The sequence below is a fragment of the Somniosus microcephalus genome, chromosome 12, assembly GCF_052327205.1.
Source record: "Somniosus microcephalus isolate GS21.2 chromosome 12, FLI_Smic_1.0, whole genome shotgun sequence".
In the NCBI taxonomy this organism is placed as follows: domain Eukaryota; kingdom Metazoa; phylum Chordata; class Chondrichthyes; order Squaliformes; family Somniosidae; genus Somniosus; species Somniosus microcephalus.
In genome coordinates, this window is record NC_140998.1 from 69,461,270 (window position 1) to 69,739,039 (window position 277,770).

General features: G+C 43.6%; 1 protein-coding gene and 1 long non-coding RNA gene across 19 annotated transcripts; one reads left to right on the forward strand and one right to left on the reverse strand.

The window, feature by feature from the left end:
* Nucleotides 1–12,660: 12,660 nt before the first annotated feature.
* LOC147109271 (uncharacterized) lies at nt 12,661–16,200 on the reverse strand. The gene is made up of 2 exons (XR_015080209.1): nt 16,113–16,200; nt 12,661–13,024 (listed from the first exon to the last, which is right to left on the reverse strand). It is a non-coding gene; the product is annotated as an uncharacterized LOC147109271 (long non-coding RNA).
* Nucleotides 16,201–16,206: 6 nt separating this feature from the next.
* mark3a (MAP/microtubule affinity-regulating kinase 3a) lies at nt 16,207–239,984 on the forward strand. Of its 18 annotated transcripts, none has more exons than XR_015080208.1 (20): nt 16,207–16,888; nt 21,786–21,971; nt 29,805–29,858; nt 159,215–159,263; nt 167,862–167,927; nt 178,606–178,676; nt 185,212–185,268; nt 189,182–189,418; nt 197,492–197,611; nt 209,519–209,618; nt 214,754–214,866; nt 218,183–218,339; nt 218,693–218,907; nt 219,377–219,480; nt 219,917–220,111; nt 221,708–221,983; nt 223,960–223,986; nt 230,422–230,504; nt 230,615–235,376; nt 238,417–238,506. XR_015080208.1 is itself a non-coding variant. In XM_086003043.1 (20 exons), the coding sequence occupies exons 1-20, from the start codon at nt 16,838–16,840 to the stop codon at nt 238,491–238,493; spliced, it is 2,283 nt and encodes a 760-aa protein (XP_085859169.1). In that variant the 5' UTR covers nt 16,213–16,837; the 3' UTR covers nt 238,494–238,611. The 18 variants fall into 18 exon arrangements, 17 of the variants coding, with proteins under 17 accessions (XP_085859169.1, XP_085859172.1, XP_085859168.1 ...); XM_086003043.1 differs by having other exon boundaries at nt 16,213–16,888; nt 235,332–235,376; nt 238,417–238,611; XM_086003046.1 differs by lacking the exon at nt 223,960–223,986 and having other exon boundaries at nt 16,215–16,888; nt 235,332–235,376; nt 238,417–238,611.
* The last annotated feature ends 37,786 nt before the right edge of the window (nt 239,985–277,770 follow it).

Here is a 277,770-nt window from a genome sequence, read left to right on the forward strand (position 1 = left end):
AGATATGCGAGGGAGGGGGTACGCGTCCAGCTGGGTGTACCGGTTTATGGTTTGGCTGTAGTCGATTACCATGCGGCGTTTTGCAGTGGTTTTAACGACTACAACCTGGGCTCGCCAGGGGCTAGTGCTACCTTCGATAATGCCCTCCTTCAAGAGCCGCTCCACCTCAGAGCTGATAAAAGCTCTGTCCCCGGCACTGTACCGCCTGCTTTTGGTAGCGATGGGTTTACAGTCGCGGGTGAGGTTAGCGAACAGGGGAGGGGGGGGGACTTTTAATGTGGAAAGGCTGCAGGTGGTTTGCAGCGGGCGATTTAAAAGTTGTTGGTTGCAGACTGTGAGTGGGGGGAGGGGTCCACCGTATGCTAGTGTGACACTCTTAAGGTGGCACTGAAAATCCAACCCTAGCAGGACGGCAGCGCAAAGACGGGGCAGGACTAGCAGTTTAAATTTTTGATATTCAGTGCCCCCTACTGACAGGGTCACCACACAGTAGCCGCTGATGTCCATTGACTGGGACTTGGACGCCATAGAAATGCGATGGTGCGTTGGCAGAATCGTGAGGGAGTGGCTACGTACCGTGTCGGGGTGGACGAAACTCTCTGTGCTCCCGCTGTCGATCAGGCAACTGGTGGCGCGGCCGTTTACCGCGATATCCATCATGGAGCTGGATAGATGGTGAGGGTGGCCTTGATCCAGCGTCACGGAGGCCAGTATGTGGCTTAGTGAGTCACTATAGTCATCCGCCGAGACGGTGGTCGGTTCCGGTGACGAAATGGCGGTTGAGTGCGTTGGATACGATGGCGGCGGATGCCATGCGGCCGGGGGTACACAAAATGGCGGATAAGATGGCTGCTCCCACGGCCCGCACGCTGCGCTGCTGGCTGGCTTCCCCTTGCAGGCGTTAGCGTAATGGCCTTTCTTCCCGCAGCCCGAGCAGGTAGCTGTCTTAGCTGGGCAGTGCGCTCTGGGATGTTTTAACTGGCCACAGAAATAGCATTTTTGGGCCTGGTTACTGGGCATCGAAGCAGTTCTTACCGGAGGCTGCTGTCTCGGTTGGGTCGCTGCAGCGGTTGGTGCCGGGGGCGGCGGTCCCGTGTCCCACGGTTTCGATTGCCATGTCTCGGCGCCGTTACGGGGGTATGCCTCGAGGTTTCGGTGGGCCTCCTCTAACGAGAGCGCAAGGGCAATGGCCGTCTTCAGGTCGGGTTCCTTGCTTTCTAGCAGTCTCTGCCGGGTGTGGTCTGACTGGAGGCCCCTGACGAAGGCATCACAGGCGAGTCCCTGCGCGTGCTCCACAGCCGTTACCGCTTTACAATCGCAGTCTCTGCAGAGTGCCAGTAGCGCCCGTGCAAATGCCCCTACCGATTCTCCCGGTTGCTGCCTGCGGGATCCCAAGAGGTGTCGGGCGTAAATTGTGTTCACTGGGCGCGTATATTGCCCTTTTAGTAGCTCGAGGGCCGCCACGTACGTATTAGAGTCCCGGATTAGCATATATACTTGATGGCTCACCTGGGCGGTCAAAATTTTCAGTTTGTGATCCTCCTCTGTAACCTGTGAGATTGCGAGGAAGGATTCAAAGCAGCTCAGCCAGTGTTCAAACTTGGCTGATGCACCCACATCTTGAGGGTCGAGGTCCAGGCGTGGTGGTCTGAGGGCTCTCAGCAATGTCTGCTGTATCCGTTGCTGTTGTTGCTCCTCAGGTGTCGCCATTTAACTTTTAGCTAATAAAATTGATACGCTTATCAATTACTTCATAAAAGGTGATGAGTCGAAGAAGAGATGATGAGTCGAAAGAAGAGATGAATAAGGCTTTTATTAGCTAAGAAGAGACCATGCTTCTTCGTGAGTGACTGAACAAGTCTGAACGAAACCCACACAGTGGTGGGTGGAGTCAGCTGAGGCATGCCTCCATACACAGCGCCACCCAGAGGTGGCAATATACAATACAGTGGTTTACCACACCCACGTTCTGGGGCTCTGGTAGTTATATCTCGGACAGTCATTGGATGATACAATCTCTTCGATCGTTACAAGAGCTGCTTCTCCTGTGTCCTTAAGGTCATCATCAACTTTGGAGAGTCTTCTCCAGTCCCTGGTCCCTAGGAATAGCGGCGTCTTCCCATCCAGGTAACCAGAGTCGAAAAACCTCGGTTGGTAGCGTTCAAAATCGTCAACACTCTCGCCTCGTCTTGGGTCTTGATTGGCAGAGCCTTTGATCTTGTCAGGCCGGTAGGAGCGGTACACTGACGTCGGGCTGTTATCTGAGGCCCCGTCTCAGTTAGATCCCCATCAGATCTAAGTAGTCTCGTTTCTTTGTATTTGCTTATTGCTAAGCCCCCTCCTACGGGAATGATCGCCGCGATCATTGTCTTTGAGTTACTTTCATGTCGGTTTGGCTACACCGATGTGTCGCCGGCAGGACAACTTTAAGGTACGACCCGCCATGGCTCACCACTCAAAAGAAGCCACGGCTACTTGTAACCCTGCTCCCCAGCATTGAGAGGGCAGACTTATATACCTGAATGCTCCGCAGCAGATCAGGGAATGCTGGCTCACATAAGAGGCTGAGAAGATTTGGCTACTCCGCCTATTTTTTGGAGGTTCTCGGCCAGTCGTTTCGCCAGCACCGAAGTGCTGCCCAGCGGGACCGCGTGGAGGTACGACTCACTGTGTTATAGAACTCCAAGATTACACAGTTACATTGTAACTCTAGACTTCACTTTAGGGGGAGCCTGAGAGAGTCATCAACTCAGTAGAACCCCAAGAGGGTGCCAACTCCTGGTAGAACCCCGAGAGATTTTCCCAACTCAAGTCAATCACGGCAACAGCGCATTCCACCGCGCCCACTCCCGCCATGTGTTCCAGAGCTAGTCGTGGCATCGATCGCTGTGAGTTGGAGAAGAAAGCGTTGTTTGAATTCGCGCCAATTTTCGTCCAGATTTCCTTCAAGTTGCAGGCTAGTTGGTGGTTTTATCCCTTCCATTGTTGTGGTATGCCCGTATCGTGCGTTCTATAAATCCTGGTACCATGTAATGTTATCTTATATCGTAGTATTAAGAGGCTTACGAGTAGATATCGTTGAGTACTCTTTATTAGGTCTTGAGTCAGTGCCAGCTCGTGTAGTACTGCCGCATGGCCAAGATGGCTTCCTATTTATCTGACTGCTGTCAAGCAGCTGTCTTTACTACAGCTACCGTCAAGCAGCTGTCTTTACTACAGCTACAGTTATCTGTACATATACCTCGAGTAAATCACCTCTACATGCCTCCTTTCCAGACTTTCCTCATAACTCAGCCCCTGACACTAGATAATCAGCCATGTGGCTCTTCTTTGCATTCCCTCCAGTGTTTCAGTATCTCCCATGTTTCTCGGGACCAGATCTGGACAGAGTACGCAAGGTGTCATTTGACCAGAGGTTATACAGTTTGATCACGACTTCCTCTAACTCGTTCAATAGCCTTCAATAGAAAGGAAAATTAGGCAGGGTGTACAATGAGCGGCCGATCCACTACCATCCGTTTTTGTGCCCCCACTGAAATTGAATTTTACCCCACTATGTCCACACCCACCAGCTGACTACCTTCTACCCTACGACCCATCCAGTCTGGGATCTGGTTATCTTTCTGCCCTCCACACATCTATCTACTTTAAGTGATTTTCAATTGCTGTCTCAATGATCCTCATAGGTCTCCCTGTTTCTATTTGATTAAGATCCAGCTTGTCTCTCTCGTTGGAGTCCTTTTTATTCTGAATGTGTTCCCAGTTATTTATGAAGGTAGCATTTGTTGCTTTGGCACCAGGTTACCAGCCATTCATTTAATTTTCATTTTATTAGTGAACTCTCCTTTCCCAAGTAATCAAAATATACTAGAGAACAATGCTTCTAGTATCTTTGAGTTTTTGAGGGCAGCACGGTGGCATAGTGGTTAGCACTGTTGCCTCACAGCGCCAGGAACCCGGGTTCAAATCCGGCCTCGGGTGACTGTCTGTGTGGAGTTTGCACATTCTCCCCGTGTTTGCGTGGGTTTCCTCCGGGTGCTCCGGTTTTCTCCCACAGTCCAAAGATGTGCGGGTTAGGTTGATTGGCCATGATAAAAAATTGGCCCTTAGTGTTAGGGGGGATTAAATACGTGGGGTTATGGGGTTACGGGGATAGAGCTTGTGTGGGATGGCTGTCGGTGTAGGGACCGGGTGCTAGGGTTTGGATGATCAGCCATGATCTCGTTGAATGGCGGAGCAGGCTCGAAGGGCCGAATGGCCTACTCCTGCTCCTATCTTCTATGTTTCTATATGCCTATGAAGGCCCCTATATTATTTCTCCCCATGTCGTTTATCCCTATGTGGACTACCACCATGGGGCCTGCTCTTGACCTCTTCTGTATTTTTTCTAACCGTTCATCAATGTGCTCTGCTCTAGCTCCAGGTTGACAGTTCGCCATCCTGTGGGCTTTGTCTTTCCAGCACACATGGCTATTTATTTTCCCAAGCAAGGAATCCCCGACAACCAGTCTCTCTGTGACCTACAAACTGGATCTTAGTCCACACTGTTTAAAAATAAAACTGGACGGACCACCCAACATCGATCTAGACATCGGACTCGGACACGACAAAGACACACCCAGCCCCCACCCAACATCGATCTAGACATCGGACTCGGACACGACAAAGACACACCCAGCCCCCACCCAACATCGATCTAGACATCGGACTCGGACACGACAAAGACACACCCAGCCCAGTCGACGTTGCAAAGTCTTCTTCACTAACATCTCACAGACAAGTCAAGCAACAGCCTGACCTAGTCATACTCACAGAATTATACCTATCAGTCAACGTCCCAGACTCCTCCATCACCATCCCTGGATATGTCCTTTCCGACCGGCAGGACAGACTCACCAGAGATGACGGCACAGTGGTATACAGTCGGGAGAGAGTGGTTCTGGGAGTCCTCAACATTGACCCCGGACCCCACGAAGTCTCATGGCATCAGGTCAAACATGGGCAAGGAAACCTCCTGCTGATTACCACCAATATTAATGGCCCCAGATGGAGACTATCAGACACTTCCAATTTTATCAATCTTTAGTATTTATGGGGCCGATTTTCACTTGGGATAATCAGCGTTAACGGGGCAGTAGGGGGCCTAAAAATAGGGTGGGGAGGTTCACTTGAAGATTAGCCTCCTGCGACTTTCACAGGGGTCTACTCTTGGGCGACTAAAGTGCTTGCCTGAGAGTATTAATGACGTTAGAACCCCAATTTTAAGGGACTTTTGGGTGGAGCTTGTGGCGTGTATGCTCTGTCCATGTGTACAGGCATTCCAATCTGGGAACAGCCAGAAGAATTTTAAAACTTGATTTTTTTTGTGGAGTCGAAAGGAGCAGAAGCGAGTATCTTTCGGCGCCCCAGCCAACCAACATTCCCGAGGCCGAAGAGATGCGACCTGCATTGGAACGCTTATCTGGCGTCCGCAGCTAGTCTGCCAAATTCAGATCTGGCTGAGGCCTCAAAATCGTGGCCACATCTTCAAAGCCGGAACAGATGCACTTCGCCGGTCAGCCGTCCAAAGGTCAAAATTGACCTCTATGCACTCGGGTGCCATTAGATTTTTATGCATTAGCGGGAACCCTCCAGAGGTGGGGCAGCGATACGATATCTTCAGTCAAATTATGTTCAAACGTGCAGTTACTATAGGAACAGGAGTAGGCCATTCAGCCCCTCGAGCCTGTTCCGCCATTCAATGAGATCATGGCTGATCTGCGACCTAACTCCATTTGCCCGCCGTTGGCCCATATCCCTCAATACCTTTAGTTAACAAAAAGCTATCAATCTCCGATTTAAAATTAACAACTGATCTAGCATCAGTTGACGTTTGCGGAAGAGATTTCCAAACTTCTACCACCTTTGTGTGTAGAAGTGTTTCCTAATTTCACTCCTGAAAGGTCTGGCTCTAATTTTTAGATTATGCCCCCTAGTCCTCGAATCCCCAACCAGCAGAAATAGTTTCTCTCTATCTATTCCCCTTAATATCTTGAAAACTTCAATCAGATCGCCCCTTAACCTTCTAAATTCTAGGGAATACAACCCTAATTTGTGTAATCTCTCCTCGTAACTTAACCCCTGGAGTCCAGGTATCATTCTGGTAAACCTAGGCTGCACTCCCTCCAAGGCCAAGACCTCCTAAGGTGTGGTGCCCAGAACTGCTCACAGTACTCCAGGTGTGGTCTAACGATAGCTGTAGCATAACTTCTACCCCCTTGTATTCTAGTCCTCGAGATATAAAGGCCAGCATTCCATTAGCCTTTTAAATTATTTTCTGTACCTGTTCATGACATTTTAATGATCAATGTACCTGGACCCCCAAGTCTCTTTGGACCTCCACTGTTTTTAGCTTTTCACCATTTAGAAAGTACCCTGTTCTATCTTTTTAGGTCCAAAGTGGATGACCTCACATTTGCCTACATTGAAATCCATTTGCCACAGTTTTGCCCATTCACTTAATCTATCAATATCCCTTTGTAATTTTATGCTTTCACCTACACTGCCTACAATGCTGCCTATCTTTGTGTCATCGGCAAATTGGATGTATGACTTTCTATGCCATCATCTAAATCGTTAATAAATACGGTGAATAGTTGAGGCCCCAACACAGATCCCTGCGGGACACCACTAGTCACATCCTGCCAATTTGAGTACCTACCAATTATCCCTACTGCCCGTCTCCTGCCGCTCAGCCAATTTCCTAACCAGTTCAATAATTTGCCCTTAATTACATGGGCTTCTGCCTTAGTTAACAGTCTCTTTTGTGGGACTTTATTAAATGCCTTCTGGAAGCCCATATAAATAGCATCCATAGACATTCCCCTGTCCACTACTTTAGTCACCTCCTCAAAAAATTAAAGTTAGGGCATCTGCAATGTGCTCACCTACTTCCTTTAAAACCCTGGGATGGAAGCCATCTGGTCCTGGGGATTTGTCACTCTTTGGTACCATTATTTTTTTCATTACTGTTATTTTACTTATATTAATTTTCTTGAGAACCTGTCCCTGATTTAATATTAGTTTCCTTGGGATTTCTGGCATGCTATCCTGTTCCTCTATTGTAAATACTGACGCAAAGTAATTATTCAACATGTCCGCCATTTCCTTATCATTGACAGTATCACCGCTTTCAGTTTTTAAGGGGCCAACATTGCTCCTGATTACCCTCTTTTTCCTAATATAATTGTAAAAATTCTGTGTTGATTTTGATATCCCTTGCAAGTTTCTTTTCATACTCCCTTTTTGAAGCTTTTACTTTCTGTTTGGTGACTCTTTGCTGTTGTTTGTATCTTTCCCATTCGCCAGGATTTGTGCTATTTTTTGCATTTGTGTGTGCTTTTTCTCTTATTTTTATGCTGTCCCTCACCTCTTTAGTCGTCCATGGCTTTTTTTGGGGGGCAAGTAGAGCACTTGCCCCTCAGAGGTATAAACTGATTCTATAACACCTTAAATTCTTTTTTGAACAGCTCCCACTGATCTTCTGTCATTTTATCGATTAACAGAAGATCAGATGGTTGCTTGAGACCCATTCTGAATTCAAGTAGTAGATTTCAACTTGCCATCCGGGCATAAAACTGTCAATGCGGATAGGCCTCCCGTTATAGAAACCACTCAAGTTTCATTTCAATGGAAAAACGATCTGCAACGCCAGTTTTACGCCCAAGTGGCAAGTTGAAAATCGAACCCATTTCCCCTAATAGTGCAAGTTTTGCTAACACTTGGCCAGGCCACTAGATGGAGCACTTCATAGTACAGTACTGTAGTTCAGCTCTTCACTGCTCTGTATGACGAGATAGCAAGGAAGAAATAGCAAGATTAGACCTTTGTTACATTGTTGAGCAGTCATACAGCACTGGAAGTGTTCACAGCCTACACACAAGATAGATGCATAATTACATTTAATTAAATAGAACAAGGTCATATAGGGATGGCAGTGCAGGTGGTGTGCCTCAACTGCAGCATGTGGGAGTTTGTGGAGAGCATTGTGATCCCAGACAACCACGTCTTCAGTAAGTGTCTGCATCTTGAGGAACTTCAGCTCAGAGTTGTTGAGCTGGAGTTTGAGGTGCAGACATTGCAGGGCATCAGGGAGGGGGAGAGTTACCTGGACACTTTGATCCAGGAGGTTAGGTTAGGTAGTGCTACATGTCTGGTTAGTGGTCAGGGACAGGAGGGTGTGACTGCAACTCAAAAAGGTATGGGGGCCCCTTGTGAAGTGCTGGAGGAACCTCGGTATTTGTCCTTATCCAACAGGTATGAGGTTCTTGCTGCCTGTGTGGATGAGGGAAAAGCCTGCAGGATGGATGAGCAAGCTGATCTTGGCAAGATGGTAAAGGAGGCCATTCAAGTGGGGGGAGTTAAAGGGAATGTAGTTGTGGTAGGAGACAGCATAGTCAGAGGGATAGATACTGTTCTCTGCAGCCACGATCGGGAGTTCCGAAGGTTGTGTTGCCTGCTAGGTGCCAGGGTTAAAGACATCTCCTCGCGGCTGGAGAAGAACTTGGAGTGGGAAGGGGAGTGGGAACAATCTCTGGATTGTTACTTGAGCCACGTGCCAATTGGCATAGGGATAAGCAGATTAGAAGGTTAAATGCGTGGCTCAAAGAGTAGTGTGGGAGGCAGGGGTTTTGCTTCATGGGGCACTAGCACCAGTACTGGGGAAAGAGGGAGCTGTTCTGTTGGGACAGTCTCCACATAAACCGGGCTGGAACCAGTGTCATGGTGAATCGAATAACTAGGGCAGTAGTCAGGGCTTTAAACTAATGAAGGGGCGGGTGGGAGGATTCAGGAAAGAGTAAATTTAAAAGCAACAAGAGAAATGTCAAGGCTCGAGAGCAGAGTTTTGGGTAAAAATAAGCAGAGTGGGTCAGGAAGGGACAGAGAGAGTAACAAAGGTAACAAGGCATCAGTGACTAAGGTGACATCAGGGAAAAATAGAAAAAAGTCAAAGCTGAAGGCATTATATCTGAATGCGTGAAGAATTTGCAACAAAATAGATAAATTAATAGCAGAGATAGAAACTAATAAGTTTGATCTAATAGCCATTATGGAGACGTAGTTGCACAGTGACCAAGGTTGGGAACTAAATATTCCAGGATACTTAACTTTTAGAAGAGATAGGCAAAATGGAAAAGGAGGAGGGGTAGCCCTGATAATAAAGGATGCGATAAAAACAGTAGATAGAAAGGATCTTAGCTCCGAAAATCAAGAAGTAGAATCAGTTTGGGTGGAGCTAAGAAACAGCAAGGGGCAGAAAACATTGGTGGGAGTTGTTTATAGGCCCCCAAACAGTAGCTGTAATGTAGGGCAGAGTATAAATCAGGAAATTAGAAGCGCATGTAACAAGGGTAATACAGTAATCATAGGGGACTTTAAACTACATATAGACTGAGTGTGGTAAACCACTGTTTGTATTCCACTGTGTACATGTCTGTACATGCCTCGGCTGACTCCTCCCACGAGTCCAGGTATAAAGGTGACTGCTCCACAGTCCCTCTGTATTCTGGACTGGTCGACCACTCGAGGCACACCTTCATTCTCTTGTTAATAAAAGCCTGTTAGTTACTCGCTTAACCTCAGTCTTTTGAGTGATTGATAGCGCATCACTGAGCAAACCAAATTTGCAGTAATAGTGTGGAGGACGAATTCATGGAATATATACAAGATAGTTTTCAAGATTAGTATGTTGAGGAACCAACTAGGGAACATGCTATTTTAGATCTAGTATTGTGCAATGAGAAAGAGTTAATTAATAACCTTGTAGTAAAGGGGTCCTTATGGGAAGAGTGACCATAATATGATAGAATTTTATATTAAGTTTGAAAGTGATTTAATTAAATCCGAAACTAGGATCTTAAATCTAAACAAAGCAAACTACAGGGTACGTAGGAATGAGGGGCAACTTGGCTAGGGTAGATTAGGAAACTACATTAAAAGGTATGACGGTAGACAAGCAATGGCTAGCATTTAATGAATTAATACATAATTTACAACAAATATACATTCCTTTAAGGCACAAAAATCCCACAGGAAAAGTGGTCCAACCGTGGCTAACAAGAGAAGTTAAAGATAGCATTAGATCAAAGGAAGAGGCTTATAATGTTGCCAAAAAGAGTAGTAAGTCTGAGGATTGGGAGGATTTTAGAATTCAGTAAAGGAGGACCAAGAAATTGATAAAGAAAGGGAAAATAGAATGAGAGTAAACTAGCGAGAGACATAAAAACAGACTGTAAAAGCTTCTATAAGTATGTAAAAAGGAAAAGATTAGCGAAAGTAAATGTGGGTCCCTTACCGGCTGAGGCAGGAGAAATTATAATGGGGAATAGGGAAACGGCAGAGAAATTAAACAAATACTTTCTGTCTGTCTTCACGGAAGACGACGCAAAAAACCTCCTGGAAATAGTGGAGAACCAAGGGAATGAGGAACTAAAAAAAATTAGTATTAGTAAAAAAACAGTACCGGAGAAATTAATGGGACTGAAAGCCGATAAATCCCATGGACCTGATGACCTACATCCTAGGGTTTTGAAAGAGGTGGCTATAGAGCTAGTGGATGCATTGGTTCTCGACTTCCAAAATTCCATTAATTCTAGAACGGTTCCCGTGGATTGAAAGGTAGCAAATGTAACCCCACTATTTAAGAAAGGAGGGAGAGAAAACGGGAAACTATGGACCAGTTAGCCTGGCATCAGTAGTAGGGAAAATGCTAGACTCTATTATTAAGGACGTGGTAACAGGGCACTTCAAAAATAATAATACGATTGGGCAGTCAACACGGATTTATGAAAGGGAAATCATGTTTGACAAATCCGTTAAGAGTTTTTGGAGGTTGTAACTAGCAGAATAGATAAGGGGGAACCAGTGGATGTGGTGTATTTGGATTTTCAGAAGGCATTCGATAAGGTGCCGCACAAGAGGTTATTAAACAAAATTAGGGCTCATGGGATTGGGGGTAATAAACTAGCATGGATTGAGAATTGGTTAACGGACAGAGAGTAGGAATAAACAGGTCATTTTCGAGTTGGCAGGCTGTAACTAGTGGGGTACCACAAGGATCAGTGCTCAGGCCTCAGCTATCCACAATCTATATCAATGATTTGGATGAGGGGACCAAATGTAATATATCCAAGTTTGATTGGCTGATTTTCTACCTCAACTCCACTTTCTTGCACTATCCTCATATCCATTGATTCAGAATAAGGGGTCGATCATTTAGGACTGAGCTGGGGAGCAATTTCTTCACTCAGAGGGTGGTGAATCTTTGGAATTCTCTACTCCAGAGGGCTGTGGAGGCTCAGCCATTGAGTATATTCAAGACAGAGATTGATAGATTTTTGGATATTAAAGGAATCAAGGGATATGGGGATAGTGCAGGAAAGTGGAGTTGAGGTAGAAGATCAGCCATGATCTTATTGAATGGCGGCGCAGGCTCGAGGGCTGAATGGCTTACTCCTGCTCCTATTTCTTATGTTCTTATACAAGGGAGGTCATTTTAGCTCATTTATTCTGAATTAAAAACTTATATTCCCCTATCATATCATCAATCATCTCTTGAATAAGTTAAGTTTTTCGCCTCGACTGTCATACCCAGAAAAATATTCCAAACGGGCAATTTTAACCCTGCATGCTCAGTACAAACCGGACAAGTGGGCAGTTAAAATCGCTAGGTGATTTACCCACTGACATTTCGCTCCCTTCTCCCAGTCTTCCATTTTAAACTGTTCTTCTGAGCAGGCGGGAAGGATACCTACCTACTTTAAAATATGTAGATTGGACTCTGATTAAATCATTGGGTCCTGACTACTATTTTAACCAGTGGCCTGAGTGGCAAAGTCATTGTAGCTATACCACCAGGTGAATCTAGAAGAAGGGAGGTTTTTTTTAACATTCCTTTTGGGGCCAGGAGGTGCAGGAATTTTCACAAGGAAAGTTTAGGTCTCCCCTGCCCCGAGATCCTTCAGTCCCCAGCGCAGGCCTCCTGCTGCCCAGCCACTAGTTTCAGGCAGGCACTTGACCGGAACGTGCTGATGAGGCCCGTGAGTTAAAATCGCCTATGCTTCTCTCTGCCAAAGTCAGGACAGTTTGCCACCCATGTTGGTCCCTGCCTACCCGATTCCCACTCTGAGTTAAAATTGGAGCTTGTCTTGATCCGTACATGAAGAACTGCTTCCTGACACTTTGAAATCTTCCTGGCTGAAGGATGAAGCAGCATGATAGCCGGTGATTCTAATGGCAATGTAATGTGGCTATAAGAATTTTCCAGTACTGACAATCTAACTGAATAGTGAAAAGCCCTATAATGTAGTGTGTCTAGTCTTCCAAAAAGAATTTTGAGAAAGTTCCAGATGAAAGGCTACTAATCAAATTTAAAGTACTGGGGATTCAGGATACATCTTGGAAATAGATTTTTTAAAATTGGCCGAAGGGTAACGAGCTGTGGCACTAATTAAGAGAGTTATATTGGGTAGTGGAAATACTGTGTGAGCTGCTGAAGGAATTAGCATTGGGATTCCTACTGTTTCTAATTTACATCAATGACTTGGTACCAGACACTCAATGCAAACTGATTAAATTTTCATGATACCAAACTAGGAAGCAAATCTGGAACTGGACAAAATATAAGTTGGTGGACAATGTTGGATGAAATTTATTGCAGACAAATTTACAGCATTGTGTACAGGAAGAAAAATTGGACAACATATGTACTCTATGAATGGTGTTGAAATAACTAAGGATGAAGTTGAATGAGATCTAGCAATCTCAGCAGACTTAACGCCCAATATGTCTTTTTAAAATTTGTTCTTGTGATGTAGGTAATGCTGGCAAGGCTGCATTTATTACCAATACCTAGTTGCCCTGAGAAGGTTGTGGTGGTTCTCCTTGAACAGCTGTAGTCCTTGTGATGATGCTGCTCCCACAATGGTGTTAGGTAGGGAATGCTTGGATATTGACCCAGCGACAATGAAGGAATGGTGATATATGGCTAACCAAGACAAAGCAGAAAACAAAATATAGAATGGTGAATGATATAGCCAAAACAGTAGAGTGCAAATCAGAGAAAGTCATGCTCAAACTTTATACTGCTCTGATCAGACCACACCTTGAGTACATTTTGAGTCATCCAGACAACAAGGCAGACATGCAAATAAATCCTGGAGGCAGCCATGCCTTTTGTCACTTCTAGATCTGCTCCAATGCTCCATAAACTTCAGCTTGTCCAAAACTCTGCTGCCCGTATCCTATCCTACACCAAGTCCTACCCACCCATCACCCCTGTCTTTGAGACCTACACTGGCTCCCAGTCCAACGCTTCCAATTTAAATTCTTGTCCTTGTGTTTCAATCGCTTCAAGCCTCAACCCTCCCCATCTCTGTAACCTCCTCAAGCCCTACAACCTCCCCCCAAACTCTCTGTTCTCCAACTCTGATCATTTGTGCCCTCTCTCCCCTCACCATTGGCCGTCTAGGCCCCATGGTCTGAAATTCCCTCCCTAGATTCCACCGCCTCTCTTCCTTTAAGGCCTTCCTTAAAATCCAGCTATATGACCAAGATTTTGGTAACCCCTAATATCTCCTTCTTTGGCTTGGCTTCCATGTGAAGTACTTGTGTTAAAGGCACTAAATAAATGCAACTTGTTATTGTTGGCGGCAATACAGGGAAGAATTTGAGGAGGACACTCCATAATCCCTCATGGTTGACAGTATCGAAGCCCTTTGTGAGATCAAAGAAGGCCATGTACAGTGGTTGGTGCTGTTCCCTGCATTTCTCTTGTAATTGACGTGTGGTGAAGATCATGTCCATTGTGTCCCTTAGTGGGCGGAATCCACATTGCGACTCTGGGAGGAGCTCTTCGGCCACTGGGAGAAGGCGATTGAGGAGGATTCTTGCGATGATATTCCCTGTGGCAGATAGCAGGGAAACTCCTCTGTAATTACCGCAATCGGACTTGTCACCTTTCTTGAAGATGGTCACAATTACGGTGTCTGAGATCCCCTGGCATGCTCGCCTCCTTCCAGATAAGAGAAATGAGTTCATGAATTCGCGCCAATAGTGCTTCTCCGCCATGCTTTAGTGCCTCGGCAGCACTAATTCGGCTGCCCTTAAAAGTTTCTAGCCTCCGCCTGCTTCACGACGACATGCAAGCCGTGATCCTGACCAACGGTTCCACCACAGACCCAATTCATGTACGAACCGGAGGCAAGCAAGGCTGTGTCATCGCACCAACGCTCTTCTCGATCTTCCTTGCTGCAATGCTCCATCTCACCCTCAGTAAGCTCCCCATTGGAGTGGTGCTAATTTACAGAACAAACGGGAAACTGTTCAACCTCCGTCGCCTCCAGTCCAGATCCAAGGTTGTCACATCCTCTGTCGTTGAATTACAGTATGCAGACGATGCTTGCGTCTGCGCTCACTCGGAGGTCGAACTCCAAACCATCGTCAACACCTTCCCCGAAGTGTACGAGAGCATGGGCCTTACACTAAACATCCGTAAGACAAAGGTCCTCTACCAACCTGCCCCCGCCACACAGTGCTGCCCCCCGATTAGCAAAATCCACAACAAGGCCTTAGACAATGTGGACCACTTTCCATACCTCGGGAGCCTACTGTCAACAAGGGCAGACGTCGACGACGAAGTCCAACACCGCCTTCGGTGTGCCAGTGCAGCCTTCGGTCACCTGAGGAAGAGAGTGTTTGAAGACCAGGACCTCAAACCTGGCACTATGCTCATGGTCTACAGGGCAGCAGTGATACCTGCCCTGCTGTATGCCTCAGAAACATGGACCATGTACAGCAGGCACCTCAAAGCACTGGAGAGGTACTACCAATGCTGCCTCCGCAAGATCCTGCAAATCCATTGGCAGGATAGGCGCACCAACGTCAGTGTTCTTGCTCAGGCCAACATCCCCAGCATCAAAGGTCTGACCATGCTCAAACAGCTCCGATGGACGGGTCACATTGTCCGCATGCCCGATACGAGACTCCCAAAACAAGCGCTCTACTGGGAGCTCCGACACGGCAAGAGAGCCCCAGGTGGGCAGAGGAAACGCTTCAAGACCACCCTCAAAGCCTCCTTGAAAAAGTGTAACATCCCCACCGACACCTGGGAATCCCTGGCCCAAGACCGCACAAAGTGGAGGACAAGCATCCGGGAAGGCGCCGAACACCTCCAGTCTCTTCGCCGGGAGCAAGCGGAAGCCAAGTGCAGGCAGCGCAAGGAGAGCACGTCAACCCAAACACCCCACCCACCCGCCCCTTCAACCACCGTCTGCCCCACCTGTGACAGAGACTGTAGGTCCCGCATTGGACTAATCAGTCACCTACAAACTCATTTTTAATGTGGAAGCAAGTCATCCTCGGTTCCGAGGGACTGCCTAAGAAGAAGACAGGGAGAACCATGTGTTAGAGGACTAAGGGATGCAGACCAACTGGAGAAACGTGGGCTTTTCAACCTTAAAAGCAGGCGACCTAGATATTACAATGTAGGATTAAACGAATACTTGATGCAATAGGTTAATCCGATTCAGTGAGTCTCACCGATTTTGCTCTAAAATAGTTACCTGTTAATGTGCATTTTACTGAGATACAACAGAGTTCTGTTGATGTAAATGGATTTACACTATGTCTCACTCAACTTATTTTTGAAATAAAGGATAACAAGATACACGCGTAGATAAAATAAGACAGGAGGCAGTGCGGTGACACGCATTTTGTGCGGAGGAGGGAAGACCCACACCCACTTTCTGCGAGAAAAGGGTAACCAGTTTCTAAGAGTTGTATGCCTTTTAAAAATAGCCGCATTTCTACACAGTTGGGCGTATCACATCCCTGGAAAATTCAGCGAATCAGCAGCCGGCCTAAGTTGATGGTTTATGCTGACAAAATCTAACTGTCTTTCCCTGGGGGGGGCGTCTATCTGTGAATTGGCTTATTGCTGGCGGAGGTAGTATGAGGGGAGGAGGGGTTCGAGGCAGTGAGCTCGGCTGCGTTAACACAGCTTGCCTTATTTTGGCAGTGAGTGTGTGAGAGAAGTTCCCTGACGCAGTGCGGCCCAGGCCCAGCCCCTCTCTCACCTGTTTGCCTTCAGTCGCAGTCAGTCTCCAGCCGCCGCTTCCGGTCCAACCGAGCGGTGGGCAGGCGGCGGGTGACGCGTTTCCTGCCACTGCCCTGGGCTTGGCGATCAGTCAGAGCGGTGCGGCCATTTTCACCCCGACCCCCCTCCTCTCTCTCTCTGTGTCTCTCACCCGCACCTCTGGCGGCCCCCTGACATCGCTCCGGCCCTCCCCGCCCCCATGCTCTCCCCATGTTAAGAGGGCCGAGAGGCGGTGTCGGGAAACGTCACGTCTTTCGCCGTCTCAGAGCCGGGAAGCTGTGCGGCGAGCGGCCGGTGAGTGCTGCCCGCCACCCAGCGCTGAAGCCGGGCCTTGTTATTGAGGCTGGGAAGTCACTGTTGGCTGTGGGGTTTGCCCTGACTGGCGGCGGCACCAGCAGCAGCTCCTGTCTGGGCGCAGAGCTCAGCAACCGACAGCGTTTGGAAACAATTGTACTTGAATATTTCCTCATCCCTCTGCACATTATTTAGATGTCAGAAAATGTGGACGGATCTGAAGGATATTCGGCTTTACTAGGCGTGTGTTGCTTATGCGCTGCTGGATGTCGCTAGGTACGATATAAATACAGTCCGTCGGGCCGTTAAAGCCCATTGCTTGTGAACATTTCGCCACTCATGTTCTGTTGAATCGAGTCTGCTACAATTATTTCGGCAACGGTGCTAAATTGGAACCAGAAGAAAAACAAAATGTCTACTCGAACGCCATTACCTACAGTGAATGAACGCGAAACAGAGCATGTAAGTAATCTTTAATATAGAGTAAAAATGAGACTCAGGAAAAGGGAACACGGGATATCGTACACCCAGTGAACTTGAAAGTGTAAATGTCCAACTTGGCCTCGATCATGGAATGAACTTGGAACATGGCTTGGAAATGTTCTGCCGGTAAACTGGAATAAATGCCTTGAGTTGGGCTGATTTGAAAAGCTTTTCTGGTTAAGATTTGGGTGTCCGGTTAACTAGTTCACAGCAGCTTGCATGTTTTAGTTTTGCTGTGTGTTTGTTTGTCTCCCCTCCCGTGTGTCAACACGGCACAGGGTAGCTGACAGGTGTCAGTGCACATCGCGCAGGCGTTAGATTTGACTGAAATTAGTTGATAATAAGTGGTGAGTGTCAAGTGAGCAGCCAGTTCGGTTTTATGGAATTTACGGTGCAAAGTAATAATTGAAAGGGAACCAGTTTATTTAAGGCATCGCCTCATCATTGTGCCTGTCACGGCTTTGCAATATATTAAGCCTATTTAAAAGGAATATATTTGTTAGGAAACAATACTGTAATTTTAAGATCTGAATTTTAAAGCCCCAGGGTTTCGCTACTTGCATTCGTCTTTTTAAAATAGGATAGCATGCCTGTTACAACAAGTATGTAGATCAGCAGGTATTACGAGTAGTTGGAGTTGTATACTTCTTCTTTCAGTGTTTTGCCTCGTAATTATGCAGCAGTATTGTATTGGTAAGTCCTCTTCAAACAGCCATGGGTCTAGTTCATAGAATCATAGAATGGTTACAGCACAGAAGGCCATTCGGCCCGTCGAGCTCATGCCGACTCTCAGCTAGTCCTAGTCTCACTCCCCTGCCCTTTCCGCATAGCCCTGCAATTTTTTTAATGATACTTATCCAACTCCCTTTTTGAAAGATAAAATTGAGTCTGCCTCCACCACCCTTTCAGGCAGTGCATTCCAGATCTTAACCACTTGCTGTGTAAAGTTTTTTTTCTTGCATCACCTTTGGTTCTTTTGCCAATCACTGTAAATCTGTGTCCTCTGGTTCTCAACCCTTCAGCCAATGGGAACAGTCTATCTATCCTGTCCAGACCCTCATGATTTTGAATACCTCTATCAGATCTCCTCTCAATCATCTCTGCTCCAAGGAGAACAACCCCAGCTTCTCAAGTCTATCAACGTAACTGAAGTCCCTCATTCCTGGAATCTCGTAAATCTTTTCTGTACCCTCTCTAAGGCCTTCACATCCTTCCTAAAGTACTCCAGTTGGGGCCGAACCAGTGTTTTATACAGGTTCATCGTAATTTCCACACTTTTGTACTCTATACCTCTATTTATGAAACCCAGGATCCCATAAGCTTTTTTAACTGCTTTCTCCACCTGCCCTGCCACCTTCAACGATTTGTGCACACATACCCCCAGGTGTCTCTGTTTGTGCACCCTCTTTAGGATTGTACCATTTAGTTTATATGCCCTCATTCTTTCTACCAAAATGCATCACTTCACACTTTTTTCTGCGTTAAATTCCATCTGTCATGTGTCTGCCCATTTCACCAGCCTGTCTATGTCTTCCTGAAGTCTATCACTCTCCACCTCGCTATACTTCCAAGTTTTGTGTCATCTGCAGATTTTGAAATTGTGCCCTGTACACCCACGTCCAAGTCATTAATATATAACAAGAAAAGCAGTGGTCCTAGAACCGACCCCTGGGAAATACCACTCTATATACCTTCCTCCAGTCTGAAAAACAACCGTTCACCACTACTCTTTCCTGTCACTTAGCCAATTTTGTATCCAGGCTGCCACTGTCCCCTTTATTCCATCAGCTTCAATTTTGCTGCAAGCCTATTATGTGGCACTTTGTGGAACGCCTTTTGGAAATCCATGTACGCTGTCAACCGCATTACCCTCATCAACCCTCTCTCTTACCTCATCAAAAAACTTGATCAAGTTGGTTAAACACGATTTGCTTTTAACAGACCAATGCTGGCTTTCCTTAATTAATCCACACTTGTCCAAGTGACTGTTAATTTTGTCCCTGATTACTGTTTCTAAAAGCTTCCACACTACCGAGGTTAAATTGATTGACCTGTAGTTGCTGGGTTTATATTTACACCCTTCTTTGGAAGTTGTGATTTTAAAAACAAGTTCAACTGTTAGTTCAAAAGCTACTTTTATGTACTGAGGGATGATAACGTACCAGTAAGTGTGCTAAAATAGGGGGCATTGAGCATGTTGGTGATCGGTTCCATATGCTAGTTGGTTTGGCATTTATTATAACCAAGTATTCTCACCAGGAATTAAGTAAAGCATAATGGGTGTTTGTAATTGTCCGGTTCAATTGTGAGAACACCTAGGAGTACAATTACAGATTTTGTCTGGAAAACATTTGAGGTATATGGCACAGGAGGGAAGAACTTCCATGTATGTATAGCTCTTTTCACATCCTGGGGATGTTCCAAAGCGCTTCACAACCAATGAATTACTTTTGAAATATAGCCAATTTGTGGCAGTCAATTTGCACACAACAAGGCCCACAAATAGCAGTGAGACTACCTAGTGAGTTAATCTGTTGTTTGGTGCTGTTCGTTGTGGGCTGAATGTTTTCAAGGACAGTTGGAAGATTCTCTTTGGAAAAAGTGCACTGGGGCTCAAACCCACAACCTTCGAATGAAAGGTGAGAGTGCAATCACTGAGCTAATTTAAGGTTACATGCCTATCACTGGTAGTCATGGAGGTAATTTGAGATCATGTATTTACTGGTGCTTGTAGTGGTTTGAGTGATTTAAGGTGATGAATTAACATCAGCATCTCTGTGTATGGGGAAAGAAAGGAATTCTGCAAGAAATAAATCTTGCATAGGCACTATTATAGACTGTTCTGAAAGGATTTGCTAGAATAATACATGTTGACTTTGGTTTCTAAGCACTTTGGGATGTTTTTCTATTTTGAATATATATATATATATATCCCCTCCCATCCTTAGGATGTTCCAAAGCACTCCATCCACTGAAGTACTTTTGAAGTGTAGTCACTGTTGTAATGTGGGGAAATGTGACAGCCAATTTGTCACAGCAAGGTCCCACAAACAGCAGTGAGGTAAATGATGCTGGTTGAGTGATAAATGTTGGCCAGGACACCGGGAGAACTCCCCTGCAAGTTCTTGTAAATTTGCACAATTGTACTCAAAGATCTTGTCAAATTTTCATTCTCTTTTTAACTAATTTTATCTAAATTAAATCTGGATAGCAATATTGGCCTGTACCCATTCATCCAGCTGTGTGGCATTTTTCTACCTTCTGAGACGACCGAAGAATGTTTTGGGTTATCCAGTGTATTCTCCAGTAAAATACTTAATGTGATTTTGAGTTACTTGTTGGACTGGGGCTGTGTTCACCAATACTTGGTAGAGAATAAAGATGCAAGTTTTGGTTTGTGGATTGGCACCAGTTATGACAACTGTACATAGCTGTGAACTTGAGAAAGGAGTTAGAGCAGGGGGAAAAGCTTTAACGGTAACTTTTTTTGCTGCCGAAATATCACCTGATCTGACACCTCCTCTATGTTGAAACTTTAATCCATACCCTGATTACCTCCTTGCCATTCTCTCCATCTCTACCCTCCACAATTAGAACTCCTCCCAAACACAATGCCTCTCTCCTTGCCCAAGGCCCATATCCCTATCAACTCCATATTTGCCAAGTTCCACATAACCCAGCAAGTTGACTATAAGATCCTCATTATCCTCTTTTGAAATCCTCTATCGCCTTGCCGCACACTATGGGCTGAAATTTGTGGTGGATAATAATGGCGAACTAACAGTGGTCACCGCTATTTCCTGTTTGAAACTGACGCAACTTCAGGATGTAGCGCATGCGCATCTAAACGAGGAAATCCTGAAGCTGCAGTCAGTCAATCACTGCTCTGACACTGGCTGCGCTGTGCGCACCCCCCCCCCCCCTCCCCCACCAAGCCCTAAAGCCGCCAGTGTAATCAGTGAAACTGATGATAAACTTGGGCTTTTCCACGGTAATATCGCTGTTAAACACCCCATTAAAAGTTAGGCCTTGTTGGATTAGGTGTAACATTTTGTTGACATCACAGCAGATCACCCTAGGCAATCCCCACTATACTGCACTGAAATATCTTGCACGTTGAAAAAGGCAAACTTCTCCGTTCAGCTTTCTTCAGGGCCAGCGGCGAACTCCTTTGCTTCGCCGCTGACCACAAATTCCAGGCCTACCTTTTCCATTAGTATAAATGAATCTGACGTCGGCACACTCCTCATTCTACAGTTGACAGCTGCTTCTTGAGCCACTGGAATTTGGGAACTCTTTCTCCCAGCCTGTCTGCCTTTCCTCGTCCCTTACACCCTTCAAAAGCCTTCTTAAGTCTCTTCCCAGTCCTTGCTCCTTGTTCAGTGTTTACTCTTTGTCTGCTACCCTACAAAATGCTTTTGAAGATTTCTCTCCACACAAGGATTGTTATAGAAATGTAAGTTGTTGTAGCATACATTATGTAATATTGTTTGAAGTGCAATTTTTCCCAAATGCCTTTTGGTATTTACTCATTAATTTCTGGCAAAGACATTTCAGATTAACATTCTAAATTCTTGAGTCAACCTAAAAAGAATAATTAAAAAATGACATACTGCAGATTTCAAATTTCTCCTTTCCTGAAGAGCAGAAAAAAGGCTTGACTTAAGAGATGAGTTCATTTTGGGCTTAGTTTGGTAGACTGAAGGGTATTGCTTTCAGGTACATGTCAATAATGCAATAAGTGCTCACATTTTTAATTCATAAACTTTTTTTAAAACATAGATTTCTGACTTGGGTTTTTTTTGACATGAGTTTGTTGAGCTAGACTTGAAACTGCTGAAGATTTTAAACTAATCCTTGTTTTCCCCCATCTCAGCACACTTCTCATATGGATGGCCGCTCGGAAGTTTCTTCTCGGTCGGCCCGCTCTGGGGGAGCTCGATGCCGGAATTCTTGTGCTGATGAACTTCCGCACATAGGAAACTATAGGCTTCTGAAAACCATCGGCAAGGGAAACTTCGCCAAGGTGAAGCTGGCTAGACATATCCTCACTGGCAGAGAGGTAAATTGGTTTGCACAGCCCGAGTTTATTATTTTTTTTAGTATGTTGGACCTCCACTGGCTGAATTGTTCCTTTTTATTATAGTTTATAATTTGTTCTCCTCATTTTTAAGTTGTCACATTCTTTTTCCTGGCTCAAAGGCAAATGCTTCTGAGCCTCTGCCATTCTTAAGTCAGCCATTAGGAAATGTGTATGAGCTGTCTAGGGTGACTTTTTCTGTTTCCTCTCCTTGCTTGTGAGGAAGTGCATACCTTTCACTTGGCACTTCCCATTATGGTGGAGTTTGGAAACTCGCCATGTGAAATTGAGTATAAACCAGCCAAATACTTAAATATTTTCATTTACACTTTTTTTTAATAAACTGTAAATTCTATTTGTATCTTCAGAAGGTGTTGGTAGAATATTCCTTAAACCTTTATTGCCCTCTGCCACAAAACAGTTTAGTCAAACAGAAATCTGAAGTTGCACAACCACTTCAGCATTTTTGGACCCTGACCTGAACTACAAGCCCCATATTCTGGACATCACGGGCAGCACGGTGGCATAGTGGTTAGCACCGTTGCCTCACAGGGCCAGGGACCCGGGTTCGAATCCGGCCTCGGGCGACTGTCTGTGTGGAGTTTGCACATTCTCCCCGTGTTTGCGTGGGTTTCCTCCGGGTGCTCCGGTTTCCTCCCACAGTCCAAAGATGTGCGGGTTAGGTTGATTGGCTATGATAAATTGACCCTTAGTGTTAGGGGGATTAAATACGTGGGGTTACGGGGATAGGGTAGGATATGTTGGTGTAGGGGTTACGGGGATCGGGTGGGATATGTGTCGGTGCAGGCTCGATGGGCCGAAATGGCCTCTATCTGCACTGTGGGGTTTCTGTGATTCTGTGATCACCGAGTGTGCTTATTTTCACATCAACATCATCTGCCACTGCTTTTAATTCGCTTCAGTCACAACTGAAACTCTCATCCATACCTTCGTCACCTCCAAGCGCAACTTCTCCAATGCATTCTTTGCTGACCTCCAACTTTCATAAACTCCAGTTTATCCATAACACTAATGCCTGCGTCCTATCCTGCACCAAGCCCTTATTGCCCCCGTCTTTGCTCACCCCCACTGTCTCCCCACACATTAACTTGAAAATCCTCATACTTGTTTACAAATTCCTTTAAGGCCTTGCCATACCTAACCTCTGGAAATTCCTTCAACCCTGCGTCCCAACTCATTCCCTTCACTCATCTATGTTTGACCCAGTGTATATTCCCACGCCAGTCTACCATTGGTTGCAGACCCTTCAGCTATCTCAGCCTGCACTCTGGGAAGTCTCTCTATATAAATACCTCTTGCCTTGCTACTTTTTTCTCTACTTTAAAATAACGACCTTTTCCACCATCTATCCCCCTTTCCTAGTACTTGCGCTGCTACTGCTTAGGGTTTGTTTATTTTCCCCCTTCGATGAAGTGTCTTGCGACGTTTATTATGTTAAAGGCATTGTATAATTGCAAATTGTTTTATTTCTTTTAAATTGTATAAAATTCATACAACTAGCTACAATGTTTGGTATGAATTACATAAAATCTACAGCACAGAAACAGGACACTCAGCCCAACTGCTCTATGGTAGTATAAGTTCATAAGAAAAATCATGAAAAGCCAATCAGTCCACCAAACTCGCCCTTTTAATACATTACTCCCCATCACTGTATTTTGAATAACCACAATGTTTTTTGCCTCTTGTATCTTTATAGAGTCATAGTTATAGTTATACAGCACAAAGAGGCCCATTGTGCCCGCGCTGGCCATCAAGCCCTATCTATTCTAATCCCATTTTCCAGCACTTGGTCCGTAGCCTTGTATGCTAAGCCATTTCGAGTGCTCATCTAAATGCTTCTTGAATGTTGTGAGGGTTCCTGCCTCTACCACCCTTTCAGGCAGTGAGTTCCAGATTCCAACCACCCTTTGGGTGAAAAAGTTTTTCCTCAAATCCCTTCTAAACCTCCTGCCCCTTACCTTGAAACTATGCCCCCTGGTTATTGACCCCTGTACTAAGGGGAAAAGTTCCTTTCTATCTACCCTATCTATGCCCCTCATAATTTTGTACATCTCAATCAGGTCCCCCCTCAGCCTTCTCTGCTCTAAAGAAAACAACCCCAGCCTGTCCAGTCTCTCTTCATAGCTGAAGCACTCCAGCCCAGGTAACATCCTGGTGAATCTCCTCTGCACCCTCTCCAATGCAATCACATCCTTCCTATAGTGTGGCGACCAGAACTGCACACAGTATTCCAGCTGTGGCCTAACTAGCGTTTTGTATAGCTCCATCATAACCTCCCTGCTCTTATATTCTATGCCTCAGCTAATGAAGGCAAGCATCCCATATGCCTTTTTTAACTACCTTATCTACCTGTCCTGCTGCCTTCAGGGATCTATGTACATGCACACCAAGGTCCCTTTGATCCTCTGTCCTTCCTAGGGTCCTACCATTCATTGTGTATTCCCTTGCCTTGTTAGTCCTCCCAAAATGCATCACCTCACACTTTTCAGGGTTAAATTCCATTTGCCACTGTTCTGCCCATCTGATCAACCCGTCTATATCGTCCTGTAGCCTGAGACTTCCCTCCTCGCTATTTACCACTCCACCAATTTTCGTATCATCTGTGAACTTACTGATCATACCTCCTACATTCATATCTAAATCATTTAATGTACACCACAAACAGCAAAAAACACAGCACCGATCCCTGCGGTACACCACTGGACACAGGCTTCCAGTCACAAAAACAACCTTCGACCATCACCCTCTGCCTCCTGCCACTAAGCTAATTTTGGATCCAATGTGCCAAATTGCCCTGGATCCCATGGGCTCTTACCTTCTTGACCAGTCTCCCATGCGGGACTTTGTCAAAAGCCTTACTGAAGTCCATGTAGACTACATCAACTGCACTACCCTCATCCACGCACCAAGTCACCCCCTCAAAATTCAATCAAATTGGTTAGACATGATCTCCCCCTGACAAAGCCATGCTGACTATCCTTGATTAATCCTTGCCTCTCCAAAGTGGAGACTAATTCTGTCCCTCAGAATTTTTTCCAATAATTTCCCTGCCACTGATGTTAGGCTCACTGGCCTGTAATTCCCTGGTTTATCCCTACTACCCTCCTTGAATAATGGTACTACGTTAGCTGTCCTCCAGTCCTCTGGCACCTCCCCTGTGGCCAGAGAGGATCTGAAAATTTGTGTCGGAGCCCCTGCAATCTCCTACCTTGCCTCTCACAGCAGCCTGGGATACATCTCGTCTGGGCCTGGGAGATTTATCCACATTTAAGCCTGCTAAAACTGCTAGTACCGCCTCCCTCTCAATACTAATTTGTTCAAGTATATCAAAATCCCCCTGCCTGATTTCTATGCCTACATCGTCCTTCTCCATAGTGAACACAGATGCAAAATATTCATTTTAAAACCTCACCCACATCTTCCGGCTCTACACACAGATTGCCACTTTGGTCCCTAATGGGCCCTACTCTTTCCCTGGTTATCCTCTTGCCCTTAATATACTTATAAAACACAGTGGGATTTTCCTTTTATTTTGCCTGCCAGTGTTTTTTCATGCCCCCTCTTCGCTCTACCAATTTCTTTAAGTACCCCCCTGCACTTTCTATACTCCTTTAGGGCTTCCGCTGTTTTTAGTCCTTTGTATCTGCCAAAAGCCTTCCTTTATTTCCTAATCCATTCATCTTTATCCCTTGACATCCAGGGTTCCCTGGGCTTGTTGGTCCCACCCTTGACCTTTACGGGAACATGTTGGCATTGTACTCTCTCTATTTCCTTTCTGAATGACTGACTGACTCCCACTGCTCTGATGTGGATTTTCCTACAAGTAGCTGATCCCAGTCCACTTTGGCCAGATTCTGCCTTGTCATATTAAAATCGTCCTCTTTCTCTCCCCCCCCCCCCCCCCCCCCCCAATTTAGAACCTTTAATTCCAGTCCATCTTTGTCCTTTTCTATGACTACCTTAAATCTCACCAAATTATGGTCACTGTCACCAAAATGCTCTCCTACTGACACTTCTACCACTTGCCTGGCTACATTCCCTAGAATTAGATCCAGTACCGCCCCCTCTCTTGTAGGACTTTCTGCATGCTGGTGCAAAAAGCTCTCCTGGATGCACTTTTAAGAATTCCGCACCCTCTAAGCCTTTCACACTCTGACTGTCCCAGTTAATATTGGGGAAGTTGAAATCCCCAACTATTATTACCCTATTATTTCTACACTTCTCTGAGATTTGCCTACATATCTGTTCCTCTATCTCCCCCTGACTGTTTGGGGGCCTATAGTACACTCCCAGCAAAGTGCTTGCCCCCTTTTTGTTTTTAAGTACCCATATGGCCTCATTAGAGGAACCTGCTAAGATATCATCCCTCCTTACAGCAGTAATTGACTCCTTGATTAATATTGCGACACCCCCTCCTCTCGCCTGAAGATTCTATACCCTGGAATATTGAGCTGCCAGTCCTGCCCCTCCCTCAACCATGTCTCAGTGACAGCAACAATATCATACTCCCATGTGTTCATCAACACCTTCAATTCATCAGCTTTACTCGCAAGACTCCTTGCATTAAAATAAATGCCATCCAGCCTTGCCATACTCCCTTGTGCTGTTACATATTTGTTCTGCCTTCCAAGCTGACTTGTTTTTTCCTCTATTTGGCTGTGCATCACCCCCTACTATAGCTCCACTCTGTATCCCATCCCCCTGCCAAGTTAGTTTAAATTCCCCCCAACAGCACTAGCAAACCTCCCCGCAAGGATGTTGGTCCCGTTCCGTTTCCGGTGCAACCCGTCCGACTTGTACAGGTCCTACCTTCCCCAGAAGCAGACCCAGTGATTCAGGAAACTAAAGCCCTCCCTCCTGCACCAACTCTTTAGCCACACATTCATCTGCTCTATACTCACTAGCACGTGCACCAGGAGTAATGCAGAGATTACAACCTTTTTGAGGTCCTGCTTTTTAATCTGCTACCTAGCTCCCTAAATTCTTGTTGCAGGACCTCATCCCTCTTTCTACCCGTCGTTGGTACCAATGTGAACCACGACCTGTGACTGTTCGCCCTCCCCCTTCAGAATGCCCTGCAGCTGTTCAGTGACATCCTTGACCCTGGGGAACCAGGGAGGCAACACACCATCCTGGAGCCATGTCTGCGGCCACAGAAACGTCTATCTCTTCCCCTTACGATAGAATCCCCTATCGCTATTGCTCTCCCACTCTTTTTCCTCCCCTCCTGTGCAGCTGAGCCACTCGTAGTGCCACGGACTTGGCTCTTGCTGCATTCCCCTGAGAAACCATCTCCCCATCAGTATCCAAAATGGAAAATCTGCTGGAGAGGGAGATGGACCCAGGGGACTCCTGCACTACCTTCCTAGTTCTTTTACTCTGTCTGGCAGTCACTCATTCCCTGTCTGCCTGTGCACTCTTTATCTGCGGTGTGATCACCTCGTTAAACGTGCTATCCACGAAGATATCCGTTTCACGGATGCTCCACAGTGACTCCAGCCGCAGCTCCCTTTAAACACTACTTACTTTGAACTAGAGACCTTACTTTCACTTCAACGACTGGACTGTAGAAATACTCACCAGGTCCTACTTACCAATCAGCTCCTTCCCTGGTTATGATGTTAGAATCGTAGTATTTTACAGCACATAAGGAAGCCATTATGCCTGTGCTGGTTCTCTAAGAGCTATCTACTTACTTCAATTCACCTGCCGTTTCTCATTCACTTTTTTTCTTTTTTTTTCTTTTTCAAATATTTATCCACTTCCTTATTAAATTATAATAATTCTGCTTCTATCACTGTTTTTGGTAGGCCATGGTATTTCCTAACAACCCTTTGTGATGGGGGAGAATTCTCCTAACCTCTTCCTTAGTCTTTTGATGATCTTAACTTTGATGCACACCACTGTTAAATCCCCCCAGTCTGAAAAACACCCAACTATTTATCAATCTTTGAGTAAAAATTCCTAAAATAGCTTCTAAAATTTACTTTTAATTTCCTCTGGTCCTACTTGGTGTACTTTGAAGTAATGATCTAAAGTTGGGGTCCCCCTCTTTCTTGGATAGCGTGAAGTTAATCCAGTGAGTAGTTGAGCTATACAGATCAGGAAGGTCCCAAGCTCAAACCCTGGTCCCTGCTGAGTTGGTTGATTTCAATTGGGTTGGTGGTATGGGCATCACAGGTGACCTCAGCACCCTTGGGTTAGGGAAGGGAGAATAGGCCAGGGTTTCTGCTGCAGAAAATGTGTATGCAGACATTAGGTGAGGATAGGATCATGCTATATAATGAAGATAGGCTGTGCTGTACTGTGCTCTTGCATTTCAATGGCCTACCAACACTCGCTGTTGAGGCCTAATATATTAAAAGCGGCCACTGAGCAATGTACAAGTATTTGAGGGTGACTGATGCCTGTGTAACTGTACTTTCAGGGGATGATGGGAGAACATTTAATGAGATGGCAAAATGTGCTATTATACTACTTGTGTGATTTTCTTAATTTATTGCCTCAAATTACTGCCACCAGTACCACCTTCTCTAATCTTTTCATAGCTTTCCTCATAGGATGAATATTGGGCTCTACAGTATAGGAAGGATATTATGACTTTAGAGTGGCTACAACACAGATTCAGTAGGATGCTGCCTGGTATGAGGAAATACAAATGTGAAGAAGAACTTGGAAAAACTGGGGCATTTTTCGTCAGAACAACATAGATTATGGGACAATATAATAGAAGTGTTTAAAATTGAGATAGGATCGAAAGCAGCAGACTGTTTCCAGTAGTTGAGGGGTCAAGAACATGGGCCCATAGATACGTGATTGAATGTACGAGATTTAGAACAGTGGGCAGGAGAAACTCCTTCACACACACAGTTGTGAGGCTGTGGAATTCACTTCCAGGGTTAGTGGTTGAAGCAGAAACCATGTCAAAATTCAACATTAGATTGTATATGCAGATGAAGGAAAAGGGGTTGATGGGAACAGGGTGGGTAAATGTGATTAAAACTATTTGCTCGTATGGAGGGTAAATGCCGACTGGACAGGTTGGGCCTAACGTCTTGTTTCTCTGTTGTAACTTTTGTGTATTTCAGTATTGCTGTTTTTCTTATGCAATTACAGAACATTTTTTGTGATGTGGTAACCAAAACTGAGTGTGGTCTAACCAATACATTGCAAAACCTTGGTACTGTATAACTTTGAAAAACTGGTATTCTTTTGCTCTGGTAATATATCCTAGCATTTTAATTTCTTTGCCACTTTGGGTGTTCAGTCTCTGTGCAATACTTTAAATGTAGCTGCATATATAGGGCTGCTTGAAATAAGCATGTGCCACGTTTTGCCCAAATGTATAACTAACTCGATTCCTTTTCCAAATCTTTAGCTGCAACTTTTTTTCTACTGCTCACCATAATTTTGTACCAATGACAAAATATACCGATATGCTACTTGTGTGATTCTCTTACTTGATCATCTCAAATTACCACCACCATTACCAATGACACGCCAGATACTTCTTCTGGTTTTGTATAGTTCAAAATAGCTCTTGAAACACACATGTTCATGTTTTATCTTGGTTAAAATGCAAATGTTTATTAAGCAGTTTACTAACGCCAAAACCTGTTTATCGATGCAATATATTTCAAGACAGAAATTGAGACTTTATGCATTTATTACTGTCTTACTGTTGTATTCTGTTGGGTTTCCTGTTCACAGAAACAGAAGTTGAATAACTAAAAGGTTATGAAATAAAAAAATCAAGTTTTTATTCATGATTCCTAAATTTGTTTCTTCCAGGTTGCAATAAAAATTATCGACAAAACCCAGCTTAACCCCACCAGTTTGCAAAAGGTAAGGATATGTAGTTATTTTGGAAGCACCTATTTGCTTTAAATTCCTTTAAGGTCTATTTGTACTCCATTATTTTAATGTGACTTGGTGTAAGCTGTGAATATAAGCTGTGTTTCAAAGGACGTACCTATATAGGGCTGCTTAAAATAAGCATTGGCAGATTTGTTTTGCGATTGCGCTTTTTAAAAAAAAAAAAAAAAAGAAATGCAGAAGAATCATAGAATGGTTACAGCACTGAAGGCGGCCATTTGGCCCGTCGAGCCCGTGCGGCTCTCTGCAAGAGCACTTCAGCTAGTCCCACTTCCCCACCCTTTCATTGTAGCCCTGCAAATTTTTTTCCTTCAGGTACTTATCCAATTCCCTTTTGAAAGCCACGATTAAATCTGCCTCCACCACCCTTTCATGGTGTGGAGATGCCGTACCGGTTGGACTAGGGTGGACAAATGTAAGAAGTCACACAACACCAGGTTATAGTCCAACAGTTTTATTTGAAATCACAAGCTTTCGGAGTGCTGCTCCTTCGTCAGGTGAAGTGGAGAGATGCATAAAGACGCAGCTTATATAGTCAGAGAATAATGCCAGATGATTACAGGTAATCTTTCTAACTGCCATTTATCACACCTCGGCAGAGAGATAATCACAGCAATCAAAGGTGTGAATGGTGTCCAAACAGGTCTGTCAGGAAAACATTACATCAAAGAACAATGAGACCCCAGCATCTGCAACATTTGACCCCTTGTGACCCCACCTTATTGTTCTTTGATGTAATGTTTTCCTGACAGACCTGTTTGGACACCATTCACACCTTTGATTGCTGTGATTATCTCTCTGCCGAGGTGTGATAAATGGCAGTTAGAAAGATTACCTGTAATCATCTGGCATTATTCTCTGACTATATAAGCTGTGTCTTTATGCATCTCTCCACTTCACCTGACGAAGGAGCAGCGCTCCGAAAGCTTGTGATTTCAAATAAAACTGTTGGACTCTAACCTGGTGTTGTGACTTCTTAAATTTGACCACCCTTTCAGGCAGTGCATTCCAGATCCTAACCACTCGCTGCATAAAAAAAGTTTTCCCTCATGTCGCCTTTGGTTCTTCTGCCAATCACCTTAAATCTGTGTCCTCTGGTTCTCGACCCTTCCGCCAATGGGAACAGTCTCTCTCTGTCTCTCTCTGTCTGGACTCATGATTTTGAACACCTCTATCAAATCTCCACTCAACCTTCTCTGCTCTAAGGAGAACAACCCCAGCTTTTCCAGTCTATCCACGTAACTGGAACCATTCTTGTAAATCTTTTCTGCACCCTCTCTAAGGCCTTCACATCCTTTCTAAAGTGCCCAGAATTGGACATGATACTGCAGTTGAGGCCAAACCAGTGTTTTATAAAGGTTCATCATGACTTCCTTGTTTTTGGACTCTATGCTTCTATTTATAAAGCCCAGGATCCCGTATGTTTTTTTAACCGCTTTCTCAACCTGCCCTGCCACCTTCAATGATTTGTGTACATATACCCCCAAGTCTCTCTGTTCATGCATCCCCTTTAGGATTGTACCCTTTAGTTCATATTGCCTCTCCTCGTTCCTACCAAAATGTAACACTTTGCACTTTTCTGCATTAAATTTCATTTGCCATGTGTCTGCCCATTCCACCAGCCTGTCTGTGTCTTCTTGAAGTCTATCACTATCCTCCTCACTGTTCACTATACTTCCAAGTTTTGTGTCATCTGCAAATTTTGAAATTGTGCCCTGTATTCCCAAGTCCAAGTCATTAATATATAATCAAGAAAAGCAGTGGTCCTAGTACCGACCCCCTGGTGATTAGAATTCTCTTCCCCAGAGAGCTGTGGAGACTGGGTCATTGAATATATTTAAGGTGGAGATGGGCAGATTTTTGAAAGGTAAGGGAGTTGAGGGTTATGGGAAGCGGGCAGGGAAGTGGAGTTGAGGCCATGATCTTATTGAATGACGGAGCAGGCTCGAGGGGTCAGATGGCTTACTCCTGCTCCTACGTCTTACGTTCTTATGAACACCACTGTGTACCTTCCTCCAGTCCGATCAACAACCGTTCACCACTACTTTCTATTTCCTGTCACTTAGCCAATTTCATATCCATGCTGCCACTGTCTTTTATTTCATGGGCTTCAACTTTGTTGGCAAGCCTATTATGTGGCTTTTCAAATGCCTTTTGGAAGTCCATGTACATCACATCAACTGCATTGCCCTCATCAACTCTCTCTCTTACCTCACCAAAAAACTCAAATCAAGTTAGTTAAACACGATTTGCCTTTAACTAATCCGTGCTGGCTTTTCTTAACTAATCCACACATGTCCAAGTGACTGTTAATTTTGTCCCGGATTATAGTTTCTAAAAGCTTCCCCACTACTGAGGTTAAACTGACTGGCCTGTAGTTGCTGGGTTTATCCTTGCACCCTTTTTTGAACAAGGGTGTATCATTTGTAATTCTCCAGTCCTCTGGCACCACCCCCGTATCTAAGGAGGATTGGAAGATTATGGCCAGTACCTCTGCAATTTCCACCTTTTACTTCCCTCAGCATCCTAGGATGCATCCCATCCGATCCTGGTGACTTATCGACTTCAAGTACAGCCAGCCTTTCTAGTACCTCTTATCAATTTTTATCCCATCCAGTATCTCAACTGCCTCCTCTTTCACTATGACTTTGGCAGCATCTTCTTCCTTGGTGAAGACAGATGTAAAGTACTCATTTAGTATCTCAGCCATACCCTCTGCCTCCATGCGCAGGTCTCCATTTTGGTCCCTAATTGGCCCCACCCCTCTTACTACTCGTTTACTTATTTATATATGCCGATAGAAGACTTGAATTCCCTTTTATGTTAGCTGCCAATCTATTCTCATACTCTCTCTTTGCCCCTCATATTTTCTTTTTCACTTCCCCTCTGAACTTTCTACATTCAGCCTGGTTCTCAATTGTATTCTTAACCTGACATCTGTCATATGCCCCTTTTTTCTGCTTCATCTCACTCTCTATCTCTTTCGTCATCCTGGGAGCTCTGACTTTGGTTGCCCTGCCTTTCCCCCTCGTAGGAATGTACCTCGACTGTACCCGAACCATCGCCTCTTTAAAGGCAGCCCATTGTTCAATTAGTTTTGCCTGCCAATCTTCGATTCCAATTTACCCGGGCCAAATCCACACTCAACCCATTGAAATTGGACTTCCTCCAATTAAGTATTTTTACTCTAGATTGCTCCTTGTCCTTTTACATAGCTAATTTAAACCTTATGATACTATGATCACTGTCCACTAAATAAATGTTCCCCTACTGACACTTGCTCCACTTGACCCACCTCATTCTCCAGAACCAAATCCAGCAATGCCTCCTCGTTGGGCCGGAAATTTACTGATCAAGAAAGTTCTCCTGAACGCACCAGACATTCTTTCCCCCCTCTGTCCTTTACACTATTACTATCCCAGTCTATATTAAGATAGTTGAAGTCCCCCATTATCACTACGCTATAGTTCTTGCACCTCTCTGTAATTTCCCTGCAAATTTGTTGCTCTATATCCTTCCCACTAGTTGGTGGCCTATAGAATACACCTAGTAGTGTAATGGCACCTCTCTTATTTCTTAACTCTAACCAAATAGATTCTGTCCTTGACTCCTCCAGGACATCCTCTCTCTCCAGCACTTTAATATTCTCCTTAATCAATACTGCCACCCCACCTCCTTTTTTTTTCCTGAACACCTTACATAAAGGAATATTTAGTACCCAATCCTACCCTTTTTTGAGCCAGGTCTCCATTATCGCCACAACATAATATTTCCATATGGCTATTTGCACCTGCAGCTCACCAACCTTATTTACCATGCTTCATGCATTTACACACCTGCACTGTAAACCTATCTTGGACCTTTTTGTATTCTCTCTTCGTCTGACCCCACCTAATACCGTACTATTTCTTACCCTTGTGCTAGCTGTCTCTACCAATCCTTTGTGTACCTTGTTTCCACTTTCTAATGCCACATCCTGGTGCCCATCCCCCTGCCAAGTTAGTTTAAACTCTCCCCAACAGCACCAGCACACCCCCCTCCCGTGAGGACATTGGTTCTGGCTCTGTTGAGGGGTAACCTGTCCGGCCTGTACAGGTCCCACCTCACCCAGAACCGGTCCCAATGTCCCAGGAATCTAAAGCCCTCCCTCCTGCACCATCTCTCCAGCCACGCATTCATCTGCACTATCCTCCTATTTCTATACTCGCTAGCTTGTGGCACCGGGAATAATCCGGAGATTACTACCTTTTTGAAGTCCTGCTTTTTAATCTCTTTCCTAGTTCCCTAAAATCTTGTAGGACCTCATCCCTCTTTCTACCTATGTCGTTGATACCGACGTGGACCATGACCTCTGGCTGTTCACCCTCCCCCCTCAGAATGTTTTGCAGCCACTCGGTGACATCCTTGACCCTGGCAACAGGGAGTCAACATACCATCCTGGAATCACATCTGCGGCCGCAGAAACGCCTGTCTGTTCCCCTAACTATCGAATCTCCTATCACGATTGCTTTCCAGATCCTCCCTCCCTCCCCCTGGCCCTGTACAGCTGAGCCACCCCTGGTGCCGCGAACTTGCTCTGGCTGTACTCCCCAGAGGAACCATCGCCCTCACCAGTATACTGGCTAGAGAGTGAGATGCACTCGGGGCACTCCTGCATTACCAGCCTGCTCCTCCTTGTCTGTCTGACGGTCACCCATTCCTTCTCTGCCTGCACACTCTTGCGATGCAGGGTAACCACCTCCTGAAATGCGCTATCCACATAACTCTCCACCTCATGGATACACCGCAGTGACGCCAGCTGCTGCTCAAGCTCCGAAACCTGGAGCTTGAACTCCTCCAGCTGACGACACTTCCTGCACATGTGGTTGTCCAGGACACGGGAAGCGTCCTGGAGTTCCCACATGGCACAAGATGTGCGTTCCATGGGTCTGAGGTGCCCTGCCATGCCTCTACTTAATAGACTATTAACTAACTTAACAGAAATAATCTCAAGACTTAAAAAAACAATCACCAGCTACTCGCCACCAGCTACTCGCCACCAATCAGCTCCTTGCCTTGTGCTGACGTCACTTTAGGTTTTTACCTCGCTCCCTGACGCTCGCGCTCCCTCCGAGCTCTGGGCTCTCTGGCCTATCTTTACCTGCGGCCGCTCCTCTCCCTCTTCTGCAGGTCCGTGCTCATGCCTATTAACTTAGAGTCCTTGGGTTCTGTGGCTCCACTTCTCCTTTTCAGTTGGATGTCTCAACCGCCTTCCTTCTCTCCACCAAATTCTTGCTTTCACCAAATTTTTCCACTCTGCTTGTGATCCACTTCGTTTGCATTCTCCCAGCTGTCTCCAAGCTCTGTGCTCAAGCTCAATCAGGAATATAATGCATCACAACAGCCTAATTATAGTATACAAGGGTTAACAGCATGGGTGTGATTTGTGAGAAAGGAGAAGGCGTTCTAAAGGTTGAATAATGTAAAGTGTTTTGATTCATTATTGTATTGTCCATGACATAGGTGAAGAAACAGTGTTTGCTTTCCTGCAGTGTCTTGAAATAACCATTAATTAGGCCTGCTCCCTTACCCAAGACAAACCTGCTGAAGTGAGAGAGGCAACAAATGTAGGATGAGCCATTCAGTAATTATATTGTTTAGCTGGGGCATATGGAGCAGATTGTATTGACGTAACATTTTCAAATGCAGTTCCATTTTTTTCATTGTGGCTAAGACTGTGTGTGAATTACAGAATCACTTGATTTTGTTTTGTGTAAATTTCAAGTACAGGAAACTTTGTGATATCCGGCACCGACGGGACCGAGCTGTTGCCGATCTATCAAAACTGACGGACATATACAAAGTTAATGTTTTCATCTCCGTATCTGACAACAAACACTGTTGCTTAGCAACAGCTTCTAAACAGTTGGCTGCAGCTGCAAGCGTCTCTAGCTGAAGCTGTTGCTATAGCTACAGACCTTGCAGTGCCTGACTGGGGGGGGGGGAAAAAAGCAACGAGAACTAAAAAAAACTACAGAAAACGGTTCCTGATTTTTGCCGTTGGATCGAGTATTCCGGACATACAACCTCCGGATAAACCAAAGTTTCCTGTATGTCAATTTAGAACTTTTATGTACTTCAGAGTCTTCAAACTTGCACAAAGAGAGTTGCAAGGATTTGAAGCTAAACCAAGTGATAGGCTATCATAGAATGATACAGCACAGAAGGAGGCCATTTGGCCCATTGTGCCGGCTCTTTGGTAGAGCTATCCAATTAGTCACACTCCGCTGCTCTTTCCCCATAACCTTGTAAATGTTTTCCCCTCAAGTATTTATCCAATTCCCTTTTTGAAAGTTGCTATTGTATCTGATTCCATCACCCTTTCAGGCAGATCATCATAACTCGCTGCGTTTATAAAAAAAAAAAAAGGTTTCCTCCTGTGGTGCCCTGAATTGAACACGATACACCAGCTGAGGCCTAACCACTGTTTTATAAAAGTTTAGCATAATCTCCTTGCCTTTGTACTTTCTGCCTCTATTAATAAAGCCAAGGATCCCATATGCTTTTTTTAACAGTCTTCTCAACTTGTCCTGCCACCTTAAAAGATTTATGTACATAAACCCCAGGTGTCTCTCTTCCTGCACCCCCTTTAAAATTGTACCACTTAGTTTATATTGCCTCTACCCATTCTTTCTACCAAATATATTACTTCACACTTCTCTGCATTAAATTTCATCTGCCATGTGACTACCCATTTCACCAGTCTGTCTATGTCCTCCTGAATTCTGTTACTATCCACCACATTGCTTATTACATTTGAGTTTTGTCATCTGCAAATTTTGAAATTATAGCCTGTATACCCAAGTCCAGATCATTAATATATATCAAAGAGCAATATGACACTTGTCTCGATTTAAAAATTCTCATCCTTGTTTTCAAATCCCTCCATGGCCTCGACCCCTCCCTATCTCTGTAATCTCCTTCAGCCCCACAACCCCCCGAGATATCTGCACTCCTCTAATTCTGGCCTCTTGAGCATCCCCGATTTGAATCGCTCCACCAATTGGTGGCCATGCCTTCTGTTGCCTAGTCCCTAAGCTCTGGAATTCCCTCCCTAAACTGCTCCACCTCTACCTCTCTTTCCTCATTTGTTCTTTAAAACATTCCTCTTTGACCAAGCTTTTGGTCATCTGCCCTAATATCTCCTTATGTGGCTCGGTGTCAAATTTTGTTTGATAACGGTCCTGTGAAGTGCTTTGGGACGTTTTACTACGTTAAAGATGCTATATAAATGCAAGTTGTTGTTGCATGTTGAGCCTCTGACAGGAAAAGTTGATGCTTTCCATTTCCAAGTTTTTAATAGCATTTCTATTTAAAAAAAAAAAAAAAAAAGTTGTCCATGCACATCTTGAATGTTTATTGAACCTGTTAGAAAATTCAATAAAATATCAATGAATAAAGGTATAATTAGGGAGTTTACACACAAGACTGTAAATTACCCTATTTACTCATTTCCTTGACTTCATTTGTTAAAATCCTCTTGTGTTTAACCAATTGTATGTACAGACCATACATTTTAGAAATTGAAATTTTTCAATATTATTGAATGTTCAGAAATATTTTAAGCTAAATTAAAGCAGAAATTGTTGGAATTTTCAGGGGATCGTGGACATTTTCACAGATTGCGAATATATAGGATATCACTGAATGGTACAAGGCATCCTGCGAGGGGAAGGGGAACAGCCAGAAGTCGTGGTCCATAGGTACGAAAAGGGTAGAGGTCCTACAGGCAGTTTCAGGAACTAGGAAAAAGATTAAAGAACAGGGTCTCAAAGGTGGTAATCTCTGGATTACTCCCAGTGCCATGTGCTAGTGAGTACAGAAACAGGAAGATCGTGCAGGTGAACACGTGGCTGGAGGGAGAGCTTCAGATTCCTGCGGCAGGAGGGACCTGTACAAGCCAGACGAGTGGCACCTGAACAGGGTTGTCCTCGTAGGGAGGTTAACTAGTGCTGTGGGGGAGAGTTTAAACTAATTTGGTAGGGGGAGGAGCACCAGGACGTAGCAGCAGAGAGGAGAAGCAAGATGCATAGAAAACTAGGAGGGACGAACAGCAACAGAACAAAGAATAGTGTCGAATTAGATGAAGGATAAAAGCAAAGCTGACTAGCATGGTGTTGGAATGCATGTGTATTAATGCGAGGAGTGTTACAAATAAGGTTAATGAGTTACAGGCGCAAGTTGCCACATGCAATTATGATATAGTGGCTATAGCGGACACCTGGCTTAAACATGGGCAGGGATGGGAACCAAACATTCCTGGCATTCAGGAGGAATAGGGTAGGGAAAAAGATGGGGGTGGTGGTGGCAGTATTGATCAAGGATGATATAGTTCTACAGAGGGACGATATACTAGTGGGTTCAAAGACTGAATCTATTTCGTTAGAGTTAAGGTACAGAAATGGAACTGTTCTATTGCTGGGTGTTTACAATAGACCACCAAATAGTGAGCAGGTGATAGAGGAGCAAATCTATAGGCAAATTTCCGAGAAATGTAAAAAGAGTAGGGGACTTCAATTACCCCAATATAGACTGGGGGGGAAAAACAGAGTAAAGGGCAAGTAGGGTGAAGAATTCCTAAAACGTGTACAGGAGAATTTCCATAATCAGTGTGTTTCTAGCCTAAAAGGAAGGAAGCAATGCTGCATCTAGTTCTGGGAAATGAAGTAGGGCAAGTGGAGTGTGTTTTAATGGGAGACCATCTGGGTAATAGTGATGATATAATTAGGTTTAATGTAGTTATGGAAAGGAACAAAGAAAAATCAAAGGTGAAAAAATCCAACTGAAAGAGAGCCAATTTCGGTGATATGAGAAGGGATCTAGCACAGGTGAACTGAAAACAGTAAATGAGCAATGGCAGGCCTTCAAAGCAAGGATACTTTGGGTACAAACCATGCATATTCCCATAAGGAGGAAAGATGGGGCATCCAAAACTACAGCTCCCTGGATGACAAAAGAAATAGAGGTTAAACTAAAACAGAAAAAGGAGGTTCATGACAAATGTCAGGTACAGAATACAGTTGAAAATCAGGCAGAATACATAGTGCAGGGGAAATTGAATGAGGATACAAGAAGGGCAAAGAGAGAAAGAGTATGAGAAAAAATTAGTGGGTAATATAAAAGGGAACCCAAAAACCTTTCATAAACATGTAGAAAGATCGTTGAAGGAATGGTGGGGCTGATTAGGGACAAAAAAGGAAATCTTCTTGTGGAGGCTAAGAACATAAGAAATGAGCAGGTGTAGGCCATACGGTCCCGCGCGCCTGCTCCACCATTCAATAAGATCATGGCTGATCATCGACATCAACTCCACTTTCCCGCCCGATCTCCATATCCCTTGATTCCCCTAGAGTCCAAAAATGACACAGGTACAGAATTAGTACTTTGTATTTTCACAAAAGAAGAGAATGAAGTTAATATTGCAGTAGAGGAGTGGGAGTAGAGATATTGGGTAGGATAAAAATAGATAGAAAGCAATTGCTAAATAGGCTGGCATCACTCAAAGTTTAAAAAGTCACCCAGTCCAGATGAGACGCATCCTAGGTTGCTGAGGGAAGCTAGTGTCGAGATAGCAGAAGCTCTGATCGCAATCTTTCAATCCTCCTTGGATGTGGAGTGATGCCAGAGGACTGGAGGATTGCAAATGTTACACTACTGTTCAAAAAATGAGAGCGATAAACCTGATAACTACAGGCCAATCAGTCTAACGTCAGTGGTGGGAAAACTACTAGAGGCCATTGTCAAGGCCAAAATTAATTCTCACTTGAAGTCGCATGGGTTAATAAGGAACAGCCAGTGCATATTTGTTAAAGGCAAATTGTGTCTGACTAACCTGATTTGAGTTCTTTGTACCTGCATGTTAACTTTCTGTGATTCTTGCCCTGTACACGAATGACAAAAAGTTAACATGCAGGTACAACAAGCAATTATGAAAGCAAATGGTATGTTAGCCTTTTATTATAAAAGGATTAGCGTACAAGAGTAAAGAAGTCTTACTGCAATTATACAGGGCCTTGGTGAGACCACACCTGGAGTACTGTGTACAGTTTTGGTCTCCTTACCTGAGGAAGGATATACTTGCCTTCGAGGAAGTGCAACGAAGGTTTGCTAGACTGATTCCTGGGATGAGGGGATTGTCCTATGAGGAGAGATTAAGTAGACTAGACCTATATTCTCTAGGGTTTAGAAGAATGAAAGGTGATCTCATTGAAACATATAAAATTCTTTAGGGGCTTGACAGGGTAGATGCTGGGAAGATGTTTCCCCTGGCTGGGGAATCTAGAACTAGGGGGTCACAGTCTCAGAATAAGGGGTCAACCATTTTGGACTGAGATGAGGAGAAATTACTTCACTGAGGGTTGTGAATCTTTGGCATTCTCTACCCCAGAGGGCTGTGGGTGCTCAGTCGTTGAGTATATTCAAGACAGAGATCGATAGATTTTTGGATACTAAGAGAATCAAGGGATATGGGGATAGTGCGGGAAGGTGGAGTTGAGGTAGAAGATCAACCATGATCTTATTGAATGGTGGCGCAGGCTCGAAGGGCCAAATGGCCTACTCCTATTTTTTATGTTCTTGTGTTCTTTGACGTAACAGAGAGGGTAATCAGTAGATGTTATATACAGTGAAACCTATAAATTAGGGCCATCTAAGGGACTTGCATCAGGTGTCCTTTATTTGCAGGTGTCCTTATATTCAAAATGGTCATTGAATGTACAGTAAACCGGATGAGCCTAATATTCCAGGATTGGCTGTATCTCTTGCAGCATTCCTTTTTTCGCCCTCACCTGGGATCGTGCTTAATTCTGGAGTCCTGCCAGCAGGATGTGATTTTAGTTCATTTTCTGTTCGTTGGGTTTCCTAGTTTGTTGCCATCCCATGGTCCTTTTTCCAGCCAAATTTTGGGGGGGGGGGGGGGAGGATTAATGTCGTGGGTAGGGGGCTGATCGTAGCTCATCAGTACTGGACATAATGGTGGAGTAGGCCTGCCAACTCTGGTTTGACCCTGTGGCACCGGACCTCCTTCTTAGGCAGTCCCTCGGAACCGAGGATGACTTGCTTCCACATTAAAAATGAGTTTGCAGGTGACTGATTAGTCCAATGTGGGACCTACGGTCTCTGTCACAGGTGGGGCAGACGGTGGTTGAAGGGGCAGGTGGGTGGGGTGCTTGGGTTGACCTGCGCTTGGCTTCCGCTTGCTCCCGGCGAAGAGACTCTGTTCGGCGCCTTCCCAGATGCTTCTCCTCCACTTTGTGCGGTCTTGGGCCAGGGATTCCCAGGTGTCGGTGGGGATGTTACACTTTTTCAAGGAGGTTTTGAGGGTGTCCTTGAAGCGTTTCCTCTGCCTACCTGGGGCTCTCTTGCCGTGCCAGAGCTCCGAGTAGAGCGCTTGTTTTGGGAGTCTTGTATCGGGCATGCGGGCAATGTGACCCGTCCATCGGAGCTGATTGAGCGTGGTCAAAGCTTTGATGCTGGGGATGTTAGCCTGAGCAAGAACACTGACGTTGGTGTGCCTATCCTGCCAATGGATTTGCAGGATCTTGCGGAGGCAGAGTTGGTGGTACGTCTCCATTGCTTTGAGGTGCCTGCTGTACATGGTCCATGTCTCTGAGGCATACAGCAGGGTGGGTATCACTGCTGCTCTGTAGACCATGAGCTTAGTGCCAGGTTTGAGGTCCTGGTCTTCAAACACTCTCTTCCTCAGGCGACTGAAGGCTGCACTGGCACACTGAAGGTGGTGTTGGACTTCGTCGTCGATGTCTGCCCTTGTTGACAGTAGGCTCCCGAGGTATGGAAAATGGTCCACGTTGTCCAAGGCCTTGTCGTGGATTTTGATAATCGGGGGGCAGTACTGTGTGGCGGGGGCAGGTTGGTAGAGGACCTTTGTCTTATGGATGTTTAGTGTAAGGCCCATGCTCTCGTACGCTTCGGTGAAGGTGTTGACGATGGTTTGGAGTTCGACCTCCAAGTGAGCGCAGACGCAAGCGTCATCTGCATACTGCAGTTCGACGACAGAGGATGGGACGACCTTGGATCTGGACTGGAGGCGACGGAGGTTGACCACATGGCATTGAATCACATGACTTCTACAAATGTTAATCGATTTACCTCATAAAGGTTGGGTCCACTGTAGTTGAGAATCTTAATCTGTGGTTTCATGCCAGCTGCTGTTGTGAGAAGTTCCAAGAACCAGGAGACCACCAGAGAGCAGACAGAGGGGAAACAGAGGACCAGGAAAGGGGAAACCATTGTCTCCATCTCTGCCCCCCACCCCCTTCCCCAAGTCTCCATCTCTGCTCCCCCCCCCCCCCCCCAAAATTCACAGTCGCCCTCATTCCACCCCCCTCGAGCAATTTCAGGGTCACCAATTCCTGAGATCTTTTTACCCTGCATCCATAGCGCCAGAAAAATCCCTCTATCCCTGTGGTACAGCTGTGCAAGCATTCAATCCCAGAGATGGAGGGAATAAAGAGGTCGCCATTACACAAGCCGCTTTGTCACCCGCACTTGCACCTGCGTGTCTGGTGTTTGAAGTTAAAACGGACTTGGTGCATTGAAGGTAGACTGTAGTTCGCGATTTGCAAGAGTCTGTGGTTTCAAGGGGCAATTTGTATCTACTATAATGTAAGTTATTTGGGACTGTCAGTAAGTGTCTGTTTTTTGCAGGTGTCTTTTTTTTGGGTGTGTCATACTTTATAAAATGCCTCTTGAAAGTCAGTATCACATAACAGACTTATTCGGAATATAGAAGCACGTAGGATTAAAGGGACGGTGGTAACTTGGGTACATAATTGGCTAAGGGATAGGAAGAAGAGGTTAGTGGTGAATGGATGTTTTTCTGACTGGAGAGAAGAATGTCCCCAGGTGTCGGCATTAGGACAATTGCTTTTCTTGTTATATATAAATGACTTGGACTTTGGTATAGGGAGTACAATTTTGAAGATGATACAAAACTTGGCAACATAGTAAATAGTGAGCAGGATAGTAGCAGACTTCAGGGGCTCATCGCCAGACTGGTGAAATGGGCAGACACATGGCAGATGCAATTTAATGCAAATAAGTATGAAGTGATGCACTTTGAGAGGAACAACATGGAGAGGCAGTATAATTTAAATGGTACTAATTTTGAGGGGGATGCAAGAACAGTGGGCCCTGGGGGTGCATATTCACAAATCTTTGAAGGTGGCAGGACAAGTGGATAAGGTGGTTGAGAAAGCGTATGGGACACTTGGCTTTGTAAATGGGGCATTGAGTAGAAAAACAAGGAAGTCATGCTAAACCTCTGGTTAGGTCTCAGTTGGAGTATTGTGTACAATTCTGGGCACCACACTTTAGGAAGGATGTCAAGGCCTTGGAGATGTTATGGAGGAGGTTTACCAGGATGATACCAGCGATGAGGGACTTCAGTTATGTGGAGATATTGGAGAAGCTGGGATTATTCTCCTTAGAGCAGAGAAGGTTAAGGGGAGACCTAAAAGAGGTATTCAAAATTGGGGGGGCTTTGATAGAGCAAGTAGGGAGAAACTGTTTCCTCTGGCAAATGGGGCGGTAACCAGAGGTCATGGATTTAAAATAATTGGCAAAAGAACTAGAGGGGAAATGAAGAGAAATTATTTCTGAGGGTTGTTGTGATCTGGAACGCACTACCTAAAAGGGTGGTGGAATTAGATTCCATAGGAACTTTCAAAAGGCAATTGGACATGTATTTGAAGAGAACTAATTTTCAGGGTTATTGGGTAAAAAGCTAGGGAGTGGGACTAATTGGAGAGCTCTTTCAAAGAGCTGGCACAGGCACGATGGGCCAAATGGCTCCCTTCTGTGTTGTAAGATTCTATGCTGTGTTGTAAGATTCTATGATTGAGTAGTATGATAAATGTTGCTGCCTGGCCATTTTGATATATTTTAATAACTTGTTAAGTGAAAATACTGTATTAAAATGAGTCAAATTATTCTACTTGTATTTTTGAGATGTATGTAATATCCTGTGGTGCTGCTCATGGTAAGTCAGAGTATGTGCTGTTTTATAAATACAGGAACATTATACCATATAAAACGTAATATTTTGCTGCTGTAATTGTGTGTCCCTTTAATGCTACAAAGTCTAATTGATAGGTAAACACTGCTTGAGTTCATTCAAAGATCCATTGCTCTTTAGACTGGAGCTGGGAACCCCGGCTTTGCTTACGGAATGGTCAACAAGAGCATACAGACTTGGTAGCTCCAGTATTTTCTGTCCCTGAAGAGTTTATGTACATTGCAAATGACTACCTTTTGTTTTTTTTATGCTTTTTAAAAAAAAGTGTGACACAGACATTTGCAATAGATTGCATAATGTCTGAATTGCAATAGATATCAAGTGTATGTATATGTAAACTTTTTTAATAATACATAGATATGTATTCGAATCTGTACAATAGCACAAATTTCTGGCTGTATAACACTTTGATCATAATTTTTGATTGGTTCAAATCCTGCTGTTAGGTTTTTCTGAGCATTCAGTTTCGATTTCTTTGAGACAATCAAATTGCTCAAATTTGTTTTCAAAAACCTTAGTCTGGCATCTTTTTCACAAGCTCAAATATGCAAGGTTTGAATAAAATTTCTAACTAAGATATGAAAAAATTATATCATGCATTTCTTGATTAAACTTGCCTATAACATTGTCTTTTGTGTCTTTGAGTACCTTTTTTTATTAACGTGTTTACAAGCCTAAGCCCCCCTCAAAAGCCTGAGTATGCAATTGATACTTTCCCCAGAGCTGTCACTCTGCTAGCTCAAAACAGGTACCCACTACACCTGTACCTGTTCCCAGGATGCTGAAATCTGAATTTGGTCATAATTTGAAATTTGTCTTTCTCCATACTGTAGTAGAATGAGTTTTTCTTTTTCTTTTCCTAAATGATTTAAAAACCAGCTGACTGAATTAAAAATTAAGCACTTGACTGTTGAAATGCAAAACTTTACCTAAAAAAGGCCTTTAAAATTCAGAGTGAGAGCCTAGCTCCAAGAGAAGAACAAAAGTGCTTACAGCATCTGTGCTTTCTTTTCTTATGTTCATTTTCAGAATCTTTCAATACAAATGTCAAAACCTGTCTTTGTCCAGGCTGTAACAGTATTTAAGTTTGTTTTTCAAGCTGGATTTGCTTTAGGAAGATTTTTTGGGGGTAAATGTTTCACATAACAGACATGAACACGAGAGCAAGACTTGGTATAATTAAAGCATTATACTAAGAATTCAAAAATAGGTTGTATCCGGAAAATGTAATTAAGCCGATGTGCTAGCTATTTATCCAACTGCAGTGGGTAAGGTAAACAATTATTTATTTTCTACGAACCCATCAGAAAATACTTGCTTCACTGTCTCTTTCACCGGAACTGTGCACCCTTATGCATGTTCACATCCTTTGCAACAGAGTAATGGCTGAGCTCATGAGCAATGCCATGGAAATCGCTAGTAACATAATAAAAAGGTACATCTTGTACACTTCGCTGTCACATTTCGGGTGTAATTAACGCAAATTTCTGTCGCACCTTTTATTTAAAAAAAAAAGTAATATGTACAGAAACTCTTTCAGCAATTGAAAATACCCCAGGTACAGAAGTCATAATGTCTAAATTCTGATCTTTGGCTTTCTTTTTGTTGAGAGATTGCAATCATTTCACTCTACGTTCTGATCAGTGGCCTGAAGAACAATTAAACTCTAACCTCACCTGGTCCTCTCAACAGCAGTTGATCCTTAAAGCAACACACATTCACTTTAGTAGCAGAATAATACATTGTTTTACCATGACAAGATATTTATAGTATGTAATGATCAATGTATCATTAGATTTACCAAGAGCAATACCACAAGAAGATTTGTTAGTATAATGTATTAAAAATGGCAGATTTGCATGCACCACTTGTCAATCACTTAAGATATTGCATGTTAGCATCCCACTTTTTTGTTGGGCTCAGAATTCATATTCTTAGTTTTGCTGGGCTCAGAATTCATATTCTTAGAACAAATTAGAATGCCAACTATAAGGGTTGATAAAGATTTACCAATGTAAAAAGCAGAAACTGAACCTTCTATCGTTTAAATTTTTCCAACATTTGACTACAGCAAATCAGAAGTCCTTAACCGTGAGAAGGAACCAAACTCTACCAATCAAATGGCTTTTAATAACTGTTGTCTATCATTTTTCTTCACAAATTCAAATCTAAATAAAGTTCCTAACAATGAATACCATGGCATTGTATTTTTGAATCTCTTCATCGTCTGCGTTCTCTGCCTCTCCGACAAACCTATAGCTTTATTTCTTCCTTTTGCTATCACTAGTACTTCAAAGTCTCACACAGCACAGATGGAGAAGCTGTCACTATACGTTTGTGGAAAAAATCTGTCCCTCGTGCTCACTCAAATTTACATTCAAACTCCCAATTTCCTCTTCTCTAGCCCTGCACCGTTATGACACCTCTGCTACTTTTGGACCATTAAATTGTTCCCTCTATGTTTTCGACCCCCTTGTTCCACTAAATTACTCGCCATCTCTCACCCCTGCAGTTCTCTCTGGCATTTTAATCCTCTCAAGTAAGAGAGCTGCAAGCTTGAGTGTACCTGGCGCACATCCATTCTCATCTGCCATCGCCGGATTTCGTTTTGACCATTTCGAACATTACCATCACGTTCTTCATCCAAAACTGCTCACTACTCCACCATCAACCTGGAGGGCAGGGCAAGGACAACTAAAGGTTCCTTTTCTCCAAAGATAACTGCCTTCTCAAACACTTCCCCATCCCTCTATCCTCCTCTCCAACCTGTGCAAAGAGTTTTTGCATTTCTTTGTCTCTCAAACAATCTAAACAGCTGCCTCTGCTGCTATCCCTTTACTCTTTCTTCCTCCTGCTGATCCCCCAATCACTACAGTTTCTCTTCCCCCCCCCCCTTCCATGTTTCTGCCACACTCCTTTCCTCCATGAGAGTCACCATCTGCAACCTGATCTTATTCAACTGGGGACTATTTGGCTTCTCCTCCATAGCTCCAATTCTAGCTGGAACTTTGCTTGGGAACAGTTACCCTCCCCGCCCGCCCCACCCCTCAAAATCACATCACCCCTCAAAAAACTCTCCCATGACCCTCCTCACACCTCCCTTTGCTCTGTAAGATTGTCAAACACACCCAGTTATATGCTGATCGCTGCATTGTTTGAATCCCTTCAATTCAACTTCCACGCTTCTGAATACTGGTGCATTCTCTTTCCACAGTGTTTGATATGGTGGACCACAGCATCCTTTTCAGTCACCTTTCCTCCATTGTCTTGTTCGCTGAAGTACCTTTGCCTGGTTCCATTCCTACTTATCTGAATGTAGCCAGCACATCTCCAGAAATGGCTTCTCTTCCTGCCTCTGCACTGTCACTTTAGAATCTTCCAAGGATCTATCCTTACCCCCCTCCTCTTCCTCATCTACATGCTGCCCATCGGTGACATCATCCACAGACATGGAGTCAGCTTCCATATACATGCCAACAACACCCAGTTCTATCTCTCGGCCCAATGACAGTCACTATGCTGTCAGACTACCCGTCCAACAGCAAGTTCATAACTTCCTCCAAATTAATCTCAGGACAGCTAAAGCCACTGCTTTTGATCCATACAATAAACTCTACTCCCTGCCCCTCATTCTGTCCCCTGCTCCAGCCCTCACTCAGGCTGAACCAGACCATGCAAAATCTTGGCTTCCTCATCAACCCAGAGCTAAGCTTCAAAACCCACATCCTATTGCCGACTTAATTTCACCCCTGCAACGCTGTGCACATCCACCCCTATTTTAACCCCTCTGCTGCTGAAACTCTTGGCAACCTCTATACTTGCATACTCCAGTACCCTATTTGCTGGATTGCCATCCTACATCTTCCATAAACTCCCAACTTGTCTAAAACTCAGCTGCCTGTATCCTGTCCCACACTAAATCCTGCTCACCCATCCTTGCTGGCTTTCTATTCCCCCACCCCCCCCCCCCCCCCCCAATAAATCCTCATCTTCAAATACCTCTGGTCTTATTCCACCCAATTTCTGTAATCTCGTATTCCCCCTGTATCCTTCAATCTGCTGACTGGCTTTTATTATATTCTCCTTTTTGCTCCACCATTGGTAGCAGAGCTTTCAGCTGCCTTGGTCCTACTCTCTAGATTTCCCTCCCTAAACCCTTGTGCCTCTCCACCCTCCCTCTAACCCTCTTTAAAAACCTTCTCGAAACCTATCTTTTCACATGTTTTTGGTGATCCCTCCATGGCTAGGTGTCCATGTCCCCCCATCTGTTTTCCATTTGTCAAGTGCCTGCAAACATTTTTAGATTAAAGGTGCTATTTAAATGTAAGATGTTGCTGTGGACAGGGCATAGAGCGATGTGAGCACTCAGTTGTTAAACAACAGTGCATTCAAGAACCTTAGGGAGGTAGAAATTGGAGAGGTCAATGGTGGGCTCCTTGAGGAGAATGGCGATGACACAAGTTTTGATGGGGAGGGAAATGGTTCTTGTACACAAAGAGCCATTAATCATACCAGTAAGCTTTGGGATAAGGAAAGATAGTTGAGTGGTTAGATGTCAGATGCGCAGAGGAATTGGAGGTGAATCTCGTGGAGTAGGTGACCTTGGTGAGGGCAGAGGAGGGAGAAGCTACAATAATGAGGGATTGTTCAAGACTGGTCCTCTGACGTGATGGTGAAAACTACTGAGGGAATATTGGGGCTAGATGACCATGAGAGACTTAGTGGGGACGAGGGCATTGAAGGCAGAATCAAGGGAGGCGTTTAGGAGGTCGATAATGGGAACGGTATTGTGGAGAACCAAAAGCAAAGAACGTATTAGTGAGGGTAGTAAAGTTTGAGGTGCTCGTGGGCTAGAATTGTCAGGCACTTAATTCTGCTTATCACCATTATGATTTCAATAGTTCTGGGTTTTGTAATTGGGACGAAAAAGTTATAATAGTTGTTGTGTATGTAACCGTTTACCTTTAAGGGAACTATAGAATGTAACCGTTCGCCTTTAAGAGCACTACTTTAGGGTGGCACTATCTATTGGCTCATGTATACTGTAATACCGATAGTGACCACACCAGTATATAAGGGTTGTGATACGTTAACTAGGGCAGAAATCGCCCAGACCTCTGAATAGTAAAGACCTGTTTTGTTTGTACTCCTAAAGTCTCTGAAGTTATTTACTGCACAACTTACAGACTTTACAATGGCGACGAGGCCGATCGTACCCTGCGGCAACAGTAGTTCCTAAGCAACTAAGGAGCGTCGAAGTGAGGCACCCGCCCTCGTCGTTCTGCTGGGTGAAAACTCGAGGCTGCAGCGATAGCAAAGAGGAAGATTTTGGCATTGAAAACTTCCATCTGCAACAGGCACTGACGGTCCCTTCTGCCACAGTGAGGAGCGAGCCGATCGACAAGAGAGGCAAGGCTGCCACGGACTGTGAGTAAGGGAACAGTAAAAGAAAATAAGGAAGGAGTAAAACCAGAGGATAAGGGCGGTACACTCGACCACGGTCGAGGGGGGAAGGAGCCAGACAAAGTCGGGTCCAGAGGCGCTGAGACCGGGAGCAGGCCGGGTGAGACAGAGCCGAGAAATCGGGAATTGTCCGAGAGCCAGTTCAGAGGCTGTAACTGTCCGCCGTCATCGGGGGTACCCGGAGCCGGTTGCCTGCCGCGGGAAGGAGAGCGCTGAAGCCGACGCGCGGGCTGGGGATCTGAAAGCCAGCGGAGAGCGCTGAAGCCGACGCGCGGGCTGGGGATCTGAAAACCAGCGGAGAGCGCTGAAGCCGACGCGCGGGCTGGGGGTCTGAAAGCCAGCGGAGAGCGCTGAAGCCGACGCACAGGCTGGGGACCGGTAGCCAGCGGCCGTCGCCCGCGGGGGAAAGTGTACCCCTCCCGCCAGGGGAAGAAGCGGGAAACCGCCATTGCCGTGGGCGGGGAGAACAGAAAAGCGCGGGGAAAACCGCCATTAAAGTGGGCGGGGAGAGCCGAGAAGCGCGGGAAAGCCGCCATTTTTCGCGGGAAAACCGCTGAAGAAGAAGGAAGAAGCGGGAAACCGCCATCTTGGAAATTATTAAGAATTTCAGGAAAGTAATAAGATTTTTCAGAAAGGCTGGTGTGTTCTCAAGAAGAGAGAAGAAAATTAATTAGAATTTTCAGAAACAAGAAATAAGTAAAGCAATACTTGTGGTCTCAAGAAGAGAAGAAAATTCATAATAAGTAAAGAAATACTTGTGCTGTTCTCGGAAAGAGAAGAAGATGCCTAAGCGAGGAAATATTAATGATTTTAATGCTGAAATAGAAGACAGGGCCACGTATGGGGAACGCATAGGAATATATTGCGTAGCCATATACGCCAAGGCAATAACTTTGTTAAATTCGATGGGAGCAAAAACATACGGGCTCTTGAAACATCTAATAGCACCAGTTAAACCAGTGGACCAGACCTTCGAAGAGATCGTAGCAGTGCTGAAGGATCAAATTACTGCAAGCATTTCCAAATGCTACCGTTGTGGAAAGACAACGCACGACCAGAATCAGTGCTGGTTTAAGAATCAAGAGTGCAGGAAATGTGGCAAACTGGGTCACATCGCGAAGGTATGCAGGTCCAGAAAGAAGACCAACAAACAAAGGAAGCCACCACCACAAGAAAAGTACAACAAGGTGCATCAGGTGGCTGAAAAGAGTTCAGACGAACAAAATTCAGACTCAGACCCAAACAGCCAGGAGTTGGATAGTCTGAGAATCCACAATGTGGGTAAAGTAACTGGTCTACAGACGATCTGGGTCACACTAAAAATAGCTGGAGTCCAAGTACGAATGGAGCTGGACACGGGATCAGCTGTATCAGTCATCAACCAAAAGGACTACCACCGACTATTCTCTCACATACCCTTAAGAAATACCAAGTTCGTATTACAGACGTACACGGGGCATCGCGTATACCCCATGGGGAAAATAAGAGTCAAGGTGAGAGATAGGGGTAAAGTACACCCAAGAATGAATTTGTACGTACTACCTGAGGGAGGACCACCACTTCTAGGACGGGAGTGGATCAAGAAAATAGACATGGAATGGCACTACCGACAAGCAATGACGAGTGAGGACTCGGTGCAGACAAGCAGCTCAGACTCTGAGCCGGAAGACGATAAGTCCAGCTTATGTATGAAAAACAAGGTTAACATTAACTCACGGACTAAGGTTGGAAAATCGATGGCGTGCATAAAGACAGAGAATTCTGAGTCTGTTCAAGCTACAGACATATGCATTACGGAGGAACACCGGGCTCGAACTCAACGCTATTTCAAAGTACAACAACAATTAGAACAATTAAGTTACCGCCTCGTACAAGAGATGAAAACAATGAAAAAGTTCTATGACACCGAATGGGAGAGTCTGGAAAGACAACAGAACCTACTGGCTCAAGCAGAGAGCGACCATAGAGCCATCGTGACCAATTACCGATCACATCTCCCTGATGATGTTCAGGGGTTAGAATATTTGCATGATCTAGAGATACAGCAGAAGGGCAAATCACGCTGCACTGAGGATTTTGTTCTGCAATTAGAGACGGAGCTAGTGCAGGCAAAGTTAAGAGAAGTTGAATCACAGGGTGCTCTTAAGGAGATGCAGAAACAAATCTTGGACATGGAAAAGAGAAACGCTTCTTTACCTGATGAGAATAATGTGGCCATGTTGCAAGAGGAGCTTATAGGGGCGAAACTGAAAGAAGCTAAGCAAAGGATGTTGGAACTTGAAACGCAGAACCAAATCAGCGGTAATCAGCTATGTCAAGCAGAGAAGGAGTGCAAGGGTCTACATGAGAAGGTGCAATATCTCTCAGCCCAAAATAAGGGACTACTCACTCAGTTAAATGAAAGTAAACGGGAAATGGCTGAGATGGACTGCAAGAATAAAGAAGAGTTGATGGCAGTGAGACTTCGAGAGGCAGATAGCATAGCAGCCTTGGCTGAACTCCAACAGGAAATTGCGAAAGAAACAAATGAAGAGGAATCTTCAGGAAGCCAGGATTTTATTCCAGTTCTTCTCTACGACTCCTTACAAGCAGAGTGCGAGAAGTTGAAAAAACAGTATGAACAGGCCCAGACTACAATTCTGGAGGGGGTTAACTCAGCAACCTCCGAAAAGCTAGTTTCGTTGGAAGTATATGAGCAACTAAAGGTTGAACATGAGCAAGAAGTCCAAAGGCTGCAGGAAATTCTTGAGGAGCTCAGGGCCAAGACAGACTCATCGGTAGATGTACCATACATAGATGAGGATGTAGAGGTGAAAGACATGGCAGAACTCATAAAAATATGGAAGGAAGCCCAAGACAAATATGAGGCGGCAATTACCGAGGTTGACCGACTTGAAGAACAGTTTCAACTGGGAATGGGCCCTGAACATGAGCTAGAGAGCATCGAGGCGCAACTTCTCCAAGCACTGGAAGCCAAAGTACAAGAGGAAGAGAAGATGAAAGCATTGGAGAAAATGATGGATGAAATGGAGGAGTACGCTGAATTACGTCCAGGGGAACAGGAGAATGGGGAAACAGCTACTTCAGTAGAAGGATTAAATAGCCTGATAACGAAATCCCTGAAGGAAGGGAAAGGATTGAACGCACAAATGAGGCCAGGAGGGAAGGAAGGGCAGACATCCGAGGAAGAGCAGGATGAATATGATTGCTTGAAGCAGGGTTTTGACCTGTTGAGTGACACCGAATGTTATGAGGATGTGGTCTGCCCAAATTGTGATGGGAACTCCCAAAGTGCTGAAATCCTGAGGAAGCACTTAAGGTCTAAGGAACATAGAGAGTTGGTGGCGCTACAGATGGCAGCCGGGAAAAGAGCTCGGAGAGTTTCAAAAAGGCAGAAAAGAAAAAGAAGAAGCAGAAAATAATAACTGTTTAAAATATTATTACTTCTACTACCTCAGTCCGAACACTACGAAAGGTGCTAAATTTGTAAAAAAAATCCAGGGACATTATCAAGACAGCCAGTGGGTTGTATAAGTCCGCACTGCTGGTTCAACAGGACGAAAGTACAAGCTGTTAAAAAAAAAAAAAAAAAAAGCTATGGAGGATGCTGTCTGGAACGAATTAATACCAGAGACTGAATTTATGAACTGTTCCCACAGAGACTGAACCTGTAAACTGATTCCACTGAGAGTATGTTTGTAAACTGTTATATGACGTTGACTCCATTGAGAGTATATCTGTAAATTGTTATATGACGTTGACTCCATCGAGAGTATATCTGCAAACTGTTTATATAAAGTTGAAGATTGTATGTTTAACGGGATTCTGTAAGTAATAAGCTAGGAAGGGAGGAGTGTTGTGTATGTAACCGTTTACCTTTAAGGGAACTATAGAATGTAACCGTTCGCCTTTAAGAGCACTACTTTAGGGTGGCACTATCTATTGGCTCATGTATACTGTAATACCGATAGTGACCACACCAGTATATAAGGGTTGTGATACGTTAACTAGGGCAGAAATCGCCCAGACCTCTGAATAGTAAAGACCTGTTTTGTTTGTACTCCTAAAGTCTCTGAAGTTATTTACTGCACAACTTACAGACTTTACAATAGTAGAATGTAATACTTTGTGGGCAGAGTGCGCGTGCAGTAATGCGACTGCATTGACACTACAAATATGGTTTCTATTAGTTGTTTACAGAGCATTAAAACAAACATACTAACGTGCTGAGAAAGCAGGAAATCACGTGCGAGATTGTGATGTTGAATTTTTGCAAACTAATGCAACATTGAACCCGTGAGAGAGGCAGTAAAAGCGTAACATGTATCAGTGTATCTTAACAGTTCAAACATTGCTAAAATTGTTAGGAAGTGCTAGAAGTGTCTACACAAATGGGCTCTTAACATTATTTTAAAATGCTTCATAAGTCCGTATAATTATTTAAAAACTCACCTTTTTCCATTTTAGTTGATTTTCAAAACATTTGATTTTAAAGTATGCGTTTCCACAGTTGGCTCTGTGGACATGGAAACTGAATACAGGAAGTAGACTATGAAAAACAAGTAGTGTAATTTGTACTCGAATATACATCAAGTATATTTCTAAAATTGTTTTATTTCATAAATAGATTTAATGATAGACAACTGGAATGAGTATGCAATACAGGGCCTGAAGGTTCACCCCAGGGAGCAAGAATGAAATTGTGTCAACTCATTAAAGCAAGGATTGGTTCTTCCCTTTCATTCCTCCAAAATGAATCTCAAATCGTGATTCACTTAAAAGATCTAAATACTTTGATACAGAGTTTCAAACATCCAAGTAGAGGAAATGACCGCTACATTGTTTATTTAAATACAGCAAGGCAGCACATACAAAATGTTTTCCTTTTTGAGCAATTGCTTCATAGACAGGACTGAGCAAAAGCTCCAAAAATAGAGTGGCAGTCCCTCTAGTTGCACGGCTTAATTAATTTGTAACTATAAACTCTGACTTGATACTGCAAAATGGGCTTGGAGAAGAAGGCTCTTTGAATCATTTACAGGAAACTTTGTGCTATCCGGCACCAACGGGACCGAGCTGTTGCCGTCCCATCAAAACTGCCGGCCCAACCAGCGCTAATGTTGAAACATACGGAGATGTTGATCTCTGTATCTGGCAACAAACCCTGTTGCTTAGCAACAGCTTCTAAACAGTCGGTCCTACCTTGCAAGCGTCTCTGTAGCTTAGCAACAGCTTCAGCGAGACCTTGCAGAGCCTGACTGGTGGAAAAAAAAAAGCAACGAAAAGAAAAAACACCTAACGAAACGGCCCCTGATTTTTGCCGGTGGCTCGAGCATTCCAGACAGTTAACCTCCGGATAAACCAGTTTCCTGTAATTTGATCCTCGCCCTTCACAACTTATAACCTGTTCCCTCATATCCTGCGGTTTGGTGTGGTTGAGGTATTGTTCTAAATTTAATTGTTCTACAGGTATTTTACATACCTCCTAATATGTCCACCAGGATCATGTCTCTGTTGGAGTCTGGAGCCGGAGGTTAACTAGTCATTTCTCACAGCTTAATCCTCAAACACTGGATCAGCCTAATTGTTCTCCTCTTCACTGTCTCTCGGCCCTGAACAGAACAAGTGCTTGGGTCAATTAGCAGTCCCTGGCTGAGATCAGCTAACTTAATGTAGACTGGAGATGGCGCCTAGTACCATCCGACTCCGCATATATCATCTAGTCACTGCCTTATCAGCTGAACCATTGGAGCAATGGAAAGGAGACATTTATCAGTTTAGGCTGGATTTGAACCAAGATGTGAAAGGATAGTGAGCCAACCTGCTTTACAAGCCTTTTCCACAAGACATTTTTAGGTTACTTTTTTTTGTAACAGGTTCATTGTTTTCCATTGCTAGAAAATTTCAGAAATTATCCAAGTACAGTTCACCTTCTGAGTGCCATGGACTAATATACTCATCCAAGTGCTGTCAGGCTGTAGAGGCCTTTGACATATATATATCTGTAAGCTGCTCTTTTCCTTATTCTGATGCTGAAAAAATGTCTAAAATTGAGGGGGGGTTACATCAGCTATGCAACCTTTTCAGTCTTAATGTCTTTTCCATTCTCCCAATAAACTGGCTTTTGGAGTTGGTTTTTAGCCAATGAAATGGCAATTTTTATGAAGTTGCATCCACTTTCAAAATAGATGATGGGAGCAGGAAAGCAAAAGAAAAAGGGGAAAATAACAAAAAGGCTAGGATAGAGTTTGTGTGTGTGTGTGTGTGTTAAATCTATCTGTATAATAAAATCGGGAAGTGAATCATATGTTCCAATGTAGAGATGGATAAACATAGAAACATAGAAGATAGGAGCAGGGGTAGGTCATTCAGCCCCTCGAGCCTGCTCCGCCATTTAATGAGATCATGGCCGATCATCCAAATTCAGTACCCTGTCCCTGCTTTCTTCCCATATCCCTTGATCCCTTTAGCCTTAAGAAATATATCTAACTCCTTCTTGAATATATTTAATGAATTGGTCTCAACTGCCTTCTGTGGTAGAGAATTCCACAGGTTCACCACTCTCTGGGTGAAGAAATTCCTCCTCATCTCAGTCCTAAATGGCTTACCCCTTATCCTTAGACTGTGACCCCTGGTTCTGAACTCCCCCGCCATCGGGAACATCCTTCCTGCATCTAGTCTTGTTAGAATTTTATAAGTTTCAATGAGATCCCCTCTCATTCTTCTAAACTCTAGCGAGTATAAGCCTAATCGACCCAATCTCTCCTCATACATCATTACTGTCATCCCAGGTATCAGTCTGGTGAATCTTCGCTGCACTCCCTCCATGGCAAGAACATCCTTCCTCGGATAAGGCGACCAACACTGCACACAATACTCAAGGTGTGGTCTCACCAAGGCCCTGTACAACTGCAGCAAGACATCCTTGCTCCTGTACTCGAATCCTCTCGCAATAAAGGCCAACATACCATTTGCCTTCTTAAGCTGCACCTGCCTGCTTACCTTCAGCGACTGGTGCACAAGGACACCCATGCCTCGTTGCACTTCCCCTTTTCCCAATCTATTGCCGTTCAGATAATAAGCTGCCTTCCTGTTTTTGCCACCAAAGTGGATAACCTCGCATTTATCCACATTATACTGCATCTGCCCAATCACCCAACCTGTCCAAATCATACTGGAGTTTCTCTGCATCCTCCTCACAACACACGCGCCCACCCAGCTTTGTGTCGTCTGCAAACTTGGCGATATTACATCTAGTTCCCTTGTCAAGATCATTAATATATATATTGTGAATAGCTGGGGTCCTAGCACCAATCCGTGTGGTACCCCACTAGTCACTGCCTGTCACTTGGAAAAAGACCCATTTATTCCAACTCTTTGCTTCCTGTCTGCCAACCAGTTCTCTATCCAAGTCAGTACCTTACCCCCAATCCCATGTGCTTTAACTTTGCACGCTAATTTCTTATGCGGGACCTTATCGAAAGCCTTCTGAAAGTCCAAATACACCACATCCACTGGTTCTCCCTTATCTATTCTACCAGTGACATCCTTAAAAAATTCCAGTAGATTAGTCAAGCACGATTTACCTTTTGTAAATCCATGTTGACTTTGTCCGATCCTGTCACTGTTTTCCAAGTGCTCTGCTATTACATCTTTTATAATGGACTCTAGCATTTTCCCCACTACCGATGTCAGGCTTACCGGTCTATAATTCCCCGTTTTCTCTCTACCACCTTTTTTAAATAGTGGGGTTACATTAGCTACCCTCCAATCCATGGGAACTGTGCCACAGTCTATAGAATTTTGGAAGATGACCAGCAATGCATCTACTATTTCTAGGGCCACTTCTTAAGTACCCTAGGATGTAGATTAGCAGGCCCTGGAGATTTATCGGCCTTCAATCCCATCAATTTCCCTAACACCATTTCCCTACAAATATTGAGTTCATTCAGTTCCTCCCTCTCATTACACCCTATGTTCCCGAACATCTCTGGGAGGTTATTTGTGTCCTCCTTTGTGAAGACAGAACCAAAGTATGTATTTAATTGATCTGCCATTTCTTTGTTCCCCGTTATAAATTCCCCTGATTCTGACTACAAGGGACCTACACTTGACTTCACCAATCTTTTTCTCTTCACATATCTATAAAAGCTTTTACAGTCAGTTTTTATGTTCCCTGTAAGCTTACTCTCATTCTCTATTTTCGCTCTCAATTAATCCCTTTGTCCTCCTTTGCTGAATCCTAAACTGCTCCCAATCCTCAGGTTTGCTGCTTTTTCTGGCCAATTTATATGTCCTCTCGTTGGATCTTATGCTATCCCTAATTTCCCTTGTTAACCATGGTTGAACCACCTTTTTTTATTTTTATGCCAGATACGGATGAACAAATTCAGTAGTTCATCCATGCGATCTTTAAATGTTTGCTATTGCCTATCCACCGTCAACCCTTTAAGTAACGTTCCCCAATCCATCCTAGCCAACTCACGCCTCATACCATCATAGTTTCCTTTATTTAAATTCAGGACCCTAGTCTTTGAGTCAGCTACTTCACTCTCCATCTTAATGAAGAGTTCTATCATATTATGATCGCTCTGCCCCAAGGGGCCTCGCACAACAATATTGCTAATTAATAAATGATAACTGCTGTGCCCTTATTGCACACGTCTCTAATTTCCCGTTTAATGCCATCCCCAACCTCAGCATTACTGTTTTGGGGTCTGTATACAACTCCCACTAATGTTTTCTGCCCCATGGTATTTCTCAGCTCTACCCATACAGATTCCATATCATCAGGACCAATACCCTTACTATTGTGTTAATCTCCTCTTTAACCAGAAATGCTACCCCACCTCCTTTTCCTTTTTGCCTGTCCATCCTGAATATTGAATACCCCTGGATGTTGAATTCCCAGCCTTGGTCATCCTGGAGCCATGTCTCCGTAATCCCAATTATATCATATCCGTTTACACCTAATTGTGCAGCTAATTCATCCATCTTATTACGAATGCGCCTCGCATTAAAACACAAAGCCTTCAGGCTTGTTTTTTTTTAACACTCTTAGTCCTTTTAGAATTATTATTTACTATGGCCCTGTTTGATTTACACCCTTGATTTCTCTGCCTTCCAGTTTTGCTTTTCTCCTTCCTGTCTTTTGCTCCTATCCTTGCTTCCCTTTCCTCTGTCTCCCTGCACAGGTTCCCAACCCCCTGCCATTTTAGTTTAAATCCTCCCCAACAGCACTAGCAAATACTCCCCCTAGGACATCGGTCCCGGCCCTGCCCAGGTGCAAACCGTCCAGTTTGTACTGGTCCCACCTCCCCCAGAACCGGTTCCAATGTCCCAGGAATTTGTATCCCTCCCCCTTGCACCATTCCTCTAGCCACATATTCATTTGAAATATCCTTCTATTTCTACTCTGACTAGCACATGGCACTGGTAGCAATCCTGAGATTACTACCTTTTGAGGTTCTATTTTTTAATTTACCTCCTAACTCCCTATATTCAGCTTTTAGCACCTCATCCCATTTTTTACCTATATCGTTGGTACCTATATGCACCATGACAACTGGCTGTTCACCCTCCCCCTCCAGAATGCCCTGCAGCCGCTCCGAGACATCCTTGACCCTTGCACCAGGGAGGCAACATACCATCCCGGAGTCTTGTTTGTGGCCACAGAAACGCCTATCTATTCCCCTTGCAATAGAATCCCCTATTACTATAGCTCTCCCGCTCTTTTTCCTCCCGTCCTGTGCAGCAGAACCACCTATGGTTCCAGGAAGTTGGCTGTTGCTGCCTTCCCCCGATAAGCCATCTCCCCCAACAATATCCAAAGCGGTATATCTGTTTGAGAGGTGGATGGCCACATGGGACCCCTGCACTACCTGCCTGCTCCTACTACTCTGCCTGGCGGTCACCCATCCCCTTCCTGCCGGTGCAGCCTTTACCTGCGGTGTGACCAACTCCCTAAACGTGCTATCCACGACGTCCTCAGCATCGCGAATGCTCCAGTATGTTTCCATTCACAGCTCCAGCGCCGCAATGCGGTCTGCCAGTAGCTGCAGCTGGATACACTTCTCGCACACATGGTCGTCAGGGACACAGAAAGTGTCCCTGATTTCCCACATAGTGCAGGAGGAGCATGCCACGGGGCCGAGCTGTGCTGCCATGACTTACCCTTTAATTTAAATTAAATCAAATCAAATCAATACCACTAATTACACTACAATTAAATGATACACTCAAGGTCCCTTGTTTACTAGCACTCCCCGCTACACAAGAGACCGTAGAAACTATAAACCACAAAAATTAAGACCATCTAAACTTTATAAACTATCAACCTTAACTGTCAAATTATAGAGTAAGTAAAAGTACTCACCCAATCAGCTGCTTTCTCTTGCCCGCGTCACTTTTTGAATCGTGACGTGGCTCTGGAACGCCGCCGCTGCGTGAGATTGGTAAGTCTCTGAGGAAAAAAGCCTGCGAAAGTGAGTTCAAATACTGTGCAGCCGCTCTCCTACTGCTCCCGACACCGGTCTCTGAGCATCACCTATGTGGTTTCCATGTTGAAATGTCAATAGTTTGCTATCTCTATTCCCTGTAATGTGGGTAAGTGTCCCCTTCATAAGATTTCCCATTGTAAAGTGAGCAATAAATAGCCACCACGGTCCAGTCACACACACTCATTAGACGAAGCTTGAGATTCCACATCCCACCTCGCAATCTCCAGGGCAGCTTCAGAGCCTCAACTTCCCCAGACCACAGCCATTATTACAGCCTCTCTGTCTGGATGGAGTAGGTTCCAGTGCCTGTTCTTTCTAAATTTTTACTACTTAGCTAATTGATTTTTTTCTGTACTTTACAAATTCTAAATAATTGAAAGTCTGAGATTGTTTCCTTGGGCCTATCCCAACTGTTCTCCTCCATGATTCCTGGTTCCTGCTGTCCCCAAATTGGGGAGTTAAAAAAAATTAAACAGTAGAGAACATTCATGACAGAATGAACTGATTACTTGCCTGTTGCAGCTCTTACTGGTTTTGAATTTTGATCTACAAACTTCAGAAAATGTATTAAGCTGAGGGGCACACACACACACACACACCAAATGTAGCCTCTCATTATCATCTTTATTGTCTTCTGATTTTTGCTGATGATTAAAATTTGTAAATGTTTTAATTACTGACCCCTGTGAAATTGCAACAGAGAGAGAACACTTCCAATCACAAAATGCCAAACTTAATGTTTGCAGAGATCTCTTACAAAGTTATGGTGCATCCAAATCTAGTATGCCCAGACCCACTCACTGCTGTTCGGCCCATGCCTTCCCCCTTCCCTTATTATTGCCAGGCACCAGGAATCCACCAGTAAGTAAAGCCTCATAGTCCACCCCTGGTTTCCAAAGCTCAGGTTCTTCCTCCACAGTTCTGGAAAACCCTAGGTTTCTCCTCCATAGTGATACAAGATCAAATCTCTCAAGCTGCCAAATTCCAATAGCCTTACAATTCTGCTGCCAAGCTCCAAGGCCCCCACCCTAGTGCTGCATAATGCAGAATCAGCCCAAGTGCAGATAAACCTCCTCCCTACCCAATACTAAATATCTAATTCTAACTCTACATCTTGCATCCCATTATATTGTATATTCTCTGCTTTAAAATTACTTGTAAGTTGCACACTTGCTTCCCATAACACTCACTGTTTTGGATAAGCTGAAGTTTATGGAGGATGGAGGCTAGTCAAGAGAGCATTGGAATAGTGTTATGGAGGTGGAAGTAGATGGTCTTTGAGAGGATGTGTGGTGAGAAGCTCAGCTTGGGTCAAATAGGATGCTGAGGTTGCAAACTGTCTGGGTTAACCTAAGACAATGGCCGGGGAGGGAACGGAATTGGTGGCAAGTGTACAGAGTTTATGGTGGGGGCTGAAAACAATGGCTTTGGTCATCAGTGTTTAACTGATTGTTGCTCATGCAGTTTGATTTTTTTAATTCGTTTCTTGGATATGGGAGTCACTGGCAACGCCAGCATTTATTGCCCATGCCTAATTGCCTTTGAGATGGTGGTGGTGAGCTGCTGCCTTGAACCACTGCAGTCTGTGTGGTGAAGGTACTCCCATAGTGCTGTTAGGGAGGGAGTTCCAGGATTTTGACACAGTGACGATGAAGGAATGGCAATATATTTTCAAGTCAGGATGGTGTGTGACTTGGAGGGGAACTTGAAGGTGATGGTGTTCCCATGCGCCTGCTTCCCTTGTCCTTCTAGGTGGAAGAGGTCACAGGCTTGGGAAGTGCTGTCAAAGAAGCCTTGGCGAGTTGCTGCAGTGGATAACAGAAGCAGCAGAGAGGTCAAGAGATGTGGTGAAGTGGTAGAGCTGGATGTCATTAGCGTACATGTGAAACTTGACCCCATGTCTTTTGACTATGTCGTCGAGAGGCAGCGTGTAGTTGAAGAAGAGGCGATAGAGTTGACTTGGGAGCTGACTTCCCTTGACTTAAATTTCAAAATTAAAACCCCAGCTGTGAGAATTGGCCAGGTTCTTTGATTTAGATGAGTGAAGATGCAGAAGCTTGATCCTAGGTGCTAATCAAATTATTGGTCCTTTGAACAACAATGGATATTTTATCTGTAGACCATGGCAGTCAGACATAGGAACGGTTTCAATAGCTGGTAATTGTATGCAAGCTTACAGAAGAATTCATTACATCTTAAATGGCTAAACCTTGAGGGAACATAGGAACAGGAGTAAGCCATCCTGTCCCTTGAGTCTGTTCTGCCATTCAGTTGATCATGGCTGATCTGTATCTTAACTCAATTTACCCACCTTGGTTCCACATCCCTTAATACCCTTGCCTAATAAAAATCTATCAATCTTAGTTTTGAAATTTTCAATTGACCTAACCGCAACAGTTTTTTGGGAGAGAGAGATCCAGATTTCCACTACCCTGTGTGTGAAGAAGTGCTTCCTGACATTACCCCTGAATGGCCTGGCTCTAATTCTAAGGTTATGCCCCCTTGTTTGGGACTTCCCACCAGACAAAATAGTTTCTCTCGATCTGTCCTATAAAATACTTTACTCTTCTATACTCTAGGGAATACAAGCCTAGTCTATGTAGCCTGCCCTTATAATTTAACCTTTTATAGCTCTGGTATTCTGGTGACTGCGCTGCACCCCCTCCAAGGCCAATACATCCTCCCTGAGGTGCGGCGCTAAAAGAAGTTCCGGTTGTACATTGTTTAAAAGCATCAGGTCATCGACCTGAAACGTTAACTCTGTTTCTCCCTCCACAGATGCTGCCTGACCTGCCGAGTATTTCCAGCATTTTCTGTTTTTGTATGAAATGAGTTGATTAGTTGTGTTTTAGCCTTGCCCATTGATCTGACATTGTGGCATTTACCTCCTTTCGGAATAGGCCAGAGAATATGATGAGCGTTCAGTGTGGTCTTCAGTGTGATATGCCATGGTTGAGGGGTAATTGTGGCACACGATCCTGCTTATGGAATGCATATTGATATAAGTTTCAATTCATAAAAAAACTACTTGTATGCTATGAAGACTACCTCTCTACTTTGACCTTTAATTAATAATGCTGGGAGAAAACATAAATTGTAACAAGTATGATCATTTCCTTAGGGATTTTAACACTAAATTTTTGTTTGAAAAAGAAATGTAACATTTGTAAGTTGGTTGTAAATTTACACTAGATCTGGCATCTTAGGTTAGAACTATGCCAGTTTAGGGAGCTGAAGCTGAATGCACAATTGCTTGAAGCTTGACTCTAAGCTACAGGGAAAAAGCACAATATATATCATTGCTTCTCTTTCTCTTGAGAGAGAGGACTCGCCATTCAGACTTGATTTATTAATCTGGTGAATTACAGTATGATTAACTTGAGATAACAACAGAAAATGCTGGAAACACTAAGCAGGTCAGGCAGCATCCGTGGAGAGAGAAACAGTTTTCCAGATTTCCAGCATCTGCAGTATTTTGCTATTTTGTATGATTAACTTGAGCACTTGTTTTGGTTTTCTTCTATCTTATTTCTGTGTGTTTTATTATTAAGAATCATTGAAACAGAGAAAGGCTTGCATTTATATAGCGCCTTTCACGACCACCGGATGTCCCAAAGCGCTTTACAGCCAATGAAGTACTTTTGAAGTGTAGTCACTGTTGTAATTGTCTACAACAGTGTTAGTGCCGGTGTGGATGATTTACCGATTCTCACAGTCTAAGGAGGGCTGAATTAACATCAGATAGTACTATCTATCATTTACCTAAGCTGCTTCAGTTGTAGGGATTTTCATTCCATTTCTCATACTTTTGGACACAGTAATTCCTCCAAGGGCCTTCTGCTAAATTATGTCGGCACTTACAATTTGAACAAAATTTTAAAAGATATAAACAGAAATTAAATAAATAAAGTTAAAGTTTAGACCAATTCTCTTATTTCTCTCTCCACAGATGCTGCCTGACCTGCCGAGTATTTCCAGCATTTTCTGTTTTTGTATGAAATGAGTTGATTAGTTGTGTTTTAGCCTTGCCCATTGATCTGACATTGTGGCATTTACCTCTTTTTAAAGGATTGTCATAAGGAGTTTAAAAAGAAATAAGGCATTCTTACTACATATGTCTTAATCAATTACAAATTATGATGTTGATTTGGGATTTTTAAGTTTAAAAATGTCTTTTCCCTTTGGCAGCTTTCTCTGTGCTGACTGACTCTGCTTCTACTAATTGGCTCCCTCCAGCTCAACCCCAACTCCAGGGTCTGGGCTGTTGTTCCACCCCTCTCAAATCCTAGAATGTGCCTCTTCGTCCCTTATGTATTTCAGTGGATGGATGGGTGGTGGATGTTGCTTTTAAACCGTTTGGCATTGCAAGCTACCTTGGAGTGATTCAGCAGAAAAAGCGACAAGACCAGATAGCGATGAATAACAGCTATCTCTGGCATCTGACAAACACAACCCCTAACTTTCCTGTAAAACATTTCAAAAACAGTCTGACCAGGTGGTCAGGGTAGGGTTGCAAGATGTTGGCAGGATTGTGATGGTCTGTAGATTGATTGAAGTGATTCTGTGGTGCTTGGATTCATCTGAAGGGAGTTTCAAGATTACACTGTTAGAAAAAGAGTTGAGAAATACTGAGACGATAATTAAGGAGCGAGAGTCATAGGGAGAGAAAGAGCTAGATGGTATGGAAGACCAACAGATATTGAAAGGGGGACAATAATTGGAGGGTAGGGGCTGAGGAGAGGAGCAGAAAAACAAGAATACATTTTTATTTTGTCAGAGTAACGTCATGGGAGAACAACTAATATAACCTTAAGAATTTTTGGGAACGGGAAAAAGCCGAGTAGACCTGTTCCTTTTTTAATGCTTAACCATGCATAGCTACCTGTCATTTGCTCTCAATTTCTTCTTTCTCCAGAAAGCATCAATTGTCTCTAGAATACATTGCACTGTTGGTTTCAATGGCCTACCCTGGTAACTTATTCCATAACTCTACTAGTCTTTGGATAAAAAAGTTAAGCCTTTTACTCCCAACTTCTTAAAACTCTGTTTCTCTCTCCACGGATGCTGCCTGGCCTGCTGAGTTTTTCCAGTGTTTTCTGTTGTTATTTCTTAATTTTTCATTTGTGTCTCTTGGTTTTTGAATCCTTCAATGGTCATTTTTTTTAGATCAGTTTTGTTATTTCTCTTCATATTCTTGAAAACTTCAATTAGATCAACTCAACTCAAACTCCTTTTCCCATGCAAACAAGCCCAAGTTCTTCAACCGTTGTCAGAATTTACAGTTCTGATATCTCGGAGCTTTTACTCATCTCTGTACTGTCTTGACAGTAGTATCCTTGCTATACTGTGACCAGAACTGATGTACTACCCCTATTGGGGTTTTGCTAATGCCGTATACACTTTAATGTAAATAATCTAGCGCTGTAGTCTGGTAATAATAACCTTCCGATGAACAGAAGACCAGAGCTGCACACAGTGCCCCTGGTGAGTTCTTGCCAATGCCTTAGAGAATAATGGAAATAATTACCTAGAATAGATTGCCTGTCATTCATCCGCTAACATTTGTAGAGATAGAATTGTGTAGCATTATGCTATTGCAGACAAACCAAAATAAAACCTAGTGTAGCAGCATTAGATTTGTTAGAATGTTTTGAAGTAGACTAAACAATCTTGCTGCTTCATTCGTTCAGTATCAGATATGTGGTGATTATGGCCTTCTGTCTTTGTCACATTCATCAATTCAGATTTACAGACCTTAAACGAGAACTATTATAAGCTGAAGCAAAATACTGCAGATGCTGGAAATCTGAAATAAAAACAAAATGCTGGAAATACTCAGCAGGTCAGGCAGCATCTGCAGAGAGAGAAACAGAGTTAACGTTTCAGGTTGACGATTATCGTCCGTCAGTGTAACATTTGCATATTGATTTATCATTGGCCTGCAGGCATCTATAAGGACTGCTATTGTTTAGAAGACCCGGGGGTCCTGACTCCATTTTGTCCACACGGTGCTGTATGTATGTTTGAGTTCACAGACCTGATGCTTCATAAAAGAGTTTAAATTGTAATACTCCGTTGTCCTGCAATTTATTATTTTTGTACAAAATGTGCAAAACAAGACATGGTGTCAGAACAGGGATTTGAAATGGACATCATTGGAGCTCCCTTACCTTGAATGAATTGGGGATCTTTGAACTTACATAGAGAATGGTGCAAGTTCAAGCAACACGTGGAGTTGATGTTTTCGGGTCCACTGAAAAGCAAAGGGGAGGAAGAAAGATGCAGCTACCTACTCCTGTGGATCGAAGAAAAAGGGAGAGACATTTTTAACACATGGTCTCTCACTGCAGATGAAGCAAAGGTACTGAAAAGTTATTTTGACCGTTTTGAAGCATATGTGATGCCCAAGACAAATACGATATTCGCTAGGTACAAGTTTCAGGAGAAAGTACAAGGAGCTAGTGAGTCGTTTGAACAGTTCGTGACTGAGTTAAAACTGCTGGTAAAAGACTGTGAATATGACAATAAAGATGAGATGGTCAGAGACCGCATCGTGTTTGGAATACATTCAGCTAAAGTGAGAGAAACTTTTGAATGTTGGGTCCGGGCTAACGCTGGACAAAGCTATGGACATAGCTAGATCGCACGAGATAGCCCAAGCACAGTTGAAAACCATAACCGGCGCCACAAGCAGCTCAAGTGAACAGACAGTGCACGCAGTTAATAGACACGCACCAAAGAACACCACCCAGAGAGCGTGTTTCAGAACAGAAAGAACAGCGAGAGTTCTAAAAATGGGCGACACAGACATAAAACGCTTCAAAAACTGTGGATATTGTGGAAACAACTGGCATAGAGAAAAGGAGTACTGCCCTGCCAAAGGAAGGCAATGTACTAAATGTGGTAAACAGAACCACTTTGCTAAAGTTTGCAAGACTGTTTTTGGAAAAGCAGTACACACAGTGAGTGACAGCCAAATGCCAGATCGAGAGCCAAATGCCAGATCGAGAGCCAAATGCAGAGGAACTGGTCAGAAGTGGGATTTCACACATGTCACATCAAGCCCACATTACCCTCAAAGTAATGGTCTTGCTGAAAAAACTGTCCAGATTGCAAAAACACTCATGGACAAAGCCAAAGCGGACAAAAGAGACCCCTACATCAGTCTCCTTGAGTACCACAACATTCCGGTTGACAACTTCAAGTCATCAGCACAGCTGTTGATGAGCCGCAGACTTCGCTCAATCCTTCCAAGCACCAACCAGCAGCTGCAGCCAGAGGTCGTCAGCTGCAAGCAAGTGCATGCAAAACGTGTACAGAGACAGCAACACCAAAAAAGATACTATGACAGGTCAGCTAGACTACTGCCGCCGCTGCACAATGGAGAATCCGTCAGAATTCAGGAGCATGACTACTGGAAGCCAGCAGTCGTCATCCAGCCAGCTGACCCTGAGCGATCGTATCACGTCCGCACCCCAGAAGGACAGGTGTACCGCCGCAATCGCAGGCACCTCCTGAACAACAAGGAACAACACCGTCATTCCGACGAGAGGTCAAGCCTAGAGTTATCCTTGACTTGTGAACTGTCAAAGGGTGTAGGCGGATCGCTGCCCTAAAAAAAACATCGTTATTGAAACGTTGAGATGTTTTCAGTGCTAGTTAAATGTTGAGTTTACTTATATGTTGATGCTACTGAGAACATTATGTAGAAGAAAGGTTCAAAAGTAATGCATAACATTTTTCTTTTAAAAGAAAGGGGATGTAACATTTGCATATTGATTTATCATTGGCCTGCAGGCATCTGTAAGGACTGCTATTGTTTAGAAGACCCAGGGGTCCTGACTCCATTTTGTCCACACGGTGCTGTATGTATGTTTCAGTTCACAGACCTGATGCTTCATAAGAGTTTAAATTGTAATACTCTGTTGTCCTGCAATTTATTATTTTTGTACAAAGTGTGCAAAACAAGACAGTCAGAACTGGAAAAAGTTGGAGATGTAATCGGTTTTTAAGCAAGTGTAGGGGCAGGGAGAGGCTGTGTTGTTTTGTTCTTCAGCATTCCAGTAGCATAGGTCCTGTGCATTCAGCAGCAGCATAAAGATAAACTCACTGGATTTTGTATGTGTGGCAGCTCAAGGCCCATTTTTACTGGATCCTCCTGACTTCAGTTAGTCTTCCTGGGACTAGTGATTATGCTGTTCTTGTACAGCTGCACATTTAGTGTAATATCATCTCTCACATGCACACTGACCAATCTACTACGGCCAGACTGTGCATGTGTGAGATGAAGAACTCTGCAGTGCAGCTGATTTGCAAGCAAGAGGAAGAGTGGTGCATTTAGGTCACTCTCTCAAAACCCAAGCTACTTTATAGAAGTAGCTATAGTTACTTGTACAACATCAGTATATTGGATCTGCATGGAGAAAGCGCTTGTTGTGATATGATTATTTTAAAGTTTAGCTCCAATAAAGACATGGGTAGTTTAGTCCATAGCATCCTCACAAGCTTTTAGATGTTGGCCTCAGAACCACACTGGCAGTGACCTAGAGGCGTGCTGCTTTGTTTCTTAGATTAGAAATAGAGAGTGACACAGGATACTTGGAAAAAGGAAGGGTGAAATTTCTGAAAACATTTGGAGAAAATTCAGAATTAAGTTTTCCCTTAAGTTTCATGACCCCCTTCAAAATAACACACATGACCTGTTTCTTTAATCACTGCATTACGAAATGAGTGTTGAAATGTTTTAAAATTTCCACTAAGGAAACGGAAATGCACATTGACTGTACTTGCAAAAAAAAACTAGTTGTGTAGAATAAATTAATTTCAGAATATATCTGATGTAACACGTGGCCTTTGATCAGGTATGTGGTACTGAATTTTAAATTTGTATGCAATTGAATAATGACTAAATTAAATAAAAGTGAGTTTCTAATTAAAGCAGAGGAAGAAAGCATTTGCTCTTGTATAGTGCCTTTCCCGTCCTCTGGATATCCCAAAGCGCTTCACAGCCAATGAAATACTTTTGAGATGTAGTTTGAACAAAAAATGTTTTTGTCTTCTAATACTCCTGTGAAGCACCGTGGGACATTTTACTACGTTAAAGGCACTATATAAATACAAGTTGTTGTTTTTGTAGTCGCCATTGTAATGTAGGGAATGCGGCAGTCAGTTTGCACACAGCAAGGTCCCACAATCAGCAGTGAGACAAGTGACCAGATTATCTGTTTTAGTGGTGTTGACTGAGGGATAAACGTTGACTAGGACCATGGGAAAACTCCCTTGCTTCTCTTCAGATAGTGTCATGGAATATTTTACGTCCATCTGAGGGGGCAGACGGGTCCTCCGTTTAACGTCTCATTCGAAAGACGGAAACTCCGACAGTGTAGCACTCCCTCCGTACTGCACTGGAGTCTCAGGCTAGATTATGTGCTCATGTTTCTGGAGGGCATCTTGAATCCACATCTTTTTGACTCAGCTGAGATTGCTACCACTGAGCCAAGGCTGAAAACGTATGTGTACATTTTTCATGTTATTTGTATATTATTTAATTGCAAACAAATTTTACTAAACACTGTAATGCAAACATTGACATTACAGTAATCTAAGATTACTTGGAAGGGTTCTGAAGTTTTGATGTACTAGTTTCTGAATAGAGAAAAGATGTGAATTTGGAATTGTAGATGTTTCAGCACAGAAGGAGGTCATTCGCTCATCAGCATTCGTTCTGATTCAGAGCTATGTATCCTTTTCTAATCCCTTTTTCCTGTGTGTCTGTATTCTGCTGATCGGCTGGATTTATTACAGGAAACTTTTTTTTATCCGGCACGGATGGGACCGACGTGGTGCCGGTTCATCAAAAATTCCGGATAACCGAACGCTATAGTAAAAGATAGGGAGAGCTGACAGCTCCGTATAAAGCAACAAACCCTGTTGCTTAGCAACAACTGTAGAACAATGGCCTCAAGTTTCAAGCGTCTCTGTAGTTTAGCAACAGCTGCAGCCACACCCTTGCACAGCACAGATGGAAGAAGGCAAAATACAATATGAAGTAAAACCTACTCCTGAATTTTGCCGGTTAACCAAGATTTCCGGTTATTTAGGTGCCGGTAAATCGAAAGTTTCCTGTAATGGGGTAGTTGCAGTAACTTTAAAATATTTTCCAGTTTGCTGGAGGATCTGTCATGTTGCTATCATCTATTCAATTGAGACAGCTGGTGGTCTTTTTCTCTACTAGCTGTTGATAATTCTCAAAGTGTGTCCACCATTGCCCATTACTCAGGTAGATGGAACCTTTGTTTTGGAGAGGATTTTTTCCACTTTTTTTTAAACTGGGTGCTTGCAAAATCAATTTGATATTTGTCCTGTTGGGTTTCAGCACAATTTATTTCATAATTTACAGGAACTGTAGCAATAACTACATAAAGTCCAAAGTAAATGAGCTATTTTATTTGTCATTCTATTCAGCCATTGAGTTAGTGCTCACACTAGGTGCAATAGCATCATATTGGCTTAGTCCTATTCTAGGATTGTGCAAACATCTATGCTCCCCATTAATGTTTACAAATTCTGTATCACTTCAGATATTATGAAGTTTATAGTACATAGCAAGAGTTGCCTGATGGTTCATTTGTTAAAGCCTGTGTTTTACTGAGAATACAAACCAAGAAGATCCCTTGTTCAATTTCCAGCCTCTGCTGAATTGGTTGATCTTGGCCAGGAGGAATTCTATATTTGGGCTGAGCATGCCTGGACAAAATAGCCCCCCCCCCCCACCCCCTGATTGCTGTCCACTAATCACAGTTGAAGTCTGTGGACATCAGGTGAGGACATCTTGACTGTGGTCATTTTGCCTCCTGTTGAAAAGTCTGCCAGTCCTCTTTTTTAATCGTTCTTGGGATGTGGATGTTGCTGCCTAGGGATTATTGCCCATCCCTAATTGTCCTTGAGAAGGTGGTGGTGAGCCGCCGCCTTGAACTGCTGCAGTCCGTGTGGTGAAGATACTCCCACAGTGCTGTTAGGGGGGAGTTCCATGATTTTGACCCAGCGACAATGAAGGAACGGCGATATATTCCCAAGTCAGAATGGTGTGTAACTTGGAGGTGATGGTGTTCCCATGCGCCTACTGCCCTTGTCCTTCTAGGTGGTAGAGGTCGCTTGTTTGGGAGGTGCTGCTGAAGAAACCTTGGCGAGTTGCTGCAGTGCATCTTATAGATGGTACACACTGCAGCCACGGCGTGCTGGTAGTGGAGGAGGGAGTGAATGTTTAAGGTGCTGATTGGGGTGCCAGTCAAGCAGGCTGCTTTGTCCTGGATGGTGTCAAGCTTCTTGTGTTGTTGGAGCTGCACTCATCCAGGCAAGTGGAGAGTATTCCATCGCACTCCTGAATTGTGCTTGTAGATGGTGGAAAGGCTTTGGGAGACACGAGATGAGACACTCTGCACAGAATACCCAGCCTCTGACTTGCTCTTGTTGCCACAGTATTTATGTGGCTGGTCCAGTTAAATTTCTGGTCAATGATGACCCCCAGGATGTTGATGGTGGGGGATTCGGCAATGGTTATACCGTTGAATGGTTAGACTCCCGTTAGTTATTGAATTGCCCACAACTATCAACTAGTTAGCCTAACATCTGTCATTGGGAAAATGCTGGAGTCCATCATTAAGGAAGTGATAGCAGGACATTTAGAAAATCATAATATAGTCAAGCAGAGTCAGCATGGTTTTATGAAAGGGAAATCATGTTTGACAAATTTGCTGGAGTTCTTTGAGGATGCAACGAGCAGGGTGGATAAAGGGGAACCAGTAGATGTGTATTTGCATTTCCAGAAGGCATTCGATAAGGTGCCACATAAAAGGTTACTACACAAGATAAGAGCTCACAGGGTTGGGGGTAATATATTAGCATGGATAGAGGATTGGCTAACTAACAGAAAACAGAGTCTCGGGAAAAATGGTCATTTTCAGGTTGGTAAATTGTAACTAGTCGGGTGCCGCAGGGACCGGTGCTGGGGCCTCAACTATTTACAATCTATGTTAGTGACTTGGATGAAGGGACTGAGTGTAATGTAGCCAAATTTGCTGCTGATACAAAGATAGGTGGGAAAGTAAATTGTGTGGAGGACGCAAAGAATCTCCAAAGGGATATAGATAGGTTAAGTGAGTGGGCAAAAATCTGGCAGAAGGAGTTTAATGTGGGAAAATGCGAGGTTATCCACTTTGGTAGGAAAAATAAAAAAGCAAATTATTATTTAAATGGAGAGAGATTTCAAAATGCTGAGGTACAGAGGGATCTGGGGGTCCTTGTACATGAATCACAAAAAGTTAGCATGCAGGTACAGCAAGTAATTAGGAAGGCAAATGGAGTGTTGGCCTTTATTGCAAAGGGAATGGAGTATAAAAGTAGGGAAGCCCTGTTACAACTATACAGGGCGTTGGTGAGACCACACCTGGAGTTTTGGTCTCATTTAAGGAAGGGTATACAGGAAACTTTCTGATATCCGGCACTGACGGGACCGAGCTGGTGCCGTACCATCAAAAGTGCCGGACATACCAGCGTTAATGTTGAAACATATGGAACTGAAAAGCTCCGTGTGAATCAACAAACCCTGTTGCTTAGCAACAGCTTCAAAACAGTCGGCTGCAGCTGCAAGCGTCTCTAGCTGAAGCTATTGCTATAGCTACAGACCTTGCAGTGCCTGACTGGGGAAAAAAAAAGCAACGAGAACTAAAAAAAACTTATAGAAAACGGCTCCTGAGGGGGCTTGATAGGGTAGATGCAGAGAGGATGTTTCCCCTCGTGGGGGAATCTAGAATTAGGGGGCATAATTTCAGAATAAGGGGGGGCACCATTTTAAATCGGAAATGAGGAGGAATTTCTTCTGAGGGTCGTGAATCTTTGGAATTCTCTTCCCCCCCCCCCCCCCCCCCGCAGATCAACCATGATCTTAATGAATGACGGAGCAAGCTCGAGGGGCCAAATGACCTACTCTTCCTCCTACGTCTTATGTTCTTAGCTCTGTCTATGGCATGCTGCTTCTGCTGTTTAGCATGCATGTAGTCCTGTGTTGCAGCTTCCCCAGGTTGGCACCTCTTTTTTTAAGTATGCCTGGTGCTGCTCCTGGCATGCTCTCCTGCAGTCCTCATTGAACCAGGGTTGGTCCCCCAGCTTGATGGTAATGGTAGAGTGAGGGATATACCGGGCCATGAGGTTACAGATTGTGGTGGAATACAATTCTGCTGCTGATGGCCCACAGTGCCTCATGGATGCCCAGTTTTGAGCTGCTAGCTCTGTTCTGAATCAATCCCTTTTAGCACAGTGGTAGTACCACACAACACGATGGAGGGTGTCCTCAGTATGAAGACAGGACTTCGTCTCCACAAGGACTGTGCGGTGGTCACTGCTACCAGTGCTGGACAGATGCATCTGCGACAGGTAGATTAGCGAGGACAAGGTCAAGTAGGTTTTTCCATTCCCCAGATTGTATTCTATTTGCCATATTCTTGCCCACTCAGTCAACCTGCCTATATCTCTCTGCAGCCTCTTTGCATGCTCCTCACAGCTTACTTTCCCACCTAACTTTGTATCATCAGCAAACTTGGATACATTACATTCAGCCCCTTCATCTAAGTAATTAATATAGATTGTAAATAGCTGAGGCCCAAGCACTGATCCTTGCGGTATCCCGCTAGTTACTGGCCTGCCAACCCAAAAAAGTCCCATTTATTCCTATTCTGTTTTCTGTCCATTTAAGCAATCCTCAATCTAATTACCCCCAATCCCAGGAGTCCTAATTTTGTGTAATAACCTCTTGTGTGGAATGTTATCAAATGCTTTTTGAAAATCCAAATACACTACATCCACTGGTTCCCCCTTATCCATCCTACTACAGTAGTTACATCTTCAAAAAACTCTTAACAGATTTGTCAAACATGATTTCCCTTTCATAAAACCATGTTGACTCTGCCTAATCATATTACGATTTTCTAAGTGCCCTGTTACCACATCCCTAATAATAGATTCTAGCATTTTGCCTACTACTGATGTCAGGCTAACTGGCCTATAGTTTCTCGTTTTTCTTCTTCCTTTCTTAAATAGCGGGGTTATGTTTGCTACCTTCCAATCCTTGTGGGCTGTAGGGAATTCTGGAAGATTAATACCAATGCATCCACTATCTCTGCAGCTACCTCTTTTAAAACCCTAGGATGCAGGTCCAGGGGATTTGTCACCACTTGGTCCCATTAATTTCTCCAGTACTATGTCTTTACTTATATTAATTTCTTTAAGTTCCTCATTCTCTCTAGACCCATTGCTCCCCATTATTTTTGTGTCTTCTACCGTGAAGACAGATACAAAGTATTTGTTTAATGTCTCTACCATTTCCTTATTGCCCATTATAATTTATCTTGTCTCTAATGGGCCCATGTTTACTTTCACTAAATGGAAACGTTTACATATGACTGTCAGGCTGTTGCCTGACTAGTCTGTGGGACAGCTCTCCCAATTTTGGCACAAGTCCCCAGATGTTAGTGAGGAGGACTTTGCAGGGTCGACTGGACTGGGTGTCCCTTTGTTGTGTCCGAAGCCGGTGCCTAGTTCGATGCTGTCCAGTTTTATTTTTCTTGTTTTTTGCAGTGGTTTGTTACAACTGAGTAGCTTGCTAGGCCTATTCAGAGGGCAGTTAAGAGTCAACCACATTGCTGTGGGTCTGGAGTCACATGTAGGCCAGACCAGGCAAGGGCGGTAGATTTCCTTCCCTAAAGGACATTAGCGAACCAGATGGGTTTTTACGACAATCGGAGTTTCATGGTCACCATTACCGATACTAGCTTTTTATACCAGATTTATTGAATTAACTGAATTTAAATTCCCCAGATGCTGTGGTGGGATTTGAACTCGCATCTCTGGATCATTAGTCCAGGCCTCTGGATTATTAGCCCAGTAACATAATCACTCTGCTACCATTCCCCATTGTCTAGGCACCTGCACGAAGGATGATTTGGAAAACATCCCAGGAGGAGTCCATGATTCAGGACAGGTTAGGGAAGAAAATTGACAAAAGCAAAAAAAAAAATACATGATGACACATAAACAATAACAACTACTTGCATTTATATAATGTCTTTAATGTAGAAAAACACCCCAAGGTGTAATCATAGTACAGGTTCTTCAACCATTTGCCTTTTTTTTGGAATGCCAGACCAACTGAATTAAGCTACTGCCTGCAGTGTTGCTTTATGCCCAGGAACAATGTAGCTCTAAGCAAGAGTTCTTGCACATATGCACGGAGCTCTACTCATCGGCATCCGCTAACCAGCATCTGCATACCAGCTATATTTTAACACTTGGCGACAGCCAGTAGCCCCAGCAGGTCTCTGAAGAAGAAAGAGCATGCATTTATTTACCATTTTTCACATCCTCGCGGTGTCCCAAAGTGCTTTACAACCACTGGATTGCTTTTGTGGTGCAGTCACTATTGAGTTGGCAAACACAACAGCCAATTTGTGCACAATATCTCACAAACAGCAAATTAATTCATGACCAGGTAATCTGTTTTTGGTGGTGTTGGTTGAGAGAAGAATATTGCCCAAGATACCAAGAGGACTGACTCCCTGCTCTTTGAATAGGGAATTGTTTCTTCTGCATCCACCTGACCAAGCATGGGAGCCCTCAGTTTAGCATCTTCAACCGGAAGACAGCCTTTCCAACAATGTGCCACTCTTCAGTACTGCATTGAAGTGCCGGTCTAGATTATGTGGGGCTTGAACCCACAACATTGACTTTTGGAGGAAAGAGTTCTTCCAAATGAGCCAGGCCAAACCAAGAAATCACACACTTCAATCTCTTTCTCAGATTGTTAATTACAGCAGCTAAAACAATTCATTCTCTGCACTTTGTTGAGGACTTTCACCCCTTCCCATATAATTCTGTCAATTTGGTACTCTGTGTTTGAATTGACAACTTCTTCAGCGCTGAATTAGATTTCCTTTTGCAGGATCTTCCCTCACCCACATATTTTACCATTTGCGCATGTGTGTGTGGACCAGGATTGAAGGTATTCCATGATCTCCTCTTTTGCCCCTCTTTGCCCAGATATTCTACCAAGCGGCAACTGATGAAGTCCTAGATTAAGAACATAAGTGGCTTCATACACAACCAAATGGATGAGGAATCCATCTGGAGTTGCTCTTAAAAGGGCAGTGTTCTGTTTCACCTCTGTTGAAATGATGCTGTACTCATTTGTATGCCAGGGTAGAACTGTCAAATATAAGGAGGGCCTACATCTACAATAGGCTATCAAATGTGATGAGAACATGCCGGGTATTTGGCCCACTGGTTTAAGTTGGACCCTCCTTTCTTTTCCTTAATCCCGGCTCTGGGTGAGGGAAGGCATTAAAATGCGAATGAGGTAAATTGATAAATTGTAGCACTGGATGTTTGTAAAGGAATAGTCCATAGAATAAAGTGTTCTATCCAATGAATGAATTCAGGTCGCAATCACCTCAATGAACACTGTATGTAAATTTGCCTTTGTTATGAAGTTGTTTTGGTTCTTAAACAAACTGTGATTGGCAGTTGTATGTATTGGTCTTGAAATCAACTTCATTGTTCGAAATAGAAAGGAGAAAATTGCTGAAAAACAATTTCATGTTTCATGCACGTGACCTGAATCTGCACTGCTTATCTCTACTGAGAAAATATTTTAAGCTATTGGATACATTTTTGTTTTTGTTTTTGCCAATTCTAGTTAATTGTTCCTACAATACAACAATGACTACACTTCAAAAGTACTTAATTGGCTGTAAAGCTATTTGGGATGGGCCGTGGTCATAAGGTGCTATAAAAATACAAATTCTTTCTTAACTAGCTAACAAAATGTCAATACCAAACACTGGAGTTTTATTTCAGGGCACATACTCTTTAAATAGGCCTTTTGTGTGCCTAATCTTGGTGGAAATATAGATTTTGGTGAAAGTTCTCACACTGATGGATGCAACATTTTATATTAAGCTACTGGCTTTATAAAGAAAAAGTACACATACGAACATACGAATTAGGAGCAGGAGTAGGCCACGCGGCCCTTTGAGCCTGCTCCGCCATTCAATAAGATCATGGCTGATCTGATTACTCCACATTCCCGCCTGCCCCCGATAACTTTTCACCCCCTTGCTTACCAAGAATCTATCTATCTCTGCCTTAAAAATATTCAAAGACTCTGCTTCGACCGCCCTCTGAGGAAGAGAGTTCCAAAGACTCACGACCTTCTGTGAGAAAAAATTTCTCCTCATCTCTGTCTTAAATGGGCGACCCCTTATTTTTAAACAGTGACCCCTAGTTCTAGATTCTCCCACAAGAGGAAACATCCTGTCCAGACCCCTCAGGATCTTATATGTTTCAATCAAGCCACCTCTTACTCTTCTAAACTCCAGCGGATACAAGCCTAGCCTGTCCAACCTTTCCTCATAAGACAACCCGCGCATTCCAGGTATTAGTCTAGTAAACCTTCTCTGAACTGCTTCCAACGCATTTACACCCTTCCTTAAATAAGGAGACCAATACTGTACACAGTACTCCAGATGTGGTCTCACCAATGCCCTGTATAACTGAAGCATAACCTCCCTACTTTTGTATTCAATTCCCCTCGCAATAAACAATAACATTCTATTAGCTTTCCTAATTACTTGCTGTACCTGCATAGTAACCTTTTGTGATTCATGCACTAGGACACCCAGATCCCTCTGCATCTCAGAGCTCTGCAATCTCTCACCATTTAGATAATATGATTCTTTTTTATTCTTCCTGCCAAAATGGACAACTTCACATTTTCCCACATTATACTCCATTTGCCAGATCTTTGCCCACACATTTAACTTATCTATATCCCTTTGTAGCCTCCTTATGTCCTCTTCACAATTTACTTTCCTACCTATCTTTGTGTCATCAGCAAATTTAGCAACCATACCTTCGGTCCCTTCATCCAAGTCATTTATATAAATTGTAAAAAGTTGAGGCCTCAGCACTGATCCCTGTGGCACACCAGTCGTTACATCTTGCCAATCAGAAGATGACCCATTTATGCCTACTCTCTGTTTCCTGTTAGCGAGCCAATCTTCTATCCATGTCAATATGTTACCCCCTACACCATGAGCTTTTATTTTCCGCAATAACCTTTGATGTGGCACTTTATCAAATGCCTTCTGGAAATCTAAGAACAGTACATCCACCGGTTCCCCTTTATCCACAGCACATGTTACTTCGTCAAAGAACTCCAATAAATTGGTTAAACATGATTTCCCTTTCACAAAACCATGTTGACTCTGCCTGATTACTTTGAACTTTTCTAAGTGCCCTGCTATAATGTCTTTAATAATAGCTTCTAACATCTTCCCTAGGACAGATGTTAAGCTAACTGGCCTGTAGTTTCCTGCTTTCTGTCTCCCTCCCTTTTTGAATAAAGGAGTTACATTCGCTATTTTCCAATCTAATGGAACCTTCCCCGAATCCAGGGAATTTTGGAAAATTAAAACCAACGCATCAACTAGCTCACTAGCCACTTCTTTTAAGACCCTAGGATGAAGTCCATCAGGACCCGGGGACTTGTCAGCCCGCAGTTCCAACAATTTGCTCAGTACCACTTCCCTGGTGATTCCACTTCCCTGGTGATTATAATTTTCTTGAGTTCCTCCCGCCCTTCCATTTCCTGATTTACAGCTATTTCTGGGATTTGCAGATCCTGCAAATCCATTGGCAGGATGGGCGCACCAACGTCAGTGTTCTTGCTCAGGCCAACATCCCCAGCATCAAAGCTTTGACCACGCTCAGTCAGCTCCGATGGACGGGTCACATTGTCCGCATGCCTGATACGAGACTCCCAAAACCAGCGCTCTACTCGGAGCTCCGGCACGGCAAGAGAGCCCCAGGTGGCCAGAGGAAACGCTTCAAGGACACCCTCAAAGCCTCCTTGAAAAAGTGTAACATCCCCACCGACACCTGGGAATCCCTGGCCCAAGACCGCACAAAGTGGAGGAGAAGCATCCAGGAAGGCGCCGAACACCTCGAGTCTCTTCGGCGGGAGCAAGCGGAAGTCAAGCGCAGGCAGCGCAAGGAGCGCATGTCAACCCAAGCACCCCACCCACCCGCCCCTTCAACCACCATCTGCCCCACCTGTGACAGAGACTGTAGGCCCTGCATTGGATTCATCAGTCACCTGCGAGCTCATTTTTAATGTGGAAGCAAGTTATCCTCGGTTCCGAGGGACTGCCTAAGATGATGATTTCTGGGGTGTTACTTGTATCCTCTATAGTGAAGACCGATGCAAAATACCTGTTGAATTCAACTGCCATCTCCTTATATCCCATTATTAATTCCCCAGACTCACTTTTTATAGGACCAACGCTCACTTTGTTAACTCTTTTTTTTCTTTTTAAAATATCTATAGAAACTCTTATTATCTGTTTTTATATTTCTAGCTAGCTTTCTCTCGTACCCTAATTTCTCTCTCCTTATTAATCTTTTAGTCATTCTTTGCTGTTTTTTATATTCTGTCCAATCTTCTGACCTGCCACCCATCTTTGCGCAATTATATGCTTTTTCTTTAAGTTTAATACTATCTTTAACTTTTTTAGTTAACCACGGATGGTGGGTCCTCCCCTTGGAATTTTTCTTTCTTGTTGGAATGTATATATTTTGTGTATTCTGAAATATCCCCTTAAATGTCTGCCACTGCAATTCTATTGACCTATCTCTTAACCTAATTTGCCAGTTCACTTTAGCTAGCTCTGCTTTCATGCCCTCATAATTGCCCTTATTTAAGTTTAAAATACTAGTCTTGGACCCACTCTTCTCTCTCTCAACTGAATGTAAAATTCAATCATATTCTGGCATCAGGGTTAACTTCAGAATCCGCTGTAATAGAAACATAGCAACATAGAAGATAGGAGCAGGAGTAGGCCATTCGGCCCCTCGAGCCTGTTCCACCATTTAATGAGATCATGGCTGATCATCCAAATTCAGTACCCTGTCCCTGCCTTCTCCCCATATCCCTTGATCCCTTTAGCCTTAAGAAATATATCTAACTCTAAATAATATCTAAATAATAATAAAAATACATCAGTATAGTTGTATACCTGCAAGAAAATTAACATAGCAAAAGATGCTGGGCTAGAAGTTGCTGTTCATTGGACTTGCTCTTGACTGTTTAATTTCCATGAGCTTTTACATGGCAATTTGCTGCAAATGGGACATTGAAATGGCGTGACGCCCTCTGTGTGAGCAGGGAAAGCAACTGTCTATCTCTTTAACCAATCAGAATGAAGAATTGTTAATGAACAGCACAGAGTCTGAACCAGGGAATGTAAGTTAAAATAGTGAATTCAATGCCAAATCAGGTACAGAAAGCAAAATAAAGAGGGAAAGAAAGATGGGATTAAGAGAGAGATAAAAGAGAAACAGAAAGTTAAGTTTTTTAATTTTTAAAATCTCCAACAACAATTAAAAGCTGAAGGAATGAGACTCCACACTTGTAAAAGTTAATTTTCAGGGTCAGAGAGGTTGTTTGGCTGTATCACGCAGTTAAAAAGGGGACTTAGACGGAAATGGACAAGCTGTAACTTTCTGTGGTAAGTTTAGTCTGTATCTACGATGCAAGTACAAGAACTTCACGCCATTCAATATTTCAATGGGAATCCACACGGCAAGATGCCGTTTTTGCGCCTCTTACAATGGAGCGATGCATCTCTGACGGCAACTTCTGGATTTTCATGTTTAATTGTGCATCTACGCTTGTCTGAAGTTGCTGTCCAATTTCAGCATAAATAATGGTGAACCCCGTTGGCCTCACTGTTATTTTTACAGCAAATTCTGCCCGCTGTCTTTGTGACAGACATCAGCTGAGCAGAAATTGGACCTCCACCTGACCTGAAATAACATTCGCTTGGGCATTTTTTTTGGGGGCGGGGATGACGGAGAGCAATGGTGTAATTCGGGGCTTATTAAGCCAGTGAATAGCTGAGCGATTCAGACCAATCCCCAGCATCTGCTGAGTTAGTTGATCTCACCCAGGATGGTGGTAGGGATTCTAAAATTGCTGTCACATACCTCCTAGGTAAGGATTTGTTGTTATCACAGCAGCACTAATGCAATGAACATTTTAACATTGACTTAATGTAGTTTTTGCCACCAATGCTTGCACCATACTCTGAACCCTTAAAGAGGAAGGAAAGTCGAGGAGGAGTGCTTTCAATAAAAATTACTTTTCCTCATCCCTCAACCCCTTTGACGCGGTCCATCTTCCTCCAACGCCTTTCCGCAGTCGTCCAGCTGGGTGGGACTGCACTCGCCTGGTTCCATTCTTATCTATCTAATCGTAGCCAGAATCACCTGCAGTGGCTTCTCTTCACACTCCTGCACCATTACATTTGATGTATTCCCAAGGATCTATCCTTGGTCCCCTCCTATTTCTTATCTACATGCTGCCCTTCGGCGACATCATCCGAAAACACAGCGTCAATTTCCACATGTATGCTGACGATACCCAGCTCTACTTTGCCACTACCTCTCTCGACCCCGCCACTGTCTCTAAATTGTAAGACTGCTTGTCCGACATCCAAGTAACATATAGGGTGGATAAAGGGGAACCAGTGGACGTAGTGTATTTAGACTTCCAAAAGGCATTTGACAAGGTGCCACGCAAAAGGTTATTGCCTAAGATAAAAAATCACGGGATTGGGGGTAATATTCTGGCATGGATAGAGGATTGGCTATCTAACAGAAGGCAGAGAGTTGGGATAAATGGTTCATTCTCAGACTGGCAATCAGTAACTAGTGGTGTTCCGCAGGGGTCAGTGCTGGGTCCCCAACTCTTTACAATCTATATTAATGATTTGGAGGAGGGGACCGAGTGTAACATATCAAAGTTTGCAGATGATACTAAGATGGGAGGGAAAGTAGTGAGTGAGGAGGACATAAAAAACCTGCAAGGGGACATAGACAGGCTAAGTAAGTGGGCAGAGATTTGGCAGATGGAATACAATACTGGAAAGTGTGAGGTTATGCACTTTGGCAGGAAAAATCGTAGAGCAAGTTATTATCTTAATGGCAAGAAACTGGAAAGTACTGAAGTACAAAGGGATCTGGGGGTCCTGGTGCACAAAACTCAAAAGGTTAGTATGCAGGTGCAGCAAGTGATTAAGAAGGCCAATGGAATGTTGGCTTTCATTGCTAGGGGGATAGAATATAAAAATAGGGAGGTATTGCTTCAGTTGTACAAGGTATTGGTGAGACCGCACCTGGAATACTGCATACAGTTTTGGTGTCCATACTTAAGAAAAGACATACTTGCTCTCGAGTCAGTACAAAGAAGGTTCACTCGGTTAATCCCGGGGATGAGGGGCTGGACATATGAGGAGAGGTTGAGTAGATTGGGACTCTACTCATTGGAGTTCAGAAGAATGAGAGGCGATCTTATTGAAACATATAAGATTGTGAAGGGGTTGGATCGTGTGGATGCGGGGAGGATGTTCCCGATGATGGGTGAAACTAGAACTAGGGGGCATAGTCTTAGAATAAGGGGCTGCTCTTTCAAAACTGAGATGAGGAGGAACTACTTCACTCAGAGGGCGGTAGGTCCATGGAATATGCTGCCCCAAAAAGCTGTAGAAGCTACATCATTACATAAATTTAAAACAGAAATAGACAGTTTCCTAGAAGTAAAGGGAATTAAGGGTTACGGGGAGCGGGCAGGAATTGGGACATGAGTCTAGGTTCGGATCAGACATGGCCCTGTGGGTAGCGGAGCAGGCCCAGGGGCCGTGTAGCCTGATCCTGCTCCTATTTCGTGTGTCTAATTCTGTTAGATTCAGGAGATGGTTCTGTGATAGTAGATTGGCGGTTAGGATCAGATCAGCCATGATCTTATTGAATGGCAGAGCAGGCTCGAGGGGCCGATTGGCCTACTCCTGCTCCTATTTCTTATGTTCTTATGTACTGGATGAGCAGAAATTTCCCCCAACTAGATATTGGGAAGACCGAAGCTATTGTCTTTGCTCCCCACCGCAAACTCCGTTCCCTAGCCAACAACTCCATCCCTCTTCCTGTCAACTGTCTGAGGCTGAACCAGACTGTTGCAATCTTGGTGTCATATTTGACCCTGAAATTATCTTTGGCCACATATCCATGCCATCACTAAGACCGCCTATTTCCACCTCCGTACATCGCCCAACTCGGCCCCTGCCTCAGCTCATCTGCTGCTGAAACCCTCATCCATGCCTTTGTTACCTCTAGACTCGACTATTCCAACGCACTCCTGGCCAGCCTCCCAAGTTCTATCCTTCGTAAACTTGAGATCACCCAAAACTCAGCTGCCCATGTCCTAACTCGCACCAAGCCCCGTTCACCCATTACCCCTGTGCTCGCTGACCTCCATTGGCTCCTGGTTAAGCAACGCCTCGATTGTAAAAATCCTCATCCTTATTTTCAAATCCCTTCATGGCCTTGTCCCTTCCTATCTCTGTAATCTCCTCCAGCCCCACAACCTCCGAGATATCTGCGCTTCTCTAATTCTGGCCTCTTGAGCATCCCCGATTTTAATCGCTCCACCACTGGTGGCCGTGTCTTCAGCTATCAAGACCCTAAGCTCTGGAATTTCCTCCCTAAACCTCTCTGCCTCTCTTTCCTCCTTTAAGATGCTCTTTAAAACCTACCTCTCATCTCCCCATATATCTCCTTATGTGGCTCGGTGTCAAATTCTGTTTTATAACTCCCCTGTGAAGCGCCTTGGGATGTTTTACTACGTTAAAGGTGCTATATAAATACAAGTTGCTGCTGTTCTGAATATTTAAATAGTGTATCTTTGTCCGTATGCTTGAGTGACTTCAGAGCTTGTGCTATTCATTCAGAAGAGTTACTTTGCATATGCATTATTATTCCCTGCATTTAACGGGGCTGTGCAAACTTGATTAGAATGTGAAATGTTGTGCCAGCACTGGATTATTGCAATCCGGAAATCTAGATTCTGATGAGGTGTAACAGAAACTAGTGACTCCTCTGTGTGTATGTACATACTCAGAAATGTAAGATGATACCTCAATAATTGATTGACCTTGTGTAAAGAAAATGGTGGTCTGTTTGAAGTGCTTCAGCAGAGAGGCACATTGGGACAGTGCTGGATGTTTGTATATTTTTTATTCTATTGCTAAGAATGCTAAAATGAAAGGAGCGCAGTCAAGCAAACAAAAGTGAATGGTAAAAGAATTATTTAACACTGGGTTGGAATTGCTGTGCAAAAGGTTTTTAGTCTTACGGTTAGAACTGCCAGAGTTAATTTTAAACTTGACCAAGAATGGTACGTGGCCAACTCCTAAAGGTACAAGAATAGAATTTGTTATGATATATGAATCATCCATACAACAAGCCACTTGATTATTGCATAGACTTTGAAGAAGGGGAGTTTTATTTTGGATGACAATCAATAGCAGAAAGCCTACTAATTGAGCTTCCACCAGTTTTGTGGAGATTTGTTAATTCAGCACAGTCGAACCTGCAGTCTTTGTGTTCAGTATACCTCAGTGCCACATCCAGTGGTGGATTTATGCATTGGGCAATAATGCTCATTTTCTCCCATTGGCTGAAGAAGGTTGTTTAGCCAGACCTTCTACCCCTTCAAATAACTGCTTGGCCTCCATCAGTAACAGAATCAAAACAGCCTGTAAGGCAGAGCTCATGTTTCCGAGATTGTGAACAGCCTAACTGGATGATTCCATCACTTGACCGTGACATCTTACTGCTAACTCTATATGTGGTTACATTTCAGCACTGTTCATTTTATTAAAAAGATGTGCTGCTGTTGGAAACTTCCTGAGGGATTCTAATAATGGCGCAAATGCCTCAAATGATATGAGTTAAGAGCACTAAACTAAAATTGAGTCAATAAAGCACATGGTTTACATTAGAAATCCACTGAAAATTGCACAGTTGAGCTTATGTACTTTTTGATAATAAATGAACATAATTATGAACTCCGTAAAATGATCGGCAATTTTGGGGGAAAAAATGATTTAATTAGATCAAATCTAGGAGATTATTGAAAAAAATACACGCAACTTTATTTTTTAAATTCATGGGATGCGGGTGTCGCTGGCAACGCCAGCATTTATTGCCCATCCCTAGCTGTCCTTGAGAAGGTGGTGGTAAGCCACTTTCTTGAACCGCTGCAGTCCGTGTGGTGAAGGTACTCCCACAGTGCTGTTAGGGAGGGAGTTCCAGGATTTTGACCCAGCGACGATGAAGGATTGGCGATATACTTCCAAGTCAGGATGGTGTGTGACTTGGAGGGGAACTTGGAGGTGGTGGTGTTCCCATGCACCTGCTGTCCTTGTCCTTCTAGGTGGAAGAGGTTGCAGGTTTGGGAGGTGCTGCCAAAGAAGCCTTGGTGAGTTGCTGCAGTGCATCCTGTAGATGGTACACACTGCAGCCACGGTATGTGGATGGCGGAGGTTGTGGATGTTTAAGTCAGTGGATGGGATGCTGACCAAGCAGTCTGCTTTGTTCTGGATGGTGTCGAGCTTCTTGTGTTGTTGAAGCTGCACACATCCAGGCAAGTGGAGAGTATTCCATCACACTCCTGACTTGTGCCTCGTAGATGGTGGAAAGACTTTGGGGAGTCTGAAGGTGAGCCTTTGACCTGCTCTAGTAGCCATGGCATTTATGTGGCTGGTCCAGGTCAGTTTCTACTCAATGGTGACCCTCAGAATGTTGCTGGTGGGGGAATTGGCAATGGTAATGCCATTGAATTTCATAGGAAGTGGCTATCCTCTCTCATTGGAGATGGTCGTTGCCTAACACTTGTGTGGCATGAATGTTACTTGCCACTTATCAGTCCAGATCTTGCTGCATGTGGACATAGACTGCTTCATTATCTGAACATGTTTTTAAAGTTTTGTGAAAACTGCTTTCAGTAATTGGACTTTTTAAAGTACCCTGTTATGCGAGTAGTGTTTTCTTCCTTCTGCTCTTGAAGACTCTGACTCTTGCTGGGATATGGTTCCATAACTTCCTGTAGTACCTCACCAAAGTGTCGCTTGTTTTAGACATAGGTAGTGGATGTTGACACACTATTTGACTGTGGAGGAGGTCACCCCTGAATCCATTCTGTCCTCACCCAATGCCGACATCACATGTTTAGCAGAGGTTCCTGGAAGTGGGACAAGTGGCCTTTAAAAAAAAAAAAAAAAAACTCTGCTCCCTATTCCAGAGGCACAGAGGCTAATGGTAGCGCAGCTGTCCTCTGCTCTGGCTGAAATCGGCTACCTCAACATAGACCAGAAATCAAACTTGGGACCATGCTTGTCTGTACAGCTCCGTGCTTTACCAACTGTGTTTTAGGGAACCTCTGTATATTTGTCATTTTGCAAAGAGAAAGTGCGGCACTTAGAAGAGAAGACCACTTTAGAATGTTCAGTGAAAATTGATGATGTCAGTACTTTCATTAACAATTAGTTTGCTGAATAATCAGCAACTACATTGGTTGGATCAATAAATTCTACAGCTTGAGCCTTAAACAATATTTCCACCCAAATTGTAAGCTTGAAATCTTGAAACCAAGCCATGCCAGTTTATTGAATAGTCAAACAATGTTTTTGATATCTGCAGCATTCAGAAGTTTCAGTTCTACATTGTATTTGGTGAATATAGACTTCATGTGATCACTGGTTTCTGATTACACTATTTTTCATGTGGTGGTCTGAAAATAGACCAAAACAAAAACTAACCAGCCCATTGGTAGCAGTAAAAATGTCACATAGAATCATAAAATCTTACAGCTCAGAAGGAAAGCATTTGGCCCATTTTTCCTGCGCTGGCTTTTTGAAGGAGCTATCCATTTAGTCTCTTTTTTTATTCGGTCGTGGGGTGTGGGCGTCACTGCCAAAGCCAGCATTTATTGCCCTTGAGAAGGTGGTGGTGAGCCGCTGCCTTGAACTGCTGCAGCCCGTGTGGTGAGGCTACTCCCACAGCGCTGTTAGGGAGAGAGTTCCAGGATTTTGACCCAGCGACGATGAAGGAATGGTGATATATTTCCAAGTCAGAATGGTGATATATTTCCAAGTCAGGATGGTGTGCGACTTGGAGGCGAACTTCGAGGTGGTGATGTTTCCATGCGCCTGCTGCCCTTGTCCTTCTAGGTGGTAGAGGTCGCGGGTTTGGGAGGTTCTGTTGAAGAAGCCTTGGTGAATTGCTGCAGTGCATTTTGTAGATGGCACACACTGCAGCCACAGTGCACTGGCGGTGGAGGGAATGACTGTTTAAGGTGGTGGATGAGGTGCCAGTCAAGCGGGCTGCTTTGTCCTGGATGGTGTCGAGCTTCTTGAGTGTTGTTGGAGCTGCACTCATCCAGGCAAGTGGAGAGTATTCCATCACCCTCCTGACTTGGGCCTTGTAAGTGGTGGAAAGGCTTTGGGGAGTTAGGAGGTGAGACACTCGCTGCAGAATACCCAACCTCTGACCTGCTCTTGTTGCCACAGTATTTATGTGGCTGGTCCAGTTAAGTTTCTGGTCAATGGTGATCCCCAGGATGTTGTTGGTGGGGGACTCAGCGATGGTAAAGCCGTTGAATGTCAAGGGGCGGTGGTTAGATGCTCTCTTGTTGGAGATAGTCATTGCCTGGCACTTGTGTGGCGCGAATGTTACTTGCCACTTATCAGCCCAAGCCTGAATGCCATCCAGGTTTTGCTGCATTCGGGTACAGACTGTTTCATTATCTGAGGAGTTGTGAATGGAACTGAACACTGTGCAATCATCAGCAAACATCCCCACTTCTGACTCTATGATGGATGGGAAGGTCATAGATAAAGTTGAAGATGGTTGGGTTTAGGACACTACCCTGAGGAACTCCTGCAGTGATGTCCTGGGGCTGAGTTGATTGGCTTCCAACAACCACAACCATCTTCCTTTGTGCGAGATATGATTCCAGCCAGTGGAGAGTTTTCCCCCGATTCCCATTGACTTCAATTTTACTACTGCTCCTTGATGCCACACTTGGTTAAATGCTGCCTTGATGTCAAGGGCAGTCACTCCAATACTACAGCAACCTGGAGTACTCCTCACTTCTGGAATTCAAGCTCTTTTGTCCATATTTGGACCAAGGCTGTAATGAGGTCGGGAGCCGAGTGGTCCTGGCGGAACCCAAATTAATCATCAGTAAGCAGGTTATTGGTGAGTAAGTGCCGCTTGATAGCACTGTCAACGACACCTTCCATCACTTTGCTGACGATTGAGAGTAGACTGATGGGGCGGTAATTGGCCCGATTGGATTTGTCCTGCTTTTTGTGTACGGGATGTACCTAGGCAATTTTCCACATTGTCATGTGGATGCCAGTGTTGTCGTTGTACTGGAACAGCTTGGCTAGGGGCGCGGCTAGTTCTGGAGCACAAGGCTTCAGCACGACAGCTGGGATGTTGTCAGGGCCCATAGCCTTTGCTGTATCCAGTGCGCTCAGCCGCTTCTTGATATCATGGGAATGAATCGAATTGGCTGAAGACTTTCTTATGTGATGATGGGGACCTCAGGAGGAGGCCAAGATGGATCATCCACTCAGCACTTCTGGCTGAAGATGGTTGTGAACGCTACAGCCTTGTCTTTTGCAGATGTGCACTGGGCTCCGCCATCATTGAGGATGGGGATATTCATGGAGCCTCCTCCTCCATTAGTTATTTAATTGCCCACCACCATTCACGACTGGGTGTCACAAGACTGCAATGCTTTGGATCTGCTCCATTGAGTGTGGGATCACTTTTCTCAGCCTATAGCAGCTATTTCCTGTTTAGCATATAACTCCCCTGCTCTTTCCCCATAGCCCTGCAAATGTTACCTTTTTTAAGTATATATCCAGTTCACTTTTGAAAGTTGCTATTGAATCTGCTTCCACCTACCTTTCAGGCAGTCCATTCCAGATTATAACTTAGTGTAAAAATATTTTTTCTCACCTCCCCTCTGGCTGTTTCGCCAAATATCTTAAGTCTGTGTCCGCTAGTTACTTTCAACTAAATGTTTTAGTGATGCAGCCCAACATCAGCAACCAGTCTTAATCTTTCGGAACTTCTAGTTTGTTTTGCGCCAATCTTTCTGAGCCAAAATAGCCAAATAAAGACATTTCTGTGTTGCCTATTCACTGACTAGTGAAGAGGAAATAGTAAAAGAAGTTGTTAATCAATCTTTCAGTGTTGCTTTAGGTCCTGGTCTGGACTTTAAACTTTGATCTTCAGTAAAAGTGGCAATATATTTTTCAATGGTTGGAGGCATAGATGACCTCACCTCTGTGAATTGCACTGATTACTAGACTATGATTTGACATGCACCTGAGGTGTACCTCTAATGTACGGTATGTAAACAACAATGTGACGTCTTCATACAGTGAAGTGCTAGTATGAAGTCATTGCGATCAAAATACCTATTATACTGTATATTGGTAGGAAGAATAAGGCGGCTACATATTCCTTTGAAGTTGAAACCCTCATTCATGCCATTGTTACCTCTAGACTTGACTTATTCCAATGCTCCCCTGACCAGCCTCCCATCTTCCACCTTTCATAAACATTAGCTCAGCCAAAACTCTCTCGCCTGTATCTTAACTTGCACCAAGTCCCTTTCACCCACCACCCCTGTGCTCGCTGACCGACATTGCTTCCTGATTCGTTTTTAAAATTCTCATCCTTGTGTTCAAATCCCTCCGTGGCTTTGACCTCCTTATCTCTGTAGCCTTCCCCAACCCTACAACCCTCCGAGAACTCTGCGTTCCTCCTACTCTGGCCTTTTGTGCATCCCCCACTTGCTTCACTCCACCATTGATGGCTGTACCTTCAGCTGTCTAGGCCCTAAACTCTGGAATTATCTCCCTAAACCTCTTTGCCTCTCGCTCCTCCTTTAAGACACTCCTTAAAACCCACCTCTTTGACCAGGTATTGTTTTCACTTACTTTTAAATTTCTCTCTGCCCACCAAACCAAACCTCCCCTCTGGTTCCCCCTTCTCCCAGTCTGGGTCCCCCGTCTCCCAGTCTGGTTCCCCCTTCTCCCAGTCTGGTTCCCCCTTCTCCCAGTCTGGGTCCCCCGTCTCCCAGTCTGGTTCCCCCTTCTGCCAGTCTGGGTCCCCCGTCTCCCAGTCTGGGTCCCCCGTCTCCCAGTCTGGGTCCCCCGTCTCCCAGTCTGGTTCCCCCTTCTCCCAGTCTGGTTCCCCCTTCTCCCAGTCTGGTTCCCCCTTCTCCCAGTCTGGTTCCCCCTTCTCCCAGTCTGGGTCCCCCGTCTCCCAGTCTGGTTCCCCCGTCTCCCAGTCTGGGTCCCCCTTCTCCCAGTCTGGTTCCCCCTTCTCCCAGTCTGGTTCCCCCTTCTCCCAGTCTGGGTCCCCCGTCTCCCAGTCTGGGTCCCCCTTCTCCCAGTCTGGGTCCCCCGTCTCCCAGTCTGGTTCCCCCTTCTCCCAGTCTGGGTCCCCCGTCTCCCAGTCTGGTTCCCCCTTCTCCCAGTCTGGTTCCCCCTTCTCCCAGTCTGGTTCCCCCTTCTCCCAGTCTGGGTCCCCCTTCTCCCAGTCTGGTTCCCCCTTCTCCCAGTCTGGGTCCCCCGTCTCCCAGTCTGGGTCCCACAGCTCTCTAGTTCCTCTCCTAGGTCTTCCCATGCTCTCTTCAAACTCATCTCATCCACGAGACTAACATTTTGCACTAAACAGTTGATCACTCAACAACTTCTCCATGGCCTAGCTGACATTGTAAATGGTTTAATCTCATTAGGTACTGTCTCCCTCCTTTTCAAAACCGCCTTGATTAGTCACCTTCAAGTTCTTGCAAACTGCCACCCCATTTCCAACCTCCCTTTCTTCTCCAAAGTCCTTGAATATGTTGCCTCCAGAATCCACATCCATCTTTTTCACAGCTCCATGTTTGAGTCTCTCCAATCAAGTTTCTGCCCTAGCCAAAGTCACAAATTATGTCCACTGTGATTGTGGTGCATTATCACTCCTCGTTCTCCTTAACCTCTCTCGCAGCTTTTGACACATGTAGCCGTCTAACCCTTTACTTCCACCACCCCCCCATCTCCGTTGTTTAGCGTGATGTGGCTGCCATCGCTTGGTTCCATTCTTAACTCTCCGATTGTAGCCAGAGTATTTCCAGCAATGGCTTCTTTTCCTGCCCCTGCACCATTTCCTACAGAGTCTCCAGGATGGATCCTTGGCACCTCTTTCTTACTATATGCTGTCACTTGGCGATATCATCTCCCACACGTGTGCTGACAATTCCCAGCCCTACCTCTTCAGCACCACTCTCAATCTCTGAGCTATCAGACTACTTGCCTAACATCCAGTCTTGAATGAATTGCAATTTCCCCCAGCTAAACATTGGAAAGACCGAAGCCATCATCTTTGCCCCCGACACAAACTCCATACCCTTTCCAGTGATTCTATTTTTTTCCTTGGCCACTATCTTAGGCTGAACCAGACTGTTCACAACCTTGCCTTCGTATTCGACACATAGAAACATAGAAGATAGGAGCAGGAGTAGGCCATTCGGCCCTTTGAGCCTGCTCCGCCATTCAATGAGATCATGGCTTCCGACACCATATCTTCTCCCTCACAAAGACTATCTACTTCTACCACTAGCATTGCCCACTTCACCCACCTCAGCTCATCTGCTGCTGAAGCCCTCATCCATGCCTTTTTCACCTCCAGACTTGACTATTTCAGTGCTCTCCTGGCTAGTTCCATCCTCCACCCTTTGTAAGCTTCAGCTGATCCAAAACAGTGCTGTCCATATCCTATTCTGTACAAAGTCTCCCTCACCTATCATCGCTGCGTGACCTCACTGACCTATATTGGCTCCAGGTCCCACAGTGCCTCAAATTTAAAATTCTATTCCTTGTGTTTAAATCTTTTAATTGCTTCTCCCCTCTCAATCTTTCTAACCTCCTCCAGCCCCACAACCAGATTTTGGCTCTTCTGATCCTAGCCTCTTGTACATCCCCTTCTTTCAATCCCCACCCGCCGTTGGCAGCCATGCCTTCAGCCAACATGATGCCATAGACTACTTAAACCCCTCCACCTCCCTCTCCTCCTTTTAAGACTCTCCTTAAAACCTACCTCTTCGACCTAGTATTTGGACACCCCTCCTTTGGCTTGGCATCCATTTAATTTTTTTTATTCATTCACGGGATGTGAGCGTCACTGGCAAGGCCAGCATTTATTGCCCATCCCTAATTGTCCTTGAGAAGGTGGTAGTGAGCTGCTGCCTTGTGCCGCTGCAGTCCATGTGGTGAGGTACTCCCAAAGTGCTGTTAGGTAGGGAGATCCAAGAGTTTGACTCAGCAACGATGAAGTAACAGCAATATATTTCCAAGTCAGGATGGTGTGTAACTTGGAGGTGGTAGTGTGTACCATCTTGTACATGGTACACACTGCAGTTACGTTTCACTGGTGATGGAGGGAGTGAATGTTTAAGGTGCTGGATGGGGTGCCAATCAATTGGTCTGCTTTGTCCTGGATGGTCTCATGCTTCTTGAGTTTTGCTGGAGCTGTATTCATCCAGGCAAGCGGAGAGTATTCCATCACACTCCTGACTTGTGCCTTGTAGATGGTGGAAAGGCTTTGGGGAGTCAGGAGGTGAGTCACTTGCCACAGAATACCCAGCCTCTGACCTGCTCTTGTAGCCACAGTATTTATGTGGCTGATCCAGTTAAGTTTCTGGTCAATGGTGACCCCCCCCCCAGGATGTAGATGGTGGGGAATTCGACAATAGGAATGTCAAGGGTCATTGGTCATTGCCTGGCACTTGTGTGGCACAAATGTTACTTGCTACTTATCAAACCAAGCCTGGATGTTGTCCAGGCCTTGCTGCATGTGGGTATGGACTGCTTCATTATCTGAGGAATTGCAAATGGAACTGAACATTGCAATCATCAGCGAACATCCCCACTTCTGACCTTATGATGGAGGGAAGGTCATGGATGAGGCAGCTGAAGATGGTTAGGCCTAGGACACTGCCCTGAGGGACTTCTGCAGTGATGTCCTGGAGCTGAGATGATTGGTCTCCATCAACCACAACCATCTTCCTTTGTGCTAGGTATGACTCCAGTCAGTGGAGAGTTTTCCCCCTGAACCCCATTGACTTCAATTTTACTAGGGCTCCTTGTGCTGTCTTGATGTCAAGGGCAGTCACCTCGCCTCGAATTCAGCTCTTGTGTCGATGTTGGGACCAAGGCTGAAATTAGGTTTGGAGCCGAGTGTCCTAGCGGAACCCAGACTGAGCAGTGGTGAGCAGGTTTTTGGTGAGTAAGTGCTGCTCGATAGCACTGTCGGTGACACCTTCCATCACTTTGCTGATGATTGAGAGTAGGCTGATGAGGAGATAATTGGCCAGATTGGATTTATCCTGCATTTTGTTGACAGGACATACCAGGACTACAGAAAATAGATGCTAAATGTGAGGAGGAATGGATTCCTGGATATGACAGCTAAGACTACAAATTATTAGGGTGATTAGAAACATAGAATTTTTAAGCAGAGAAGGCGACCTTTTGTCCCATCACATCTGTGCTGGTTCTTTGCTGGAGTAATCCAAAACAAATCCCACTGCTCTGTTCTCTCCCCATAGTCCCATATCATTTTGTGCTTCAATTAATTATCCAATCTTCCTTTAAAAGATGCAGTGAACTCTCCTACTGTTAATTTGGCCAAGCATTCCATGCTCGTGCTCTGTGTAAATATTTTTTCCTAACCTCGTTCTGTCAGTCGCAATTTTAAATTGATGACCGTTTGTCACTAACTTCCCAACCAGAGGAAATGGCCTTTCCCTATTCATTCTATCCAAACCTTTCATAATCTTATAAACTTCTATTAAATCTGCTCTTAGCCTTCCAGATCTGCTCCAGTGGAAGTAGTGCCAGTATCTCAGGACAACACTTTGGACCCAGATGTTTTACCTTCATCTCCTGCCCCTGGGTTTGAATCCTCCACAGATTGATGAGATAAAGTCTGGTGACATAGAATCTTTTTTTTTTCTGATCACTCTGCTTTCACAATTTTTCCAGTAATCATTTTGCTACTTTATTTTATATAATTCCATTTTATTTAAAAGTACTTTGTTCAAATTTCCATTAGTGGTTATATGTACTGTAGTATGAAATTACAGCTTTTCAAAGGTAATTTTTTTTTTGCCAAAATACAATGTTATATTCCTATAAAAAGTTTTGAATTAGCAAATAATAAAAGAAGCAAAAAACTAACTTTTTTAAATGATAAAATCCTGCAAAGTTAGTGGTAAAGTGGTCTTAATATTATCTCTGTTTTGGAATTAATCAGAAATGATATACAGACATTTATGTGACAGCGCCATGCAGCTGCTTGCTTTAACTATTTGAAGTAATAATCCAGAGAACTTAATATAACTACAGGTTCCATGTAATGGTTTAGGCAGGTGGTAGAAGCTAACATAGTCCTTTGAACTGGTGTTAATGTTCATCTGTTGACAGTATGCTTAAAGGTTAGGATGAGATACGCTTTCAGTGTAACTGAAGATATACATGATTCTAGTTGGTAGTTGTCAGAAAGCTGGGTGTTTTATTTTTGGATAGATAGGTTGAACTATTTACTGAACATTTATGCACAACATTAGAACCTCTTTTAAATTCCTTCATATATGCTTATTCTGAAGCCAAATTTTGAGTAGCAGTCAAAGACTGCTTTGATATTTCTCTGCAGCAGGTACATGGAGCAAACATGTAGGATGTATAATGACATTTATATTAGTTCACACCAAAATATTAATATTGTTCTTCAATCTTGTTTAAATGAACAAATCCAAAAACAGTTTCCTAATCTCTGCTGCTTCAAAAAAAAGTATGAGCTCCTGTCTCCTATATTGGGAAGAGACAGAGCAAAAGTCACCAATTTCCTGGGAAGGGACACAACTCTGGGAAAGAGTTTCTCTCTTCCCCACTCTCTTTCCCTTTTCCCCCCCCCCCCACCAATTGTTTGCACACTATAGCAGCATTGACAGAGGCCTGGGCACACATCACATGTCTGGCACTTTTGAATGCTGCCTAGGGAGATATTGAGAAAAATGTTGTCAGGGTTGTTATAATTTCTATTATGCAAGTCTCATTGTTCTCCATGCAGCCTCTTAATCCTGACATTAAAAAGTCCAGCAAGTATCCTAATCTATTATTATTTCTTTTTTCTGGCACTCTGTAAAGTCTGTGAGTTGTTTAGTTAATTAATACACAGACTACCAGAGTAACTTTAAACAGGACTTTACTATTCGAAGGTCAGGGCGAATCTGCCAAATAAATCCTGACACAGCACTTATATACCGGTGTGGTCACCGTCGGTATTACAGTATACAGAAGCCAACAAAGTAGTGCCACACCTAAAATAGTTCTCTTAAAGGTGAACGGTTACATACAATGGTTTTCTTAAAGGTAGACGGATACATACACTACAATCCTCCCTTTTTAGCTTACAACATACTTAGTCCCCCATTAAACATAACATATATTCAACTTCATGTAAAACAATTCACAGGTATAATCTATGCGGGAAACAGTTTACAGATTCAGTCTCTGCGGGAACAGTTCACAGATTCAGTCTCTGGTCTTGACTCGGTCCGAACAACATCTCTGTGGTGTAGCCGGTTCACATTGCTAGCGTGACTCATCCAATAGTCTTTCCCTTGACTTAACAGCTTGAACTTCCGTCCTGCTGAACCAGCAGTGCTGACTTTTACAAACAGCTGGACTGCCTTGGTAATTTTTCCTACTTGCCAACTGATTTGGCTCCCTTCGTAGGGCCCACGTACATGATCTGGTAGAAGTGATAATGATTTAGATGGTTATCACCTTCTGCTTCGTCTTTTTCTTTTCTGCTTCTTGGAGACTCTCAGGGCTCCCTTATCAGCTGCCAGCTGTAGCGCCACCATCTCCCTATGTTCCTTAGACTTTAAGTGCTTCATCCTGATTTCTGCACTTTGGGAGTTTTCATCACAAGCTGGGCAGACCAAGTCCTCGTAATATTCCGTGTCACTCAACAGGTCATGGTAATATTCGGTGTCGTCCTGAACTAGTCTAGCGAGAGGGCCTGCTACTTCTTCCTTACCCAACTGGACGTTAGCCGACTGTTGTTCCCTCCCTAGACATCTTTCCTGAAGAGACTTCTTCATGCGTTCATATTCATCCCGCTCTTCCTGGGTTTCCTGCAAATCCTTCACTAATGACCTCATTTGTGATTTCAATACTTCCCCTTCCATCGGGGATTGATTGATCGGGCTATTCAATCCTTCTACTGGAGCAGCTGTTTCAACATTCTGTTGTTCACATAGACGTGATTCAGCGTACTTTTGGCACCCCAGTAAAATCTGTGTTGCAACCTCAGCTATTTCCATAACTTTTGAGAGCTCCGAACTCCTTCCCTTTGAAGATTGAAGCTCGTGTTCAGATTGTTCCCATTGCAGAGTCTTGTCCCTCAGCATATGAAGGAGTTGGCTGACTGTTAACTCTTCCACGGGAACACTGTGGATCAGAGTCTTCTCCATTTCATCCACCTTTTCCTCCAATGCTTTCACCTTCTTTTCCTCTTGTACTTTGGCTTTCAGCGCTCGGAGAAGTTGCGCCTTGATGCTCTCTAGCTCATGTTCAGGGGCCATTCTTACAGTCTCTGTGTTTCTTACAGTTTCCTTTTCTTCCACTGAAAGGATTCCCAGTTGAATCTGTTCTTCAAGTTGTTGAACCTCGGTCATTGCCGCCTCATATTTGTCTTGGGTTTCCTTCAATATTTTTATGAGTTCTTGGACATCTTGTCTTTCATGTTCTGCCATGTCTTTCACCTCTAATTTCTCATCTATGGATGGAACTTCTACCGATGAGTCTGTCTTGGCCTTGAGCTCATCAAGAATTTCCTGCAGCCTTTGGACTTCTTGCTCATGTTCAACCTTTAGTTGCTCATATGCTTCTACTGAAACTAGCTTTTCGGAGGTTGCCGAGTTAATCCCCTCCAGGATTGTAGCCTGGGCCTGTTCATACTGTTCCTTCAACTTCTCAAACTCTGCTTGTAAGGAGTCGTAGAGAAGAACGGGAATAAAATCCTGGCTTCCTGAAGATTCCTCTTCATTTGCTCCTTCCTGCAAATATTCTAACTCCTGAACAGCATAAGGGAGATGTGATCGGTAATTGGTCACAATGGCTCTATGGTCGCTCTCTGCTTGAGCTAGCTGCTTCTGTTGTCTTTCCAGATTCTCCCATTCGGTGTCATAGAACTTTTTCATTGTTTTCATCTCTTGTTCGAGACGGTAACTCACTTGTTCTACTTGCTGTCGTAATTTGAAATAAAGTTGAGTTCGAGCTCGGTGTTCGTCAGTCATGGATATGTCCGTAAACTGAACAGACTCAGAATTCTCTGTCAAACTATGTTGTCGTTGTTCGGTGGAGTTCTGTTCTGAAACTTTGTTCTTCTCTGGAGCATAAGCCTTTATGCATGCCTTCGTTCTTCCAACCTTAGTCGGCAAGTCCATTTTAGCCTTGTCTTTCACATTTGGGTTGGTCTTATCGTCATCCGTTTCAGAATCTGAGCTGATTGTCTGCACCGAGTCCTCACTCGTTATGGCTTTTAGATAGTGCCATTCCATGTCTATTTTCTTGATCCACTCCCGTCCCAGAAGTGGTGGTCCTCCCTCAGGTAGTACGTATAAGTTCATTCTTGGGTGTTCTTTACCCCCATCTCTCACCTTGACTCTTATCTTCCCCATGGGGTATACTTTATGCCCCGTGTATGTCTGCAATACGAACTTGGTATCTCTTAAGGGTATATGTGAGAATAGCCGGTGGTAATCCCTTCGATTTATGACTGATAGAGCTGATCCAGTGTCCAACTCCATTTTCACTTGGACTCCAGCTATTTTTAGCATGACCCAGATAGTTTGTAGGTCAGCTTCCTTACTCACATTGTGAATTCTCAGACTGCCCAGCTCCTGGCCGTTTGGGTCTGAGTCCGAATTCTGTTCGTCTGAACTCTTCTCAGCCACCTTGTGTACCTTGTTGTACTTTTCCTGTGGTGGCTTCCTTTGGTTGTTGGTCTTCTTCCCTGACCGGCATACCTTAGCTATGTGACCCAGTTTGCCACATTTCCTACATTCCTGGTTCTTAAACCAGCATTGGTTCTGGTCGTGTGTTGTCTTCCCACAACGATAGCATTTTGTTGTACTCGAGGTAATTTGATCCACACTGAGTGCCGCTGCCTTTAGCTGCATTTCCGCAGTTCCCTTCGCTGCGGCTTCGTGCGATGCTGCAATAAGGACAGCCCTGTCAAGTGTAAGGTCATTCTCTTCGAGTAGTCGCTTTTGCGTTCCTTCCTTTGACAACCCGCACACGAACTTGTCTCGCAATGCCTCTGTCAGATTCCCTCCAAACTGGCAGTGTTTCGCTAGTCTACGCAGTTTGACCAAGTATTCTGCGTTGCTTTCGTCTTTCCTTTGCGTTCTCGCATAGAATTTGAATCGTTCCGCCAACATCAACGGTGTGGGGTTCAAGTGATCCTTCAGAACAGTCACAATATCATCGAAAGTCTGATCCGCCGGTTTAGCGGGTGCTAGTAGATGCTTCAAGAGCCCGTATGTCTTCGCGCCCATCGAGTTTAGCAAGGTTATAGCTTTGTCATCTTCTTCTATTTTATTGGCCTCACAATAGATCTCAATGCGTTCCACATACGTGGCCCAGTCTTCTACCTCGGAATTAAAATCGTTGATGTTACCACGCTTAGGCATCTTCCTCTCTTCCTGATAACACCACGAATTATTTCTTTAAATTTTCTTTTCTTTTTTTTCCAAGATGGCGGTTCCCGCGAAAATGGCGGTTTCCCGCACTTATCTTCTCTCCCCACCCACTTCAATGGCGGTTTCCTACTTCTGTCTTCTTCCCCGCCTAATGGCGGCTTCCCGTGTTTCTTCCCTAGCGGGAGGGGTACACTTTCCCCACGGGCGACGGCCGCTGGCTTTCAGGTTCACAGCCTGCGCGTCGGCTTCAGGGCTTTCCCTTTTCTCGGCAGGGCAACCGGCGCTGGGTACACCCTGTTGACGGCGAACAGTTTCAGCCGCTGGGCTGGCTCTCGCTCAGTTCCCCTTGCTCGGGCTCTGTCTCTCTCCCGCTCGCTCGGCTCTACCGGCGCTGGGTACACCCCGTTGACGGAGAACAGTTTCAGCCGCTGGACTGGCTCTCGCTCAGTTCCCCCTTGGTCGGCTCTGCCTCTCCCGCTCACTCGGCTCCCAATCGCGCCTCCCAGCCCTCTCGCAGTCCGGTGCTTCCCTCCCCGGCTGCGGCTGAGTTTTTATATCTTCCCGCGCCTACGCTCCTGGTCGCAGCGCTTCGTGGCTTCGGTCGCTGCCCGGCCTTTTTCGCCGGTCGCGGTCTAGCTGTCTCACGACACTGTTGCGTCCCCAGCCTGTCTGTACCGCGGCTTCCTTGCTCCACGCTGCCCCAGTCTCAGCGCCTCTGGGCCCGACTTCTGTCCGGCTCCTTTCCCCCTCGACCGTGGTCGAGTGCACCGCCCTTATCCTCCGGTTATTCTTTTTACTTTTCCCTTACTCACAGTCACCGTGGCCGGCTTGCTTCTCGTGTTGATCGGCTCACTCCTCACCGTGGCAGAAGGGACAGTCAGTGCCTGTTGCTGATGGAAGTCTTTGTCTCTAACTTCTTCTTCCTTTCTAGTTCTGCAGCCTCGAGCTTTCTCCCAGCAGAACGACGAGGGCGGTTGCCTCTTCTAGACGCTCGTTAACTGCTTCAGAAGTATTGTTGCCGCAGGGTACGATCGGACTCGTCGCCACTGTAAAGTCTGTGAGTTGTTTAGTTAATTAATACACAGACTACCAGAGTAACTTAAAACAGGACTTTACTATTCGAAGGTCAGGGCGAATCTGCCAAATAAATCCTGACACAGCACTTATATACCGGTGTGGTCACCGTCGGTATTACAGTATACAGAAGCCAACAAAGTAGTGCCACACCTAAAATAGTTCTCTTAAAGGTGAACGGTTACATACAATGGTTTTCTTAAAGGTAGACGGATACATACACTACACACTCAAAAATTTTCCTTTCTTTTTAATGAATGTCGTATATGGATTGCATTTAGTAGTTACCACTATTAGATTTGTCATGTTAGAATTATGCTCAAAAGAGGCTTCGATGATGTGCCAACACCTTTGCTTTTCACGCTGACAATATGGTTTAGATCAGAATCCTATCACTGCATGGTCCAACAATATGCTGGTTTTAATTATAACACTTAATGTTCCTTACAGTTACCTTGTAAATGATATTGCACATCATTCAGTCAATTAGTACAAATGGCAATAGCTATATGAAACTTGGAAGGTAGCAAATGTAACCCTGCGATTCAAGAAGGGAGGGAGAGAGAAAACCAGGAACTAGAGGCCAGTTAACCTGACATCAGTAGTAGATTCTAGCATTTTCCCTATTATTAGAGACGTGGTATCGGGGCACTTAGAAAATCATAATATGATTGGGTAGAGTCAACATGGATCGTGTTTGACAAATCTGGTAGAGTTTTTTGAGGTAACTAGCAGGGTAGATAAGGGGGAACCAGTGGATGTAGTGTATTTGGATTTTCAAAAAGCATTTCATAAGGTGCCACACAAGAGGTTATTACACAAAATTAGGGCTCATGGAATTTGGGGTAATATATTAGCATGGATTGAGGATTTATTACTGGACAGAAAACAGAGTCATTTTTGGGTTGGCAGGCTATAACTAGTGGGTATCGCAATGATCAGTGCTTGGGCCTCAGCTATTTTTATAGCTATAAAGGATATAGACAGGTTAAGCTGCTGGATCTCCTACGACGTGCGTGGATTCTTTAGCACAGTCAAGACCATCTACGGCCCAAGCACCCAAGGCCCTTCCCCACTGTGGGCCAAGAACGGAGGGGTAGTCATCAAGGACAGAGAGGCAGTCAGTGCCCGCTGGAAGGAGCACTTCAAAAGATCTCCTTAACCACGACTCTCTTCAACACGAGTGTCCTCAACTCCATCCCACAGCATGCTACCCACCACCATCTCAGTACAACCCCAGCCCGACATGAGGTTGAAAAGGCCATCTGACAACTGAAGAACAACAAGGCCTCAGGAACAGATGGAATCCCCGCCGAGGCACTAAAAGCATGGCGGAGAAGCACTACTGGCGCGAATTCATGAACTCATTTCTCTTATCTGGAAGGAGGAGAGCATGCCAGGGGATCTCAGAGACGCCGTAATTGTGACCATCTTCAAGAAAGGTGACAAGTCCGATTGCGGTAATTACAGAGGAGATTCCCTGCTGTCTGCCACAGGGAAAGTCATCGCAAGCATCCTCCTCAATCGCCTTCTCCCAGTGGCCGAAGAGCTCCTCCCAGAGTTGCAATGCGGATTCCACTCACTAAGGGGCACAACGGACATGATCTTCACCGCACGTCAATTACAAGAGAAATGCAGGGAACAGCACCAACCACTGTACATGGCCTTCTTTGATCTCACAAAGGCCTTCGACACTGTCAACCGTGAGGGATTATGGAGTGTCCTCCTCAAATTCGGCTGTGCTCAAAAGTTTTTCACTATCCTCCACCTGCTTCACGACGACATGCAAGCCGTGATCCTGACCAACGGTTCCACCACAGACCCAATTCACGTACGAACCGGGGTCAAGCAAGGCTGTGTCATCGCACCAACGCTCTTCTCAATCTTCCTTGCTGCAATGCTCCATCTCACCCTCAGCAAGCTCCCCACTGGAGTGGAGCTAATTTACAGAACAAACGGGAAACTATTCAGCCTCCGTCACCTCCAGTCCAGATCCAAGGTTGTCACATCCTCTGTCATCGAATTACAGTATGCAGACGACGCTTGCATCTGCGCTCACTCGGAGGTCGAACTCCAAACCATCGTCAACACCTTCACCGAAGCATATGAGAGCATGGGCCTTACACTAAACATCCGTAAGACAAAGGTCCTCTACCAACCTGCCCCCGCCACACAGTACTGCCTCCCGATTATCAAAATCCACGACAAGGCCTTGGACAACGTGGACCACTTTCAGTACCTCGGGAGCCTACTGTCAACAAGGGCAGACATCGACGACGAAGTCCAACACCACCTTCAGTGTGCCAGTGCAGCCTTCGGTCACCTGAGGAAGAGAGTGTTTGAAGACCAGGACCTCAAACCCGGCACTAAGCTCATGGTCTACAGGGTAGCAGTGATACCCGCCCTGCTGTGTGCCTCAGAGACATGGACCATGTACAGCAGGCACCTCAAAGCACCGGAGAAGTACCACCAACGCTGCCTTCGCATGATCTTGCAAATCCATTGGCAGGATAGGCGCACCTGCAAATCCATTGGCAGGATAGGCGCACCTGCAAATCCATTGGCAGGATAGGCGCACCTGCAAATCCATTGGCAGGATAGGCGCACCAACGTCAGTGTTCTTGCTCAGGCCAACATCCCCAGCATCGAAGCATTGACCACGCTCAGTCAGCTTCGATGGACAGGTCACATTGTCCACATGCCCGATACGAGACTCCCAAAACAAGCGCTCTACACGGAGCTCCGGCATGGCAAGAGAGCCCCAGGTGGGCAGAAGAAACGCTTCAAGGACACCCTCAAAGCCTCCTTGAAAAAGTGTAACATCCCCACCGACACCTGGGAATCCCTGGCCCAAGACTGCACAAAGTGGAGGAGAAGCATCCGGGAAGGCGCCGACCACCTCGAGTCTCTTCGCCGGGAGCGCACGTCAACCCAAGCACCCTACCCTTCAACCACCGTCTGCCCCACCTGTGACAGAGACTGCAGGTCCCGCATTGGACTCATCAGTCACCTGAGAACTCATTTTTAATGTGGAAGCAAGTCATCCTCGGTTCCGAGGGACTGCCTAAGAAGAAGAGGAGACAGGTTAAGTTAGTGGGCAAGAATGTGGCAGATGGAATATAACGTGGAGAAGTGTGAAGTTAATCACTTTGAATAGAAAAGCAGAATATTTTTTTATAAGGTGGGAAACTGGGAAATGTTGGTATTCAGAGGGACCTGGGTGTCCTTGTACACGAATCACAAAGTTAACATGCAAGTACAGCAAGCAATTAGGAAGGTTTAATGGTATGTTGGCCTTTATTACAAAGGGATTGGAGTACAAGAGTAACGAAGTCTTACTGCGATGAGGGAGAAATTTCTTCACTAAAAGGGTTGTGAATCTTTGGAATTCTCTACCCCAGAGGGCTGTGGGTGCTCAGTCATTGAGCGTGTTCAAGACTGAGATCGATAGATTTTTGGATACTAAGAGAATCAAGGGAAGGTGGAGTTGAGGTAGAAGATCAGCCATGATCTTATTGAATGGCAAAGCATGCTCGAAGGGCCAAATGGCCTACTCCTCCTATTTCTTATGAGACTAAGATCACAGCAAAAGTGTTCCTCTTTGCTATAGTATGTCCGCAGTGACCTCCATTTGATAATGATTCCAGCATAATTGAGAAAAACTGCCTAGGATCTGCAGCAAGTGCTCTCACTGGAAGAGCCCCACCCCGAAATGGTTTCTGTTTTAAACTTTAATGAAATATTTTGAACTATGCTTCTTAACCCAAAACCTTGGCCACATTGTTATCGGCTGATTGATGTGCTGCATATCTAGAAGGAGCTGGCAATTTATATTTACAATGTAGATCAGTTATACTGCTGATTATTTTACCTGTGCTTTTTTTGTCACTGCGTTCTGTATTTCTAATGTATACAGTATTGATACATTTGCAGTTACATTGTCTCTTGTTTAGTTTGGTTCTCAGGTGAACTGCATCTGTGTTACCTGTGTTTGCACTGCTAAAACTTAATCAGATCACTTTCTCATGGGTTTATGATTCTGTTGCAGAGCCAGTTTTAGCAGTGTAAAAGGAGCTGGAACACAGATGCCTATCTGTCTAATCCAGCTTAAACATAAAAGCATCCTTAATGCAAGTGGTTTCACCAGAAGTAGGAAGAAAATGGCTACAAACTGCCAAGCTCCTCTCCCTATTGTTACCTGAATTTGCTGAAAAGATGCATTCTCTAAGTGATAAAAATTCTTGGAGCCAAATAAAAACTCCACATACATCAGACACCTCCAGACTCGACTATTCCAGTGCTCTCCTGGCTTGACTCCCATTCTCCAATCTCCATAAGCTTTGCTGCCCGTATCTGATCTCCTCCAGGTCCCGTACGCTGTAACATTTGCATACTGAATTATCATTGGCCCGCAGGCATCTGTAAGGAATACCTATTATATTCACATGTGATCACATGCTGAGTTGTCATTGGCCTGCAGGCATCTGTAAGGACTGCTATTGTTTAGAAGACCCAGGGGCCCTGACTCCATCTTGTCCACACGGTGCTGTATTGATTGAGAAAGCTTATAGACCTGATGCTTCATTAAAAGAGTTTAAACTGTAATACTCCGTTGTCCTGCAATTTATTATTTTTGTACAAAGTGTGCAAAACAAGAAATACACCATCACTCCCGACCTCACTAACTTGCATTTGGATCGGCGTTCCCCCAAAGTTTCATATTTCAAATTCTCATCCTTGTGCTTAAAGCCCTTCATGGTCTTACCCCTCCCCATCTCTATAACCTCCTCAAACCCTGTGACCCCCCCCCCCCTCCCCGACCCACCCCCCCACCCACACCAACTCTCAATTCCATTAACTCTAGCCTTTTGTGCATCTCCCCCTCCCTTCAACACAGCATTGGCAGCTGTACTTTCAGCCATCTTGATCCCATATTCTGGAGTTCCCTCCTTTGACCAAGCTTCTAATATTTCATTTGACTCTGCATCCATTTTTAAAATTCTGCCTCTATGAAGTGCTTTGGGAAGTTTTTCTACATTAAAGGTACTATATATGTGCACGTTGTTGTTGAAAGGTGTTTTATCTGGGTGGCTTTCCCTTTAAGTTGGCATTTTTAACTGTGGCAAAACACTTCAAGACTTTTCACAGGGGTCGGACGAGGGGTAAATTTGGACACCAACTAGGAATTAGCAGAAGAGTTGGAGGAGGTGACCATGGGTGAGATTAAAGAGCTAGGGTTTGAGGAAGCTTTTGAAGGTGGGTAGGAATATAATGTAAGAACTTAGAAAAAGAATTACACAGAGCTGAATGTTCCACCACCAACGAACTAAGAGGTGGGACCAGAAATGCAAATAGTCCGGGCTTGGAAGAGTGGGCGATGTGAACTGAGATGTAGGACTGGAGCAGATTTCAGAGGTGGGGTGAAGCAAGGCAATTGAGGGATTTGTAAATGAGCAAGAGGATTTTGAAGTAAAATAATTGTTTATGTGAATCCCGTGATGATAACTGAGAACACAGTCATTGGTGAGTGGAAGCTTATGGAGGGTAGTAAGTGGATGGCAAATCGGAGTGAGGTAGAAACAAGAGGGGAGGCAGTGATTCAGAGGTGGGAATAGAAGGTCTTAATGATGAATTGGATTTGGTGTTTGGGGCTCATCTCAGAGTCAAATAGATTTTATTTAAATCTGAGATTGCACACTGTTAGAGTTTGGCCTGAGCATGAAGCTAGGAGAGGATGAAGTCTGGAGCTAGCGTTCATTCATTTTGCTTATCTGTTACTGGAGTCTGAAGTCAAGTTAGGTGTGTGACAATGCTGTGGTTTCCCTTACAACCAACCTCAGATGAGCACCATACTGAGTACCTCTGAGCCATGGCTACTAAATTCAGTCTTCGAGATGGTACCTAGTAACAGATGACTACATATAAGTATTCCTGCAATTACACATTTTGTTCCTTCTCCTGAGGTGGAGATTCTGTTTTTTTCTTTATCCTCCTTCCTTTTCTGCCAGTTCTCTCCCTCATCTTTCCTGATTCCTTATTGGGCTAGATACCCCTAGCCCTTGCCCAAAAGACCATTTTTCATGGAGGAGCTTAGAGAGTGCATGTTGGTTGGCTGGTCTACTGTGGGGGCATCTGAACTTGATACTGCCCTCACCCAAAATTGAAACGAGCACCCTTCCAGCAGAGGTTTGTAGATAGCAATCAGGAGTGGGAACCTTAGCCAATTTACCCCTCCCTAACCCAGGACACCAAAACCAATTGTAACGACCATCGTTATAATTGGCTTCTGGTTGAGACTTGCCAACCCAGCACAAACCAGAGATCAAAACTAGTTATTTCCTGATCTGCATGACTTAATTAATGTACTCGCTACCCCAGCCACCTGAGCCAGCAAGGGACCTTCATTTTTCATTTTTATTGTGAAATGAAAGGTGGTACATATGGATAACTTTCTAATGCTGAGTTACAGTTTTTTTAAATTTCCTCCTCTTTCTCCCCCTCCACCCCCCCGCCCCCCCCCCCCCGTGCAACCTTTTACAAAACAACTAAAGGGAACATTGACTTTTACCACATTTAATTAAGTTTCAGAGTGGATTGTAGTTGCAACAAAACACTGACCTTTTAAAAGCTGGTTTGTTTTAACTGTTTTGCTATACTTCAAGTGGGTTTAGGACTGTTTGATTAAATGGATTTCACTCTGTTGCATTCAGAGTTCCAACATTTGATTTCCTCAATGCTAGCCTGTGCTGTCACATCTGTTTGAACTATAATACCATGTACACAAAGATGAGTTAAATGCTACATTTTCTGCAGAAATTGAAAATATCCTAACACCTTTTTAAATAGCCCACTTCAGAAATTTTATTGAAACTATAATCAATTAACCAGTGACCTTTTTGGTGAGCCTGAAAAATATATAGGCTGTTTAGAGATATTTGTGAATTAATGTGGATTTGTAAAATTTCTTGGCATGCCATTTTGGAATGAGTACTGCAGCAGGGAGAATATTTAAAACATGATGATGTGACAAGTGTCCAATCAAAAACCTGCTGAACTGTTAAATGTGCCCAAACCGTAGTAATTATGATAGAGCTTTTCATTTAAGTTCTAAGTTATAGTTTGTACATGCATATTGTGTACTTTTGCATCAGTATTTAGTGAGCTTTATTTGACATTGTTGAATTGCATGGTGGATTTCACATACAGTATTATTACATCTGGTTGTAGTCCAAGGACAAGATTTGCTTCCCAGCAGCTACAGTGATGCAGTATTTTCACTTTGCACTGTATAAGTTAACAAAAACTGGAACTTAAACTACAAAAATTAACATTAATTAGGTTTACCGTTGGATAATTTCTGATTGTTGATCCATACTGAATTTGACCTCTATAATTTGCACTGTGGTGCACCCTTGAACTTGAGTAAATTGTACTATATTAAATTACACATTGAGGAAGGATTGGAATCATATCCTCTTGGTTTGGAGCAAGTTTGAATGCTGCACAACCAGTGATATTTTTTTCTAACTCTGCCACCTCATTTTTTAGTAACAAACAGAAGCACAATTAATGTGATTCAAATCCTGTTTATCACTACAAGCATAGATTTCAAAAATAAATAAATAAACGTGAATTAAAGCCTAACCTTGTGTTCTACTTGAAAATTTGAGAAGGGGAGTCACTGCGCAGACTTGTCCCCTAAAACCACTATGATTGAAGCAAAAATCTAGCTGTTGAGTTGTCAGTGACTATTTTAGGCACCAAGGCTACCTCCCCCCCACTTCCCTGTCAGTAAAACAATGCTACAGCACAAATGGAGCAGCTTCATCTGCAAGAGGGACAAACGGATGGCGCTTGTAGTTCTACTATTAAAAGAGTACATACTGTTTAGGCAGAACAACTTTAATTTAGAATCTGTGTGAAATTATTTTTACAACTGTATTAAAACATTTTTAAAAATCTTTTGTTCGGCTCATCCCCACGAATTTTACCCCCTTTTGCATACTTTCCAGGAGACTGATTGGATAGCAATCGGAAATGAGAGCCATGGCTGATTTTTCTCTCTCTCTCTTTCCCCTCTCTTTCACTTCCCCTCTCTTCCTCAGCTTCCCCCCCCCCCCACCCCCAAGTCAGGTCTATGGTTAGTTGGAAAGGAATGGGTCTGGAATGGAGACCTTTTCTGACTAGAACACTACCGCTCCTTTCTGGGTGTTTACCCACCTGGCTTTAAAAATTCATTGACTACTGCAAATGACAGCAGAAACCTGGCATATAATATCCAATAACATAATTCCCTTGCTCATAAATCTGCCTCATTTATACCGCACGGCAGATTTAGCAGCAGTGGATAACTGTGTATGTATGAGGTTTGTATACACAGTTGCTCCAAAGTTGCAAATGTGATTTTATTGCAACTGCATCATGTCTGATGCAAACTTTGGCCAGGAACTTTGGGGAGGGTTTAAGTTAGCTTGGCAGGGGGATGGGCACCAGCATATAGGAGTAGAAAAGAGAAATAAGGTGCATAAAAGAGTGTGTGTTGGATAGTACTAGAAAAGAAAGTAGTACTCGAGGCGGAAGTAGTACCATATTAGATAGGAACAGACTAAGAAAGACTACGAAAAATTCAAAAATGGGTTTAGAATGTATGTACGTAAACACACAAACTGTGGTCAATAAGGTTGGTGAGCTACAAGCACAATTAGCCGTGTGGCAATATGATGTGGCAATAACGGAAACGTGGCTTAAAAACGGTGAGGACTGGGCAGTTAATAATCAAGGGTACAAGGTGTTCAGAAAAGATAGGGAAGGAAAAAAGTGAGGTGGGGTGGCAGTGCTGATTAAGGAAGACATTGTAGTGTTGGAAAGGGAGGATGTTCTTGAGGGGACAAGGACAGAATCCATTAGTTAGAGTTGAGGAGCAAAAAGGGTATGATCACGCTATTGGGGGTATTCTACAGGCCTCCAAATAGTGAGAGGGAGGTAGAGGAGCAAATCTGCAGGGAAATCGCAGAGATATGCAAGAGCTATAGAGTGGTGATATTCGGGGACTTTAATTACCCAAATATTGATTGGGATAATGCTAGGGTAAAGGGAAAGGAGGGGGTGGAATTTCTGAAATGTGTGCAGGAGAATTTCCTTGACCAGTATGTTCTTGGCCCAACTAGGAAGGAGGCATTGCTGGATCTGGTGCTGGGGAATGAGGCGGGTCAGGTCAACCAAGTGTCTGTGGGAGAACACTTGGGTACGAGTGATCATCGTATCATAAGCTTTAGATTAGCAATGGAAAGGAGCAAGGAACAATCTAGAGTGGATCTTCTAAACTGGAATAGGGGCTAACTTCAATGGGATGTGAAAGGATCTAGCTAGAGTAAAATGGAACCAAAGACTGACAGGAAAAACTGTAATGGAACAATGGGTGATCTTTAAGGAAGAGATGTTCCAAGTACAGGCTAGGTACATTCCAACAAGAGGGAAGGGTAAGGGAACCAAAGCAAGAGCTCCTTGGATGACGAGGGAGATAGAGATAGATGAAACAAAAAAAGAGGGTGTATGATGTATGTCAGGTGAATTCTTTAAGGGAGAACCAGACCAAATACAATAAGTTGAGAGGGGAAGTGAAGATGAAAATAAGATTGGCAAAGAGAGAGAATATGAGAGTAGAATGGCAGTTAACATAACAGGGAACCCAAAAATCTTCTACTGGCATGTAAACAGTAAGTGGATAGTAAGAGGCGGGGTGGGGTCTAATGGCGACAAAGAAGGTGTTATATGCTTAGAGGCGCAGGACAAGGCTAGAATACTCAATGGGCACTTTGAATCTGTGTTTATTATTCTTCTTCTCTCTTAGGCAGTCCCTCAGAACCGAGGATGACTTGCTTCCACATTAAAAATGAGTTCGCAGGTGACTGATTAGTCCAATGCGGGACCTACAGTCTCTGTCACAGGTGGGGCAGACGGTGGTTGAAGGTGCGGGTGGGTGCGGTGCTTGGGTTGATGTACGCTGCCTGCGCTTGGCTTCCGCTTGCTCCCGGCGAAGAGACTCGAGGTGTTCAGCGCCTTCCCGGATGCTTCTCCTCCACTTTGTGCGGTCTTGGGCCAGGGATTCCCCGGTGTCGGTGGGGATGTTACATTTTTTCAAGGAGGCTTTGAGGGTGTCCTTGAAGCATTTCCTCTGCCCACCTGGGGCTCTCTTGCTGTGCCGGAGCTCCGAATAGAGCGCTTGTTTTGGGAGTCTTGTATCAGGCATTCGGACAATGTGACCCGTCCATCGGAGCTGATTGAGTGTGGTCAAAGCTTCAATGCTGGGGATGTTGGCCTGAGCAAGAACAGGGCGGGTATCACTGCTGCTCTGTAGACCATGAGCTTAGTGCCGGGTTTGAGGTTCTGGTCTTCAAACACTCTCTTCCTCTGGCGACCGAAGGCTGCACTGGCACACTGAAGGCGGTGTTGGACTTCGTCATCGACGTCTGCCCTTGTTGACAGTAGGCTCCCGAGGTATGGAAAGTGGTCCACGTTGTCCAAGGCCTTGTCGTGGATTTTGATAATCGGGGGGCAGTACTGTGTGGCAGGGGCAGGTTGGTAGAGGACCTTTGTCTTACGGATGATTAGTGTAAGGCCCATGCTCTCGTACGCTTCGGTGAAGCTGTTGACGATGGTCTGGAGTGGGGCCTAATGGCGACAAAGAAGGTGTTATATGTTTAGAGGTGCAGGACAAGGCTAGACTACTCAATGAGTACTTTGTATCGGTGTTTACTAAAGAGGTGGATGCTGACAAAATATGGAAAAGATAGAAGCAATGGAAGGGATGAAAAGTGATGGGAAGGATGTATTAGAAAGGCTGGGTATTCTTAGAGTGGATAAGTCACCTGGTCCAGATGGCTTGCATCCCAGATTGCTAAGGGAATTGGGGGAGGAAAAAGTGGAAGGGCTTGCCATAATTTTTCAATCTTCCCTAGATGCGGGGGAGGTGCCTGAGGATTGGAAAGTGGTAAATGTGACACCATTGTTCAAGAAAGGGTGTAAAGACGATCCTAGTAACTACAGGCCGGTCAGTTTAACATCAATGGTGGGTAAAGTTTTAGAAACAATAATCTAGGAAAAAAAATTAACGGGCACTTGGAGAGGTTTAAGCTAATTAAGGAGAGCCAACACAGATTTGTAAAAATCAAATCATGTTTGACTAATTGAATTTTTTGATGAAGTAACAGGGAGGATCGATGAAGGGAATGCAATGGATGTTGTCTACATAGATTTTAGGAAGGCGTTTGACAAAGTACCACATAGAAGGCTGGTTAACAAAATTGAGACTCATGGAATAGGTGGGTCAGTGGCAGCTTGGATAAGGAATTAGCTTAAGGACAGAAAATAGCGAGTTGTAGTAAATGGCTGTTTTTCAGACTGGAGGATGGTAGACAGTGGTGTTCCCTAAGGGTCAGTGCTGGGGCCACTGCTTTTTTGATATATTAAATGACCTGGATATTGGAATACAAAGTAGAATTTCTAAATTTGCTTATGACACCAAACTTGGGGGTGTGGCAAACAGTGATGATGATACCAATCGACTGCAACAGGACATAGAAAGGCTAGCAGAATAGGCAGACAAGTGGCAGATAGAATTTAATAGAGAAGTCTGAGGTGATGCATTTTGGCAGAAGGATAGGGAGAGGCAATATACACTTAATGGCACAGTTTTAAAGAGTGTGCAGGGACAGAGGGACCTGGGAGTTAATGTGCATAGGTCCCTGAAGGTGGCAGGATATATTGAGAGCATGGTTAGCAAAGCATATGGGATCTTGGGGTTTCATAAATAGAGGTATTGAGTACAAAAGTAGAGAAGTTATGCTGAAACTTTATAAAGCGCTGGTTAGGTCACAACTGGTGTATTGCGTCAAGTTCTGGTCACCTATAGGAAGGATGTGAAGGCCCTTGAGAGGGTGCAGAGGAGATTTACCAGAATGGTTCCGGGGATGGGGGATCTTAGCTACAAAGACAGGTTGGAGAAGCTGGATTTGTTTTCATTAGAGCAAAGGAGGTTGAGGGGTGATTTGATAGAAGTGTACAAGATTATGACGGGTTTGAATAGGCTAGACGGGGAAAGGCTGTTCCCACTAGTTGATGGTACAAGGACTAGGGGGACATAGATTTAAGGTTTTGGGCAAGAGATACAGGGGGGATGTGAGGAAAAACTTTTTTACACAGCGAGTGGCGAGGACCTGGAACGCGCTGCCGACGGAAGTGGTGGAAGCGGAGACACTCAATGTTTTCAAGGGGAGACTGGATAGGCACTTGAGGGAAATAAACTTGCAGGGCTACAGAGATAGATCGGGGGAATGGGACTGACTGGATTGCTCTACAGAGAGCCGGCACGGACTCGATGGTGCCTCTATGACTCTATGAACTCTTTCTCCCTCATCTCCCTCCCCCTTCACCAAGGTGAGTTAAGATCTGTAGAAACTATCAATACCTAAAATGCAATGCTGGCCTGTATGAACCTGTATCATACTGGAGCCAACCACAGTGCTACTGGCATCTACTTATTTATATTAACGACTGGTGATACACATTGCAGTCAGAAACATAATCAAAATCCCCTTTCAAGGGGATTCTTGGTACACTTGATAGCATTGAAGCAATTTGGCTTATTTATAGGGTTGCCTTCAACTGTACTTTACATAGAAATTACAATACGGAAACTGGCAATTCTGCCCAACCATTCTGTATTGATGTTTATTCTCCACACATGCAGTAGTCCTAATCCCAATATCCCTTTATTCCTCTTCTCTTCAACCATTTATCTAACAATTCTTAAAGTTGACATGGTCCCTGCTTCAATCACTAACTCTGGTAGTGCATTCCACAGCCTCACAACCCTGTGTGTGTGTGTAAGTTTCTCATACTCTCTGTCCTAAATCTCTTACATGTAATCTTGGGCCAGTAATTCCGGTCCCAACGCGTGAGTACGGACGGTGTACTCACGCGTGGGCCCGTTGGAAGTGTCGCATTTCAGCATGCACAACGCATGCGCGGGAAACCGGCATTTCCTCCAAGGGGTTGAGAGGACGCGTTGAACTTCCTTCTTTTTGACAGGTTTGCGCGTGTGCAAGTGCCTGAACTTTTTAGACATATAAAAAGGAGGCGTAAGGAGTGGATTCTTGAAGGTAAGTGGTCTATTATTTAAAATTATTACATTTTTTCCACAGCTTCATTGTTTTTAAGGACTTTACAGTAAGGTAAGTTTATTTTTAGACCCGATTTCGTAAAAAATTATTTTTTTCAAAAATAGTTTTTTTAAGTTATTTATAGTTTATTTAATTATTGGGATGTTTTTTTAAATTTTATTTAAAGTTAAACTAGTCTTTTGGGCGCCCGTACTTTTCATGAGTTTGACAGTCTTTACTATCAAACTCATGAATGAGTTTCCCCTCCCCTGATTGGCTGCAGAGTGCTCACCTGATCCCAGCCGTCGCACTAACTACGCCGCTGGATCAGGCAAGCACATCGCGCCGACATCTGAACCGGGCCAGTGACAGGAATTCCAAGCAGGCCCGGGCTTCAGATGTCGGCGCGCCGGGTGAGTGCACATCGGGGGCTTGCACGCACGGCAAGCTCCCGATCCTAATTTCTGGCCCCTTGTATCTATCACCCCTTGTTCTAGACCCCTTAACCACTAGAATACAGTCTGTTTCTATCTACTTGATCCCATCCCTTTATAATTTTAAACGCCTATCAAATCACTCTTAAATCTCCTCTGCTCTAACAAAAACAGCCCAGTTCTTCAAATCTTTTTTTGTACTTGTATTTCAAGTCTTTCTTCATATTTGCATCCTAGTGAATCTTTGTTGTATCATCTCGGTTGCCTTAATATCCTTTCTATAGTGTGGAGCCCAAAAACTGTACACATTATTCCAACTGTGGTGTTACTAAGGTTTTTTTTATTCATTCCTGGGAAGGCCAGTATTTATTGTCCATCCCTAATTGCCCTTGAGAATGGTGAGCTGCCTTCTTGAGCCACTTCAGTCCGTGTGGTGAAGGTTCTCCCATAGTGCTGTTAGGGAGGGAGTTCCAGGATTTTGACCCAGCGACTACGAAGGAACGGCAGTATATTTCCAAGTCAGGATGTTGTGTGACTTGGAGGTGATGGTGTTCCCATGCACCTGGGATATAGATTTTATATAGAATCATTATTACATCTCAACTTTTATATTGTATACATCTTGCTATAAAAAACAGTATTCCATTAGCTTTCTATGGTGTTATCCACTTGAGGTGCTGCTTTAATGTCTTGTGAACCCGAACTACCAAATCCCTCTGCTCTTCTGCATTACCCAGCTTTTCCCCATCCAAAGCATAAGTATTAGTTGTTTTTTTACCAAAATGTAACACCTCACTCCCATTGAATTCCATTTGCCACTTTTTTGCCATTCCACCATCAATACCCCTTTGCAGCTTCCTTTGACCCTCAGAATTATTTACTATTACCCCCAATTTTAGTATCTTATTTAAAATAACTCAAGCTATTAAAGCAGAAACATGAGTGCAATGCCAATGAAGAAACCCAACGAAAATATTCACTGCTGGTGGAAGATTACTGTTCTGTAATTCCCATTTTGTAACTCCCATGAAGTAGGCTGCAATCTACACAAGGCTCCACAAGTAGCAGAATGGAAACCTTGACTAATACAAATACAGAGCTGTGGTAAACCACTTTTATCGTTCACTATCGTTACACTATGATTATCACTGTTTATATCGTTACACTATGGTTATCACTGTTTACACTGTTGTATCACTACACAAGGTCACCTCTTGTCATGCTGTTATACCTGGGCTGACCACAGCTGACTCCGCCCATGGCTCCGCCTGCTTGCCCAGGTATAAAGGTGGTCGACTGGCTGGTATTCCTCCTTGTTGGATCCGATCACCCACGAGGGTGGGCTCTGTTATTTAGCCAATAAAAACCTATAGTTACGAACTTAACTCGTCGCTTTTCATGAACTGAATTGATAGGTATATCAATTTTATTGGCTAAATTTTGAAATGTCTACAACGGAGCAGCCAAACGACCAGTCAGACGTACAGCCTCAGCCAAACGGCCATCTACAACAGCCCCAGCAGCCGGCCTGGCTACGAGCCCCCCGGCCGCCGTACCTGGATCTAAACCCACAGGCTGCGAATTCAGCCCTTGACTTCGAACACTGGCTGAGCTGCTTCGAAGCCTACCTGGGAGAATCCGGCGTGCCTCCGGCATCCAAACTAAGAGTTCTGACCGCTCAGGTGAGCCCTAAAGTATTTGCACTCATCCGGGACATTGCCACATACGAGGACGCCCTCAACCTGCTAAAAGAACAGTATCGGAGCCATGTAAACTCAATGTACGCCAGGCATCTCCTAAGATCCCGCTCGCAACAGCCAGGAGAGTCGGTTGATGATTTCTTACAGGCGCTGCAAATACTCGGCAGGGACTGTGACTTTAAAGCCGTAACAGCTGCAGAACATACAGATGGAAACATCCGAGATGCCTTCGTGAAAGGCCTTCGGTCAGACTACTCACGGCAAAGACTGCTGGAATCAAAGGACCTCGACCTGAAAACAGCTGCTACCCTCGCTCGCTCCTTGGAAGTGGCCCATAGGGACCTCGAGGCGTACTCCAGGTACTGTGCTGCGCGACCCTGGGACTCGGGTCCGACCCCGGCCGCAATACCCCTCGCACCGCCGCCTCTGGGACCTACCACAGCGTCGGTGTCCCGGAACCGATCGGGACCGCCACCCCCGGTACCGGCTGCGACATCGGAGCCCCGCGATCGGGCCGCCGGCTGCTTCTTCTGTGGCCAGGCGAAACACCCGAGGGCGCGCTGCCCTGCAAGAAACGCGACCTGCTCCGACTGCCACAAGAAAGGCCACTTCGCGAAGGCCTGCAGGGGGAAAGCCACAGACGCCAGCAGTGCCTCATGCGAGCTGTGGGGGCGGCCATCTTTCATCAAGGCCACAGATGCCAGTATCCCCTCGTGTGAGTCGTGGGGGCGGCCATCTTTGATCAAGGGCACCGACGCCGGCAGTGCCTCATGTGAGTTGTGGGGGCGGCCATCTTCTCCGCCATTTTATTCAACGTCGTGGGCGCCGCCATTTTGTTCACCACACTCGACCGCCACCTTGTCTCCAGACCCGACCACCGCCTCACCCGCAGACTACAGCAGCTCGCTCAGCCATACACTAGCCTCCGTCACACTTGACCAAGCTCGCCCGCATCACCTGTCCAAGTCCATGATGGACATCAAAGTAAACGGCCACGCCACGACCTGCCTGTTCGACAGCGGACGCACGGAGAGTTTCATCCATCCAGACACGGCGAGCCACTACTCCCTCACTGTCCGGCCAACGCGCAACCGGATCTCGATGGCGTCGAGGTCCCATTCTACAGACATCAGCGGCTACTGTGTTGTGACCCTGTCGGTTAGGGGCACAGAGTATAAAAATTTTAAACTTCTCGTCCTGCCCCAGCTCTGCGCTGCCGTCCTACTAGGGCTGGATTTCCAATCCCACCTTCAAAGTGTCATTTTGGCATACGGTGGACCCCTCCCCCCACTCACAGTCGACAGCCAGCAGCCTTTAAACCGCCCACCGCGTACCACCTGCGGCCTATCCACCCTCAAGGTCCTGCCCCCCCTCCCTGTTCACTAACCTCACCCGCGACTGTAAACCCGTCGCTACCAAGAGCAGGCGGTACAGCGCCGGGGAGAGAGCTTTTATTAGCTCTGAGGTGCAGCGTCTCCTGAAGGAGGGCATCATCGAGAGGAGCAACAGCCCCTGGCGTGCCCAGGTCGTAGTTGTTAAGACCGGCAATAAAAACCGCCTGGTCATCGACTACAGCCAAACCATAAACCGGTACACCCAGCTGGACGCATACCCCCTTCCCCGCATATCTGATATGGTCAATCAGATTGCACAGTACCGGGTATTCTCTACCATCGACCTTAAGTCGGCCTATCACCAACTCCCTATCCGTCCTGAGGACCGCCAGTATACCGCCTTCGAGGCGAATGGCCGCCTCTACCACTTCCTTAGGGTTCCCTTCGGCGTCACCAACGGGGTTTCGGTCTTCCAAAGGGAGATGGACCGGATGGTTGACCAGAACGGGCTGCATGCCACGTTCCCTTATCTAGATAACGTCACCATCTGCGGCCGCGACCGGCAGGACCATGATGTTAATCTGGAGAGATTCCTCCGTACGGCCCAACGGCTGAACCTCACCTACAATAAGGAGAAATGTGTGTTTAACACCTCGCGTCTTGCCATCCTCGGCTGCGTAGTAGAGAACGGAGTCATCGGCCCCGACCCCGAAAGAATGCGCCCCCTCATGGAGCTTCCCCTCCCCCACTGTCCAAAGGCGCTGAAGAGAACCCTGGGGCTCTTCGCCTACTATGCCCAATGGGTGCCCAATTATGCGGACAAAGCCAGACCCCTCATGAAGTCCACCTCCTTCCCCCGGACAGCAGAAGCATGCGCAGCCTTCTCCCTCATAAAGGGAGACATTGCTAAGGCCACAATGCACGCGGTGGATGAGTCTATCCCTTTCCAAGTGGAGAGCGATGCATCCGACTTCGCCCTAGCTGCAACCCTTAACCAGGCGGGGAGACCTGTGGCCTTCTTCTCAAGGACCCTCCAGGGCCCTGAGATCCAACACTCTTCGGTCGAGAAGGAGGCCCAGGCGATCGTGGAGGCAGTACGACGCTGGAGGCATTACCTGGCAGGCAAACGATTTACCCTCCTCACCGACCAGCGTTCGGTCGCTTTTATGTTTAATAACAAGCTGAGGGGCAAAATCAAGAACGACAAGATCTTGAGGTGGAGAATCGAGCTCTCCACCTATGATTATGATATCTTGTACCGGCCTGGTAAACTGAACGAACCCCCAGATGCTCTATCACGAAGTACATGCGCCAACGCGCAAATTGATAGACTGCAGACCCTCCACAACGACCTCTGCCACCCCGGGGTCACCAGACTTTACCACTTCATTAAGGCCCGCAACCTGCCCTACTCCATCGAGGAGGTCAGGACCATGACCAGGAACTGCCAAACCTGTGCCGAATGCAAACCGCATTTCTTTTGGCCGGACAGAGCAAGCCTGATCAAGGCCACCCGCCCCTTCGAGCGCTTGAGCATCGATTTTAAGGGGCCCCTCCCGTCCTCTGACCGTAATGTGTACTTCCTCAACATTATTGATGAGTACTCCCGTTTCCCCTTTGCCTTCCCCTGCCCAGACATGACCAGTACCACGGTCATCAAATGCCTGAACGACCTCTTCGCCTTGTTCGGGTTCCCGAACTATATACATAGCGACCGGGGCTCATCCTTCATGAGCGAGGAACTTCGCCAGTTCCTACTAGCGAGAGGTATTGCTGCAAGCAGGACCACCAGCTACAACCCCCGAGGGAACGGCCAGGTGGAAAGAGAGAACGCGACTGTCTGGAAGGCCGTTCTCTTAGCCTTAAAGTCTAAGGGCCTCCCAACCTCTCGCTGGCAGGAAGTCCTCCCGGCAGCGCTGCATTTCCATCCGGTCACTGCTGTGCACTGCCATTAACGCCACCCCCCATGAACGAATGTTTGTTTTCCCCAGGAAGTCGACTACGGGATCCTCACTACCAACATGGCTGACTTCTCCGGGGCCCGTCTTGCTGCGAAAGCACGTGAGGGCCCATAAAACGGACCCCCTGGTCGAGAGGGTGGACCTCCTGCACGCCAACCCCCAATACGCCTATGTGGCATACCCAGACGGGCGGGAGGACACAGTCTCCTTACGAGACCTCGCACCCTCGGGCACCCCTGAGACACCACCGTTACCCCCCACCACCCCCCCAAATCCAGCCCAGGTAGACGGCATGCCGGAACCCCACGAGCCTTCGCCGACCACGCAGACACCAGCATTAACATCGGATACTGCACCACCGCCGCCGCTGCTGCGCCGATCAGAAAGGCTTACGAGGCCTCCGGACAGACTGACATACCCGAACTGGTAGTACACTTCACCCTGCCGGATTCAAATTTAAACAAGGGGTGAATGTGGTAAACCACTTTTATCGTTCACTATCGTTACACTATGGTTATCACTGTTTATATCGTTACACTATGGTTATCACTGTTTACACTGTTGTATCACTACACAAGGTCACCTCTTGTCACGCTGTTATACCTGGGCTGACCACAGCTGACTCCGCCCATGGCTCCGCCTGCTTGCCCAGGTATAAAGGTGGTCGACTGGCTGGTATTCCTCCTTGTTGGATCCGATCACCCACGAGGGTGGGCTCTGTTATTTAGCCAATAAAAACCTATAGTTACTAACTTAACTCGTCGCTTTTCATGAACTGAATTGATAGGTATATCAAGAGCTTAATGGTGGCAGTAGAAAAGCTAAGGCGATGCCAGCCCATCAAGTATGAGCCAAGAAATAACATTTAAAAGATTCTCTGCAGTAATATAAAAACAAATGGAGAGATAAAAAAAAAGATGGTGAGTCAGATAGATAGAATCATAGAATGCACAGCACAGAAGGAGGCTATTCAGCCTGTCGAGCTTGTGCCGGCTCTCTGCAAGAGCACTTCAGCTAATTCCACTCCCTTGCCCTTTCCCCGTAGCCCTGCAATTTTTTTTCCTTCAGGTACTTATCCAATTCCCTTTTGAAAGCCACAATTGAGTCTGCCTCCACCACCCTTTCATACAGTGCATTCCAGATCCTAACCACTCGCTGCGTAAAAAAGTTTTTCCTCATGTCGCCTTTGGTTCTTTTGCCAATCACAAATCTGTGTCCTCTGGTTCTCTACCCTTCCGCCAATGGAAACAGTTTCTCTCTATCTACTCTGTCCCTGACCCCTCATGATTTTGAATACCTCTATCAAATCTCCTCTTGACCTTCTCTGCTCTAAGGAGAACAACCCCAGCTTCTCCAGTCTGTCCACGTAACTGAAGTCCCTCATCCCTGGACCCATTCTTGTAAATCTCTCCTAAAGTGCGGTGCCCAGAATTGAACACAGTACTCCAGTTGTGGCCAAACCAGTGTTTTATAAAGGTTCATCATAACTTGCTTTTGTACTCTATGCCTCTATTTATGAAGCCCAGTATCTTTTTTTAACCGCTTTCTCAACCTGCCCTGCCACCTTCAATGATTTGTGTACATATACCCCCAGGTCTCTCTGTTCATGCACCCCCTTTAGGGTTGTACCTTTTAGTTTATATTGCCTCTCTTGGTTCTTCCTACCAAAATGTATCACTTCGCACGTTTCTGCATTAAATTTCATCTGCCACGTGTCCGCCCATTTCACCAGCCTGTCCATGTCTTCTTGAAGTCTATTACTGTTCACTATACTTCCAAGTTTTGTGTCATCTGCAAATTTTGAAATTGTTCCCTGTATTTCCAAGTCCAAGTCATTAATAGATATCAAGAAAAGCAGTGGTCGTAGTACCCACCACGGGGAACACCCACTGTGTACCTTCCTCCAGTCCGAAAAACAACCATTCACCACTACTCTCTGTTTCCTATCACTTAGCCAATTTCATATCCATGCTGCCACTGTCCCTTTTATTCCATGGGCTTCAAATTTGCTGGCAAGCCTATTATGTGGTACTTTATCAAACACCTTTTGGAACTTCATATACACCACGTCAACCACATTGCCCTCATCAACCCTCTGTTCCCTCATCAAAAAACTCAATCAAGTTACCCCTGTAGTTAAACGCGATTTGCCTTTAACAAATCTGTGCTGGCTTTCCTTAATTAATCCACACTTGTCCAAGTGATTGTTAATTTTGTCCCTGATTATCGTTTCTAAAAGCTTCCCCACTACCGAGGTTAAACTGACTGGCCTATAGTTGCTGGGTTTATCCTTACACCCTTTTTTGAACAAGGGTGTAACATTTGCAATTCTCCAGTCCGCTGGCCCCTCCCCTGTATCTAAGGAGGATTGGAAGATTATGTCCAGTACCTCTGCGATTTCCTTCTTAACCTCAGCATCCTAGGATGCATCCCATCCAGTCCTGGTGACTTATCAGCTTTAAGTACAGACAGCTTTTCTGGTACCTCCTCTTTATCAATTTTTATCTCATCCATTATCTCCACTACCTCCTCTTTCACTATGACTTTGTCAGCATCTTCTTCCTTGGTGAAAACAGATGCAAAGTACTCATTTAGTACCTCAGCCATGACCTCTGCCTCCATGCGCAGGCCTCCATTTTGATCCCTAATCAGCCCCACCTCTCCTCTTGTTACCCGTTTGTTATTTATATGCCTATAGAAGACTTTTGAATTCCCTTTTATGTTAGCTGCCAATCTATTCTTATACTCTTTCTTTGCCCCTCTTATTTTCTTTTTCATTTCCCCTCTGAACTTTCTATATTCAGCCTGATTCTCACTTGTATTCTCAACCTGACATCTGTCATATGCGAAATAACAACAGAAAATGCTGGAAATACTCAGCAGGCCAGGCAGCATCCGTGGAGAGAGAAACAGAGTTAACGTTTCAGGTCTGCGACCCTTCATCATTGTATCTGTCATATGCGCTCTTTTTCTGCTTCATCTTACTCTCTATCTCCTTCGTCATCCAGGGAGCTCTGTCTTTAGTTGCTCTACCTTTCCCCTTCATGGGAATGTACCTTGATTGTACCCGAACCATCTCCTCTTTAAAGGTAGCCTATTGTTTGATTACAGTTTTGCCTGCCAATCTTTGATTCCAATTTACCCGGGCCAGATCCGTTCTCAACCTACTGAAATTTGCCTTCCTCCAATGAAGTATTTTTACTCTAGATTGCTCCCTGTCCTTTTCCATAACCTTATGATACTATGATCACTGCGCCCTAAATGTTCCCCTACTGACACTTGCTGAACTTGACCCATATCATTCCCCAGAACCAAATCCAGCAATGCCTCTTTCCTCGTTGGACCGGAAACATACTGATCAAGAAAGTTCTCAAATTCTTTCCCCTCTCTGCCCTTTACACTATTACTATCCCAGTCCATATTAGAATAATTGAGGTTCCCCATTATTACTATTCTATAGTTCTTGCACCTCTCGGTAATTTCGCTGCAAATTTGCTCCTCTGTATCTTTCCCACAAGTTGGTGGCCTATAGAATACACCTAGTAGTGTAATGGCACCTTTATTATTTCTTAACTCTATAATCAAATAGATTCTGTCCTTGACTCCTCCAGAACATCCTCTCTCTCCTGCACTGTAATATTCTCCTTAACCAATACTGCCACCCCACCTCCTTTCTGTCCTTCCCTATCTTTCCTGAGCACCTTATATCCAGGAATATTTAAAACACAATCCTGCCCTTTTTTGAGCCAGGTCTCTGTTATCGCCACAACATCATATTCCCATGTGTCTATTTTAGCCTGCAGCCTTATTTACCACTCTTCGTGCATTTACACACATGCACTGTAAACCTTCTTGCATTCATTCTTTGTCTGACTCCACCTAATACCTTACTATTTCTTACTCTAGTGCTATCTGTCTCTCCCCATCCTTTGTGCACTTTGTTTCTCCTTTATAATGCTACATCCTGGTGCCCATCCCCCAGCCAAATTAGTTTAAACCCTCCCCAACAGCACTGGCAAAGCCTCCTGCGAGGATATCGGTTCCGGCTCTGTTGAGGTGCAACCCGTCCGGCCTGTACAGGTCCCACCTCCCCCAGAACCGCTCCAAATGAACCAGCAATCTGAAGCCCTCCCTCCTGCCATGCACTCATCTGCTCTATCCTCCTATTTCTATACTCACTAGCTTGTGGCACAGGTAGTAATCCAGAGATTACTACCGTCTCTAAAATCTGCCTGCAGGACTTCATCCCTTTTTCTACCTAGGTCGTTGGTACCGATATGGACCACGACCTCTTGCTGTTCACCCTCCCCCCTCAGGATGTTCTGCAGCCGCTCAGTGACATCCTTGACCCTGGCACCAGGGAGGCAACATACCATCCTGTGGAATCACGTCTGCGGCCGCAGAAACGCCTGTCTGTTCCCCTAACTATTAAACCCTCTACCACTATTGCCTTTCCGATCTTCCTCCTTCCACCACCCCCCACCACCACCCCTGTCCTGTACAGCTCAGCCACCCGTGGTGCCGTGGACTTGGACTTGGCTCTGGCTGTAGGAACATAGGAACATAGAAGATAGGAGCAGGAGTAGGCCACTCGAGCCTGTACCACCATTTAATGAAATCATGGTTGATCATCCAAATTCAGTACCCTGTCCCCGCTTTCTCCCCATATCCCTTGATCCCTTTAGCCTTAAGAAATATATCTAACTCCTTCTTGAATATATATGGCCTCAACTGCCTTCTGTTGTAGAGAATTCCACAGGTTCACCACTCTCTGGGTGAAGAAATTCCTCCTCATCTCAGTCCTAAATGGCTTACCCCTTATCCTTAGACTGTGACCCCTGGTCCTGGACTCCCCCGCCATCGGGAACATCCTTCCTGCATCTAGTCTGTCCAGTCCTGTTAGAATTTTATAAGTTTCAATGAGATCCCCTCTCATTCTTCTAAACTCTAGTGAATATAAGCCTAATCTCTCTTCATACGTCATTCCTGCCATCCCAGGTATCAGTCTGGTGAATCTTCGCTGCACTCCCTCCATGGCAAGAACATCCTTCCTCAGATAAGGTGACCAAAACTGCACACAGTACTCAAGGTGTGGTCTCACCAAGTCCCCGTACAACTGCAGCAAGACATCCTTGCTCCTGTACTCGAATCTTCTCGCTATGAAGGCCAGCATACCATTTGCCTTCTTAGCCGCCTGCTGCAGCTGCATGCTTACCTTCAGCGACTGGTGCACCAGGACACCCAGGTCTCGTTGCACTTCCCCTTTTCCCAATCTATTGCCGTTCAGATAATAATCTGTCTTTCTGTTTTTACCACCGAAGTGGATAACCTTGTATTTATCCACATTATACTGCATCTGCCATGCGTCTGCCCAATCACCCAACCTGTCCAAATCATACTGCAGTTTCTCTGCATCCTCCTCACAGCACACACGCCCACCCAGCTTTGTGTCGTCTGCAAACTTGGAGATATTACAGCTAGTTCCCTCGTCTAGATAATTAATATATATTGTGAATAGCTGGGGTCCTAGGACTGATCCCTGCGGTACCCCACTAGTCACTGCCTGCCACTTGGAAAAAGACCCGTTTATTCCAACTCTTTGCTTCCTGTCTTCCAACCAGTTCTCTATCCAAGTCAGTACCTTACCCCCAATCCCATGTGCTTTAACTTTACATGCTAATATCTTATGCGGGACCTTATCGAAAGCCTTCTGAGAGTCCAAATACACCACATCCACTGGTTCTCCCTTATCTAATCTACCAGTGACATCCTCAAAAAATTCCAGTAGATTAGTCAAGCACGATTTACCTTTTGTAAATCCATGTTGACTTTGTCCGATCCTGTCACTGTTTTCCAAGTGCTCTGCTATTACATCTTTTATAATGGACGCTAGCATTTTCCCCATTACCGATGTCAGGCTTCGGTCTGTGATTCCCCGTTTTCTCTCTACCACCTTTTTTAACTAGTGGGGTTACACTAGCGACTCTCCAATCCATGGGAACTATTCCAGAGTCTATAGAATTTTGGAAGATGACCAGCAATGCATCTACTATTTCTAGGGCCACTTCCTTAAGTACCCTAGGATGTAGATTATCAGGCCCTGGGGATTTATTGGCCTTCAATCCCGTCAATTTACCTAACACCATTTCCCTACAAATACTGATTTAATTGAATTCCTCCCTCTCATTACACCCTATGTTCCCCGACATCTCTGGAAGGTTATTTGTGTCCCCCTTTGTGAAGACAGAACCAAAGTATGTATTTAATTGGTCAGTCATTTCTTTGTTCCCATTATAAATTACCCTGATTCTGACTGCAAGGGACCTACTCTTCACACATCTATAGGAGCTTTTACAGTCAGTTTTTATGTTCCCTGCAAGCTTACACTCATATTCTATTTTCCCCCTCTTAATTAATCCCTTTGTCCTCCTTTGCTGAATCCTACACTGCTCCCAATCCTCAGGTTTGCTGCTTTTTCTGGCCAATTTATATGTCCTCTCCTTGGATCTTATGCTATCCCTAATTTCCCTTGTTAGTCACGGTTGAGTCACTTTTTTTATTTCTATGCCAGACAGGGATGAACAAATTCTGTAGTTCATCCATGTGATCTTTAAATGTTTGCCATTGCCTATCCACCATCAACCCATTAAGTAATGTTCCCCAATCCACCCTAGCCAACTCGCGCCTCATACCATCGTAGTTTCCTTTATTTAAATTCAGGACCCTAGTGTCTGAGTCAACTACTTCACTCTCCATCTTAATGAAGAATTCTATCATATTATGATCGCTCCTCCCCAAGGGGCCTCGCACAACAAGATTGCTAATTAATCCTTTCTCATTACATAATACCCAGTCTAAGATGGCCTGATCTCTAGTTGGTTCCTCGACATATTGGTCCAGGAAACCATCCCACATACACTCTAGAAATTCCTCCTCCACAGTATTGTTACTAATTTGGTTAGCCCAATCTATATGTAGATTAAAGTCACCCATGATAACTGCTGTGCCCTTATTGCATGCATCTCTAATTTCCCGTTTAATGCCATCCCCAACCTCAGCATTACTGTTTGGTGTCTGTATACAACTCCCACTAACGTTTTCTGCCCCTTGGTATTTCTCAGCTCTACCCATACAGATTCCACATCATCAGAGCTAATATCCTTCCTTACTATTGTGTTAATCTCCTCTTTAACCAGCAATGCTACCCCACCTCCTTTTCCTTTTTGCCTGTCCTTCCTGAATATTGAATACGCCTGGATGTTCAATTGCCAGCCTTGGTCACCCTGGAGCCATGTCTCCGTAATTCCAATTACATCATATCCGTTTACATCTATTTGCGCAGCTAATTCATCCACTTTATTACGAATGCTCCTTGCACTCAGTCACAAAGCCTTCAGGCTTGTTTTTTTAACAATATTAGACCGTTTAGAATTATTATTTACTGTAGCCCTGTTTGATTTACACCCTTGATTTCTCTGCCTTCCACTTTTGCTTTTCTCCTTCCTGTCTTTTGTTTTTATCCTTGCTTCCCTTTCCTTTGTCTCCCTGCACAGGTTCCCAAACCCCTGCCATTTTAGTTTAAACCCTCCCCAACAGCACTAGCAAACACTCCCCCTAGGACATCGGTCCCAGTCCCACCCAGATGCAAACTATCCAATTTGTACTGGTCCCACCTCCCCTAGAACCGGTTTCAATGTCCCAGGAAATTGAATCCCTCCCCCTTGCACCATTCCTCTAGCCACGTACTCGTCTGAAATATCCTTCTATTTCTACTCTGACTAGCATGTGGTACTGGTAGCAATCCTGAGATTACTACCTTTGAGGTCCTATTTTTTAATTTGCCTCCTAACTCCCTATATTCAGCTTTTAGGACCTCATCCCGTTTTTTACCTATATCGTTGGTACCTATATGCACCACGACAACTGGTTGTTCACCCTCCCCCTCCAGAATGCCCTGCAGCTGCCCCGAGACATCCTTGACCCTTGCACCAGGGAGGCAACATACCATCCTGGAGTCTCGTTTGTGGCCGCAGAAATGCCTATCTATTCCCCTTACAATAGAATCCCCTATCACTTGCTCTCCCACTCTTTTTCCTCCCGTCCTGTGCAGCAGAACCACCCATGGTGCCAGGAAGTTGACTGCTGCTGCCTTCCCCCGATAAGCCATCTCCCTCAACAATATCCAAAGTGGTATATCTGTTTGAGAGGCGGATGGCCACATGGGACCCCTGCACTACCTGCCTGCGCCTACTACTGTGCCTGGTGGTCACCCACTCCCTTCCTGCCTGTGCAGCCTTTACCTGCGGTGTGACCAACTCCCTAAACGTGCTAGCCACGATGTCCTCAGCATCACGAATGCTCCAGTATGTATCCATTCGCAGCTCCAGTGCCGCAATGCGGTCTGTCAGTAGCTGCAGCTGGTTTCACTTCCCGCACACATATACTCCCCAGAGGAACAATCTCCCACACCAGTATACTGGTTGGAGAGCGAGATGCACTCAGGGGACTCCTGTAATACCTTCCTGGTCCTCCTTGTCTGTCTGACGGTCACCCATTCCCTCTCTGCCTGCACACTCTTGCACTGCGGGGTGTCCATCTCCTGAAATGTGCTATCTACGTAGCTCTCAGCCTCACAGATGCACCTTAGTGATGCCAGCTGCTGCTCAAGCTCCAAAACCCGGAGCTCAAGCTCCTCCAGTCGACGACACTTCCCGCACATGTGGTTGTCCAGGACACGGGAAGCGTCCTGGATTTCCCACATGGCACTAGATCAGCGTTCCATGGGACTGAGGGTGCCCTGCCATGCCTCTATTTAATAGACTATTAACTAACTTACAGAAATAAACTTAAGACTAAGGGGAAAAAATTGGGTATTGCCCATTTTGGGGCGTTAATATCGGCCGGACGCAAAGTTTAGCGCCCGGCGCTAATTATCGCCCCCGATTGCAAAATTCGCCTCTATCACCCCTGGAGGTAATTTGAGGGCTAAATCAAGCGCTACACATCTCTCTTAAGGCACAGACATCAGGGAGCGAGGCGCTGCCTCAGAACTCTACCGAAGCTCAGGCGATGCCAGTTACCATGGAAGCCAGCCAGACTGGTGCCGTCCAGTTCTTAAAGGGGAGGGGCCATCTTGCTGGCCAGCCATTCCCTGCTCATTGCAGCCTTGAATCTCGACCTCTAAAGCAATTGTGTTGGAAGCACTAATGGATAGACCCAGGGAAAGAGCTCGGCGCTTAGGAACCTCAAGTGGTGCTGAGGACCAAAACTCCGTAGGACAGTGTTAAATCTCTCCAGACGTGTCTCTTCCTCTCAACCTGTGTGTACCAAAAATTTTGCCGACAAGAAAAGGCAGGAAGCGCCCGCCTTTAAATAGCGCTCCCCCAGCCCCTTCCCGACTTGAAAACGTTCCCCTCTACCTGTCATTCCTAGCAGCAGGCGCTAAGGCAGGGGGGCGCGACTCAATTTCCGGTCCAGGGTGCTAGGATGCACGCTTGCATGATGCCGCAATCTGCGGGCACAATGTTTAGTGCAATTTCGCGAGCAGCACTAAAATCACCGCACTCGGGCGCTAAGTTGCTAGCACCCCCGGAGGTGCTAACTGGTGGCACTAACCAACCGAATTTTTCTCCCTAAGACTCTTAAAAGACGGGCCTACCTTTATTTCAGGCCACTTTTCTCGCTCTCTTAGTCTTTATTCACACGATTATTTATAGCTATATTAATTAGTTTATCTAGTTAAGTTAGAGAGAATAAAACGGTAATACTCACCCAACAACCACCTACTTGCTGTCCTGTGACGCCATTCCTTGATTTTGCTGCTTTTTTGGTATTCGCCGGATTTGTATCTACCTCCTCCTCCGCTGCCGACTCCTCGCAGGTCAGCTCTGTCCTCGGCCTCCCTATATATTTGTGCTTCCTCCGCCACTGCTGCCGACTCCTTGCAGGCGGTAGGTGATAGAACCTGATGGAAATTGCATCAATAATAAGTAATGTGGCTCGGTGTCAAATTTTTTGTCTTATAATTCTCCTGTGAAGCGCCTTGGGACGTTTTACTATGTTAAAAGCGCTATATAAATACAAGTTGTTGTTGCTATGTGTGAAGAAAAGGACAGAGATGGGCACACATTTACAGGAAACTTTGGTTTATCCGGAGGTTAACTGTCCGGAATGCTCGAGCCACCGGCAAAAATCAGGAGCCGTTTCGTTAGGTTTTTTTTCTTTTCGTTGGTTTTTTTTCACCAGTCAGGCTCTGCAAGGTCTCGCTGAAGCTGTTGCTAAGCTACAGAGACGCTTGCAAGGTACGGCCGACTGTTTAGAAGCTGTTGCTAAGCAACAGGGTATATTGCCAGATACGGAGCTCAAAATCTCCGTATGTTTCAACATTAGCGCTGGTTTGTCCGGCAGTTTTGATGGGACGGCAACAGCTCGGTGCCGGATAGCACAAAGTTTCCTGTAATATATATTTGATATATTTTGCAACAGAAGTATTGCAAAGAGTTGGTTAGCTGAAATTTTTCAAAAATGGCATTGTAAGTTTTTAAGTGCAGTCCAATACAATAACCTTCTCAAGGGCAGTTAGGGATGGGCAATAAATGCTGGCTTTGCCAGCGATGCCGAGATCCCATGAACGAATAAAAAAAAATGCACTTGTATAAAATGAACCAAAATTTACATACAAAAATCTAATTCAGAATAGTTTGACTTGTATTAACTAACTGGCGTAGTGAAAACTTTAGTGGCTCGTAACTACATCGTCAGCTCTGCAATATTTAAAATATTGCAGCAATGACTGGTTTAAGATTGGTTATTACACTTTAAAATGCATATGTCTTATTTTGCTTTTCTTTTCAATCCTTGCAAAATTTTAAAATGGAGATATAAGTGTTTGCATCATTTTTTATTGGGAATGATTTGAAGAATTAGTATATAAAGATTCAAAGCGTTTTGTTCTTTTGCATTCAGTTAAAGGGAATGCTCACCTCACTGATATTCAAAAGTGTCAAGATATAGCTCCTTAAAGACACAAGTTGAGATAGGAGCCTAAATTATTGGTTTATATCATGATTTGACATAGCTTTTATACTAACAAAATTCTCCCTTTTATTTTCCAATGCTATCACCAACCCTTGACCAAGCAGGCAGACAAAGATGACTGTTGGGAGACTGATGACAGACGATTTGATCACATAGAGCATCAAAACCTAGCTTGAACCTGGCTTCACCCAACAGTTGCACGCATGTATTTTCCAGCAAGGATCAGTGGAATAGTGATTAGAAATGGGAATCCTGGCTGGTTTTCCTCCCTTTTTGCATTCACTTCCCCAACATAGGGGTGCTGATGCCAACTCTGAAACCTTTATTGATGCTCTAGTTGAGACTAGCTAAATTAGAACAGATTGGAATTTACGTTGGGGATTCTTGGTTTAAATAGCTCAGTTACATGCTATCTTTACCAACACTGGCATCAGGAGAGCTGGCTCTGGTACTTTCAAACTCTAGTATGCAGCTCTTTAAGCATTGGAAAAGGAGCTGTAATGCAAGTAGTATGGGTGGACTCTGAATTTTCTGAGAAAGAACCCTTCCCAGGTAGCCTGGCAAATGGCAGATACTTGATGTTGGAGAATTTGACAGGGATATCTTCCCTGTTTATCCTGTTTTAACTATAATGTGCCATTGTGTTGTCTATTATTGATTAACATTCTCCTTGCATGTTGAAACTTCACTTAGCTGCTTGCTGCATTTAATAAATTTGTTCAACAATTTTGTGTAGAGATTGGTGCATGAAATATAACCTCAAAAAAAATATATTTTCTATTAGAGTATTGAACTTTCCGCTCATCCATGCCTTTGCTACCTCTAGATTTGACTATTCCAAGACACTCCAGGGTGGCCTCCCACATTCTACCCTACGTAAACTTGAGGTCATCCAAAACTCGGCTGCCCATGTCCTAACTCGCACCAAGTCCTGTTCACCCATCACCCCTGTGCTCGCTGACCTACATTGGCTCCCAGTTAAGCAACACCTCGATTTCAAAATTCTCATCCTTGTTTTCAAATCCCGCCATGGTCTCTCCCCTCCCTATCTCTGTAATCTCCTTCAGCCCCACAAACCACCACCCCACCCCCTCCCCCGAGATATCTGCACTTCTCTAATTCTGCCCTCTTGAGCATCCCTGATTATAATTGCTCAACCATTGGTGGCCGTGCCTTCTGTTGCCTTGGCCCTAAGGTCTGGAATTCCCTGCCTAAACCTCTCCGCCTCACTACCTCTCTTTCCTCCTTTAAGACACTCCTTAAAACCTGCCTCTTTGACCCAGCTTTTGGTCACCTGCCCTAATTTCTCCTTATGTGAATCGGTGTCAATTTTTTTGTCTTTTAATACTCTTGTGAAACACCTTGGGACGTTTTACTACGTTAAAGGTGCTATATAAATACAAGTTGTTGTTGTTGTATAGTAACTGTATCCTAAAAAGGCATAGATAACAGTGGATTGCTTTTCATGGAAGAAGTTTGTATTTGTATAGCACTTTTCACACCCTCCAGACATCTCAAAGTGCTTTACAGCCAAATAATCACTTCAAAACAACAGTGACTATATTTTAGAAGAAGTGAGAGTTAGTTCCATACAAAATGTCTTGTTCTGTTGTGTGCGCAACTCTCCTGCGTACTTAACGCGAGGAAATTTAATCCTATGTGGATACAAGTGATATTAATCAACTGGCTCTATTTCACTGACCTTCCTTGTTTCACAGCACTATATTTGGGAAGTTGGTCCATGTATAGTACACATGGTAGTCCCTGTGGTTCAGGCAGCCCATTTTTAGAATTGAATTGATCAGATTTTAAATTGGTTTCAATTTTAATTTAATCTAAAATACTTTATATGTTGACTTAAAAAGGATAATTCATATCTTCGCTTTTAATTCACCTTCCAGCCAATGATACAGTGGCCACAATATTTGCTTCACCAGAAGAGTAGGCAGAATTTAATTTCAAAGTATACAATATCCCCACCCCCAACAGCCCTAACAACACAGATGGTTAGGGACTTGGGCATCCTTGGCGTCCAGCATTGCTTATATGATGTAAATACAGGATCTATCCTTTTCAGTCTATTTCTTTCATTCATATACTGTATATATAAATTGGATTATAACACATCCAGCCATTTGTGGACAGGCGAATTTAGGCCTGCCCATGGAAGTACCAGAACCTCCGACTGTTCGAAATGGGGTAGAACCCTGCTGGACTTGAGTTCCGCCCCAAATTCCAGTGCTCCACTGCCATTGCATTGTGAAACTGCCCTCCGAGCCTCAGGAATTTCAGTTGTCTCATCATCTCTGATGCCATTAATGTGAATGCAAAACCAGGTTTGTTATTGTCAAAAACTGATCATATGAGGTGGTTTTAAAAAAAAAATTAACTGTGAACCAGAGATTTAAAATCCCCAAGAATAAAATTAGGATTAGTGCTTTTTGATTCAGGAACCATATGGAAACATAGAAGATAGGAGCAGGAGTAGGCCATTCGGCCCCTCGAGCCTGTTCCGCCATTCAATGCGATCATGGCTGATCATCCAAACTCAGTACCCTGTCCCTGCTTTCTCCCCATATCCCTTAATCCCTTTAGCCTTAAGAAATATATCCAACTCCTTCTTGAATATATTTAATGAATTGGCCTCTACTGCCTTCTGTGGTAGAGAATTCCACAGGTTCACCACTCTCTGGGTGAAGAAATTCCTCCTCATTTCTGTCCTAAATGGCTTGCCCCTTATCCTTAGACTGTGACCCCTGGTTCTGGACTCCCCGACCATCGGAAACATCCTTCCTGCATCTAGTCTGTCCAGTCCTGTCAGAATTTTATAAGTTTCAATGAGATCCCCTCTCATTCTTCTAAACTCCAGCGAGTATAAGCCCAATCGACCCAATCTCTCCTCAAACGTCATTCCTGCCATCCCAGGTATCAGCCTGGTGAATCTTCGCTGAACTCCCTCCATGGCAAGAACATCCTCAGATAAGGCGACCAAAACTGCACACAATACTCACGATGTGGTCTCACCAAGGCCCTGTACAACTGCAGCAAGACATCCTTGTTCCTGTACTCAAACCCTCTTGCTACGAAGGCCAACATACCATTTGCCTTCTTAACCACCTGCTGCACCTGCATGCTCACCTTCAGCGACTGCTGCACCAGGACACCCAGGTCTTGTTGCACTTCCCCTTCTCCCAATCTATTGCCATTCAGATAATCTGCCTTTCTGTTTTTGACACCAAAGTGGATAACCTCGCATTTATCCACGTTATATTGCATCTGCCATGCTTTTGCCCAATCACCCAACCTATCCAAATCATCCTGGAGTTTCTCGGCATCCTCCTCACAGCACACACGCCCACCCAGCTTTGTGTCGTCTGCAAACTTGGCGATATTACATCTAGTTCCCTTGTCTAGATCGTTTATATATATATTGTGAATAGCTGGGGTCCAAGGACCGATCCCTGCGGTACCCCACTAGTCACTGCCTGCCACTCGGAAAAAGACCCGTTTATTCCAACTCTTTGCTTTCTGTCTGCCAACCAGTTCTCTATCCAAGTCAATACCGTGCCCCCAATCCCATGTGCCTTAACTTTACACGCTAATCTCTTATGCGGGACCTTATCGAAAGCCTTTTGAAAGTCCAAATACACCACATCCACTGGTTCTCCCTTATCTATTTTACTGGTTACATCCTCAAAAAATTCCAGTAGATTAGTCAAGCACGATTTACCTTTTGTAAATCCATGTTGACTTTGTCCGATCCTGTCACTGTTTTCCAAGTGCTCTGCTATTACATCTTTTATAATGGACTCTAGCATTTTCCCCACTACCGATGTCAGGCTTACCGGTCTGTAATTCCCCGTTTTCTCTCTACCACCTTTTTTGAATAGTGGGGTAACATTAGCTACCCTCCAATCCATGGGTACTGTTCCAGATTCCATCGAATGCTGGAAGATCATCAGCAATGCATCTACTATTTCTCGGGCCACTTCCTTAAATACCCTAGGATGTAGATTATCAGGCCCTGGCGATTTATCGGCCTTCAATCCCGTCAATTTCCCTAACGCCATTTCCCTACAAATACTGATTTCTTTCAGTTCCTCCCTTTCATCAGACACTATGTTCCCCGACATCTCTGGGAGGTTATTTGTGTCCTCCTTTGTGAAGACAGTACCAAAATATGTATTTAATTGGTCTGCCATTTCTTTGTTCCCCATTATAAATTCCCCTGATTCTGACTGCAAGGGACCTACGCTTGACTTCACCAATCCTTTTCTCTTCACATATCTATAAAAGCTTTTACAGTCAGTTTTTATGTTCTCTGCAAGCTTAGTCTCATTCTATTTTCCCCTTCTTAATTAATCCCTTTGTCCTCCTTTGTTAAATCCTAAACTGCTCCCAATCCTCAGGTTTACTGCTTTTTCTGGCCAATGTATATGTCCTCTCCTTGGATTTTACGCTATCCCTAATTTCCCTTGTTAGCCACGGTTGAATCACCTTTTTTGTTTTATTTTTATGCCAAACTGGGATGAACAAATTCTGTAGTTCATCCATGCGGTCTTTGAATGTTTGCCATTGCCTATCCGCCGTCAACCCTTTGAGTGACATTCCCCAATCAATCCTACCCAACTCATGCCTCATACCATCGTAGTTTCCTTTATTTAAATTCGGGACCCTAGTCTCTGAGTCAACTACTTCATTCTCCATCTTAATGAAGAATTCTATCATATTATGATCGCTCTGACCCAAGGGGCCTCGTACAACACGATTGCTAATTAATCCCTTCTCATTACATAATACCCAGTCCAAGATGGCCAGTCTACGGTGGATACAGTTGTCAATACATCATTTTGGTGCTTTTTCTAGTGCTTTTTTTTTCTTAAATGTAATTTCATATTTAAATTTTTAATATACTGCATACAGACTAGGCCTTTAAAATGTTTAAATTCTTCCATCACTTCTACCCTCCTTATCTCCTTATTCTCCTCCAGCCCAACAATCTTGACCATGGACTAAAATTGTAATCTAAATAGTTTGACCATTTGTTGAGTTAGAATGGATCTTTATTGATCATATTTACACTGTAATAGATGGACATAGATTCTGCAGATGGAAAATATCTGATCATGCCCAAATCAATTTTAAATGTGCTTCACTGTAGTGGAGATGGGGTTAGTTGCTGCGGAAGTGTAGCTTAACCACATGCAGACATTTTCAGCCACAAAGGCCTTTCAGTTTGTTTCAAGATGCTATTTTCCTTTTTTTTGCTGAACTTAACTTTAATTTCAAACATCCAGATGCTAAACATACAGTTACTAGATTTTAATAATACGCTCCTAATTTGGAACATTTGAAAGTTACCTAAAGTGCCTGTAGTGCTGTTTTTACCACTTTTTAACAAATTGCAAATTACAACCATTGCACTTTTTGACATGATTTACTTAAAGCTGCAGTAATGTATAAAATATAGTTTAAAAATTCAGCCTCTAGGTCTGTATAAGGAATATATTTTTACTTTTCCTCTGTAGGTGTTTTTAATCTATATTCTCCACTCATTTGATTATATTCTAATAAAAAAGTGTATTTCAAAGTGTTCAGAAACCTTGTGTGTGCTTGGCTGAGGCAACACTTTGGTAATGCAAGTCAAAGAACAAAGTTGTGGTAACAGCAGCGTTCATGAACCACAGCCTCCACCCTTTCTGTTAATCTTGATATTTCCTCCACATTCGCAGTTGCATTTTTTTTTCTAATTCTAAATAGCTTGGGCACTGTTCTTTAATCATTTTAAATCAATTTTAATTGTGAAAGAGTCCTATTTATAAAACAATGTACTGAATGTTCGACTACTATTGTGAAGCTTTAAAAGTTAATTCTAACTATTGTGCAAGAAATTTGTCTTCAACTGCGTGAGAGACTAAAATGATAGCTTTAATTAATTGAGTATTTGAGTCCTGACCAGAAGGTTGTGGGTTTTGAGTTAAGTTCAAGGACAGATTGTCACAGGCCTTTTCTGTGGTTGTTTTTTGATGGGTGTATATGTCAGCATTTTTACATTTGGCACTTTTATGGTTTTAGGTCTCGTGAGAGTGATATCAATGCTTGCTACATTTACTTTGCTGAAACTGGACCTCTTATCCCGACAGCAGAATTGTAGACCAATGAAAACATTGCGGCAGGAGGGGAAAGACGTGGATATTTTTTCTCTCTCTGCTAGTCCAATCCAAAGTTCCAAGGCGCTGCACCGAGGCACGTAAGGAGATATTAGGACAGGGAAAGAGGTAGGTTTTAAGGAGCGTCTTAAACGAGGAGAGAGAGATAGAAAGGCGGAGGGGTTTAGGAAGGGAATTCCAGAGCCTAGGGCCCAGGCAGCTGAAGGCACGACCGCCAGTGGTGGAGTGATTAAAATCGGGGATGCACAAGAGGCCAGAATTGGAGTAGCACGAAAATTTCAGAGGGTTGTAGGGCTGAAGGAGGGACGAGGCCATGAGGGATTTGAAAACAAGGGTGAGAAATTTAAATCGATATTGCTGGACTGGGAGCCAATGTAGGTCAGCAAACAGAGGGGTGATGGGTGAATGGGACTTGGTGCGAGTTAAGATACGGGCAGCAGAGTTTTGGATGAATTCAAGTTTATGTAGGGTTAGGAAGATGGGAGGCTGGTCAGGAGAGCATTGGAATAATCAAATCTAGAGGTAACAAAGGCATGGATGAGGGTTTCAGCAGCAGATGAGCTGAGGCGGGGCAGAGATGGGCGATGTTACGGAGGTGGAAGTAGGTGGTCCTGGCGTTTGAGCAGGTATGTGGACGGGAGCTCATATCAGGATCACATAAGATGCTGAGGTTGTGAACAGTCTAGTTCAGCCTCAGACAGTGATCAGGGAGAGGGATGGAGTCTGTGGCTAGGGAATGGAATTTGTGGCGGGGACTGAAGACATGACTTCAGTCTTCCCAATATTTAGTTGGAGGATATTTCTGCTCATCCAGGACTGGCTGTGAGACAAGCAGTGTGACAAATCAGTGTGAGGTAGAGCTGGGTGTTGTCAGCGTACGTGTGGAACCTGACGTGTTTTTGGATGATGCTGCCGAGGGGCTGTATGTAGATGGGAAATAGGAGGGCGCCAAGGATAGATCCTTGGGGTCTCCGGAAGTAACGGAGCGGGAAGAGAAGCCATTGTAGGTGATTCTCTGGCTACGACTGGATAGATAAGAATGGAATCAGGTGAAGGCAGTCCCACCCAGCTGGACGACGGTGGAGAGGTGTTGGAGGAGAATAGTGTGGTCAACTGTGTCAAAGGCTGCAGACAGGGCGAGAGGAGGAGGGGGGATAGTTTACCATTGTCACAGTCACATTTAATGTCATTTGTCAATTTGATAAGTGCAGTTTCGGTGCTGTGGCGGGACGGAAATCTGATTGGAGGGGTTTAACATGGAGTTGCAGGAAAGATGGGCATGGATTTGGAAGGCAACACATTCAAGGATTTTGGAGAGGAAAGGGAGATTGGAAATGGGGTGGTAGTTTACAAGGACAGAGGGGTCAAAGGGTGTTTTTTTGAGGAGAGAAGTGATGATGGCAGATTTGAAGGTGGTGGAGGGTAGACAGTACCTGAGGAGAGGGAGCCGTTAACAATATCAGCTAACATGGGGGTCAGGAAGGGAAGTTGGTTGGTTAGCAGTTTGATGGGAATAGGGTCAAGGGTAGGTCTCATGGACACGATGAGCTCAGAAGTCTTGAGGCTTTGCGAGGACAGATAGTGAAAGATTAGTTCCACTGGTTGGTTAATTGGAGCATAAATTTAGAATTAGTACTGGAAGGTTAAGCAGGAGGCTTGGGAAATGTTTTCATGCAAAGGGTTATTTGAATAGCCACTTACTGAAGCTGAGTCCATTGTGACATTTAAGAGGGAATTAGAATTGGAGGAAAAATATCGAGTATGGTGAAAGAACAGAACAATAGTATATAGTAGAAAGCTCCAATGTGGAGCTAGCATTGACACAGATATGATCAGTCTGCTGAAAGTTTGTTGATTCTACCTTGATGATAAATAATGCTTACTTTAACTTTAAGCTACTGTAATATACTCCAAGTGCATATGTTGCAATGAATCTAATATGTAAAAAAAGAGGAACAGTCTATCTGGTGTACTGAATAAGCCTGGTCTCAATGAAAACTAGACAAAATGACTGAAGTCCTCTTTAGCCTTAAATATGAGTAGTTACTAATTACTGTATCTGTAAAATAGAATTGTGGTTATGAAACGAGATTGCCATTACCTGCTGTGTTAAGCATTACTCATACATATAGTCTGGATATTGTATATCCACATCTTAAAAAGCTTTATATACATGATGGTCTGAGCGGCACACCTGTTTCTGACCATAATTAATTTAATTCCACAATCACCTACAGGTGGGTGAGATATGAGGAAGCAGACGGATAAACTATCCCAGTCTTTCTCCTGTTCCTGCCAAACTTTGTTAATACAGTAGTGTCAATAGTGTTTTAAACTATTGTTTTTACTGATAAGAAAATCTGATGACTCATTGGGTAAATGTCCCATGTGGTTTGGTAATCTAGGAGGCCCTAGGTTCTGACCCCTGCTCTATACAATATTAAGTTAGCTGAGCTCAGCTGGTGAAGCAGTGAGTGCCGCACCGTTTGCTTGAGTGTACCCAAGCTTGAGTTACTGACTTTGAGTGAAGAAGGCTGGGAGTATAGGTGTATATCTGATGTTGTGTCAAAAGTGTTATGTGAACAATTGACTGGAAACTTAATGAATGTAAATATTTCCCTTGTACTTTATGCCGAAGAGCAGTTTCCATGTTATGGTTATTTGAAGTCAGATAGATGTAGTGAAGTGATAGTAAGAGGTCATTGCTATCAAGAAAAACAATACACTGTATACTGGTAGGAGGAATAAGGAGGCCACTTGTTCTTTGGAAGGTAAGAAACTAAATGGGGCAGAGGAGCAAAGAGATCTATAAATACAGATACATCAATTGCTAAAGGTAGCAACACAAGTTTGATGAGGCTATAGAGTACAAACAAAGTGCAGGAAACTTTAGTTTAACCAGAGGTTAAAAGTCCGGAAAGCTCTATCTACCGGCAAAATTCAGGAGCCGTTTTCTATAGGTTTTTTTACTTCTCGTTGCTTTTTTTTTCCCCAGTCAGGCTCTGCAAGGTCTGTAGCTAAGCAACAGCTTCAGCTAGAGACGCTTGCAGCTGCAGCCGACTGTTTTGAAGCTGTTGCTAAGCAACAGGGTTTGTTGATTCACACGGAGCTGAAAAGCTCTGTATGTTTCAACATTAGGGCTGGATTATATGGCAGTTTTGATCTAACGGCACCAGCTCGGTCCCGTCAGTGCCGGATACCAGAAAGTTTCCTGTACTGGGGTTCATTTCTAGAGGAATAGAATATAGCAGGGAGGTAATGTTAAATTTATATAGAATCTTGATTACGCCACACTTGGAGTATTGTGCACAGTTCTGGTCTGCATACTACAAAAAGGATATTGAATCATTGGAGAAAACGCAGAAAAGATTTCCAGTGATGTTACCAGAATTGAGACTATCAGGAAAGATTGAGCTGGCTGGAGCTCTTTTCTCTGGAAAAGAGAAGACGAAGAGGAGACATGATAGAGGTCTTTAAATTTATGAAGGGGGTTGATAGGATGGACGTGGAGAAACTGTTTCCACTTGTGGGTGAGTCTAGACAAAGGGGCCTAAATATAAGATAACCACTAACAGATCAAGTAAAGAGTTTAGGAGGAATTTCATTCCACAGAGAGTAGTGAGAATGTGGAACTCGCTGCCACATGGAGTGGTTGATGCAGACAGCGTTTACACAGTTAAGGTTAGGCTGCATGCATACACGAGGGAGAAGGGAATAGAAGGAAATGGGCAGGTTGGGAAGAGGTAATTTGAGTGAGTGGAGGCTCATGTGGAGTACAAACTCCAGCATAAACCAGTTGTGCTGAATGACCTGTTTCTGTGCTGTAGATTCTGTGTTACTCTATGTAAATGGTTAGCTCTCTAGTTGTAGATCACACATGAATTTGTTTCCCTGAACACCTTGACTCTTAGCTGGCTTCATGCACACACTGTACAAAAGTGTGGACTTCTGTGCAGAGTAACATTGCGAATGCTGCCATCTTTACATTATCTCTCCATGTTCTCCTTGACCTTTCTACAGTGCTCGACACAGTCAACCACTCCATCCTGCCTGGTGCCTCCTTTCCATTCTTGGCTCTCTTTCCCTTGTCTACACACTGCCTCTACTGTCTTCCGGTTCAGCTTGCCCATGAAGCTTCTGGACATCCTGTCTCCTGGTGTGGTGAGCTGCCCACCAGTGCTTATTGAGTACTCGGCAGTATGTCCGAATTATGCTGATGAGTCCCGAACCTGAAAATGGTTCGAGCCTCCTATGCTAGCTGTAGGTGGCAAGGTTGTTCTGGCAACTTACATAAGAACATAAGAACATAAGAAATAGGAGCAGGCAGGAGTAGGCCAATCGGCCCCTCGAGCCTGCTCCGCCATTCAATAAGATCATGGCTGATCTGATCCTAACCGCCAATCCACTATCACAGAACCATCTCCTGAATCTAACAGAATTAGACACACGAAATAGGAGCAGGATCAGGCTACACGGCCCCTGGGCCCGCTCCGCTACCCACAGGGCCATGACCGATCCGAAACTAGACTCATGTCCAAATTCCTGCGCGCTCCCCGTAACCCTTAATTCCCTTTACTTCTAGGAAACTGTCTATTTCTGTTTTAAATTTATGTAATGATGTAGCTTCTACAGCTTTTTGGGGCAGCATATTCCATGGACCTACCACCCTCTGAGTGAAGTAGTTCCTCCTCATCTCAGTTTTGAAAGAGCAGCCCCTTACTCTAAGACTATGCCCTCTAGTTCTAGTTTCACCCATCATCGAGAACATCTTCCCTGCATCCACCCGATCCAAACCCTTCACAATCTTATATGTTTCAATAAGATCGCCTCTCATTCTTCTGAACTCCAATGAGTAGAGTCCCAATCTACTCAACCTCTCCTCATATGTCCATCCCCTCATCCCCAGGATTAACCGAGTGAACCTTCTTTGTACTGACTCGAGAGCAAGTATGTCCTTTCTTAAGTATGGACACCAAAACTGTACGCAGTATTCCAGTTGGGGTCTCACCAATACCTTGTACAACTGAAGCAATACCTCCCTATTTTTATATTCTATCCCCCTAGCAATGAAAGCCAACATTCCATTTGCCTTCTTAATCACTTGCTGCACCTGCATACTAACCTTTTGAGTTTCGTGCACCAGGACCCCCAGATCCCTTTGTACTTCAGTACTTTCCAGTTTCTTGCCATTAAGATAATAACTTGCTCTACGATTTTTCCTGCCAAAGTGCATAACCTCACACTTTCCAGTATTGTATTCCATCTGCCAAATCTCTGCCCACTTACTTAGCCTGTCGATGTCCTCTTGCAGGTTTTTTATGTCCTCCTCACTCACTACTTTCCCTCCCATCTTAGTATCATCTGCAAACTTTGATATGTTACACTCGGTCCCCTCCTCCAAATCGTTAATATAGATTGTAAAGAGTTGGGGACCCAGCACTGACCCCTGCGGAACACCACTAGTTACTGATTGCCAGTCTGAGAATGAACCATTTATCCCAACTCTCTGCCTTCTGTTAGATAGCCAATCCTCTATCCATGCCAGAATATTACCCCCAATCCCGTGATTTTTTATCTTAAGCAATAATCTTTTGTGTGGCACCTTGTCAAATGCCTTTTGGAAGTCTAAATACACTACGTCCACTGGTTCCCCTTTATCCACCCTATATGTTACTTCCTCAAAGAACTCCAGCAAATTTGTCAAACATGACTTCCCCTTCATAAAACCATGCTGACTTTGTCCTATTAAATTATGATTATCCAAATGTCCTGTTACTGTCTCCTTAATAATGGACTCCAAAATTTTACCTACCACAGATGTTAGGCTAACCGGTGTATAGTTTCCAGCCTTTCGTCTACTGCCCTTTTTAAATAAGGGTGTTACATTAGCAGTTTTCCAGTCTGCCGGGACCTTTGCCGAGTCCAGGGAGTTTTGGAAAATTATTACCAATGCATCCACAATCCCTGCCGCCACTTCCCTCAAGACCCTAGGATGTAAGCCATCAGGTCCAGGTGATTTATCCGCCTTGAGTCCCATTATTTTACCGAGTACCACTTCCTTAGTGATTTTGATCGTGTTTAGCTCCTCCCCCCCTTTAGCCCCCTGTTTGTCCAGTGTTGGGATATTCTTAGTGTCTTCTACTGTAAAGACTGATGTAAAATATTCATTCAGTGTTTTTGCCATCTCCATATTTCCCACCATTAATTTCCCGGTCTCATCCTCTAAGGGACCAACATTTACTTTAGCCACTCTTTCTTTTTATATAACTATAAAAACTCTTACTATCTGTTTTTATATTTTTTGCTAATTTACTTTCATAATCTATCTTCCCTTTCTTAATCAATCTTTTTGTTATTTTTTGCTGTCTTTTAAATTTTTCCCAATCCTCTATCCTCCCACTAGATTTGGCTACCTTATATGCCCTTGTTTTTAGTCGAATACTATCCTTAATTTCTTTACTTAGCCATGGATGGCTGTCTTTTCTTTTACACCCTTTTCTTCTCAGTGGAATATATTTTTTTTGGAAGTTGTAAAATAACTCCTTAAATGTACACCACTGATCATGTATCATCTTACCCTTTAATCTATTTTCCCAATCCAATCTACTCAATTCCGCTCTCATACCTTCATAGTCTCCTTTATTCAAGCTTAGCACGCTTGTTTGAGATCCAACCTTCTCACCCTCTAATTGAATGTGGAATTGAATGTGAACTTCACACCCATTTTGGCTGGAAATTGTAAATCACCTTCATTATCTACCTTTGTATAAAGAAAAATGAATTGGAGACTGAAAGCCAACCAATTTGGAAAGGAAAAATTGAATGAAAGGCGGGGTGAAAAAGTCTATCCCCTTTTCTTGCGTAATAAACTAGGCAGTGCTTTGCTGAGCTCTACCCTGTGAGTTTCATTTACAACACAGATGGCAATTTACCATTTTGCTGCATATGTTCAGCTCTTTCTCATAACTGACCCCAGTACTCCTCCCAACCATGTGTTCACTTTCTTTCCTTTTCAGCTTTAAAACAAAATGGCTTAAACATAATCTTAATCCCTTTTTAAAAAGATAAATAAATAAATAATGACAACACCCTTCAATGGGGGATTCCCCAAAATAAATGGGTTACTTAACTATACAACAACACTGAGAATGCTGGTCCAGTTGAAACAAGTATACAGGTTGACTATCCCTTATCCAAAAACCTTGGGACCAGCTGTGTTTCGGTTTTCGGAAATTTTTGGATTTCAGAAGGTATTATTTCAGACTGGGAAACTCTGAACATTAAATTAATTTGGTAATTAGTATTTGTATTTAATATAAATTTTAAAAGTTCAGGCTACCTCTTGCGACTGTTCCGTGTCTCATTCCCCTTCCTGCTTCTCTGTGCTGCCGCTCACAGTCTGTTTACAGCTCCCCCTGCTCCGTGTCTCATTCCCCTTCCTGCTTCTCTGCGCTGCCGCTCCCAGTCTGTTTACAGCTCCCCTGGCTCCGTATCTGAATTCCTTGACTTAGCGGGGGTCTGGGGCTCGACTGCCGCTGCCAGTTGTGGGAAAGCCGGATATCGGCTGACTCCTACGCTAAGCTGGCCCGCAAATCAGGTCAGAAAAGCATCGGCCGTGTCGGGTCATGTTTGGCGCCACTCGGGTTATGTCGTGCGCACGACTTATGCTCCACAAAAAAAACTTTCGGTTTTCAGAGGTTTTCGGTTTTCAGAAGTGCGGATAAAGGATAGTCTACCTGTAGTATGAAATCCAATAATGTAATTGCGTCACCTAGATATTCTACAATGCAGTTCCTGTTTTATGTTGCCAGAGTTTTCAATGCTGTGGTTGCCTTGAGGGGAAATTAAAAATGGGGCGAGATGCTGCTGTTTAAGTTGTGTGGGTGCTCCCCATACAAAATAGTTTGATGCACAGCATCGGTTAAAAAAAATTGATAGTTGATGGGTTTCTGGTGTTTCTAATGAAAACTGTTACAGTGTAATTGCATTTACCACGTCATAGTCATAACTGAGATGCATCCTTTATGGAATGGATATACTTTTAAACACTAACCATAGTTATGTCATTTAAAATGAAGGTTGGCATTCTGGACCAAGCAAGGTCTTAATCACCGACTAGATTTTCAGCTGTGTTCTTATAAAATCCCTCTAGCCTTTTCGTATAAAATCTATTGTTTCATGCCTCAGACTAGACTTCCTAATTGGGAATTGACTTGTCCCAATTTTACATGCAGGGTGGCTGTATTGTTGGGTCTTGACTAGTGCACATGCACTGTACAGTATCTGGTAAATGCACACGGTTGTTCCCCGTAACAAGAGGGAAAAGATGTTTCCCAGTTTCCCCCAAACACAATACATGTGTTCAACAGGTATTGCACATAAGTTAGCCTTTGCATATTTCAAATGTTTGTTTCTGGGAAGAATGTTTCACTGAATTGTTGCATTAAATATATAACGTGTTGCTACTAAAAATCAAAGGGGAAGGGAAACTAGCATCTATATATATAAATCGGTACTTCTGTCATTCTGTCTTTCTATCTGTCTATCTGTCTGTCTGTCTATCTGTCTATCTGTCTGTCATCGCGTGTCCGTTGCGGGTATGCACTCGAAAGTTACAGGGCGTACCTATGCGCGCGTTACCTCCAAAGAAAGCTTACGCTTCCGAGACGGTTTTAAGCGTATTTACGTTTCGGCCGGGCTAAAATTGCGCCCGTGGTATCCCAAAAACCTTCAACATTCCGCTCATTAGCATCTCATTATCCGCTCATTAGCGACAGAGTGACCTCGAGCTCGACCAATCGTACGCCGGGTTGCTGGCGTGTGCCGCCGGGCCAATCGGTGCGCGTGTGGCCGGGCTTTATCGTTCTGAATCGAGGTGAGTCGCCGCCATCTTGATTCCAAACTTTTCCTTTCTTTTTCCCGCTTTCTGCGTCTTAAAAAAAAAACGTTGCTTTTAAAACACATACTGTTTTTAAAAAAAATGATTTAGAAAGTAATTAACTTATCTAATCTCATTAATTTTCCTACCTTTCCCCGTTTCTCCAGGTAGGCCTAGAAGCCTCGGCGTCTCCTCCGCACCCACGCCCGAGCTAGGCACCTCCCGGCCCCACTCGAAGGCTGGAGGGCCGAGCCTCAGCCCAGCGCCGCTAGGGTGCGCGCGCAGCAGGAGCTGAGACGTCTCTCTCTGCCGGGGCTTGCTGAGCGTCCAGCGTTACCCTGGCAACGGGCGCAATCGGCGGTCTTCACCTCGGGGGGAGGGGGGGGGCGGCCGCGACCCTCGGGGGGGGGGGCCGCGACCCTCGGGGGGGGGGGGGGCGCGCGCGCAGCAGGAGCAGCTGAGACGCGGCGTCTCTCTCTCTGGCTTGGTCAGCGTCACGGTTGCCCTGGCAACCGGGCCCGCCGGCCGAGAGAGACGCCGCGTCTCAGCTCCTGCTGCGCGCGCAATCGCCGGTCTTCACCTCCGGGGGGGGGGGGGCGCGACCCTTGGGGGGGGGGGGGGAGCGCCCGCCGCCCTCCCTCCCCTCCGCCCTCCATCCCCCCTCCCCTCCCCGCCCCTCCCTCCCCCCCCCCTCCCCCTCCCCCCCCACCCTCCCTTCCCCTCCCTCCCCTCCCCCCCGCCCTCCCTTCCCTCCCCTGCCCTCCCTTCCCCCCCTCCCTCCCTTCCCCCCCTCCCTCCCTTCCCCTCCCCTGCCCTCCCTTCCCCCCTCCCTCCCTTCCTTCCCCCCTCCCCTCCCCCCGCCCTCCCTTCCCCGCCCTCCCCCCTTCCCCCCCCTCCCCCCTTCCCCGCCCTCCCCCTCCCTCCCCTCCCCTCCCTCCCCTCCCCTCCCCTCCCCTCCCTCTCCTCCCCTCCCTCTCTTCCCCCCACCCCTCTCCTCCCTCTCTTCCCCCCAGTCGCTCTCTCTCTCTCTCTTCCAACAACAACATGCCCTCGAAAAAGCCTCGGCACTGCCGGGCACTTCAGCTAGTAGGTAATACACCAGACCTTTTGAGGAGAGGGGAGTTAGCCAGTTTGAACTGTTTTACGGTGCCATGGATCGGAAACTAACCCCTGACAGGGATCTTCATGCTGGTATGAATTCAAATTGTATAATTTGCCAGAGTTTCAACATTCTTATTTGAACCACAATGTAATCCATGATGGAACTGAGTCCGCTACTAGCCTGGTAGTGTAAGTGGAGGATAACAGACGGCTGGGGTGGGTGGGTTTCCAGTGCCAAAAGCAGAATCGAGGCAAGTGATTGGAGTACCTGGTATTGCTTGTTCAGACACTGATAATATGATATACATAAATACTTTAAGGTCTTCAAAATTAAGTTTTTAGAGGAAAAGCAACTTGAGTAAAACTGACAATTTGAAATACTGTATTTCAGTGCTAGCTGTGACCGATTTCTATTATTTTATTGGTAGAATATTTAAATGGAAAATATTTTAGTAATAGATGGTTTGATTGTTTGAAACAGAGAGAAATGGTGGCCCACAAATCCAATTTTTAAGGAGGAAATTTTGCCTGTAAGTGGGAGTTGGCCTTCAAAGAACTGTTCCACTTTCTCTATTGGTGTTTCTAAAGCTAACAACAACTTGCATTTATATAGTATCTTTCATAGAATCATAGACATTTACAGTACAGAAGGGGGCCATTTGGCCCATCTTGTCCGTGCCGACCGACAAAGAGCTATCCACCCTAATCCCACTTTCCAGCACTTGGTCCGTAGCCTTGTAGGTTATGGCAAGTGCATATCCAAGTACTTCTTAAATGTGATGAGGGTTTCTGCCTCTACCACCCTTTCAGGCAATGAGTTCCAGACCCCCACCACCCTCTGGGTGAAAAAATGTCTCCTCAAATCCCCTCTAAACCTCCTACCAATTACTTTAAATCTATGCCCCCCTGTTATTGACCCTTCTGCTCAGGGAAATAGGTCCTTCCTATTCACTCTATCTAGACCCCTCATAATTTTATACATCTCAATTAGGTCTCCCCTCAGCCTCCTCTGTTCCAAAGAAAACAACCCCAGCCTATCCAATTTTTCCTCATAGCTAAAATTCCCCAGCTCAGGCAACATCCTCGTAAATTTCCTCTGCACCCTCTCTAGTGCAATCACATCCTTCCTGTAATGTGGTGACCAGAACTGCACGCAGTGTTCTAGCTGTGGCCTAACTAGTGTTTTATACAGTTCAAGCATAACCTCCCTGCTCTTATATTCTATGCCTCGGCTAATAAAGGCAAGTATCCCGTATGCCTTCTTAACCACCTTATCTACCTGTCCTGATACCTTCAGGGATCTGTGGACATGCACTCCAAGGTCCATCTGATCCTCTGCACTTCTGTGTCCTACCATTTATTGTGTATTCCCTTGCCTTGTTAGCCCTTCCTAAATGCATTACCTCACACTTCTCCAGATTGAATTCTATTTGCCACTGTTCTGCCCACCTGACCAGTCCATTGATATCTTCCTGCAGTCTATAGCTTTCTTCTTCATTATCAACCACACGGCAAATTTTTGTATCATCTGCAAACTTCTTAATCATACTTCCTACATTCAAGTCCAAATCATTGATGTATACCACAAAAAGCAAAGGACCCAGTACAGAGTCCTGCGGAACCCCACTGGAAACCGCCTTCCAGTCACACAAACACCCTTCGACCATTACCCTTTGTTTCCTGCCTCTGAGCCAATTTTGGATCCAACTTGCCACTTTGCCTTGGATCCCATGGGTTTTTCCTTTCATGACCAGTCTGCCATGCGGGACCTTATCAAAAGCCTTGCTAAAATCCATATAGACTACATCAAACGCACTACCCTCATTGACCCTCCTTGTTACCTCCTCAAAAAATTCAGTCAAGTTAGTCAAACACAACCTTCCCTTAACTAATCCATGCTGACTGTCCCTGATTAATCCGTGTCTTTCTAGATTTATCCTGTCCCTCAGAATTTTTTCCAGTAATTTTCCCACCACCGAGGTTAGGCTGACTGGCCTGTAATTACTCGGTCCATCCCTTTCTCCCTTTTTGAACAACGGTACCACATTAGCAGCCCTCCAGTCCTCTGGCACCACACCTGTAGCCAGAGAGGATTGGAAAATGATGGTCAGAGCCTCTGCTATTTCCTCTCTTACTTCTCTTAACAGTCTGGGATGCATTTCATCCGGGCCTGGGGATTTATCCACTTTGAAAGATGCTAAACCGCTTAATACTTCCTCTCTCACTATGTTTATGTTTATTTCATCTAATATTTCACACTCCTCCTCCCTGATTGCAATGTCTGTATTGTCCCTCTCTTTTGTGAAAACAGACGCAAAGTATTCATTAAGAACCATACCCATGTCTTCCGCCTCCACACACAGGTTACCTTTATGGTCCCTAATAGGCCCTACTCTTACTTTAGTTATCTTTAATGTAGAAAAACATCACATGATGCTTCACAAAGGCATAATCAGACAAAAATGGATGCTGTCATAGAAGATATTAGGAGTGGTGACCAAAAAACTTAGTCAAGGGTGGGTTTTAAGGAGGGTCTTAAAGGAGAAGAAATAGGTGGAAAGGTGGAAGGGTTTATGGAGGGATCTCCAAAGCATAGGACCTAGATGGCTGAAGGCACGGCCGTCAGTGGGTGAAGAAAGGCCAGAGTGAAAGGAACAAAGAGTTTGGGGGGGTGGGGGGAGGGATGGAGGATGGGTGTCTAGGACTGGTAAAGTTTACTCAGATAGGGAGGGGCGAGGCCATGAAGGAATTTATACACGAGAATAAGAATTTTAAATTGGAAATGTTGGGGGACCAGGAGCCAATGTAGGTCAGCAAGGACAGGATTAGAGGTGAACAGGAGTGTGGAGGATTGGAGGCTAATTAGGAGAACATTGGAATAGTTGAGTCTGGAGGTGACCAAATCATGGATGAGTGATTCACTGATAGGTGAGCTGAGAAGGAGGCAGGCGATATTATAGAGGTGGAAGTAGATGGTCTTAGTGATGGAGAGTATATGGGATCGGCAGCTCCACTCAGGCTCAAATAGAACACTTGAGATTGCGAGCAGTCTGTTTCAGCCCAAGACAGTGGCCGGGTAGGGGGATGGAATCGGAGGTGGGGATATGGAGTTTGTTGTGGGGTACAGAGATGGTGGCTTTAGTCTTTCAATGATAAAAATCTCAGCCCATCCATGACTAGATATTGGACAAGCAATCTGACAACACAGAGGCAGTGGAGGGGTTGAGAGAGGTAAATCTAGGTGTTGTCAGCATACATGTGGAAGCTGAACCCGTGCCTGTGGGTGATGTTGCCAAGGGGCAGTGTACAGATGAGAAAGATGGGGTCAAGGATAGATTCTTGGGTGGATTGCAGAGGTGGGAAGAGAAGTAATTGCTGGAGAGGCTCTGTCTACACTTGTACAGGTATGAGTGAACCAAGGAAGGGCTGAACAACGAAGGAGAGACCAGTAGAGGCAGCTGAACAGATGGTCTCAATCGTAATGACAAAGAAGCCCATGAGCTCCTTGCACTTGTGAAAGTGGAGAGTGATGGGGAGAGGGGTTTAAAGCGACAGTTAGTAATGGAGAAAAGAAGCTGGGGGTTATCTTTGTCCTGCAGGTTGATTCTGGAGTAATGGGTAGTTTTGGTTGAGAAGCATGAGGTCGGATAGTGCTTGATGTGGTCCAGCTAGATATGGTGATGGATGGCTACACCATTTGTGCACCAGATACCTTTAAATATGCACCTCTTAGACTTGAGGGAAGAAAGATGGGGCTATACCAGGGGGAGCAACCAGGATGGGAGAGAGTAAAGGGTTTGCTGGAGGCAACCAAAGATAGATGTGGGTGGTGAGGGATACAGGGAGGTGGTCTGAGATGGCCCTATCTGTGATGGAGATAGAAAGCTAATATCCAATAAGATACAGATGATTCATTTTTTAAGAAAATACAGTATACTTTATCTCCTCCTCTTGATCTGCTATTTTCAATAATCATAACCAACAGGTGGTGGAACAAGAAAGCTTAATGGGTTTCAAGAAGGAGCTGTACAAGTTCTTACCAACAAATGGGATTCAGGGTTGTTCGAAATGTACCAAGGGATCTTCAACAACAACTTGTATTTATATAGCACCTTTAACGTAGTAAAACGTCCCAAGGCGCTGCATAGGAGTATTTTAAGACAAAAAATTTGACACCGATCTACATAAGGATAAATTAGGTCAAGTGACCAAAAGCTTGGTCAGAGTTAGGTTTTAAGGAGCGTCTTAAAGGAGGGAAGAGAGGTAGCGAGGCAGACAGGTTTAGGCAGGGAATTCCAGAGCTTAGGGCCTAGGCAACAGAAGGCACGGCCACCAATGGTTGAGCGATTTATAATTGGGCAGAATTAGAGGAGTGCAGATATCGCTGGGGGTTGTGGGGCTGAAGGAGATTACAGAGATAGGAAGGGGCGAGGCCATGGAGGGATTTGAAAACAAGGATGAGAATTTTGAAATCGAGGCGCTGCTTAACCGGGTGCCAATGTAGGTCACCGAGTACAGGGATGATGGGCGAACGGGACTTGGTGTGAGTTAGGACACGGGCAGCTGAGTTTTGGATGACCTCAAGTTTGCGTAGGGTGGAGCGTGGGAGACCAACCAGGAGTGGGTTGGAATAGTCAAGTCTCGAGGTAACAAAGGCATGGATGAGGGTTTCAGCAGCGGATGATGTGAGGCAAGGGCGGAGACGGGCGATGTTACGGAGGTGGAAGTAGGCGGTCTTTGTTATGCTGCGGATGTGTGGTTGGAAGTTCATTTCCGGGTCAGATATGACACCAAGGTTGCGAACAGTGTGGTTCAGCCTCAGACAGATGTTAGGGAGAGGGATGGAGTCACTGGCTAGGGAACAGAATTTGTGGCGGGGACCGAAAACAAAGGCTTTGGTTTTCCCAATATTTAATTGGAGAAAATTTTTGCTCACCCAGAACTGTATGCCGGACAAGCAGTTACTTCGGGTAAGTAGGCTAGATGGACCGACGGTTGTCTTCTGCCTGACACTGTTAATATGTTACTATGTACAGCTGCAATCACTGGTCTTGGTCAGCAACAACCTGATAGTGTTTCCCTGACAATGTTATTTACAGAGACACAATAGGCCTACTATTCCATCTGCTAGTGTATCTGGCCTAGGGTGTCCTCTAAGCACCATAAGACAAGTCGGTTTATCAATACTACATTTTATAAACAAAGTACTTGCACATTCTAAATGGCATCAAAGCACAAATAGAAATGTTGCTTAAATCATGCTTTCAATTCCCCCTATTTGGGACACTATCATTAGCAACTCTAATCTTAGACTTGTATCACCCAGCACTGCACATTGAAAGATATTAACAAGTAAATATTTATTGTAAACCATTAAATGGCTCCCTTTGATCTGTTTTAGTAATGTGCAACAAACTACTCTGTCCCAATAAAAGGTACAGATCTCATAATGTTCACATGTGTTCTTAGAAATTGGTTTACAATGGTTCTACCAAAGTAGATAGAATATTGTGACTTGATTACCCAACTTCAAAAAGAAATGAAATTGATTACCAAAACTTAAAAAAAGAGATTTAATTCTAAACCTAAGTAGTACAGCAGTTGACAAACATTATAAAAAAGCATGCACTCGACATTAAAGATTAAAATGTTGGAAGCTGTGACCTAATGTTTCAGTGCTTACAGTCTCAGCACATAATTATGTCATTTAAAAATTAGAGCTCCGCAGCTCTGAATAGTACCATTTGCCTTTTATTCTACTCAACTCACTTCATTAGTCACTTTGATTCACTGATTCAATATTGTGTTTAGCTTGAAAACCTTAACCAGTCTGGCAATATGTTGGAACGGAAATCGATTGTTCATTTTAATACAAGATGACCAATGTGAGAGTTCTTTGTAGTTGAGTTTGGATTTGAGAAGTTGGGTTGAACATCCCAGTTCCCATTTCCGCCCTCCCGTCAGTTGGATTGTTATGAGGACATCCTTTCTGACCAGCTAGGGTAATTGATTGTGCTTTCAGAGTACTGAATATAGTATGACACATCCAACAATTCAGTGTCCAAACCTACTTATGCCTCTTTTCTTTGTAACTGGCTACAAGCAGTAGGAAAATGTACTTGTGAGTATACAAGTACAGGACTTAATATCAAAATATTTAATTAGGATGTGTTTTATTATACTCTGGGCTCCAAGAATTCAACGGCACACAAAGGCAAATTTCTGTGCCAACATCAGCCGAATTCTACAGCAAAACGGTCCAAGGTTTGGGGACATCTCAATCTCAAAAGAATAAATATGTATAATACAGTGCTAAACTGGCAGTTTAGTTTCAAAAAATTGTGCAATCAGCGCCAATGTAGCTGCTACTTAAAGCCTAGCTATATCTTACCTGGCTTTTCTTCTAGCCTAGGGAGACAACAAGGGTTAAGTTACCTGTGGTACCAATAAAAACTGAAAATACACAATAGTTCATCAGCATCTGAAAAGACAGGATAAGGTTTCAGGTGTAGACACTTTGTACGTTCCTTCATTTCAGTTGTTTATATGTGTATAATTGTCCTGGTATTCTAATTACAAATTGTGTTACATGATATTAGTCTTCTAATTCCCAATGATTTTCATCACGCATTTCATACTTTTCACGCTTGCCAGCTAAACTGGACTCCAATCTTCTACAACGACAATTGAATAAAGAGTTGACATCAGTGGGGTTCTGTAATCCCCATGCACATTCATGTTTCAGGTGAATTGTGCAAGGCATGAAATGCATGGGGTATTAAGGAGTTTCCAATCAATAGAGATTAGAAGATTTGTGTCATCTTGTATCATTCAGAACCAGTACACCAGGTACTGTATTGGTTCAAATACACTTACAATGGGGAAACTGGGGGAGGAAAGCAAGAGAAAAAAGAAACGGCTAGGCAGGCCCTAAATTTCTTAGCAATTTCTGTAGATGTAGAATCACAGAGGGGGTTGATTAAGGTAGTGCAGTAGATGTGTCTATACGGACTTTCAAAAGGCACTTGATAAAGCACCACATTACAGACTTATTCGGAATATAGAAGCACATGGGATTAAAGGGACGGTGGTAACTTGGGTACGTAATTGGCTAAGGGATAGGAGGCAGAGAGTAATGGTGAACTGATGTTTCTCTGATTGGAGAGGTATGCAGTGGGGTTCTCCAGGGATCGGTATTAGGACGATTGCTTTTCTTATATATAAATATGGGTGGAGCTTAAAAACAAGAAGGGGGCAAGCACTTTACTGGGAGTGTACTATAGGCCTCCAAACAGTCAGGGGGAGATAGAGGAACAGATATGTAGGCAAATCTCAGAGAAATGTGCAAATAATAGGGTAATAATAATGGGGGATTTCAACTTCCCCAATATTAACTGGGATAGTCAGAGTGTGAAAGGCACAGAGGGTGTAGAATTCTTAAAGTGCATCCAGGAGAGCTTTTTGAGCCAGCATGTAGAAGGTCCTACAAGAGAGGGGGCGGTACTGGACCTAATTCTAGGGAATGTGGCCGGCCAAGTGGAAGAAGTGCTAGTAGGTGAGCACTTTGGTGACAGTGACCATAATATGGTGAGATTTAAGGTGGTCATGGAAAAAGGACAGGGATGGGCCGGAAATAAAGGTTCTAAATTGGGGGAAGGCCGATTTTAATAGGATAAGGCAGGATCTGGCCAAAATGGACTGGGATCAGCTACTTGTAGGAAAATCCGCATCGGAGCAATGGGAGGCTTTCAGAAGGGAGATTGAGATCATACAATGGCAACATGTTCCCGTAAAGGTCAAGGGTGGTTCCAAAAACCACAGGGAACCGTGGATGTCAGGGGATATACGAGAATGGATTAGAAAAAAAAGGAGGGCTTTTGGCAGATACAAAAGGCTAAAGACGGAGGAAGCCCTAGAGGAGTACAAAAAGTGCAGGGGGATACTTAAAAAAGAAATTAGGAGATCAAGGAGGGGCCATGAAATAACACTGGCGAGCAAAATAAAGGAAAATCCTAAGATGTTTTATAAGTATATTAAGGGTAAGAGGATAACTAGGGAAAAAATAGGGCCCATTAGGGACAAAAGTGGCAATCTGTGTGTGGAGCCGGAAGATGTAGGAGGGGTTCTAAATGAATTTTTTGCATCTGTTTTCACTATGGAGAGGGACGATGTAGACATAGAAATAGGGCGGGGGGACTGTGATATGCTCGAACACATTAACATCGAGAGGGAGGAGGTATTGGCGGTTTTAGCAGGCCTAAAAATGGATAAATCCCCAGGCCCGGATGAAATGTATCCCAGGCTGCTGTGTGAGGCAAAGGAAGAGATTGCGGGGGCTCTAACACATATATTCAGAATCTCTCTGGCCACAGGGGATGTGCCAGAGGACTGGAGAACCGCTAATGTAGTTCCATTATTCAAGAAGGGGAGTAGGGAAAAACCGGGGAACTACAGGCCAGTGAGCCTAACATCAGTGGTGGGAAAATTATTGGAAGAAATTCTGAGGGACAAAATCAGTCTCCACTTGGAGAGGCAAGGATTAATCAGGGATAGTCAACATGGCTTTGTCAAGGGACGATCATGCCTGACTAATTTGATTGAATTTTTTGAGGGGGTGACTAGGTGTGTGGATGAGGGTAACGCAGTGGATGTGGTATACATGGATTTCAGTAAGGCCTTCGATAAAGTCCCGCACAGGAGACTGGTCAAGAAGGTAAGAGCCCATGGAATCCAGGGTGCCTTGGCACGTTGGATACAAAACTGGCTTAGTGGCAGAAGGCAGAGGGTGATGGTCGAAGGTTGTTTTTGTGACTGGAAGCCTGTGGCCAGTGGGGTACCACAGGGATCGGTGCTGGGCCCCTTGCTGTTTGTGGTCTATATTAATGACTTGGATATGAATGTAAAAGGTATGATCAGTAAGTTCGCGGATGATACAAAAATTGGTAGGGTGGTAAATAGCGAGGAGGGTAGTCTCAGTCTGCAGGACGATATCGATGGGTTGGTCAGATGGGCGGAACAGTGGCAAATGGAATTTAACCCGGAAAAGTGCGAGGTGATGCACTTTGGGGGGACTAACAAGGCAAGGGAATACACAATGAATGGTAAGACCCTAGGCAAGACGGAGGGTCAGAGGGATCTGGGTGTGCAAGTACACAGATCCCTGAAGGCGGCGGAACAGGTGGATAAGGTGGTAAAAAAGGCATATGGGATACTTGCCTTCATTAGCCGAGGCATAGAATATAAGAGCAAGGAGGTTATGATGGAGCTGTATAAAACATTGGTTAGGCCACAGCTGGAATACTATGTGCAGTTCTGGTCGCCACACTACAGGAAGGATGTGATAGCTTTGGAGAGGGTGCAGAGGAGATTCACCAGGATGCTACCAGGGCTGGAATGCTTCAGCTATGAAGAGAGACTGGGCAGATTGGGTTTGTTTTCTTTGGAGCAGAGGCGGCTGAGGGGGGACATGATTGAGGTGTACAAAATTATGAGGGGCATAGATAGGATGGATACTAAGGAGCTTTTTCCCTTAGTAGAAGGGTCAATAACTAGGGGGCATAGATTCAAGGTAAAGGGTGGGAGGTTTAGAGGGGATTTGAGAAAGAACTTTTTCACCCAGAGGGTGGTTGGAGTCTGGGACTCACTGCCCGAAAGGGTTGTGGAGGCTGGAATCCTCACAACATTCAAGACGCATTTGGATGAGCACTTGAAATGCCATAGCATACAAGGCTACGGACCAAATGCTGGAATATGGGATTAGATTAGACAGGGCGTGATGGCCGGCGCGGACACGATGGGCCGAAGGGCCTCTATCCGTGCTGTATAACTCTATGACTCTATGACTCTAAATGACCTGGACTTGGGTATAGGAGTACAATTTTGAAGTTTGCACATGATACAAAACTTGGCAATCTAGTAAATAGTGAAGAGGATAGTAGCAGACTTGAGGAGGACATAGACAGACTGGTGAAATGGGCAAACACATGGCAGATGCATAGAAACCTAGAAGATAGGAGCAGGAGTAGGCCATTCGGCCCCTCGAGCCTGCTCCGCCATTCAATGCGATCATGGCTGATCATCCAAATTCAGTACCCTGTCCCTGCCTTCTCCCCATATCCCTTGATCCCTTTAGCCTTAAGAAATATATCTAACTCCTTGAATATATTTAATGAATTGGCCTCAACTGTCTTCTGTGGTAGAAAATTCCACAGGTTCAGCACTCTCTGGGTGAAGAAATTCCTCCTCATCTCAGTCCTAAATGGCTTTCCCCTTATCCTTAGACTGTGATCCCTGGTTTTGGACTCCCCGGCCATCGGGAACATCCTTCCTGCATCTAGTCTGTCCAGTCCTGTTAGAATTTTATAAGTTTCAATGAGATCCCCTCTCATTCTTCTAAACTCTAGCGAATATAAGCCTAATCGACTCAATATCTCTCTTCATACGTCATTCATGCCATCCCAAATATCAGTCTGGTGAATCGTCGCTGCACTCCCTCCATGGCAAGAACATCCTTCCTCAGATAAGGCGACCAAAACTGCACACAATACTCAAGGTGTGGTCTCACCAAGGCCCTGTACAACTGCAGCAAGACATCCTTGCTCCTGTACTCGAATCCTCTCGCTATGAAGGCTAATATACCATTTGCCTTCTTAACCGCCTGCTGCAGCTGCATGCTTACCTTCAGCGACTGGTGCACCAGGACACCCAGGTCTCGTTGCACTTCCCCTTTTCCCAATCTATTGCCATTCAGATAATAATCTGCCTCCCTGTTTTTGCCACCAAAGTGGATAACCTTGCATTTATCCACATTATACTGCATCTGCCCAATCACCCAACCTGTGCAATTTAATACGGATAAGTGTGAAGTGACGCACTTTTGAGGAACAGCATGGAGAGGCAGTATAATCTAAATGGTACTATTTTGAGGGGGGGTGGAAGAACAGAGGGCCCTGGGGGTGCATATTCACAAATCTTTGAAGGTGGCAGGGCAAGTGGATAAGGCAGTTAAGAAAGCGTATGGGATACTTGGCTTTGTTAAACCTTTACAAATCTCTGGTTAGGCCTCAGCTGGAGTATTGTGTACAATTCTGGGCACCACACGTTAGGAAGGATGTCAAGGCCTTGGAGAGGGTACAGAGGAGGTTTACCAGGATGATACCAGGCATGAGGGACTTCAGTTATGTGGAGAGATTGGAGAAGCTGGGATTATTCTCCTTACAGCAGGGAAGGTTAAAGGGAGACCTAATAGAGGTATTCAAAATTATGAGGGGTTTTGATAGAGCAAACAGGGAGAAACTGTTTCCTCTGGTAAGTGGGTCGGTAACCAGAGGTCATAGATTTAAAATAGTTGTCAAAAGAACTAGAGAGGAAATTAGAATTTTTTTCAAACAGAGTTGTTAAGATCTGGAATGGATTACCTGAAAGGGTGCTGGAAGCAAATTCCATAGGAAATTTCAAAAGGTAATTGGACGTGTACTTGAAGAGAGCTAATTTGCAGGATTATGGCGGGAAAAAGCTGGGGCGGGGGACTAAATTGGACAGCTCTTTCAAAGAGCCGGCACAGGTATGACTGGCCTAATGGCCTCCTTCTATGCTGTAAGATTCTATGAATCGCAGAGGACGGGAGTCCCCGATTATATTCCATCACTGGGTTTTTCTCCGCTATCTAAATTCTAGAGCTCCCTCCAGTGGCAGAAAACCATTACAGCAGCAATTTTCTCCTCGTTTTAATTAGGTGCATTCTGCAGGCTTCAGAAACTATTTGTAGACCTATGGAATTTTCCATCTGTATTTCTGCTCCGTGGTTGGAGCTCCACATAGTTGCCCAACTGGTAAAGCCTTGGTACTTGGAACAATTGTTTGCATTAAATTTCATGTGCCATTGTTTTACTCACTTACCTATTTTATCCCACTTACTCTGTAGCTTCTGAGCTGCCTCTCCTGGACCACTGCCTTTCCTAGTTTGATATCATCTGAAAATGGGACCATTTTGCATTAAGTTTCTGAATCCAAGATATTTATGTAAATTAGAAACCGTAGTGGTGCCAAAACTGATAGCGGCACCACGCTCATTACTTACTCCCACCCTGACTTAATTCCTCCGCTAAGTACTCATCATTTTCTACTCTTCAGCCAATTTCTTCTGCATTCCAATGATTTACCCTGAATCCCCACAGCTTTGAGCTTAATTAATAACCTTTTGTCAAATGCCTTTGGTGAATGGATTATTGGCCTGAGGGGTGTACATTTTGTTGATGAAATGTGCTCCAGGACAACTTGGCTTGTTGAGTGACCTGCATCAGAAATGGCAAGGACATAACATTGCAACCAAAATAACATTAACCCGTGCCTGTATGTGCATGTGTAGTGGATGCATTGTACTAGGATGCATAAAATAAATGTCAATGAACTGATTCTGGATAGCACTGTACAGATCCTGGGATAAATCATATTCAGTAAAGGTTATCATGGCCCAACCTGAATGCAATTACAAGAGATGAAAGTTTGTATACTATTATCATGATCATGATCACACTGTGATTCAAAACAAATTTTATTTGACTGTTATGAAGGCTTTTATTTTTCCTTTTTAGTGGCTGTATTATTTGGTACAGTGGTGCCATGCTTTGCAGGAGAGTCATCCCAACCTGCCTTCATATACTTCGAGGCAGCCAGCTCACACAACAGCGGTGAAGGCCTAGAAGCATCATGTAGGCAGTTACGTAGGCTTTGGGAGAGATACTGGGGGGGGATTTGCACATGATTGGGAAGGGTGAATAACAAAATTGAGCTGGCTCCACTGTAGCATTAAAGCTGTGACGATGGATCCTTCTGTATTGTATTACAGTTATAAAATCAAATGATCAAAGAGCACTATAGTAAGGACTCATAGTCATAACGGCACAGAAGGAGGCCATTCAGCCCATCGAGTCGGTGCCAGCTCTCTGTAGAGCAATCCACTCAGTCCCATTTCCCCCGCTCTATCCCCGTAGCCCGGCAAGTTTATTTCCCTCAAGTGCCTATCCAATCTCCCCTTGAAAACATTGAGTGTCTCCGCTTCCAGCACTTCCGTCGGCAGCGAGTTCCAGGTCATCACCACTCGCTGCGTAAAAAAGGTTTTCCTCACATCCCCCTGTGTCTCTTGCCCAAAACCTTAAATCTGTGTCCTCTAGTCCTTGTACCATCAACTAGTGGGAACAGCCTTTCCCCCATAGACTCAGAGAATCATAGAATGGTTACAGCATGGGAGAAGGCCATTCGGCCTGTGCCGGCTCTCTGCAAGAGCACGTCAGCTAGTCCCACTCCCCCGCCCTTTCCCCGTAGCCCTGCAGATTTCTTTCCTTCAGATACTTATCCAACTCCCTTTTGAAAGCCGTGATTGAATCTGCCTCCACCACCCTTTCAGGCAGTGCATTCCAGGTCATAACCACTCACTGCATAAAAAGTTTTTTCTTATGTCGCCTTTGGTTCTTTTGCCAATCACCTTAAATCTGTGTCCTCGACCCTTCTGCCAATGGGAACAGTTTCCCTCTATCTACTCTGTCCAGACCCATCATAATTTTGAACACCTCTATCAATCTCTTCTCAATCTTCTCTGACTCAAAACTCAATAAAGTAAAATATGCTCTTGTAACCACACTTTCTTTTTTCTTTCAGCTTTTCAGGGAAGTAAGAATAATGAAATGTTTGAACCATCCAAATATAGGTAAGTGTTTCTTTTTTCCCATAATTTTGAGGGATAAATTGGGCACAGAACAATTTTCTCCTGTTGAAAAATTCTTACTTAATGTAATGGGCTAACCTGCTTTGCCTTAAATCTGATTAGCTGATATGCTCTGCCCAAACTCTAATGGGCTGGTATGCTCTGGTGTAGCTATGATGGGTTAATATGCTCTGTCCCAAGTCTGAGGTACAATTCTTGGATAGACATTTAACTACTCGACAAGAACTTATGGTATCAACTAGCATCACTCCTGTTCGAGTCTAGCACGGGATTTGCTCATTAAGCTCAGAAGATAAACCATAACTCTATTTGGATACTGTTCCTGATGCACACCGCACTCTATTAGTACTGTAATCAACAGAAGCTCTTACTTCTTAAGTAATTCCTAGAATATTAGTTGATTTAGCTAGCCTTCCCAATCCTGCATCCATAAACACCAACTCATTCACAGCTCTGCGGCCCATATCCTATCCTGCACTAAGTCCCGCTCACCCATCACACCCAGCCTCACTGATCTATACTGGCTTCCTGACCTCCAAACATTGAATTTAAAATCCATGTCACCTTAAAGCCCCTCCACAACATCATGGGTTGGATCTTCTGGATAAATAACGGTGTGTACTCCGTTATTAACGTGCAAATCGGCCAGCAAGTTCAAGGGATTAAGAGATACACCGTGAGTTGCAAATCTCCAGAACTTGTTGGTTGATGTACGGTGCTCCACTGTTTGCTTTGCACAAATGGCATCTCGCCCCTGGCCTCCATCTTATTTTTAAGAATTTGCCGGATTTGCACATTAATTGCCCATTAAACTCTCCACAGAAAGTTAAGTCTGGTAATTATCAGTGTAAGTACCTTTTTAACAACATGATAATTGTTAATGCAGTGCCAATCAACCTCTCTGGCCCAGAAATTGAACAATTTAAACAGTGGAATCTTAGTCCTTCAGGTGGTAAATTGTTCTTGGAGATTTAAAAAATGTCAAATATTATTTTTTTTTCCTTTCTAATTGTATGAATGCGTCACATACTGAAGTGCAGCAGAAATTCCTTAATTTGAACCATCAAAATAAGCTTTATTTTACAAAAGCTGAATGGATGCACATTGCATTAATATTGTTTCTTGGGTATGCAGACAGAAATTTCAATAAGCTTTGTCTCGAGCCAGACTAGGCAAACAATCCATTCATACAGCTCTTCAATTCCTCACCCACCCAGGTGATAAAAATAACTAACTTTTAATACCAGAGAATTGAGAGATATATTATGGTTGACCCATTGGCGGTCTCTTGCTAGCAAGATACTTGCCTGTTGTGACAGGCCTTCTTTGTCTTTTGATGTGTGGGAAGTTGTTTGGGAGGTATATGCAAGTTTGCGATCTGCTCACTCAGTTTAACAGTATGTGCAAGTCACTAGTGAGAACTGTGTGAGTGTAAACACATTTGCTTATGTAATGGTTCACCAAAAGACTTTGGTCTCAAACAAAAGTTTTGAAGTAAAGGAGACAGTTAAAAGCTATTATTTCATCTGCTGATTTAACTTGCTATCTCGAGTTTTAGCCAAATTGCTCTCAGTGTGGTGTTTTTCCATCTATTTGAGCAATCAGGAGGAACAGTGGGAAAGACTGTCCTCTTTCCAGCACATACCCAATGATACAAGGGTTCATTGTGCACCTTGTGGTGTCACACTATCGCATATACTTCACACATATTTGCCTCTGGAAGCTAACATTTACAGTGAGCATGAATAAAGTGTATTGGGGAAATTGCCTGAATTGTAATATTTTTTAACGCCATTGCATCAAATTTCTAATTATCAGGACATTTTAGCAAACTATAAAATAGGATTGGTATTCTCACTTGTGCTTTTAAAATCTACCTGGTCTCGCTGGCAATTCAAGTAGCAAGCACCCACTGCTTGCAGAATATTGGAGATAATCTTTCAAGGTTAGATGCGTTGGTATTGCAGTATAGATGCAGATGGTGCTGAATCTCATGGGAAATGTGGCGTAAGCCATGGAGTATATTGGTTCTTAACTTAGGCTGGGATTTATTGAAATTAACTATAACAGAAATTAAATGTAGCAAATGATTCAGAATTGTTTTAAAAATCAGACAATGCAGTGCATATTAAAAGGAACATTCATATTGTGGAGACAGTGCATTTTTGTTATTTTTTACCCCACGTTGTGTAGAAGCACATATAATATCCACTCGGATGATATCCACCATCTATCTCCAGCAGGATGCCATTGGCCTAGCAGGGATTGACATCTTTTTTTAAATGCAGTGCTCAGATGTGAATGTGAACTCTTGTACTGGCACGAACTGACTCCAGCCTCTGGGGTCATGTAAAGTGGGCACTGTTGTGATTTTAGGGCTTCACCAGACATTTATTTGGTGCTCTGCACCAAGGACCACTCCTGTAAATAAGCCCTCACTTCCTCCAAACTGAAGTAAGACCGTATATGCACAATATCTGAATTTAGCTTTGCCCAAACACCTTTGTTAGTGTAATTCACTCACTGTGGAATTGACAGGCGCCTTCTTGTGTTTTCTTAGTTTTCAGATAGTGGAAGAATAAACACATTATCAGACCATATGTCTTAGGCTACAAACTAAGAATCAAGATTTATATTCAAAGTAAAAATTAAACCATAGCAGAAAATCAATACAGTAGATTTTGCTTGATTACAGAACATTTAACTTGCACCTCCTTGGATACAAAAATACTAAAAGATACAGCACTTCACCCAGTGCCTGTAACACAAAACCTTTTGTGAGTTTTAGTCTGTCCCCATGAAGTCTTTGTGCACTTACCTCTACACGGGCTGTAGTAAAGTGGAACAGGAAGAACTCAAGATCTGACGCAGGCTGAACTGAGATATACCTCCTGTCCTCTATGAAGTTCAAACTGGGGCAAAGGAAATCAAAAAGATATCTTTCACAATTAAATAATGCTGTCAATCAATCATAGGAATTAACATACAGAGATTGCATGCAGCCATGGAATTGCACTCAAAGACTCAAAATGATTAGCTACATCTCCTTCATGTAATCAGATTCAACAGTTCCTGAAACCTAGCTGTATTTTGAAACTATTCCTCATTACTGAACAATTACCATAATTTACTAATTCCAGAACAAAGCAAGCAGGTAAGCAAGGCTGCAATTAAAATATTAAGAAAGCTTTGTTTCATTGCAACATCTTTAAGCCATTTTGACTCTTGGGACAATAACACTGGCTTAATGATATGCAGAGTTGTTTCAGTAGCCTGTAAATACTGCAAAGCAAAAAATAAATATACACCATGGACCAAATGCTCCATTTTTGTCATTGTCACCTTGACTCCCAAACTAAGACTTGGCAGAAATAGGCTTTGTTTTAATGAACCCACCCACAGACCAGTGCTGAGTGGTCCATCATACTGATGACAAGAGCCTTGTAGAAAGTGGAAATGCTTTGAGAAATCAGGAGGTGTACCACTTGTCACAGAGTACCTAGCCCCTACCCTGCTCTAATAGCCATGTTGTTCATATGGTTGATCCAGTTAAGCTTCTGATCAATGGTGACTCCCCAGGATGTTGGTGGTAGGTACTCGATGCTGTGGAAGGTTGGAGTGGGGGGTCGGGGTTGGGCCTTTTCTTGTTGAAACTGGTCATTGCATGGCAGTTATGTGGAATGCATGATACTTGTCCGCCCAAGCCTGGATGTTGTCTAAGTCTCGGGCTGATTATTATTGGGAGGAGTTGTGAATGGAGCTAAAAACCATAGAATCAACAGCAAACAATCCCACTCCTAACCTTAAGATGGAGGATAGCACATTGATGAAGCAGCTGAGGGTGGGCTTAGGATGTTGCCCTAAGGAATTCCTAGAAACGTTTTAGGATTGCAGTGATTTAAATCCTACAGCCATGATCATCTTCAGCTTTGTTAAAACTATAGTTTAATCCAAACAGCTTTGGAATTATCCAGTCGTCCAGGCTTCGATTAATTTGATGAATATTGCACACGTGGCAAAGACATATGACTCTGGATTTCAGAAGAATCGGTATTGCTAATGAGGAATTTCTCAGTGGGATGGTTGGAAATGTGAAGTCACACTTGTGTGTTAATGGGTATTCTGTGCTGAAATTGAGGTTAAAAGAATACACAATTTTGACAGAACATACTACATCAAATTCTTAATTTTAGTTCAGTCCCAAGTATTTTCTTTTTAAATCAGTCACATTTACAGGACTACTTCATGAACCTGCTGGTATGCTGTAGTTTAAGGGGAATCCACTGTGTAATTTAAATTTAGATCACATTTTCTCCTTATCTGTTTTAGAACTTAAAGTTTTATAACATGTTTAATATTTTTCAAGATTCTAGGAGTATGAGACTAGAACAAAACAGTTCACAGTTATATAGGCACCAAACTTCTGTCAGCAAATAAATCTCTTCACTTCATGACCACATTCATTGGCACTTCCTTTTGTCAGGTTCCTTTCCAAAAACAGTTTCTGTACACCTTTTGAAAATTTAACAGTTGGATGTTTTTTCCAAATAGCACCACATATTGTTGAGAGAAACCTTTTTTATTATTGATAAATACTATCATCTTTTCTACCATTTAGTATTTCTGCATGACACAGAATTCAGTATATTTACTGCAGCAAAATAACATTCTGGATGTTATTTTGACATTGAGAAAAAGAATTCCATCATAAATGAACAAAAGCTTAAATAAAAGTTGGTTTTTTTTATCTGCGATTGGCTTGTTCATATACTTACCTCCAATCAGGTTTCTGCCCCGCCACAGTACCGAAACGGCTCTTAGCAAAGTCACAAATGATATTCTATGTGACTGTGACTGTGGTAAACTATCCCTCCTCGACCTGTCGGCAGCCTTTGACAAGGTTGACTACACCGTCCTCCTCTGGGTGGGACTGCACTTGCCTAGTTCCATTCTTATCTATCTAATATTAGCCAGAGAATCACCTGCAATGGCTTCTCTTCCCACTCCTGCACCATTACCTCTGGTGTCCCCCAAGGATCTATCCTTGACCCCCCCTCCTATTTCTTATCTATATGCTGCCCCTCGGTGACATCATCCGAAAACACAGCGTCAGTTTCCACATGTAGCCTGACGACATCTAGCTCTACCTCACCACCACCTCTCTCGACCCCTCCACTGTATCTAAATTGTCAGCCTGCTTGTCTGATTGGATGAGTAGAAATTTCCTCCAAATCAATATTGGGAAGACCGAAGCCATTGTTTTCACTCCCTGTCACAAACTCCGTTCCCTAGCCACCCTCTCCATCCCTCTCTCTGGCAACTGCCTGAGGATGAAGCAGACTGTTCGCAACCTTGGTGTCCTATTTGACCCCGAGATGAGCTTCTGCACACACATCCGTGCCATCACTAAGACCGCCTATTTCCACCTCTGGAACATCACCTAACACTGTCTGTGCCTCAAGCTCATCTGCTGCTGAAACCCTCATCCATGCCTTTTTTACCTCTTGACTTGACTGTTCCAACGCACTCCTGGCCAGCCTCCCAAGTTCTACCCTCCGTAAACTTGAGGTCTTCCTAAACTCTGCTGCCCGTGTCCTAATTCCCGCTCACCCATCACCCCTGTGCTTGCTGACCTCCATTGGCTCATGGTTAAGCAATGCCTCGATTTTAAAACTCTCATCCTTGTTTCCAAATCCCTCCATGGCCTCGCCCCTCCCAATATCTGTAATCTCCTCCAGCCCCACAACCCTCAAATATCTGCGCTCCTCTAATTTCAGTCGCTCCAACATTGGTGGCCATGCCTTCAGCTGTCAAGGGACTAAGCTCTGTGTAGTGTATGTAGCTTTAAGAGGAACTATGTTTTTGGGGCCCCTATGTGCTGTGGTACCGGTAGTGACCACTCGGGTATATAAGCCTGTGTAGCGTCTTGTGTTGTTAGTTCACCTCCAGACTTTGTTCAGTAAACACTTGTTAAATCAACTCCTGCATTCCGTGTCTCCATTAACACACGGATCTAACACTCTGGAATCCCCCCCCCCCCCCAAACCTCTCTGCTGCTCTACCTCTCTTTTCTCCATTAAGATGCTCCTTAAAACCTACCTCATCTGCCCTAATATGCCCTCGGTGTCAAATTTTGTTTTATAACGCTCCTGTGAAGTGCCTTGGGACGTTTTACCACATTAAAGGCACTATATAAATACAAGTTGTAGTTGTTGCCAGTCTATTATTGGTACATATCGGTGAATGTTCGTAAGTAGTGTAAGCAGTCTGAGTGATAATGGGGGAGAGGATATAGGCTGGGTGGGGGTGTATAATTTGAATAATAGTTGCAAGTGCCAGTGTTATTTTGCAATCTATAATTCAGAATAAATTCCATGTACACTTTTAGACTCCTGTAAAAACAATCTAGATTACAATTTTAAATGCTTTCTTTAATTTTAGTTAATGTAGCCATATATCTGAACCTCACATCTCTCTAATTTAAAATCATTTTGTTGAGCAGCACTACATTTTCCATATGCTCATCACACAATTGTTGTAATGTGGTGCTCAGGAATATCAACCTATCTGCTTTCATGAGATAAGATACAAATTGGAGGCTTTGCAAGTAACCTTGTTGACTTTTCCCATTTGTGTTGAATCCTTCCCTACTGTTTGTATTTGCTTCTCTGCTACTTATGATCCGCAGAAAGCACAAGTACACTTTACACCTATTTATGATTCATTTCCTCAGGTTCATGTTCAAGCTAGGTTTTGTTACATGGCTCATTTAAACCATCAACAGATGAAGTGAGACCTGTCTTTTCCATTCCAATATACTGTTAGCTATTGTTTAGTTCACAGACATTTTGTTTCCTGTCCCATGGTAACTGGTAATTTTTGGACACTTGTCCAGTTTTGTAAGCAAAGCAAAGCCAGAGTTGATGGCAGAAAGCAGGCCATCTTAGTTTAAATTGCATAGAAACAAACTGTCCAACATGAATTTCAGGATCTTAATCATATCTGTTCTGATCATCAGCAATGATTCTGTACCTGACTTGGGGGGTTAACTAATGTGGATTGCAAATCATTTAGTCACCTTGCTTCACCACCTGCTTAATATAGGTTTCCTCCTCCTCTACTCTGTCTCCCTTTATCTCCTATTCGTTCTCTTTCCAGATGGTTTACAGACTACTTAATTTTTTTAAACTGTTGGGACAGACAAATATGCAGTTTGACCAGCATATCCATTTTGATTGCCAAAAAAACGTAGAATTTTACAGCACAGAAGTAGACTATGCGTGCTGTGCCTGTGCCAGCTCCCTGAAAGAGCTATCCACTTAGTTTCTTCCACTGTATGCTTTTAAATATTTATTTTTCAGCTATTTAACCACTTCGCTTTTAAAAGCAATTATGGATTTTCTGGTCGGACACCTTTTGTAAAAGAAAAATAAATTGTCCTAAATTTTCCCTTCTTTCTTTAGATGATTTTAAATCTATGCCCCCTAGTTACTGATTCACTGACCAGTGGAAATGTTTTTTCCCTATTTACCATATCAACATTTTTCATTATTTTGAATACCTTTGCCAGATGGTCTCTAACCTTTGCTGTTCTAATGAAGAGTCCCAATTTCTCTAGTCTTTCCTTTATAACTAAAGTATTTCATTGTATTATCTTAGTGAATCTCTTCTGTATCGACTCCATGGGTGTGACATCTTTCCTAAAATGTGCTGGCCAAAACTAGCCAAATAATCTAATTTTAGAAATCTAAGAAATTGTAGAATAATGGATAATGTTTGAGCATATTCAAGCAATATAAGCCACATTATGCAATTTGGTGTCAAATACACTTGAAAGTATTGAAATTTACTGTATGCCCAATAATTTGGTGGTTTTGCCACTGGGAAGCAGCAGTAAAAGTGTAACTTCTAGTAGTTTTGGTTTACTTTGGCTAAATTTCTAACTGAGCACATTGTTTCTATTTAATGATTAAATAAAAAAATATGAAACCAGGGCTCCCCCAATGGCTCAGCTCATTTAAACAGTGAACAGCTGAGTAATACAGACCAGGAAGATGCCAGGTTTGACCCATGGTGTGTGCAGATTTAGCTGATATCACTGGGGCACTGGAAGAGATATTACAATTGGCTTTATTGCCCCTTAATTAGAGGGGAAATTCAACCATGGTTCCCACTCATTGTTATTGTGTAGGACCACTGCTGGACATCTGGTGAGGATAAGATTGGGCTTGGCTGTGATGAACCCTCCAACATTTACTGTCTAGACCCACAAATGAAAGATGGACACTTGGGTGAGGTAGCAGACGACAGCCATAATCCAGCAAGGAGCTAATGCCTCCAGAAGATAGAGACAGGAGAAAAAATGTGGGAAAAGGGAAAATAAATTATTTTTAACATGAAACAAAATCTGCTGTTTTGTCAACTGAATTTACAATTGGCTCTTTAAAAAATATATATTGCTCATAAATTAGCTGAAATTGAGCTCTCTGTTAATGCAGCTAAAATATGTTGGGTAAATGTGTTGAATTTGATGTTTATCTGTGCTTATCAATATTCCAGTTTTTCATTTTTGCTTTCCAGTGAAATTATTTGAAGTTATTGAAACAGAGAAGACTCTTTATTTAGTGATGGAATATGCAAGTGGAGGTAAGTAGAATTCAAATGAGAAAATATCGTTCAGTTTTATTTTGACAAAGATTTGGTATTTTTCTGACTTTAATGAGAGAGAATATTTGCTTTCATCTAGTGCTTTATTACGTCTAAACTTCTCAATGAATTATGTCTTGGAGTGTATTGACTATTCTGTCAGCAGCTTTGTGCAACTTCCTACAAACAACAGTGAGATGAATGATCAGCTGATCTGTTTTCTGATGGTTTTTGTTGAGCGAGGTATATTGGCCAAGACGCCAGGAAAACCTTGCTTTTTGATTAGTGCCACACTATCTTTAATACATCCCAAACCATCACAAAAGGCAGAGTTTCAGTGCTTCATCCGAAGGACATTACCTCTACCAATGCAGGAGGACTCCCTCACTACTCCACTGGAGTGTCAGCCTAGATTATGCACTTCAGTTCTGGTGTATGCTTGAATCAACAACCTTCTGGTCAAGAGACACAAGGGCTATAAACTGAGCCAAAAAGACCACTGAGCCGATAAGGTGGTGAAAATAAACAGCATTTGTTACCTTAATGGTTTGTGCTAAATTAGTGAGACTCAGCTGGGAGTGAATGCAATTTTCCCCAGTCTCTTCAGGATAAAAAAGGGAAAATGGGTTGGGATTTGCTGATTGTTACACTTTAACCCATTTTGAAAGTGCTTGGGTGTTTGCTGTGATTATTTAATGGGTCAAAGAGATTACCAACATTCACTATCTAATGAAAGAGCACTTGGACAAGATAATGGAAAACTGCTGGTGCCTTTGGTACTGTCACTGCCTTCAAGAGACCACATTAAAGGAAGAAAATCTGAGGATCTCTTCTTTCCAGAAGAATATCTAGTTGCCTTTTGAACCCATTTATACTGTTTGCTTCAGTGGCCTTACCTGATCATTTATTCTATAAATCTATTTCTCTATGTATTTTTAAAAAAGTTTTGCTTGATTTTCTTTCTTCCTTCCACCTTCAGTTTTTAATTTGTATCCCCCTGGTATTTGAACCATTTGCCATATCAATCTTCAATTCAGTCACCCTGAAAATTTTTTGCCAAAGAGAACAAGCCCATTTTCTTTAATCTTTCCTCATAACTTGGGTCCAAATCATTTTGGTTGTTCATTTGTGTACACTCACAAGGGCATTAATACCTTTCCTATGCTTAGGTGATGAGAACATTTCAACAGTGCTGAAAGCATGCTGATCAAGGCCTTCTGCAGCAACAATGCAGCCTTTTCTGATTTGTATTCTATCTCTCCACTAATGCAATTCAGACCATAGCTGTTTTTTTTGGTGTAGCCAAGCGCTGAGTTGATAGTTTCATAGATTTATCTACAGTGACCTGTAAATCTTTTTTACTTATTGAGTTCATTGTATGACTACTCCATTGAACACCTATTCTTTCTTTTCATTTTTTGTTCCTATGCTATTTTCTACTTTTCCACATTGAATTGCATCTGGCACCAACCAGCTTACTTATCTGTACGATTCAAATCCTTCTGAATCTGGTTGCATTATTCTTCATTATTTGATCTGCCTTCTATTTTGTTCTTGTGAAGCCATAATAATCGGATGTTCATCACCTTGTCACAATACCTATACAAGAGTCCCTCGAGAAATGTGCTTTTTTTTTCAACAATCTGCCAAATATGCTCAAAAGTGATTGTTTTGCTGGCGAAGCCATACACTACAGTGTAGTTTACTTCCCTTGAAGGACATGCAGTCGTTAAATCATTACAGGCAGATGTAGGAAAAAATTGGCAAATGAATGGCGGGTTAAGTAATGAGAAAACCACCATCAGCTCACCGTGGCACTTTATATAGCTTGGCTACCTTTGGTTCCAGATATTTAGTTAATTGGTTTAGCAAATACACGGGCATAACCGAGGAAGAAAAAAAAGCTCGCAAATCTGGTAATAGCGTTAGGAGTCCTTCAAGATTGGCTATGCTTGTCACTGTTTGCAGCTTTGGTTTCCCACAAAGCCTATATCCATCCAGTGAAGAAATATTAAATCCCTGTTTGGCAGGATGTAGAAAAACCTCATCTTTCATTCCACCCTTTGAGGGTAACCACTTCATGAACTGGGGTTACATGACCATGTATGACAGTGTGGCAAATCTGTGACTTGTTCACTGGAACTCCAGCATAATTTCTCCAAGCAACTTGTGATTTTAGCCAGGCCAGCAGTAGGATACTAAACTTGGATCAGCACCCTCAGTCTGAGGAAAGACAAAGTTGCCACACCTGATCGCTATCTGACAATCATGGAAGTGTTTTGGCAGACTCAGTTGTAGTGGCACTCTCACTCAAGTAGGCTGCAGAAGTCCAAGGGGGAAATATTGGGTCGCGCCCCCTCTGGGGCGCTAACTTTGCCAGGGCACTACTTTTAGCGCCCCAAAAAAGTTAGCGCCCCCGCGCCAGAAATTGAATGGTTGCGCCCCAAGCAGGAGGCGGGGTGCTACTGGAAGCGCTGCCCTCCCTCTTGGGCGCTACCATTCAATATCGCCGCGCTACGTGCAACAGCGACACGTGCATTGGCACGTAGCGCCGTGGTACTACAGGCCTCCCTCCCCTGATTAAAGGGGCGGGGCCTAGCACAGCACACACCAGGGCCCTGCTGGACCAGCGAGGTGCCGGCAAAAGAGCCCGGCACTCGAGAGGAGTGCCGGGCTGACCGATCGCGGCCAGCACCCCGCAGAAGGGGGCGAAAGGGGGCAGGTGCTGGCAGGCGGCCCAAAAAAAAGGCCGCCCGGCACCTGCCGTTTAATTTGTGCCACCCTGGCCGCAAACACGGCACCCTGACCCTGCCAGACATAGCGTCCGGCGGTAGGTATGGGGGCGCGCGCGCAAAGTTTGCGGCCGAGGCGCTGTGCACGGCGCTGATGTCATCGCCAGAGGCGCGGGGTGTTGCTGCTAACCTCCCACTGAATTTTGCAGGAGGCGTTAGCGACGCCGCGCTCGGGCGCTAGGTGCTTTGCTCCCCGTTAGCACCCCTCGGGGGGCTAACGGGAGGTGCAAAGCAACCAATTTTTCCCCCCAAGTTTATAGATGAAGAATGGACATTTCAGTGAGACACTGGAGGACAACCTCTGCCCATGCAAGTGTACTTAAGTATGGGCCTCTGCCTTCAAGAGAAGAGAAAAATGTTAAATGTAGACCACTCGAGAGAATGCTAAGAATGATCCCAATTCAAAAAAAAAGTTTATAAGCCAGGTACTTGGGGAGGGAGTTCATATATTCACAGTTCATGAATTATGAAGTCAGCCTCACTTATTGGCTCTTCCTAGCCTTTCCCCACCCCAAAAAATTCCATCATTTTATCTCCTAACAGGATACAAATTTTGATTATGGAAAGATTTCTATTCTCCCTGTAACAGGGATGATCAGGATGCATTATTTCACCATTAATACTATTCTGATTGTTCAATTCACTGTCTGTCAACCAGTGTTTCATCTTGGGGAGAGGAAGAAAATTAATGCGTTTCTGCACACTGCTTGAAATTGTGCATGTCATCCTTGTTTATTTCTAACATTTCCAAATATGATAAAGGTGAACCATATTTTTTGTGGGAGGTGTTATTTTTACTTTTGGGGCCATAATTTGAATATTCCCACATTAGTATCTTATTGATACTAATTTTATGTTCAATTTGAGCAAAGAACAGAATTCGCTTCAGAATGCATCCTTGGGTAGCAGAGCACAAAAAGATGTCACGTACTATCTAAATCCTGAGTCAAGGTGATAGTGAATGTTTTGATCAGTGCCAGAAAATGCTGACGCTATCCAAAGATTGACCTTCAGTCTGTTCTTCAGTTTGAATTTAAAAGCTGTGTACTCTACTCTACTACTGGGGTGGAGTTCTTATTGGACACAAAAGGGATGAAAGTCAACTTCACCAAATCAGCCGCATATTATAAACCCCGGCAGATTTTTCTTTCTTCTTGCTGAAGTTGAATTTCAAACAGCTTTAGGGAATATCTGTTGTAGATTCTAAATGTCAGTTCATTTTAATAGAATGTCTCTTATTTATTTTGATCTATGAAGCAAAATGAACCTTGTAGATAATAAGGCATAAAATATAAAGCATTGAAACTGCCAGTCTCACGTTGAAAGCCTGTGACTGTAGCTTCTAACCTTTACCCTGCTGATTTGTAACACTATCGGCTAAATTTTCCTATGTGGTGGATTTAATGCAGGAATAGCACTGAAACTGCAGTTCTGCCCATCAGTATAGTACCAACAAGAACCAGTCCAATTTTCCGTGGTGCACTTTTGTTACATATTCATGGCAGATCCCCATCACTATTAGCACATTCTGTTGAGGCAATCTACCTCTTCTGGTGTGGGAAGGGGCAAGAGAAACTATTTCCTCTGGTGGGGTATCCAGAACAAGGGGGCATAATCTTAAAATTAGAGCTCGGCCATTTAGGAGTGAAATCAAGAAGCACTTTTTCACACAAAGGGTAGTGGAAATCTGGAACTCTCTTCCCCAAAAGGCTGTGGATGCTGAGTCATTTGAAATTTTCAGGACTGAGATCAATAGATTTTTGTTAGGTAAGGGTATCGAGGGATATGGAAAAAAGGCAGGTAAAAGAAGTTGTGGAACAATCAGTCATGATCTAATTGAATGGCAGAACAGGCACGAGGGTCTGAATGGCTTACTCCTGTTCCTATATACTTGTGATCCTATGTAAAATCCAGTGCTGCTGTAGGAACTGAAAACACTAAAGCAGCTGTTGTTGTGGCTGCTGTAATATGGCTCACTGCAGTGTCTGAACCTGGCATTTCTTCAGGGCCAATGTTCCCTTTAATTTTTTTTGGGGGGTGCACAGCCCCTTTAACAGGTTGCGTGGCCCATTCAAATTCCTGTGCATGTGCAATTTTTCCTATTGTAAAGCGGCCTGTGCAGGAGCTCCGGACAGCTGTGCGACTACGTAGCTCAAAGGGAACATTGTTCAGGACACTGAGCCCACAAATTTAAATACTTTTAAATCAAGGTGTTAATGTTTGTAATCAGCAGAGGAGCACCTTTTTTGGCCCAGAGGGAAGGTGGCCCATGAAGGGGATATAATCCAGCCTTGTGGGAGGAGGTGGACGTGGCAGTGGTTACACCTCCAGCAACCCCCACATGGCTACTCAGTTCTAGAAAATGTTTACTGATTTCTCCAAACAGCCAAAATACCTTGCAACGGTACATTGTAATAAAGATGTTTCCCAGTAGCCGCCACCTTGCCCTCATTATCTTCAACTTAGCACCTATATGCAGGAGGTTACTCATAGGATATATGCAGAATGATTTGGGGCAATATGGGGGATGCCTGTGTGAAAGAGTAGCAGAATGACCTCCAAACGGGAGCTTTGGTAGTTGTGAAAGAGAGCTCAATGCAGCAAGTAACTGAATTAAGTTTGTTGCTAAAGGAGGATTGTGATGGTGGAACACAGATCTGAGGCCAAGTAAAGGTCTCTGTTACAAGTTTAGGGTCTTGTCCTGGATAGTCTCTTGGGTTCAGTCGTGCCAGACAATCCTGTAAGCAGTTTGAGCATCTTGTGTTTAGGGGTGTGCCCATACTGCCCAGTATCTAACTATACGATAGTGTAACCCAAGAGTGTAACAGTGGTATCCCCATATGATTTGAATTGGATATTTGTGTCTTTTACATGCGCGCTTCTTCAAACTCTTTGAAGGTAGAGCAAAAAATACTTGGTAAGACTAGGCCAGTTATTAATTGTTAAGCCACTTTATTACAAAGTGAGTGAGCACATTAGTTATGATCAAATTCACTTAATTGAATCAGTACAACTTGACTTTGCTTAATAATACAAAATAATGAACACGCTACGCTCCCCCACATCAGTGGGGCAGCTTGCTTGATTTAAAGTAACTTCTAACCACATTTCTGCACTTTAACCTTCTCAGCAGTTGCTGGATCTGATTGCCTGTGCCTGTCGCTTTTTGAAAATTCTTTGTCATAAAGGAGCAAATTGGACTTTCTCAGGAAACTAATAATCTTTATTGCATCTACCACTTAAAATTTTTCCTGGCTAAGCTCCTTGAACATTCATCTGGAAAAAAAAAGTACAATCCCATATGAGATTTTTGTTTATATACAAAATGAATAAAAGAAAGTTTTTGATTATAAGGTGGCTGAACTCTTGATCAGCGCCACCATTTTTACAGTGTTTTCTAGGTTTAGCACTTAGCCATGCCAAGACCATCTCATGCTATTTATTACAGTAATTAAAAGGAGTTGGAATATTGGGAGCAGAGGCTTTAATAAAACACACTCTTCATATTAGAAACACAACAAAGGTAGTGATCCTGGTTGGGAGACTAGCCACGTTGTACTGAGTTCAATGTTTTTACTTTATAAAAAAAATGCGTACAGGAATTTGTATTTCCCCCCCGAAGACAAATACTTAAGGATCCCAAGTCCAGTTTTAGGACTTTGTCCTCAATTATTCCTCTAAACATATCTGATGTGAAAGTATAATAAGTTTTGTTTTTTACAACTTATGATTTTAATGGTCTAAATTATCTGAAGCTGGTCAAGACACCCAGTGCACAATTGACAGAGTTTGGCTTTGAGCTTATTTAAATTTTTGTTGATGGTGACAGGGGTTTAGAAAGTTTGAACTCCAATTTTAAACATTTCATTCTCTCATGCATTAGAATTGAAATTACAATGCACCTTTAGCTTTAATGCGATGGCCAGGGAAGGTTATGAGAGAGCAAACTACATAACACATCTCCCTGAGATCACAACATTCTTCTAGTAGTTTTTTGGAACATTGTAGAACACTTTAAACAATGTTCTCGAAAGCAAAGGGAAGACTTGCTTTGACACCATGTCTGCCCATAGAGACTAATTTGCCATCACAATAATGTAATATTTCACTGGATTAACTTCATGCGTATTTTCTACTTATCAAACACTGGTTTCCTTTAAAGAGGACCACGTTTGTAAACATGCAAGTGTTTGTGTCTTTTTTTTTGCGAGCAATAACTTTGTATTAACAATTTGGTGTGATGCTTGCAATATAGCAATTTGTTATGACAGTTAGCTGTAACATCCTTGTTTCTCTTGGGGATGTATTACCATGCCTTCATTCTTCACGATCAGTTTGTTGGGGCACTGTCATTCTTGCAGCTACTTGCTGAGATGCTGGTGATGAGAGGAATGTACCATATCTTGGTGATTTAGGTAAATGCACTGTGTTTCTGTTTCACACAGCAACTTGTTATGAGGTTCTAGTATGGCACAGTGATGGAATCCAGTGCCCTTGTTCCTAGCAGTGATTCGCTATTGCATTAGAGAAGCATTACTTTACATTGTTCATTTGATAACTTCATATCAAAGTAATAAGTCTGGAACTTATCCCAGTTTCTCAAATATGTCAGACTTGGCAGCATACACACGTAACACCTGTTCCATTTTGTAAAAAGGTCAGTTTGAAGCTATATTACATTTGTGCTTTGTAAATTTAACTTCTCACTTCATGAAGATTTGCTTCTCAAGTATAACTAATCCCACATATAGCATCATTCATATAACATTTGTAAATTCAAGGTCACATTTGTCTTTCGTGGTTCCAACAATACTTTAACCACAATCCTGAAATCAGAGCATCTTCTTCTGCAAGAGTGTTTAAATTTTCACATCAATCATTCTTATGGCATCTATCAGTAATTTAGTGTAGAATAATGGGGCAGTCTATACCATGGACTAACACACACAATACATCCATCGGGTTTGAGTCTAACTTTATCCAGCCATGCTTTTAGGCCATTTGTCCAACCTACAGTCTTCGATGAGCTACAGTTTCCTCCAGTTAAACATCGCCTTCGGCCCTGCCACAAACTCAGTACCCTTGCCACTGATTCCATCCTCCTCTCCAGCCAGTGTCTCAGGTTAAACCAGACTGCTCACAGCCTCAGTGTCCTAATCGACTCGAAGCTGAGCTTCTGACCCCATATGCATTTCATCTTCCTACTTCCACCTCTGTAACATCGCCTGCCTCCACCCCTGCCTCAGTCCATCTGCTGCTGAAACTCTCATCCATGCCTTTTTCACCTCTAGACTCAACTATTTCAATGCTCTCCTGACCAGTCTCCCATGCTCCATAAACTTCAGCTTATTTAAAATTCTGGTGCCTGTATCCTATGCACCAATCCTGCTCAACCTCCACTCTTGTCCTTGCTCACCTACATTGGTTCCTGCTCCCCCAACACCTTCAATTTAAAATTTGTATCCTGTGTTTAAATCTCTTCATGACCTTGCATCTCTCTATCTCTGTAACTGCATACAGCTCTGCAACTCCCCCTAGAATTTTCTGTTCTTCCAACTCTGACCTCCTGTGTATCCACCTCCCTTTGCTCCACCATTGGCAACCATGACTTCAGCCAACTTGATTTCACACTCTGGAATTTTCTCCCTAAACTCCCTCGTGCCTCCACCCTCTCTCCCCCTTTAAGTCCCTCCTTAAAACCCACCTCTTTGACTAAGCTTTTGGTCACCTCATATCTTTGTTTGGCTTGATGCCCATTTTTTTCCTAATTTACAACTCTGAAGCACTTTGGGACATTTTTCTATGTTGAATGCGATATATAAATGCAGGTTGTTGTTGTTAACATGACCTTTTACAAAGTATCTGTACAGCATTAACCTGCTGATGCTTCTTATTAGTGAGTTTTTGTGGTCATCAAAGGCAAGCATGTTAATACTGATGAACAGAACACTTGACTAATTCAGCATTGTGCACTTCCAGGTCAGGTATAGCACTGTTTGCTGCAAAGTACCACTCTACTCTGCCTTAACTTCAATCTCAATAGAATATCCACACTGTTCCATGCACCATGCCATACACTAATCTTGGTTTTCTCCTGTTCTTGGTACAAATCTTACTATTGTTGGAATATAAGAAAGCTGTTCAAGGCCTTTTGGTGGTCTTACTAAAGTAATGGCCTCAATTTTTGTATTTTCTCGCCATTGACTTGATGTCTGAAGTTATCAGTATCACTATACAGGAAACTTTCTGATATCCGGCACTGACAGGACCGAGCTGGTGCCGTAACATCAAAAGTGCCGGACATACCAGAGTTAATGTTTAAACATACGAAACTGAGAAGCTCTGTGTGAATCAACAAACCCTGTTGCTTAGCAACAGCTTCAAAACAGTCGGCTGCAGCTGCAAGCGTCTGTAGCTGAAGCTGTTGCTATAGCTACAGACCTTGCAGTGCTTGACTGGGGAAAAAAAAGCAACGAGAACTAAAAAAACATATAGAAAATGGCTCCTGATTTTTGCCGTTAGATCGAGTATTCCGGACATATAACCTCCGGATAAACCAAAGTTTCCTGTAATACCAACACTGCGGCACTTCTCACTTACCATCTAGTTCTGTTGAGATGGCATTCTGATTGAATTCAAACATGTCTTCAGTCTTTCTCATACCAGGCTTCAAGGTCTATACATCCTAGCTTAGGTTTTTTTCAGCTGGTGATGTATGTAACATAAACAATTGAGAAAGAAATCTATCCTCAGTACGGTCTTTTATATTCTCTGAAGTTTACCCTCCACGTATAAAATTCTCTTAATTTCTTCCTGTGAAGGCTCAGTTCCCTTTTAGGCTGCCTCAGTTATAAAAGACACAGGTTTGTTGCGAAGTAGAAGAGGGTCACGTGGCTGTGTGCGGGAATAGGTCTTTAACCCTTGGAGTGCACCAGTAAGTTATCTTGTTGAACAGGGGCACTTCCTTTTGGGTATCTCTCCTTTACCTCCCCTCCCAAAATATATAAAGGTCTGTTGCATCTAGCATGAGTAAGTCAAACTGCAATAAGGCCAACATTGGTTGGATGAAAGAAAAAACATAAAATTGGTTTTCAGCCAATTAGAGAGAGCTTTTAAATCATTTGCATCCCTAAAATAGATGCTGGATCAATAGAACCTGAGGATAAAGTATAAATTTTATATTTAAAAAAAGGTAAAATCTCAATGAATTAAATGATGAAGTAGATAATTATTTAAGAAATTAAAAATAATAGATAAAATGGCAAATAGAATAATTTTATTTTTATTTCATTCTTGGGATCTGGGGGTCACTAGCAAGGCCAGGAATTTATTGCCCATCCCTAGTTGCCCTTGAGAAGGTGGTGGTGGTGGTGAGCTGTCTTCTTGAACTGCTACAGTCCATGTGGTGAAGGTACTCTCACAGTGCTATTAGGGAGGGAGTTCCAGGATTTTGCCCCAGCAACGATGAAGGAATGGCGATATATGTCCAAGTCAGGATGGTATGTGTGACTTGGAAGTGATAGTGTTCCCATGTGCCTGCTGCCCTTGTCCTTCTAGTTGGTAAATTATGAATATATAACCTAGTAATAAACTGCTCCTGATACCTGAGTAATATTAATGTAACAGGTGCTTTCAACCTTAGTGTTGAGCTGAAATTTAAATAAACAGCCCAATCTGCACAAAATTCCCTGGAGATGCTGTTATAAGTGTTAAAGACACACGCTATCTCTTGATTTGAGTAGCCAGACCAGCTGTGAATTTTTATAAACTGTGCTGCAATGGGCTATCACAGTGTGGCTGTGTATCACACATTAGTCAGAATAACATAATTCGTAAAATTGTTAATTGTTTGGCTCTTTAATTGCTTGAAGTTTTTTTGTTTGCAGGAGAGGTATTTGACTACTTGGTTGCTCATGGAAGAATGAAGGAAAAGGAAGCGAGAGCTAAATTCAGACAGGTATATACTCCTACATTTTCTTGGACATTAATGTACAAAATTGAATGCTAAAACTAAAAATTAGTTTGAAGGGATTTGAATAAATTCTGGTCAATGTATAAACATGAGAGATATATGAACGAAGAAACAATAAACATGCTGCTTATCTTTAGCTTTTGATCTAGATTTCAATATTTAGGCCAACAGCCGAGTTCTGAGTGCACCTAAAAGATGAATGAGGTTACATTTAGCAAAGTACTGTACTTGCTCTAAAATTAGAGCTGCAAAGGCAAATTTTAAATGCAGGCAGGAAATTGGTGGCACATATCCTTTAATCTGATGCTTAATTTTGGCATGTTATCAGCAAGTAAAAATATACCGAAGTTGATTGCCATTCTTTATTTCACTCTCGAGAATTGTAAGATGAACAGAGATTTCCTATCTTACAGAAAAGGAGGTAATTCTTAGTAATTCTAACATAACTAGAGCATAGAATACAATATTGACTGTAGACAACAGATTCTGCAACAGTTAATCACTGAGCTAGTATTTGTGAGACATATGGGATTAGTGGCCTTTGCATTTAATTTTATTTGCACATTAATTATGAGCACACAAAAGGTTTCAGATTTCCAGCATCTGCTATTGTTTTGTTTTAAGGTTCGGTTCTTGTATTTTTAGAACGGTTTTTTTTTATCTTTAAAAAAAAATAAATGAAACCGTTTAGGTCATCTGCTCTCCTTACGACATCTGAATGCAGGAACACCTGATTAAAGAATGTGACAGTTCTGTTCTATCCTGTACCTTAACATTAGTAGTATCTGTGAAAAGAGCACCGATGGTGGAATGCAAGGTAAAAATGCTGCATGCAGAGCACTGTTGTGGCTTAGGTATGGCATAGCCATCCAGTCTGTTCAAAATTCATTACAGTACTACAGGAAACTTTTTTTTATCCGGCACCGACGGGACCGGCGTGGTGCCAGTTTATCAAAAAGTCCGGATTACAGAGAGGTATAGTAAAAAGTATGAGAGCTCCGTACACAGCAACAAATCCAGGCTTCCCTGTTGCTTAGCAACAGGTGCAGGAACCCCGGCCACAAGATCCAGGCGTCCCTGTTGCTTAGCAACAGGTGCAGGAACCCCAACCACAAGATCCAGGCATCCCTGTTGCTTAGCAGCAGGTGCAGGAACCCCGGCCACAAGATCCAGGCGTCCCTGTTGCTTAGCAACAGGTGCAGGAACCCCGGTTACACAGCCACAGATCCAGAAACGGACACTAATATGAAGTAAAACTTACCTGAACCTACTCCTGAATTTTGCCGGTTTACAGAGATTTCCGGTTATTTAGGTGCCGGTAAATCGAGAGTTTCCTGTAAATGTGTTATAACCTATAGATTATTTTAGATCAGATGAAAAGGAGGGAGCATAGTACATAAATATTTGACTGCAGTTTTCTAAAAAATTTGTACTGTGAAGGTATAATACAAATGTACAACAAAAAGATAATATAAAATCACATAATTATTGTTACAAATGTGATATTGATTAAGTTTCACTTAATTTTATTGCCAAAATCCGGTTTACAATTAAAACCCTATAAGTGATTGTATTCAGTTAGAATCAGTGTAACTTAAACTCAATGGAATCCCTTTGGATTTACAGTTGGGGCTGTCCATATTTAATTTATATGACAAGAGGTATTAAGTTGCCTACCAGTCCAATGCATATACTGACCTTCATCCTGACAGAAAATAGCAAGAGATTTGCATGAGGTGTTGATATCAGCCGGTTGAAAGTCTCTTTCACAACTTACACACACTCAGGTCAAAAGGTAGAAATTTTTACTCCAAGATGTCATTGGACTAAGTAAAAGTCTCTAACCATTGCCTGCAAATTTGGTTAGCAGCTGCTGTTTAGACTGGGCTAGATTATACAGTTGTGTACAATGACAACATGAGTTCACTGTATGTGTATATTCTTCATAGTAGTTGATAATTGTGCAAACTTTTGTTTTATTAGTTTAAATCCATGCATAAAGTAAACCTATCTTAAGTGTTTTGAATGCAAGGTGCAACAATAATGATAGTGCTACCTCAATTCCATCCCCCTCCTGGCCACTGTCTCAGGTTGAACCAGACTCTGCAACCACAGTACGATAGCAAAATACTGCAGATGCTGGAAATCCAAAATAACAACAGAGAATGCTGGAAAAACTCAGCAGGTCAGGCAACATCCGTGGAGAGAAATTTGAGTTGACGTTTCGGGTTGAAACCCTTCTTCAAAACTTTGAAGAAGGGTTTCAACCCGAAACGTCAACTCAAATTTCTCTCCACGGATGTTGCCTGACCTGCTGAGTTTTTCCAGCATTCTCTGCAACCTCAGTATCGTTTTCATCTCCATATCCTCTCTATCACTAAGATCCCCTACTTCCACCTCTCTAACATTGCCTGCTTCCATCCCTGTCTTCGGCCATGTGCTGCTGAAACCCTCATCCATGCCTTTGTCACATCTTGAGCCGAGTATTGAAATCTTCTTCTAGCTGGCCTCTCATCAGACATGTTTTATAAACTTCAGCTCACCCAAATCTGCTGCTCGTATCCTGCCTCGCTTACCCATCACCCTATTTATGTTACCTCCTCTAGCCATACAAACCCCTGAGAACTCTCTGTTCCTCTGACTCTGGCCTCTTATGCACCCCTTCCTTTTGCCCCACCTTTGTCGGCTGTGCCTTCAAGTGTCTGGGCCTCATACACTGGAATTCCCTGCCTCAACGCCTCCATCTCTCCACTTCTCTTTCCTTTTTTAAGACCCTCCTTAAAACCCACCTCTTTGACCAGTCACCTCTCCGAATATCTCCTTCTCTAGTTCAACATCCATTTTTGTCTGGTTACATGCCTTGCGATGGTTTCTCTTTGTGAATGACACTATAGAATTACAAGAGGTTGTTGATGATGAAATGTCAACCATGTCAAATGCAGCAGAGAGGAAGAGGAGATACAGAAAGCCACAGTTGCAATCACACAGGATGCTGTTTTTGACTGGCCAATGCAGTCAGTGCTGAGCAGGGTAGAATCCAGATTGGAAGAGCTTGAATAAGGAGAGGTGGGAGCAATGTTCCCTCTAAGATGCGCGCATGCATGACCACGCAACAATCTGGAATGTACCGCGCATTGAAAGAAACAGGCCGCTCACAACAAAGAAAATTTAGAAGGACTATTGGGTGGCAGCATATTTTCAAGATGGCAACATAGTGGAGTAATTTGGAAATAAAGGGGAAGTTGGAGATTGGGCAGTAGTTGGAGAAAGTGGCGAGATGAAGGGTGGGTTTCTTGATAAGGTCCCACACAAGAGGTTGGTGAACAAAATTAGGGCACATGGAATTGGAGGTAATATACTAGCATGGATTGAGAATTGGTTAATAGACAGAAAACAAAGAGTAGGGATAAACGGGTCTTTTTCAGGATGGCAGGCTGTGACTAGTGGGGTACCGCAAGGATCGGTGCTTGGGCCCCAGCTAATCACAATCTATATCAATGATTTGGATGAGGGGACTAAATGTAACATTTCCAAATTTGCTGATGACACCAAGCTAGGTGGCAGTGTCAGTTGAGAAGAGGATGTGAAGAAGCTTCAAGGGGATCTCGACAGGCTCAGTGAGTGGGCAAGAACATGGCAGATGGATTATAATGTGGATAAATGTGAAGTTATCCACTTTGGTAGAAAAAACAGAAAGGCAGAGTATTTCCTAAATGGTGAAAGATTGGGGAATGCAGATGCTCAAAGGGACCTGGGTGTCCTTGTACATGAGTCACTGAAAGTGAATGTGCAGGTGCAGCAAGCCATTAGGAAGGGAAATGGTATGCTGGCTTTCATTACAAGAGGATTTGAGTACAGGAGTAAAGAAGTTTTACTCCAGTTATATAGGACCTTGGTGAGACCACACCTGGAGTACTGTGTACAATTATAGTCTCCTTATCTAAGGAAGGATATACTTGCCATAAAGGGAATGCAAAGAAGGTTCACGAGATTGATTCCTGGGATGGCAGGACTGTCGTACGAGAAGAGATTGAGTAAACTAGGCATGTATTCTCTTGAATTCAGAAGAATGAGAGGGGATCTCATTGAAGCATACAAAATTATTACAGGGCTTGATAGGGTGGATGCTCGGAGAATGTTTCCCTTGGCTGGGGAGTCTAGAAACAGAGGCCACAGCCTCAGGATAAAGGGTAGGCCATTCAGGACTGAGATGAGAAGAAATTTCTTCACACAGAGGGTGGTGAATCTTTGGAATTCTCTACCCCAGAGGGCTGTGGAGGCTCAGTCATTGGGTATATTCAAAACAGAAGTCGATAGATTTCTGACTAGTAAGGGCATCAAGGGATATGGCGATAAGGCTGGTGAATGAAATTGAGACAGAAGATCAGCCATGATTTCATTGAATGGTGGAGCAGGCTCGAAGGGCCGAATGGCCTACTCCTGCTCCTATTTCTTATGTTCTTATATGTTCTTATGATGGAGGTGATAATGGCAGTCTTGAAGGAGGACAATGCCAGAGGATAGAGACAAGTTGATATCTGCAAGCAAGGGGCTGAGTAAGTCAAGTTTGGTTGTCGTGAACTGGGAAGCGAATTGAAAGAGCAGGTAGTAGGCTTCATGGATGAGATGAGTTTGTTGGGTAGATGGCAGAGAATGGGGTGGGTGAGGACTCAGTTGGATAGAAAGCAGGAAGGAGAATTTGGACTAACAATGACAATAAAAGTTGATTTGATTTTTGATTTGATGGGAAATTTGTGGGACTGTCAGAGGAGGCAGTGGGAGCTATTTGGATGACTTTAATTTTGGACACAAAAGTACAGGAAACTCTCGTTTAAACGGCACCTAAATATCCGGAATTCTCTATTAACTGGCAAAATGCTCACGCCGAAAACAACACCTCAATAACCGGCAATGTTGCCGAGTCAGAGTCTCCCACGGTGGCCGAGTTAATCAGTGGGGGTAGTTCTCCAAACTGCCACTACTCGGCTTCTTGGCGCTGTCGGAAGTCGGAACACCTCAATACCCCTGTAACAGGAGTCTGACTCTCCCGCGCTGCCATTAGTCTCTTCTGATCCGCCATTTTACAGGGGTACTGTGTGTCTCCCACGCTGCTGGTAGTCATTGCATTGCATTACCCTCAACTGGCAGTACTGTACTTAATTAAGCATCTTCCACCATCCATTTAACACAACATTCTGTAGGTGAGTACCCAATTACTGTATACTGCACATTTCTTGATTTTTTTTCTTTTTCTTTTTTAAAAATCGCCTCGGTAAATAACCCTCTCCGTCATCCGGAATTTTGGATCAACCGGCAACACGCCGGTGCCGGATACCAAAGAGTTTCCTGTACATCAGTTTCTTGCACTTAAAGTCTGAGGAGAAGATGGAGGAGAATAGTCTGAGGTGGAGAAAAGGAGTTTGGGGTTATTTCTGTGATTGAAAATGCCAGTATTTGAGCAGATTATTGGAATAAATCAATTTCTTTAGCTTTGAGATGCACAACGTAGCCTATGTTGAGTCTGCTTTTTCCCTCTGCATCACATTGTCCTAATCAGTAAATCTTTGCTGGGAATATCACTTTAGCACAGTATTAGTACACCAATGTGCTACACTATCACATAGTAAAAATCCTTTGCTCTGTATACAGTATAATTTCCTATCTACACCCAGATTTGCTTATTGTATCTAATTTTATTTCTCTAAATATTTACTTGAATCTTTGTTTCTGCCAAATTCACTGTATATAGAATTGCACGGAGATTATTCTCTGCATCCTGTTTTTCCTCTGTGGTTCTTCTGTGACCTTTTACTCACCCCGCTGAGAGATGAAAATACATTTGAACACTGTATATAATCCTGTCTAGGTCTAAAGGTCACAAAATGGCCTATTCTGTGGTTAAATGATGTGCTAGATGAGCTTTACTGCTGGGGAACAGTAGCCTTTTTAGCCAGGGAACAGTAGCCTTTACCTAAGATTTTTTTTTCTGTTCTCTTTTATTTCTTTTGAAATTCTGTTTCTCTATTTTTTTGTATTTTTCTGGTTCTCTTCTCTCATTTCCAATCCCTGGGGAGTGGAACTAGCTGAAGTGCTCTTGCAGAGAGCTGGCACAGGCTCGACTGGCCAAATGGCCGCTTTCCGTGCTGTAACCATTCTATGATTCTATAAGGCTTCCATCCATTGCAGTCCCTTATCTAAAAGAAATTAATTTAAAAGATAAATTGTCTACAGTTCAAAACTATATTTAGAAATGTGAATATCTATGACTCAGCAGGAGTTCTTAGTGTGACTTGCCAAAATATCAGTTTGATTAGATGTGGGCGAGAGTAATAGACATGAGTAGAAGTAACTGAACTTATGAAAAAAAAACTCTTGCTAGAAACCGATTGTGTTTGAAGTGGAAAAGATCATATGCACACATGTGATGTGAAGCTTTCTTTTAAATAAATTGGTGAAAGGACTTTGCAGGGTTACCACACCTGGTATCACTAACCTTTGTTGGTGTTTTCTTTTGTAACAGATAGTGTCTGCAGTGCAGTACTGTCATCAAAAGCAAATTGTACACCGAGATCTTAAGGTAGGTCCTACCAGTATTTTGTTCACACACAGATGGTCTGCTTGTTGTTCAACACTTCCCAAAATGCTATTCTCAGTTTTTGTATTTTAATGTGTAAAATGTAACTTTCATTAATCCTGTTTTTTTTCCTCAACTTATATTTGAAGGTAACTTTGAATTTGTTTTTTCATGTGCATAATAATTCTAGGAAAAATTTATCAAAGTTTCAGCTTTTTGAGCTTTTTGTGCCCCGTAATAAGGAAATAAGCATTTTTACAGGTGCAGCAACCCACCACCTCTAAATGAAGCTACCAAGAATTCTACACCCACCTGTAGAATTTCTGTGCCTAATATGGGGTGCGCATTCACTCCCCAGAGGGACACATCCCACTTACACAGGTCCAGACCAATTGGGTCCAGGTTGGCAGAATCATGTCTTAAGGAATCCCAAGTGTACTACTGACATCTAACCAGCACAACTTGTCAGAGTTGGACAAGCAGAGGAAAGCAGCTCTTGGCTTGCAAGGTTATCTGGAACCAAGTGGGAAAACTCGCAACCCTCTGACATGTCTATGCCTCCAAGTTCCATTAGTGATGCACACTAGCTGATCAGTCATCAACAGTGCCCTGGAGTACTGCAAACCTGCCTGTTTTGGGTATCATATTATCAAGTCTACCACAAAGGATTGACTTAGTTCTGAGCTTCCATTGCCAGGTGTGAAATATAAGAGTGATCTTGATCCTAAAGAGATCTTACCCAAAAGCCCAGAAAACAGCTGATACTCAGTTTAACAGAGATTGGTTCTGGCTGCTGCTGTACTTTTTGAATTTTGTTCTGCTGCCACAAATAATGTTGAGGATTAAGAAGGATGCAATGTTCGCTTAGCTCAATGGCATACAGAAAAAGGCGGATCAGTCAGATGTTATCCAATATTTTTTCTCCAGGAGATTTGACAGTGGTCTGTCTGAGGGTGCTTTTCTAGTGACAGAAGGGGAAACCTCACCTCAGGGTGGAGACGGTGGAGAATTTTTCTGTTTTAAATCCTTACATCAGTATTACCTAATGAAATTATTTTTGGCTAAAATATCTCCTCCCTCCCCAGCACAATACTGTTCTCTTTAAATAGACTGAGGAAAGATATTGTAGTTTGCATGCATTTTCCTTTGATTTGTAACTTCCTTCTTCAACTTAACATTGACATAGAATCATAGAATGGTTACAGCACAGAAGGAGGCCATACTGCCCATTGAGCCTGTGCCGGCTCTCTGCAAGAGCACTTCAGCAAGTCCCACTCCCCGCCCTTTCCCCGTAGCCCTGCAAATTTTTTTCCTTCAGATACTTATCCAATTCCCTTTTGAAAGCCACGATTGAAACTGCCTCCACCACCCTTTCAGGCAGTGCATTCCAGATCATAACCACTCGCTACGTAAAAAAGTTTTCCCTCATGTCACCTTTGGTTCTTCTGCCAGTCACCTTAAATCTGTGTTCTCTGGTTCTCGGCCTGTCACTGGGAACAGTTTTTCTCTATCTCCTCTGTCTAGACCTCTCATGATTTTGAACACCTCTATCAAATCTCCTCTCAACCTTCTCTGTTCTAAGGAGAACAACCCCAGCTTCCCCAGTCTATCCACATAACTGAAGTCCCTCATCACTGGAATCATTCTTGTAAATCTTTTCTGCACCCTCTCTAAGGCCTTCACATCCTTCCTAAAGTACAGTGCCCAGAATTAGACACAATACTCCAGTTGAGGCCAAACCAGTGTTTTATTAAGGTTCATCATAACTTCCTTGCTTTTGTACTCGTTGCCTCTATTTATAAAGCCCAGGATCTCTTTTTTTAAACGCCTTCTCAACCTGCCCTGCCACCTTCAATGATTTGTGCATATCTACCCCCAGGTCTCTCTCTTCCTGCACCCCCTTTAGAATTGTTCCCTTTAGTTTATATTGCCTCTCCCCGTTCTTCCTACCAAACTGTATCACTTCGCACTTTTCTGCATTAAATTTCATCTGCCACGTGTCTGCCCATTCCACCAGCCTGTCTATGTCTTCTTGAAGTCTATCACTATCCTCCTCATTGTTCACTATACTTCCAAGTTTTGTATCATCTGCAAATTTTGAAATTGTGCCCTGTATGTCCAAGTTGAAGACATTAATATATATCAAGAAAAGCTATGGTCCTAGTACCGACCCCTGGGGAACACCACTGTATACTTTCAGTCTGAAAAACAACCATTCACCACTACTCTCTGTTTCCTGCCCCTTAGCCAATTTTGTATCCGTGCTGCCACTGTCCCTTTTATTCCATGGGCTTCAATTTTGCTGGCAAGCCTATTATGTGGCACTTTATCAAACAGCTTTCAGAAGTCCATGCACACCACGTCAACCGCATTGCCCTCATCAACCCTCTCTGTTACCTCATCAAAAAAAGCTCAATCAAGTTAGTTAAACACGATTTGCCTTTAACAAATCCGTGCTGGCTTTTCTTAATTAATCCACACTTGTCCAAGTGACTTAATTTTGTCCCAGATTATCGTTTCTTAAAGCTTCCCACCACTAAGGTTTAACTGACTGGCCTGTAGTTGCTGAGTTTATCCTTACACCCTTTTTTGAACAAGGGTGTAACATTTGCAATTCTCCACTCCTCTGGCACTGTAGCTTCCAAAAGCTCTTATAATAATTTGTCTGTGACTACACAAACCACTCTGGGTCCAGGTATATTGTGTATCAGTAAAACAGTCCATGACTACACAAACCACTCTGGGTCCAGGTATATTGTGTATCAGTAAAACAGTCCGTGACTACACAAACCACTCCGGGTCCAGGTATATTGAGTATCAGTAAAACAGGTTTATTAAGCATTAAATATCCGGTACAAAGAAGTAATACTTAACAAAGAGATAGTGACAGTCTTGTTCGTTTGAGCCTCTGCGTTCCTTCCGAGTGACTGTGGCGTGGTCTCTTTATTCTCTTGCTGTTTTCTGTTGACTGAAGCTCCTTCAACTCTGATTCTTGGTTCACGCTGCCTTCAGTGTTCAATATCTGTATCTTTATACACTTTCCCTTCCTTTGCCTACATGACTGCAATCAGCTATCTGACACGTGGTTCATGTTTTATGACCTTGTTGATCCCACTAGGTCTCGCTTTGTGCCTATCAAAGTGCCCTTTATCTTTAGATGTTCTCTTTCCAAAGACCATTTCCCAAGATGTTGTCTAAACAGTCTGTCCATTTTATAGTGGTATCACTGAGGGGTGCCTTCAATTTCTCTCTCTCTCTTCTCTTATCTCTTTTCCATCACAATACTGAATACCACATTCCTGACAATCTCCATAAACTTAGCATTACATTCCATGACTTCAATAATTGAAAACACAGCAGTTTCAGCCAGGTTGGCATAATTTCCCATCCTTTTCTCTCAGCCATTCGCCATTTTATACAGGCTTTTAGACTTTTAGCATACAATTTCACATATTATAGTTATACAAAAATGTTTACTAAATCATAACGATATACCCTATCCTACAGCACCACCCACGTAGCTAAGGAAGATTGGAAGATTATGGCCAGTGCCTCTTCAATTACCACCTTTACTTCCTAATGCATCCCATCCGGTCCTGGTGACTTATCTACTTTTAAGTGCAGCCAGCCTTTCTAGTACCTCCTTTTTATCAATTTTTAGCCCATCCAGTATCTCAACGACCCCCTCTTTGACTATGACTTCGGCAGCATCTTTTTCCACGGTAAAGATCGATGCAAAGTACTCATTTAGTATACATATTTCACCTTTAGGTGCTAAGAAACAAGTCTTCTGTCGGATTACTTTTGTTAAAGTAGTTTAATATATTGGATAAGATGGCTGATATTGCAAACATAAAATTTATATACATATTCTTCATTTATGATTGATGATTTACTTTATTTTTTTAAAACCTAGGCTGAAAATCTACTGCTAGATGCAGATATGAATATTAAAATAGCAGATTTTGGCTTCAGCAATGAGTTTACAATTGGCAACAAACTGGACACATTCTGTGGAAGTCCACCATATGCTGCCCCAGAACTCTTCCAAGGGAAGAAATATGATGGACCTGAAGTGGATGTTTGGAGTTTAGGTGTTATACTCTACACATTAGTCAGTGGTTCATTGCCATTTGATGGACAGAACTTGAAGGTAAATCACAGCTTTGCTTTTTAAAAGCTTTGACTCTATGAAATAAGTGACCTCATAGTGATTGTCAATTTTATTTTACTGCCTAACTTTGTGTAATGCATTTGAATCTGTCCACCATGAAACAAAAGCTTCTGATATCACTTGGTTGCTACATCAGCAGTTACCACTTCACTATCTAGCGAAAATAAGGAACTGAAAGAAATTAGTATTAGTAAAAAAATAGTACTGGAAAAATTAATGGGACTGAAAGCCGATAAATCCCATGGACCTGATGGCCTACATCCTAGGGTTTTGAAAGAGGTGGCTATAGAGATAGTGGATGCATTAGTTGTCATTTTCCAAAATTCCATAGATTCTAGAGCGGTTCCTGTGGATTGGAAGGTAGCAAATGTAACCCCACTATTTAAGAAAGGAGAGAGAGAGAAAACGGGGAACTACAAACCAGTTAGCTTGACATCAATAGCAGGGAAAATGCTAGAATCTATTATTAAGGACGTGATAACAGGGCACTTAGAAAATAATAATAGGATTGGGCAGAGTCAACACTGATTTATGAAAGGGAAATCGTGTTTGACAAATCTGTTAGTTTTTTGAGGTTGTAACTAGCAGAATAGATGAGGGGGAACCAGTGGATGTGGTGTATTTGGATTTGCAGAAGGCATTCGATAAGGTACCACACAAGAGGTTATTAAACAAAATTAGGGCTCATGAGATTGGGGGTAATATACTAGCATGGATTGAGGATTGGTTAACGGACAGAAAACAGAGAGTAGGAATAAAGGGTCATTTTCGGGGTTGGCAGGCTGTAACTAGTGGGGTACCGCAAGGATCAGTGCTTGGGCCTCAGCTATTCACAATCTACATCAATGATTTGGATGAGTGGACCAAATGTAATATATCCAAGTTTGCTGATGATACGAAGCTGGGTGGGAATGTAAATTGTGAGGAGGATGCAAAGAGGCTTCAAGGGGATAGTGGCAGGCTAAATGAGTGGGCAAGAACATGGCAAATGAAATATAATGTGGAGAAATGTGAAGTTATCCACTTTGGTAGGAAAAATAGAAAAGCAGATTATTTTTTAAATGGTGAGAGATTGGGAAATGTTGGTGTTCAGAGGGACCTGGGTGTCCTTGTACATGAATCACTGAAAGTTAACATGCAGGTACAGCAAGTAATTAAGAAAGCAAATGGTAAGTTGGCCTTTATTACAAGAGGATTTGAGTGTAAGAATGAAGATATCTTACTGCAGTTATATAGGGCCCTGGTGAGACCACACCTGGAGCATTGTGTACAGTTTTGGCCTCCTTACCCAAGGAAGAATATACTTTCCATAGAGGGAGTGCAACGAAGGTTCACCAGACTAGTTCCTGGGATGGGGGGGATTGTCCTATGAGGAGAGATTGAGTAGACTAGGCCTATATTCGCTAGAGTTTAGATGGAGAGGTGATCTCATTGAATCATACAAAATTCTTACAGGGCTTGACAGGGTAGGTGCTGGGAGGATGTTTCCCCTGGCTGGGGAGTCTAGAACCAGGGGTCACAGTCTCAGAATAAGGGGTCAGTCATTTAGGACTGAGATGAGGAGAAATTTCTTCACTCAGAGGATGGTGAATCTTTGGAATTCTCTACCCCAGAGGGCTGTGGAGGCTCAGTCGTTGAGTATATTCAAGACAGAGATCGATAGATCTTTGAATATTAAGGGAATCAAGGGATATGGGGATAGTGCAGGAAAGTGGAGATGAGGTAGAAGATCAGCCATGATCTTACTGAATGGCGGAGCAGGCTCGAAGAGCGAAGTGGCCTACTCCTGCTCCTATTTCTTATGCTCTAGCCACTTGTACTTGTTCTATATTCGGTAACAAGACAGACTTCACGGTACTAAATTGACTGAAACACATTTGACTAAATTATATTAGTCTTCTCTTCTCTTAGGCAGTCCCTCAGAACCGAGGATGACTTGCTTCCACATTAAAAATGAGTCCGCAGGTGACTGATGAGTCCAATGCGGGACCTACAGTCTCTGTCACAGGTGGGGCAGACGGTGGTTGAAGGGGCGGGTGGGTGGGGTGCTTGGGTTGACGTGCGCTCCTTGCGCTGCCTGCGCTTGGCTTCCGCTTGCCCCCGGCGAAGAGACTCGAGGGACAGGATTTTAATCGGGCCGTGGAGGCAGGATTGGAGGCGTGTGGAGTGTTAAAATCTCGAAATCGGGGGGCTCGAACCCATCCCGCCCCCAACCCGCCTCCATGCCAGTTTCAAAGGAGGCGGATACCCGACCTGTGCTGGGAGCCGCCTCCCCGAGGCGGGAAGGGGATTAGTGCCAATTAACTGCCTGTTAACAGGTAGTTAACAGGCAGTTTTTAGCCTAATCCCTAATTTTATTCCTGAAGTGTGGGATTCCCGACGGCTCCAAACCACGCCAAGTTAGCGAGGCGGACCGTCGGGCTGAAGGGCTTGGAGGGTTCGAGATGTTCGGTGTTCAGGTGAGTGATGGGTGCATGAGTGCAGAGGTAAGTGTGTTTGGTGTGTGTAAAGTGTTTAAAGAAGTTTCACTTACCTTTACAGCCTTCCTTCCTTCAGGTCTCCTGAGTCCCTCATCTCACCGGCACAGAAAGCAGAATGGCCGCGAGCTGTCAAAAGTTGCAGCATTCAGCTTTCTGTTCTGGAGACATCTCTAAATCAGCCTGAGATGAAGGAATTAATTTGGAATACAGATTGTCAGTGTTTGATAGCTTCAAAGAGCTGTCAAACGCTGATATTTCATCTTTCAAAAGCTCTTGACAGATGAAATGTCAATCTGTGACGTCACCTGTTGCCAGGTGGCCCTTAATTGGCCTGCTGAGCCCGCTGGGCTGGCTCAACAAGGTCAATCAAGTGAAAATCGCGTGGGTTGGCTGCAACTCGATGGAGGCGTGACTACAACCCCGAAAGTTGTAGTCCTGCCTCCTACACGCCACCAGTATCAAAATCCAGCCCGAGTTGTCCGGCGCCTTCCCGGATGCTTCTCCTCTGCTTTGTGCGGTCTTGGGCCAGGGATTCCCAGGTGTCAGTGGGGATGTTACGCTTTTTCAAGGAGGCTTTGAGGGTGTCCTCGAAGCATTTCCTCTGCCCACCTGCGGCTCTCTTGCCGTGTCGGAGCTCCGAGTAGAGCGCTTGTTTTCGGAGTCTCGTATCGGGCATGCGGACAATGTGACCCGTCCATCGGAGCTGATTGAGTGTGGTCAAAGCTTCGATGCTGGGGATGTTGGCCTGAGCAAGAGCACTGACGGTGTGCGTATCCTGCCAATGGATTTGCAGGATCTTGCGGAGGCAGCGTTGGTGGTACCTCTCCAGTGCTCCAAACCATCGCCAACACCTTCACCGAAGCATACGAGAGCATGGGCCTTACACTAAACATCCGTAAGACAAAAGTCCTCTACCAACCTGCCCCCGACACACAGTAATGCCCCCCCGATTATCAAAATCCACGACAAGGCCTTGGACAACGTGGACCACTTTCCATACCTCGGGAGCCTACTGTCAACAAGGGCAGACTTCGACGACGAAGTCCAACACCGCCTTCAGTGTGCCAGTGCAGCCTTCGGTCGCCTGAGGAAGAGAGTGTTTGAAGCTTTTATAGATATGTGAAGAGAAAAAGATTGGTGAAGTCAAGCGTAGGTCCCTTGCAGTCAGAATCAGGGGAATTTATAATGGGGAACAAAGAAATGGCAGACCAGTTAAATACATATTTTGGTTCTGTCTTCACAAAGGAGGACACAAATAATCTCCCAGAAATGTTGGGGAACATAGGATCTGATGAAAGTGAGGAACTGAAAGAAATCAGTATTTGTAGGGAAATTGATGGGATTGAAGGCCGATAAATCCCCAGGGCCTGATAATCTGCATCCTAGGGTACTTAAGGAAGTGGCCCTAGAAATAGTAGATGCATTGCTGATCATCTTCCAACATTCGATGGAATCTGGAACAGTACCCATGGATTGGAGGGTAGCTAATGTTACCCCACTATTCAAAAAAGGTGGTAGAGAGAAAACGGGGAATTACAGACCGGTAAGCCTGACATCGGTAGTGGGGAAAATGCTAGAGTCCATTATAAAAGACGTAATAGCAGAGCACTTGGAAAACGGTGACAGGATCGGACAAAGTCAACATGGATTTACAAAAGGTAAATCGTGCTTGACTAATCTACTGGAATTTTTTGAGGATGTAACTAGTAAAATAGATAAGGGAGAACCAGTGGATGTGGTGTATTTGGACTTTCAGAAGGCTTTCGATAAGGTCCCACATAAGAGATTAGCGTGTAAAGTTAAGGCACATGGGATTGGGGGCAAGGTATTGACTTGGATAGAGAACTGGTTGGCAGATAGAAAGCAAAGAGTTGGAATAAACGGGCCTTTTTCAGAGTGGATGGCAGTGACTAGTGGGGTACCGCAGGGATCGGTCCTTGGACCCCAGCTATTCACAATATATATTAATGATCTAGACAAGGGAACTAGATGTAATATCTCCAAATTTGCAGACGACACAAAGCTGGGTGGGCGTGTGTGCTGTGAGGAGGATGCCGAGAAACTACAGGATGATTTGGACAGGTTGGGTGATTGGGCAGAAGCATGGCAGATGCAATGAGAAGCGTGGATAAATGTGAGGTTATCCACTTTGGTGTCAAAAACAGGAAGGCAGATTATTATCTGAATGGCAATAGATTGGAAGAAGGGGAAGTGCAACGAGACCTGGGTGTCCTTGTGCACCAGTCGCTGAAGGTAAGCATGCAGGTGCAGCAGGCGGTTAAGAAGGCAAATGATATGTTGGCCTTCATAGCGAGAGGGTTTGAGTACAGGAACAAGGATGTCTTGCAGCAGTTGTACAGGGCCTTGGTGAGACCACATCTTGAGTATTGTGTGCAGTTTTGGTCGCCTTATCTGAGGAAGGATATTCTTGCCATGGAAGGAGCTCAGAGAAGATTCACCAGGCTGATACCTGGGATGGCAGGAATGACGTATGAGGAGAGATTGGGTCGATTGGGCTTGTACTCGCTGGAGTTTAGAAGAATGAGAGGGGATCTCATTGAAACTTATAAAATTCTGGCAGGACTGGACAGACTAGATGCAGGGAGGATGTTCCCGATGGTCGGGGAATCCAAAACCAGGGGTCACAGTCTAAGGATAAGGGGTAGGCCTTTTAGGACAGAAATTAGGAGGAATTTCTTCAGCCAGAGAGAGGTGAACCTGTGGAATTCTCTACCACAGAAGGCAATAGAGGCCAATTCATTAAATATATTCAAGAAGGAGTTGGATATATTTCTTAAGGCTAAAGGGATCAAGGGGTATGGGGAGAAAGCAGGGACCGGGTACTGAACTTGGATGATCAGCCATGATCGCATTGAATGGCGGAGAAGGCTCGAGGGGCCGAATGGCCTACTCCTGCTCCTATCTTCTATGTTTCTAAGACCAGGACCTCAAACCCGGCACTAAGCTCATGGTCTGCAGAGCAGCAGTAATACCCACCCTGCTGTATGCCTCAGAGACATGGACCATGTACAGCAGGCACCTCAAAGCACTGAAGAGGTATATTAGTGCACACAGAGTGACTTTCCACACCAACAAAAAGGTTATAATGTTACCCATTATTGACCAGAACAGCGTTATAGGGCCAAGTTCACCATCTAACCAAACTGATGTCAAAACACATGGTTTGGTTCATGTTGTTCACAATGTTAAGTACATCGGCGTCAGCTGTGGGTCAGTGGTAGCACACTCTTCTGAGTCAGAAGGTCGTAAACTCACATCCCACTCCAGGGACTTGAGCACATAATCTAGACTGATACTTCAGTGCAGTACTGAGGGAGTGTGTCGTCTTTCGGATGAGACGTTAAACCGAGGCCCCATCTGCCCTCTCGGGTGGATGTAAAAGATCCCATGGCACTATTCGAAGAAGAGCAGGGGAATTTTCCCTGGTGACCTGGCCAATATTTATCCCTCAACCAATATCACTAAAACAGCTTATCTGGTCGTTATCTCATTGCTGTTTGTGGGACCTTGCAGCCACAGTTCCTACATTACAACAGTGACTACACTTCAAAAAGTACTTCATTGGCTGTAAAGTGTTCTGGACATACTGAGGTTGTGAAAGGCGCTATATAAATGCAGGTCCTTTCATTAAACCAGCAGAGAATAACTGTCTTCTGTAAATCTGGGCCATACAGTAACACAGGAGAGATGTGTGCATTAGTCAGAGAACTGGGGCAGTCTTTGAATAGCCCTTAAGTACTTAGTATAAAAAAGTAATATAGCAAAATTCTCCATTAGCACTATCTATCTTTGTTTAGCACATGCTTGTTTAGCATCTTTTACATAGGGAAGAATTTTTTTCTTAGTTTTAAGGAATACCATTTCGAGGAATGTGACCGATAAACACAATCAATAATTAGCATTGCCATTCTTTGTATTGACTGTAGTTTTAGTAATTTGGGCATGGACAAAAGAGGGAGCTGACATTGTGTCTGTGAGCTGTGCTTTGTCCTCTTTTGAATGACTTACAGATTTGCTGGATGTTTGCTGTAGATTTGGTTAATATCGGCACAGCACTTCAGGTGGTGTCACAGTAACTCCTTGGTTTAGAACTGTCTTAGCCAACAGACATTGGTGCATTCTGATCTATTGCTACTTTCAGTACTTCTTCACAATAGTGATTAATGTTTTTATTTGTTCTAGTAGTGTACTGCCTTCCCAAAAGCCTGATTGCAAATGGAATTGTACAGTTGATGAGAATCCTTGCAGAAAATAATAGCCATACAATGCTGTCCACAAAGAGAACCATCATAGAAGTTTGCAACACAGAAGAAGGCCATTCAGCTCAATTTGTCCATCCTAGACCGTACATGAGCACTCCAAAATCCCACTGCCTTGAACTCTCTCCACAGCCCTGTATCTCCCCCTGCTTCAAGTGTTTGTTTACTCTTCCATTAAACAATACAATGGTCTTTACCTCAACTACTTTCCGTGGCAAAGTATTCCCTGCTTTAACAACTCTCTGTATAAAAAAAAAAAAAAAAAATTATCCCACCCTCTCCTCCCTTCATTAGTGACTATTTTAAATTGATGATTACTCGTCATTGACTCCCCAACCATAGGAAATAGTCTTTCCTTTTTCACTCTGTCAAAACACTTCCTAATTTTAAAAGCATCTAGTCAATCTCCTGTTTCCTCTTTGTAGTCCAGTGGAAATAATCCCAGTATCTCAAGTCTTTCCTCATAACTGTAGTTTCCCATCTCTGGGAGAATCCTGATGAATCAACGCTAAGTTATTTACAGCTTAAGTTCTTTCTATAAAATTTGTACTCATTCTTTGAACATGCAGCTACAAATGAGATTTTCACCCATTGTGGAATGGATGCCTTTTGTGCAGCCATTTTGGCTAGGTAATCCTCTCTCTCTCCACACCACCACCCCCCCCCCCCCCCCCCCACTCCATTCTTTTGTATATAATACCTTATTCTGGACTGCACCAATGGTTGCTTATTTCCTGTCCTCAGCAGAAGCCTTGACTACATACATACAGGTAAAAGATACAAACTCAGTTTCTAGGAAGTCTGATTGCACTGACTCTGATATTGAACTAATTTGATCCAAAAAAAAGTCCCTGTGCTGGTTGATATCTATGATGTTTCTCTACTATTTACTGAAGGAACTGGAAGTTAAACAGGGTTGCATTGATGTTTTTATTTTTTTTAATAATAAAGCAACAATATGCACATCAGTGGATAATGAATATATGTATATATATTTATTGAACTTTTCCTTTAAATTTTAAATTGCTGGAGCTCCCCTGATGGCATACTGGGTAAATATATCTCTTGGGGTGTTTTACTGAACACAGCTTAGAAAGGTCCAACGTTTGGTCCCTAGACTCTGCTGAGGTGACCGTGGAGCCCTTCAAGTAAGAAGTGGAAAGATTACAAATTCAAGCAATAAATTGTTACATAAAAGCTACAGTTCAGAGGCATTTTGATTTCTTTATTAAATTCAAGAGGTAACTACAATATCCAGCAAGATGTTAATTATACTGAATTTTGTGTTAAAGGAACTAAGAGAAAGGGTGCTCAGAGGGAAATACCGGATTCCTTTTTACATGTCTACAGACTGTGAAAACCTTCTTAAACGCTTTCTGGTGCTCAATCCTTCTAAAAGAGGCACACTAGAGGTAAGAAACCCAGATTACATTACTTTTGTTCTCCTGGTATAGTGGAATTTTGTCATACCACTATTCAGACACGTGTCCATGAAAACTAACATCATAATAAAATGAAGCATTGATAGAATTTAAACAAAATTTGTGAAGTGGCCAACTTTTTTTGAGATACACAGATTGTGATGGAGTTCTTTGTTGAACTGCCCTTCAAAATATCTAATTACTGAAAATATTGCGTTCATATACTCCTTTGTCTTTCTTAAAATTCCAGCCATAAAGGTTTGAACAATATTTAAATATAACTGTAGACAAACATGTTTTTCTATTGTACACATTTGGGAAAGGATGTATTATAGTAGACTGCTGGGTAGCCACATTTTGGGAGGAAAAAATGAGCAATCTTCACTTTCATGCAGGCATGCTTAAAATTAGCACGAAGAATAAAGACTCAAAACAAAATTGTAAAAGTAGAATGCAACATGAATGTATTCCTACAATGGGGGAAGAGATTACAGTGGGGGTGAGGAGCAGAGAAGGAAGAAAATGTGTCTTCAGTGCAGTTAATCAGCAAACCCACTGCACCACAAAAGTAGCCCCACATTTATGGAAAGACTGTACCTTCTTATAAGTACAGAAATAGAACTTCAGCATTTTAACTTTTTTTTAAAATCTGATTTCTACAAAGCAATTTATATACACCTTTATTGCAGGAGATATTTTTTCTTTTTCTCGTTCCTGGGATGTGGGCATTGCTGCAAGGTCAGCATTTATTGCCCATCCCTAGTTGCCCTTGAGAAGGTGGTGGTGAGCCGCCTTCTTGAACCGCTGCAGTCCGTGTGGTGAAGATACTCCCACAGTGCTGTTAGAGAAGGAATTCCAGGATTTTGACCCAGTGACTATGAAGGAATGGCGATATATTTCCAAGTCAGGATGATGTGTGACTTGGAGGGCAACTTGGAGTTGATGGTGTTCCCATGCACCTGCTGCCCTTGTCCTTCTAGGTGGAAGAGGTCAGGGGTTTGGGAGGTGCTGCCGAAGAAGCCTTGGCGAGTTGCTGCAGTGCATCTTGTAGATGGTACACACTGCAGCCACGGTGCGCCGGTGGTGGAGGGAGTGAACGTTTAATGTGGTGGATGGGGTGCCAATCAAGCGGGCTGCTTTGTCCTGGATGGTGTCGAGCTTCTTCAGTGTTGTTGGAGCTGCACTCATCCAGGCAAGTGGAGAGTATTCCATCAAACTGCTGACTTGTGCCTTGTAGATGGTGGAAAGGCTTTGGGGAGTCAGGAGCTGAGACACTCGCCACAGAATACTGACTTGCTCTTGTAGCCACAGTATTTATGTGACTGGTCCAGTAAAGGGAATGGTAGTGTAGTCATAATGTCACTGGGCTAGTAATCCAGAGACCTGGACTAATGATCCAGAGACGTGAGTTCAAATCCCACCACGGCAGCTGGGGAATTTAAATTCAGTTAATTAAATAAATCTGGAATAAAAAGCTAGTATCAGTAATGGTAACCAGGAAACTATCAGATTGTCGTAAAAATCCATCTGGTTCACTAATGTCCTTTAGGGAAGGAAATCTACCGTCCTTACTTGGTCTGGCCTATATGTGACTCCAGACCCACAGCAATGTGGTTGACTCTTAACTGCCCTCTGAAATGGCCTAGCCCGTCACTCAGTTGTAACTAACCGCTACGAAACAAAATAATAAGTATGAAACCGGACTGACCACCCGGTACCGGCTAAGGACACGGTAACGGCACACCCAGCCCAGTCAACCCTACAAAGTCCTCCTCACCAACATCTGGGGACTTGTGCCAAAATTGGGAGAGCTGTCCCACAGACTAGTCAAGCAACAGCCTGACATAGTCATACTCACAGAATCATACCTTTCAACCAATGTCCCGAACGCCTCCATCTCCATCCCTGGGTATGTCCTGTCCCACCGGCAGGACAGACCCACCAGGGGTGGTGGCACAGTGGTATACAGTCAGCAGGGAGTGGCCCTGGGAGTCCTCAACATTGACTCCGGACCCCATGAAGTCTCATGGCTTCAGGTCAAGCATGGGCAAGGAAATCTCCTACTGATTACCACCTACTGCCCTCCCTCAGCTGATGAATCAGTACTCCTCCATGTTGAACACCACGTGGAAGAAGCTCTGAGAGTAGCAAGGGCACAGAATGTACTCTGGGTGGGGGACTTCAATGCCCATCACCAAGAGTGGCTCGGTAGCACCACTACTGACCGAGCTGGCCGAGTCCTGAAGGACATAACTGCCAGTCTGGGCCTGCGACAGGTGGTGAGTGAACCAACAAGAGGGAAAAACCTACTTGACCTTGTTCTCACCAATCTACCTGTCGCAGATGCATCTGTCCATGACAGCATTGGCAGCAGTGACCACCGCACAGTCATTGTGGAGACGAAGTCCCGTCTTCACACTGAGAACAACCTCCCTCGTGTTGTGTGGCTCTACCACCATGCTAAATGGGATAGATTCAGAACAGATCTAGCAGCTCAAAACTGGGCATTATTGAGGTGCTGTGGGCCATCAGCAGCAGCAGAATTGTATTCCACCACAATCTGTAACCTCGTGGCCCGGCATATCCCTCACTCTACCATTACCACCAAGCCAGGGGACCAACCCTGGTTCAACAACGAGTGTAGAAGAGCATGCCAGGAACAGCACCAGGCATACCTAAAAATGAGGTGCCAACCTGGGGAAGCTGCAACACAGCTACATGCTAAAAAGCAGAAGCAGCATGCTATAGACGGGGCTAAGTGATCCCACAATCAACGGATCAGATCAAAGCTCTGCAATCCTGCCACATCCAGTCGTGAATGGTGGTGGACCATTAAGCAACTAACGGGAGGAGGAGGCTCCAAGAATATCCCCATCCTCAATGATGGTGGAGCCCAGCACGTGAGTGCAAATGACAAGGCTGAAGCGTTTGCAATCAACTTCAGCCTGAAGTGCCGAGTGGATGATCCATATCGGCCTACTCCCAAGGTCCCCACCATCACTGAAGCCATTCTTCAGCCAATTCAATTCACTCCACGTGATATCAAGAAACGGCTGAGCACACTGGATACAGCAAAGACTATGGGCTCCGACAACATCCCGGCTATCGTGCTGAAGACTTGTGCTCCAGAACTAGCTGCGCCTCTAGCCAAGCTGTTCCAGTACAGCTACAACACTGGCATCTATCCGACAATGTGGAAAACTGCCCAGGTATGTCCTATCCACAAAAAGCAGGACAAATCCAACCTGGCCAATTACCGCCATATCAGTCTACTCTCAATCATCAGCAAAGTGATGGAAGCTGTCATTGACGGTGCTATCAAGCGGCACTTACTCGCCAATAACCTGCTCACTGATGCCCAGTTTGGGTTCCGCCAAGACTACTCGGCTCCCGACCTCATTACAGCTTTGGTCCAAACATGGACAAAGGAGCTGAATTCCAGAGGTGAGGTGAGAGTGACTGCCCTTGATATCAAGGCAGCATTTGACCGAGTCTGGCATCAAGGAGCCCTAGTAAAACTGAAGTCAATGGGAATCTGGGCGAAAATGCTCCAGTGGGCTGGAGTCATACCCAGCACAAAGGAAGATGGTTGTGGTGGTTGAAGGTCAATCATCACAGCCCCAGGACATCACTGCAGGAGTTCCTCAGGGCAGTGTCCTAGGCCCAACCATCTTCAGCTGCTTCATCAATGACCTTCCCACCAACATAAGGTCAGAAATGGGGATGTTCGCTGATGGCTGCACAGTGTTCAGCGCCATTCGCAGCTCCACAGATAATGAAGCATTCCATGCCCGCATGCAACAAGACCTGGACGACGTGGCAGGTAACATTCGCGCCACAGAAGTGCCAGGCAATGACTATCTCCAACAAGCGAGAGTCTAACCACCTCCTCTTGACATTCAATGGCATTACCATTGCCGAATCCCCCACTATCAACATCCTGGGGGTCACCATTAACCAGAAACTTAACTGGACCAGCCACATAAATACTGTGGCAACAAGAGCAGGTCAGAGGCTAGGTATTCTGCAGCGAGTGTCTCACCTCCTGACTCCCCAAAGCCTTTCCACCATCTACAAGGCACAAGTAAGGAGTGTGATGGAATACTCTCCACTTGCCTGGATGAGTGCAGCTCCAACAACACTCAAGAAGCTCGACACCATCCAGGACACAGCAGCCCGCTTGATTGGCACCCTATCCACCACCTTAAAAATTCAGTTCCTCCACCACCGGCGTACCGTGGCTGCAGTGTGTACCATCTACAAGATGCACTGCAGCAACTCGCCAAGGCTTCTTCGGCAGCACCTCCCAAACCCGCGACCTCTTCCACCTAGAAGGACAAGGGCAGCAGGCGCATGGGAACACCACCACCTCCAAGTTCCCCTCCAAGTCACACACCATCCTGACTTAGAAATATATCGCCGATCCTTCATCGTCGCTAGGTCAAAATCCTGGAACTCCCTATCTAACAGCACTGTGGGAGTACCATCACCACACGGACTGCAGCGGTTCAAGAAGGCGGCTCACCACCACCTTCTCAAGGGCAACTAGGGATGGGCAATAAATGCTGGCATTGCCAGCGACGCCCTGATCCCATAAAAACGAATTTAAAAGACGTTAAGTTTTTGGTCAATGGTGACCCCCCCCCCCCCCCCCCAGGATATTGATGTTGGGGGATTCGGCGACGGTAATGGGGCGGTGGTTAGTCATTGCCTGGCACTTATGTGGCACGAATGTTACTTGCCACTTATCAGCCCAAGCCTGAATGTCGTCCAGGTCTTGCTGCATGCGGACATGGACTGCTTCATTACCTGAGGAGTTGCAAATGGAACTGAACACTGCAATCATTAACGAACATCCCCACTTCTGACTTATGATGGAGGGAAGGTCATTGATGAAGCAGCTGAAGATGGTTGGGTCTAGGACACTGCCCTGAGGAACTCCTGCAGCGATGTCCTGGGGCTGTGATGATTGGCCTCCAACAACCACAACCATCTTCCTTTGTGCTAGGTATGACTCCAGCCAGTGGAGAGTCTTTTCCCTGATTTACATTGACTTCAATTTTACTAGGGCTCCTTGATGCCACACTCGGTCAAATGCTGCCTTGATGTCAAGGGCAATCACTCTCACCTCACCTCTGGAATTCAGCTCTTCTGTCCATGTTTGGGCCAAGGCTGTAATGAGGTCTGGAGCCGAGTGGTCCTGGCGGAACCCAAACTGAACATCGGTGAGCAGGTTATTGGTGAGTAAGTGCCGCTTGATAGCACTGTCGACAACACCTTCCATCACTTTGCTGATGATTGAGAGTAGACTGATGGGGCAGTATGGCCAGAGTGGATTTGTCCTGTTTTTTGTGGAGAGGACATACCTGGGCTGTTTTCCACATTGTCGGGTAGATGCCAGTTTTGTAGCTGCACTGGAACAGCTTGGCTAGAGGCACGGCTAGTTCTGGAGCACAAGTCCTTCAGCAAAACAGCCGGGATGTTGTTGGGGCCCATAACCTTCGCTGTATCCAGTGCGCTCAGCCGTTTTATTGAGAGCACATGGAGTGAATCGAATTGGCTGAAGACTGGCTTCTGTGATGGTGGGGTCCTCAGGAGGAGGCTGAGATGGATCATCCACTCGGCACTTCTGGCTGTAGATGGTTGCAAACGCTTCAGCCTTGTCTTTTGCACTTACGTGCTGGGCTCCGCCATCATTGAGGATGGGGATATTCGTGGAGCCTCCTCCTCCCATCAGTTGTTTAACGGTCCACCACCATTCACGACTGGATGTGGCAGGTCTGCAGAGCTTTGATCTGATCTGTTGGTTGTGGGATCACTTAGCTCTGTCTATAACATTCTGCTTCCGTTGTTTAGCATGCATGTAGTCCTGTGTTGCAGCTTCCCCAGGTTGGCACCTCATTCTTAGGTACGCCTGGTGCTGCTCCTGGCATGCTCTTCTATAGTCCTCATGGAACCAGGGTTGGTCCCCTGGCTTGATGTTAGTGGTAGAGTGAGGGATATGCCAGGTCATGAGGTTACAGATTGTGGTGGAATGCAATTCTGCTGCTGCTGATGGCCCACAGCGCCTCCTGGATGCCCAGTTTTGAGCTGCTAGATCTGTTCTGAATCTATCCCATGTCACAAAACACGATGGAGGGTGTCCTCAGTGTGACGACAGGACTTCGTCTCCACAAGGACTGTACGGTGGTCACTGCTACCAATACTGTCATGGACAGATACATCTGCGACAGGTAGATTGGGGAGGACGAGGTCAAGTAGGTTTTTCCCTCGTGTTGGTTCACTCACCACCTGTCGCAGGCCCAGTCTGGCAGCTATGTCCTTCAGAACTCGACCAGCTCAGTCAGTAATGGTGCTGGACATTGAAGTCCCCCACCCAGAGTACATTCTGTGCTCTTGGTACCCTCAGTGCTTCTTCCAAATGGTGTTTAACATGGAGGAGTACTGATTCATCAGCTGAGGGAGGGCAGTAAATGGTAATCAGCAGCAGGTTTCTTTGCCCATGTTTGACCTGATGCCATGAGACTTCATGGGGTCCGGAGAGGGTTGCTTACTTTCATATAATAGTTTCAAAATCTGCGAACATATAAGAAATTCAAATGGTCATTTGCCATACAGCTATGTCAAAATGAGCATTAGAAGGTTAATTCCCCATAGATGAGACAGGGAAAGAAAATGTTCCATTTTGAGAAAGCAGATATGAATTGATTTGTGAGTGTAAGTTCTCATTAATTCAATTTTGATCACAGTCTTTCAAGACTTTGATATCTTCTGATGCATGGAGCACTATCCAAATTTGATCAATGGTAACAGATATCTGCAAAATACTAGAACTTCTGAGTCACTAATTACCAAACTTGAAAATATAGCCATACCTGTTTATTTGCATCGCATTTAATTGCAATTTCTGTTTTAACGCAACCATTTTTATAGTCCCTTTTTTTTCTCCTCTATACTTCCAATTGTGAAAAATTTCTGGTATTGCAATTTAATTAATTGCAATTCCCGCTTGAATGCAAGTGTGGAGGCAGAAATGTTGTTTTAGCGAGACTGTTCAGCTTTGAACCCAAGGCTTTTACTCTTCAATCTTTTTGGGTTCGTTGGTCAGCGTGCCTAAAAACCAGTGTAACCTGGCTTTCAGTCATCTCTAATGTTAGTCTTGTGTGGAAGTCAAATTGCTTTTCAAGATGGCTCAACTAAAACATTGCCATGACTTGTCACTGCACAAGGAACTGGATGTTTTGAACAGTGTGAAGGAACTGAAGATTAGAAGCTAGTCATACAGAAGCATGGCATTTCTAAATCTCAGGTTTCTCGAATTCCGAAAGAAAAGTGAATATCTTGAAGAACTGCGAAAGAAATGAGAATTGAGATAGGAAATGGAAGCGTCAATAACAACTTGTATTTATATAGTGCCTTTAACGTAGTAAAATGTCCCAAGGCACTTCACGGGAATGGTATAAAATACAACTTGACATCGAGCCACATAAGGAGAAATTAGGGAATATGGAGGTAGGTTTTAAGGAGCATCTTAAGGAGGAAAGAGAGGCGGAGAGGTTTAGAGAGGGAATTCCTGAGCTTCGGGCCTAGGCAGCAGAAGGCACGGCCACCAATGGCTGAGTGATTGAAATCAGGGATGCTCAAGAGGCCAGAATTAGAGGAGCGCAGATATCTCGGAGGGTTGTGGGGCTGGAGGAGATTACAGAGATAGGGAGGGGTGAGGCCATGGAGGGATCAGACAAGATGAAACCTCATGATCAGGAAAACCAAGAACCCTCGTTGTTTTAGAAATGTGAAAGCTTTACCAACTGATTATGAAAGCAGCGCTAATACTTGGAGGACGCAAAGAATTGACATAAAGTTGCTGCGGCCTTTCAATACCAAGATGAGAAAGTGACGCAAGATGGTATGGCTTTTGATGGTTATTGCCACTTCTGATGATTTGACTCTTAATCTTCTTTCACATATAAGGGTTCAATTTGTGATATCTGTCACCACTTCCACCATCCTGCCCCTGGACCAAGGCATCATTGATAGCATGAAGCAACACCACAAGAAGCAATTCCTGCGCAAGGTGGCTTCTGTTTTAGATTCCACTGAGGAAACTGTTGTTTCACAGGTTATGGAAAACTATAGCGTGTTAGATGCTATGCATTTATCCAGTAGAGCTTGGCATGCAGTGACTTTCAGCTGCATCAGTAACTGCTTTAGAAACTGTGGTTTGGTTTCTAGCCAGAAAAATAATGACCCAGTCGAAGCTGAGGTTGTTGAAAGGATTCCTAGTAGTTTGAGTGAGGAGCTTGATCTTTTTGTTTTGATGGATGATGGCCTTGACATTTGCAAGATAACTGATGCAAAAATTGCTTCTTCTCTGAAAGACTGAGAAACCAAGACTGCAGAGGATGTTGATGAAGATGTACCAGAACTGTAAATTCCCAAAGTTGGAGCAATCAGATTGGCATGGCACTGCGTTCTGCATCAACTCATCAAGTCAAAAGATTGTGAAATATTTGATGAATTTTAAGCATTGGTAGGGAAAATGTGGAGGTTGATGACTTCTGATCTCTACCAAATAAAATCTGAGTTCTTTCCAGCATAAAACTCACAAGATGTGAGCATTTTTCATTAATTTTTAACATGGCATACTGTATTCACCTTTTTAAGACGTAAGACATTTAGGCAAATAAAGGTTGTTGTGTACCAGAATAGCCTTGATTTTTGTTGCCTTCCGCTTTATAAAAATTCTCATTTTATTGTAATCCGTGAGGTTGTATCGAGCAGTTGCAATTAAGCGGGTTCTTGTTGTTGAGGTTAAATTTTTCTATATAATGTTCATTCTTTATATACAAAAATGAACATATGGACTCTGGAGTGTGTGTCAAAGCTGCAAAAATTGGGGATGATTCCGAAGGTACATGAGTGAGACTTAAGCAGTTTAAGTGAGACTTGGTTGTCTTGTTACGTTTTCAGAACACAAACCAGCATATGATGTTCTATGAAAAACGTAGCTTTTTCTTACTCATTTTGTGATATATTTTGTGGCGGTGTTATTCTACTAGTCAGTTACAGACAGTTGGATCCCTTGAATATACCTCCAGATGTGGTATTGAATTATTCTATTAGTTAATGCAAGGGATTTTACATTGTATCTTAAATACTTTGGTTCAAGTCCATAATGACTTGGAGAGTTTATCTAGTGTGGCGAAAAGTGGCTTCAGTATTAGGATCCAGTAACCTGCTGACACTCACCATCTAGGCTCACATACAAAGAATGCCCTTTTGCTAAGCCAAGATTTCTGCTTCTAATCACTATACAGCAACCTGCCCTCCCCCCCCCCCCCCCCCTCCCCACTGCAAATGTACCTGTGTGGACGTTGGATGAGACAGGATTAGTCTTGGCTATGATGCACCTCTAGCCAAATAGACTCCCAACAAGCAATGTCAAAGCTCACTCACAGAAATTGGTCATTCGGACATGGTACTGGTGGTGACCAGTGCCTGTGGAACCATACCCAAGCAAGGAGTCAGTGCTTGAAATACTTCAGCATTGGGCCAACATTTGCGATCGGAGGCTTTCCGCGGGCAGACTCCTCCAACCTGCAAAATGTCCACGAGTTTACCTGGTGGCCCGGGAAGAATGACGGTTTGCGCTCCTGGCTGTCTCCAGGGGCGCAAGCGGTTCGTAGGTGCTCCTGGGATCACGTGGGCCGGCCCAACCAATGGAAGAAGGGAACTCCCCATTCATACTCTTGACAGTTCTGTATGTACAGAACTGTCAAATGTATGAATGGGGATCACCTAAAAAATACACCAACACACTAAATAATTTTTTAAAAAACATTACATAGTTAAAATTAATAAAAATGCCATTTAATTAAACATTTTAAACAAATTACATTTTTTGAGAAAAAAATGAAATGTTTTTATGGGGCTAAAAATAAACTTACCCTTTTGAAGAGTATTTTTGATTCATAAATGAGTTATCAAATTTCATTTTTCTATTTTTAAAACTCTTAAACTGGTAAAAGCAGACCTTACGCCTGCTTTTACTAGACGTAAGAATTTGACAGTAATTCAGAGGCGGAAGTTGTGCAAAAAACGCAACTCTCCACCCGCAGAGGCACTTTTCTTGGGCATGCGGATGATCTGTTAAGAGAATTCTTGACAGATCGCAAGTGCCTGGTTTCAACGCATGCGCTTCGCATGCCTGAAACTGGCACTTGCGCGGCCCCTACAGGCGCGTACGCACCCGTGGGGGTCGGAAAAGCTGGCCCACTATTTCTATGTCTAACACAGTGAGCTGCTTTTTTTTTAGGTTGGATAGCTGAGGGAAGATGAATTGTTATAGATAATACATTTCGTAACAACCTAATGGATGGGAATGTGTTGACCAAGCATAAATAATTAAAAATACGTCTCTAGCACCCGATTCATTAAAGCTGAAAACAGCAATCCTGCCAAAAATCCAATCAGCTAAAATTGAAACGATGAACACTTTTGCTGATGAAGCAAAGATCTTCAGTCTTACAGTATTTCTGATCAATACTTTCCACTGAAGACTAACATTTTCTTTCTATTTAAAAAGGCACTTAGTTGGCCTTGTCATACAAGGCAGCTAATTGTATGCCGTGCCTAAAAAAAAAACTTCTTTAATATGCCAAGAAATTTTGTAACACAATTTTATTTCAGATCCTGTATTGTCTAACCCTATGCATGTGATACTGAAAGGAAAAACCTTGTGTATTAATCCCTTAATCTCCATTGCTGTCTGATAACTTAATTTCTACAATTTGGAATTGTTCTCTTTCCCCCCCCCCCCAACATATATTTATAAACTGCAGAATCAATGTTTAAAATAACCTGTCACTTTTATTTGAAAAAGAGAAGACTAAGGAGAGACCTAATAGAGGCATTTTTTAAATTATGTAGATAGGGTGGATGTGTTGAAATTGTGTACACTTGTGGCTGAGTCAAGGGGGCATAAGTGTACGATAGCCACTAACAGATCAAATACAGAGTTTAAGTGGAATTACAGAGTGGTGAGAATGTGGAACTCGCTGCCACATGGAGTGGTTGAAGCAGGTAGCAGTGACACAATTAAGAAGCGGCTTGATGCATACATGAGAGACAGAAGGATATGGGAACAGGCTGGGAAGAGGTCATTAGAGTTAAAGGAGGCTCATGTGGAGTATAAACACTGGCATAGACCAGTTGGGCCAAATGGCCTGTTTCTGTGCAATAGGTTGTGTGTTTGTAAAATTGTGGCTTGTTCCAATCTAACACAACTGAGACCAGCATCATACCTGCAAATATGGCAGACTACTGATGAAGCCGCTTGCCTATAGCTGTTGGTACAAGAACTTCCTTTTGTTTGAGAAGCTCCCTGATGATTATGCAGATAAACATACTGAGCAATTTTTCTAGGATGATCCGTAGCTGATCTTGGCATGGGGACAGTGGGAGTACCACAATGCATTTAAACGGCTTGGAGGAAAGATCAGGGTCCATGTTCCTGATGAATGTCCAGTAACCCCTTTTGGAAAGCGTGCTCATGTGGATTTCAGATGAGGACAGATTTATGCCAGATTGTGATGCCACTCACCTCCGTGATCCAGGAGCCATCTAGGCTCACACACAATGAACGTCTCTTTTGCTAATATACCACTGCTGGTGCATATGGAACTAGAAATTAACATGAATTATTACCTTCACAAGCACTGAGGAGAAATGATTGGAAAGCAACTATCAGTTACGCTGTGCATTTCAGCTGAGCAACAGCAACCATGGATCAACTTTAGTTCCATGTTCCTTCACACAGATGCACAACTGAGATCTCTTTCAATCTGTACTTCTTTATCTTGTTATATTGAAGTTTAATCTGTATTCTTTTCATGATAGCAAATCATGAAGGACCGATGGATTAATGCAGGTCATGATGATGATGAGCTTAGACCTTTTATGGAGCCAGATTTGGATATCTCAGATGCCAAGAGAATAGGTAAGTGTGAATCAGCCACTGTGCTGAATTTGTTATTTGCCTTATTGTGGTACTGAAGGAATATTCCAGGTTGCAGTTTCAAAGTTCATTAAACTGTAATTGCCAGTTAGTATATATAGTATAACAAGTGGTATCAAAAAGGCCCCCATTTAGACCGGAGGATTTCAGCATAGCGATCCCCCAAACTGTGTTTGGTCTCCCCAATGTAGAGGAGACCACATTGTGAGCAGTGAATACAGTATACTGTACTAAATTGAAAAAAGTACAGGTAAATCACTGTTTCACCTGGCTTTGCTGAACACCTCCGTTCAGTCCGTGAGCGTGACCGTGAGCTTCCGGTCGCTTGCCATTTGAATTCTCTGTCTCACTCCCACTCTGACTGACCTCTCTCTCCTCAGCCTCCTTCACTGTTCCAATGAAGCTCGAGGAACAGCACCTTATCTTTCGATTAGGCACTTTACAATCTTCCAGACTCAACATTGATTTCAATAACTTCAGATAACCATTGTTCCCATTTTTACAGGCAGTGGGTGCTGGTAATGGTTCTGTTGTTGCCATTTACAGCTCCTCGAGACTCATCTTTTGTTTCTTTACTTGTCCCATTACCATCCCCTTTTGCCTTGCCCTGTCATTCCTTTTGTCATTTAAATCACACCTGCTGCCCACCCTATCACAGACCTTCCCTTTTGTTCTTTCCTACCCTCCCCCTTTCCCTGCCTCTGTGCTTGCTTATAAACTACATAAGAACATAAGAAATAGGAGCAGGAGTAGACCATTTGGCCCCTCGAGCCTATTCTGCCATTCAATAAGATCATGGCTGATCTGATCTTTGCCTCAACTCCACTTTCCCGCCCGCTCCCCATAACCCTCGACTCCCCTGTAGCTCAGATATCTGTCTTATCTCCACCTTGAATATATTCAATGACTCTGCCTCCACAGCTCTCTGGGGTAGAGAAGTCCAAAGATTCACGACCCTCTGAGAGAAAAAATTCCTCCTCATCTCTGTTTTAACTTGGCAACCCCTTATTCTGAAACTGCCCCCTAGTTCTAGATTCCCCCACGAGGGGAAACATCCTCCCTGCATCTACCCTGTCAAGCCCCCTCAAAATCTCATGTTTCAATAAGATCACCTCTCATTCTTCTAAACTCCAATAAGTATAAGCCCAACCTGCTCAACCTTTCTTCATAAGACAACCCCTTCATCTCAGGAATCAACCTAGTGAACATTCTCTGAACTGCCTCCAATGCAAGTATATCCCTCCTAAAATAAGGAGACCAAAATTGCACGCAGTACTTACTCCAGATGTGGTCTCACCAGCGCCCTGTACAGTTGTAGCGAGATTTCCCTACTTTTATACTCCATCCCTCATGCAATAAGAGCCAACATTCCATTTGCCTTCCTAATTACTTGCTGTACCTGCATGCTAACTTTTTGTGTTTTATGTACAAGGAACCCAGATCCTTCTGTACTGCAGCATTTTGTAGTCTCTTTCCATTTAAATAATAATTTGCTTTTTGATTCTTCCTACCAAAGTGCATAACCTCACATTTTCCCACATTATGCTCCATCTACCAAATTTTTGTCCATTCACTTAACCTATCTATAACCCTTTGCAGACTCTTTGTGTCTTCCTCACAACTTGCTTTCTCACCTATCTTTGTATCATCAGCAAATCTGGCTACTGTACACTCGGTCCCTTAATCCAAATCATTAATATAGATTGTAAATAGTTGAGGCCCCAGCACTGATCCCTGTGGCACCCCACTAGTTACAGTTTGCCAACCTGAAAATGACCCATCTATCCCGACTCTGTTTTCTGTTAGTTTGCCAATCCTCTATCCATGCTGATATATTACCCTCAACCCCATGAGCTTATATTGTGCAGTATCCTTTTATGTGGCACCTTATCGAATGCCTTCTAGAAATCCAAATACACTACATTTACTGGTTCCCCTTTATCCACCCTGCTCGTTACATCCTCAAAGAACTTTAGCAAATTTGTCAAACATGATTTTCCCTTTCATAAAACTATGTTGACTCTGCTTGATTGTATTATGATTTTCTAAATGTCCTGCTATTACTTCCTTATTAATGGATTCCAGCATTTTCCCAATGACAGATGTTAGGCGAACTGGCCTATAGTTTCCGTCCCCCTCCTTTCTTGAATAGGGGCGTTACATTTGTGGTTTTCCAATCTGCTGGGACCTCTCCAGAATACAGGGAATTTTGGTAAATTACAACCAACACATCCACTATCTCTGCAGCCACTTCTTTTAAGACCCTAGGATGCAGGCCATCAGGTCCAGGGGACTTGTCAGCCTTTAGTCCCATTAGTTTGTCTAGTACTTTTCTCTAGTGATAGTGATTGTTTTAAGTTCCTCCCTCCCTATATCCCCTTGATTATCAATAATTATTATTGGGATGCTTTTAGTGTCTTCTACCGTGAAGTACAAAATATTTGTTCAAAGTCTCTGCCATTTCCGTTCCCCATTATTAATTCCCCAGTCTCATCCTCTAAGGGACCAACATTTACTTTAGCTACTTTCTTCCTTTTTATATACCTGTAGAAGCTCTTACTGTCTGTTTTTATATTTTTTGCTAGTTTATTCTCATAATCTATCTTCTCCCTCTTTTTAGCCATCCTTTGCTGGTTTCTAAAAATTTCCCAATCCGCTGGCCTACCACTAATCTTCGCAACATTGTATGCCTTTTCTTTCAATTTGATACCATCCTTAACTTCCTTAGTTAGCCACGGATGGCTCATCCTTCTCGTAGAGTCTTTCTTTCTCATAGGAATAAACCTTTGCTGAGAGTTATGAAATATCTCCTTAAATGTCTGCCACTGCTTATCTACCGTCTTACCCTTTAATCTATTTTCCCAGTCCACTTTAGCCAACTCTGTCTTCATATCTTTGTAATTGCCTTTGTTCAGGACACTAGTTTCAGACCCAAGTTTCTCACCCTCAAACTGAATTTGAAATTCTATCATGCTATGATCACTCTTCCCTAGAGGATCCTTTACTATGAGATCATTAATTAATCCTGTCTCATTACACATTACCAGATCTAAAATAGCCTGCTCCCTGATTGGTTCCACAACGTATTATTCGAAGAAAATCCGAATATACTCTATGAACTTGTCTTCAAGGCTACCCTTGCCAATTTGATTTGTCCAATATATATGAAGATTAAGATCGCCCATGATTATTGTAGTACCTTTCTTACAAGCCCCCATTATTTCTTGATTTATACTCTGTTCTACAGTGTAGCTACTGTTACGGGGCTTATAGACTACTCCCACCAGTGACTTCTTTGAATAACTATTTCTTATCTCCACCCAAAATGATTCTACATCTTGATCTTCTGAGCCAATATCATTTCTCACTACTGCACTGACTTCATCCTTTATTAACAGGGCTACCCCACCTCCTTTACGTTTCTGCCTATCCTTCCGAAATGTCAAATTCCCCTGAATATTCAGTTCCCAGCCTTGGTCACCTTGCAACCACGTCTCTGTAATGGCTATTAGATCATACCCATTTATTTCTATTTGTGCCGTCAACTCATCTATCTTGTTACAAATGCTGTGTGCATTCAGCTAAAGAGCCTTTAATTTTGTCTTTTTACCATTTTTCCCTACTCTGACTCTATTTGCTGTTAACTGTTAAATCTCTAGCTTCTCCCAGTTCTGACAAAAGGTCATTGACCTGAAACTGTTTCTCTCTCCAGATGCTGCCTGACCTGCTGAGCATTTCCAGCATTTTCAGTTTTTATTTCAGATTTCCAGCATCCGCAGTATCTTGCTTTTGTTGTAATGGATACTACAGTTTGTTCTTGTCAAAATGGTTGCATCATCTGAAAGGCAGTAATTTAGGCAAGACAGGATAAATAGCAGTACATAACCTTTCTATTGTGTACTTTACATCATCTTTTAAAAATAATTAAACACAACAAAATGTAAAGTGGGACTTTGCAAACTAAGCAGCATTAATAAGTGCAATACCTTTGAATTTTGAAATGGCAACCTAATTTATTCCTTTTAACCACCACTATACAAAGTTTATTACTATAATAGTAGTACCATGGTATGTTCCAATCCATTTCTCAGATTTTATAACTGAAATATTGTATGAGTTTGTAATTGTTAGTATACTTGTATATTTTACAGTTCTTCTAAATCAACCTAACCTAACCGAGAGCTACTTAAATACATTTATGAAATGTTTTTGTCATCTAGATATAATATAAGAAATAGAAATTCAGTACTGCAGTTTCAATGTATATCTAACCTACCTGTTCTTAGCTTGTTTACATTTAAAGAAAATTGAATATTCATTCTACCGATCACCTTTCTTATATTTCAGAGTTTTAGGTTAAGCTATAACTAGCAGATGCATTCTCATTTTTTATTTTTGTACTAATCAAAGCGAGGGATATCAATGCTAAGAAACAGAAGACTTCTAGTTTTCATAGAATCATATAAAGTTACAGCACAGAAACAGACCACTCATCCCATCAAATATGCTCTTATATTTTTCTCTACACGAGCCATCTATCCCAATGTTACCATTAAGCACTCCTAAGTCAGGTGTAGCACGGGTTAGATATAAATTAAGGCTCCCGCAGTTTTTTTCCCTCACAAAATATACCTTAAACTCAACCTCTGAGATAATTTTACTTATACAAGTGTGAATTTTCTACTTCTAATAGCAACTACCCTTTTGATCACAATCAGTGAAGCTGCTAATTTGTGCTGAATTGAATAGCTATGTGTTTGACCCTTACAACCAGCTGATAGAAGACATTTTTATGCTTTTACAGTGGGCTTGCCTCAAACCTTGGTCCTAATGTTGGAAGGGCAACATGCTGAACCACAATATCACACAGTTACCTTGAAGTAATGTCTAGATCTTGTGTGGAAGCTAAAAGTGGGTTTAGGAAGGAAAGGAAAGTGCAAATAGTCTGATATTTGTGGTTTTAGGAGACTACTAGCAACCTTCCAAAGGGAACATGTGGTGTGAGGACAAAATTAGATGCGAAGGAGTATGTTGGGAGATAATGCACCTGATCAGATAGCAGTTTGTTTAGTGTTGGAGCTAGTCTTCTTGAAAATTATCTGATCTCTATTTTACAGATATAATGGTTGGAATGGGTTATAGTCGTGAGGAAATCCAAGAATCCCTTGCAAAAATGAAATATGATGATATAACAGCAACATATTTGCTGTTGGGTCGAAAGTCCAATGAGGTAAGCATTAAGAAAGAAAAACGAGCTTGCATTTATATAGCACCTTTCACAACCTCAATACTTCCCAAAGCACTTCATGGCCAATGTAGTATTTTCGAAGTGTAGCTACTATTGGAATGTAGGGAAAAGCAGTAGCCAATATGCGCATAGCAATGTCCCACAAACAGCAATGAGATAAATTGCCAGATAATCTATTTTTGGTGATGTTTGTTGAGGGTTAAATATTGGCTAGGACACCAGGAGAACTTCCCTGCTCCTTTTCAAATAGTGCCATGGGATCTTTTAAGTCCGCCCGAGAGCGCCAATTTGGTTTAATGTCTCATCTGAAAGATGGTAACTACAGCAATGCAGCACTTCCTCAATACTGCACTGAAGTATCAGTCTAGATTATGTGCTCAAACCTCTGGAGTGGCACTTGAACCCACGACCTTCTGACTCAGATGCAAGAGTGCTACTCACTGAGCCAAAGCCGACACCTTTAAACTAATAATGGCCAAAATAATATTGATTGCACAACTTTTTCTATTTACATGACTTTACAATGTAAATTTCCCCCCATATTCTGAGCTATCTAGAATCACACTTTTGCTGCCTGGAAAGCAGGCAGGTGGCTCAGCCACTAAGAGATATGATGTGCCACACAGGCAGGCTAACCCCACTCCGACGGTCCAGTTTCCCTCTATTAGATCAATTTTCTAAAGAGGAGTTAGGATAGTTTAATTCCATTGAAGAAATCAAGTTGTAGACTATGGTGCAAAATAAAATAATTATGGATGAGGAAGGCCATTTGGCCCATCCTAATTCATTCATCCAGGCAGATTCAAGACATGCCCATTACAGCGCCAAATGTTTCTTAAAGGATTACATGGTTTTCCCCTTAACTACATTTCCTGGAAGTCTATTCCATATTTTGAGCACTCTTTGTGTGAAAAAGAATTTCGAGACATCAGTCCTTGTTATGGTCTTGTTATCACCTTGGGGTGTCTTGCTACGTTAAAGGCGCTATATAAATGCAAGTTGTTGTCCTAAATATACCTTTCATTAGCTTAAACCGTGTCCCCTTGTCCTACTAATATTCTGGTTTAACCTTTTCCATTCCCATAACTCTAAGACCACCTCTCAGATGCCTCCTTTCCGGGCTGTAATGCCCAAATCTCTCCTCATAATTCAACCCTTTGCCACTAGGGATCAGCCTCATGGCTCTCCTCTGTGCTGTCTCTAGCACTTGGATATCCCCCTTGTACCTTGGCGACTAGAACTGGTGCAGTACTCAAGGTGTAGTCTGACCAGTACATATGCAGTTTGGTCACAGCTACCTCTGACTTGTATTCTCCTGTCTGGCAATATTGCTCAATATCCCATTGGCATTGTTGATGGCTGCTCTGATTGATTCCGTGTACACCATTCATAGAGTACATGCGTTGTTTATTCTTTTTATGTTCAGTACTTTACACTTGTCTGCCAGTGTTCATGTTATTTACATATTTTATCCAACTTATTCTGAACTATCTCCTCTGAATTCACAGCTCTTCCTAGTTTGATATCATCTGTAAATTTGACCACTTTACATTGAATTTCTGAATCCAAGTCATTTATGTCATTTATGTAAATTAAAACATAAGTGATGACAGCACCGAGCCCTAGGGCACCCCACTCAGTACTTCTCTCCTCCCCTAACCCTGACATAATTCCTCTAACAAGCACTAGTTTTTCCTACTGGTCAGCCAATTTCTTATCTGTTTTTAGGGTTTATCCAGATTCCCTACACCTTTGAGTTTAACTAATAGTCTTTTGTGTGGAACTTTGTCAAATGCTTTTTGGAAGTCGATGTACACCACAAGTCTAGGGCTTCCCACAGTCCACTTGGGTTGTCACTTCCTCAAAGAAGTAGAGGAGATTGGTAAGGCAGGATCTTCCTTTGCTGAATCCATGTTGACTACTATTTACCAGGATTATTGTTGTACAGATAATTCTCAAGTTTGCTCCTGATAATTCCATTATTTTATGCTGAATTGAAGCAAGATTAATGGGTCTGTAGTTGCCTGTAGCTGTTTTGTCACCTTTTTTGAATGTGGGAACCATGTTGGCATGTTTCCAAACTACTGGTACCTCCCCAGTGTCCAGTGACACCCTCATAATGGTCAATGTCCTACAAATCTCTTCCCTTATCTGCCTCAACACTATGGATTCAATACCACCTATTTCAGGGGAATTATTTGCTTTGAACCCTTTTAGTCTATCTAGGACATCCATCAAAGTGGATCACAGAGGTGCATTGATTTAATTTAGAGATTTTTAAATACTAGGTCTAGTAACCTGTTTACTTTCATATTTAAGTATAGCAAAACTTCCCAAGATGATTTTTTATGTATTTAAACAAGGACAACATTTTTTCAGATTTTAATTATTTCTGTAAACTGAGCATTCCAATTTAAAGGAATTGTACTGTAACATCTGCATGATATTAAATGATCTAATAATCTCTTTTTTGTCATGCCCTTTTACATGATTTTCTGTATTCATATTTGTTCCAAACTGTTATCTTTAATCAATGACCTCTAAGCACTCTGAATAGAATGGTTGTAATAGAAATGTTCCATTTTCTGATGCTAGCTCAAAACCAGTTTTGAAATAAATGGTTCCAGCACTTGCTGATGTAAATACTCTATTTCAAGTCACTGCTTATCTCTGGCACCACTTTCACACTTTAGCTCCCATGTCGACAGTAATCAGAAACTATTTGCAACATATTCTGGATTGAGCACAGGTAAACGCAAATACTGTAGAGATTGAATTCAGTTTGTCTACCAAATTTAAGCTGCTGGTGTAACGGGGGTTTTAGGAAATCCAACATAATTTTATACGAGCAAATTAAAGGACCTTAATTTGTCCAGTGGATAAGCTCAATAGAAGTCGAATTGAAAGTATTTAATACTGGAATTGCTGCTGTGCATGTTATTAGAGTTTGATTTTTAAAAAAGGGATATTTGGAGATCTGGTGTGATGATGAATGTTTGGATTTGGCAGCCCTCATTGAAGACATTTTTATTTCCAGATGATGTTCCTCACACCATGATGGTCATCCTTGCCGTCATGTAAAAATAGGCATGCAAACTTTAAAAAAAAGAATAAATGGGGCTTAATAAATCCTAACTGCAACATCATTTTTGAATATTATGTGGATACAATTGTGGGGATTGTACATCTGTGGCAGTGTGAATTTAATGAACAAAATTGAAACTTAGTTTTGTCTTATTGATACTTTAAATGCCTTTTTGATTGTTTCTCAACTAAACTTGTTTAATTACCCTCTCAGTTGGAAGTCAGTGATTCAAGCTCCAGCAGTAACCTTTCCTTAGCTAAGATCAGGCCAAGCAGTGACCTCAACAATAGTACTGGACAATCTCCTTCCCACCATAAGGTCCAAAGAAGTATATCAGCCAATCAAAAGCAACGACGGTACAGTGATCATGGTGAGTGCTCAGAATCATCCATGATTAACTTTCTAAGGAAACTGGCACATTCTTAAATTAAATATTGGCTTTTATTCCTTCCCAACTGTAACAGCAGAAAGCATATAGCATATATGTAGATCAGAGTACCTAACTGAACTTAAAGATTCCATCATCATAAGAGCTATGTGATAGTAGCAAATGTACTCATTTCATTGCCAAAGAACTGCAGACTGGAATATTACCAAAGCTTGATGATTAATATACATCCAACATCACATACATGATGAATTTAATAGATTCTGAGCAAGATAATTGATATAACTAATTACAGATTGTGAAAGACTTAATCAGAAAAACTTTTTTTTTTTAAGCTGGACCCTCTATTCCACCAGTGGTATCCTATCCAAAGAGAAGTCAAACTAGCACTGCAGATAGTGACTTGAAGGAGGAAGTTCAGTCAAGGAAGTCTAGCACCACTGCTGTAGGAGGAAGAGGAATTACTCCTTCCAGCCCTAAGTTGGGAAATGCTAACAACCCTAACAAAGCAGAGATTCCTGAACGCAAAAAGAGTTCTGTTGTAACTAGTGTAAGTATACTAGATACCAACGCTACACTTAAAATGTATTTATCACTAGATTTGCAGTATTGTATAAAGAAGAAAAAAAGAACTTCTATGATTATAGCGCATTTCATGACCTCAAGATGCCCTGAATGTTTCACCGCCAATTAAATACTTTAGGAGTGCAGTCACTGTTGTAATCAGTTAAATAACCAGATAGTGTTGGTTAAGCAATAAATGTTGACTAGGACACCGGGGGAACTCCCTGCTCTTTTTCAAATTGTGCTGTGTGGAAAGCTTCAATATCTGCTGGAAGAAGTCCACCTCCTTATTGCTAATTATTGAATGTTGTTGGTTGCTGCTATAGAGGTCTGCATTTCAGATTATACACAATCCTAGCAGAAGAAGCATAAAAGGAGAAATTACATTACAGAATCAGTAGAGAAGCAGCTTTGAATCATTTTGAAGAAATCAATGCTTATTTGTCTGTTGTCAGAATAACACGGTTTCTGGAGGAATGACCCGACGGAATACATATGTTTGCAGTGAAAGAACAAACGTAGATAGGCATTCAGTATTACAGAATGGGAAGGAAAACAGGTAATTAATTAGAGTCAAAGATGTTTTATAATGGTGCAGAATTCACTTTATTTTAGAACAATTTATCTAAACATATCTGTGTTGGAATGATGGAAGCTAAAATAGAACATTGTACGTACCTCATGTATAATGTGTCTCTATACTGTATACCTCTTGCAGTAGATCTTTCCACATGCTAAAATAGCTTTGATGCCTAAAAATTATATTAAACATAGTACTGAAATAACTGTAGAGTACTTTGCTGCTGCTTTGCAGTTTTAAAACTGCTTTTCTTTTTCTGTCTTCACTGTTGTTTTTTAATTTAAAAGGTAAATCACAGCTAACTTCTTTAAACAGCATGGTGTTTGCTTTCTTTTAATTTGCACTTGTTCAACATTTTGCTCCATGTTGTACTTCTGTCTGCTTCTGCCTCTATCTCAACCACACTTCATCACAGCCTGACAGAAATGTCTGCTTGTGCGACTAATTCTGCGTCTGCATATGTATCTGCTCCTGCATCTACATCCGCTTCTACTACATCTTCCACTTCCACCCGATTGCGACATCAGAAGTCAATGTCCATGTCAGGCTCAGGGTATGCTACCAAGATGATGCCTGCAATAGACAATGAAGCAGATAACTTCCGGCCTAAGTAAGCAAAGGAGGATAATTCATTAAATCTACCTGCTGATGTGTTTTGTTTTACCTGTTCTATTTTTGTTTAATTTTTCTATGTATGTGTTGGAATCTGTAAACAATTGCATAGATTTAGCTGCAGCCCTGAAGAGTTTATGTAAAATCATTGCCCCATTTGATCGCAACCATATTGTTAACACATGACTTTTTCTAGGTTAAATGGATAATTTGAACTAATTCATCAGCATAACCAGTAGCCAAAGAAACTGAATTAACTTTGTTAAAGTTTCAGATCAGCAGTTCTGAAACTGAGTCGCGCCCCCTTTGGGGTGCTAACTTCGCCGGGGTGCTACATTTAGCGCCCCGAAAAAATTAGCGCCTCTGCGGCTGAAATTCATCGGTATCGCCCCAAGAGGAAAGCCTCCCTCTTGCGGTGCTGCGAGGGAATATCGCGGCGTTACGTGCCGCTGCGGTACTGCAGGCCTTCCTCCCCTTCTTAAAGTGGAGGGGCCTTGCGCAGCGCGACCCGGGGCCCAGCTGGGCCACTAGGGATCAGAGTGCCGGCAAAAGAGCCCGGCACTCAAGAGAAGTGCCGGGCTCACGGAGCGCAACCGGCACCCCGCGGGGGAGCTGCTGAGGAGGCCAGGGACGGCAACGGTGGCAGGTGCTGACAGGCGGCCAGCAACAGAAATGACCGCTCGGCACCTCGCCTTTAATTAGTGCCGCCCCGGCTGCAGGTAGGCCCCCCGACCCTGTCGGACATAGCGTCTGACGGTAAGTCGGGGCAATACTGAAGATCGAGGCCGGGGTGCTGCGCACGGTGATGACATCACCGGCGGCAGCGCAGCACCGCGGGGCACTAACGGTTACCGCCGCCGCTAACCTCCCACTGAATTTCGCGGGAGGCGTTGGCGGCGCCGCACCCGGGTGCTATTTGCTTTGCGCCCTCTCGGCGCTAACGGGAGGCGCAAAGCAACCAAATTTTTCCCCCTAAATCTAAATACCACATGGACAGTGCATAAGAGTGTGATGGTTCTCTCTTAGCTTTTAATCTAAGGGAACTATCCATTTATTTTCAGTTGTGAGTGGTTCGCACAAACTAGTCTTAAGTAATTATTCTCTAGTTTCATTTCATACATAATTCTGGCTATCTAAAAAGGAATTTGGATGAATGCAAGTGAAGTTGCCAGTCCAATAGGTTTCACAAATATGCTACTTTCAGTACATAGAAAAGCTTTCAGTGCTTAATTAAGCTGTTTATGCTTAATTATGCAATCATTGTGCAATTGTAAGTTTGACTTTCCAATTTGATATTTACACCGAGCTGTTATTTTTAACATTTTTGTTACAACTAGTATTTTTATCTTGTCCATGTCAATTTTTCAGCAGTAGACTGCTTTGGTTGTTAACTTGTTTGAGTAGGTACTTTTTCTGATGTGCATCAGCTGGTGACAGCATTTTACCTCTCTAGAAAGGATTTGCTGAGAACTAGTAGTGTATTAAGAGTATTTTTAATGCCTAATATGTTCTGCAACAGTATTGGAGCTTTACTAGTTATAAATACTACGTCATTATTTTCAATGTAATTATTATGTTATTTTTTTTTTAAAAGCATATTTTCTTGTAGCACTGCTCCAGGTCAGAGGACTCCTGTGACCTCCACCCACAGTATCAGCAGTGCCACCACTCCTGACCGCATGCGTTTCCCCAGAGGAACTGCAAGTCGTAGCACTTTCCACGGTGGCCAGCTCAGAGAGCGACGAAATGCTACATACAATGGACCACCTGCATCTCCCACACTGTCTCATGATGCCACTCCTCTGTCACAGACACGAAGTAGGGGTTCCACAAACCTCTTTAGTAAATTGACCTCAAAACTCACAAGAAGGTAAGTGTAATTGTAAGATTTTGAGTAAAGGTACAAGATGTTGACTTTTATAAATATATATATTATATAGTTGACATTAATAGAGCTTGTAAAAGTATTTAGCAGGCATCCATTCCAGTGTTTTAGTATTTTATCTTGACAAATTTAGATTGAACTTTTAGTCACTTGAACCTGAGCCTGTTGCTAAACAGCAGTACATAAGAATGTTACTGGTGTCAACGCAGCATTGTCTAACAGTGTTAGGTTTATATTTTGGTTGTTGCCACTTTTGTAGAATCATTTATTGCATAATAATGTTAGCATTAAATAAAGAACTTGCAATATAATATCCTCAGGATGCCCTTGAGTGTCAGTGAATTTTTCAAGTGTCCAGTCACTGTTTTTATGTAGCAGCCAATTTGCACACAGCAAACAAAAGTCCTACAAACAACAATGAGATAAAAGAGATAACCAGTTAATCTGTTTTTGGTGGTGTTGATTAAAGGATAAATGTTGGCCAGAATACCAGGAGAACTCCCCTGCTTTTTAGGTAGTACTATGGGATCTGTCACATCCACTTGAACAAGCTTTGGTTTAAAATCGCCTCTGAAAGAGGGGCACCTCCAACATTGCAACACTCCCTCAGTACTGCACTGAAGTGTTGGCCGAGATATTGTGCTCAAGTTCCTCAACTGGGCCTTTAACCCACGACTTTGAGTCAGATGCGGGAGTGGTACCACTGGACTAAGCTGACACTGTGCCAAGTTGCTCCTGTGATGCAGAAAGTTTTGTCGTTACTTTTAGCATTATTAAAGAAAAAAACTTGCATTTATATAGCGCCTTTCATGACCTCCGGACATCCCAAAGCGCTTTACAGCCAATGAAGTAGTTTTGAAGTGTAGTCACTTGTAATGTAATATTGTATTAAGTTATTGTATTAAATTTCTGCAGACATTAAACACTATAATAACTTGAATGGGTGATTGGATAAAATATTTTTCAAGCTCTACATAGTGTGATTTATAAGCATTTTAGTTTTCAAACACCATTTAGGCTTATAGATACCCAGACATAGATTCAGAATGAGCTGCTTTTGAATTTCTATTTTTTTCACCTCATATTAACCTTTTTCTACTTGCTAGATTGCAGCTCTATTTCTAACAATTAATTAAATCTTGGTCTTCCACCATTTTACAATAAGACTTTCTTGACAGGAAACCATTATTTGTTTATCAGTAGACACGAGTTTATAATGTTTGAAAAGGAAAAGAAGTTCCCCATGAATCTCATTGAAACATTCTTAACTATCCAACGAAAGAAAAACTTAAAAGTCGATATTATTATGTCTGAGGATGTAGTTTAGGATAGAATGAATGCAAACAATAAAATGATTTGGTGAAAAATGCAAGGTATGCTGGAGGGTATTTTGGATTATTTTCTGGTTGGAATGAGTTACCTCAATGATGAAATTTTTAGCCTTTTTTTTGAGGTGACATTTATAAAAATAATAATTGCAGAAAGCTATATGTGACTGATGCACATGATCTTGCAGAACCTGCTGGCAGATGTATTGTGAGTAATGATAATGGGTCTACTCCATGTATGTTGGTGTTTAATTCATGTAGCTATAAAAAGGTGGGCATTTTTGAAATTTAGCAACACTGCATCTTTCACCTATCACAATTGTCCAGTCAGATTATGTGCCACAATCTTAATATGAGTTATTTATAGAAAAATGGCTGAAAAAATGCATCTTAACAACCAGGATTGAGCTGGCCCTGACTGGTCTGTTGGGGCAGTCATACATTTCTACATGACTAGAATCTAAATTTCAGTTGTAGCTAGGCTTTGTGTGCATTGACGTGTTGCTATCCTCTCATCATGCCATTTTTCTCATCCCTGCTGTTTGATTTAAGCATCAAACATGCAATTTTTTGTATAACATATGTTTGGGTTTTGTTTACATTTTTTGCTTCTCATTGTTTTTTTTAATTTAGAAACATGTCTTTCAGGTTTTCCAAAAGGTAGGATTTAAAATATAATTGGCTTGATCTGCAATATCACCAGAAACCTGGTTTCACAGCCTTGACAACGCAATGACTTCCTGCTTATATGAAAAAATATCCCTGGCTTATTTGGGAGATTGTATACTATTAGACCATTAATGATGATGGGGAGAGCGCTGTAATCTAGTTGCTCTATACATAACTACAGCTGAGCATGCTAGCCACCTGCTGTTGTATTACATTCATGATGATTAACTGAAGATTTGATGGAATCATTTTGCTTTTCTACTAATACACCAAGCATGAGTGAGGTGTATGTTAAAAGTTTTCTTTAACGATGAATGCTGTAAAACAACTATAGACTTTGGAAATACCATTTGTTTTGTAAAAAGTGCTGGGCTGGGGAAGCAGATTCTGTGATTGCAGTACCAAAATCTGCTGCAAGAAGTGTGTGATTTAGGATTCAAGTCGTGCAGCAAAATTTGGATTTCTGTGGCAAATGACATAATTCTGGCTTCCAAATATGGTTTTTAGAACAGAGATGATTTGCCATACCTTATGGAAAAGATTTGCACATCAGATTAAGGAGCTTTTCCCTTCTATAAGGGCAGTTGTTTGGGTAGGATTCCATGTAACTCATGAGTATACCTTTCTGCAATAAGGGAAGATGTACCGTCTTCATATGCCTCCATGAAATCTTTTATAATGTCCGATTTATTTTTTTTCTCCCCAAGATTGGAATTTTAAATAAGCTTCTAGTAAATTAGAAGGTGCTACCTGGAAGACCTGCAGTGTCCCAGCTCAGCACTGACATTAGAACATATGCGTGGCTTTAGGAAACTGTGTCACTACTATAGTAACTTCAGACTTTCTGTATTTTATCTGGTGAAGAAACATATTTTTATAAAGGTTATTAATGCATATCCTTTTGCTTAAGAACAGCTTTGGTATTGCTGCCTTTCCCCAGGGTATCATTGTCCTGATTGTGTCAGAAGGATGATATGCTTTCGCTGGGCTGCACTTAATGGATTAATTTATGTGGAAAAAGGACTTTGCAATAGGGACGATTTCTGCATTGCAGCAGACTTACTGTCAGTAGAACGTGGAGCATCAAGCAATTGAATTGCTGCTCTGTAAAGGAGCTGCATTTTATTCGGGATGCCGTAATGGTTACTGGTTTAAATATAATGTAGCACATTAGTCTGTGATGATGCTGATCAGAAAGATTATATGTATTGCCTAAAAGCTGTAATACATCACTAAAAAAGATTCTACTGTGAAGTAGGTCATGCTTCACAATTGTACTGGAATTCTTTGAGGAGTTAACTGAATTGATACACAAGGTAATTTCAATGGATATAAATTGCTTGGACTTTCAGAAGGCATTTGATAACATTCTAAATGTAAAATTCATAAGAAGGATAAGGTTAATTTAATTAATGGTAAATTGGCTAGTTGGATTGTAAACTGGATTAACAATAGAAAGTACAAGGTAGTGAGGAACAGTAAAGGCTCTGGATTGGATCCCGGGTGTGAAAATATATTAGTGGAATTCTGCTATGGTCTGTTCTGGGTTTAACAAATCACAGTATTTGTAAATGACATTGAGGAGGTTGGCACCTGTAATATTTCAGAAATTTGCTGCTGACACCAAGCTATGTGATCAGGTGATAGCCGATGTGATGAGCTAAAGAGTGGATTTTATTGTGCATAAGTACATAGTTGTGGACAGTACAAGAAGAAATGTGAAGTGTAGGAACGTGATCATGGGCTTTCATTAGCAAAGGTGGAAAGAAACGAAATTGAGTTTAGATGTGATTTATTGAACATTCACTGAATATATCCAATCAGTATGAAGCTATTATCAAAAAGGCAAATCAAGTTGTGGGATTCATCTTTAGGGCATTTGGGCATTTAACTTAATTAAAACAAGTTATTCTGATTTTGTATAGATAATTGTTGAGGATACATTTGGAATATTTGTGAAATTCTGGCACCCTACCTTGAAAAAGAGATTGATATATTGGAAAGTGGTTAGAAAAGAGTGGCAAGGATGATTCTAGAACTTAGAGCTCTAACTTCTGACATGATACAGAAAGCTGCAGGCAGATTAATTTGGAGTTCGGGTATGGAACTGAACAACATGAATTCAAAATCTGTTCATGTTTCATTGATTAATATCTTTTTCAAAAAAGAGTGTGACTAAATGTCTGGTTAGGGATGGATTGAAGGTCATAAGAAATATAGCTAAAAATGACTAAATATTCTAGAACACAATGGTTCCTGCGCAACTGGACCATGGAAACCTCATGCCGAGGATGTGAAGGAACAGGAAGAAAGCATGTAAAACCTTTTCCTAGGAGATGACATAGGTTGGAGAGAGCCAATGATAGTCTGGATTTTACATTGTAAACAAAAAACAGGCACTGATGGCTCCTCCTCATTCCACGTGTTCTTGTATTTCATCAAATGTTTTAAAATTTTATCAAATTTGTCAGAGGCCTATTTCCTTTGATAATCATGTACCATTTGCAAAGTTGTGGCACATTTATTTGTACTTTTGCCACCAACATCTGACCAAACGCCAGCAGCAAACACGCAGTGTAGACATATTAATGCACTTGCCTCCATAGAGGCAGCAAAGTAGTTTAGCTACTGAAATTTTGTACAGCCCTTCACAAGCCACTGAGGGAGATTACAGCACCAAGGAAATAAGAAGGAAAGAACATTTTATATAATGCCTTTCACATGCTCAGGACATCCCAAAGTGCTACACTGATAAGTAATTACTTTTGAAGTGCAGTCACTATTGTTAATGTAGGCAAGCACAGCAGCCAATTTGTGCACAGCAAGGTCCCAGAAACAATAAACGAGACATCTGATCAGTTAGTCTGTTTTAGTGGTGTTTGAGGGATAAATGTTGGTCGAATCCCTCTCTCCCCCACCTGCTCTTCTATGAATAGCACCATGATTCTTTATCTCTATCTCTACTTGCACAGGTAGAAAGGTCTTCAGTTTAACGTCTCATCTGAAAGACAGCACTTATGTCAATGCCGCACTCTCATTACTGCACTGAAGTGTCACCCTAGATTATGTGCTCCAAGTCCTGGAATAGGGCTGGAACCCACAATTTGACCCAGAGACGAGTGCTGCCACTGAGCAAAGCTGATAGTTGCAAATAATAACTTTAAAGCAATTCTACACATACAAATGTTTTCATGCACAGTTGTAAGTCAATCCAGCTGCTATAGAAACCACCCTGCAAAAACTAACAGGGCAGTTTCTTCAGCAGTAGGATTGGAACCTGGCACTGAGAACCACTGCAGGAAGCAGACTCCTAATGCAAATGGATCAATAAATTCAATGAAAATTAAATGCAGATTTCTGGCTGTATTTTGCTTTTAATAGTGATATGTGAGGTTTAGATTTTCTGAATGATTAAAAGGGTTAGAATTCTGCCAGTAGGTTTGAAACAATTCTTGTGCTAAAGCATATTTATTTTTAGCCCTGTCCTTTTTTTCATTTTTTTTTTTTGAGTACACGTTCATAAAAATTCTTTGAATTTATACCCTTTTTTTCATCCATTCTTCCCCCAACCTAATCACTATTAACACTGTATAAAATATCCAGATTTGAGGAGGGATTTACAGACCAGTCAGAGGTACATTTCAGAACACTCTTGATTTTAATGGAAGAAATGTCCAGAATGACTTATTGTTCAAAGATTTGATGATACAGTATTTGTAAACTATTCAATCACTGCAAACCATTTCATTATCACTGACCAAAGGAAATACTGGAATTTTCTTAGTTATCTGATGAAGTAAGCTCACAACTAATAAACATTGAGTGTTCGCTTTTCTTTGAGTTATGTTCCCAAAATCTTAAGCTGCAGCTGATGACTAAACTCTTGTTCACGAACGTCAAAGACTTCCTTGTATTCCTATCTCCTGCACATAAGTTAATTGTTTAGAACATCACAATTAACCTTCAAATTTTCAATAATTTTATGTTAATTATACTTCCAAAGACAAAGCAATGTAATTTTTTGGGAGTTAGGATATATTGCATTCTTTGTTTTTAAAATGTGAGTTTTCATGATTACTGATTTGATTTTTTTTAATATATCAAATTAAAAAATTATCATAATAACATGGGACAGAACAATTAATTTAAGTAGGATTATATTATTACCAATGTTCCCTCTAATTTTTTTCATGCGCGGTCCCTTTGACTGCGCAGCCCATTCAAATTTTCGCACATGCGCATTTTCTTCCATTGAAAAGCCAGTGAGCGGTCTGCGCGGGACTTCCAGACCACAGCACAGCCACACAGCTACGTTGATGATGATTATTACACTATCTTTTCACATCGAGCATTTAGGCCAGACTGATTGATTGACAGTCTCTCCCTCTACTTAATGTAAGGATCCCAAATGAAATAAGTTTAGCAATCCCAACCTACTTGCTGGAGACTATAGCATAATACTACTCACAATTTGGCTTCTGTCTCAGAATGGTTGGTGTACGAAGTAGAAAAATTGAAACTGATACAATAAAGGGTGCTTCTCTGAAGACTGGGTTAACATACGTTGTTGGAAGATTTTGAAGAGGGCTCAACCCTGTATCTGGTCATGCTCTACTTGGAAGAGCTTGAAAATACAGAGTGCACAAATAGGGAAAGTTTTTTGCTTTAGCTAGGATTGCATTCTTCACTTTGAACACAAAATTCTTCTCTCCCTCCCCCCCCCCCAAAAAAACAGATCTCTTGAATTGTTGTAATCTGTAGTGTGCAAAACTTTTACCACTCCCCCCCCCCCCCCCCCCCCCACTGCTTCTAAAAAAGTGATTCTTTTTATTATTAACTATATAAAGTATACTTCACCCTGTCAATTATACAACTATTTGGGTAGGTTTTTCCGATCCTGGATACAGGATTTTGAAAGAGGATATCACATACAGTATGTACTAAAAAGATGTGTCAGCAATTCTTAATGTTCATAAAATATAACTACGGTGTTTCTACAGTTTTTAATGACTGAGAACCACCTATCCACCTCCAAATCTGGATGATAACCTTCAAGATACTGCTGTTGCTTCTAACATTTAAATTTAAGTGAACTAACATTTTATACCTGTCTGTAGATCATTTCATTAATTATTCTTACACTGACAGAATTCAAAGTCTAAATAGTTATGCCAGGAGCCACCAGCCTCCCAAAGGAAAATTAATTTTAAATGGTGTTACTTCAAAAAAGTATTAAAATGGGGTGGATTGCTGGTGATAAAACTCATTTGTGTAACTCAGAATAGGATTCATTCCAACACTTGTTCAGGCCATTATTTGTGAAGAGTCATAATCCAGAGAATATGAGTTCAAATCCCACCATTGCAGTTTGAGAATATTAATTCAGTTTTTTTTAAAAAGGTAATAAAAGAAACTGGCATTGGTGAAAGTGGCCATGAAGCTGTCAGATTGTCACAAAAGCCCAACTGGTTCACTAATGTCCTTTTAATAAGGACACCAGCCATCCTTACCCAGTCTGGCCTATAATTAAATCCAGTCCCATACCAACGTGGTTGCCTTCTGAAGTGGCCTAGCAAGCCATTCAATTGTATCAAACTGCCAAGAAGGCCGACCACTATCTTCTCAGAGCAACTAAGGATGGGCAATAAATGCTGACCTTGTCAGCGGCACCCATAGCCGGAAAATTATTTTTTTAATCAATCAAACACAAGGTGCTTTCCACAAGGAAGGAAGGAAGGAAGAAAGGAAGAACTTGCATTTATATAGCACCTTTCATGTCCTCAAAATATTCCAACGTGCTTCACAGACAGTTGTTATTTTTAAATGTAGTCACTGTTGGTTAAGCAACTGCAGGAGCCAATTTGCACATTTGCAATGTCCCACAAACAGCAGTGGGATAAATGACCAGTTAACCTATTTTTTGGTGGTATTGGTTGCCTTTCCACCATTTCAAATGAGAGCGAGTGAGGTAGAGGGGTGGTAGGAGTTCAGAGTGAAAGATAAAAGAGAGAGAAAGTAATAACGATCATAGAGATGGGTGGGACTCGCAAAATTCTGAGGTTTTCTGTAAAGATGAAAATAGAGGCTGTATTTCCACTCAGCACTTGAATTACATTGCACACGTGAAATACATTTCACACTACTACAGAATTTGTCCTGAGCTTCACTCTGAATCAGTTATATGGTTAATGTGACCATTTTGAAACTACTGAGGAGGATGGTAGTTAAGTAGTTGTGTGAGAACCTAGTGCATCTTTGGTCAGTGATGAGGAAGTTGGATTAATTTAGTTTTTTTTCTAATTTTGTTTTAAGTTGCTTCAGCTATAGGTAACAAGGTGGGACCACCAGCACACAATGTGCTGACTTCTGTCAGACTGATTAATCTATATGTACAGTTTAATTCTCCAACATTTTTCCTCTTCTCAGGGTCACTATTGACCCATCAAAACGGCAGACTTCGAACAAATCAGTGCCCGCAAATACTCCTCCACAAGGATCAAAGACTGTTAGTAAGTCTTCAGCCTCTAAATCTTTCCTCCTCTTGACAATTATTTCTGAAATTCTTTCCTTACACACTTACAAACCCTGTTTTATGTTTAGAATTCCTCTTCTCTTCCAGATCTGAGATCAAAAGGACTTTTCACTGTCTATAAATATAAATACAGTAGTAAGTTAAAAATCAGTACTTTAGATGCTTTGTGATTCATACAGAATTGTTTTGAACAGTACCAAGAAATTAATGTGTTAGGTTATGATAACAGTCAGAATTAACACATAATTAAGAAATTCCCATCTGAAAGCCAGTTTTAAGAACTGATATTCTATTTGCTCACATACCAGTTTAGGATGTGTTAAATAAACAAAAATGTTTCTCTGCTAAGAAGCCATTTTACTTTCAATATGTTGCTTCTTATCACATTTTAAAGATTATTTGGTCAGCCCTGAATTCAAATAAAAGGGACAGGTATGGGTTAGGCCGTAATTGAGATATAATTTCAATGCAATTAAGCAATAAAATATTTGCGTATTTATTAAGGAAATGTTTCTGGAAGCAATGAATCTCAAATGTTAATTTAAGGAGTCCACACTTTTGGTTTATTCATAAAAGTACTTTTCTGTGTAAAAATACTGCACATGTAACATGCACACAGTGGGAGGAGAGTCTGACTTATTTTATAGTTTGCATTGGAAGGAAAAATCAATATATTTTTGTTTCATTGTAGTTTAATATATCAACTGACTTGAAGATTGTCAGCATGAAATTAAGCTGCAATATTGTGCATAAAACAATTAGCTGTTGTGACTCTAGATACAGGAACTTTAGTCTATATCACTCGTATCTGGTTTGCTTTCCATTGTGATTCAGATTTCCTTTCTTCCCTGTGTTGTATTAGTGGCTATGTCATTGTGTTTATCAGTGAATTATATATGTGAACTAGTAAATGACTATGAAGTTCACAGAAATATTGTCATTGAAGGGATTGTTTCAGATATTATACAGAATATGTAGGATGCCCTGAAAATGGTAACTGTAAGAATGTTTTCTTTGTCTCTTAAATTGTTTTGGCAGCTAAATCTAATGTTAACTTGCATTGTAGATTTATTGAGCCTGTGGGATTATCTGCAGTCAAGGCATTTTCATCTATAAGCCTGTGCATTCACTACAATGTGTCCTTTGTTGAAAATGCTAACATTCATAGTTAAACTATTTAAGAGAAACTCAGTATTTAGTTGAACTTCCCACTAAAGATTAGTGACAAATAGTATTCATTTAAGATTAACCTTTAGCCTGCTGAAAATGTATTTGAATGCCCAGTGGAAATGCACATACAACAGGCTGAGTTAAACCTGAAAATCAAATTCCACTTCATAAATTTTACACCATAGTTTTAATCCATATTCCTTTAAACTCAAATTATCCATTTCTCCTTCCATCCCACAAAATGGCTAATTAAAAATCACATTACTGATACTTCATGCCAGTTATTTCCATCTTTACCTCCAGAGCAAAGGTTTGTCTGTTGCCTTACTGATAGTAAAGGTAGTGGAGATGTTAAAGGGCAGGGCCTGTAATTTCTCTTCTAACAAAAAAGGGAGAATTCCTGTTTCATTCTATAAACCTGCCAACAGGCTTTGAAATATGCAATTCTATTATGCATTGTTAATTTCAGAGAAAAATAGGGATTCTCCCATTTTTAAGAGAAAATTCGCTCCACCCAGGGATCTAATTATTAGTTGAATTATTGACTTGATAACATATTACCCTTTAGTGGCCACGAGATGTCTGAACATTATATAGAAACATAGAACATAGGAGCAGGAGTAGGCCATTCGGCCCTTCAATATGATCATGGCTGATCCTCTATCTCAATACCATATTCCCGCTCTCTCCCCATACCCCATTATGCCTTTTGTTTCTAGAAATCTATCTACTTCTTAAATATATTCAGTGACTTGGCCTCCACAGCCATCTGTGGTGGAGAATTCCACAGGTTCACCACCCTCTGAGTGAAGAAATTTCTCCTCATCTCAGTCCTAAATGTCCTACCCCATATCCTGAGACTGTGACCCCTCGTTCTAGACCCCCCAGCCAGGGGAAGCATCCTCCCTGCATCCAGTCTGTCTAGCCCTTACAGAATTTTATACGTTTCAATGAGATCCCCTCATTCTTCTAAACTCTAGTGAATACAGGCCTAGTCGACCCAACCTCTCCTCATACTACAGTCCTGCCATCCCAGGAATCAGTCTGGTGAACCTTCGCTGCACTCCCTCTATGGCAAGTATATCCTTAGGTAAGGAGACCAAAACTACACACAGTACTCCAGATGTGGTCTCACCAAGGCCTTTTATAACTGTAGCAAGACATCCTTGCTCCTGTACTCAAATCCTCTTGCAATGAAGGCCAACATACCATTTGCCTTCCTAACTGCTTGCTGCACCTGCATGTTTGCTTTCAGTGACTGGTGTACAAGGACACCCAGGTCCCTTTGTACATCAACATTTCCCAATCTATCACCATTTAAATAATACTCTGCCTTTCTGTTTTTCCTATCGAAGTGGATAACTTCACATTTATCCACGTTATACTGCATCTGCCATGTATTTGCCCACTCACTCAACTTGTCTAAATCGCCTTGAAGCCTCCTTGTATCCTCCTCACAACTCACTGTAGTGTTAATTCTGATTAAATTTGAACTAGTTTTCCAAAAAGTGTTTTGTTTGGATTGTAATTTTATTAGGCTCCAAGTTTAGTGTGATCAATCAAAAACCCTTAACCAAAGCACATAATTGGATAAAAATGGTTAGACTTCTAAAATGTCCTACTTTGTATGTGATTTTGGCAGCTAGTTGTATTTAATATTAAAAATAATTGAAACATTTTATGCTTGAAATGGGACCTTTATTTAAGCATTGTGCTTGGATAGAGATAATTCTGTACAATAGGAGTTAATAGGTTGGTGCACAGAATTTATCTGCTTGAATCTGATGATGGCTTTATCTGAAGTTAATTATCCTGGCAGATCAGGTGGTAGGCTTACAGCAACTTTTTCATTGTTATGGCAAATCAAGTTTAAGAATGTCTCAGTTGGAAATTATATATTAAGGAATCTGCCTTGATTGTCTGATTCCAAAGGTGTATTATTGTAGTTTACGCCATAGTTCTATCTGAGCAACATTTTGTGGATAATATTTCTTGCTTAATTTCTAGTTTAAAATCTATAACCACTGAAATCCAAATATTAAAGTAAGATTTGATAGTTGAGTTTGGCGCCAGCATGTTTTGATTCATTTGCATCTCTACTCATTTTACACGAATTTACACGAATTGTAATTGTATGAGGAGATGTTAGAAATATAACAGGAAAGATAGCATGAAGCATTTTTGGGTGGTGCAAAAATGGTGCATTATCTTGAAATCTGAGGCTCCATTTTAGAGAAAATTAGTTCCTGAGTAATTAGCTATTTGCATGAGTAAATATGTGGTAAAAATTATCCAGTTTTCAGCTTTGATTAAAACTGCTGGATTTTCTGTGTTTTGTCTTCATCTTCTCTAGCACTTTGCTGTTGCTCACCTTAAGTAAACTAATTATTTTGTAGTTTTAAATGTTACAATTTGTAGTGATGTTTATATGTTTGGAAGCTGTAGAACTATATGCTACTTCTGATGCTCTGACTTTCGAATTGCGTTCAGAGGCAATGGACTAGATTTCTACTAGCTTAAATGAACAAGAATTCTCTTAAAATAGGTTACCTTTTTAACAGATGTAAGAAGTAAAATTCAGAGTGTTTGCAACCTCTGTGTCCTATTCAACTCCGAGCTCAGGATCTGACATCATATCCCCTCCATTACAAAGACCACCCACTTCTGTTCCTACCTCAACCCATCTGCTGCTGAAACCCTCATTCATGTCTGTTACCATCAGACTCAAATACTCTAAATCTGCACTGGATGGCCCCCCCATCCTCCACCCTCCATAAACGCCACCTCATCCAAAACTCTGCTGCCCATATTTTATTTCACACCAAGTCATCCTTACCCGTTTTCACTTACGTACATTGGCTCCCGATCCCCCAATACATCAAATTCAAAATTCTTATCCTACTCTTTAGATCTCTATACATGGTGTTGCCTCTGCTTATCTCTGTAACCTCCTCCCCCCACCCACAATCCATCATCGGTAACCTAGCGTTCCCCTTTCTGGAACCTATGTACCTTCCCTTCCTCCTTTAAGACCCCAACCAAGCTTTTGGACACCCCTCATAACTTGTGCTTCTTTAGCTCAGCTTACATTTTTCTATGCTAAGGTGCTATATAAATGCAAATTGTTATTGTTTTTAAAAACAAGCTACTGGATCTCTTGCAGCCTTACTCGCCGATGTTATATAGATCTGACGCTTGCTTCTCCCTGTTGCTGCTAGTGATTAGTACTCAGTATGTCATCATTTGCAGTACAGCATCCTCAACATTTTTATGTTTACTTTCTTCCACCTTCCCCAAAAAGCACAAACTTATTTACTTTCTAATCTTGATAGATCACACTGGTTATGTTTGTAGCAAGCAGTTCAGCAGGTTTTTCTTATGATAAGTGGCCCCTGCTGTATCAGAGTATCACAAATCAATCTTACCAGCATTGTGATTTTACAAAGGGTTCCATGTTGAAAATGTGATTAAGTGGATAGAGCTTTCTGTCAGTCATAAGAAAATGCATGTTTTCTGTCTGCATCACACATGCGATTCTTTGGTGCAGTCTTAGTGTGCAACAGCCTAAATAACACAAGCTTAAGAATTTTCTTCTTTCTTTACTCACTTGTGCTTTCGGATTGCTTTCATTGAGGGTCCCAACTGAACCTGAGAGAAACGGGAGATTTGAGGGCTCAAGGTGAGAATACATATATATTTAGTAAATGTACCTCAGTGCAACCAAATATTAGCCTGTCAGAATGTGTGTAGCTTGATTCCTGAACTACATATTTTCAGGAAATGTTGATACTTTTCATAAAATTGTTGAAATTTTGGTTGTCATTTAGTATGTAGTAATATGTAATATTGAAAGTATAAAGTAGAGGTTTTCAACAAAGCCATCACTATTACAATTATACATGCATTGAAGGCTAGTGGAAGAATGAAATCTATTTGTAGGTTTTTAATACTTCGTCATTGTTAATCCAGGGCAATTTAAATAAAAATTGGGACCCAATATTTGAGGACTACCCTTTTAACATTTAGGACCGCGATTTGAATCCACCCTAGGCTGATCGGATAAAAGTTGTATCCACCCACTTGCTGTCAGGGCCCTACATCAAATTAGCTTGCCCAATTCCAAGTGGGAAAGACTCACGGACAAAATACGCTCATAAAAGAGCAATGGAAATGTTAAATTAGTGCAGTAGTGTGTTAGCTTCTGAGGGTGAAGTTAAAAACTCATGCTTAAACAAAGAAAGGGTAACTGAACTCTGCAGCTAACCCATGCTATACCTGGGAATGCTTGATGCTAACACTGTAGATGTCCAAATAGAGAGAGTTTTTCATTTCTCAGTGTTAAAATCTTTCATCCTGATGACCAAACTGGTGCATAAGTAAGATCATTGTTGTATCAAGAGTGAAGAAGTACTCCCATTGCATACATTCTAAAATCCTTTTATGGAAGGTAGATTACATTTGTTCTGAAAAGTAAACGTGAGGTGATGCATGATGGTCCCATCGAGCCACAAAGACCTGGATTAAGCAGTTGATGATGCGCAAGTCTGGTAAGTGGCATTGGGCTTGCACATCTAGAACATCAAGCTGGCTGGTCCAATATAACAATAGATTCTCCCACCATACTGAAGGTGACTGTTTATTAAATAGCTTCTGAAGAAACTGAAGCTTGGCTTGACAGCTGCTGGACAGTTTGACCTGACGATATAATCATACAGCCACAATTCTGTGCATTCCTTAATTAGATTACAGAGAGGAAAGCAGTTGCAATGCATCCCCCAACTAGTGGGACGCATTCATGCTGTGGACACGAAGATGGTGGCAAAACACACACTTTTTATAATGAATTGTGTTGCTCACCATGCTGTTCGGGAGCAGTTCCTGGTACTTGCTGTTTGCCTACCAGGAAATCAAACCCATGATTTTGAGTTGTCTGATTACCAAGTAGTGAGGGGAATGGGGACTGTGAGTGGGGACTTACTTGGCAATGGAAGACTGGAGACTAATTAAACTTCTCTGACATACTTAGTAACCAATACCTGAGCCAGGCAGGTCAGCCTTGCTCCATGGCAGTGTTAACAAGTGACCAGTTAGCCCAGCTCATCAATGGGACCTGGAGAGGGGGATTTGCCACAGGGAGCTGGGGCTCTTCGTGCTTGGCTCCAATTAATTCTGCAAATCAAAGCCTAACTGAGTGAGCTAGATGAGCAGCGGGAAGCCTACCAGTGGTCTGTGCAAGTAAGGTACATAATTTTAGTCAGTTAAACTCTTGCACACTTGGCTAATACCAGCCTGCGCGTAAGTTCTAGGGGCTTTGGTAATTAGGGTGCGCCCCTACAATGAGAGAGTGCACAATCCAAATAACAACTCTACCTTTGTGGATTTCTCAATAGTTTGGTTTGGAGACTCTTAAACATGATTATGGGTTTCTGTGCATGTCAGATGTCTGGCTGGTCAAAAAAAATGTTTTGGAAATTAAATTGAATTGGTTGAATTTTTTTATGTAACATGATCCCATAGCTCCACCTATGGGCACAGCAGATTATTTTTTTTCCTTTTAAAGGTTTCTTTATAAATGTTGGACTATATTTTTGAAAATATTTGTTAATTATTTAGAAAGCTTTAGTTGTTAGACCTTGAATATTACAGTTTGACTGGTGCAAAGCTACATTTTATATATTTTAATATATAAATCTAAGATTTTAAATGAAAATGGCATTTTACACTGCTGGTGTACCACATATACAAGACTGAGACGGGCACCTGTAGATTGCAATGTGCAGTTTACATAGAAACATAGAGATAGGAACAGGAGTAGGCCATTCGGCCCTTCGAGCCTGCTCCGCCATTCAATGAGATCATGGCTGATCTTCGTCTGAGATCATAGCTGATCTTATCAGTTCAGTACCCCGTCCCCGCCTTTTCTCCGTAACCCTTAATCCCCTTAGCCTTCAGAAATATATCCAATTCTCTCTTGAAAATATTTATTGAATTAGCCTTCACAGCCCTCTGTGGCAGGGAATTCCACAGGCTCACCACTCTTTGAGTGAAGAAATTCTTCCTCATCTCTGTTTTAAATGATTTGCCCGCTATTTTTAGACTGTTGCACCTTGCTACGCATTGCATTCCCATGCCTATGTGTTTCTACGATAGCTCATTTTTAATGTTGGGAGATGCAAGCAGCATTCACTTTCCCCCCAGAAAAAACATGCCATACTAAATTTAAAAAGTTCCATGATCTTACTTATGACAGACAGCTGACATTTTTTAAGCTTAGCATTGCACCAGACTGGAGTTATACTTCACGGTGCAGAGCACAAGCAGTGTGAGACTGCCGACTAGAAGCGCTCTCACCACTTTGCTTTTGTGTGCTCGGGAGTCAGGTCATCGACTCCAGGATATACTACTGCTTTGACGTTGATACGCATCTGAAATCTCTTTGCAATGATGTGAAAATGCAGCAGCCCAAAAGTATCGTCGTAAATTTGTCTACATTAACAAAGCAACACTTAATTAAAATAAAGTTCATTCTTGTAGCATTTTCACATTTTAAGAAATGAGATATAGTATTTTTCAACTTGGTTATTAGAATGTCACACTGCAGGAGTTAGCTTGTACTTGTTGATTACGTGTATTTATAAAAATGGAGGAAAGGAGTAGAAGCAAGACCATGTAAATCAGTGTTCTAACATTTTGTTGCCCAATCTTTTTGTTTTCTGCAGTCGCAATGTATCTGGGGATCAAAAAGACGAAATCAAGGAAGCAAAGCCCCGTTCACTCAGATTTACCTGGAGTATGAAAACAACCAGCTCCATGGATCCCAATGACATGATGAGGGAGATACGAAAGGTTCTTGATGCAAACAATTGTGATTATGAACAACGTGAGCGTTTCTTGCTCTTCTGTGTCCATGGCGATGGGCATGCAGAAAACCTTGTCCAGTGGGAGATGGAGGTCTGCAAACTGCCAAGACTGTCACTTAATGGAGTTCGTTTTAAGCGAATATCAGGAACATCCATAGCTTTCAAAAACATTGCTTCCAAAATTGCCAATGAATTAAGGCTGTAAAATATGGTTACGCTATAATTTCTTAAGCAGCATTTCATGAGTGTTTTTTTTCTGAACACTGGTGGAAATTTATTGAAGAAAATTTATAGGATAATGCTTACACAATAACTTCTGCAACTTCAGATCATGGTATTGTAAAACAATGGGAATTCTCAAGCTGCTGGGGGTGGGGGGGAGGGGGGGAGTTGATCAAAGAATAGATTTTCTTTTTTTTTAAAGTGCACTACAGCATTCAGTATCCTACTACCTGAACAGTTTGCCCCTTCATCTCAGTTACTTCAAACATTTGTAATTAGCTTAGAGTCAGTTACTTGTGAAACAAACTGAAATTATTCGTCCTATGTAAGTATGATTCCTGTAATTAAAAAACAGTTTAAAAAAAAAACCCTTCCAGTTAAAATGCTGTTGAACGGGATACATGGGGATACTCTTGTGCTTTCAAACTTGTATATCTTCCACTGTTAGTACTGATTCAGGTGCTTAGCTTTTCAAAGACAATGAATTGTAAAAAACAAATAAACTCATTTTCCATCAGTTGTGTTTAACGGCCTTCAGACAGTGGAGGTATGTACCTACGGGCTAGTAGTTTCTGTAAAACAATATATTCTAAAACAAGAGCAAGCTCTGCTAATGGAAGAACATTTTCAGCTGTATTTAGGCCTGTGAATGATATTAATTACCTGTGTTAAGCCAGGGGTGCTGTGATTTGGAAATGATTTAAGTACTGTAGATCACAGATGCTAAACCACACTTAGGATTTCTCTATTGTAGAAAATATCATCATCTAAGACTGTTCCTTAATCAATTAGGGCATAAAATTATATGTTTATTGTTTTGGTTTCTTTACAGTAAAGCTTAGATTGGAAACATTTTTGTTCGGCCGTACTTTATTTAGCTGTAATTATTGTTAATACAGAATACAGTTTGTCCTCCACACATACTAGCTGAGTAACAATGTTTGAGTTTGTAATTTAACAGTTGGGCACTATGGGACAATATTCATTTAAGTATGCGATTTTTATGTTTTTTCAAATTGTCAGCACTGTCCTTTGGAATGTAAATAATGTAACTTAGTTTTGCGGACAGCATCATATTGTTATACAGTTTGTTTTTTCATTTTTTTTAATGTTCTGTAATGAGCCAGGAGTTACAAAATCAATGTAAGTTGTCAGCATTTAAGGTTCACTGATCTCTTCATTAAAGGAAAAAAAACTAAAATGTATTTCTGCAATGTCACACATCAAGTTACTCACTGAAAAATATGCATGTAAGTATGCACACAAAAATATAACCTCTACATCAGTGTGTTAGGTGTATATATTTTGTCCTTAATGTTTTTCCTTTTTACAAAAGTGGTTCTATAGAAGTACATTGCTGACTAGCCCACTACCAACTGAAACAGCGAACAGCACATATGGAATGATATAAATCCAAGCCGGTGAAATGGAAACTCAAATCTTTTTATTGCAATTTTCCCACTCATTTTGGAAATCCTTGTTTCAAACACCGTAAAATAAGCTCCTCTAGACATTTAACAGGGAGAAGCGCACTGTACTTTTACAGATATTTTTGTAGTGTGGTCACCTGTTCTCTAGTTGTATAGTATAATTCTAAAAATACTGCTCAGTTTTTTTTGTCGGTTCTGAGAGCAGTGGCTGACTTACTATGACATTTTCCTGTAGAGAAGGATTATACAACTTTTAATACTTTTGTTTTCTCTCGGATGAAAATAGTTACATCTGGTTGGCATTAATCCATCAATACTCCTGATTCACATTTTTCTGGTTGCATAATGGAGTGCAACCAGCTGAAACAAGAGCCTTCCAAACATCAGTGAACTTTCTCGATTACCAAAAGCCACATCCGTGTCTCCATTGTCTTCCTGCACGAAATTACCTCTTTACTTGTATCCAGTGCAAAACATTCTCTGGACATGCATAGAAGAAACACTTCAAGTGTGAACAATGGATCTAAACTGAAGAGAGTTTACAGCAGGAACCCTGGCCATCATAATTACCTTGCTTAAAGCCATTCCCAGAGACCCAACTTGAACTTTGCCAATGTATTCATAGAGACTGTCTCCTCATAAACCTAAGTGATACCAGCCACCAAGTTCATAAAGCAACATAGAAACCATCAATTTCATAACTAGAATGGAGTTCATGCTGCCAATGTATAGTCGGTACTCTCCTTGGAAAGATGCTCCTACAAGAACCAAACACTTAAACTGATGAATCTCAAATGTTGGTGCACTGAAGATTTGCAATCATGAATATCATGTAGCACTGTATAATTTTACAAACAGAGAGTTTGCAAAATCAGAACATTTCTTTCGGCATAAATACAGCCTTGTACTTCCCTCCCTCACCTTGGCAATGGATGATTCCCTAGTGAAATAAAGCCCTGGCTTACAGGGAAATTGAACCTTTACCTTTGGCTTCCTGAATCCAAACTGTTCACAAACTGGCTAAAGCTGTAAGAAGTTGGACTAGCATTCCAGTTCTTTCAGAATCTAAAATCTTCTAACCTAAATTGAGTGTTATGAAATATGTTGTCATAAGTGCTTGAGAGAGAGAAAGGACTCCATGTAGAGTCCCTATCCCAGATTACCTTTTAGTTTACCCAATGGTGTGGCATCATATGTGTCTCCCAGCTTACCACCTAGATTCCTAGAGTGTACTTCTGAGTAGGGACAGGACTTCTCCAAAAATGTGAACTCTGCTCCGATTATGATCAGAACTTCTTTTCACAAATTGAGCTATTTCAAAGTGACCACTTCCTGCAACAAGAACGTAAAAACGTCTCAAAGCCCCAAGACTCCCACAAGGTAGTGACACTTGACTGTCTCTTGTACTAAGAAGAAAGATTTCTTAAATGTTTTTTCTCCCTTACCTGAATATTCCTTTTGACTATAGATATTTTAGCTGATTGATTTGATGACTTCTTCCACCACCATGGAGCCCTCCTAAACACTACTCTGAACAACATGGATCCCCCCACCACCTTCCCAGTTATCCATTTGTAGCTTAGCTATTGAAAGCAACAGATTACAGGCAGAAGGTATAGACTAAGTGTGTGGAACCTCCAGATTGCAGGTTAAATCTGGCCCAGTCCATGATTTTAAACTAATGGCAACCAGTTAAAGAAAAATCCACCAGCAAAAGCAGCTGAATCTGCCAGATGAATAGTAAAAAGAACAGCCATATAGACAGAACTGTCCACTCTAAGACAATGATTTTTTTCCACTTCAAAACTGTATAGCGCAAGACAAAAACCGAGCTAACCAGACATGTTTTGCTCCATACAGTTTTGAAGTGGAAAAATCCATTGTCTATGAAGAACTATCTTTTTACATGGCTGGAACAAAGGCTATGTAAATCCATATTTTTCTTTGCAAATGAGATTGAAACTTGAAGTAATTACCAAGATATGTTTAATGAATGGTATGCAGATACATCCTATGTTCTTGTGGTCTGGTAGGGAGACATAAAGAACTCTCAACCAGATTTACATCTACTATTTGATCCCGTTTCAAGATGACCTCATACAATATCTGGAAGGCGGCTGTTTAAAGAAATGTCATATCTTCTGCATATATTCTTTGGCACATCTGATTTTCTATTCGATCCAAGCGTACATCCAGCCTTTTTAATATTACTTGACAAAATCAAGAAAACAAATAAAATAAACTTATCTGCCTTCAGTAAGGTGTTATTCATTCTTCAAATTAAGTTATCCTAAACTAGCCTTTATCCCCGACCCCCCCCCAATAATCCTGTGATTTAGCAAAAGGTTGATTTATTATCAATGTTCCCATTCTCTGTGATTTGTAAAGTCATGTTATCCTGCAGAATAGGGGCAGTTGGGTCATAGCCTGATATGTAGAGGATAACCTTTGAAAGTAGAGGAAGAGCTTACCGATCTATCTACATTTGATATCCACTACATACTACTGACATCTTATGTAATGCAGTTTGAGGAAGAGGCCCTCTAGGGAATAGTATCTTGGTCCTATGTTGAGAACCAATTTATAACTCCTTTTTTCAAAGCTCTGTTTACTATCTGTGTGATTGGTTCAGCTGGGAGTTCTATAGATGTCAGCTAAGGTGAGCCTTTTTGTAAGGAGGTCAGAAAATTGCTACAGTTTGAGTGGAATGAACCTTGGCATTTGCTAAGAGTTATCTTTCTGCTCCTCAGTGCACATTCCGTCAATATCCGGCTAAGCTTTGTTTGATGATGGAGCTTCCCAGAGCGTAATTGCAGATGATGTTGGAGGAAAAACAAATTATCAAAGCCAATGCAGCCTCGATTTGAATCTATAGCTAGCAATGGCCTGAATCGCCCTGATCTAAATTGGTATGTCCGATTCCAGGCTCTTGGTTATAGTAGGAGAATGAGTGAGTTGTACACCGTGGATACTGATAAACCCAACCTAGCTTAATAGTTGTCCCTTAGCCAGCCAGATGTTCCTACACGAAGTAGTGTCTTAAGTTTTATTTGACTGCAGAAATCTTTTACCATGCTCCACAAAATATTTAATTCTGAAAAGAAATATAAGTAATATCACAGGGATGATGAAGAGAGCTATCTGTGATTATGTTAACTATATCTTTTGAAAAGTACTCTGATATTTGTTTTATGGTGCAAATGTTCTGGCTAAACATGTCACTTGCAATTCTCAATAGCAAACTGCACTGCCTCCATGTTGCTCCCTCCCTATTCCTTCCCAATTATGTGAATGAGTTTTAATGCTATCCTATAAGGATGGTTTTAAAAGGGATGCTTTTGATATTTGCAAAGCAGATAGTTCATTAGCACCATTAGTAAAACATAATTATTTAACTGGGAATAAGGATATGCAGTTTGAAAGAGTGCTGCACGGGCTCTAGATTTTGTAATTAGTTCCTATTGGTCCTACAGTGCAGAGTACAAATTCTACCCCCTGTTTGTGGAGGGCAATGAATGAAGAGAAATAGTAAATTGTTTTTCTTTAGATGTCAGTGTCAGCTGTGGTTCAGTTGGTAGCACACTCGCCTGTGAATCAGAAGGTTGTGGGTTCAAGTCCCACTCCAGGGACTTGAGCACATAAATCTAGGCTGACACTCCAGTGCATTGTTGAGGGGGTGCTGCATTGTCGAAGGTGCCATCCTTTGGATGAGACGTTAAACCGAGGCCCCATCTGCTCTCTCAGGTGGACATAAAAGATCCCATGGCACTATTTCGAAGAAGAGTAGGGGAGTTATCCCCGGTGTCCTGGCCAATATTTATCCCTCAATCAACATAAAAACAGTTTATCTGGTCATTATCACATTGCTGTTTGTGGGAGCTTGCTGTGCGCTTTGAGATGTCCGGTGGTCATGCAAGGCGCTATATAAATGTAAGTCGTCTTTCTTTAGATGTGCTAGTCCTTATTCCATATATTAATCTCTTTCCTATTTGAACCTTCGCCTGAAGTAGCACTGGTTCCTTTGTTCATGTTTCACATAGTTACCCTGTTGAATTTCAATTCAGTTTTGTTTGTTATTGTTCTGTTGGCAGAACAGAGAAGTTCACTTTAAGTGTGGACCCTTTATTAAAAGGATCCACACCTGAAACAGAATATCCTCTGTTCTCTTTACTAATGCTGACTGACCTAACTGTTTTCAGTATTTCCTCTTTTTGATTCAAATTTTCAGTAGCTGCAGATTTTTGCTTTTTGTACTCTCTATTTGGGGCTAGAGTACAGTAAGGAAATTCCTTATGAAATCTTAAATTAAACTTGTCCCATGAAATACTTTCAAAAGTAAAAGACAAAATGAATTGTTCTGCAACATAACTACACTAAACTATCCAGAGGGGAAAGTGTAAATAGACATGCAAGGGAAATGAGAATGATGAGGTTTTCAACAGTATTCTATTAATATAAAAATGGGAAGATTGTGGTGTGTTTAGATTTTGTTCTTTAAAATAATATTGAAGACCCCCTTATTTCCTTTGTCAATACCTTGCATCATTCATATAGTGCTTTAAAAAATGGCCATGGATAAAATCAACATATGTGAGAACCTGATTATTGTGTGCAACAATAGTCAAATACTTCATATATCTATTCAACAAAAAAGGAGAAACCTGTTGAACTGGAATGTGACAATAAATCAAGCTCCATTCAATTTATGGCAAACCAAACAATAAAGTGAAATAGAGAGGCATGAAGATGCCAAGACAGGGAAAATAATGAGAATATTATAATATATACAATCCTTGATTTGGTAATACTGCAGTGCTATTACTCCATTGGTCAATGAAGACCATTTTCATCTTCGCCACTTGGATGGTAACCTAGCGGACTGGATCTCCCGCATCGTGTAGACCCATGAGCAATGCCACAGGAGAGCTGCTAGTGTATTACATAGTTACAGTAGCTGTAGCGATTTGCTAAAACAATTCACCTGTGGTAAAGCCAATGCAACTTGGTACTAACACTAAACACTGCAGACGCTGGAAATCTGAAAACAAACAAGAAAAAGCTGGAAATGCTCAGCAGGTCAGAGAGCATCTGTGGAGAAACAGAAGTCAGTTATTCAAAACTTCAGATGAGAAGCGTCCAAGGACTCTTGTTTTAACTAGCCAACATTTGAGCATATGAAGGTTGCGCTGGAAACAACATGAAGAAAAAGAAAGATTAAATATAAAGGGGGAGTCCAGAACCAGGGGTCACAGTCTAAAGATAAGGGGTAAGCCACTTAGGACAGAGATGAGGAGGAATTTCTTCACCCAAAGAGTGGTGAACCTGTGGAATTCTCTACCACAGAAGGCAGTGGAGGCCAGTTCATTAAATATATTCAAGAAGGATTTAGATATATTTCTTAAGGCTAAAGGGATCAAGGGATATGGGGAGAAAGCAGGGACAGGGTACTGAGTTTGGATGATCAGCCACAATCTCATTGAATGGCGGAGCAGGCTCGAGGGGCCGAATGGCCTACTCCTGCTCCTATCTTCTATGAAAAATAATTTCCCCCGTTAAATTGATGAATCTCTTAAGCCAGGAAAGAACATCAGTGATGTTGTTTAAATAATGAGAACAAAGCAGGAAATAGAACCAATGAAATCAGAAATATTCAATGAGGACAGAACTTGTATTTTCAATGATCTTGGCAGAGTCTCTTAACAGCAGAGACTCAAAGTGGGAGTAAAATCAGAAGATGTTTAAAAGAAAATTCAAATCCTCTGGGAGAACAAGGAAGATTTTGAACAATTATGAAGAGCGTTGTTAGATGAAAGGACAGTCAGAGAAAGAAAGCTGAGTAATAGGTGTGAAATAAATAGCTTCAATAGAAATCCAAAAAAAACTAGGAATGTAAATGCTAAATTTGTTCCTTTATTGCATAAATTGATTGAAAAGAGCTTGGATGATTAAACAGTTTCTAATATAAACTGAATGGAAACCTGAAAGTAAATGTTTAAAGAGAAATTAAAAAATTAGAACATCAATCACCGTAATATTGATTTGACTGGAACCAACAGTAAAACATGATACTCCCACAAGAGCACAGAAGCTTTTAAGAGAAAATACAGATTCATTCAATGTTGTGTTTAGGCTATTTCCTTTTGGCTATGTAGGCAGTGGATAGGAAATCAGAGAACGGCAATGAACACAGTATTGGTGAAACCAAAGAGAGAAAGAAGAGAATGGAGCTGCAAATAATAATTTTAGGTTAAAGTAGGATGAAATATATATCAGACCAGAAAGGGACTAAAATTATTGTGCCCATTTAAGAGAGGAGGAGGAATTTCTTCTCCGAGGGTCGTGAATCTTTGGAATTATTTACCCCAGAGAGCTGTGAAAGCTGAGTCATTGAATATATTCAAGGCTGAGATAGACAGGTTTTTGAGCAACAGGGGAGTCAAGGGTTATGGGGAACAGGCAGGAAAGTGGAGTCGAAGCCAAAATCGGATCAGCCATGATCTCATTAAATGACGGAGCAGGCTCAAGGGGCCAAATGGCCTGCTAGTGCTCCTATTTCTTATGTTACGATGAAGAGTTCTGGATAATATTGCACAGTTTAAAAGGACATGCAAATGAGAGGCACAGTCAAGGTCAGAACAGATTGAAAAATTATAATTAAGTAAAAGTCATTTGGATCCTTTTGGAGAAAATTTGCTCTGGTTAATTTGCATGGGGGAGAAGCATGAATATGAATGACAGAGTGCATGGGACTTAGAAAAGAGCTTTGTTATGTTATAAGGAAATGGTAGCACAGGAAATATAAAGTAGCAGTGAGGAAAGAAGTTCCAAAATTCCCTGCCAGATGGTGAAAGTGTGGCCTGGATACCGAAGAGGAGGAAAATTCAGGTAAGTGTTCTTGGCCCTCTCATACAGGAGGCTGATGGGAGCCTGTACGTTGACTTTCTGCGGGGGACTCTCCCCAACCAACTTCCTCCACTGCAATTGGCGACCTCTTGGGGCAGGAAGGTGCACAGGCACTCAATTCAATTCAAATCGCTTTATTGGCATGATAAGGTACATCTTATGTTGCCAAAGCATCGAAAAACATTTATGGTTGAACACATAAACGCAGATCTATTCATACAGTGTATAAACAGATATATCCCTGAGTGTATAAATATACGTTCGTATAATTTGTATATACTCTTTTCTTAGGTTTACTGGTTGTCCCTCTGTTTATGGCAAGCTGTAACATAGTATGCCGCTAAGGTTACACAGTTTCTCTGTTCCCCTAGTAGGTATGGGAGTTTTTGGTCGTCATTCAAATTTCTGAATTCAGGGCATATTTGTGTGAATTTTTGGTAGAAATTCTCTCTGATGCCCTGATATTTTCCACAAGCTGTGAGGAAGTGCATCTCTGTCTCCACCACTCCCTGACTGCAGTGAGAGCATATCCTGTCCTCTCTTGGCAGCCGGGTCTGTCTGTGTCTGCCTTTTTCGATGGCCAGGCTATGTTCACTAAATCTGTACCTTGTCAAGGTTTTTCTCAGTTTGCTATCCTTTACCATGGTCAGGTATTCAGCCATGTTGTATTGTCTGTTTAGGGCCAAGTAGCAATTGAGTTTGTTTTGGGTTTTTGTTGTTTCTGCCCAATATGTCAGGTATTTTTCCTTTTGCTTAGTGACGATTGTGTTGGGTCGAATTCTCTGTGCTACGATGTCACTGTCCTGGGGCTGGTTATTGTTAGTAGTGTTAGTGGTTGCTTCACTGAGTCCCAGGACTAGTTGACTGAGGGTATTCTTCTTTATGGTCCTCTCTTGGCATTTCAAGGCTTCGTAATGATAGCAGTGGGGGTTGCTCATTTTTAGGTGTTTCCAAAATTTGGTGGCTCTTTTTTGGATAGTAATTATTAATGGATATTGGCCTAGTTCTGCCCTGCATGCATTGTTTACGGTTTTCCTTTGAGTCCGGAGGATACTTTTACAGAATTCTGCATGTAGGATCTCAATTGGGTGTTTGTCCCATTTTGCAAATTCTTGTTGTGTTAGCGGTCCCCACACCTCACTGCCATAGAGTGCAATTGGTTCAATTACTGATTTAAAAATTTTGAGCCAAATGCTAATTGGGATTTCTATTTGGATTGATCTTTTAATGGCATAGAAAGCCCTTCTTGCTTTCTCTTTCAGTTCATTCACAGCCAGATGAAAATTTCCCGTAGAGCTGATTTTTAAGCCCAAGTATGTGTAGTTAGTGGTTTGTTCAATTTTAGTTGTTCCTAGTGTGAAATTTATTCTGGGTCTCTGATGTCTGGCTCTTTGCTGGAACACAAGGACTTTGGTTTTTTGGGGGTTTATTGTCAGGGCCCAGGTCTGATAGAATGACTCCAGCAGATCCAGGTTCTGCTGTAGACCCTCCTTAGTTGGTGACAGCAGAACCAGGTCATCTGCATAGAGGAGGAATTTAACCTTGGATTCATATAGGGTGAGGCCGGGTGCTGTAGATTGTTCAAGTAGTTTTGCCAACTCATTTATGTAAATATTAAAGCGTGTCGGTGAGATGGGCGAGCCCTGCGTCACACCACGCCCCTGTGGGAAGTATTTTGTTTGTCTCCAATTTTAACTGCACATTTATTGTTTGTATACATTGATTTAATTACATCATATGTTTTTCCCCCTACACCACTTTCAATAAGTTTCAAGAATAGACCGTCGTGCCAGATGGAATCGAAAGCCTTCTGGAAATCTATAAAGCAGGCAAAAATTTTGCTTTTGTTTTGATGAACATGTTTGTCAATTAGGGTCTGTAGGGTGAAGATATGATCTGATGTTCTCACTCACTGGGGATATCTAAATTAAAAGGATCTGCTGATCCCATGAACTTTATAGAGATCTCCTCACCCAAGGCCTCAGGTGGGCACAACATGGGGTCCATTGCTCTATTATTTTGTGACTACTATTCAACAAAACAAAATAAAGCTGTGTGACAGGTGAAGTATAAAGAGGTTGTGACTGGGTTGGAGATAACAGATGTATAATCTGTAATAAATGCAATAACCACTACCATCCTGGTCAGTGTTACACTGCACAGCTGTTCTACTCACCAGCTGAAGGCTACATTCAAACAGAGGCCCCATACATTTGTTTCCACTTGTGGGGAGTCCAAAACTAGGGGCCATAAATATAAGATAGTCATTAGTAAATCCAATAGGGAATTCAGGAGAAACTTCTTTACCCAGAGAGTGGTTAGAATATGGAACTTGCTACCACATGGAGTAGTTGAGGAAACTAGCATAGATGCATTTAAGGGAAAGCCAGATAAGTACATGAGGGAGAAAGGAATAGAATGATATGCTGATGGAGTTAGATGAAGTAGGATTGGGAAAAGGCTTGTATGGAGCATAGACCAGTTGGCCGAATGGCCTGTTTTTGTGCTGTGATTTCTATGTACAGTGCTCTACGTACAGTTTAGCTATTTGTATGGGCCTGTGGGCCACACGGCAAGTAATAGGTCTGCGTAAGGAAGTGTAATTAAAAATGGTTTAAAATAAATTCCAATTTTTGCTCTTTTTAATGATCTGGTCTTTCATATACGCTATAATTCCTTGACCAAGACAAATTGCTCATGACTATTCTGTTAGCCAGGAATATAGTGGTTCATCGAATATAGAGGCCTGAAAAGCATGATAGTAAAAGAATTAGTTGATGACATGATCACATTTCTGTAATCAAAAAACTTTTCCATAAAATGTCAGACCAACACAATAAATTCCCAGCCTGGCAGACATTCAATGATCTTTATTAGGGAAAAAAACAAATTGCAAGGTCAGCCTAATATGACTTGACACTATCACATGATATCCATCATTGTTATTAGTGGCTATATATAGTATAATATTTTCTAAAAAGTTTGCTTATATTTCTGTACTGCCTCCTTGGAGTACATAGTTTTTTTGCAATAAAAAAAATTCTAAAATACAATTAGTAATTTCTCACTGTCAGAAGCAGCATATTATTAATATAAATGGGATTTAAGGTTACAATTCCTTTTATGGTATGCTAAGAAATGGACAAATCTTGCAACACAGCGGCACTGTACCTGGTCTAAAACAGAACTCATTTCTAGGTTTAAAAAAAGTGGCTCCCTTAGGATAGAAATATCTTGTTTCTCAAGTGATTATAATTTTGTAAAGATAACTTAACCTCCTTTCTCATTAAGAAGTGACTTAATTTATAGTTGATTTTATTTGCACTTGCAAATTAAGTCTGGTATATTTTATCTACAGTATGAGTTATTTTTCCCACCTCCCCTCCCCAAAGTAAGAAAAGCAACAAGAGCAATAGATCCTATGTAGATCTAAAAAGAATATTCTAAGTATTAGGTCTCAAAAATATTTAAAATAAGCTCGGCTCCATTAAGTATATACCTTCATATTTAAAACTGGAATCGCGTCAGAAGGTTGTGGGTTCAAGTTCCACTCCAGGATTTAAGCACATATTCAGATTGACACTTCAGTGCAATGTTGAAGGTATGCTGAATTGTCAGAGATAGTGGGAGTTAATTTCTGCGGGGGTTCTTGTGATCATTCACTGTAACTTTGGTGGAAAAGCTGCGGATACCATGAAAAATGCTGTCTTTCTAGGGTTTCCATGGCTCTTACGCCAAAGGTATGGCGCACGAATGGGAGAACCCCTGGGGAAATTCACCCCATCATCTTTTGGACTAGACATTAAACTGAGCCCCCATGTACTGCTTAGGCGGATGTTAAAGATCCCAGGGCACTGTTTGAATAAGAGTACAGAGCTTTCCTAGTGTCCTAACCAACATTTCTCCCTCAACCAACACCACCAAAATCAGATTAACTTGTCAGTCATCTCATTTTCTGTTTGTGTGATCTTGCTCTGCACAAATTGGCTGCCACATTTGTCTATGTAACAACAGTAACTGTACTTCAAAGGTAATTTGTTGCTGGTGAAGACTGGTTGCGACATTAAGACACCATGCAAATGGAAGTTCTTTCTTTCATCTTTAACGCAAAAGTAATGCTATTTCATAGCCTGAGCCAATAGTGTCAAACTCTATTCCCCCAGTTGACTCCAATGTTGCAGTTAAAATGCCATTTCCAAGAGATCATCCTGGAACTTCAGTACACATACTTACATTAAGTTGGCTTCCACATATGGATATTTGGCTATGCAAATCTTGAGAAATTAAATCTAAGCACTTATCTATGCTTTCATCATCTCGGGGTTTCACTTCTCCAGTGTCATGCAGATGCCTTCTCCAAATTTACCGTCCACAAACTTCAACTTATCCAAAACACTGCAGCCTTTGACCTTATCCGCAATAACTCCCATCCTCTCCAAACTCCACAGGCTTATGTATCCTATCATGCTAACTTCAAAAACCTTTCCCTTATTTATAACTGCTCCACAGCCTCACTCTATCCTACCTTCATAATCTCCCATACACCCCTCGCGCTTCTAACACCAGACTTCTTGCTCCTCGCTCCCTCTGCGCCACCATCTACAGCCACATGTTCAGCCACTACACTCCTCCACGCTAGAACCCTCCATCCAGCTCCAGCTGCCTTGCTATCACCTTAGAAGCTTCAAAACCTTCTTAAAAAAAAAACAAAAAAACCTTTTTGTACATTCTGTTGTCGACCACAGCCATTCCTCTCCCATTTCTCTATGCTCGGTGTCCCTTTCCTTCTTATTGTAAAGTGCTCTGAGGCATCATTCTGCATATAAGGTGCATTATATAAATGTGAATTGTTACCAGAAGTGGAGTGCATTCCAAATTGTATTCATCAAGTTACCCATTCTTCTCTGCAAATAAGTGAATCGTGAAGCAATGGTATATGTGAGCAGACTGCCATTATATCTTCACCATCCCTGATGATTTCATAATAACAGTAAAATTTAAACCTGTAACTCCATGCAAACAGCAGATAACAAGGTATTGAGTTAAAGGCTGTAATCCTGTGGTTTATAAATGTTTTTTAGTCTTTCATTGAATTATTTCATCTTGTCACCTTTCAATTAGATTACAACTGGTAACTCACTCCCATGTATTTTTCACTGTGCTATGTATACGCGATGCAGTTGTGTGAGTACTTGTTCAAATGATGGAAGAAAACCTTAGATCTTACAGAAAAAGGAGTCCAAATCACAGGAGTTGTATTTACTCCATAAATCAAGAAAAAAAAGTTGTATTCAACCAAAGTTTTATTTAAAGCAATTGATAAATTAACCTTGTTTTGAGAAGACATTACATGTTGGTAGGGCCCATTAGAAATACAGGAAAACCTTACCTTGGAAAACCATGTGAGGACATGTTCACTTATCCTTAGATATCGGTTGCCATATTCAAAATCCACTAAGTAGAGATTTACGTTAAAACCTTCGACTGTTCATCACCTCAAATAAAATCTTTGTTATAGGAGATTGTAAAGCTAGGTCAACTTTTAGATTCAAGATTCAAGATATTTTACTTGCCATATGTAATTAGTACAATGGAATGCTTACTCCCCAATCACTCCCACAATAAAGCTGTGGGAGCTCACAGAGACACGTCAGCTATTCTCCAGCGCCATGTTCTGAAAAAGTCAATTTAATGGCATCTAATGGCAGTGGGAACACGATGTCATTCAGCCGCTCCGTCCACCCCGTCACAGCAGCCGGCTCCACGATGTGGTGGCCTGCTTCTCCCGCTCACGGTCCGGCCTCTGGCCGCCATGCCCGGCTCCCCCTCCTCCCAGTCTGACTGCGAGCTTCCCGCCGAGGAGCTGCCGGCCGACGTGCTGTAACGGGTCGTCATTGCTGCTGCTGCGCTGTCTCCGCCCGACTTGCTGAACACATCGTCGGAGATGTATAAGCTCCGGGAGCGGGACGCCCGGAGCAGGGAGAGCGCTTACCTCCGGGTCGCCTTGGTCGCGTTTATCTATGTACCTTGTAGTTTTCATATTATATAAATATTCTTATTATAAAGTCTTGTGTTTTGATGATTTTAAATGCTATTTGTTTGCCTTAGATAATTCTCATTTTCAGAAAAAAAGAATGTAATTAGCTAATTTATAGTTTCTGAACTATTATGCTATCACAATCAAGGATGAGCATACAAAATAGCAGTGACCTTGAATTATTTTGTGCTGGAAGTAATCTCCAGGTAGGAGAGCTTTCCAATCAATAAAACTTAAATGAGAATAATAATTGTGAGCATGCACGCTATTATTGTATTAAAACTAATCTATTCAGGCAAATAGCTCCTAGCTGTGTGTCATGTTGAAATGAAAAAGGCAGAATTGTAATGTAAAAACACTGAACTGTTCTGCCAATTAATTAAAATTATATCATGAAATAAAGCTAAAAGGGGTTCCATAATGTATCGTGAATTATGAATTAGCTTTCTAATTTTTCTCTGAAAGCAAGAATTATGCATTAGTCATAATTTTCCAAAGCTTTCTAGATTTGGGAATTGTGCCTTTGGATTAGAAAATTGCAAATGGCATTCTATTATTTAAGAACGGATGGATAAACCAGGAAACTACAGAGCTGTCAGTTTAATGTCAATTGTGGGGAATCTATCATCAGGGACAGAGTGACTGAACATTTGAACAAGTATGAGCTGATGGAAAGAAAGTCAGCATGGATTTGTAAATGGCTGGTCATGACAAATCTAGTTAACTTTCTTGAGGAGGTCACTAACGTGGTGGACAGGCGCATCTCTATGGATATTGTCACATGGACTTCCAGAAGGCATTTTATAAGATTCTGCATAAGAGATTACTAGCAAAAATGAAAACACACAGAATTGGAGGTAACCTTGTGACATGGGTTGGAAATTGGTTGGGAAGTACAAGACAGAGAGTAGGGGTAAAAGGAATGTACTCTAATTGGTGGATGTGACAAGTGATGTTTCCCAGGGATCTGTACTGGGAAACATTACCATATCATAGAATGGTTACAGCACAGTAGGAGGCCATTCGGCCCATCGAGCTTGTGCTAGCTCTCTGCAAGAGCACTTCAGCTAGTCCCAATCCCCCACCTTTTCCCCGTAGCCCTGCAAATTTTTTTCCTTCAGGTACTTATCCAATTCCCTTTTGAAAGCCATGATTGACTCTGCCTCCACCACCCTTTCAGGCAGTGCATTCCAGATTCTAACCACTCGCTGCATAAAAAAGTTTTTCCTCATGTCGCCTTTGGTTCTTTTGCCAATCACCTTAAATCTGTGTCCTCTGGTTCTCGACCCTTCCGCCAATGGGAACAGTTTCTCTCTATCTAGACCCCTCATGATTTTGAATACCTCTATCAAATCTCCTCTCAACCTTCTCTGCTCTAAGGAGAACAACCCCAGTTTCTCCAGTCTATCCACGTAACTGAAGTCCCTCATCCCTGGAATCATTCTTGTAAATCTTTTCTGCACCCTCTCTAAGGCCTTCATATCCTTCCTAAAGTGCGGTGCCCAGAACTGGACACAATACTCCAGTTGAGGTCAGACCAGTGTTTTATAAAGGTTCATCATAACCTCCTTGCTTTTGTATTCTATGGCCTAGAAATTCAGTTGCTTGCGCCACCAGTTTGCGCCCAAAGAGGCCACTCAGAGGCTTTAGCGCCACTGGCCACAGCCACCGCGATATTTAGCGGGGCGCTAATGGCGGCATTAGCCTGTAGCGCTGCGCCACCACCGATGACATCATCGGTGTGCGAAGCGCCCCGCTACCGCCCCGACCGCCATATTAGGTCGCGCCCGCCTCTTCCGCGCCGGCCGCAAATAGCGACCGGTACACAGGGGCCAACCTGTGGTGGTAGTGACGCGAGTTAAGGTGGAGGTGCGGCCGGCCGCTTTTCGGCGGCCGCCTGCCCGCACCTCCGTCCCCGGCCTCCTACACCCACCCCCCCCCCCCCCCGCGGCATTGCCGGCTGTTTCCCGAGAGCCCGGCACTTCTCCTTGGTGCCGGGCTCATTTGCCGGCACTCGCGAGCGGGGATCGCGCTGTTGCAGGCACCTCCCCCTTAACAGTGGGAGGAAGGCCTGCAGTACCGCAGCGTGCCGTGCCGCAGCGGGTGGCGCTGTGGCACTTTGCGCGCCGATATTCAGTTTCAGCGCCCCAAGCGGGGCGCGGGAAGCCTCGTTTAGCGGCCGGTTTCCATTTGGGGCGCAGAAACTGAATATCCCGATGGCGCAAGTGGCTCCGCGCGCAGCGGTAATTCCGGCGCCCAAGCGAGCTTGGCGCCCCAAACTGAATTTTTAGCCCTATGTCTCTATTTATGAAGCCCAGGTACCTGTATGCTTTTTCAACTGTTTTCTCAACCTGCCCTGCCACCTTCAATGATTTGTGTACACATACCCCCAGGTCTCTCTGTTCATGCACCCATTTTAGAATTGTACCCTTTTGTTTATATTGCCTCTCCCCATTCTTCCTACCAAAATGTATCACTTTGCACTTTTCTGCGTTAAATTTCATCTGCCACGTGTCCGCCCATTCCACCAGCCTGTTCCACGATCCTCCTCACTGTTCACTATACTTCCAAGTTTTGTGTCATCTGCAAATTTTGAAATTGTGCCCTGTACACCCAAGTCCAAGTCATTAATATATATCAAGAAAAACAGTGGTCCTAGTACCGACCCCTGGGCATAACCTTCCTCCAATCCAAAAAACAACCGTTCACCACGACTCTCTGTTTCCTGTCACTTAGCCAATTTTGTATCCATGCTGCCACTGTCCCTTTTACTCCATGGGCTTCAACTTTGCTGGCAGGCCTATTATGTGGCACTTTATCAAACGCCTTTTGGAAATCCATGTACACCACATCAACCGCATTGCTCTCATCAACCCTCCATGTTACCTCATCAAATAACTCAATCAAGTTAGTTAAACACGATTTGCCTTTAACAAATTCATGCTGGCTTTCATTAATTAATCCACACTTGTCCAAGTGACTTAATTTTGTCCCAGATTATCGTTTCTAAAAGCTTCCCCACTACTGAAGTTAAACTGACTGGCTTGTAGTTGCTGGGTTTATCCTTACACCCTTTTTTGAACAAAGGTGTAACATTTGCAATTCTCCAGTCCTCTGACACCACCCCAAATCTAAGGAGGATTGGAATATTATGGCCAGTACCTCCACAATTTCTACCTTTACATTAATGACTTGAATGAAGGAATAGAAAGTTGTATATTCAAGTCTGCAGATGAAACTAAGTTAGGAGGCACATTAAGTTGTGTAGATGGGAGCAGGAAGTTACAAAGATACATAGACGGATTAAGTGAGTGGGCAAAACTGTGGTAGATGGAGTTTAATGTGGGGAAGTGTGAGGCCATCCATTTTGGAGCCAAGAAAGTCAAGTCAGCATATTTTCTTAATGGCGAGAGACAGGTTGCATAAATTTGTATTCCCATGAGTTCAGAAGCTTGAAGGGTGATCTAATTGAAGTGTTTAAAATGATAAAAGGATTCAATAGGGTAGATACAGAAAAGCTATTTCCTTGGCTGTGTTTATTTGCAACACAAATGAGTTGGACCAGATTTCTGATTGGTCCCCTTGGAGGACAAGACACATCCAACAGTTTGTCTGGAATGTGTAAGTTGATCCTGCCTGCTGTGGATTCATTCAAGTTCTCTGCAATGTGTAATTTGATCCAGTCTTGTCAGGCAGATTACAGAACGTGGAGCTGTAGTTAGCTTTGTGAAGATCCTCTGTTATCTAGTGGTCTGTAATTGTAATTATGGTTGTCCTTGGCTGGTAAAATAAAAGACTTTATACTCTAATTAGGGAGTTAGATACTGCTTTGGAGTTTTATGTTTTTTTCCTGGAAGTGATAAAAATTCTTTAATTCAGAATGAAGGGACCAAAGTCAAGGCAACAACTTTAAGGCAGAAATGTTCATTAATAATGGAAATGGAAAACAAAAAGTGCAAATACTCAAAGCCTCCGGATCTCAGGTGGTGCTACTATAGCAGGAAGCTAGTAACGATTTGCCAGTCAATAAACCAACGGAGTGATTGCTTGCACGAACAAGTTTGAGTCGTTCTGCGTATGCGCACCTGTTATCTAGTGGTCTGTAATTGTAATTATGGTTGTCCTTGGCTGGTAAAATAAAAGACTTTATACTCTAATTAGTGAGTTAGATACTGCTTTGGAGCTGAACCCTAGGGCTGAGCCTAAACACTGTCCCACCCTGCCAACGGAGACATGCATGCAAACACGATTTTCTGGCTGCGCATACTCCTGGCCAGAGCCTATGGCCTGAAAACCATGTTTCTGCCCAGTTGCCAGCTGTTTTTTACCTGGAGAAGGTCAGGAGATCAGAGCAGGGAGTGGATAGGGGATCAGAGGAGGGGAGAGGACGACGGGAGATCAGAGGAGGGGAGAGGACGACGGGAGATCAGAGGAGGGGAGAGGACGACGGGAGATCAGAGGAGGGGAGAGGACGATGGGGGATCAGAGGAGGGGAGAGGAGGACGACGGGGGATCGGAGGAGGGGGGAGGAGGACGAGGGATCGGAGGAGAGGGGAGGAGGACGGGGGATCGGAGGAGGGGGGAGACGACGGGGGATCGGAGGAGGGGGGAGACGACGGGGGATCGGAGGAGGGGGGAGGAGGACGGGGGATCGGAGGAGGGGAGAGGAGGACGGGGGATCGGAGGAGGGGGGAGGAGGACGGGGGATCGGAGGAGGGGGGAGGAGGACGGGGGATCGGAGGAGGGGGGAGGAGGACGGGGGATCGGAGGACGGGGGATCGGAGGGGGGGGGAGGAGGAGGACGGGGGATCGGAGGAGGGGGGAGGACGACGGGGGATCGGAGGAGGGGAGAGGAGGACGGGGGATCGGAGGAGGGGGGAGGAGGACGAGGGATCGGAGGAGGGGAGAGGAGGACGGGGGATCGGAGGAGGGGGGAGGAGGACGGGGGATCGGAGGAGGGGGGGAGGACGACGGGGGATCGGAGGAGAGGGGAGGAGGACGGGGGATCGGAGGAGGGGAGAGGAGGACGGGGGATCGGAGGAGGAGGGAGGACGACGGGGGATCGGAGGAGGGGGGAGACGACGGGGGATCGGAGGAGGGGGGAGACGACGGGGGATCGGAGGAGGGGGGAGACGACGGGATCAGAGGAGGGGGGAGACGACGGGATCAGAGGAGGGGGGAGGACGACGGGGGATCGGAGGAGGGGGGAGGATGACGGGGGATCGGAGGAGGGGGGGAGACGACGGGATCGGAGGAGGGGGGAGGACGACGGGGGATCGGAGGAGGGGGGGAGGACGACGGGGGATCGGAGGAGGGGGGGAGGACGACGGGGGATCGGAGGAGGGGAGAGGAGGACGGGGGATCGGAGGAGGGGAAAGACGACGGGATCAGAGGAGGGGAGAGGACGATGGGGGATCGGAGGAGGGGGGGATCGGAGGAGGACGGGATTTCGGAGGAGGGGAGAGGAGGACGGGGGATCGGAGGAGGGGGGAGGAGGACGGGGGATCGGAGGAGGGGGGAGACGACGGGATCAGAGGAGGGGGGGAGGACGACGGGGGATCGGAGGAGGGGGGAGGAGGACGGGGGATCGGAGGAGGGGGGAGGACGACGGGGGATCGGAGGAGGGGGGGAGGACGACGGGGGATCGGAGGAGGGGGGAGGACGACGGGGGATCGGAGGAGGGGGGAGGACGACGGGGGATCGGAGGAGGGGGAGACGACGGGATCAGAGGAGGGGGGAGGATGACGGGGGATCGGAGGAGGGGAGAGGAGGACGGGGGATCGGAGGAGGGGGGAGGAGGACGGGGGATCGGAGGAGGGGGGAGGACGACGGGGGATCAGAGGAGGGTGGAGACGACGGGGGATCGGAGGAGGGGGGAGACGACGGGGGATCGGAGGAGGGGGGAGACGACGGGGGATCGGAGGAGGGGGGAGGAGGACGGGGGATCGGAGGAGGGGGGAGGACGACGGGGGATCAGAGGAGGGTGGAGACGACGGGGGATCGGAGGAGGGGGGAGACGACGGGGGATCGGAGGAGGGGGGAGACGACGGGATCAGAGGAGGGGGGAGGACGACGGGGGATCGGAGGAGGGGGGAGGACGACGGGGGATCGGAGGAGGGGGGAGGACGACGGGGGATCGGAGGAGGGGGCAGGAGGACGGGGGATCGGAGGAGGGGGGAGACGACGGGATCAGAGGAGGAGGGAGGACGACGGGGGATCGGAGGAGGGGGAGGAGGACGGGGGATCGGAGGAGGGGAGAGGACGACGGGATCAGAGGAGGAGGGGAGAGGAGGACGGGGGATCAGAGGAGGGGAGAGGAGGACAGGGGATCGAACGAGGGGAGAGGACGACGGGGGATCAGAGGAGGGGAGAGACAACAGGGGATCTGAGTGGGGGAGAGGACAGGATATCAGGGGGGGGAGAGGACTGGAGATCCGGGGGGGGAGAGGACAGGAGATCCGGGGGGGGAGAGGACAGGAGATCCGGGGGGGGAGAGGATAGGAGATCGGGGGGGGGGGGAAGAGGACAGGAGATCGGGGGGGGGAGAGGACAGGAGATCGGGGGGGGGGAGAGGACAGGAGATCGGGGTGGGGGGAGAGGACAGGAGATCGGGGGGGGGGGAGAGAGGACAGGAGATCGGGGGGGGAGAGGAGGACAGGAGATCGGGGGGGGGAGAGGACAGGAGATCGGGGGGGGGGGAGAGGACAGGAGATCGGGGGGGGGGAAGAGGACAGGAGATCGGGGGGGGGAGAGGACAGGAGATCGGGGTGGGGGGAGAGGACAGGAGATCGGGGGGGGAGAGGAGGACAGGAGATCGGGGGGGGAAGAGGACAGGAGATCGGGGGGGGAGAGGACAGGAGATCGGGGGGGGAGAGGACAGGAGATCGGGGGGGGGAGAGGACAGGAGATCGGGGGGGGGGGGAGAGGACAGGAGATCGGGGTGGGGGGAGAGGACAGGAGATCGGGGGGGGAGAGGAGGACAGGAGATCGGGGGGGGAGAGGAGGACAGGAGATCGGGGGGGGGAAGAGGACAGGAGATTGGGGGGGGGAGAGGACAGGAGATCGGGGGGGGGAGAGGACAGGAGATCGGGGGGGGGGGAGAGGACAGGAGATCGGGGGGGGGAGAGGACAGGAGATCGGGGTGGGGGGAGAGGACAGGAGATCGGGGGGGGAGGGAGAGGACAGGAGATCGGGGGGTGGAGAGGACAGGGAAGAAGGTCAGGCACTCATGGGGGTTGGGGAGAAAGGCCAGATTAGACGGCACACTTTGTTCTAGCTTTCAGACCCTGAGTGCTGGGATGCAGGCAGATTTCTCTCAGGGTTTTCAGGAGCTGATATCTGTCATTAGACTAGCCAGACCACTGATCAGCGGGACACAGATCCAGGACTCAATGGAATGGCTTGCGATGGTTGTAGACAACCTGCATGAGGCTAACACGATAACAGCAAATGCCTTCCCCTCAGAGGACCATGTAAGTGGCATGTAGGAGGTGCCCAGGCACAAGCTCCAGAGATGCAGCCAGCAACGGCTCCCTGGCATGTTCAAGCTACCACGAGAGGAGAACCATCCCAGTCCCTTCAAGTCCCAGGAGCCTTTTGCAGCACAGAAGCACCTAAAAAACCTCTCACAATACTGGCCCTCAGGTAGCACCTGGGAGAAGCACTAGAAGAGGAGAAAGAAAGGCATGATAACTAACAACATCTTACATTTATATAGTGCCTTTAACATGGAAAAATGCTGACATGGACAGGTTGGGCTGAAAGGTCTGTTTCTGTGTTGTAACTTCTCTGCATTTCTTGAAAGTTTCTTCAGGATACAGGCTCCAAGTTAAAGCACTTTCACCAGTACTCCTCTTATTTCATTCTAAGTTACCCTTGGTGGAAGTGGCGTGCAAGTCAAGAGATTTGGGGACTGCAACACAGTTCCTCCTCATTATAACTTATGGTAATGAACTCCCAGCAACTTCAGCGAGCGCACACATGTACAGGCCTCAAATTACATGATCAGTGGTGTACATTTAAGGAGTTATTTTACAACTTCCAAAAAATATATATTCCACTGAGAAGAAAAGGGTGTAAAAGAAAAGACAGCCATCCGTGGCTAAGTAAAGAAATTAAGGATAGTATTCGACTAAAAACAAGGGCATATAAGGTAGCCAAATCCAGTGGGAGGATAGAGGATTGGGAAAACTTTAAAAGACAGCAAAAAATAACAAAAAGATTGATTAAGAAAGGGAAGATAGATTATGAAAGTAAATTAGCAAAAAATATAAAAACAGATAGTAAGAGTTTTTATAGTTATATAAAAAGAAAAAGAGTGGCTAAAGTAAATGTTGGTCCCTTAGAGGATGAGACCGGGAAATTAATGGTGGGAAATATGGAGATGGCAAAAACACTGAATGAATATTTTACATCAGTCTTTACAGTAGAAGACACTAAGAATATCCCAACACTGGACAAACAGGGGGCTAAAGGGGGGGAGGAGCTAAACACGATCAAAATCACTAAGGAAGTGGTACTCGGTAAAATAATGGGACTCAAGGCAGATAAATCACCTGGACCTGATGGCTTACATCCTAGGGTCTTGAGGGAAGTGGCGGTAGGGATTGTGGATGCATTGGTAATAATTTTCCAAAACTCCCTGGACTCGGCAATGGTCCCGGCAGACTGGAAAACTGCTAATGTAACACCCTTATTTAAAAAGGGCAGTAGACGAAAGGCTGGAAACTATAGACCGGTTAGCCTAACATCTGTGGTAGGTAAAATTTTGGAGTCCATTATTAAGGAGACAGTAACAGGACATTTGGATAATCATAATTTAATAGGACAAAGTCAGCATGGTTTTATGAAGGGGAAGTCATGTTTGACAAATTTGCTGGAGTTCTTTGAGGAAGTAACATATAGGGTGAATAAAGGGGAACCAGTGGACGTAGTGTATTTAGACTTCCAAAAGGCATTTGACAAGGTGCCACACAAAAGATTATTGCTTAAGATAAAAAATCATGGGATTGGGGGTAATATTCTGGCATGGATAGAGGATTGGCTATCTAACAGAAGGCAGAGAGTTGGGATAAATGGTTCATTCTCAGACTGGCAATCAGTAATTAGTGGTGTTCCGCAGGGGTCAGTGCTGGGTCCCCAACTCTTTACAATCTATATTAACGATTTGGAGGAGGGGACCAAGTGTAACATATCAAAGTTTGCAGATGATACTAAGATGGGGGGGAAAGTAGTGAGTGAGGAGGACATAAAAAACCTTCAAGGGGACATAGACAGGCTAAGTAAGTGGGCAGAGATTTGGCAGATGGAATACAATACTGGAAAGTGTGAGGTTATGCACTTTGGCAGGAAAAATCGTAGAGCAAGTTATTATCTTAATGGCAAGAAACTGGAAAGTACTGAAGTACAAAGGGATCTGGGGGTCCTGGTGCACGAAACTCAAAAGGTTAGTATGCAGGTGCAGCAAGTGATTAAGAAGGCCAATGGAATGTTGGCTTTCATTGCTAGGGGGATAGAATATAAAAATAGGGAGGTATTGCTTCAGTTGTACAAGGTATTGGTGAGACCGCACCTGGAATACTGCGTACAGTTTTGGTGTCCATACTTAAGAAAGGACATACTTGCTCTCGAGTCAGTACAAAGAAGGTTCACTCGGTTAATCCCGGGGATGAGGGGATGGACATATGAGGAGAGGTTGAGTAGATTGGGACTCTACTCATTGGAGTTCAGAAGAATGAGAGGCGATCCTATTGAAACATATAAGATTGTGAAGGGTTTGGATCGGGTGGATGCAGGGAAGATGTTCCCGATGATGGGTGAAACTAGAACTAGGGGGCATAGTCTTAGAATAAGGGGCTGCTCTTTCAAAACTGAGATGAGGAGGAACTACTTCACTCAGAGGGTGGTAGGTCCATGGAATATGCTGCCCCAAAAAACTGTAGAAGCTGCATCATTACATAAATTTAAAACAGAAATAGACAGTTTCCCAGAAGTAAAGGGAATTAAGGGTTACGGGGAGCGGGCAGGAATTTGGACATGAGTCTAGGTTCGGATCGGTCATGGCCCTGTGGGTAGCGGAGCGGGCCCAGGGGCCGTGTAGCCTGATCCTGCTCCTATTTCGTGTGTCTAATTCTGTTAGATGCAGGAGATGGTTCTGTGATAGTGGATTGGCAGTTAGGATCAGATCAGCCATGATCTTATTGAATGGCGGAGCAGGCTCGAGGGGCCGATTGGCCTACTCCTGCTCCTATTTCTTATGTTCTTATGTTCTTATGTTTACATCCCAAACTATAACACCGCCATTACAGGGTGGAAATGGATCGAGCTCCAGAATTCACCATTTTATGGCAGAAACTTGCCAAAAAGAGCAAACTAATTTAGGACGTTTGTCTCAGTAAAATCATTCTCCACCTTCTGCTGTATTTACACTGTTCTCCATAAGAGGGTGCTACAAACTACATTGTGCTTAATTTCTGTCCTTGTCACTGGAATTTTTTTATTTCCAATGGGGAGCAATATTGCTGCATTAAACATGTTTTACTGCCATTGTAAATTCTCACTGTCTTCCTGACAACTTTACTACAGAGATCTTTGACTTTTTTGCATTCTCTTTGAACAAACAAGCAATTAAAACTAAAACTGCACTAATTGTGATGTGTATAGTGAATGAACATTCATGATGTTGGTATGTGGTCTGTAATGAACGATTGGAGATAGGATTTATGCAAATGACCTAGATAAGAGCCACTCCGTAGCACCAGTAAATGGCACTAAAATGGCGGCTGTAGTGTATGTAACCTGTACTACCTTAAGAGGATACCTTAAGGTGATGGACTACTTTTTGGTGGCTCCTGTACATTGTAGTACCGGTGGTGACCACACCGGTATATAAATCCTGCGGAGCAAAGTGTACCTCAGTTCCGCCCTGACCCTCAATCACTAAAGACCTGTTTACTTACTTCTGTAGTCTGTGTCCTGTTATTCAGTATAACTGCATTTGTAAACACAGACTCAACAGCAGCCACCGCTCTTTCGTCAGTCGCTGGTAGTTCCAGTGGCGGCTGCTGTTTTCGTCCTTACCTTTGCGCTGCTGGTAACTGGCAGTGCCATGCTGGACAAAATGGCGGCGTTGTGACGTAAATCGGCGTGCAACGCCGACTTTACTTCACAAGTGAAAACTTCGACCCTATCGCTGAATTCAACGCTGGGTCTTAAGCATGCCAGGTTAAACTGGTATGCAAGCAGACTAACACTGGCAATAACTGTAACTAGTCCTATCACCATCTCGTCTCGTTTTGAATACCTCTTAATGTCTCTTCACTTCTCTTTTGTTCTCTCCCAGCCCGGCCTTTTAATCTATTTCATTTCCTGTGCCTTTCCAGTCTTGACAAAGGGTTTGCCCCGAAACGTTGACTCTGTTTCTCTCTCCATGGATGTTGCCTGGCCTGCTGAGTTTTTCCAGCATTTTCTGTTGTTATTTCCGACATTGGCAATGTCTGCACCTCTTAAAGGGACACACACATTGTTCAGGTAAGTTTGGATTTAAGATTTTGGACTAGGTTTTTTTGATTTTATTGAAGTGGTGGCCTGCTGCAATACATGTATTTTTAAATTCGTTTCTGAGATGTGGGCTTCACTGGCAAGGCCAGCATTTATTGCCCATTCCTAATTGCCCTTGAGAAGGTGGTGGTGAGCCGCCTTCTTGAACCGCTGCAGTCTGTGTGGTGAAGGTACTCCCACAGTGCTGTTAGGTAGGGAGTTCCAGGATTTTGACCCAGCATCGATGAAGGATCGGCGATGTACTTCTAAGTTAGGATGGTGTGTGACTTGGAGGAGAACTTGGAGGTGGTGGTGTTCCCATGCGCCTGCTGCCCTTGTCCTTCTAGGTGGAAGAGGTCGTGGGTTTGGGAGGTGCTGCTGAAGAAGCCTTGGCGAGTTGCTGCAGTGCATCTTGTAGATGGTACACACTGCAGCCACGGTACACCGGTGGTGGAGGGAGTGAATGTTTAAGGTGGTGGATGGGGTGCCAATCAAACGGAATGCTTTGTCCTGGATGGTGTCGAGCTACTTGTGATGAAATATGCCATTCATCACTCATCTGTATTCCTGTGTGATTGTGCCTGTGACTGTGGTTTAGTTTCAGTTTCATTTCCCTTACCTCAGTTCCGTTTCCTCACCTTGTATTGTATTGTGTGTAGGGCTCCGCCCATACCTGGCCCCTATGTAAGCAGGCTCAGCGTGCCTCACATCCAGTACTGCAGACCTCTGGATGGAAGACACCTCTCCACTGTGTGTTACCTTCTAAGTTAATAAAAGCCTTGTTTTGTTCCGCTAACATTGAGTCTCGGATTTATTGAGGCACATCACTACTTGAGTGTTGTTGGAGCTGCATTCATCCAGGCAAGTGGAGAGTATTCCATCACACTCCTTACTTGTGCCTTGTAGATGGTGGAAAGGCTTTGGGGAGTCAGGAGGTGAGACACTCGCCGCAGAATACCTAGCCTCTGATCTGCTCTTGTTGCCACAGTATTTATGTGGCTGGTCCAGTTAAGTTTCTGGTCAATGGTGACCCCCCAGGATGTTGATGGTGGGGGACTTGGTGATGGTAAAGCCGTTGAATGTCAAGGGGAGGTGGTTAGACTCTCTTGTCAGAGATAGTCATTGGCTGTCACTTCTGTGGCGCGAATATTACCTGCCACTTATCAGCCCAAACCTGAATGTCGTCCAGGTCTTGTTGCATGCGGGCATCGACTGCTTCATTATCTGAGGAGTTGTGAATGGTGCTGGACACTGTGCAGTCATCAGCGAACATCCCCATTTCTGACCTTATGTTGGAGGGAAGGTCATTGATGAAGCAGCTGAAGATGGTTGGGCCTAGGACACTGCCCTGAGGAACTCCAGCAGTGATGTCCTGGGGCTGTGATGATTAACCATCTTCCTTTGTGCTAGGTATGACTCCAGCCAGTGGAGCGTTTTCCCCCCGATTCCCATTGACTTCAGTTTTACTAGGGCTCCTTGATGCCACACTCAGTCAAATGCTGCCTTGATGTCAAGGGCAGTCACTCTCACCTCACCTCTGGAATTCGGCTCCTTTGTCCATGTTTGGAGCATGGCTGTAATGAGGTCGGGAGCCGAGTGGTCTTGGTGGAACCCAAACTGGGCATCAGTGAGCAGGTTATTGGTGAGCAAGTGCCACTTGTTAGCACTGTCGACAACACCTTCTATCACTTTGTTGATGATTGAGAGTAGACTGATGGGGCGGTAATTGGCCGGATTGGATTTGTCCTACTTTTTGTGAACAGGACATATCTAGGCAGTTTTCCACATTGTCAGATAGATGCCAGTGTTGTAGCTGTACTGGAACAGCTTGGCTAGAGGCGAGACTAGTTCTGGAGCACAAGTCTTCGGCACGATAGCCGGGATGTTGTCGGGGGGGGGGGTCCATAGCCTTTGCTGTATCCAGTGCGCTCAGCCGTTTCTTGATATCCCGTGGAGTTAAATGAATTGGCTGAAGACTGGCTTCTGTGATGGTGGGGACCTCAGGAGGAGGCTGATATGGAACATCCAATCGGCACTTCTGGCTGAAGATGGTTGCAAACGCTTCAGCCTTGTCTTTTGCACTCACGTGCTGGACTCCACCATCATTGAGGATGGGGATATTCATGGAGCCTCCTCCTCCCGTTAGTTGTTTAATGGTCCACCACCATTCACGACTGGATGTGGCAGGACTGCAGAGCTTTGATCTGAGCCATTGATTGTGGGATCGCTTAGCCCTGTCTATAGCATGCGGCTTCCGCTGTTTAGCTTGCATGTAGTCCTGTATTGTAGCTTCCCCAGGTTGGCACTGCATTTTTAGGTACACCTGGTGCTGCTCCTGGCATGCTCTTCTACACTCCTTATTGAACCAGGGTTGGTCCCTGGCTTGATGGTAATGGTAGAGTGAGGGATATGCCGGGCCATGAGGTTACAGATTGTGGTGGAATACAATTCTGCTGCTGCTGCTGATGGCCCACAGCACCTCGTGGATGCCCAGTTTTGAGCTGCTAGATCTGTTCTGAATCTATCCCATTTAGCATGGCGGTAGTGCCACACAACACGATGGAGGGTGTCCTCAGCGTGAAGACGGGACTTTGTCTCCACAAGGACTGTGCGGTGGTCACTGCTACCAATACTGTCATGGACAGATGCATTTGCAACAGGTAGGTTGGTGAGGACGAGGTCAAGTAGGTTTTTCCCTCGTGTTGGTTCTCTCACCACCTGTCACAGGCCCAGACTGGCAGTTATGTCCTTCGGGATTCGGCCAGCTCGGTCAGTAGCGGTGCTACCGAGCCACTCTTGGTGATGGGCATTGAAGTTCCCCACCCAGAGTACATTCTGTGGCCTTGCTACTCTTAGTGCTTCTTCCAAGTGGTGTTCAACATGGAAGAACACTAATTCATCAGGTGAGGGAGGGCAGTAGGTGGTAATCAACAGGAGGTTTCCTTTCCCATGCTTGACCTGAAGTCATGAGACTTCATGCATAGAAACATAGAAGATAGGAGCAGGAGTAGGCCATTCGGCCCCTCGAGCCTGCTCCACCATTCAATGAGATCATGGCTGATCATCCAAATTCAGTACTCTGTCCCTGCCTTCTCCCCATATCCCTTGATCCCTTTAGCCTTAAGAAATATATCTAACTCCTTCTTGAATATATTTAATGAATTGGCCTCAACTGCCTTGTGGTAGAGAATTCCACAGGTTCACCACTCTCTGGGTGAAGAAATTCCTCCTCATCTCTGTCCTAAATGGCTTACCTCTTATCCTTAGACTGTGACCCCTGGTTCTGGACTCCCCGGCCATTGGGAACATCTTTCCTGCATCTAGTCTGTCTAGTCCTGTTAGTATAAGTTTCAATGAAATCCACTCTCATTCTTCTAAACTCCAGCGAGTATAAGCCCAATCGACCCAATCTCTCCTCATACGTCATTCCTGCCATCCCTGGTGAATCTTCGCTGCACTCCTTCCATGGCAAGAACATCCTTCCTCAGATAAGGCGACCAAAACTGCACACAATACTCAAGGTGTGGTCTCACCAAGACAACTGCAAGTACAATTGCAGCAAGACATCCTTGTTCCTGTACTCGAACCCTCTCACTATGAAGGCCAACATACCATTTGCCTTCTTAACTGCCTGCTGCACCTGCATGCTTACCTTCAGTGACTGGTGCACAAGGACACCCAGGTGTCATTGCACTTCCCCTTCTCCCAATCTATTGCCGTTCAGATAATAATCTGCCTTCCTGTTTTTGCCACCAAAGTGGATAACCTCGCATTTATCCACATTATACTGCATCTGCCATGCTTCTGCCCAATCACCCAACCTGTCCAAATCATACTGGAGCTTCTCGGCATCCTCCTCACAGCACACACGCCCACCCAGCTTTGTGTCATCTGCAAACTTGGAGATATTACATCTAGTTACCTTGTCTAGATCATTAATATATATTGTGAATAGTTGGGGTCCTAGGACCGATCCCTGCGGTACCCCACTAGTCACTGCCTGCCACTCGGAAAAAGACCCATTTATTCCAACTCTTTGCTTCCTGTCTGCCAACCAGTTCTCTATCCAAGTCAGTACCTCACCCCCAATCCCATGTGCCTTAACTTTACACACTAATCTCTTATGCAGAACCTTATCGAAAGCCTTCTGAAAGTCCAAATACACCACATCCACTGGTTCTCCCTTATCTATTTTACCAGTTACATCCTCAAAAAATTCCAGAAGATTAGTCAAGCATGCGGTCTGGAGTCAATGTTGTGGACTCCCAGGGCCATTCCTTCCCAATGTGCCACCACCCCTGGTGAGTCTATCCCAGGGATGGTGATGGAGTAGTTTGGGACATTGGGTGAAAGGTATAATTCTGAGAGTATGAATATAGTCAGGCTGTTGCTTGACTAGTCTGTGGGACAGTTTGCCCAATTTTGGCACAAGTCCCCAGATGTTAGTGAGGAGAACTTGCAGGTTCAACTGGGCTGGGTGTGCCGTTGTGGTGTCCGTAGCCGGTGCCGGGTGGTCAGTCCGGTTTCATAGCTGTTTGTTACAACTGAGCTAGGGCAGTTAAGAGTCAACCACATTGCTGTGGGTCTGGACCAGGTAAGGTAAGGACGGCAGATTTCCTTCCCTAAAGGACATTAGTGAACCAGATGGGTTTTTACGACAATCCGATAGTTTCATGGTTACCATTACTGACACTAGCTTTTTATTCCAGATTTATTTAATTAACTGAATTTAAATTCCCCAGCTGCCGTGGTGGGATTTGAACTCACGTCTCTAGATCATTAGTCCAGGCCTCTGGATTACTAGCCAGTGACATTACCACTACACTACCATTACTGTGAGAAGTTTTTTTAAGTGTGAAGGGAGTGCTGCTGGATGCTTGCAAGGGCTTGGATGGTAAATGAAGGTCTTTGAGAAGACAGAAGATGCTGCAAATACTGAGCAGGTCACACGACGTCTGTGGAGAGAAAAACAAAGTTCACGACTCCGGTCGAGATGCTACCTGACCAGCTGAGTATTTCTAGCATTTTGTGCTGTCATTTCATATTTACAGCATCCGTTTGCAGAGGGAAGAGGAAGACACAGAAGAAGAGGACGCAGACAAGGAGGAATCAGACAGAAAGATACAACCCAGACAGCCCCTTTGTGGCCAGGATATCTAGGATGGAATCATTCACCTGCGGTCCCAGTGACCACAACCCCAATTCCCCTTTCAACGTTAGTCCAACATCTTACCTTCCATCTGTTACTGACCATCACAATGTCCTCTTGGCTACGATGCTGAAATAAATGCCATCATAAAGCAAACTTTCCAGTCTACCTATATACGTCTATCCATTCAATGTGACATCAAGAAATCAACTCATCACCCATATGCATTCTCTTAGTGACTGTCTTATGTGTGCCTTTGCCTATCCTACTGATGTCATGTAGTGCTACCCCAGTGGCTGCAGCATGGCTGGTGGAAGGCTGCTGACTTTCAGTGGGGGACACTGCAGATGTCCTTGCCGGTTGACCTTGAGGAGCTGGTGGCTGGGAGTGTCAAATCAATCTTCTTGTTCTTCACTCTCCTCTCCCTTTTCTTGGTCACCCACTGACTGGGCAGGCTGCATTTCTTGGGTGTGTGAAATGAGGAAGGCACAAGGGTGGAGTTGTGGTGATGGGAGGGAGGGAAAGTCAGAAGGAGCATAATGTATGAGGATACCAGCATCTTTTATCTTTTCAGCCCCACTGCTGGCCAAGGGCTCAGCCATTGCCTTGCCAAGAATGGCCTGCACCATCTCCTCCAAGGGGGTGAGGTGAGGTTAGGAATGGGAGATGTGCCTCGTGATTGGTGCAGATTATTGGTAGGTGAGTGATTGGGGGTGGGGATCGTGCATTGAACAGCGTGTGAGGCTAGTGGTACAGTTGGTAGGAGACGGCTTTTGAAGATAGACCACTGGTCAAGGTCAGTGAGGTCATGAAGCTTTTTTGGGCACTGGGGCTAGGTGGTGGGGGCGACACTGTCGGCAGTGACGGCCTCGGTGATGTACTCCCACATCATTCTTTCTGGAGTGCCCCCTGGCCCCTGTGGGTAGAGGGCCTGTCTTTCAGGGTTGACACCATCACAAAGTGGGAGTGCTGCGTGTGAGACCCTGGATACTCCTTCCCTGGCTTGCTGAGGCATTTGAGTTAGTGCTGAAGCATTTTTCCCATTTTTTTGTGATTAGGTTAGGAAGGGAATTCAGCTTTAAGAGCTGAATATTCACATTTGGGACATCTTTTTAATGTTAAATATTTTTTAAACGCAGAAAGGGCTGAAAACTGTATTGTTTTACTTCATTTTAATTTGTATCACTTCAGTGTGCATGGCCCCTTTAATTCTCAGACCTCTTCGTTGCCCACAATTCCTTGCGAGCTCCACTAGACTCCATCCTTGACCTCCTCCTAGTCCTTATCTATATGTTGTCCATCAGTGACATCATCTACAAATATGTATGTAGATGAAACCCAACTCTGCCCCTCTATCTCCGCTCTATTATACAACAGTCGTTAAGATGCCTGTCCGACATTGGTCCCTGAATGAACTAGAAATTTCTTCAACTCAGGTGTCAGCAAGATCAAAGACCACCTTGTTTGGCTCCAGCTAGTAACTTCGCAATTCATGCGCCAGTTTCATCTCTTCACTCCCCCATCCCTGGTTGCTCACTCAGACTGGGATTCTAGGTGGACAACTTCAGTATCCTGTTCAATCCTGAGTTGAGCTTCAAAACCCAAATCCAGTCCATCACCGACTGCGAACTCCCATCTCCGGAACATCACCTATCTCTGTTCCAATCTAACTCTCACTACTGCTCATCCATATCTTTATCACCCCAAAGCTCAATTTCTCCACTGCTCTCCTTGACAGCCTCCCCTGCACCACCTTACACACACTCCAACTTATCCAAAACTCTGCGACATGTATCGTATCCTGCAAAAAGTCCTGTACACCCTGTCCTCACCCATCTGTCCCCCTGTTCATCGACAACAAAATCTTTGCCTTCAAGTACTTGATGGACTTGCTGTGCTCTACCTCTGCAATTTGCCTCACAGTCTGTTCTTCCAACCGGGGCCTACAATGCATCCTCTCCTTTCCTTTGCACCATTATTGGGCCCTTGCTCCTGGAATTCTCTCCCTAAATCTCTGCCTTACTACCTCTGCCTCCACCTTCAAAAGCGATCTCAAACTTACCTCTTTGACCATGCCTTCAGTCACCTCCCCAAATTTCCCCCTGCTCCTGCTCACTGTCAACTGCTTCCCCTGTAAGTGCCTTGGGGCATTATATTATGTGAAAGTCACTGTGGGAAGATTTTATGCTACCTGTGCCGCATTGCTAGAGCAAAACTAACCAGCACCCCAGCGAACTGACTGCCCCAATTTTCTTCTGTCTGCTTATCTAAATCATTGCAAATTTTCTTCTCTGGATATTCTCTCGGATACAATGGGGGTCATTTTGACTTCATGTGACAGTGTAAAACGAGTGCAGGCGAATCGGCAGCCCGTTTTACATCTTTCCCGATTTGTATTTCCATTGAACCCTCTGAATGTTTGTTACCCATTTCTACAAAACTGGATATCTTCCTATGTGTGAACTTTAAAGATAATTATGACATTTCTATTAAGAAAATCATAAAGTTTGGATTTTAGAACATTTCTTAATTTAGTACAGTGTGCATAACTGGTCTGGTATTAGTACTGACCTCCTTGTTGAAATTCCATATAGGATCAGAAAAGAACCAGTTCAGACTGGTTAGTCTACTGAATTGCTAGCAATTGAATTTAAAGTAGGGCATGCCACTGGTTTTGAGTTTCCCATTTCCTTGTCCATTGATACTATCTGAACAAATCCTGTCCCAGTGCTTTGCAGAAACACAAATGCGTCTCAACATGACATTTTATTAAACAATTTAATTTACAAATCTCTACTATTTCAAATTTATTAAATGCTATAATGAAAAGATGTAATATAGAGTAATCTATTAGCATTTGAGCGGCATCAATTTGACCTTAAAGCTAGTCTCCCAAAGAGCTGGAGGTGAAAGGAGCAATCAAACACAAAGGGGAGCCTTTGTGAAATTAAATCTCGGTTCTTGATTTGCATCTATTTATGTTTCCTAGCAACAGTTTTGCCAGCGTTTGGTCACAGATAATAGAAGACAAGAGTTAACCTGTACATATGGTTAATGATTAACCAAATGGATCATTATTGTTTAGTGGGCTCTGAAATAACTAAATATGTGTGAAATCTACTCTGTTAAGAGTTAAAATCAAGTGTTTGCACATATCTACAGATTTATTTTGTCAGTGTGCACCAAAATCTAATAAATATTAAAAAGATGTTATTTATCTGTCATCAAAGGCCTAAATCTTATTGTATATGAAGACCCAAACACCATTTTCACTGAAAACTCAGTGAGTAAATGAACTGCCTATTGTGCCGTTGAACCATACAGAACTGGAAACTTGCAGTTTGATCCCTGCTCTGTGCTGATGTACAGAATCTCAGCGGGGGCAGTAGTCAGCTGCTACCATTAGCTTCAACACAGTGGAACAAAACAACATCAGCCCAGGCTCCCACTACCGATTGCTATCCAGTGAGCCCTACAGGACGTGCGAACTCTGGAGGAATTGGGCTCAGTTCTGATGATTTCCATGGAAAAATAGCTCAATGATACCTACCAGATTCATATGTGAGGTAATAGTCACTGATTGTGTGAGGGTGCCGGTTAGTTCTCCTAGTAACCCCTAGGTGGCACCTTCATGAGTGGTTACTCCTCTCTTTTCATTGGACCAAACAAAAGAAACAATTTCACAAATAAGGTGACAAAACCCAATTACCCTTTTAAATAACCCTCCACCAATCAAATTAAAATTTGGTTGTCCCGATTAACAATGCACTCCAGTCCCCGCGGCGCCCACCGGTCACGAAAGAGCTCGAGCGTGCCGGCGGACACCGCGTGCTCCATCTCTAGGGCCACCCGGGCGCGAACATGGCCACGGAAGAGGGGGAGGCAATCCGGTCGGACGACCCCCTTGCTCGCCCGCTGCCAGGACCAATTGATAGCTTTCTTCATGAGTGGTTACTCCTGTATTAAATCCCTAATTGACTGTTATTGGGCTTATGAGTTTCACCTGTGATTTGTAGTATATTAGTTCTGTTTTCCCCCTTCTCTGTGCTCAGTCTTGACAAGCCTTTGTGCCAAGTGGTTGCTTGTCAGAGCTCCTAAAGTGTAATTGTATCTTTGTGTTTATTAAGTAAAGTACTTTGTTTGAACTTTATACCTGCCTCAAGCCTCGTCTCTGCACTTGGGTCCAGATCCAGCCTCGCCCTGACAGCAAGACTGAGCCAGTATGGACCCAGCAGTGATGGAGGAATTTCGTTCTATTCTCTCCCTTCAGGGTGCTTTCCTCAGCCGCCTTGAGCAACTTCTCCAAGGCATTGCGGACAAGGTAGATACGTGGACTCAGGCCATTCAACACCTAGCTGCTGTGGCTTCTGCTCGGGACGTTCCTCTTCGGTCAGTTCCTTTGGGTGCTACCCCACCGGTCGCCGATCGCCAAACTTACCGAGAGCCTCGTCTACCGGCGCCGGAGCGCTATGATGGTGATCCAGGCAAGTGTCGTGGCTTCCTGACCCAGTGTTTCCTGGTTTTTGAACTTCAACCTTCCATGTTCCATTCATCTCGCTCTAAGGTAGCATTCATTATTTCACTACTTTCGGGAAAAGCTCTCGCCTGGGCTACCGCTATCTGGGAGCAGCAATCTTCGGTCTGCTTCGATGTTGTCGATTTCACCGCTGAGATGGGCAAGGTCTTTGACCATCCTGTGAGTGGACGGGAGGCAGCTAAGAGACTTTTGAATCTCCGCCAGGGCGGCTGCAGCGTAGCTGACTTTGCCATTGAGTTCCGCACACTCGCTGCGGAGAGTCGCTGGAACACCGAGGCCCTTCTTTCCATGTTTTTTTTCGGCCTTTCCGGAACTATCAAGGATGAACTAGCGTCCAGAGAGATCCCGGAGGACCTTGACACGCTCATCTCCCTTGCTGTCAGAGTGGATAACCGCCTCCGGGAGCATGCTAGAGAGAGGAGATTCACTACTTCCACAAGGGTGAAATCGTCTGGTGTTCCGGATTTGACCAGGAGTTTCCAAGTACCCCCGAGTCCACCTGTTAGCACGGAGGAGACACCTATGCAACTCGGCAGAACTCGGCTCTCCCAGGTTGAGAGACAGAGGAGATTGAGAGAGGGGTGTTGTCTTTACTGTGGCCTGTCTGGTCATTTCAGAGCCACATGCCCAGAGCTCCAGGAACAAGCCAAGAGGATTGGGAAGATACGGATTGATCAAACCCCTTCTTCTACCCCTTCTGTCTTCCAAACCCTGATTCCTGCTCGTCTCTCTTGGGAGGGAAAGCAGTTCAATCTGCAGGCGTTCATTGACTCCGGGGCCGCGGGTTGTTTTATTGACCGTACCCTGGTGCACAGACTGAAAATTCCTTTCTCCTGCCTGGATAAACCTTTACAAGTCATGGCCCTCGATGGCAGGCCCCTTGGTTCTGGGCTCATTCATCATATCACTGGAGTGTTACATGTCCAAGTGGGGGAGAGACATCAAGAGTTGCTGCAGTTTCACCTGATAGATTCCCCTGAGCTTCCTCTCGTTCTTGGACACCCGTGGCTCTTTCTCCACAACCCTCATATTGACTGGACTACTGGGATGGTGCTGGAGCGGGGCCCTTCATGTTCAACTAACTGTCTCAAGGTCTTCCCTAGTCTGCCTCGTCCTTCCTCTCCCGAGCCAGCTGATCAGCTGGATCTTGCTCGTGTGCCTCCTGAGTATTCGGACCTCCATGCGGTATTTAGTAAGGGGCGGTCCTCTACACTCCCCCCACACCGGCCCTACGACTGTGCGATTGATCTCCTGCCTGGCACTAGCCCTCCTCGGGGTCGGCTCTACTCTCTCTCTGGTCCTGAGAATGTTTCGATGGAGGAATATATCAAAGAAGCCCTCGCCACAGGTTTCATTCGTCCTTCCACCTCCCCAGCAAGTGCAGGTTTCTTTTTTGTAAAGAAGAAGGATGGCGGTCTCAGACCTTGTATAGACTATCGGGGGCTCAACAAAATTACGATTAAGAACCGCTATCCCCTCCCTTTGATGTTCTCAGCGTTTGAGCAGCTACAGGGAGCTACCATCTTCTCCAAACTTGACCTCCGCAATGCATATAACCTGGTCCGCATTAGGGAGGGGGATGAATGGAAAACTGCCTTTATCACCCCGAGCGGTCACTGGGAATACCTTGTCATGCCCTTTGGTCTCACTAATGCCCCTGCTGTCTTCCAGGCTCTGGTCAATGATGTGCTCCGGGACCTGCTGAATCAGTTCGTGTTTGTTTATTTGGATGACATTCTCATCTTCTCGAAGTCCCCCCAGCAGCATGTCCAACACGTCAGGCGGGTGTTGCAGAGGCTCTTGGAGAGCCGTCTCTTCGTCAAACCCGAGAAGTGTGAATTCCACGTCACTAAGGTCACCTTCCTGGGCTACGTTATCTCTGGTGGAAGCGTCCAGATGGATCCGAGTAAGGTTCAAGCCGTTCTGAACTGGCCGAGTCCCACGTCGGTTAAGCAGATTCAGCGGTTCCTGGGATTCGCCAACTTTTACAGACGCTTCATCCGCAACTTCAGCTCCCTTGCCGCGCCCCTCTCCGCATTGACCAAGGGCTCTCCTGTACGGTTTAGCTGGTGTTCTGAAGCAGAACGGGCATTCCAGGAGCTCAAACAACGCTTCACCTCCGCCCCCATTCTGATACATCCCGATCCCGCCTTGCCCTTCATCGTAGAGGTGGATGCCTCGGATATTGGAGTTGGGGCTGTCCTGTCCCAGCGCTCCCCCAAGGACCAAAAACTTCATCCCTGTGCCTTCTTCTCCCGTCGCCTGAAGCCAGCTGAGTGTAACTATGATGTCGGCAACAGGGAGCTTTTGGCAGTTAAGTTGGCCTTGGAGGAGTGGAGACACTGGTTGGAGGGAGCGGAACACCCTTTTGTCGTCTGGACCGACCATAAGAACCTGATATATATTCAGGACGCTAAGCGCCTCAACCCCCGGCAGGCCAGGTGGGCACTCTTCTTTAACCGGTTCAACTTTCTCCTGTCGTACCGCCCAGGGTCTAAGAACCTCAAACCGGATGCCCTTTCTCGCCAGTTTGACCCCTCGGAAAAGGATCGGATTCCGGAACCTATCGTCCCTAGTTCCTGCATCGTGGCTCCCGTCGTATGGGAGATTGAGACTGTGGTGCGAAGGGCCCAACGTCAGGAGGCCGATCCCGGAGGAGTCCCTCCTAATAAACTTTATGTTCCCAGTCGAGTGCGCGCCCAGGTCCTTCAATGGGGCCATTCTTCTCGATTGACGGGTCATCCTGGGATCCGTCGGACTCTCGAGTTTCTTAAAAGGAGGTTCTGGTGGCCCGCTATGGAAGCCGACACCCGGACCTTTGTCTCCGCTTGTCCCGTCTGCGCCCAGAACAAGACATCCCAACAACCTCCGCTTGGTCTCCTGCATCCCTTGCCTATTCCCAGCCGTCCCTGGTCTCATATCGCCCTGGATTTCATCACCGGGCTACCTCTATCTGAAGGATTCACCACCATCCTAGTTGTGGTTGATCGCTTTTCAAAGGCTGCTCACTTCGTTCCTCTTGTCAAGCTTCCCTCGGCCAGGGAGACCGCCCAGCTGGTTGTCCAACACGTCTTCCGCCTCCATGGCTTGCCCCTGGATGTTGTCTCTGACCGTGGTCCTCAGTTTTCATCTAGGTTTTGGAAGTCCTTTTGTTCCCTCCTGGGGGCTTCCGTCAGTCTCTCTTCAGGGTTCCACCCTCAATCTAACGGCCAGACTGAGCGAACTAATCAGGATCTGGAGAGGGTGCTTCGAAGCTTTGTGTCCTCCAATCCTTCCTCCTGGAGCAAGTACCTGGTCTGGGCAGAGTATGCACATAATACCCTTCAGAGCTCCTCCACTGGTCTTTCGCCTTTTGAGTGCCAATATGGCTTCCAACCGCCACTCTTCCCGGAACAGG

Excerpts from the sequence above, each read along its gene's own strand:
- mark3a (XM_086003038.1), top strand. The coding sequence starts at position 16,838 with ATGTCTACTCGAACGCCATTACCTACAGTGAATGAACGCGAAACAGAG. Across the intron at positions 185,269-189,181 it reads TTGTACACCGAGATCTTAAG|GCTGAAAATCTACTGCTAGA; the intron begins GTAGGTCCTACC and ends TTTAAAACCTAG. Across the intron at positions 189,419-197,491 it reads TTGATGGACAGAACTTGAAG|GAACTAAGAGAAAGGGTGCT; the intron begins GTAAATCACAGC and ends TTTGTGTTAAAG.